The 227,075-nt window shown below is 43.3% G+C and overlaps 9 protein-coding genes, 1 long non-coding RNA gene and 2 other non-coding genes across 21 annotated transcripts in view; 5 read left to right on the forward strand and 7 right to left on the reverse strand.

The window, feature by feature from the left end:
• Positions 1 to 2,921: 2,921 nt before the first annotated feature.
• trnae-cuc (transfer RNA glutamic acid (anticodon CUC)) lies at positions 2,922 to 2,993 on the reverse strand. The gene has a single exon. It is a non-coding gene; the product is annotated as a tRNA-Glu (tRNA).
• An 8,007-nt stretch (positions 2,994 to 11,000) lies between these two features.
• Positions 11,001 to 14,079, reverse strand: sod2 (superoxide dismutase 2, mitochondrial). Of its 2 annotated transcripts, none has more exons than XM_058612529.1 (5): positions 14,055 to 14,079; positions 12,251 to 12,456; positions 12,038 to 12,154; positions 11,555 to 11,734; positions 11,001 to 11,456 (listed from the first exon to the last, which is right to left on the reverse strand). In XM_058612529.1, exons 2-5 carry the CDS (start codon positions 12,336 to 12,338, stop codon positions 11,311 to 11,313), a joined length of 531 nt encoding a protein of 176 aa, XP_058468512.1. In that variant the 5' UTR covers positions 12,339 to 12,456; positions 14,055 to 14,079; the 3' UTR covers positions 11,001 to 11,310. The 2 variants fall into 2 exon arrangements, with proteins under 2 accessions (XP_058468512.1, XP_058468511.1); XM_058612528.1 differs by lacking the exon at positions 14,055 to 14,079 and adding an exon at positions 12,998 to 13,148.
• A 100-nt stretch (positions 14,080 to 14,179) lies between these two features.
• wtap (WT1 associated protein) lies at positions 14,180 to 20,954 on the forward strand. Its single transcript, XM_058612526.1, has 8 exons — positions 14,180 to 14,352; positions 14,927 to 14,964; positions 15,062 to 15,117; positions 15,212 to 15,270; positions 15,674 to 15,801; positions 16,979 to 17,157; positions 19,451 to 19,605; positions 19,723 to 20,954. Exons 2-8 carry the CDS (start codon positions 14,935 to 14,937, stop codon positions 20,370 to 20,372), a joined length of 1,257 nt encoding a protein of 418 aa, XP_058468509.1. The 5' UTR covers positions 14,180 to 14,352; positions 14,927 to 14,934; the 3' UTR covers positions 20,373 to 20,954.
• Positions 20,955 to 21,631: 677 nt separating this feature from the next.
• On the forward strand, positions 21,632 to 26,154 carry acat2 (acetyl-CoA acetyltransferase 2). The gene is made up of 9 exons (XM_058612527.1): positions 21,632 to 21,807; positions 22,736 to 22,870; positions 22,964 to 23,145; positions 23,893 to 24,010; positions 24,107 to 24,250; positions 24,338 to 24,460; positions 24,556 to 24,710; positions 24,793 to 24,903; positions 25,321 to 26,154. Exons 1-9 carry the CDS (start codon positions 21,759 to 21,761, stop codon positions 25,489 to 25,491), a joined length of 1,188 nt encoding a protein of 395 aa, XP_058468510.1. The 5' UTR covers positions 21,632 to 21,758; the 3' UTR covers positions 25,492 to 26,154.
• Positions 26,155 to 26,200: 46 nt separating this feature from the next.
• Positions 26,201 to 33,228, reverse strand: tcp1 (t-complex 1). Its single transcript, XM_058612525.1, has 12 exons — positions 33,079 to 33,228; positions 32,534 to 32,619; positions 31,756 to 31,884; positions 30,807 to 30,904; positions 30,585 to 30,695; positions 30,303 to 30,484; positions 29,804 to 29,930; positions 29,346 to 29,521; positions 29,088 to 29,211; positions 28,765 to 28,957; positions 28,512 to 28,675; positions 26,201 to 26,638 (listed from the first exon to the last, which is right to left on the reverse strand). Exons 1-12 carry the CDS (start codon positions 33,149 to 33,151, stop codon positions 26,425 to 26,427), a joined length of 1,677 nt encoding a protein of 558 aa, XP_058468508.1. The 5' UTR covers positions 33,152 to 33,228; the 3' UTR covers positions 26,201 to 26,424.
• LOC131444230 (small nucleolar RNA SNORA29) lies at positions 32,709 to 32,847 on the reverse strand. Its single transcript, XR_009233702.1, has one exon. It is a non-coding gene; the product is annotated as a small nucleolar RNA SNORA29 (small nucleolar RNA).
• Positions 33,229 to 34,171: 943 nt separating the features above from the next.
• On the reverse strand, positions 34,172 to 96,551 carry LOC131443668 (pleckstrin homology domain-containing family G member 1). 4 transcript variants are annotated; one of them, XM_058613495.1, is made up of 17 exons: positions 96,400 to 96,551; positions 57,033 to 57,598; positions 51,305 to 51,405; positions 49,821 to 49,890; positions 45,439 to 45,485; positions 43,517 to 43,667; positions 42,404 to 42,535; positions 41,450 to 41,632; positions 41,269 to 41,364; positions 40,806 to 40,892; positions 40,374 to 40,407; positions 40,173 to 40,265; positions 40,021 to 40,082; positions 39,743 to 39,934; positions 39,539 to 39,658; positions 37,358 to 39,203; positions 34,172 to 37,139 (listed from the first exon to the last, which is right to left on the reverse strand). In XM_058613495.1, exons 1-17 carry the CDS (start codon positions 96,482 to 96,484, stop codon positions 36,127 to 36,129), a joined length of 4,878 nt encoding a protein of 1,625 aa, XP_058469478.1. In that variant the 5' UTR covers positions 96,485 to 96,551; the 3' UTR covers positions 34,172 to 36,126. The 4 variants fall into 4 exon arrangements, with proteins under 4 accessions (XP_058469478.1, XP_058469482.1, XP_058469479.1 ...); XM_058613499.1 differs by lacking the exon at positions 96,400 to 96,551 and adding an exon at positions 75,591 to 75,853; XM_058613496.1 differs by lacking the exon at positions 96,400 to 96,551 and adding an exon at positions 68,734 to 69,191.
• Positions 96,552 to 112,637: 16,086 nt separating this feature from the next.
• Positions 112,638 to 121,795, forward strand: paplnb (papilin b, proteoglycan-like sulfated glycoprotein). 2 transcript variants are annotated; one of them, XM_058614429.1, is made up of 14 exons: positions 112,638 to 112,717; positions 114,183 to 116,878; positions 117,078 to 117,162; positions 117,431 to 117,540; positions 117,691 to 117,751; positions 117,875 to 117,977; positions 118,097 to 118,230; positions 118,352 to 118,663; positions 118,884 to 119,060; positions 119,928 to 120,078; positions 120,164 to 120,244; positions 120,618 to 120,780; positions 120,910 to 120,988; positions 121,199 to 121,795. In XM_058614429.1, exons 2-14 carry the CDS (start codon positions 116,829 to 116,831, stop codon positions 121,481 to 121,483), a joined length of 1,791 nt encoding a protein of 596 aa, XP_058470412.1. In that variant the 5' UTR covers positions 112,638 to 112,717; positions 114,183 to 116,828; the 3' UTR covers positions 121,484 to 121,795. The 2 variants fall into 2 exon arrangements, with proteins under 2 accessions (XP_058470412.1, XP_058470413.1); XM_058614430.1 differs by lacking the exon at positions 112,638 to 112,717 and having other exon boundaries at positions 116,814 to 116,883.
• Positions 121,796 to 122,178: 383 nt separating this feature from the next.
• erh (ERH mRNA splicing and mitosis factor) lies at positions 122,179 to 124,633 on the forward strand. The gene is made up of 4 exons (XM_058613621.1): positions 122,179 to 122,318; positions 122,723 to 122,810; positions 123,298 to 123,418; positions 123,529 to 124,633. Exons 1-4 carry the CDS (start codon positions 122,316 to 122,318, stop codon positions 123,629 to 123,631), a joined length of 315 nt encoding a protein of 104 aa, XP_058469604.1. The 5' UTR covers positions 122,179 to 122,315; the 3' UTR covers positions 123,632 to 124,633.
• A 235-nt stretch (positions 124,634 to 124,868) lies between these two features.
• On the forward strand, positions 124,869 to 134,802 carry smek1 (SMEK homolog 1, suppressor of mek1 (Dictyostelium)). 5 transcript variants are annotated; one of them, XM_058613701.1, is made up of 15 exons: positions 124,869 to 126,010; positions 126,122 to 126,237; positions 126,337 to 126,435; positions 126,567 to 127,184; positions 128,091 to 128,168; positions 128,246 to 128,362; positions 129,455 to 129,571; positions 129,695 to 129,826; positions 130,143 to 130,245; positions 130,346 to 130,504; positions 130,602 to 130,771; positions 131,440 to 131,582; positions 132,196 to 132,386; positions 132,887 to 133,098; positions 133,595 to 134,802. In XM_058613701.1, the coding sequence occupies exons 1-15, from the start codon at positions 125,854 to 125,856 to the stop codon at positions 133,718 to 133,720; spliced, it is 2,538 nt and encodes an 845-aa protein (XP_058469684.1). In that variant the 5' UTR covers positions 124,869 to 125,853; the 3' UTR covers positions 133,721 to 134,802. The 5 variants fall into 5 exon arrangements, with proteins under 5 accessions (XP_058469684.1, XP_058469685.1, XP_058469687.1 ...); XM_058613702.1 differs by having other exon boundaries at positions 131,443 to 131,582; XM_058613704.1 differs by having other exon boundaries at positions 126,182 to 126,237.
• Positions 134,803 to 160,391: 25,589 nt separating this feature from the next.
• Positions 160,392 to 161,791, reverse strand: LOC131443264 (uncharacterized). Its single transcript, XR_009233594.1, has 3 exons — positions 161,478 to 161,791; positions 161,227 to 161,376; positions 160,392 to 160,706 (listed from the first exon to the last, which is right to left on the reverse strand). It is a non-coding gene; the product is annotated as an uncharacterized LOC131443264 (long non-coding RNA).
• Positions 161,792 to 224,420: 62,629 nt separating this feature from the next.
• mycn (MYCN proto-oncogene, bHLH transcription factor) overlaps positions 224,421 to 227,075 on the reverse strand; it is a 4,596-nt gene continuing 1,941 nt past the window's right edge. Inside the window, exon 3 of the mRNA XM_058614045.1 lies at positions 224,421 to 225,449. Within this exon, the coding sequence (XP_058470028.1) occupies positions 224,653 to 225,449 (797 nt within the window). The 3' untranslated portion in view covers positions 224,421 to 224,652. The remainder of the gene's footprint in view (positions 225,450 to 227,075) is intronic.

The raw sequence follows: 227,075 nt of genomic DNA on the forward strand, positions 1-227,075 counted from the left end.
AAACTGAGCCATGGTTGAGTTTGTCTGGCAAAACATCCTGCTCGTTCGCCTGTGGTGCACCAAACTCTCTGCCCACAAAACGCTGATGTCATTTAAACGAATGAGGACTTCCTTGATGCATTTGATTCGCGTCGGAGCAAAGACGGTCACTGTCTGTTAAATTGGCGATAAACGTTTATTGCGTCTTTGTTATTCGTCGGGCAGACACATCAAATGTTGTTGCATCTAGTAAAACAGCGTGAAGTCTCTGGCATAAGTTATTCTGTAAACTCGGCCAAACAAAAAGCAGACGTGCCTGTGGAAGTGTGCATGCAAGGGAGGTATGGAAACTGTTTTGTGTTATTATGTCTCTCTCTCTCCCTCTCTCTCTTCTCATTTATAGACCTGAGAAAATCTGACATGCTGACTTATTCCTCTCTGCCATGTGTTAGATCAAGGTGGAATATGTGCGTTACTCTGTTGGAATTTTCCCCCATATGTCGCTGGGCTCTTGAGCAGCACTCCGCAACTGCTGCTATCCTTCAAAATCAATCACACTTGGCCTGAAATGGACAGAAACTTTAGCTGCGAATAATTATTTGCGTTTGTTTGGAGCTGCGGAAGAACCACACACAGGTAGAGCGGGACAACTCAGATTGGTGAAGGCGAGGTCGGCAAAATGCATCTTCTTCTCCGCGCGCGTTGAAACAAACGTGAATTGTTTCTTTGGGTTTTTCTGCGTTTTCCATTTTGCTCTCCTTTTTTCACTGACACTTTTATACTTGGTCCCACCCTGTCTGATGTTTGGAGTTGTAAATGTTACACCCTTTTGCCCGTGGCTGAGGAAACAGACAGAGAGCACAACAACACATAGAGACCATCTGGATTTACAGCCAGTAGTTTTTCTTAAATGCGTAATCACATTGGTCCTTGTGTTCATGATCAATGCTGTTACTTATTTAACTGCCATTGGAGAGAACCTCACGGACAAGATTTATTTATACGCAAAGGGACACCAGCAGATGTGGGATAAACAGAAACACAAGTACTTCCTTGTGTGCAGGCAAACACTGGCCGCGCGCCTGCAAGGAGATCGCACACAAACAGCATGAAAATAATGTCCAAGCACATACAAACGTGTATACAACTCCATCTTGACATTATACATTCATCGGCCACTTTCTCAGGAACACGGAACATGGTTAGTGTCAGGAAATACCCTTGCCTCAATGTTTGATGTGTTACCGTTGCATTTTTATAATCTCAAACCAGTCTGGCAATCTCTTCTGACCTCTGACACCAAGAGATAGACGCTCACTGTAAACCCTACTTATAGTTGTGAGTAAATAATCCTAGAAGATCCGCACTAACTGAAAAGCACAGACCAGCCCATCGGACACCAATAACCATGCCACGTCCAGTCACTGTTTGAACTCCAGCGGGTCGTCTTGCCTAAATGCATGGACGTTGCTACGTTTGTGATTGGTTGGTTTCGATATTTGCGTCAAACGAGCAGGCAAGCAGGTGTTCCTAATAAAGTGGCGTCCAATATGTTCTAAATCTGAAACCAGGGACTGAAGATATGCATGGTTCTCCTCATGCCTTGGCAACCAAGAAAGAAAGAAAGACGTCACATCTTGAAAAGTCATCTAGTGCTAAAGGGAAATCATACATGGAAATTTCAGAATGCCGTTCCCCCAAGAAGGCATTCTAGGCAATATTTGACTTAATGACTTATTAACCGCAGCATTAAAAATATCCTCCACAGTAGATGTTGTGAAAGCGCAGGGTCTGCTCTCTCTCTCTCTCTCTCTCTCTCTGGTGATTGGCTGAGACCCACAGCTCTGGACTGGAAAAGTCACATCACAACAGGAGCCGTCTGAAGTGACTGGCTGACAGAGGGAAGACGGTGGCCAACGTACGGAAGCATGCGAGAGATGGAAAAGGACTATAATATTTCATGTTGATAAATGCTGAATACACAGGGCGTCCACTGTGCCTGTTTGGATGTGGGCAAATTCAACAATGTGCTTGCTTTAGTCAGTATATCCACTGAACTTACTTTGTACGAATTCAGCTCATTTTATGAGTGTTACAGCCTCCGACGTTGCTGTCTTGATGCACTCTTCTTCACCAATCAGTGGCAGCGTGGAACTGTTTTCAACAACAGAAAAAGGGCTCCAGATGACAGACACATCATAGTGGAAATATTTTGGAAACTAAAAAACAGATGCAGGTACAGTATGTCTCTCCAAACACACCAGAACAGGGCCAAAAGGAAATCGAGTAATGGACTTACCTCTGTCGGGGGAGAGAGGGACATGACTCCATATGACTCCTGTAACTTTTCTCCACATGTCTGCAGGTTGTGTAAAGAATAAATAAAAGGCAGTTGTTGGTTAACGTATTCACCAGAACAGCTTTAGAGGGTGATAATATAGCAATTTGTTTCATTCATAGTGAAGACACTCACAAATATTTCATAAATGAGCCCTTTATCCTCTACTATGGCGTATTTCCACCGGCTCGCCTCGGCACGGCTCCTCTGTTAAATATCGAGATTTTAACCCACGTTTTTAGGATTGTTAAGTAGTTTTAACTGATCAACAGTTCGGCCTGATTTCTGTGTCGGACGTCTCTTCCTGTGACGGCACTCTGGCCAGTCAGTGGCCGGTAGTCTGATCAATCATCGCATAGTACCTACTCAGCATGCTTTTGGAACCTCGTTGGAGCAGGCACTAAAAATAGTACCTGGTACTATGCTAGTGGAAACGCTAATAAACTGTGGTGAGGCGAGCAGAGCAGAGCCGGTGGAAATACGCCACTAGAAACCTTCCTAGAATTAGGAGCAGCAGGCAGCCACTGATCAACGGGGGTTGGGTACCCAGCCCTTTTTTGATGACCTGGTGGGGACTCAAACCAGCTACATAGGTAAAGTTCTGTTCCCTGGCCGGGAATCGAACCCGGGCCGCGGCGGTGAGAGCGCCGAATCCTAACCACTAGACCACCAGGGAGAGATATGATGTAATCTTAACCATCACAACTAAGTGCCTAAACCTAACCATAACATAAACCTAACTCCAACCCTTAAAGGTGACATTGACCGGAAGCTCCAATTAACGCTGCGTTTGTGTGTGTATCTGCGTCATTACCTCGTTTATGAAACCCTAAAGTTTCAGAACAAACAGTTCAGCCACTGCTGAGAAAATAGTGTTGTATTGTTTTCCTGGGCTCTGCGAAGCGGATCGACACTTCCTTAATTTGATGTCGTCATCAGAAATCCTCACCACCGTAGCGCCTCCCGGTGCGGGCACTAGTCCGGGCACATCCGGTTGCGTACATTCAACCGCAGAAGAAGAAGAACTACTCTCGTTGTAGCTGCTGAGATGCAGAGCATCCACCGTGCCAGAGGGGGAGCTGTGTATCTGAGAGCTGGCCTATCTATTACGTCACTTCCAGGTACCTGGCCAATCACAGGACAGTTTTAAAGCTCTCGTTGGCTGGCCAATCACAACAACTGTTTGGTCTGAAACAGCGCGGCTGACGAGAGCGTCAGTGAGGAGATATTTTGATCGGCTCGTTTGCAGCGATTAGGAGGATTTTAATCATGAAAACAAGTTAATATATGTAAGTAGACCTCCATAACTAACATATATGTGTGATACAAGCATTCGATGTCACCTTTAAACTAAGGTCTTAACCCCCAAAAAGGCCTTTAAAGAAGTGAGGACCAACCAAGATGTCCTCACTCTGTATGGTTCATACACTTCCACAGTTTAAGGTGCCTCTGTTGTTGATTTATGTGTCTTATTAAAAAACTAGTAATCATTTGAGTGCAATTACTGATCTGTCGGTTTGAATCAGAATCAGGTTTATTGCCAGGTAAAGTTTACACAACACCGGGGATTTTGTTCTGGTCAGTGGTGCACATACAGGATAAGAAGAGAGCGAGAGAGACAGATAAATAAAATGGGGAAAATAAAAATAGAAAAGCGTTAGAGAACGTCATTATTTACAACAGAGTGAATATGATTTTAAAACAAAGGTCAGCAGCGAACGTGAGAGCGAGTGCAAACTGTCAGAAAGTAAATAACAAGAGAAAAGTGCAATCTGTCAGACAGACAATAACAAATGTCAGTGCAATATGGAAACTTGAAAATTAGGAGGTGTGTGAGTGTGTGTGTGTTGATGAAATCCCCTGCAGACTGCTGCTATGATGCTGTAGTTCATCTGGGAGGATGAAGTCACTCACGTGGTGCCTCTAAACACTTCCACTGATGCTGAATCCCTCACATGGACACAGAGTAGTCGGAGGAGGAGGGAGATGACAGAGGGAAACTTAAAATACTGTCTGTAATAAGTCAATTGGTTCTGAACTCCTGCAGAGCCGGTGCCTCATCCAGAGTCACACACGAGGTTCGTATGGAGGAGTAAAACAGAGGGGATTAGGTGGAAGCAGAAAATCAGTGGTTGTATGAAAAGGAGGAATGGGTAGTGAGAACATTTGCGAGTGTGAAATTAGCTGGGACAGTGGGAAGAATGCTTTGAGGGCTTATTTTTCTACCCGACTACTAGTTTGACTGCCAATATTGCATCTGGTTCAGAACACAGCAGTGACTATGGAAAATCCCCTGGCAGTCCCACACACACACATTCAACATTGTTATCGCTTATATAAATGACTCTAGCTTTGACCTTTGCCCTCCACACAACCCAGGCTTTTCCCATACAGTCACATGATGTCATCTAGACCTAATATTCAGTCACGTGGATGTTGTGAAAAATTCCCAAAATTTGGTATATTAAACAAATTCACGCGTGCATGGTTAATAAACGTAAGACATATAAATCGGGATATATATAAATATCTCTGCACACCACTGTCCAGCGGAACACTGTCTGACCTGGCAGGCTGTCCGTCACCACAAGCAATCAGCACTTCATGCCACTCCCAGTTTTTCAGAAAAATCGATTGACAGCCATGTTAAAGAGCAGTCGTCTAGACTTTCTTCATCGTTCTGGTAACTTTTCTGTGATGTAATCAAACTTTTGGACAGGACTCAGGTTTGTAAGGGGCCCACAGCAGGAGAATCAAGACCCCTCATGGAAGTTGTTTTCCCACACTGTGTAGACAGGAGTTAGAAAAAACAAAACAATAGCTTTTGACCTCGAGTATTTCTCCCCAGTTGTGACCCAATCATTTTTCCATGTTGGTTTCTCTTCCTAGTTTTTTCCATATGGAGATGTATTTAGACTGACAGTGAAATATAACAGAGCAGAATGATGAATAGATTCTGACGGCTTTTTGCAAAAGAAATACAGAGAACTGTCCAGCATGATGTCATTGTACATGACACATGCGGCAAGTTAAGAGCGGCGTTTCGGGTTAAAAGACTTCGCCAGGAGTCCCGACATTCATCACGGTATCAGATAACGAGTTGATGCGTCTTCTATGGAAATGTTCTAATTTGTCTGTCAAGATCATCGGACACCAGAGATGTAAAGATACTAGAGAGAACGTCAAAACAATGTCATTCTTACATGCTGCTCCAATTTTTACAAACAAACTGTTAATATACTGATCAGGCAATATGGAGCACACTGTGATGGTGTGGTTAGCACAGGTGTTTCACAGCAACAAGGTTTGTGTCTCGGTTGATTGGAGACATTAAATTGTCTTTATGTCTTATGTATATTGGTCCTGTGACAGTTTGGCAACCTGTCCAGAGTTTAACCTGCCTCTTACCCAATATCAGCTGCAATAGGGTACCCTCTAAGGTCAGGATGCAGAAAATGAATGAATGAATGAAATGTTGACACTCTGAACTAGTAGGAACCATTTGAACTTTAGTTCAGATTGAAATCTTAATAAATGGTCACAGCGGAAAAAAGGGTTACAATTTATCCACTGACCTCGGCCACATGACACCATCAGAGTGAAATCCCTCTGTGATATTCATGTCCACCTTAAAGGACGTGAGCTTTAAAGGTCCAGCACGTAAGAATAAGTGACATCTAGTGGTAAGAGTACAGTGTGCAACACATTACAACTCATCCACCAACTCTTCCATTTTCCAAGCACGTCAGGGAAATACAGTGACCTTTGCGTCCCAGAAAACATTTGATGTATTATCTCACATAAAGTCCCTATTGTGGATGTAGACTAATTAATATAATTAATGCAAATCCACCATAAAGACAGGGGCCTGCTGTGTAACTCCACTTTTTGTTGTTCGGGACATGTACGGTCTTAAGAGTGTAAGCTCCAGCTGACTTTATGTTCTTAATCCTCCCGCAAGCACATCTGTCAGAGCGCCTGTTTTTCAGCTGATATATTATAAGAAGGTTCTTCTTCATTTCGCCTCCCTGAAGGAACATTCATGCTGCACAACACAGCCAGCTTTCCACCGTGTATTGTTGCAGGTTTTTGGGGAGCGCAGACACAGTAACAGCCGCAGCTCCATGTGTTGGCATGTACACAACGTACCAATAAAATATTTATGTCTTGTTCCATTTCATATGCACTCATGAATATGCAACGTTGATCAGGATACTACTGGTCAGGTTCAAAGCCCGAAACATAAGTATTCTGTTTAAGTTACTGATTCACTGGACCAAAACAAGTTGCCTTCTCCATGTCTGCCTCTAAGTCACTGCAATATTTGTAAATCCAGTCTGATTTTGTCATGTTTTTTATTTATTTATGTTGAACACGGCAGAATAAATTTACGGTATCCTAATGGAAATTCTTACCTTCCCCAAAATGGCAGCACGGTCTTTTTCTGTTGTGGCTGCATATGTTCATTTTACATGGGATTCAAACATGGTGCGGCCCAGTTAAATCATTTGAAATTATTTGAGAATATTTTGTAGTCATGGAAACATTTTCACTATTTTATACACACTGAAATTACCTCTTTAAAAAATCTCCACAAATGCGGTCCAGCTTGTACCGTTGTCGTGTCTGCATCACGTTGGCAACATGGTCTTTGCTGAGCCATATCTACGCATTCCTGTTGCTTGGTCGCCCTGTAAAGACAGAGAAATGGGTCAGTTTCTATTTGACTGAAGAAAAAAACTAAAAATCTGTCCTTACATAAACTGTTGATCAATGTTTTCCTCCCGTCTATCAGAGCCGCCATTGTCCCACAAACTGCTGGATGACACCGCCCCACCATTCAGCAATAATCACTGCACTGTGGTTGTTGTTTGTATTTCAGTAAATCAGCAGGAGAATTCCTTCAAGTGTACAATGAATGATTCAATGTCGACTTTGGCTCCGTCTGCGAGGCTACTGTCTATCTTCAAGCACTTTTGTAAAATACCTGGAGAAATGACAGAGGCTTGTTTTGATTGTGTTTATGGAAGTTCATTGCTGCGAGAGACCACCTAGAGAGGCGGACAAACCATTTAAATATGACCACTTGTGGGAACAGTGTGCAGCAGGCGCAGAGCCATCCCTGACAGAAGTCAAGTCTGCTGCACATGAAAGCATCTTATTGCATGACAATGCTATAGTCTTTGGGTATCCTCCAGTTCCTCTCCACGTTTTGTGCCCCGCCAAAGAAGATCACCAGAGTGCTGACTCTCAGAAAAGGATGAGAGACGACGGCCAGGTTTTGACAGAAAACCATATCCGCTAGCTTGATTAAATCCAATGGGATTATTGAATCAAAATCCAACAGGCTTCAGTGCCAAGATGAATAACACGGAAATGGAGGAGGCCTCTTTAAAAATATCGCTATGGAAAGAGAAAAGACAGGCAAAGAAATAATTTCCAGACAACTTTTGAACAAGGTGCTGGGATTAAAAGGCTTTTTTGTTGTGGTCAGTTTAACCTGCTCCACTAAGAAAAGGTCACAAGCCTGTAAAAGTATTCACCGACTGATGCAAATGCTGTTCATTTTATGGATGCAGCACTTTTAGTTCTAAGTTTATATCCATGTATGAGCTATATTTGGCAGTAAGAAAAGATTTTTATAAAAAAAAAAAAAAAAGAGAGAGAAGACAGGGATCTCCATGTGGATTTGTCAAGCTTGGATCAATCCCACACAAACCCAAATGACCCCAGGCTAACTTTTTTTTTATATATCTCACTCTGCTGCCTTCAGGCTGACTGGTGCAAGTGACTGTTACATAACCAAGACCAGACACGGTTACGCCTTTTTGCTCATACAATCTTATCCTCTCTTTTCTTTAAAGCACGTGCTTTCCTGAGAAAGGGATTTTCAGGTGGAGAAACGTTTCAATCGTTCCAAATAAACACCAACATGGACAGTAGAGAACAAAGCCTACTGAGATGATGAAATATGCTGTATACACCTATACATTATTCAAGACCCTGAGGACACTTCTCTGTTTCAGCAGCCATGGCAAGCCAATTCAATTTCACACCATCGGCCAGTCTGCAAGAAACAAAGGACAACAAATGTTGAACATTTTTTACCTCCTCAGTGTTAACACTTTCCTAATGGCTTCCCTGTCCAGTCCAAACATGACGACGTCAGCTCATGTTCAAACATCACGGGCAGTTTACGCCAGGGAACAACGTGGGACGTCTTCGCGGGGCAGAGGTCAGACTGACATGATGGCAACGCTGCAGGGGATGGGGAGGCAGAGGAGAGATTGAAGATCACAACCTGCAGAGTCCTATTACAACCATGCATGCCTTGGTTGCCATGCTTTAGGTGCAAGAGGCCAATGGCGAATATTGATCTTTCAGTGATTTTAAGCCTGGCGATCTGTCCAGGGTGTGCCTTGCCTTTCACCGCGTGTCAGCTGGAATTGGCTCCAGCTTCCCTGCAACGCTAAAGAGACTAAAGCAGTCAAAAAACGGATGGACGGATAATTTGAAGTGAACTAACACTGCTTCTCATTCAAGAATATTGAACTCATTCAACATGAATGAGTAGGGATATCAGCCAATTGTGTTATATTGAGTTGGGCAGGATTAGATATGTCAACCACTTAACCACAAGATTTCAACCATTTTGTAATAGACTCAGAAAATCTTTTTTGCAAAGTCACTTTTTTGAATCATGATTGTGCTCTTAACTCTAAAGCCACCCTAGTTATCGCTCAAATGTGGGACAAACATCCAGACCACAATTTGCCCCAGTGAAAAACAAAATGAAGTATATCAATAGCATAAATGTGCACTTTCACCACTTATGTACGGACAATGAAAACAAAGGATGTGAAACAAAGCCACATGTGAGGCTCACAGCATTCTTGTGTGCATCCACGGACAAACCGCACCGCCGATGGAGATCGTATTTCTGACGAAGCATGTGCGTTTGAAGAAAACTGAGCAAAAGTGAGAAAAAAAAGAGAAAAAAGTTTGAAGCTTATTACTTACAATGGTCACCACATTAAAACATGTGTCACATGTGCTCACAATCAACTGGCTGGGCATTCTTTGAAGTGCTTGATGGAAACTACAAATGCATTTGTGCACAAAACAATGTATGCAAGAAAATAGGCCTCTGTCGCTGTTGAAATTTAATAGTTTGACAAAAAGGGGAGAAAGAAGAAAGTCGGGATCCAGGGAGAGTTAAACTAAATGACTGAGACATTTCCCCAATATTTTCCCCTCTCCCCATCCAGAAGTTAAAGAAACTCTATCCTGAGTAAGTTCCATCTTTTTTATGAGTTGTGGAAGAGGAAAATAAGTTTTGGCAACCACAAACTTTTACACAGCAAAAGTAGACCACATTTATACAAACCATTAGCTTATAAGTGGCAAGACTACAGGTTGGTAATGTCTCCCAAATGAATTGACTTCAGGTTTGTGGAATTGTATTTACAGCCTGGATAAATGTGAATAACTTTTTCTTTTTTTCCCCAAAAGCTGTCAGATGTCAGCTGTCATTGGTTTGTCTGCTCCCACCGCCTTTCTGCCACATCAATGGCTTTCACATGGCAATGTCCCAAAATGCCTGTGGGTCAGATTTATAAATCAATATCTCTTTCATAACAATCGCGCCGTGCTAATATGTGATCATTTTAAAATGACATGTTTTGATTTTTAATGACTTCTTCAGTAGCTTCATTCTGTTAGCCTGTCCAATCGCAATGACACACAACTCAACAAAAACAAAAGAAGGGGAGCTGGTTCCATTGTCAAGAATAGATTCTGGTTACCATATGTCAGTGTCCAAGAAAAACAAGTTCATCTCTCCATCACGACACCACCTCCAGGAGAAGAGACAGACCCTCTGTAACTTTCCCACCAACAAAGTGGAAACGCCAGTTCTAATCACTGATGAGGACATGAGGAAGAGCAACTGAAAGCTATTAGTGTAAATACATTAAACACGTCCCTTGTGTTATTCTGAAGGTAAAAAATTCTAACTTACTCACTGAGAGCATGACGCATGCTTGATCAAATTAACTCATTTTAATAATTAAGTCTGTGTTGGTGCCATGGCTACAATTTTCATACTTTTGTGATTCCAGTGCAAAAAAGTATACACACAACTCAGTGAACCAAGGAGCGTAACCTTAGGAAACACTGCCCTCTTTTGGTCATACTGTGAGAAGTCTGATTTCTTTTGCTACACCAAGTTCAGGAGGTTTAAATAATCAGATTTACCTCAACTGACATGCTGAATTCCTGCTTTATCAGTAAGACTCTTTCAGAGGTTTAAATGTTTTGATTGGACCAAAACCAAGTTGGCCCATAGTTCTGAAAAAAGAAAGTCTTTATTTTAAGTGTTGTTGATAAAAATCATGTGATTGATAAAAGCTGAGAAGTAAAGCTAAACTATTTGAAGTGAACTCGATTTAAATGACTCTAAATACAGCTGAAAACTTAGCATACTGCATTATCCTTCAACATGCATTAAAAAAAACAAATAATCCCATGATCTCAATAAAATTAACTGTGTTGGTCACTGTTGTACATACAACCCTGTTATTTGCTTTTCATTCTCTTATCAATAACTTTAACATCTTAGACATGCAGGACTATTGCAAATACAGAGTTCAGTGAAAAATTAAGAACTTGAGACTTGCACAGCTGAAATCTATGATTTTATTATTGCACATCCAACACATGGAGAACTGCCTGACACTGATAGAGCTTACGGAATACACACTCTGGCCATCTGACAACTAGTATGACAGCAGTTATTTGGGTGTGATTGACAGAAGCGTAGCCTTATCAGAAAAGATAGCTATTTTTATGTAGGCGAGAAAGAATGGCTGAATTCCAAAATCACCACCACAAATATTTCCAAGTAATGAAAAACAGAACTATTGCAATGACTGATTGATCCAGGAGGTCCCGATCAAAGTGAGGAGTTGCTGGGGAGGTGCGAGCTTGAGATTTTATTTTTTGGCAGTCTGAAGACGCTCACTCACATTCTCCCAGTTGATTATATTCCACATAGCTTTGACATAGTCCGGGCGCACATTTTTGTATTGAAGGTAGTAAGCATGCTCCCATACATCAATGCCAAGAAGAGGGATGAGAGCTGAGGGTCAGAAAAAAAAAAAAGGTTAAGAATTCCATTTCATCTGTGACAATAAGTGTTTGTTTATTTTATCTTGATCTCGTTGTTGTTTTCCTAACCTGTTGTCCCTTGCAGAGGATCCTGGTTAGCACAGGCAGCAATGCGAAGTCTTCCACTCTCCTTCTCAAAGCCCAGCCAGCCCCAGCCTGAACCCTGCACTGCTACAGTGGCAGCAGACATTTTCTCTTTCATCTTCTGGAAGGAGCCAAAGTCACGATTGATGGCTTCCATTAGCTCCCCTACAGGATGCAAGACAGACGAATACTATTATTAGGGACTAGACATCAAAAGGAAGAGGCATTTTAAGTAATTTCATTTATGTTTTGTCATTTTTTTATGTTACCTGGATGGAGTGGTTCCATAAGCAAATACAATAATGAAGTTTTTGTGATACAAAAAGTTTATTTTTAAGTTAATTTATGTAAATGTGGTTCCTGAATAGTCTGGATAGTTTTAAGAGGGGTAAGAGGGGAAGAACAATAACAGATTAACACAATCTCTGAAAAAAACCCAACAACATCTTAGATATGCTTCCACCTTACCCTGTGGCTCGCCTCCCCCATTTGGAGAAAGGTTTGTCCAGAAGATAGTGTGGTTAATGTGGCCTCCTCCATTAAACCTAAGAGCAGGCTGGAGGGAAACCTGTGCAGTCACGTCCCCTGAAACACAATACAAATGACACTCGGGTGAATACGATGAAGTCAGGACAAACAGTGTAATTTAGCTGATGATATAATACAATTTTGCCTTTGTACCCTTTGCCAGGGCCTCTTGATACTTCTCCTCTGTAACGTTGAGGTTGTTAACGTATGTGGCATGGTGCTTGCTGTGGTGCAGCTGCATTATCTCAGCACTGACGTGGGGCTCCAGGGCACCATAGTCGTAGGTCAGGTCAGGCAGTGTGTGCTTGTGCCTCGCTGCAGTTACCTGGGTTAAAGTTTGGCTGAGGCTGGCTGCACACCTGCGGAAAACGGTCAGGGGCACAGTTTACCAAACATACCATTCACACATGTAGGTTTTACGTGACCAAGGCACAACGTTTTCAGCAAGTAAGTGACATTATAAGGGGTCAATGTTAACCTGGCACAGATACAACAACTTTCACACGTTTGTTGAGCTAGTGCAACTGCCTGGAAGTGGCCTAAATATCTAATGTTTATATGTAGTCAAGGTTGTTGGTCAAATTAGCTGCTGACTGGTGAAAGCAATGTATGAAAGTGAGTGTCATAACGCTACCAAAACTCAGTCAACATCCACACAGAGACGCCCGTGAACACATGGTTAAGCGTTCATTTAACAAAATGTTTTATACTGTGCGCCACAGGCTAACCCAGCTGAGCTGGTGACACAAGTTAGCATCATGCCTGGCTAACTGTTAGCGCTGAATAAACACCAGTCTCAAGTTCATGAACGACATATCCTCGCAGCAGAAGCTGTCCTTACTCACTGTGCACTTTGAACACAAGTAATGCCACGAGTTGTTAGGTTGACGCCAATTTTACCTGCGTATCTGACCAACTCTTGAGAGCATATTCGTAACTGAGCCCACAGTCTAAGAGGAAACACACCACAACTGGAAACTGCCCTTGACAAGAGCGTGTTCAACTTGACGGGGCTTCGACCGTACCATTATCGTCGAACAGGGGGTGTCCAGGACAGTGCAGGAATTTGACAAACAACAGGTGCGACAACTGAAGGCACGACTCCACTCAGAGGTAATCATATATTATGTATATTTGCAATTCTAATGAAATTATCAAAGAAGGTGCATTTTTCAAAGCACATTTAAAAATATCTATTTATATATTTCACCCCTCCCTCACATGTAACGTTACTCAACACACGCTTTTGGTTGGCTTTCGTTCCGAGGCCTTTGTGGAAATGATCTTACATCCCATGCTACCCCATGTGAGCAGTAGGTTATTGTAGATTGCGTCAAAAACAAACAAATACAAACAGTATTTTAAAGGGCTTTAAAAACACACTATTGTTTAAATGTTTAAATGCATGATGTGAGGGTACGTTAAACATTTAAACATAAATCAATGCAATGTCACATAGTCAAAAAATTATACGTTTGTACAGCTTGCACAATTTAGCTTTTAAAGTAGCAGCAAAGAATCACGTGACCATTTCTTCTACCGTATCGGAAGCAATGCCAGAGATCGTCTATTATGGGGCAAATGAATCACTCACGACTTGAACCAGCGAGAACAGTCCAAAATCAAAAGCTAGCTGTATATAGCATGAAATATAAGCAAATATCGACAGTAGAGAAGCTGACTACTAGATAGAAATGTAATTAATAATCACAGTCATCATACGCTGTCATTGATTGTCATTGATAACTTGTCATTGATTCATTGTTTCAGTTAGACATCTCTCAAGGAGGAATCGAAGGAAAGAAAAAATTGCATTAGAAAATGAAATATTATTTATAATATATTATTATTATAAATCATATTATAAATATTAAGTCATGATGCATGTAAAAAGGACAATACACCATGAATAACCCTGAACAAAGAACTAATATTTGTTTTTATTAAAGTTACTTACAACAATTATTCCAGGAGCATGGTCCTTTGATATCTCATTCTGGAATCCGGAAATCGCCGCCGTGTGAGTGGTCTGTCTACAGTCTCTAATCTTTGTTCGCTCGCACTCTGCAGCAGCAGCGAGCAACAGCTACAGCCATTCTGTCCTACCCACGGCGAGGAAGATGATGGTCACAACGTCGAAACGAGGCAGCCACATATAAATTCACGGCAACATTTTTGGACTGAGTTGCAATTTTGCGTCTTAGGAAGCCGCTGAAGCGAAGGGGGTCCCAGAATCATCGAGCGAAACGGTTCAGGTGAGCGTTTTCGTCGGTCGAAGGCCCTACATCTGCAGCTTACTGCCCGCTACTTTCAGGAAAAGGAGCGCAAGGGAGGGAGTCATTTCCTTCACCGCCATTTTGTGATAAAAAGGAGCGGAAAACAGAGCCAAGAATTTCACGCTGTCATGCTGAACACGAGAGAAACACACCGGCTCAAAACTTAGTTTCATCGCCCCTGTTCATTTTGCAAGCGGATGTTGTATGTTGATCGCAGCCGACGGTTAATCCGTAGTTAGCGTATTTTAAGTATCCCTTGAAATCCCATCGTTGCCGGCCTCACCAGCCAACACGTAAGGCTCGATAGCTTTTATATACTGGTGATGGTGATTTTATTCGGGCGGACGTGTAGTTTACCGAGTTATTGTGCACAGTTACCCTCATTTGTTTGCAACTACAGCATATGTTGTTGTTTTGCAGTTTAGCGAAGCTGTCATAACAGGTCGTATTTCTCTGCGCGTGGACCAACAGTTCTAGCGCAGCAGTAAAAATAAAAATGCTGTCTATTTAACACTCGACTTTAATGATGTTTTTCTTCCTTTCTTTTTCCAAGATATCACAATGACCAACGAGGAACCTCTCCCCAAGAAGGTGGGTTTCTTTCTTTTTCTCTCTCCCGTTGTTGAATTGTGTTTTAAAATAAGACTTGCCGTTGTTAAACTAGTTTCCTGGTTTTCTTCTCATACAGGTTCGCCTCAGTGAGTCTGACATGAAGACCCTGACCAGAGAGGAGCTGTGTACAAGGTAGATGACACTCCTGTACCTGGACATTGATTACATTGTGGGGAAATTTGATCTGTTGAGCATTTAATGTTTACAAATGTTCTGCACCACTTAGATGGAAACAGCACGACGCCTATGTCCAGGCCCTGGAATCAAAATATACAGATCTATGCTGTAAGTACATCTGCTGTTATACAAGTAATCTAATGCAATATCAACATGGTTTCCCTTGTCAGACTCTTTTTTTGGGAATGAGCTAAACCGATACTCTGCATTAGTCCAACGCCTGATCAAGTATCACTTAAATGCTTCTTTTAATACATGCTATAAAGCTTGCATGAGTGGGTGCTGTTGGAGCATTGTGTTCAAATAGCTTGTTATTGTTAGGCTGTACATGCACCAGCACAACTGTTATTAAAAACAGCATTGGACTAATATCAGTATCGAGTGCGACAAAGTGGTAGTAAGCCACCCCTACTCTTTAGAGGCCAATTTGCACTGTACTAGACAAATTATGCCTTTGTATTGTCTTTTAATCGTGACATGTTTACTTCTCTGCCTCCCTTCATCGTCTCAGCCAATGATGTGCCCGGGCTGAAGGAGTCGGAGGAAAAGCTCAAGCAGCAGCAGCAGGAGTCTGCACGCCGGGAGAACATCTTGGTCATGCGACTCGCTACCAAGGAGCAGGAAATGCAAGAGTGCACAGTACGTATATATATTCATCTACCATCTTAATGTTTTGGATATTAATATGGGGGGGGGGGCTCTGATTCTTATTTGCCTCTACAGGTTTTTAACTCAACAGTGTGCCTTGTAATTTAACAGTCAGTGCTTCTGAGAGAGGTGTTGTGCACCCTGTACCCCCCCATGGAATGACTGAACTTTTCTCCTCAAGTTACTGATGTTCTGGCCTTTGTAATCCTCTGTGAATAACTGAAATATATTACACGTTGTTACTTTCTAGCCCAGTTAACCTTTGCCTGCTGTTTTAATCTCTGAATGTGGGTTTAATGCCACTGTAGACAAATTATAAATGATCATATTTTTAAAGAAAGAAAGAAAGAAAGAAGAAGCTTAGAATGTATCGTGTAAGTAACAGCAAAAAGCACAGGACACAGTGATGAACTGGTTAATGTAGCAGGTGTATATCTGAAATGAAAGAAGCCAGTGTCAGGCTATTCATTGATTAACTGACCTCACGGAAGCAACTGCACTGTACCTCACATTCATTGATGTCTTGCTGTTATTAGACTGACAGCTCACTGGATCTTTGTTTGGCTTTATGGCAGCATGTGTCATTCCTGTAGAGCAGCAGCAGTAGTGACCTCAGCACTCAGTGCCAGACTCTAAAATCTAGTTGTGATTTTTCTTGAAGTGGCAGGAGACTGTCGGTGACTAAACTGCCTGAACTTGTTGTTTTGAGGCATATTAGTTGCATGGTTTGCTTCGTGTTGATATATTCAAATCAGTTCAGTAAAATCTAGAGGTAGACATCACTATCTTTGATAGGCGCCTTTATGTTTGATGATGCAGCTATGAATTTATCTGCTTGTTCCTGGTCGTGTGTGTGTGTCTCCACAAATGCAACTTTTTTGATGGTTTTGACTTAATTCTAGATCACTTGTTAAAGTTTTGAGAAGTCATCCATCTGAGTATTTAATTTTGAAATGACCTAAATTCAGCCCCAGATCCTAGTCATAACTGATCATACTATTGAAAACCTATCAAAGTTGGCCTTACATATAACAGTTTTATTTTAGTAAGGTAATATTCTGGTTCATCTGATTTTTGGGCACAGGTCAAGCTAAAGTACTAGTCAAAAGGTCAGTAGAAATATTGAATAATGAACTGATCACTTACACATGTTTGTTTTGTCCTGCAGACCCAGATCCAGTACCTCAAGCAAGTCCAGCAACCGAGTGCAGCCCAACTGCGGTCATCCATGGTGGACCCAGCCATCAACTTGTTTTTCCTCAAAATGAAGGCTGAACTGGAACAGACTAAAGACAAACTGGAGCAGGCCCAAAATGAACTGAGTGCCTGGAAATTTACACCTGATAGGTAAAGACAATCAAAATAACTCCCCCTCAAAAAAAAGTCAAGACTTCCTCACGCCCCCCACCCTCACTCTCACTGCAGGCATGCAGGAACAATGGTGGGGGGGAAGGCTGATACATGCTGTACTCGCCACAAGACTCAGACTTGACAGAAAGCCAGTCACTGCAAACACAAAACTCTTTTTGTACTCTTGCACTGTGCCAGCTACATATCACATAATCTAACGTGAAAAGACAGTATGGTCAGGTGACACTTGTGTTTCAGCTCTCTCTCTCCCCCCTCGTATCCCCTCATCGTCCAAGGGCCTGAAGGAGTCCGGACTGTTCCTGAAGAGGTGGTCACTCACTTCCCAACACGGATATGCCCTCCTCACCCCCTCAGCTCAAACCAGACAGTTCATACATTAAATAGGGGGGTTGTGGTGGAGGTTGTGTCAGGCAGGGAGCCTCCCTAGCCTAAAACAGCAATTGAACATTTTAAAGACAATTCCCATACTTGGTTTAAAAAGACGTTTAAACTGTGGATTACGCCACACACATACCTGCTAGTCTGCCTGAGAATCGTAAAGACTTTGTGGACAGTCTAGACACATTGCAGTAAACGTTAAGGACAGTTCTAGGATTTAAAAGTAAGACTTTGTGGGGAAGAGCCGCTAGAAATGATGTTGAGACTGTGGCGGAGCCAGATCCTTGGTCCACAGGGGGACTGTGGTTCGGGCATGCAAGCGCAGTTGCCTGTGTCTTTGAACATGGGCCCCACTCACGGTAGAGTGTATTTACATGTTTTATTTTGTGACTTGTTAATTTTCATTTTGCATTTGATTTATTCCTCTTGTTTCTCTGAAACAAATACTTACTGCAGTGTGTGTGTGTGTGTTTGTGTGTGTGTGTGTGTGTGTGTGTGTGTGTGTTTGAACCAAGACGCATGATTGGCTTTGACTGTTTAGATGTGTTTAAAGGTTTGCACTAATATGTTTTTTTTTGGACGCACAGTGAACACACACTGCTGTAGGTGAACTCAGTTCCTGTTCTGAAGTTGTGAATGCAAATGTCTTGAACATGTTACGAGTTGACGAGAATGTATTTATTGTACCTCTGTGTTTATTTGTGACTGATCTTGCAAATTTTCTCCCTCAGCCATTTACATATACAGTAGGTTTGAACTTTTCCCTTTTAGATCTAATGCCACCACTTTCACAGTAAGAGCACACAGTTAAATCGGGAACTTTTTTTCTAAAAGCAAATTTATATTCAGATATTTGACAACTGTGGCAGTGCGATTTGAGCTGGTAGTGTATATGCAGCCTGTTGACACATCTCTGTCAATCATCTACGATAAATTAATGGCTTTGATAATTTGCATGCAACTGACTAAAGATATGTGGTGCATTCACGCAATATTTCCAGTAACGTACATGGTTTTGAACTAGTTTAAAAGAACTTATGACGTGTGGTTTCAGCTGCTAAATAGTTAACCATTATTGGTAATATGTTGGTGTCCTGATGACTTTAAAACAGGCATTTATCGATGGCAGTCAACTATAGTGTGGTTGTGAGTTGTACGGGTAAAAGCATGATCATAAAAATTGCTAATGTAAAAAAAAAAGAAGAAAAAAAACAGGCATGCTGGACGATCAGAGGATTCCCTGACCTGTTGTAAAGTTTGAGACATTTGGTTTTACTGTTGAAACTCATGCTCTACTGTATTTTAAGTGGTGATTGCACAAAACCATTGTCTGGTCAGGCAGTGGATTTTTTTTCTTTTTTCCATTGCACAGTTGAGGGTTGATATTTAAAATATAGGCTTTTATAATATATCATCTGCCATTACTCTGTTTATATGCATCATCATGCTTGTTCTCCACACTCAGTCGTGTAGTCGGTAAGAGAATTGCTACTGTTAACCTTTTTTAAGTGCTCACTTTTCTTCATTGTGCAATATGGTGAGTTAGCTTGCAAAAACAGGTGTTTTGGCTCCATTGGGTCGAGGTTGCTTGTTTGTTTTTTGAGTCGAGTAAGGAAGAATTATTTATCATCCAAATTTAAGTCAGAGATATAAGTCAGTTTGGACTTATCATTTTGATTTATTTGTATTTGCTTTGTGTCTGTTGGTTATTATTATGTATTCTATTGGACATAATGCAAAGTGTGCTGTGACTCGAGTCATTTGGGCACGGCCCGGTTGAAGGGATTCTGTCGACCCTTGGAAACATGGACATTGGGTCAGACGGTTTATGTCTGCCTGTTGTTTTTGTCTCTTGGTTCACTGTGTGATGTGAGACTTGTTTCCCTTACAGCCAGACGGGGAAGAAACTGATGGCCAAGTGTCGAATGCTGATTCAGGAGAACCAGGAGCTGGGGAGGCAGCTGTCCCAGGGACGCATCGCCCAGCTGGAGGCTGAGTTGGCCCTGCAGAAGAAGTACAGTGAGGAGCTCAAGAGCAGTCAAGACGGTGAGAACATGTCCTACATCCAACATCCTCCACTTTGACATGATTGCAGATCACATGTATATTTACTGTCGCTCAATTTTTTTGACTGTCTTCCTGATCTTCATCACTCCTCCCCAGAGCTGAATGACTTTATCATCCAGCTAGACGAGGAGGTGGAAGGAATGCAGAGCACCATTCTGGTCCTGCAGCAGCAGTTAAAAGATACCCGACAGCAGGTGTCTCACACTCCGGGCGCTGTGGCCGGACCCAGCAGGACTTCACCCACGGCATCCAGCTCATCCACCGAACCGTCCACCCAGCCCGAGCAGACCGGTGCACCCTCTGATGTGGGCAAAGACTATGGGAGAGTCTCCAATGGACCAAGTAATGGCAACTCATCCCAGAGGAGCGAGACCACTACACCCAGTCTGTACCGAGAGGTCAGCAGCACTGAGGAAGACTTCCCCATGTCCCCCGTGGTCTCCAGTCCGGGTGAAGCAGAGACCAAACTGTCCAACCTCTCCGAAGAGGCGTTGGGGAATCAGACTGCCGCTGGGAGAGGTGGAGGACCTGTGGGTTTCGGGAGCCAGCTGAGCGCAGGATACGAGAGCGTGGACTCTCCGACAGGCAGCGAGACATCATTGACTCAGCATTCGAATGACACAGACTCCACCACCGACCCCCACGAGGACAAGACTGCCATGGTGACCAAGGGCACGAGGACTACAGGGTCAAGGCATGCACAGAACGGCCTGGACGCTAGCACGAGCGACAGTGCAGTTTTGTAATGTACCTTGACGTGTACTGTCTTTTCCCTTCTTTTTTTTTTTTCTTCCTTTTTTATACAACATGCAAACAAGACAACAAATGCATAGTCGGTAACACAGCACTGCTGTCCAACACATTTTGTTTTCACTCTCCTCCCCTTTGCCTATTGTGATGCCTCTTTCACATTTGTGTTACTAAGCAGGGGATATTACAGGACAGGGTTAATATTAGATTGAATTGTGTGGGTTTCTGATTTAAAACTAGTGTGTTTCATTCTGCTGTTTATTTGAGCACGTCCATGATCTAGTTTGAGCTCTTGACACTGAAATAGGGCATCTGGTGTTGTAACTCATCGTCAAAAGTCAGTAAAGTCACTTAAAAACACAGTAGCTTTGAAATATTCATGGTCATTTTTAGATGTTGGCCTGTTTTTTTTGTTTTTGTTTTTGTTTTTTAAATACAATTTTAATTTTTCATTGGCAAAAATATTCTGTTCAAAAGACTCTGTTCAATTGTGAGTAGTTTATATGCGATGTTCATATTATTCTGACTTCAGTCCTTTTCATGTACTGACCAAATACCAATAAAGAATTTTAATACTATTGAGTGAAATCCATTATATTATTATTAAGCAACAACACTGGTATTAAAATGTAGTAATTCACATTAGACCACCACCTGAAAACACAGCTGCCCTAAATGAACAGCATTGGTAACAATCAAAATAAATCATTTCTGTAATGGTTAATACACCAGTATGTAGAAGCCCTTTCAGGTATCTTTAAAGCTAAAATATAGTTATTGTTATCCATGAACTTTCAAATGTACTTGTATTCCTAAACAAAAATGTTGGTTTTATTGGTTGAATGTGATGCTTGATTAAATTATGACATTTGGGTATGAAAAGGTGAATTCAGTTAGTCATTTGCCAAATAAATAACATTTTTAGCATTAAACACACTTTTGAAAGATTTGTTTAAAAAATTAATGAATAAATAAAGCTGTTTTTGTACCTGCAATGTTGCTACACAGATTAAAGTTATGCTGGGAAGAGTCAATTATAACAAAATTACACCATGGACACGAATCAACATTAAAGAGGTTTACAATTATAGTAAAATGTAAGAATATGTGTATGAAAATACTGTACATAAATTGACTGATATACACCATTCGTGTATATAATTACAAGCTTTGAATAAATCAGTACGTCCTCCACGACACACGGTGGCGCTGTGGTACTTTTCCTCAAGTCAGCGTTTCCTCATCATCAACCAGTGCAGGCGTGGTGTCAGACAGAGACACACAGACAGACACAGGCAGTGTCAACAGACCAGAGCGCAGTGTGTGGACACAGACACGAACAGGAACAACAGCGCCTCAAACTCCAAACCTCCGCCTTCACCATGAACACCGAGCCTGTCGTTATCGTCTCTGCTGCGCGGACACCAATCGGTAAAGTCTGACTCTCCTGAAGCTGCTCTCTCGTTAATTAAGAGCACTTTGCAGCTGTGTCATTAGCTCTCTTTTGACGGCAGCTGCACTTAATTATTCCTCCTGTCCCTCAAACGTCTTAAACGTTCACTTGTTCGTTTCACACGACCTGCATTTTGTGTCGTGTGTGGGTATTAATTAAGTTAAGTGGTCCCTGTCATTTAATCGAGTATACGCCGAGTGGTGCAGCGCTCTGATTGGTTCGCTCCTGTATCCGGTGAGTTTCGGCGACGTTGATTGGCTGCTTGGTCATAGTCCCATGACGGACGAGCCTCACGCGATTGGCTGCTGAGACTCAGCGTGAGACACGTTATTGATAAGGAGTTATCGATAAAATGACCATATTTATTGTTAATAATATTGATAAAACCTAATTATTTGGAGGTGGTTTTCAGTTTAAGATGCGTGCAAATGAAATCAGAATTATCTGGAAAAAATAAAAATATTATTTGATCTCTTGAAATTATTTACACTTATTTTTAGTCTATATCTATAGCTATTTCCTCACATTTCTTGTAATTACTTCAAAGCTGCACATTAATATAGATTGTGTATATATATATTTTTTTTCAAGTTCTCTATAAATAAGTAGTAGTTAAAGAGAACTAAGTATTTTTTCCTGTGAACTATATTTACATTATATATATATATATATATATATATATATGTATAATAAACAAAATATTAACCTGAAAATGTTAACCCCAATTAATCAAGTACAAAATTAATCGTCAACTATTTTGATAATTGATTTAAATGTTGTTGTTTTTTTGCTTCTTAAATGTGAATATCTGTATGTTTTCTTTTCTTATAACTTGCACCTGCTTAACACATATTAAGAATCAAATGACTCAGGTTGTTTTTTACTAATCTCCACATTCTTACACAGGGTGTTTGAACGGCGCTCTGTCCTCGGTGCCTGTGCATGACCTGTGCTCGGTGGTGATCAAGGACGTTCTGAAGCGGGCCAATGTGAAGCCAGAGGAGGTTTCTGAGGTTATCATGGGACACGTCTTAACAGCAGGTAGATAAAAAGGCCTCATATATTCACATTTGTGACAGCGTGATTTGGCCTCTAATGGAGTTTCTCTCTCGGCTGTGTTTATCTTTTCTGCAGGTCATGGGCAGAACCCAGCGCGTCAGGCCAGCGTCGCAGCAGGTATTCCCTACCTTGTTCCTGCGTGGAGCTGCCAGATGGTGTGTGGCTCTGGGCTGAAGTCTGTGTGTCTGGGAGCTCAGTCCATCCAGGTTGGAGATGCCTCTGTGGTGGTGGCGGGAGGCATGGAGAGCATGAGCAGGGTAGGTTACGCAACAGAAGCTGGTTTGATGTGAAAACAGGTGGAGAAAATCAGTTTATAGGTATTGAGGAGATGTGCTTTTATCACTGAAAAAAACTATTTAAGTACCAAAATCCAAGATTTAAAGTTCTGACCAGATTCATCATTTTATATTCTAATGAAAGATCAAATGCAGTCAGTTGTTAAATATTTGTCAAAGACTGTATATACTCTATATGAATTGAAGTAGTCTTCCTCCTCCTGGAAGTAATAGCTTCAATCACTCATTTTAGTTCTTCTTTAATAGCACATGGTGTCAATTGTGTAAATTATGTTTCATTTTACAAGAAAATAGATGTAAAATATGAGTGGACACTGCTCCTGTTTGCAGACGATGTCCGAGAACTTCAATTTGCCAAACGTCTACATGGTGCTGGTCATATCGCCAATGTCAAGGCTTCAATATGGGAGTTTGGTACAGAGAAATGTTTTGTGTGGTTGTATATACAAAACATTAGGTGTTTAAAGTGGTATCCTTACCTAAGAAAACGTCCTTCATTTATTATCTTATCCGGGAAGAACATTGTCGAAAATGGCTTGTTTTTCTGATCAGTTCATCAAAACCTAAAGATATTCAGTTTATTATTATGTATAACTGAGAAACATTAAGTCGTCACTTGAAAAAAATCACATTTTTCAGTAAAGCATTCAAAAAAAATCATATTGCTGAGGACAATATGATTTGACCTGTTTTCCGTTGACGCCTCAGGCTCCTCATACACTGCAAATGAGAACGGGAGTGAAGATGGGCGACGCCTCCCTGCAGGACTCCATGGTGACGGACGGGCTGACAGATGCTTTTCATGGCTACCACATGGGCATCACAGGTCAGTTTAATCAGTTCAAGTATTTTTTCCCACACCACCAACCCACTGGTTTATGTTCTGTGGTGACTGATAATTAATATTTATGGGTTTCCTCAGCGGAGAACGTGGCGAAGCAGTGGGGCGTCACTCGAGAGGAGCAGGACCGCTTCGCCGTCCAGTCCCAGAACAAGACGGAGACTGCACAGAAAGCGGGACACTTTGATCAGGAGATCGTCCCCGTCGCAGTGCCGTCCAGAAAAGGCAAGAAGTTTTTCATAAAGCGATAAGTTTTTCCATTTATTTAATTCAGTTTGTATGCGCTATATCAATTTTCTTTTTCCCGCTCAGGTCCAGTGGAGGTGAAGGTGGACGAGTTCCCTCGTCACGGCAGCAACATGGACAGCATGTCCAAACTCAGAACCTGCTTCATCAAGGACAGCAGTGGCACCGTCACGGCTGGAAACGCCTCAGGTTCGATAGTTTAGGAACCACAATCTTCACTGAGATGTCGGCCAAAGACTCATAATTAAAACTAAGATTTTTTTTTTTTTTTTTTAATCTTCTAGGTATAAATGACGGAGCCGCTGCAACTGTCTTAATGAGCCAGTCCGAGGCTGAGAGGCGTGGCATCAAACCAATGGCCAGAATTGTGTCATGGGCTCAAGCTGGTCTTGACCCATCTGTCATGGGAGCTGGCCCCATACCGGCCATCAGGAAAGCGGTGAGAATTTAGCAGCAGCACGTCCGTGTAACACGACATGTGCCGTGTATTTTTTTCATGTATTATGATGTTGTTGTGACAGGTTGAGAAAGCAGGCTGGCAACTGGACCAAGTGGACTTATTTGAGATCAATGAAGCGTTCGCTGCCCAGTCTGTGGCTGTGGTCAAAGAGCTTGGTCTGAATGCAGACAAGGCAAGTACCTGTGCCAAAGACGTTATAAAGGACAGATTGAGATGGAACTTATTAAGACTTTGGTTTTATAACGGATTCACAATTTTGTTTTCTTTTTGTGTTGGAAACTGAACAGAGGTTTGAATTCAAGTCTCTCACGTTGTTTTGAGATTTAAATTTAAAGTTGTCTTCTTCCTACTTAACAGGAAGAGGAACAGAAAGTCAAGAATAGACACATTGTTTGTCTCATCTAAAAATGTTTAATTGAGTTAACCGATATTACTTCAGCATGACTGGTCTTTCAATCTTAACCCATATGAATCAATTCTTACATTTTTCTGCATCAGAGAGCTTTGGATGCCTTTCCTCTGTGACCTCCTGATTTCCACTGTTACTTTGTTTCCTCACTCATATTGCCACCACTTGTCCATCCCTCAGGTGAATGTGACCGGCGGTGCCATTTCTCTGGGTCATCCCATCGGAACGTCCGGCTGCAGAGTGCTGGTGACGCTGCTGCACAACCTGCAGAGGACAGGAGGCGGTAAAGGAGTGGCTTCCCTGTGCATCGGAGGAGGAATGGGCATCGCCATGTGCGTGGAGAGAGTCTGAGATGAACCTGACGCTGCTTCGCCAGACCGCACTCGTCTCTTTTCATCTTAATAGATAAGGGGGGGGGGATATTGAAACTCATCGTTTACGCTGCGGTATAGGATTTAAAATACTAAATGTTTACATGGGTTTTGTCCAGTCTCTGTATTTAAGGCTAAAGGGATTTGTATGTTATAAAACCTTATTATTCTCACTGTGAAGTCATTAGAAATTTCTCAGGTACTAGCTGTGACACAACTTAATGTTAGTTGACCCAAATCCATTATTCTTGTCTCTGACAGTCAGTTACATGTTGAATAGCAGTGGGAATTTCCTTTAAAACCAGCTGTCCTCATTTACCTGCTTAAGTGACACTAAAACTGTTAAGGCAGAGATTTTAGATCTTGGTAGAAACAGGCTTTGGAAGACATGCTGCTATTTATAACTTGGTGTAATTTATCAATTAAGAATCTTTAAATCGATTCTGCCTGCTCTAAAAAAAAGTGTAACATTCCGATGTGTATCTTTATCTGATCAATTGTGCTGAAAATCCTTGAATTCAAGCTAAGTGCCATATGGTTGGGTTTGCTTGCCTTCTCTAACCCAGTGCTTCCTGTAAACAGCCAGATGTTTGTGACAATGTTTTCCATCTGTTAAAAACATCAGTACAGAATTAAAGCCATAGTTTAACGTCTATTAAATCAAAGCCCGTACAGATGACAACTAGCCATTTTGAATTAACAAATCAGTGGTCATTTACAACCATTGAAGCTTTTTATTAAGTGTCCAAAAAAAAACATATCACTTGACAGTTCCTTGGGAGACATGGTGCCCAAGGGAGTGGGAGAAAAGTAAACAGGCTAAGTGCAGAGTCTACACTAGAGCGACAGCCATGAAGAGCTCCTTATGCATAAATACAGACGTTGAAACTAATCAGGAACAAATAGGAAGCCCTCAACCCTCCAGGCTTCCTGATTGCACAGCATCTCTGTACGACTGCCCGCCCTCCTTCGGCTCTGGGAACAGTTTGATGAGGTCATCAATACGGAGGATGGTGATGGCGGCCTCGGTGGCAAACTTGAGACTCTTCGTCTTGACCATGGTTGGCTCATAGACACCAGCCTGACGGTTGTCTCTGGGCTTGCCGTTCACAAGGTCCAGACCAATCCTGGAACACAATGAGGAGTCAAATATGTGTCTAAATTGTGCCTCTATTTTTAGTTTCACACAAGAGACAGCAAATATGTTAAGGCCAAGATATTTGATTATTTTAAAGTGGACATATTATACCCTATTTCCCCCATTAAAATAGTTCCCTGGTGTCCTAATGAACATGTCAGTGACATGCCTTGGTCAAAATACCATAAGGATGAAGCATCATAGCAGTTCAATAACCCTGCTAAGCCCGCCCCTTTCAGAACGCTCGGTTTTCGTGCATGGTCCCTTTACATGCAAATGAGACACAGGCAAACACACACCCACTTCTTCCAGGGGGTTTCTGATTTGTCCTCGTTACAGCGCTTTACAGCTCTATTCGTCTCCCCCTCCCTCCACTAGTTCTCCGACAATATCAACATGGCAGCGTGCGCAGAAAACAGCCAGAGTGCCGTCACAGGAAGAGACGTCCTACATAAGGATCGAGCCGAACAGTGCCGAACTGTTAATCAGTTAAAAACACTTAGGAACAGCACCACTGATCGCCAGCGGCGCGCGGCGAGCTGCATAAGCTGGCGCTGTATGTTACTGTATCAGACCGGTGACTATGCTCCGGAGACCTCGTCACCGCGGCACCGCTGATCGCCACCGCGGCACCGCTGATCGCCTAAACGGCCGCATACAGCGGCCGTTTAGGCGGCTCGCCGCTGGCGATCAGCGGTGCCGCGGTGGCGATCAGCGGTGCCGCGGTGGCGAGGTCTCCGGAGCATAGTCACCGGTCTGCACCGGAGCTGGCGATCAGTCGCATACAGCGGCCGTTTAGGCGGCTCGCCGCTGGCGATCAGCGGTGGCGATCAGCTGATTTTCACAGAGAGTGCAGCACCTCTGCACAGAGAGTGCAGCACCGCTGATCGCCAGTGGCGAGCGGCCGCTGTATATGTGATTGTATCAGACTGAGTCTGTGCTCCGGTCATGGAGGACGTACTGAAGAAATATTTTTAATTAGGACGTGTCAGAATGGTCAGTTATGAGATCTATGTGACCTTTTCTTAACAACGTGTGTGTGTTTGTACGTCGGTGAAATACGTCCCCTGACTAAATACGGCGACCGCTGGCCGCAGTCTAGTGCGAACACACGAACACACGTTTGCTGACTTTATCCGGCACATTAGCTTCATATATAAAATCCTCTGTGGAAGTTTGTGTAAAACACTGTGCTCCACTATGCAGCCACCAACAGCACACTTGTCCCTCCGCGTTGACATAATACCGCTCTTCCTCCCTCGCCTGCACTCTCGCAGGGACAAGGTGGAGCTAAGGTGGAGCTCTCGAAGTAAACTTACTGGTGGGGCGGTAACATTCGCGGTGAAATGCGCATTATGACGTCATAAGCGCAGGGAATTCAACATCGAGTGTTTTATCGCCTATACTTACACTAAGGGGAACCACGAAAACATGACGGAGTATTCTTTTTCCACACTTTGGTGACTGGTAGGGCCTCCAGAGTCCCAAATATAAGTATTAAAATGGTTAAAAAGTTGATTTTGCGTAATATGTCCCCTTTAAGAGTCTTGCACAGTATTTAACAGGACTGAGACAATATGATTAAGTAAATCTTCCAAAATCAACATTCAGGCAGTGTGACATTTTCCACAGTGAATGGGACAGAGGTACATAAGATGTACTAAATAATGTAGCACAAGACTAACTTAACTGTTACATAGAACTCAAAAAAATATATATTTTAGCTATGCCTAAAGGTATAACAAAATAAAACGGTTGGGCCAACGAAAGCACAAATGAGCCTTCAAATGAAACTGAAAAAAAGGATTCAAGATTCAAATCCCCAGAACAGTGTATTAGGTAGAATTATGCAAAACACTCACCACTTAAGATTCTTGCGTTCAGGATTGACCTGAGCCTCATTGTGGAAGGCGCGAAGCTTGGCCACCAAGTCGGTGGAGTCCTGAGCTGCGTTCACAGCCAGCGTCTTGGGGATGACGAGGAGAGACCGCGCAAACTCAGCAATGGCCAACTGCTCTCGGGAACCCTGAAGAAACAAAAAAGTGATGGATTGAGTTTCATCTTTAGGATTTACTGGTTTTCAAATCTGACACACGTGTGACTAAGCAAACTCACCATGCTAGTAGCATAGTTCTCCAGGTAGATGGACAGAGCTGCCTCAACAGCGCCACCCCCTGGTACTACAGACTTGGACTCCAGAACCCTCTTGACTACACAGAGAGCATCGTGCAGTGAACGCTCCATCTCGTCGCACATGAAGTCGTTGGCTCCTCGCAGAATAATAGAGGCTGATGAGCGTGCTTTGGTACTGAGAGAATTCAGGAGAAAACAGAACAGCAGTTAATTTGTGAAACAAAACACTGGAAGGACTTTTTAAAAAGTGGGTTAAAACCCATTGTTACAAAAGTATAACAGACTAAAATGACCACAGTTCTCACTTCTTGACAAGGATGAGCTCATCATCACAGATTCGCTCCTGAACCACTTCCTCAGCCTGGCCGAGCATAGTGGCCTCAAATGTCTCTTCTCCCTCCAGGTTGGTCAGAGACGGGCAGAGGGTAGCTGACAGTGAAAACACACAGCTGATGTCAGTAACTGTTGCCGAGTCCGAGCACTGAATATCAGACTCAACAATTGAGAGAACATGCAGAGATGTAATACCACATCAAATGTCAAGCATTAGTATGCTCACTTACCTCCTGTAGCCTTTGCGATGCGTTTGAGGTCCCTCTTCAGGACCCTCCTCACTGCCATTGCTCCTACGTCGACAAAGTACTTCAGACACATGTCGTCAATGCCACCGGTGGTCAGGATGACATTGGCACCTGCAGCCAAAATCTTCTGGATCCTCTCCTTCGTGATATCAGATTCCCTGAAGCAACAAAATATCACTTCAGTCACATCAAACAAACGTTCTGGCTTTCTAGCTTTTACAATTCAGTTGGGCAAATATAAATGATGTACACTTGAAGACATTAAACAAATGATGGTGTCCAGTCCACAAATGTGTCAACAGCTCACGGAGAAGCTGTTGTCTTGACTTGTGGCCGAGTATGTTTTATCCCACGCGTATCACTGTATACTATGGAGTCAGTATCACAGCAAATTTAAATGGGAAGATTTATTATTTATATTATATATATTTATTACCAACCTTTGTCTGATCTGGTCCAGCTTCTCTGGGTCATTGATAAGGACTTGGACTCCCATCTTCATTTTGGTCTTCTGCAGGCTGAAGTCCAGGCAAGCGATCTTGGCGTTACTAACCCGCTTTGTCATACCTTTGGGATGGAACAACGCATTTTTTCAAAATGGGATATAACCAAAGAGCAAGTAAAATGAAACTTACCAACACAAAACAGCACAATGTTGGTGGAAAAACATCACAAAATGTGCTTAAACAAAACTGGCCTAATTTCAAGTTAATAATCAACTGTCAGGCCAGAAAGGAAGAGCCACAGTACATGACTACTGTGACTATTATTCCTTTCTAACCAGAGTAATGTTTCCCACCGATTCACCGCATACACCATCGAAAGGAAATAGCAGCAAACTTGGATGGGAGATGAATCACTTATAGACATTTAAGTGCAATGATAATGATGATAAGAAAAGCAAGCCACAATTTACAATGAAAAACATGCAACAGACACCTTGTGAGCCAACAGTGCAATTCACTGCATATCCATTAACCAGGAAGCTCTCCATTTGGCTGCGGCCATGGGCTTTCAGCACGTTGACAGAGTTGATGGGGTATTTGGCAACTCCTTTACTGTCCACAAACTTCACAGCCAGGGTAGCATCCACCACCATGTCAGCAAAGAAGTCTGCATCACTTATGGCCCAGAAGTCAAGGTAGATACAGAGGGTAAGATTATTTCCTTTACCAACATGCAACAAATGTTTTCAGGTGCCTAATACAGAACAAAGGATACACTCCAATGATTTTAGAAGACATGGAGGTCTTGGCTGCATTGATTAGACACTCTCTGCCAAGGTCATCTGTTCCAATAGTAAGGTTCTCATTAATGTAGCGCACTGCCTCCCTGAAAGATTGGGAGGGAAAGTTTGCATGTCAATAAAACTCAATGAAACAACTTAGAATGAAAAATAAATTTGGGACAGTTAAAGAGTGCATCTCAATGTCAGCATCTTACTTGCAAGCCAGACGATATCCACTGATGACTGACGTGGGGTGAATCTTCTGCTTTACCAGCTCATCTGCACTCTTTAGCAACTCTGCAGCGAGAATCACCTACAGGAATGTGACATGGCAACTTTATGTGAGAAAACAATCAACTGTGCATCCACTTACAAGTCCCACAGTGACTTTACATTGTACCATCGTTTCATTAGGAGTGGCAGAAGTGAGGCTGCACAACCCCTTCAGACACTGAGGGGCATTTCATCTGTCCTGTTAGCATAGCCACACACCCGTAGTAAGAGGCAGATGTACGGTACTAAAACAGGACACAACACGACTACACATTTGTTTTTCGCAAACTACATACTGGACATAAATAATGGGTTAATGGCCCCTTTCAAACTTGGTATTAACAAACATCCTCAGAGATCAGCTTACAAGTGAACAGCGCTCCGTATGTTTCGTCCCACTAGGCATTAACGTGGATGCATATCCTGTGATCACATGATATTACATCTAAAAGGCAGTACGCAAATACAGGCATCAATTCAGTTCACTAGAATAAAAATATTTCAAACTAAATCTGACTGTACAGATGAGTCTGCAATGAGTGTGAGTGTGTAATCACTATGCATCTCTATGTATAGTGACTGAGAGATAAATGTGTGCAAACCACCACTCATAGTAGTTTTGAAGAGGCATATAGAAGACATTGATGTCTTCAGCCTCAAATCTGTGCCATAAACTTGTGACTGGATCACTCAGGATGGATGATTATACAAGGACACAAATTCCTCAAACATATTTAGTTATAATTTAATTTTAAACATGCAAACATGAAATTAAACCACTGCAAACAGAAAAATAATAAAAAAAAATATATATAATTAATATGAATATATACTGCATAAAGTAACAGGTTATTTTTTAGCTCAGAGGATGCAGCTGTTGTCCTCACTCACCACAGACGTGGTCCCATCTCCGACCTCCTTGTCCTGCAGGTCAGCCAGTTCACACAGGACCTTAGCAGCTGGGTGCTCCACCTCCAGCAGCTTCAGGATGGTTGCTCCATCGTTGGTGATGGTCACATCCTGTCAAAGAAGTCCACTGGTCATAAGCTGTTGCTACTATATACGGCTTTGGATGTAAACATTTCACATCACGATTATCCTGACCAACATAATTGCAATTTGGGATAATATTGCAATGACTGAAAAAAAATCTGTCCCTAGTCAAGTCATTATCTCCCTGTGTGTATGCATGGATTTATCCTCCCCCAGTCCAAACAACAAAACAAAAGATGTAGATTTTGGCAAATTGGACACTCTAAATTGAACGTAGGTGTGAATGGTTGTTTGTCTCCATGTGGCCCTGTGATAGACTGGCGACCTGCCTTTCGCCCCATGTTAGCTGGTATTGGCACCTGCGCCCCCCCCCCCTCCACATGAGAAGGGGCAGAAGATGGATGGATAATAAGTCATGAGGAAAGATGCAGTTCCCCGTGTGGTACATTAAAAATAAATAAATCTCAAGGACTGTTGTGGTGGTAGGTTGTTTTTTTTACAGGATTTTCTAGTCTCTCAAATTAAATATGAATGCTTTCACGACACAAGAAATTCACCCCGATTTATTTATTGTAAGAGCTTTTTATGACGATAATACTTAATATTGTGCCATCATTTATCTTAACTTAATTTAAATATGTGATTTAAAGGATGAAGGCACTCATTTTATACTGACCCCGATGTCGTCAACCAGCATCTTGTCGAGGCCAACGGGTCCGAGGGAGCTCTTGACGATGTTAGCGATGGATGATGCGGCCATGACTGAGTGGAAAATGAGAATGATATACAGCTGGACATTTCAGGACAATTTAATAGGAACTTCTTAAAACATGCATGGCTTAATCAATAGCTACAGTATGTTCTGTCAATATATTTAGAGTGGTGCACAGTCAGCTAGCCACACCTTCAGACCATGACAGTGTTTATTCTTCCCCATTAGCATAGCCGTTCATTCATGGTGATGCGAATGAAAGGTACTGAAATAGGGTTAACCAAGTATAATACATGCTTCTAGTGTTAAAGAGCTCATTGTCTATTCTTTAAATAACAAACAAAGAAACGAAGCCGAGTCAACTTTGTCCGAGGTTTGCGCTAACTTTAGCATTAGCCACACGTGTGTTCACGGCACCAAATTAATCCATTTTCTGTAGCGCGTAAGACACGCACAGAGTAAACGCAAGGTTTGTCTGAAATATCAAAAAAAGCATTGCGACAACGTACCATTTTGAGTGCGAACGGATTCGCCGCTCGTTCTCTGGCCGAACACGTTTAACGGACCCTCTAGCAGCGACATTTTGGACCACCACACAAACGAGAAGAAAGGAAGTGGCGCGGTGTACTATGGGTAAACCGGTATTAGACAGAAGCTTCGAGAAGAAAGTTAATAAAAAAAATAACCGAATAACTAATCGTGGTTGGTTTTAACTAAGAACTAGATGTCAACCATGTGTTTACAATCAAGTCTCACACAGTCCAGGCCCTTAATTTTATAAGAAAATGAATATTGTCACGTTATTCTTATGAACTACATTTCCCAGCATTCTACTGCGCCATCCTCCCGCTGCTCACTTCTTTGTTTGTGGGTGGATTTGTTATCTATAGGTCGTGTGTCAGAGCGCCCCCTGCTGCAGAGCTGAAGACAATAGTTATTTGGGAAAGAAAACTCCTTGGAATCACAATGTATTATTTATATAATTAAAAAGATAAGATAATAATCATTGTAAAGTCAAACCTGGATTGTTTTAAATATACAGAGGCTCAGAGAGCTCCATACTTGTTCTATATTTAGAACAGAGAAGGGGTCACGTCAAAAATACCAAGGTCCTTTGTTGGATTATCAAAGGCCAAATGTATTCTGTGTTTCTATAAAGACGAAGAGCAGATTAGGGACCCTGGTCTACACAGCTACATCTAATCTACTGGTTTCTATTCTTTTACCTATATTTACTACTGCTTAGTGTAAAATTAAAAGAAAAGCTGACTGGCCATTGAGTGGAAACCAGTTTCATTTTCTGAGTGAAAGAGTCAAGTGGGGAATTTGCAAATCTTGGGTTTAAAACCAGCCAAATTGTAATGAAACCTCAAGAGCATGAGATAGTAATTCATATATACAATATTCTACAAAAGAATAAACTACCTTCTCCAGATAGTTATCTTTGTGAAACACTAGAATAATTAATTGTTTATTGACTACTAAGCTTGCTCTCAGGTAAAACTATTTAAAAAAAAGTAATGATTATTATAAAATAAATCATGTGTCATATTTTCAGCCTTGAGTGTAGAGTTTGTGCAGACGAATGAGAAAACGCGCAGATCTGTTTAATTTGAATTTATTATCTCCAATACACTGTTTTGTTGAGCAATGACAACTAGGCAGTTAAAAAAATACAGTACATTTAACTTAAACATTAAAGCATTGTAAAGCATACCTATGGCATACAAGAATAACTTTCCTAAAATGTACATCTTTACAAAGTGTTTACAAATAAAACATAAAAAAAGACAGAAAAGTGCAAAAAAGAGTCAATGAAGACCAACAATCCCCACCAGTGAAACAGAGGATTAAAAAAATGTACACAAAAAAAAACAAACATACTTCATATACCTAACTTGTGTTTGACGCACAATTCCTGATGTGAACAGTAGGCCATGATATTGTGCTTTTCAACTTTTCACGTGTTTTCATGATTTGGAACTTGAAAGTAAGCAGTGCGTGATAGAAAACTTGAATGCCATTTCTTAAAAAATATTCACAGTATCTGATTTCAAATTTTGTGAGTGCCCTTTAAAATGATAATAAAACCATCTTTTAATAATAAATATATTTTTTAATTTACAACCAGTCTGTGGCTTTAAGTAAGAGTGATAAAGGGCGTTAATAACAACATTGGGATATCAACCAAATAACGTAAGATACATTTAGTGACCTTTCTAGAGAAATCCCGTTTACATGATGTGGATGAATGGATGAACCTCGAGTGCAGAGAGAATGATCGTGTCGTATGAACCAGGTGGAAGTGAAAACTTTCTTTTCTGTGAGTGTGGATGCAATATCAGTAGTGTGACAGATGGGAGTGCCCCATAACGTAAACAAAGAGTTGACTGTCCATTTGAGTTTAAAAAAATATACCAAATACAGTACTGTTGTATTTTTTTTTAACAAACTCTCCTCGATCCTCTCCTTTGTGGTCCCTCTTTAAAACAAAGGTTTAAAATGGTATGGTTTCAAAAACAAACAAACAAACAAAACATCAACCACTTGTTGAGATGCACATTTCACTCTCTACATGACGATTAAAAGTGTCTCTCACTTCCTCGCAGATTGAAAATAAATATGAAATCCTATGTTTTAATAGATCTCTTGATATTAAAGCATGACACCCTATTGATGACAAAAGTGGCAGATAGAGTGAAATAAGCTCAAATACTTACTGATCTAAGGCTAGTCATTCTTAACCTATGGGATCTTGTAATAGCCGACATGATTTCTTTACATTTGCATCATTTATTTGTTACAGTTATTGCTAAAAAACAAAACAAAAAAAGACGCGCTGTTAAAAGTGACAAACTAGCCTGAGTAGCAAATGTGACTGCATTTTAAATTTATTTTGTAAAGCTGCTTATTCAGAACCCTTTGAAAGTGTTAGCACAAATTAAAAATTAAACACTAGCCTCCACTTTGATTTTTTTTTACCTCTCTTGTACAGGCTACACTCATACTCGAAACGCAGTTAAATTAAACCTAAGAGAAATTTAGAAAGACGAACCTCGCAAGTGGTCAGGTACACGTGACAACATCTGGCAGAGATCAGCTGACCTTTGATGTTTGTACTTTTCAGTTTGAAAGTCTGTTTTGATTGGAAAACAGATCAAACAGATATCCTCAAATACTTCATCTGTACAACGGTTACCTCTACAGCGCTCTAAAATGTCCTCTGAATATTAAAACCCATCCAGTCAGTTCTTTTGTTGTGACCAACCTACCCACACTAGATCACTACTCTTTGAAATATGTACAGTTTGAACCTGCAAGTGCTAAGACCGCTTACATGCATGCTTTGACGTCACATTAAAAGTAACCTATCTATTCACTAAAGCTGTTGTGAACGGGGACAAAACCAAAGAAAGTCTGATCTACATGTGCTGTTCTGAATCTGTTTGTGGACTACATTGTCATATGCGTACAATGCAAAGCAGCAGTGCCCCCTTTTGCTTCTATACGCTGTATTTTATTTAATATATAGATTTGGCTTAAGATGCCGCGTTGCTTCAGGCAAAACTACTGGAGCTCAGACAATGAAACTTGTCCCGCAGAGACTGGACGATTTTGGGTTGGCTCTGCTGCGGTTCGCTCCACAGGTATTTCTCCAGTTGCTCGCGGTCGAGGGACCTAAGTGGGTCGCACGAGCGCACCGGGGTGCACGGCAGACTCTGGGATTGGACGATACCCTGGCTTTGACTGGGGAGAACAGCTGAGCTGCCATTTCTCTGCCCCAACCTGTCGTGCTCCTGTTCGCTCTCGTCCTCCGATCGGATCTCCACATAGTCGTCATCGTCTTCCCCATTGTCCCTGAAGTTAGCCAGGTAGTTCTGGGTGGCGTTGAGTATGTTCAACGCAGACGCCCGATTCAAGACGACCACCTGTTGACCATCATGTAAGGTAAGTTCCGACTGTCCCAGGGTGGAGCGCTCTGGGAGGCTACTCTGCCGGCCAGCCCGACCCAGACTAGGTGCGCGAAATCCATCTGTGGATCGATCCACAGTGGGTCTGTTACACTGGAGTCCGGACTGGTTGTTGTTCTCCTGCTGCTGGCCTCCCAGGGAGCTGAGCGACTGACAGTGACCGGACGGGGAAGGCTTTGAGGCGGGTAACGACGAGGCGTTGAAGGACGTATGTCTCTTAATGGAACTGTACACATGCTCCTCTTTCTCACTGGGTGCCGACATGCATGAACTCCACCTCTGAGAGGGTGGGGTGGTTGGAGTGGAGGGGAAACTCTTCAGAGAGGGGATGGAGCAGGAAGAGGTTAGTTTGCGCTGCGGGGTGGAAGACGCTCGAGCCTCCCCTACGTTGTTGACCGAGGAGACAAAGCTGGCCAGCTCTCCGTTGCTGTATGTGGAGTGGAGCCAGTCTGCCTCCAGTGAGGTCTCAGGCATGGACGGTGAGGACGACAGCCCCGGATGGGCGTGGTGAGCGGTGGCAGAGGCGTGACCAGCAGGACTAGGAGGATCTTTAAACATTATCTGGTCATAGAGCTGGGAGTACTCTGCTATTCTTGCACCTGGAAAAAAAAAAGAACACAGAATGTGTAAAGCTGATATTTTCAAAAATGCAGGAATAAACGCACATTTGTTTTGTTTGGCCACTTTAAAACAGCAAGTATGAACACCAAACGCACACATGGGGAAAACATGCAAAATCCACACAAAAACATATCTCTTATGTGAAAAATAATGAAAATAGTGTGAGAAAATCTTGTTTTTAAGTGGTTTAAGTTACCTATAGCTGCACCCCCTTGTTTCTTCTCCTCTAAAATTGCTGCCAGGTCTTTCTGCTTCTTCTCCATTCTGGCCCGACTACAAGAGTCTCCAGGGTCCATGCTCCTCATGCGCAGCAGCTGGTTGGCCTTCTTGATCTTCTGGCTGTACTGCCGTGCCATCAGGAACACCCTGCTCTTTGTCTTGTCCATCAGCTCCATGGGGAAGTCCACAGACTCACCGAGCAGGAGAGAGGAGGAGGCCAGTGGGGAGTCCAGACCCGCCAGCTCACCTGGAAACAAACCATGAATGTCCTTGATGGGATTCTCCATCTGAGGAGCGCTTCGTTGAGGAAGCTCCACCAGGTCATCGTCCTCTAGGCGGAAGCTGCCGCTGCTGAGGCGAGCCAGTCTGTTACGGATGCTCTTCACAGTGCCGGGAGGTGGCTCTGGGGTCACGGGAATGGGGTGTGAAATGGGAGTGGGGCTGTGGATTTCTTCCTCAGTGGAGCCTTCACTTAGATGATCAGGGAGGTTGATGACCGGAATGGTGAATGAAGGTGAGGATGTGATGGGTGGGGCTTTAGGCTGATGTGCTGGGGGACTCCTGGCTGGAGGACTGGCTGCTTGGGAGGTAATAACAGAGGGGGTCTTTTTAGGGCTGTTTCTGTCTGACGAACACTTGGTGGAGGACTCGGCGGCACCAACGGGAAAGGCAGCAGGAAGTCGATCAGCTTTCTTTTCATTGTTCTTAATGTAGTTCTCCAAGTCGTTCCAGATCTCATCGACCTGCTCTGACATTTTATCCCCTTTCTGTGAATGCTGGGAGAAAATTTCCGAGGCAGACGAGGACGAATAATCAGGCTCAGAGGAACATGGAATAGGGTGGGAGGTGTCTGGTCCTTCATTCTCCCCAAAATGGAGGCTCTCTTCAGATACAAACCCTCCAAGACTTTCAGTTAGGTCTTGCTCAGAGGCCAACAGACTGTTCCTCTCTTGTTGGACTTTATTTCCTTCATTCACTCCTTTAACCTCTGCTGATGGTGGTTCCCTGAAACAGATTGTGTCGTAGATGTTCTCCTCTACTATCTTGAGCTCACATGTCCCAAACTGCCTCCCCTCCTGTGTGGAAGACTGAATGCTCTCAGATGAACTGTCTGGTTCAATTCCATGTGCTGAGACCCCTGAAACCTCACTTGGTACCCTTGGTGCCTGGCTCTGTGACACCTCTGTGTTTGTCTCTTTCCCTGCTTGGCTTTCCTCTTGGTCTCTCCTGATGAGGCCCATGCTCTTAAGGTCCTCATAGCTGATGTTGTCGTATACATTTTCAATATCGTCTATTGTCAGCTGCTCAGCTGAGGAAGATCCAGATATGTCATTGCTGGATGACTCTGTGTGGATCACATCCAGGTTGCTGTGACCGACCTCGTCTTCGGGACTCTGTCGAGCTTCTGTGGCCTTCTCACCTGCACTGCTCGCCCGCCGCAGGACTCTGCTCCCACTAGGTGGCGGATCAACTTGCACAGCAGGCACCTGCTCAACATGCCAGCTGCAGGGACGTGCCGTCCTGGGCGACGAGGTGGCCTCAGATCGCTCCGCGGTCACCTCTGGTTCTGGCCCGCCAGGCTCTGTGGGAACAAACATCTGGTAGATGTCCTCGTCCTCGTCATCAGGCTGCATGGTTCTCTGGCGGGTGGGGAACATGGCCCTGCGAGCCCGATGGTCTGCCCAGATGTTCCTCACGGAACTGTCACTTTCTGTGACAATCACAGAGGGAATAGGAGAGTCGGGAGGTTCCTCGGTCACACGAGGTGTCCTGCGAAGTGGCGGGTGGTGACTACCATCCCTCACCAGGGATTCTCTTGCTCTCTGAAAGGATGACAGGAGAAATGTATTGAATAAACACAGACCGTATGCAAGAATTGGCTGTAAAGTTGAAGTTTGAAAGGTGAAGGACAGAAGTAGCAGTGAGCCAACTTCGCTGGTTGCGAAAAGAACTGTTTAAATTCTCACTTGATTTATGATGCCAGTTAATAATTTCCTAAAGAGTTAATGGTGTCAATGGCTAGTTTCAGGTCTTCTCCAGCAAGGTTCAAAACAGAAATGGCACGGATCAAATCAAGGGAGTTTGTTCTTGCAACCAGGACTACGTCCATATTTATGTGTTTAACATGTGGGTGAGAAATACTATTTTTAATCAATACCTGTAAGTCTGAGGTGCTCATATTGAAGGCCTTCCACTGTTCTATACTATCAACAGACGCCTGTGGATTCAGCCTCTTCCTGCTGCTCTTGCCTGGGACTCGCAGCCTCTTTCCACCTCCCTGATTGCAGAGTTTCAGCATTAGCAACACGTTTTGAAGGGACAGAGCGCTTGAAGGCACAGGAATGTACATTTTTAAACTCACCAGGCCACTGTCATCCTCATCGTCGGCATCCTGCTGATGTTGCTCCTCTCCTTCCTCTCGATCACTGTGGTCATAGTGATCCCCGGGGTCCAGGGATTCTTGTGATTGGTTGATGAGGCTGCGGCTGCGGCCGATTGTGCCCAGAGCCAGCTGGGACACTGGAGAGAGGAGGGTGGCACCCAAGCTTGTTCGCTGCAGGGAAGGACAGTTTTTGTGTTTAGTGTTTGTACTCGTGCTCCTCCTATCATCTCATCTCATCTCATCTCATCATCACTCACCTTTTCACCGTCTGTGTTAGCAGCATTCTGCTTGGCGTTTTTCAGTAATTTGGACAGAGGTTCTGGGGAGACAAATACATTTACAGTGAATTCTTGAGATGTCCATGCAACATAGCTTACTCCTTAAATGGAGTGAAATCAACATATCTCACCTTTCCTGCGTCCTCTTCGTGGAGTTGGACCATCCTTGGTTTGAGGGGAGTCCTTCTTGTCGCTATTGGGGCTGTAATGAAACCCAGGATGATCTAGAGAAATCAAATGAGAAAATATGAGATTTTACAATTGAATACACAATTAATATACACATAAATGTAGAATATGATTTCAATATGTAAGATAAGATATGTACTTACGCATTGCATCCATTTCCAAAATGGCTTGCTTGGCCTAGAATGTTGGAATAAAAACAGATTTTAGTCAAAAGGTAAGATTATGAATAAACATACAGTCTCGGACACTAGGTGGCACCACAACACAGAATGAAAAGATTTCACTCAAGTGTTGACACTTGTATGAACTTTCTCAGCCTTAACCATTGCAGAGAAATGCTAGATTTCCACGTGCACACGTCTACAGGCAGATGAAAAGACAGAAGTAGGCTTGTGTTTGAACAAACGTGAACGACGAGTGACAGAAATCAGACAACATGAAAGCAAAGTTGCACTAAGGGTGGACAAAATGGACAAAAAGGGAGCAACGGATTTCAACACATCCCACTCAAAGTCTGTTTAAGCCATCAGTGACGAGAGAGGAGAGCGAGCTGTCAGAAGGGAGGATACACTCACCTTAGCAGGGATTTTGGCCGGGTGGTTTTCAAGTATGAGTCTCTTGAGGTGCAAGATCCACATGCGCTTGTCTTGTTGTGATTTGGCCTGAGGGCAGAGCGTCAACATCACAGGGATAAGATAATTTCAGATAAGCGCTTCGAGAGGCAGCTGAAAAGGTTTGGGGTAAGCCCTTGAAATTTTGGATCACGGCTTTTCTTACATCATACGCATTATCACTTTTTTTTCCTTTTTCAGAAATTGCCCACAGTGGTTAAGCAACAACAATGGCCACCACAGGCCCCTAAACACTTGACATGTCTGAGCAACTCAGTGAGGTGAGCCAGGGCTCTCTACAAAATAATCAAACACCTGCAAACAACCGTCACACTCACTGTGTACACTCTTGCACAACGCTACTGTAGAAAACAAGTTCACAAATTGTTTCACTTATGTTATCATGTGTGCTTTCACGCTGCTGTACCTGGACTGTATGCTGCAGTTTGGGATTCTTGTAGTGGAACACACTGAAACTCAGCGGTTCTTTTGGAATAACCTCCACGAGCATCAGGTTACAGCACTGCAACAAACAGACACACTTCATGTTAAAAAAAATACTGTTACAGAAGTTTGTTTCAGTGAGTGCTTTGTACAACATGGCTGACCAGGATGTGAGCCTTGTATGTGTAGGATTCTTCTCGCTTCTTGGTGATGAGCAGGAGCTTGTCGAACAGGAAGAGAGTTCTCTCATTCTTGGCTCGCTGAAGACGAAACGTTCCTTCAAGGACCAATTCTCCGTAGCCTATCAGATCGGGGCCTTTCCAGTTGGTTAGCTGGCTCTGGATTTCCTGTTGGGACCGGAGAGGAGTAAATCATTGAGCTTATTGTAACATAAACAGGGGAAAAATGCACAATGGCAACTGATAACTGGAGTTTTGTGTCATATATTTGAACAGCAGAAGTTAAAGGAATTCTGGTGCAATTAAAAACAGCAGAAAATCCATGAAAAAGGAGTAAATAAAGGTGTTGAGAATGAATGTGGTAAACAGTAGAATTTATACATTAATTATTTTAAGGCGTACTTTAAGAGGACAATAGAGAATATCTGTGATACTACTTTGTAGTACTATGAAGAAGAAACAGAAGTAGTAGAATAATACAGACACACAAAAAAACCCTTGAAGTTTCCATGGGTATCATTTCTGTCCCGACAGTGAGAGAAAGCGCTTTCACACACACACACATTTTTCTGCATTCATCTGTCCATCCTGGCTCCCAGCTGATAAAAGAAACAAGCTTCCCTTTTATGTGTTCCCCCCATTATGCAAGGCCATCATTAGCCCAGTGGAAAACGCGAAGACTTGCGTAAGACACTGGGAGGATCAGAGCCACGGCTCATTCAGTTCGAGAGTTCACATCATTGCTCCACATAATACTCATAATAAAATACTGGCTCAAATCTATAGCATCTGTTGAAACCATAGGAATAATGAGAGACTTGCCAAGTGTGTGTGTGATACATTATTAACACTGGCTGGAGAAAGCAGATCACCACCCAGCATCTAAAGTGATTTAAACTTAAAAAGAACGTTTGTATTTCGAGTGTGAGCTCGCCCTACCTGCAACCTGACGGCGTGCTCGTGTTTCCTCTTCATGTCATTGATGTGCCAGGCCACTCTCTGCATTGTGTCTATGGCTTCCTGCACGACCTCGTAGGTCTCCGTGTCCTTCTCCATGTGACTGGCTATCTCCTGCACAGACAACACACACATCAAGAGTTAACACTTGCATTCACTCATACACGTCACTTGAGTATGGTCATGAAGACATGAGTAGTTGTATTTAATAGTTTTTATTTGTAAAACTATCTGTATTTGTCTTATTTCTACCTTCTACCTGTTAGTGATTGTTGGCTGCTTTCACACGGCAAATTTCCCCATGTGGTACGAATAAAGGATTATCTTATCTTGTCTTATCTTAGAAGATGTTTTATGTCTGCGGCAGATAGAGTCAGATGTCTGTTTTTACCCCAAAACAAGCTGAATTTGGACTTGCTTTGGACATGTTTCTAAAAATCTTTCAGTCCATCTCAAATGGGTTTGGGCCCAGAGAACTGCGACATTTCTGAGAAAAAAGTCGAATGGTTCGGTACAGTGTGGATTTTTTTTGCGTTTCCATTAGATATAGTACCAAAATAACCGGCACCAACATTTCCATTTTTCAGGTACCTTTCCTTTGAGGTACCAGAGTAATGGTACGATACGGTTTGGAGCTAGACCCATGAAAACACACCCCACAGGAAAGCGTCACTCCCTTACATGTTTCTGTCAGTTCTCTCACGGTTCTGTGGATGAACCTTTTACACACACATTTCTCTTTGTACTTTAATCTTTTAGCTTAAATTACTTCTGTTTCAATTGCATTTTTTAAAGAAAGCATCTGACAGTGTGTTCTTCTGAACATAAAGACAATCATGCATGCATGCACGCACCCTAATGCAAGTGCATTCACACTGAGCGCCATATGTCATAACATTTGGCCCCGCCAGTGGAGCTGAGTTGTTTCAGAGCCATTTGCACTGGTATACATAAAAACATTAGTGTCCCGTTGTGTGCACTTACAAGTGAGTGCCTGCACTTGCATTTCTGCGGGTTCAGGGTAGTTGTTTGTGTATTTTTTTTTTTTGGAGAAAGACAAAGGGAGAGCGAGAGAGAGAGTACAGACAGACTTACGTGCAACAGTAGGTGGTACTTGAGGATCCTCTGCACTGGCTTGAGCAGGTAGGAGCCCAAGGGCAAGGAGTGCCTCAGAGATTCCTGGCGCTCGCGGAAAAACTTGGCCAACACCTTGTTCCTCATGCACTCGGTGAGCACAGCCACCGACCTATGGAGACAGACCACAGCGAAAAAGATTTAAGGGACGCGTGGTAATATGTAATTTGACAACAAATGAGACATTTGATGCATGACCCGAAAGACAACAATAAAAATGAGAGTGTCATTGTGGTCGGACACAGGCGATTTATATAAATTAAAAATTAAATATTCACCTGCTTGTTCCAAGATGTACATAATAATTTGAACATTTATTAAATGGAATATGTTAGACTCATGTGTTCCTTTCGGTTGTATGTAGGAATTAAACTTAATGCTTTAATTAATCTGGACTTAACGTTTTGGAAAACATGCTTTGACAGTATGATTCCACAAGTCAATAAATAATAAAGTGCAATAAATGGTCATGTAAGACTCTCGAATTTTGGAACCAGGTGAAAGAATACATGCTGTAGTAATTCAACTCTCAGCTGGATTAAATGGGTGCGTTTGTCAAACTTTGAGAAGTGTCTTATTTAGAGGTCATATTTACAATGGTTCGGTTACTGAGTGAGACTTAGCGGATGAGACTTATCATTTACATCATTTATAAATAATTCCCACAATGACCTGTCAAAATGGCTGCCGTGCAAGGGGGTCAGCGCTTCACATGCGTATGATTTACTCACACAGCTTTTCGGTGCTGAAACCGCAGCTTTTCATGACCTTGTAAGAATCAAATTTACAAGTCACGAGAGCCAGTTTTGACGTACTAGGAAAGATGAGCCCTTTCCAACACGCATGCGGAGCGGAAAAAGACAGTGAAAGAAAGATAGTTGTGAGCAGCCCAAAACTTTCTCTTTCTTTTCTGTGTTGTTGTGTGTGTGCGCATGCAAGTGCATGTCTGCATGTCTAAATTCCAGTGCAACTCCACACAGGCCTCACATTGTTCTGGAGGAAACCTGACCTTAGGGCTCAGCATGACCATGATACATCTGCAGCCTCTGCGAGTGTTGGTGTGTAGAGCGGCTCCTACGATTGTGTGTGTGTGTGTCTGTCGTGTGTGACCTTGACTGGGGTCACCAGCTGTGGTGTGGATGTGGGAGAAGGACTGTCTCAAACAGCTGACAATGGCCTCTTACACACACACACACACACACACACACACACGCACGTGCACACGCACGCACCCAAACCACAATTAGCGTTCGTCATTAGTCATCGTTAACTTGTAAATAGTTCCTTCCCTGCGCCTCTGTCTTATCACACGCTGTAGGAGAGAGATGGTAGCCAGAGGAGAGGGCGTGTTTCGTAGGTGCAGTTTATCTTGGCGTGAAAGAAAAGCCTCACGTTTCAGCCTATTTAATCAGACACAATAGACAAACTGACTGGAAAAAAACAAAAAACAGCAACACTGTCCCAGAGGACCACACTCCTACAAAGCAGAATAAAACATTAACAGCTTTAGGTATGATAAGGTGACATCTATAATACCTCATCTGTCAGTGTGTGAGCTGTAACTCTGTCAATAGGCCACAAATAAAGGAATGGGAGGAAAAAAAGAAGTGGAGCAAGAAGGAGGGAGGGAGGGAGGGAGGTAGAAAGACCCCGAGGCACAACAGCCAGCAGACACTTTGACTCCTGCCAAGGTGGCTTCTATAGAGCGCGTCAGTCTGTCAGTGAGGGAAAAATAGGTAATGCATTGATCGGCGCGCACAATGGAGCCATGTGAGACGCTGGGAAGACAGAGAGACGCTGCGGAGGTGTGATCAGGATGGAATAATGGCAACAAGAGGATGGGTAAACTGACACAAGCACACACACCGTTTGTGCCACCTTACCGTGGATAGTTGGTGCAGTACTGGGTATAAATGTGGAATTCCTCACTCTGTGAAAACACAACAAAGACAAATTAGTTTGGGGGAAAGATGACGAGCCGAAGAGTGACACAAAACACAGCATGGTACGCTTGTCAGGATTTGGGCATGTTTGAGGAAACCTGCAAGAGTTAAGGGAGACATGAGCATTATAGCAACATAAATTAAACAAGCATAAAAGTCTAAAGGGCAATGACGGAACATACATTTACTTATGTTAGTTTAACAGCAGTAACAATGTTGTGTCTGGTGTTAGACAGAAAGCTGTGAACTATGAAAATACACTGCTCAGAAGAAAAATGATGGCAACATTTAATTTCATATTCTTTTGATTTTCTGTGTGTTTTTAAATCCAGCCCTCAACGGGTTGTTGACTTTGGTTTGGTTGCTAGATGATACGTTATTTTGTTGTCACAGAATTATACAATTTACATCAGTTAAGATGTTTGATGTGTGATTTAGGTGGTGTGTGCGTGGGTTTTCTCCGGGGTTCACCGGTTTCCTCCCATAGTCCAAAAACAAGCAGATTTGAAGATTAGGTAAACTGGACACTCTAAATTGACCGTAGATGTGAGTGTGAGAGCGGGTGGTCGGTAGCAGAAGGATGGATGCATGCATGTAGGTGTTCCCTTAATCCCTTAATTACACGCTTAATTTCAGTTAAGTGTGTATGGTTCTTGACATTCTTTAAATGAACAGTAAGGACAAAGTACAATTTGGACGTTATAAGCTTTGCAGGTACTTGGCCTAAAACAAAACAGTATTTCCTGGCAATGCATGCTTCACTAGACTTCACTGGTTCCCATTAATTTCAGTGTAAATGGTGTAAAACTGTGACAGTTTTGACACAGTCACAGCTTAATACTGACTTTTTAAAGTTAAACATTTATTTTCTGTTTTAGGTTGTTTATACAGTAGTTTGGCACAGTTTGAGTGACTTATTTCACGTCTACTGCGCTGCACGCTGCCCACAGATGAGGCTCTCTCTCTCTCTAACTGCCTCTAATCAAGAGTCAGCCCTGTGGCTTATGGTTAGCCTACCTCCTGTCTCAGTTCACCTCAACAACCCGAAGTGCTCTGATTAAATGCCCCTTCATTCTTCACTCCCGCCCCTTTAATTGAGATTTTATTCCCACCTTGCATGCCTCTCTGAACATCAAAGACATCAGGTGCAGCACGAGTTATCAAAGCTGGAATGAATATCTTGCCCTCTTCTTGGTCTTTCATCTGTTTTGATTTCTATTTTTGATCTTAAATGGGACGGCATAATTCTCCTCTCGAGACCTCGCGATGACCCCCCCGAGGTTGCATAACGTGAAAGTCTAATTGAAATCTATTTGTGTGAATAAACACTTGGGGGTCTCAGGATGTGGACAGCAATCAGGAAGCGACATCATAAACACGCAGGACAGATGACAGGGGGGTCTATCCTGGTTCATAACATACACACACGCACGCGCATTTATAGAACACTGTCGACGTTTACACACATTTGCCGACATGCGATTGAGAGACAACCTACAGTAGACGTATGTTTGTATCTAAATAAATATACATTCCAATTCATACCACCCAAAAAACAATTCAACCTACGTACATGCATAGACAACACGTTTCCCAGCAGACTATATATACATATACATTCAGACGCACACGCACAAATTCACACAGACAGATCTCTGTTGCCCGAGGTTCTCCGTGAGAACCGTCCTAAATTGAAGAGCAGAGCTCTCCTCCTCCTCGTCTCCAACAGTCTGCCGCCACAAACCAGGCCTAAGCGCAACCAGATGTGCCACCGTCGACTTCTGATGACACACACACAAGCGCTTCTAATGCAAATCTCTAATAACCCTATGCACTATTTGTGCAGAGCATGCACGTCGTGTGCACACATGTCTGCAAGCACTCTTTGAAGCCAACCCGGGGAAACCAGAAGCAGACCCTGAAATAACAAATCTATGATATACTTTACTCTTAGAAATATATACAAGTGATGTGAAATCATATAATCATCATATTCCACATGGTGGACATCAGAAATATCCTTCTTCAGGAGTATCCAGACGAGAATTATACTATAGTGAAAGAGAAAAAAGGTCAAGTTGCAGCAATACCTACTCATCATTGTAATGACAAAGTACGGTACTACAGCTGCAGGTTATGGGGGAACAGTGATCCGTCGAGACTGGACTGGTCACAGTGAGTCATCAGATACGCACTGAACCTAAAAGATCACTCAGGACGGAGTTGTTTTAATCGTGCGCTCTCTCTGTTTCAGTCAGCAACGTAGCAAGCCATAACAGAGGGGAACATAAGGATGGATAGCCAATTATTTGAGAGGCAGGCAGAGTTTTTACAGCTAGATTTGTCTTCAAACACACAGTAGTGCAGGGTGGTGACTCTTGGGGTTTGTGTGTGTGTGGGAGAAACAGAGATTTGTGATGTTGTGGGTCTAATGACTAACTTTCAGTAGCACAAAGACCAACCCCCTTTTACCAGAAGTCAGCGTGTGAACTCTACCTCATACAGACTGCTTGGCACATGGACTCATTGACTCCTTGCATTCTACATTCCAACACTTGATTGACTGCAATTTGCACAGCTGTCAATATTTTCAATGTACATACTATTTGGCTCTTTTTTTTGCATTGTATTTATATTTATATTTAACTTGCCCTGTGTGCCTTTAATTGGCCCCCAGGGACAAATAAAGAAGTTAGAATTTGAAGTCCCACCCAGGCACGCACCAACATTATATGCACCTAAATGTGTCAAAAATGTGTAAAAACACCTGTGGCTTGCCAAAATTGTAATTTTTTAATGGACATCTCATCAGATTCTGCAGGTTAAGCCAAGTAACGAGTCTATATTACCTATAATCACAATGAAAACCAAACGGCTTCTTTTCCAGGTGATCCACATTTTCTTTGGCAATTTCAAACCATTAATCAGTCAGTTACAACACGTCAGTATCCCGGTTTGTTTGCAGACCCGAGTTAATGACTCTGCGTTAAACAGTGGGCTGCCATAAAACTGGTCTGTCACAACTGGTCTGTATTTAGTCTGTGATGCTTTATATATATATATATACACATATATATATATATATATATATGCGTGTTAATATATGTGTATATACATATACATGTCTATACAACTGTCTGACCGTGTGTATATATATATATATATGTATATACACGGTCAGACAGTTGTGCTCTGTGGTACTGAGTGTAATTGCAGTCGGGAAGGGACGGAATGTAAATTGTTGTAGAGGAAGTGCTGGAATGCAGCACATTATTATGGGACATAATCGGGCTGTCCCTTTGTATATGAGGACAAGGGGTGGAATAAAGTCTGCAACACACACACAGACAGAGGGACCAGTGATACTTTGAGCACAGTTGCTGAGTCCACTTCTTCTTGATGAAGTACTGCTATTATCCCCACGCCAGTAAAAAAAAAAAAAAAAAAAAAAAAAAAAAAAAGGTGATTACACATTTGGACGGCCCTTTAAATTCCTCTGGAGTTGTCTTTCCTCTCTGTCCTCCTCTTGACATTCCAGCCACTAAACTAATACTACTGGCCCGAATAAACATGAAAACGTCTGCATCTGATTTTCAAGAACTTATCCCCTTCAATAGAATATGGCTGTTTCTAATCTGTTTCTAATGCGCGCATGCGTGTGTGTGTGTGTGTGTGTGTGTATGAGAGAGAGAAACAGCTGTTTGAACAGGTTTCAACAAGCAAGTGACAGAGAGAGAGAAAACCTTTGAAAAAATCCTCCAAAACAATTAAATGTCCTAGTTTCAAAATCCTCCTTGAACACAGACGCATGAATAGAAACACCGACTTCAAAACACAGATACTGTTTTACTTTTACAACTGATTTTAATTATTATACAATATGTACAGGTGTAGATGAAATGACTATGAATTATTCATCCAGTAATAAAATACACTGAAGTTATTATGTCATGCGGTGGTTGAATTTTGATCCTAACCATTGTTTTGCCTGTGAATAACCAGGAACCTGTTTTGTATCCTATTGTATTCTGATATTTTCCAATTTTATTTTATTTGGTAAATATTGGATATTAGTTATTTTAGTTAATAGTTATCTTTTCCTTGCTGTGACAAAAATAAGGAGTTTAGAGGGCAAATGTCTCACAGGTATGAGAAAAAAAATGTCTTGTTTTATGCAAAATCTTAACCCTAAATGTAACTAGTGAAGCTGTTTCATAAACGCAGCGGAGTCATATGCCCTTAGTAGTGAAGTAGAAGGTGGAAAGACTCAATTAAAATATCTTAAAACTTTAGGGAAATAAAAAATACAGTCAGATTTTTACCTTGGAAACAAAGCACTCTGCGATGGCGACGGGGTCAGCGTTACACTTCTCAAGATCATGGAGAAGGTCCCTGAATTACACACACATCACATTGGACAAATTATTATTTCATATAAAACTGTACAGGAAACAGGAATTTCTTGAACAAACAGGGAACGAATGAATTCCATGTCTCTTCTTCCCAACATTCATTGTTCGCTTAACAAATGCAGTGCATTTCAGGAGTAAGAGTCACACTGGGTATAAAGAGTAGGTCTTAGGGCACTTAGGCTGTGAACAAATGAGAAACTTCCATGAATTCAAACAAGGTGCTCCCATATGTGGTTATACGTGTGTGTGTGTGTGTGTGTGTGTGTGTGTGTGTGTGTGTGTGTGTGTGTGTGTGTGTGTGTGTGTGTGTGTGTGTGTGTGTGAGAGTACACACGCAGTAAAAAAAGGCCACCGGTGGAAGTTATTGTTTCATGACTGACGCATGAGGTCATTGTAACCACTTTAAAGGGCTTTTTATGTTTCCTTTTACAGGCCAGGTTTTCTGCCACACAGCAGCTGAGGTGTATGTGTGTGTGTGTGTGTGTGTGTGTGTGTGTGTCCAGACCACCATGACTGATGCTCAACTAGCTATCTTGTCTGGATACAGGACACACACTTCAGAGCGGTGCCGAAGGAGACAAATATGCAGACGGGGACCAAGCATACACACTCACACACACACATAACAATAACAACAAGAACGCCTTCAGCAACACAGGTGCCTTAGCCCAGTTTCACTATTTGTAGGACATTGTTCTTCGAGCCTGAGAGCGACGAGAGTCTGCCGGTGCATTTCTATGTAATCTAGACCTTTTGGGTCAAGTCTAAGTTCAGTTTTTAAATTCAGACACTTTAGTCCAGCAAAACAAAAAGAAAAGAAAAAACAACACACGATTCCAACAGCATAAATGAAAATAATATACATGATCTAAATAACTATACTTTAAAAAGGAGGTGGTATTGCCTCCACAGCTGGGACTGACAATGAACAGTGCTGAATTTGATATTGGACATTCATTATCTATCGGCAAATTAGTTCATTAAAAAACAAGATTCTTTAAAACAGTTTGAAGACTCAGGCTAGATTAGCATGTGCTGTTGAGTCTTATCTCAGTTGTTTTAAATCTAAGTCAATGTTCCACCTTAATAGGTCATAAGAGACATGTTAGACCTTACATTTAAAAACTAATGCTGTATTTTACTTCACGACAAAACTATGTGAAAAATTAACTGAAGACTTACAGTAGCTTTAACAAGTGGTTATGGTTCAATGCACTTCATATAAGCTATTTTAGACAAGAAGACCCTTGAATAACGCTGGACCATTAATAAGGATTTATTAAAGACATGAGAAGGAGAAACAATATCTATGACAAACGATGGCCTCACATTGTCATAACAATGTGTTTGTCCTTTGTTTTTTCGGGAAATTGGGTGTCTCACAGGTTGTGTACCTGTTAAAGTGGTAGATGTCCTGGATGTTGCCGAAGAGAGAACTTTTATCCTCTGGACTCAGGGCCAGTCGCGACTGGTTACTGATACACTCCAGGTAGTCCTGCACAGAGACACAAAGAGAGAGCAAAGACATTAAAACAATGGTTGATATTTTGATTTTATTGCATTTTTCTTCCCTGCATGAGGTGGGACATGTGAAAAACATAATTACACTACAAATGTGTCCAAATTAGTGCAATGGGGGGTGGGGCTCCTTGCTGAGGCACTCTCCAGCCCTTGGCCCTTTGTGGGATTTGAACCGGTGACCTTCCAGTTATGAGCCCAATTCCTTTCCACTTGGCCTTTGGTTGTACAACAGCTCTGTTACTTGGTTTTCATTAGCCAACATGCATAACTTGTGAAAAACAACCAGAGTACATGCCAATGTTCCAGAAAAAAAACAGAATTTTCAGAACAATCATTCTGCACTTTTAGACCAATCCAAGTTTCTTTAATGCAAAATAGACCAAGCTTTCGGTGACAGAAATCTGGGAAACCTGAGCAAGCACGAATCTAGCGTGCAGAACATTTTAAATCCCATTTGATTTCACGTCCTATTGAGAAACGTTCCGTTCTGTTATGTGTAAACATCGTGGTTAGGAGGAGATTACGTCCCGCCGCCGTCCAACTGACGCTCAGAAACACAGGTTTAACATGTGTGCTTGTTGGAAAAACAGGTATCTGTCTGCTCAGGCAGATTTAACACCGGGGTTTCTTCTTATCACTGCCTCCATCACTGCCGTGAGCAAAAAGTGCCGTTGCGACTCCATTCTCAAGTCTGCCCTGCAGGTAGAAAGTGAGAAACACGCAGAGCAGCATGGGAGTGCGTGGGAGAGCTGCTGATAGTTTGAACCTCATGTTTTTCTTCTGCGAGCCTGTGTCTGCTCTCTGACTGTTTGTTAAATATTCTGCAGCAGTGTGATAATAGTCCCTCGGAGATCAGTAAACTACGTTACGATTACATCTTCCGCCACAGGCTGGTAGTATTTTCATGTTTCATGCATTTCATTTCTTCAAGGGGCCCATTATTTTGTCATTATGTGTTTGTTGTAATCACAGCCTCGAAGATATTTATGAACCTGAATCAGAAAGCACAAAGGAGGTGGTAAAGTCTATGTGTTTGTGTCTCTCTCTCGTTCGTTCGTCTCACTGACAAAAAGGTTAGGGCCTGATATTATCTGTGCCTGCAGGCAAATAAAAGATGCCAGCCTGACACAGCACAAAAACTCAGCTACGCACGAACACATTAGACACCAGTGCATTTTTGCTTCTTCTCTTCTTTTACCTTAAAGGAAGTAAACATGCCTGACACTGCAGCATGTGCTCGCTGACATTCTGGTCACATGACAATAAAGGCAGACGTCTCTCTTCACAGTCTGTGCTTAGTGAAGCATTAATGTGAAAAACATGTTTTTAGGGATACTTTTGTTTGTTTTTCTTGGACAGCATTTCTTTTTCTTTTTTCCTTGATCAGATCCAGAAGTTTTAATACTGATAGTGTAGATCTGACTCCTCTCTAATTCAAACCAGACCACAGACTGCAAGTGGGCATGGCAGACATGACAAAAACCACCAAGCAGCCCTCAACAAACACACCAGCTGATCATTTAACCACACACACACACACACACACACACACAAACACACACTTCACTGCTCACAAGCTTTCCTCTGATTGCTTTTTGTCTAATTTACAGGCTCCAGCAGCTGGTTCTCGTGTGTGTTTTCTTCAATCTTATGATCACTATTATAAAAACATTGGTTGCGTGAACAGAGCGACACCAAACGAGGAAGAAAAACAAACGTGTGTCAAGATAAAACAACGAACATGAAGTAAATAAATGTCATCGTCAATGTTTAAAGATTTACAATAGAAGCTTTAGGCCAAGATCTAGGTTGCAAGGATTTGAGTCGGACACTAAAAGACGGCGAGTCCCGCTCAAGGGCAGGTAGGTGATTTCCGTGGAAGGTCGCATCAGGAGGTCATGTTTAGATTGTGCTCACTATCGCAGGTAATGTGTAAGGTGACGCTTTATTAGCCACGGGTCACAGATCTGACCCAGGCGCTCATCACACTCGGCCAAACGCCTGGTTGGTCCTAACAATGGGCAGCACTCAGGTCGACACACACACACACACACACACACGCACGCATGCATGCACACACATGCAGCTGTCCTTGTAAGGACTCGACATTGACTTTCATACATTTTGACAGTCCAAATAAAGCATTATCCCTTCCTTTAACCATAATACCTAACCCTAACTTTAACACTCTTCAAATGTTAGCCCTGAAAATAAATAGATCAGAATCAGAAATGAGGTTTTAGTCTCCATGAGGACTACTGGTCCTGGCAAGGTCAGTGTTCATGCCAACAAAGGTCCTTAAGAGGTAAAAAAATAACAAGTACACACACATGCACCCTCGTACACACCTTCAGGTACACTCCCTGTAAAGCATCAGACATAACATGTACAAACTTGATACTTTCTTGTGTTAACTATTAACCTACTCCAGTAAACACTCCTTTCCTACACACAAAAAACACATCCCTCACTCACTGTGGGAAGTCGTTCCTCCAGACATTCAAATCTTATTCCATTTCCTGCAGGCAAAATAATGTTCCCACTTCATTTCCAAAATTCCTGGCAGTTTACTTGCAGGACTCAAGAGTGGAAAAAGTAAAAAAAAGAAGAAAAAAGGGGGTGAAATACGTCAAAGCTTTGTCTTTTTGGGGGTTTATTTATGGACCGTGGATCATCTTATTCTCATAATAATAAAACCAAGGATGAGTGATCACACAGAACTAACAAACAACATTCAAGCAGAGAAATCAACACATGCACTCTCACACAGAAAACAATGCCCAAACGCAGACATGCTGTGAATATTGAAGAACAAAAAAGAAATGACTCACAGGAATAAATCAACATGACAGGCTTATTAATCATGTTTTCTTAAAGAATTGCCACATTGTATTTGGTTATTTTTTTCTCTTTCTGCAGGACTTTTGTTCTAAGAAGTCGCCTTGTGTGTTCTGTTTTGAGTTATGTTTCTGGTTTAGGTTAAAATGCATCTTTTTAATATGCGCAAACTGTCAAACCGGCTGTTGAAACCAGTTGTCGAGTGTTTCTTTAATTTTTGCCCATTTTTGTTTACTCAGTATGGCAGCAGAATTGATGGCTAAATAATCAAAATTGTAATAGAACCAGGTGCAATATCCAACTGAAAATCAGTGCAGTTATTTAATTCAGATACAATTTGTGTCAAAATAGTATTATGGTGAAATTCTACAGTGCTTGTGAACTTCAAGCACTGATCAAAATTGTGTTAAAAGACAACAAAAGATGTCATGAACATGACGGTTAAGTTGCAAAAATGGACAGTCACACCAATGACGAATCATATTGCAATCACATTATCTGTCAAAACAATGAACAAGATTTTTTGGACAGTTTTGTGCTGCTCTAATTCTCAGACTATTTCGAAAACACTGTACTTTCTCTTGTTCTCCCAGATCTAAATGAACACATACAATTCCCACATGCTCGTAGAGTTTGACCGTGTTGTATATAAGTGCCACATCACAGCACCGCTGACTGATGGGACACAGGTGAGCCCATGGGAGTCTGGGTAAATATTTGTGTTGAAGGCTGCCCCACCCTCTTCCCTTGCAGGAAGCAGCATGGGCGAAAGGATTAGTGGGGGCTGCGGGGACAGTGCTGATAATAGATGCTGTGCTGGGGCTGTCCAGTGACTGTAGCTTTTCTCTTCTCTGTGAGTACACTGACATTTTAAAAGCTCTGTTCTCCGCAGATACAGCCCCTGCAATCAATCGCCTGTGCACTCACTGGAACTGTCATTAAAAAGGGTGAAGAAAGACTAAATGCATGTGCCTTTCCCAAAAAAAAGCTGGTGAAGAATTAGTTTGTGCACGGCTGGGTGGTCTGATTCACTAATGGACACAGGTGATCTGCAGAACGGAGGCAGCATAGGGTTATTAAGTGCAGCTCCAAAGCTCTGTTCAGTGTTTTCCTAACCTACTTTGGACATTGTTATCTCCACAGCTAAATCCCCCTTGTCTAACCTTCCCCTCTCTCACCCCCATTTCTTTAACTCCTGAGGGAGGGAGGGAGGGAGGGAGAGAGGGAAGGAAGGAGGGGCAGGAGAGGGTGGGACATTGATCAAGGGTGACAGGCCGAAATCACAACATCAAAATAGCACCCGTACTTATCCTGTCTCTGAGGAATATGGATATCCTGCCTCAAAACTCCATCCATAGCAGTTTTTAAGTCCAGACTAAAAACCTGTAACAATCTGATGGTGTTTTTTTGCCTCTTTAATCTCTTAATTTCTTTTCCACACTTATTTGTTATGGATCATACTTTTAACTTTGTATTGATTCCTTACAATTCTGTGTCTGTGTTGTTTTAACACGTCAGCACAGAATCTGGCTTTGTGCATGAAAAGTGCTCTCAACTTCGCCCTGTTTTCTTTGGACATTTCTTTTCTTGGTCATTTCCGTTATGAACTTTTTAAACTTTTTAGACGACAAAAGCATAAAAAGAACACACAAAAAGATTAAGTCAATGGCCCAAGAGGCTGGAGTGGAGGAAACAAAGAGAATGGAAAATGTGGCCAAAGCTCCAAACACATGCCTGCTTGTACACACATGCAAAATACTTTCCACCGAAACATTCATTCAAATTCCGCTGCAAAGAGAGAAAAACATGCAAAACATGCATCACATTTGTGTTGCACACTTTATTCCAGACACGTTTCACAGAACCAAAACAAGCTGAACAGAGAAACAAAGAGGGAACAGTGAGAGGAAAGCAAACTCTTTTACAAACCACTGCACCCAATCTTTAACAAAGCCACCAAAAATACTAACTAGAGGCCATGTTTCTCCTCGCAGTTCAAAGCCAACCTCACAAAAGGGGTGTATTTGTCTGTGTGTGTGTGTGTGTGTGAGAGAGAGAGAGTGTATACAGTGTGTTTTTGCCTACAGCACAAAAGCACTGGTGTCATGTATCTCTGTATCTGCAGGTGACCTTATTGTATAGAAGGTTTACAGCGGGCAACGAGCTGCATGTGTCACGTGTGTGAGGGAAAACCACAAAGCTCGGCAGGATGATCGTTATCTGGTGAATTAAAGCCCTCATATCCCTCCTGGTAAAAAAAACAAGGTCAAACATTTATGACGTCCCAGCGCCGCACAAAGCTTTACTGGGTCAGCCAAGAAATATCTCTACGAGCCGCTGTTTTTCTTGAAAAAGATGGGTCCTCCAAAAGGTTATTAAACATTTGATCCCGTTTCATTATCTGCCTCTTATTCAATTTAAAAGTGGTCTTTGGCATTGAGAGGTTATTATAATGAAAAGACCAAACAAAAACCACATTTCTGCCTGACCTTTTCCTCTTTTAAAATCTGGTTAAAAAATAAAAGATATGATATAGCTAAATTAAAGACAAAACCCTGAAGATAAACTGATAAACTTATCTCAGGTGAGTCACATTTGGAGCCGATATAACGTGAGAAACCACAAATTTGTTCCAGCCCTCCCTCGACCTTTGATGTTAAGCCAAAAGCAGTATACCTATGAAGTGCAGGATCTTTCTGCTTCTCATTCCTTACACAGGTAGTGTCCAATTATGATGTTATGAGAGAATGTTTTGCCTCTTACCTCGACAATGCTTCGCAGATCCTGGACATATGTTCTCTCTGTATCCAGGATCTCCTGCACCACTCGGTCCACATATGTTCTAGGTCCCTGACCCATCCGCTCGACCCCCTCTGGACTTTGCTCTGGCTCTGAATGTTCTGTTGGAGTCTGTTCATAGCTCTGTCTCCCTTGCCCCCTCCCCGCATCCGTCCCTCTATCATTTCTGTCCTCTTCCTCAGCACATCCCAGCTGCCGGGCCGGGACCAGTTCCAACCGAATAGCCCCAGAGTCCCGGTCTGAGGCCACTGGGTTACAGTGAGGGGCAGGGACAAGGGTGGAGCGGCTGCCCAGAGAGCAGTGACTGTCCCGGGAGGAGGCGGACGACGAGGTGGAGCTGTAGCTGATCGGCCGTTCGGCGCTGTCCAGAGAGGAGTCCATGCTGAGGGCGGAGCAGTAGCGCGACGAGGCGTGCCGGAACACCGGGTTACGGAGGCAGCGGGCCGGGATGTCAACGGAGCTCAGGCCAGAGCCAGAGTCCGGGACTTCAGGAAGCGGCGGCAATGCATCGGGCAGGTAGTTATAATCGTCTAGAGAGAAAATGAGACAAAGATTGTTGTTGATCATGTCCAGTGTGTAAAATATTTAATATTTCACAAATGTCCATTACATTCAAACCATTTTCATTATCATTAGATCACACAATGGTGATTAAGCGCTGCTAGTGTATACCCACAAAGGATCCCGCAGTCAGGTCTGATAGTATTGCATCACAAAGGCCATTTTTAGGTGTGGGATGAGGCACAATGTTACACAATTTTTGTTCATGAAGAAAAAAGAGCAGGCAAAATAATATCAATATCGACAAAAATCATCAAAAGATACACACTGCAGCTTTCAGTTCAAGTTCTTGTCTGATTTTTAAGACCGACAGTAACGCTGAGGGAAAAAAATATACACATATAAACTGGCTTACTCATTTCAATGGGAACACAAACGAAAACTTTCAAAGTTGTCCAGTCCAGATGTGTTGAGTCTTCACTGTGGTTTTTACGTGTGTTAAACTAACCATTGAAATGGACGTGCAGGTTTGCACTTCCTCGGTATGAACCAACATAGCAACACACCCACACCACAATACTGCCCCCAGTGTCAAACTACTATTTGCTGGTCTGAGAGCAGCCAAAACAAAGTAATATATGGTTGTCATATTTATACTGAAGCACTGGAATAGCAATTGCAAACAAATACCAGGGTTTAGACAATTCCTAATACATGATAACAAACTTGTTGTCCTAGTGTCTCAGAAATAAATGGCTGTGTATAACGTAAAATACACACTGTTGCTGTCTGTAACAACCCGTTTTGGACCAGTCAGTCACTGACCATGAAATGTTCCTCAGTTATATGTAACTCACATGAACTCAGTATCTGTCAGTGGTGGACAAGACAGTTCAATTTTATTTAGCGAGCCTCAAATGACAAACTCTTCTCTAAAAGGCTTCTCAGTCCATAAATCAAAGATTTAGAAAAGCGGAACAAAAGCTTTAAAAGGAAGCTAAACCACACAGGAGGCGACAGAGGAGGAGTTCCTCCTCTGGGATGTACAGACGAGCAACAGGTGCCATAACAGAGACAGAGACAGGTGGGGCAGTGTAGAATAAGTAGTTTTAATGTCAGAGTGCGAATTACAAAACTATAACACACTGTCTATGTGCTCTGATGTTTCACAGGGTTTGTGCCAGAGGTTCTAGCATTAAAAGGCGACCAAAATGAAAATGTTCTCTAATGTAAGGACACTACTCAACCAAATATAAAACATAACGTATTGTTGTTTAGAGTTATTTAATGCAGAAATTTAAAAAAAAAATTATATCTTCAAGTTCACAGGATGCTGTAATGATGCCGAGACATCGCACACAGATCTGAGCTGTTAAAATTCAAACCAACACACACACAACGGACTATTTCTCCTTCTTCAGTCTGAACAGTCCCAGTATGTAACTGCTCACACTTACAATATAGCACATTTATATCCCGGGCAGTCGTATCTGTTTAACATCGCAATTCCCGACATTCCTGCTGACCACAATCTGAGTGGCCACCTGCCACATGAGGAACGACTGGGTCTCACAGATTTGTCCTCAGTTCCACCCATACTAGTTAAGAATATACGAACGCAAACGTAAAAACATAAACTTTAAATTTCTAGTATATCTGTATGGGCATTAAGTGGCTTGCATGTGTGCATGTCAGCATTTTCCCAGCCATACACAGAAGGAGATTGAGTATAATGACAAGCTTAACCATGTAATACTGAGAAGACTCTACTCTGAGGGCAATGAATGAAAGCCCTATTTCCATGGTAGACACACACGTTTGTGTGTGTGTGTGCGTGTATGCAACTTCAGGATTCTATTTGGCATCAGACTGGTGCCAAATTGGCCCACAACCTTGTGTCTGTGGAGAGATCCGTTAAGATATGATTACTGACTCCCAAGGCCCAGCAGTCAGGCCGGCTGAAGTGAAACCACACACGCAGCGTATCCGACAGAAGCTGTCCAAGTTCCCATCGACATTTTCCAAGGTCTTGCCTCAAATTCTGGCTTTGACGGGAAGAACGGGGAGCAAATAAACACAGCGAACAATGAGAGACTCCCCCCTCTCAGTGGGAGTTTGACACAAGTCTTTAAAATCGAAGTTTTCTATACTAGTAACCCACCGGGTCCACTGCTCCTGTGGGACAGTTTCACTCTGCTACAAAAGCACCAGCACAGCCTTAACCTGCCTCACTTCAAAGCATCAGCGATCACAGTGTTCACAGTGTTTCATGTTCAAAAAACATGAAATGTGAAACTGAGGACAAGCTCAAAGAATCCTGGGTACATACCCACTCTCTCGCCTTTCAAATAGGTACCTTGGAGGTCTTTTTGCTATGGTGACACCTCTTTTGAGAGCACTTCAGCAGCAGACATGACATGCTTGTTAGACTGGTCTGTGATCAGAAGATCACAAGGTTGCTTTTAGATGCTACTAATGCAGTGACACAAAGTTAAGAAACTACACCTGTATTGTTCTTCTTGTTGCTACTTTACAGAATACTGGAGGCAACCAAACAATTTATTGATGGTTAAATAAAAAAGCAAGGCGATAATTGTTATAATCATATTTATGAAACACACATTTATCAGTGTGGGCAGGGGCAAACTGCAATTTGATATGCATAATGGAATGTCACCACTTAGCTTAGCATAATCATTATTAGCGTTATTAGAGTTAAATGCTGTAAATGTGACACAGTAAGCGTTCAAGATTCTGTTAAAAGCCGTTGGACTACGCTCGAATAAGTGTTTCCCTTCACTACTGGGTTTTATGCCAAACTCATCAGCTCCATATTGGACATGCAGTTAATGTTTACTCTCATCTAACCCTGGAAAAGCAAACAAATATGAGTATTACCCAAAACAAGCAAACTATTTCCTGGATTCTTATATTAAATTTCCTTTTGGCTCTTATTATTTTGAGCTTTATTTTTTGTGAAAACAGCCACTTGTTGCTTCCAGAAACATGTTTAAAGGTAGAGTGCAAACATTTTAAAAATAATCAAATGCCTGTTACATTCAAACCATTGTTAAAGCAATTCACACTATGCACTATGCTGATTCAGCCCATCAGGTCCTCATAACCCTCTCTCAGCCACTTCCAAAGTAACTCCCTCTCCTGTAGAATAGCAGTGTTTTGTTTTCATGTCTATGGTGACATGCCGTGTCACCCATGAAAAGTTTCAGACGTGGATTGTATCACTAAAAACAAACCTGGGTGTTTAATCCTATTAATCCAACTGTATCTTAATCATGGTTACAATTGTGGCTTCTCGCAAAGGATCGTGCAATACGAACAGCACAATGAACAGCTGCTGCTGTTTCCTTTACCAAGCAGCTCCAAGTATCCTGGATGCAGTCTGGACAAGTAAAGCTATGTTAAAAGACAGATAATTTACCCAAGTACTATCCAAACAACAAGAGAAGACAGAATGGCTTCTTTCCCTTCTTTCAATCTCTCTCTGTGTGAGAGTGAGTAGGGAAAAGAAAAATAGGTCATAAAGATCGCACTGTTTTGGTAAGTCCACAAGGAGTGATAGAGGTTTAGCACTAGAGCTTTAATGAGAGACGATAAAAAAGAGCTGAAAGGTTTGAAGAGGTGAAGAAACTGCAAGGTTAATGATAAATCCTTGTGGTGCTTGTCATTATCACTTATCAAACATTGATCCATTGTTAATATAAAAATTTCAAGTCTGACATTCCTCTCTGAAACATTACAAATGGTTTCTTCAGCGGAATATTAAACAGAGTCAGTTCCTGGTTATATTGTTCCTTGGAGATTAAAGTGTTTTGAAATGTGTATGTAGAATAAAAAAAAAAAAAACACTTTGATGGGAGAGTCCAATGTGCCACTTCACAGCTTTCACTAGTTTTAATTGTGGCTGGCGTGCCAAGAAAAGCAGGAAGAAATTGAAATATTCAAACACAGAGGTGGCATGAAAATGTTTTTGTTTGTTCTTCAGACAAGTTTGAAACTGATGCAGTGTGTGTTCCCATTGAAATGCTTGTGCTCCGCTGTCTGACCCACAAACAATTACAGATCAGAAAATGAGAAAGAATCCAGTGGGTGAACACAACATGCTCACATAAACCAACAGCCTTGGCTTTTTGATCAGCAGCACGCTGCTTTCAAGTCACCATAAACAATGCACAAAGCCTTATATTATGTTACACACATTAATGGGTAACTTTACCCCTTTGAGTACTCTATGACATGTCCTTCCTTATCACATTAGGTAATGTATGTAAACCTATGGTGTGTGTGCATATTTAACACCAAATGCATTAGGTTTATCACTCCAAAGATAACACTACCTGAGCGAATGGTCATGGTCTTTACATCAGTCAGATGTGGGCAGTGTGCATGTGCAACCTGCACACACACACACACACACACACACACACACACACACACACACACACACACACACACACAGATGCACAAACGCACACACACAAACATACAGAGAAACCATGTGTTTCCGTTTGCACTGAAACCCAAACATCACAGGGAAGGATTGCTCCATCTTGTGTTTGCCCAGCCCCTCCTTCCCCACCTTCTAGCTTCATGTTTGGGGCACACTGTGGCCGTTTCCCCGGTGAACTGCCTCTTGTACACACACACTCACACACAAATTACCTGCACGCCCTGCACAACACACACACACACACACACAAAGATGGCCAGGATTTAGTTACCTCCTGTCCAGATTATGTTCAACCAAATCCTTGTAAATGATCGCTAATGATAGTTCCTAAGCATGCAGGTTAGGACTGTTTCTCCTGTGTGTTTATGTGTGTGTCGGTGTGTATGTATCATACGTCTGTGCTTCCAAGGATTAGGATGGTGTGTGAGGACTGCGCTTCCTTCCAGACAAGACAAGAGTGGATGAATCACGGAGAGCCTGCACAACCTGTATTCAATCTGGCTTTCTTTCAACTTGAAAATGAAAGCCCCAAAGAGCTGAGGCTGCATTAAATTAAGCTTAGGTTTAATATGTTGGACATCGGGGACGTCTGGAAGGCAAATGGCGAGAACCAAAGGGAACCAGACTGAGGATGGAGCAGAAAATAAACACTGATGGTAAAAAAAATACTGACAAAACATGGAGAATGCAGTGAGGGTTTTTTTTTTACAAGTAAACTTTAAGCTTTATTTTTAGATCAAAGAAATACCTTTTAAACTCTGATATTAAACAGATTATGTATACTAGTCTCATCTGGTTGTTTGTAAGCATTTTTCTCCCCACTGTTGATTATGGGATGCTTCTTCTCCAGAGCTGAAGGCGATCTCATTCATGGACAAACAACTTATCGAAGGTCCGGAATAACTACTAAATGGTTCTTTTGTCCTTTTGTGTTGGGACGATAAACCTGATAGTAAGGAATATATGTCTACAAGAAAGCCTTTGCACAAAGCGCAGTTAAACTGTTAAATAGTTCATAATGGAATTGTTCAACTGAATTTTTATTGCTTGTAAATGGAACTCAAAACTCTCCAGTGTTTACTGTCTTCCTTTTCAAATAGTTGTATTTATAATTTATGTTGTGGTCATGTTGAGCCAAGGACAATTCTCCACATTGTGGTCATTGGACAATAAAAGCTGACACAGCTTATAAATTAATAATTGAAACAGTGATCCTCCCCAAGTCATTTGTCATTAATTAAAAGCCTCTTAAAATTCTTGAAAGACACTCCAGCCAGGTTTAATGGCTCGCGCTACAATTAACATCTCCAATTTAGTCTCGTGCTTTATGGTTACCTGAATGGCCCTTTAACCTGGAGTGGTCAGCAAACAGCTGTGAGAACCCTCATCGCTTTACGGCCCCCGATGATCCTCGCAAGTAGCTCCAACAGCTCCGTGAGTGCTTTGTAATGGGAATGCGATCATCCTTTGTAGGCGCTTGAACCATAAACAGGTTTTAAATATTTCACAGCATTATGTCATATGCAGATGTTTGGATTCAGAGCAGCTGCGGAGACGTTTTCCGGTGTTTATTTTTGGCTACATGGCATCCCTAATCACTGGGTTTAAAGCCAGCAATAAACCGACACTGTGTGTATAGTAGGCTGGTTCCAACAGCAGAGAACACAAATCGTCCAGGGAGTTTCCCTCTGTAGTAAAACACAGTCCCGGGAATATCAAAGAGGGTATTTTGCACTTGAAAGACAGTAAATTTGAAAAAATTCAACCATATTTTACCACTAACACTGAGAGGGAAGAAATCTGCCGCCTGTATGGAGTCACAGTAATTTTTAAAGTCCCCAGTTTGAGGAGACATATGATGTGGATTAGTCTACAGTGGACACGCATTTGGTTTAATTTGTTCTACATTAGATGTTAACTCTTACAGTCCGTGTTGACTATTGTGGAAAGTCTACTCTTTAAAGCATGAGTACTGCCTTTAAATAGCCTTCGTGTGGGCATTTAATGAAATCACTACAAACTCAGGGGCAGAATCTGTAGCACCAACTTTAGAAACAACTAAATGTTTGACTGAAATCAATCATTTCCAAAGGGAATCACCCTGGCGTCGCCCTTTCACATACATTTTGCCATGAACAAAACTAAGCGCAACCAATGGTGACGCACAAGTACATTGCAGAAAGTCTGAACTCCTTGTTTTGTGAGGATGAACAAATGAACTCCTGGTGTGACTGGGTATGAAGAAGCTAAAGTTGGAGAAAACATCATCGAGAAGTAGAATGTTTTCTCAGCAAAACTGACAGAACATTAACCCATCATTGCTTTTTCCTTTTACCTTTCTTTCCCCCCCCTTTACTCCACTCTCACTCTTCCCAACATACATCAAAATCACATGACAGCCCTACCACTGTCTTTAATCAATTCCTTCTGCATTCTCACTCCTTTTCTGCCACCTCTTCCATCCATCGTCATGTTAAAAACTGAGAAAATTCAGAAAACATTTGGCAGGTCATACGGTGACTTCCCCAAGTACACTGTGTCCACACAAGCATTATAGTACATTCCTCTGAGCTCAGACCATGCCTCTTCAACCATATACTTTACTATGTAAAAACACACACAGGCTGGCTTGTGTATACGGCGTCAGACCACCAGGGCTCATGTTTGTACTTGAAGCTCATGTGTTCATAGCTCCGTCACGCTCAAATTAGTGAGACTCATCTAAAAGCAGGGCAGTGATTATACAGTTATTCGGTATCACTACTTTTTGATCACACACGTAATAATAAGGATAGTTTTAAATTAGTAAAATTGCCTTAATTGTTAGTTGAAAAGACGTTTTCAGGACATATTTAACTTCATTTCTCTGGGGTTTGCTGAAAGAAAATTGGTCTGAAATGGAAGATCCGGTAACAAATTAAGACAAAAATAGAGCAGGACAATCAAATGTCCCCAAGAACAAACAGCCAAAAAATAAAAATGCTAATATTATATGTAAAACTGCTGTCTAAACTCCATCTTCACCTTTTGGGCTTTGACCAGTTAGTGTGAGACACACACTGACCTTAGGTAAACTAACATTTAGAGTAAAATGTGTGCAATATTCATTTGAAAATAAGCAAAGTTTGAGGTAAAGACTGAGGCTCTAGTCCCAGACAAGAGTGTGTTAGCTAGACAGGACCTGACCACATACTCTGCACAGCTTGCAGGTCCTTTAATCAACCCTGTTTGGCCATGTGTGTTTTTGTTTATGCTGCATCAGACCAACCAGATGGCAATGGAGTTCAGTGCCATACAGTGTATCGCTGTCTTTGCAGTCTCATGATGCCAAAGAGCCCTGAATCCAGTTGGAGACGATAATCAGAGGAGCTTGATTGTTTTATGCAAGTATCTCATCAAGTCAGTCTTCACATCAGTAGCCTCATCAATCCTAGCATCCAAATTCAAAAGACAGGCAGTACATTTGCATGACGTAAAAAAATATCAGATTATTGTGTTCATCCAACTAAAACAAGACTTTAAAAAAAGTACATGTAAGCATGCACGTCCGACTGAAACTGTACTAAATTGAATTTCTCAAAGTCAAGACAACCAAATAATGCAATTGGGGTCAAATTACTACTGCATGTACACGATAAACTAGACCCAAACTGGCCAAGGCGCAGTGTGCAGGCGCCACAGTTACCACCCAGAGGCTTTGACCCAGAAATAATAGAAGAAGCTGGTAAACAGAAGAAGAAGAAAACAACACTGAGAAAAACAGACCAGTGCAGTGTCGGACTGATGCGGTTAATGGATGGTAGAGAGACACGAAATGGTGCTTCCACATGTTAACAACTAGCTGCCAGCTGTGATGTCATAGGCCAACCGGACAACACCTAATTCTAACAAGCTGAAAGGGATAATATGGTGAACTAGAGTAGCGAAGTTGGCCAAACTTCATTCAGTAAACCTGCAATTGCTTGCATATTAGGACATTGTCAAAATAAATGGTGTAATATAACTATGCATGGAAGCTTATTGAGTGTGGAACTTGGTGAGAAGGGAACATGTGTGAATGCGTGAGGGTGAGAAATGAGGAGGAGAGGACCCAGAGGAATGAAAGTAGGAAGACAAGATGAGAAAAAAGGCCAGAGGTCAAACACCACCCACACCCTTTTCCATCTCCCACTATCCTCTGTCTCATCTTGCAATTTTGCCTTTTATAGTACTATTCTCCTGTTGATTTACCCTGAAGTAGTGTTGATTTACCACCGAAATCTTTGACCTTCAAAGTGACAAAGACAGTTTTCATGGGCCTTTTGTTCACTGCAGCATGTGCAAAGAGTTGGCGGCACAATGACACATCCAAAAGCGCTTGTCGTCAGTTTAGCCGCAGCCTCGCAGCCTTCCACCGTGTCCACTGAAGAAGGTCAGTCTCTGTTTCTGATAGAGACGTGAGCTTGATCTCGAGTGACACTAAGGACTTTAAAATGTCACTCAGGATTTCACAGCCGAATAACTGCGGAGGAGCAAAGGCTGAGACGGAGACACAGATGGAGAGGATGGAGCTGAAAACAGAGGGTGGGGATTCCAGTTATGCCGCGCCAACAAAGGCCTTCACTGGCCGGAACGCACATTGTACTGCAGATAACATGGAGGACGATGGAGAAACGGAAAAGAACAGCATCTATTCTTAAAACTTCTCACATCTTTTTTTTTGAAAGATGACAAACTATCGTGACCCAATTCGTCTAAAACTGTGTGTGTCCATACTTTAGTGTTTCTTGAATAGGTAAACCATCAACTTCCAAGAGATTCATGTTTGATAAATAAATCACAACTTCCTTTCCATGTCTCATATAAAAGGCTGGAAAAAATATTCAGCAGATTAATTTGGCAAACCAAAAAATCCCCCCCCCCCCCCCCCAAATTCATCTCTGGCTCCCGACACAGTGTCTGGGAATGACTGCTTTAATGTGAAGCAGCAGAACAAGCAGCACAAGCTCTAGTCATCTCAAGACAGCATTTCAAACATCTCACCACACGTATAGAGCGATAAAGACAGGGGTTTTAAACACGATGTGTGAGTTAATAGTCTCTTGTGGTTTTCACAGCCTCACAAAACAGAGTCTGAGTAACCGCACACAGCTGGGAGGCTAATTAGCAACAAATGGCTTTTTTCACGCGATAAAGTAAAACTCCTTTCAGCGATTAGACGCCATGGCACGGGCACATTCACACATTTCATTTGGGAGATTAACACTCCCATTTGATCGCGTGATGCGAGGATAAGTCTTGCGGCGAGAGATCGTCCCGTTTGTTAATCGACACTGTTGACATCGGCGAGGAATGTGCTGTGCTGTTGCCTCTGTGGGAAAAAAAAAAAAAAAAGTCTACCCTCAAACTCACACCTCCCCTATTTTTGGACACACACATCCACATAGATCGCACCCACCCTTGGACACCCTGGCTCCCCCTTCTGAGGGAGCGACACACTAGCCTCATTTTATGACCTGATTGGATTTCAGCCCAGAGGAAAAGCTAAAACATCTTGCGCTTCTCACCCACCTCTGTCAGCACAACTTTGTCCTCTGCACAATAACAAACACACATCGGATTACTCTTAAAAGACCTTCCTCTTAGGCATCCAGCATCTGTGGAGATGCAGTGTCTTGCTCATGAGTGCTGGGCATGGAGGGGGGGGGGGAGAGGTTCTCCCAGAGGACTGGAAAGGAGGAGGACGGAGAGGTCCATTGTCTCCAGCACCTCTAGACCAAAGATTTTGCTCTAAACAGTAATTATTCCCTCCTCCTCTTCTCTCCTCTATCCCCAATTGTGGCCACCCCCAACTGCTGCCCTCAAGGCTCTAATTTGGGTCACAGGCTGCAGAATGGCATCCCAACACTCAGTCAATCCTACACCCAGCATGGGGAAACCGACACGTGCTGGCTTTAAGAAATATCAAGGGCTGGAAAATGAAAAAGAGCAGAGCTGAAAGCATTTCCCTTTAATTTAAATTGCCAGGGCTGGCGCACATAATATTTTGATTTCGAACAAAGATGCTTTGTGCCAGCTGCTGCTCCTTGGCAAACACACCATAGCCCAATTACCACCACCATAAATTACATCTGTAACCACCAACAAAGCAAAATTTATCACCGCCAGGTTTGTGAAACGACGGCAAAGACCTGTGAACTCCATTGGTAATTTAACCTGTGACGTTTGCACAGAAGCAAACATGCTCCATTCAACGCCAGGAGGGAGAAAACAAGCAGAGGACGCTGTTCATACAGCAGCAGCAAAGAGAGACGGACGCTGTGAAGACACTTCGCACGGCGCTGTCAGCTGAGGGACAAAAATATCTCGCACACGCGACACAAAAGAGCCACAAATATATATAAAAAAAAGACAAAAACATCAAAGATTAGTGCGTGGAACTCGTGTTTACAAGTTGTTGTCCAATATTTGAACTGTTGCCACACTCTTTCATCATTTACTGATACTAAAAATCGTGTAGGGTGTCAAATCTAAAATCATACCCAAAATCAGGTTTTTAAGGCAGGCTGATGAGGCATGTTGACATGCAAGAAAATCAAACCCTCACACATCACACTCACTCATATATCTGGGGTAATGTGCTTGAGTTTCTGTGATTATAGATGAACTAGGAAACCTCAGTTTGGGAAATAAACTATTTTAATAGCTCCTACTTACCGGTGGGCATTGTGGCTAGTTTTGGCTCTCCAATAGCGTTTTGACTAAATGAGGATGAGCTTCAAAAGCACAGGTTTGGGTGGAGAGATGATTTCCTGTGCATCTCAACTATCCAGAGTATTCCAAATGGTATTCCCAGTGAATTCTCAGAGATTCCCTTAGATTCCCCAACTTCTCCCAGTCATTGTGAATCCTTTTCTCCTGGGAGTAGACGTGCAGTCCGCTCCTTCAAAAGTACAATATAAGCAGGACAATGCACTCTCTGAGGCTGTGTTTTTGTCGTGAACACACTCCTCCTGGCTGATGTGCTCCTTCTTTTCTTCCTTCCTCTTTACTTCAGTTTGCTGAGGATCTCCTGTTTGAATGCTTCTCTCCCTCCCTCCCTCTGTCCTGTGGCAGCACATCAACGGTGAGCCTGCAAGTGTTCATGTGAGTGTTTGCATGCGTGTGTGTGTGTGTGTGTGTGTGTGTGTCAGAGTGAATGGCCTCTGCTCTCTCCTGCTCCCTCCCTACTGGGTATTCCCCTCCCCCTGACTCCTCCTCCTTCACCCCAGCAGCAAATGACAAGGAGCTGGGAGTTCCACATCAAGTTTGTCTCCTCTCATCTTTCCTCTGTTTATTTTCCTTTTCTTTAATCTTGCCCACTGTTTCATTTCTGCCTCTCTCTTTTATTTCTTTTTTTTTAATAAAATCTAACTTTTTCACTTGGTAACACTTGGATGTCGGGCAACACAATGTGTGCATGTGCGTCGGCTGCACACTCAGCAGCCAGCTGAACTGCTGCTGTTAGTGCACAGCTCCAGATCACACACATACACACACTTTACAAGAAAGACAGAGAAACCGGGGGGGGTTTGACGCTGATCAATAGGCCAGGAGCCAGCTCAGACAAAAGGTTCTCGTCCACTGTGAGACACAGCGCTGCTCATTGTGTCCCAGATCAGAGAAAGGCTGGGCTAAATGAGTTCACCGGACTGTCCAAAGTGGAAAGATAAGAAGGAACAATGGCATTTTCTTACCCACAGTCAAGTCAAGAGGACATGGGCAAAAGATAAGATTACAGCCACGACAGTTAACATGCGCGTTAAAAGTCTGATTTTAGTCAGACTAAGACAATAATTTAGTTTTTCTTAATATGATTGCGGTGGTAGTGTCTTTCTGTGGACAATAAATCTATTTTCTGCTCTGCGTGTATACTCGGACTCGGGAAGTTGTCCAATTGCCTGTCTTAGTCGGACTACGGCCTTAGCTCGATTAACCTGTGCATGTAAACATACCGAGTGGTTGGCAACTTTTGGGTTTGCATGCACAGTTGAGCACAAAGTTGAGCTACTGTTGAAGCTCGACTACACCCTTTAATTGGGCTACTGTCCTCGTCCTTACACAAACACAAGCATTAAATGTGTCGATATGCCCCCTTTTAGCGTGTTAGTATTAGGCGTTTTCTGGTTGACCTTTTATTAAAAACTATTTTGGCTGGCGGCAAGATGTCGACCACCATCTCAAGTCTTTCTACCATCCAGTGATTTCATTCTTTAAGCTGACAGAGCATACATTCTGTTTCCTCGTTAGTCTTAAGATTGCACTGGTCTGGATTTTGTATGGCTTTTCACGCCGTTTTCTTCTTCTTCAGTATACCAGCTTCTTCCATAATTTATGGGCCAAATGATACTGCGAGTCCATTAGAACTTCATAAAAGACTATATTCCACTCTACAGAAGGTAAACTGCCTTTGATTTCTCAGATATGACACCTAAAATCTACAACAGCACATGTGTACCGGTTTTTGTTACATGTATCTCATAAATCACAAGAAAAAAGCCACATCAGGAACCACTGCCCCTGCCTGTCTTGAGTATAATTTATGAAAGTAGTTATAATTCAAGACAGGCCAAGTGTCCCATAAAGAGGACACACATTAGACAATAGGTCCTTAGTCTTATGCTCTAAAGCAAATATGTTGACTATTTGTTGTCCCCCCCTATAAAGACAAAGACTGGTTCCATCAGCATGGGGTCCATCTAGCACCACCCCCTTTTCCTAATAACAGAGACCCCATGGACAACCCTCACACACGAACACACAGACCAGATCCAAAGAAGCATGACCCCTCTCGCCAGTGGTCTGAACGTCCATTGACCCAAAAAGCTCCTAAATCTCCACTCTTAATCTCAACACTGTACACCTGCCCTTCCCCCTGCCACCTCTGTGACATGGTGTGTAATGAGCACCTTTAGCTTGGCAAACACACAGTGGGAGCGTCTAAACTCGTCTGTTCAGCCAAGCGCGACCTGTTGATGACAGAAACCCAGAGCGGCAATCTGCCTTATCTGATGCCCCCATGCTCCGACAGCCTCCACTCCACTCCACTCCACTCCCCTGCAGGATACTGACGTGAGAAACACGGCTTCTTCCACTGCATACGACGATGGCTACATATAAGCTGCAATACATGAAGCAAACAGTGCTTTACAAGACGGATTAAAGGGGCGACAGCAGGAAGGTGGATAGTGATAAAAATCGGATGAACTCAATGTTTTGTCTGTATTTGATCCAGCAAAAGATACATTTCCAGGGCAGACTGTCTGAAACATTATTTTCCTTGAAGAAGAAAGGATTACAGCAGCTTGTGGTTAGTGATCCCAGATCATTTACCTTCTTGAATAACATGTAATTAATAATGTTTATTCTGTAAAACATTTTTTTTTTTGCTTTAAACCTTTAAAAGGGGGAGAACTATTTCTATATACTATCTTTGATGTCATCCGTCTTTCCCTTATTCCATCTGTGGCCAAGATCATTTGAGGTTAGCGGAAAAATTGTTTGATGTGAAGACGAAAGCATAGGAGTACGATAAAACTCTTTGTTTCTAAAAGTCAAAAACCATTTATGATCAAACTAACATGAACTTGTGAGCTTTGAGGTGCATTCACAAAGATGGATTTTTGTTTGTGTGTGTGTCTGTGTGTGTGTTTACTCAGGCAACTGGAGCGGCTTTTTGCGATGTCACGTCAAGCAAATCTTGTGGTGAAGTTCAAATGTTTCAAACTTTACACACAAACTTTGCTTTGTGTTTGTTGTGAACTCAACATTACAGGAAGGCAGGACAGGAAAGCTATTATGTTAAGTTATGCTAATATATTTTAAGTAACACAGATATGAAAGGACTCTTTCAACAGGAAGTCCACGTTAGAGTGGGGAATTTGAAACACATGGGACATTTAAAGACACTGAAGCCACATAAATGCTACAGTGTTTTTCTGTTTTTCCAGTCATTCTTAAATGCATTTTCTCTAGGTTCACCTGCCATCCACACTACCCTGACATTTTAGAGACCCACGCATGTCACTCTTTCTACACCAAACCTGGCTCACTTTCAACACCCAGAACAGGCTATAACAAGGGTTTAAAGATCCAACACAGAGGCAACCAGTGCCTCACTCTCCCTCCATGCAGGAGCAGAGTCAGAATTGATGGGTTGAGAGTTTGCAGGGTTGCCAAGATGACCGGGGCCCACGGTAACTATGACGACAGTGCGGCATTCATCCCCAAGGCCGAGTGGCATGGGGAAAGACAGTGAGAGGGAGAAAGAGAGGGATAGAGAGAGGGAAGAAAATGCTTATTGTCAATAAACCACTCCATTCCTCATAACACTCAGCCAGAGCAAACACTGAGGCAGGGCAAAGGGTTCATACGCACTCTATTCGACGTGCACACACATACACACAGACAAGCGTTTGTTTTCCAACAGCGTTGTAAACTCGGACTTAAAAGAGCGCAGCCTCTTGAAAATGTTTAGTGTGTGAGTGTAATCAGAAATAAAAGCTGTCCCCAATCACTTAACCACTGAAGGGGGGGAGGGCTGCAGGTCGAGAGAGGTGGAGAACTCATTTGATGGTTGTTATGGTGTGTGTGCGTGTGTGCGTGTGTGTGTGTGTGTGTGTGTAATCTGGGGTCCAACCTCCAGCTCCCTCATTTTCTCAGCTGTCCACAGTTAAAGTGTGAGGACTTGTGTGTTTTTGTGGTAACGTCTGCAGCACATGGACGACGACGACACAGTGAGATCTAGATTCAGAGGCTGAAACAGACTGTGACTAATGACAGGGGTTTGTGGTTGGAGGGGTCATTCATATACAGTTTCCCCCTCCCTCTGTGACCCTGTCTTTCTTTGTCATTGGTGAGATGGATCATCTACAAAGACACGCTCTCTTTCTTCCAACTCTTCAAGCGTTTCTTCTTGCCGCCTGAGCTCTTTATTAACCACTTAACACGCAGTTTTCCACCCTTAAGGCACTTTAAGACTGGAAAAATTATGCCAACTGCCCTACAGTACTAAATTTATGTGTGTGTATGAAGATATTCCAGCTCTTGAATTAAGCTATAAGACTGAATTGAATCTTTCTTTCTGATGTATTTTGGAAGATATTAGAAGTCGTAGTAGAAAAAACATGTGTGAAAAGTATGTAAATGATGACTGCTTTGGTTTCAGGGCCCTGGCACCATGCTCACTGGTCAGATTGTCATCCAATTAGCTTGCTTACTCTCAGAAAGTACAACTAACGAGGGCTACAATGAAGAGCAGGGATTGTTTTTGTTTTTTTTACTAGAGCGATGACAAGGTGAAACTGTTAGTGTAGTGTTCGCAAGACTTTTGGTTCACAGCTGATAAGCTCAGTCACAACTGATAAAAAAAAAAAACCTCTCGGAAAGCAACTGTTAAGTACAACATGGTCTCCATTTCTGCCCATCTAGACTTCAAGCAACTCAAACTTAAATTCAGTTAATTTGAACTCATTTTGGCAAAACAGCGTGGCCCAGGTTGGTTCCCTCTTTTTGGACTCACTTTTAGACAGTGGCCTTTTGTTGTTCAGCGCACTTTGCCTGTCATGTTTGATTATAAAAGCTGATAAATCAGGAGCAGTTCAGAGCCAATAACAACCAGCAAGAAACTTCAACCACTATTTGCTCTGAGGCCAATTTCATCCGTGTAAAAAAAATCTACAATCTGACTCAACTCTATAAAATCCTGTATTGATTTTCCTTTTCCCAGATTTATGAGGTTTCCAGATTCCCGGAGAGTATTCCCTAAAGCTACAGCAGTCTGCTCACAGTGCCAGGACAAGTCCAGGAATTTCTTCTACTCTTGCTCTGGCCGCCAGAAAGTCAGACTGAAGCACCAGTTAGGTCTCGCATACGAGCAGGAATCCCTCAAAACTGGCCGAGGGATGGAGGAAAACAAGCAGCGTCTTCGCAATCCTGGCAGACTAAACAACAACATAAACAGCGACACAGGAATAACTACAGCTGCTAACAACAAGGTCAGCAGCGACAGCCGCAGCTAATGATAGAGCAGGGTGGCACCACGGGCCATGAAAAGTATTTACGATACAAGATAATGCTGATATTCAGCTATGTGGCGAGTTGGTATTCATATAAACAGATGTAGATAATGAAGCCCATCATCAGGAGGAGGAAGTGGAGGCTGGAGCGAAGACAAAGAGGAACAGGTGGTTTAAAAGACTTCTGCTTCCTAAAACGGATTATTAGTATATTACTGTACACATCAACACAAAAAAGGAACCCACTTTTCAGAGTTAAATGAGAATAATGTGCAGGACTCTGTATGCGTGCGTGTGCGTCCAATGAGTACATGAGCATGTGTGTCGGCGGATACACGGAGGAAGCTGTGTTTGGCCTCAGATTAAAATGCTGGACGAGGGTCCCGCTCCAGGAAAGGAGACCAGCAGAGTGCAGACACGGGGACTTTTCTAACCATTAGGGAAACACATGTGGCACGTGAAAAAACACAGGACTTGTACCATAATTACTTCTATGAAAATCCATTACTCTATATGTATGAGTTTAATGTGCATATATATAAAAATATATATATGAAAACTTTTTTTTTTTAACCATGATACATATGCTTATTTTTAATGATAACCATCCTACACATTATATAAATGGACGTGCGAATGACACAAAATGGGGTTTAATGCCAATTGAATTGGGTCTTCTGTTTAAGAGAGAGTAGAGAGCAAACTGTAAGTGTGTGACAAGTGCGACAAGTTCAAGTGACAAGTGCATAGCCAGCATACAGAAAACTGTTAATGTAGCTGTAATCAAGTATACATCTATCAGTTTCATCATGAATATTTCCGTGTGATATAAAAAGATCACAAGGAAACAAGTCCATCAAATCTTGTCTAATCTGTGTCCCTCAGAAGCTGGGTGCTCTAGTTAAGAGTTTTCAGAATGAGGACGCACCACAGAGGAGAACACACACACACACACACACACACACACACACACACAAAACTTTGACGGAAATGTCAGGTGAACCACTCAGTTTCAGGTCAATACGGATCAATTGTATCTATACTGTAATTAATGCTCTTAATCCAATAAGAATACGGTCCTTCTAAGATTCTCATAACACTTTTACTTCCTTTTTGGGAGTTCAAAATGCCCTGAAATCGCTGACAAATTAGGTTAACATATCCTCCAACATTGGACTTGACGTCTCTTATCATCACAACACAAACACACACACACGTAACATTACCAAAATGTAGTGGTCATCCATCTCCCAGGCTTCACCAGAAACTGGCAGTGTGATTACAGTGTCTGTTGTAGAGTGTCTAATTAGACAAAGTGGGCAAAGGTGCCATTTGAGTGAACTAAATTGAAACTCTGGGCTGAGTAATTGGAGGTCAGACCTGTTTTTTTGGAATCAAACCCTACAATTACGATTAACTAAAGCGTTGGGCTTTAGAAAATAAAACTGCACTGCTGTGACGACAAAATGATACTGGTTTACATTGCCACACAAAGACAATTACAATCTGTTTACTCACCTTAACACAATACCATTCCCAGTATTATCCCTTCCTCAGCTGCTCATGTCCCAGTATCCTTTCACAGGTTAGATCCATGTCCATGTACTGGGAAAAGTTTTTCCACACCACACTAACTGACCCAGAGAGATACAGGGGTCTTATGTCAAGGCAGCACAGTCCGTGGTCCAAACCTCTACTGTACGGTATGAGGTCAGTTTGGAGAGAAAGAGTGACACTGAGCAAAACGAGAGAGAGAAAGAGAGGGAGAGAGAGAGAGAGAGGGGAACAGATGGAAGTAAAACGTAACGGAACTGACTGCCCACTGGGAGGAGAGGGGAGGGGGGGTGAAATGGCGAGAGAGGAGCTCGCACATCCAAGCAGGCCACTTCCTGAACAATTACTGCTGCAAGGCTAGTCTCTCTCTCTCTCTCCCCCTCTCTCTCTCTCTTTCCAACCAAACCATTGCCCTCTCTCTCTCACTTTTAGAACTGGAGCGCCGCCAGCACTGCAGGCGACGCAAATCACAGAAATGACACCAGGCAAAAAAAAAAAAAGTGAGCAGTGATCGAAACTGTGACAACACACAGTTAGGAGACGGAGCAACAGTGATGGACAGTTAATGTGAGATATGACGAGGACGGTTTACTTGGCAGGTGACAGGGGGTGTGGGTGTGCGAGACGGAGAGGGACAAGCTGGTACAGCGGAGAAAAGCAGTGCGCAAAAGGACGACTCATCTCCTATGACCTCCTTCAAGAATAAACACTGGCAAAGTGGGCCACATTGCACAGAGCATCAGCTGGGAGCATTTTTACACTCTGGATGCCCAGTGTCACTTTCAGTATCGGGTTTTTTTTAATGCACCTGGTCGTAAAAGATTGGGGTAAAAGGTTAGACTACCCAAAGATCACAGGGTTCTGAGTTCAAAGTGCAACCTGCTGTGAGTCAGTCTGTATGAGTACACACAGAAAATATCCAAGCCCGTGACCACTGTGTGTGTGAGTAACGTGGTCATTGTTCTGCATCCGAGCTGAGCAGGATGGAGGAAAGTCCCCTCTCTTAAAGCCAGTGGCTTGTGTTCCTGCCTCCTGGTAGCAAGGCTTCCTGGGATTGATAAAACAACTCCCAGTCTCAGGGTGGCCGGTGTGCACACACTTTCCACGCTTTGCTTTCATTTCTGAAGTTTTTCCAGGCAAAACAAAACAGCACGTGCGTTTGGTGGCAAACATGGACCTTTGATAAGCAGCCAACTAAAAAAATAAATAAATAAATCATCGGTCAGTCAACATGGAGGAACTTTTCTTAACGCTCAGTGCCTGTGACCCACAGCAGCACTGACCAGTGACCACACAAACAGGGCTGATGTGGGTCAGTGACTGGCTGCTATTACCCTAACCTGGATAGACCCACAAACGGCATGGCGAGGCCTTTGTAACCAAACACCACACCTTGCACTCTAAAGCATGCAGAGACAATAACAGACGATAGCACTGTCTCTGAGGAAAAACAAGCTGATAACCTAATGTCGACTGGTCATTCTTATCAAGGCTTTTACTCTGCCCCGAGAACAAAATGGGTGGAGTTCACGAGAAGTGTCAGGTAGCCCTTTTTCGAACACTCACAATTTGACTAAATTGAATTTTCGAAACCTTTCAATCCTATGACTGTTTACCATCTAAAAGAAGTACATAGTTGATGTTTCCCTTAACATCACAATTAAGGAACCGTCAGCTATAATGCAAGTGTTTCTTGGAGCCCAATTAAAGCCTGATTGTTTACACTAGAAAATTAACACAAGTTCCCCACAAATGTGAGTATTTGCTACTGTATATTTACATCATTTTACTGTTATCTATCCAAACTTTTCATGAACTACCTGAGAAAATAATCTGAAGAGTGACATGACTTGGAGGTGCGGTCCAGCCTGTACTGATGTCATTAGCTACTTTCAACTGCGGACTGGTTATTAAGAGGAAACCAGTCATATCCCATTACAAATAAACAGGAGTATTTCTACAAAAAAACCTGAAATTAATTAAATCATTGTGTGTAATGGAACAAAAGAGGTCAACATATTGAGTCTGCGGTATATTAAGGGATCTCTCGAGTTCTGTCGGACAGATGTTTTCATCAAACAGGAAATCAGGACAGAAATGGACAAATAAAGGTGGAATTACTTCGGATCTCCTCAACCAACAACAGGAACCCCCCTGCCCCGCCCACCAGTGTTCTTCCACCACCATTTCCTGGCCGTCTTCAGTAGCTTGTTTACAGATAAAGAAGTAAAACAGGGAGTGACATCATCATCGTGTAGGTGAATCATACGCATGTGACGGCTTCGTCACCCCGGCGTCACCAAAGATTATCTCCTCCATCAAGGATTTCCTGGAGTCGTCTAATTGACGACACAGGAAATGTTAATGAGTACAACTCATTTGTTCAATTACATGTGATCATTTGGCTTTTATATCCAAAGAAACATCCAAGTGTGCAACACATTACGGTAACAATGTCACAGGAAACATTCAATGTTCAAAAAAAGACATTGGTTAAAAATTACAGTGCGGTCGTGTGAGCACAATAAGAGACCATGAGGAGGAAAGAAATATTAGGTGATAGTTAAGTTCAAGAAGGAAAGTGCAGGAATAGAAAGACAAGTAAGGGTTTTAGAGAGAAGGTGATCTCAAAAGAGATGGGTCCTCAAGAGTTTCTTGAAGATCAAGAGAGACTCTGCTGCTCTGATAGCATTGGGGAGCTTGTTCCACCATCTGGGAACCACAAATGAGAATAATCTGGACTGAGATTGCCTTGTGTGCAGGGAGAACAGTGTGAGGTGGCGTAAGACTGTATGGTAGAGTTCAAGTATGTAGCATTTAGCTGGCAGAATCTCAGTGTTTTGATTTTTCATTATAGCTGCTCATCTGATTAACCTCCGCCTTGGAGAGTGTACTGTTTTTCAGACAGTACAATGTGAAGTTTTTTGACAAGTAAAGAAAATCCATTCTTTCACCTTTTGACAATACAATTTGAAGCTTCAGTTCGTCATTTTTTGGTGATATACTTTTTGTTGTCGTTGTTATGATTCTGCCTCTGTATTTAAAAGTTGCGTTTAAAAATAAGCGCCACTATATATATATATATACTGTATATATATATATATCTCTGATAAATAAGTTTGTCAAAACTCTTGAGCAAAATGGCATTGACAACTTTTTGAACTGGTGACCAATATTTTATGCTAGTAGCTCCAAAATACACATAAAAGCACACTTGGATTAAACTATGTCAATGGTGCGGTTTAAAATGTGTAACCGATACTACCTCCCCCGCTATAAATATGAATGGGATGTCTTCGTGAGTGCATGTGTTTGACATTAAGAGTAAAACCATCCCATTAGGGTAAGAAACAGAGAGTGGCCACAACTCAACTCCGGGGCAGGTCTCATCAGACATAGCAGCCAAAACACATTATTGCTCAGATTAAGATAATGTAGTGTAGAGTAGAGCTGTCTGCATTTGACTACAGTTGATGGGGAAGTGCTGATGTGTGTGTGCAGGCAGTGGCACCACACTCTGCTGTAAGGCTGCGTGTGAAGCGTATTACTGAGCGTCTGCGTATGTGGGTTTGTTTGGGATAAAGAGGCAGAAGTGCGTGTTGGCAGGTTCCCTTTGACCTGCAGAGGCTTTATTTTCCCCTCATATTCATATTGGGCTAATACTCTGCCTTTCCCATGGCAGTGAAAACCCTGGAAGCCGAGCCCTTGCCGGCCCTTTCCTCTCTTTGGGGAACCTAGGATGTCACATAGCACAAAAGGAGCCGTGAAAGCCGTCCAACTCAAGTGGGGACTATTATTTACAGTACCAAAAGAAAATCGCTCTTTTTCTGAGCAGTAACTCCTCCCCCACACCCTTACACCCCTTTCTGAGCATCAGTCGTCTGTCTCCATGTAATGCTTCCCCTATTTTACCCCCTTTCCAATCGTTCCCTTTGAGTTTTCCAACACTTTTCTCTGCTTTCACGTTCCTTCAATCATGTCGCTCTTCCTTCCCGTCCCTTCCCCCCAACCATCCCACAGTCCAGCCCCTCTACTATAATAAAGTAAATAGTGGGTTTTGTAACCAGTAAGCCCAAAATTAGGAATAAGCTCTGAACTGTGGCGGCTCAGTCGATCTCCGTTGAGCCATTCAAAACAGCCATAAAAATCCACAGAGATGATATAAGTCCCTCTAAGAGCAGAAACAACACGTTGTGAGCTTTATGAACACCTCGGCCTTATTAAATGAACAGAGCTAACATTTGCAAAATATTTACTTAAAAGCTGAACAAATAATACATTGGTAATCTGGTATTTAAGACTGCAGATTAGGCTAATTACAATATTTAAAAAGTAATCTGCTCTTTCCATGCAGCTCCAATGCAAACACTGCTTGCATTATAAACTAAAGCAAATGCTTTGCCCTGGGTTTTCTTTTTTCCCCACCAGCATATTTTGATTGTAGTGAATGCATTTTATTACAGCAGCAAAGCTATAAAGAAATGCTGCGCTGAAAGGCAGCAATTGATAACATATTTGTTTCAACCAACTTCCAAACAAGGCAGACTGGAGTATTCATTAAAGTAAATGTGGTCCACATGAAGACAGTAAGTCTGACTTGAGATTAAACTGCTGAGCAACAGTCGTCAAAGGTTTTCAGTATGACTATTTTTCAAGAGTCGCTTAGCAACATGGCTGAGACTTCTATCTTTTTTCCCAACAATCTTTTCGCAGGACACTGTGTCAGATCCTGCTGATTAGCCCCATGCACAGAAATCCATGTGATGTGTGCGAGGTAACATCTCACCGTGATAACAGCTTGACACCAGGGCTGGAAATATATCAACAGTCCGTCTGATCAAAGTTGTGAAAAGGCCGACACTAGAAACATGTCGCTCACCTTTTGTTTACAGCAAACACAAGTGGTAGTGACAGCTCTTAACTATGGCCAGATGCGAGGAAAAGGAAGATGGGCTTCGCTGACTCTTGAGCACCCAGACACAACAACCATTTCCACAAACCAGAGAAAAGGAAAGTACAAATAACTGAAGACATAGAAGCAATTTTCAACTTCGAAAATGCTGTGACGTGCACTAAAAATGTCCTTTCGTCCAAAAGTTTAGTTTTGGTAGAGACAGACATGTTGTTGTTGGATGAATAAGTAAATAAATAAATAAGCAATTTTGTGTATCATTTGTTAGATTTTATCACATCAAGGGGAAAGAAGAGAATCAGCCAAACACATGGGTCAAAAAACATATCGCCATCATTTATCTGCCATCTGCTGCACTGATTTTTACTGATAGTTTTTCTTTTTTTCTTGGCAACCTCTAGTACAAAGGAAAGAGACGGAGGCAGTAACGCACCAATACGGATGCCAACTGCTATAAAACACCGGGAAGATAAGAAGAATGGTTTCCAAAACGTTTCAGGTCAAAACTTTGATTCCTCAACTGTTTTAAACGGCATATGGCACAATACTACAGAGTACTTGAGAAGATGGGGGTGTTGTCATGCTAAGCGGTTGAAAAACATAAACTCTGTGTGTGCTGACACAGTGAAAATAATATGGTGGCGCTGCATTAAAAGCTGAAGCTGATCAGTATCATCATGAGAAAGAGAGACAAAGCGCCACGTCCGCTGCTGTTGTGTGTCTTTACGTTCACTGCAGTGTTCGGCACCTGGATCGTGTTTCAGGTGAAGGACGCTGCTGCTTATATAGGCCATCAGTGGCTTCAATGACAACACCCCAGACCATCTACACACATACAATCCCAATGGAGCTGTAACAGAAAGATCTAGGACAAGAGATAGAACATGGTTTGAGCAGAAAACCTTCAACATCAACTAAAAAGTGGAGGAACCGTTTCATTCAAACAATTAAGACTGTTTTTGGCATTGAACCTCTTAGCGGAATTCTTATGACTTTAGGTTTTAATGATTGTGTCAGTATTAACATTAGCGTTGCAAAAAGTCCCATTAATTCCCATAATTCCCATGGAAAGTTTCCAATTTTTAACAAAAAAAGTCCCATTAATTCTCAAACTAATGAAAAGTTCCTGGAAATTTACCAGGAATTTTCCACCCCTTTGCAACCCTAAATAACATTTAGACGTTTTTTTCGATGATGTTGATGTTATGACTTGGCCTGGTCTTTGTGAACAGAAATGGTGTCACATTATGTGTTTGCATCCTTCTGAAAATGGACCATGTCAAGCAATACTATCAGACCTGACTAAGGGTGTGTTTGTGTGTCTACATCTTCAGTGCAGGGGCAGGTGGGGGTAGGAAGCATTTAGTCAGTCAAATTGAACAACTGGGGAATTTTGAGCAGTAGCATTAACATCTGAAACTTTGGGTTTTCAGTCATACCAATCTGTTTGCATCGGTCTCGCTTTACTAGTGCAATATTTCTGTTGCCTCAATCTGTCTTGGCCTAAAACAGATCTCTTTCTTTGTGTGAAGCAAAGAATTGGGTGCTTTATCAGCATGTGTGAACTCATTTGACAATGGTTTGAATGGACCAGACATTTGTTTATATTAAAAAAGGTTCTGCATCCCAGTTTGAAGTCTGTAAAAATGTAGTTTTTCATTCCATGTAGGGTGATTGTTCCACACAAAATCTTGAATCCATACATTATGAAATGGTGGACCTGCACAAGGAAACAGCTGCTGCACAAAAGCAGTGTCAGTAAAAGTGAATGAGCAGGAAAACAAAGGTTTTATGAACTAAGTAGGATGACTCACTACACTATACATTATTGTGATGAGTAGTGACAAGAATGTACAGTAAAGTGGGGCTGGTCTATATGCAGCCTGGGTATAAGACAGCCGAGGAGAGAGATGAATGAAGGAGGGAGGAGGAGGCTCTTTTATTTTTAGTGGGGTTTTTTTTCCCCTGTGTGCTTATCACCTGGATGTGATTTAGAGATGAGTTTCTAACTGAGTTTCAAAACTCATAAAGACCTGTCAGAGCGCTTATGAAAGACTGTAGAGTTTTTACATTGCAGTGATGTCTTGTGGAGACTAAAAAAAAGGAGAGATTTGATTTACAACAAAACAACTGGTTACAAAAACAAAGCCAAGCAAAATATCACAGGCCGTTTAGCACCTGTAATGTGCGCAGTACAGCGCAAACTTCCTAAAGTACAATTAAATCACATCAAACAGGATCTCATGCACACATACACACACAGAGAGAGAGGGGGAGAGAGAGTACAAGAACTCCACTCATGCAAATGTAAGAGGCTATTTATACACCACTTCCTTTTATTTACCCAGCTCATTGTTCAGACCACATCTGCTTAGGGCCAAGGGCACAATGGCCAGTCCATATAGCTGACCACACACACACACACACACACACAGTGTGGTCCTGCATTAGACATAAGCCAGCATTTAGAACTATCCACAGCTTTTGTTCAGGGCCGAAGTGACAAACTGCAAAAGCTGATACCACCTGTTCCACAGACTGACATTCTTGCACTCCCATTCATGCACACTTTCTATCTTACACACACACACTCACACACACAACACACACAAACTGTCCATGCAAAGAGGCATTAATTCATATTTCCCTGCGCACAAACCTGCAACATGTTAGTTCTATTGGCACAGTTGGACATTTGGCTAAGTGCTGGAGATGACAGCTCATTTACAGCCTGTCTGTTTCATGTCAGCTTTAAAAGAACAGGAAGTCAGTTGGGGGTTTTTAAAAAGCCAGCTCATAACCCTCGTGGCCCAGAGGCCGTCGACTCACGACGGCAGCTGAGTCAAGCACACCGACCCACACACTTGCAGCCTTATACACAAACAGAGAGTCTGTTTGTGTTCATGAATCATGATGGATGCAGTTTAAGATTAAGACACAGGCACTTGCTCAAAATATACACATGCAATTAAACCCTTATTCCATTTTGAGCCATTTACTCTGAGTTATTTCCTAAGAGGATGGGAGCTGCCCAAAATGGCCCCCACAGGGTAAACAACCAAGATCATTATTGTCCCAACACTCTACCAGCAAACCGCAGGGGTACAGCTGTGGGGCAAAGCAGGGGTACAGGAAACCAGTATGGTTTCATTTTCAAACCACTAACCAAACCATCCCACCGCAGACATCTGTAAATCAAAACCAGGTACACAGCAACCTGGAGTAAAAGCTCACTGGTTTACACCTGATATATGAGCTTCGTTACTCAAACTGAGAGCAAATTTTCCCCCAAAAGAAACGTCTGAGCAGGAAACAAAAACTGTTGGAAATAAGTACGTTTCAGGGCAGCTAAAAATGAAACCTCAGTAACATACCTGCTGAAAATGACAGTTCATAAAAATGGCAGAAAACTGGAACAGCCATACCAAATTATATAAAAAGATAATCATTTTAAAAACACCACAGGGTTCACCACAGTCTACCTCTGGTGATTAAAGAAAGGACACTCATTTTCAGAATAAATTTTTTGGCTGGCACAGGAATACAGGCTTTTCCTGTTGTGTTTTGTTTTGTTTTTGTAGTTTGTTTTGTTTCACTTGGTCTTCCGACTGTATTCCCCCCCCCCCCCCCCCCCCCCCGTACAGGAAACAGCCGTTTGTCAACACCACAAATAAATATTGTTTGTTTCCTATCCTCGACAGGGGATTTTCTTTTTTTTTTTGGGAAGCATTTGGAAGCAACATCGCAGATCTCAGACTCCAGTGTGGAGCCGACATGTGATACGTGTGTTTTTGTAAGCCAAGCAAACCATAAAAATATGGGTTGGATCCCATATTTACACAGAATATAAAGCACACGTCAGCTGCAGTGTTTGCAATTTAAGATTATGAGCTTTTCATTTTTCCAGAGAACTAAATTGCCAGCATAATAAATAGGTGTGAACAACACTTTACATTCAACATTAAAACACAGTGGATGACGGTTTCAATACAAGCACTGTTTTGGTGGGACATCTTCCAAATCAGCAACCCCAGCGTGGAGAAATGTGTTTCCACTCTTCACATCTAAAACAGGTGTTAAAATTGTATGTGGGTGGGGTGGGTGAAAACTCAACAGTTTAAAAACACCATACAGCTTAATGAGAAACCGAACGTCCAAATGCCTCCATTAATCCTCTGATTATCTGGGCACCCACGTAGCTAAGACCCCAGCGTCCGGACAGAGTTGGACGCCTGTTCCATTCCAGAAGGGGGTTTCCCCTACCAAACGCTGCACAACAATAAAACAAAGCCATCGCACTGAGGCTGGTGGGGGAGGTTGGATAGCATGCAGGGTGTGCATGGTGGGGTGGGGGGCAAAAAGTGAGAGGAACAGCTGCTGAGTGGGAGAATTGGATGAAGGGTGAGGGGACACGGGAGAAAAGGAAAGCTTGAGGAAGGGGGTGGTTTCTCTCTTTTCTCTGTAAATGAAATAAATTACTTTTATGTCTGCAGCCTGTTGAGCCGATGCTATCGTTAGCCCCCCCGTCAGTCCAACTCCTCTTTTAAACAGCCCCTCTGATGTCTATAAGCACACACAAAGTCTGCACTCAAAGATATACAGTTCTCTTCAATATATACCTCCATTCCCAGTGGTGTAGATGTTTACTCCTAGCCCGTACATTAACATGCACAGTTTAATCGAGTTAAGGTCGTAGTCTGACTAAGACAGGCAATCGGACAACTTGGAACGCCGACGCCGCCGTATCATCCGGGAGAGTGGTGTCGTCTCCTACTTTTGGGTCAAAGATTTTTCAGCATACGCAGAAGGCCAAGTCTGACTAAGGGTAGAGTGGTGTCGTCTCCTACTTTTGGGTCAAAGATTTTTCAGCATACGCAGAAGGCCAAGTCTGACTAAGGGTATACAGGCAGGAATAATTGGATTGAATAGCATTATCCAGATATGTTAGTCCGACTAAGACTAGCTCGATTTTAGTCAGACTAAGGTGTTTACATGACACTGTAAGAAATGTGCTGAGCAATAATTACAATATATTATAAAAACAAATATTATTGCAATGTATTTTTCTTAAATAGTAAGGTAACAAAATTACAATGTTTGAAAATGTATTGTGATAATCTTTTTGGCCATGTTACCCAGCCCTTAACTACTTCAACGTTTCTGAATTTTCTTAGCTCTGTTGTTTGTGTCAACTCCCGAAAGGAAATATCGTTTTCTTTACCTGTTAACTTTACTGCACTCTCTTCACCAGCTGGTCTCTGACTGCATCTGTCTGCTAACAGAGGTTGTACATCAAGGGAATTTAGAGCTTTCTCTGTGAAAACAGCTGTGTGCTGCAGCCATAAAAGGATGCTATAAGAGGGGCAAGAGTTGAAGAATTGAGGCATACTTAGGTTCATTTTAACAAAGGACTCCTTTCAGATTTTTTGTTACATGATATTTCTAGAAAAATAAGTAGGTAACACACCTGTGAATGCATAATCTTCTCACTCCTCACAACAAATTTGTATTTAAAAAGACACCCGTTTCTGTCTTACATTATTATTCTCAGGTTGGTGATTGCTCTTCATACACTTTATTTGTATCAGCTACCCAATAACCCAGCAAAAGCCCCTCTAAAAAAAAGTATTTATCAAAATATTTTATTTTAATATGATACACTTGCACAATTTTAGTCAGACTAAGATAATTCAAAATGTCTTAATGTCATGACATTCCATGTCATTTAGCAGACGCTTTTATCCAAAGCGACTTACAATAAAATGTCATGTAAGCACGTTAGTCCAACTAAAATTGAGCTGGTCTTCGTTGGACTAACATACCTGAATGATGCTAATTATAGCCTGATTACTCCTGCATTTATATGCTTAGTCGGACTAGTGCCTGTAAATGTACTGAGTGACTCCCCTATATGTTTTTACATATAACTAAATAACACTTATTTATCACACTGAGACATAAAGACATTCTGTTAAGTTTATCTTGATCCATCAGAGCATAAATACTGCAGCAACACATTCGTACTGAAAGGCATTTCTCAAGAACAGGTGACATATTAGTCCTGTTTTACTGCTTTGTATATCAACTGGTAATAAAACAACATATCTTCACACAACTGCTCCTCCTCCTAATAAACTTTAATCATTAAACTTGCGTCTGATAGGCCTGGTGTTGGAAACCTGACTGTTTCTAAGAAACAAACCAATGAGGTACGAGTATGCAAGCGAGGAATTACACAGTGCCGTTCATTCACCCCTCTGGCATGGATAGTTGGTTTGTCCCGCAGCACAAACATCTGTTGTTTGAGTTGGTACAGTCCTTGGCAACATCCAAATACAGCTGTTGAGTCCACTCAGCTTGTTGCTAGTCAGCAAATCAAAAGAAGCAAAAAACATTTTGCAACTGGAGGGCCAAAAACAAAATTTATTTGAGGCATAAGAGAAGAAGGTTGGTCTCTAATTAAATATAGAGACTAAAATAAGTTTCTTAGTCACTGTTTGCCAACTTCCTCACCACAGTGTTTTATTTTTGTTAGAATTTAACAAGCTGCACAGACTCCTATATGCTCTTACTCTGTTTCTCTCCTCTCCTCTTGCCCTCTGCCTCGCTCACTTGGCAGCACCATGAACATGTTCATTAAAAAGAATGGATGCCAGAAATAGGGCAGTGTATTTGGGGAGGGAATGTAGACATAACAAAATCAGGGAGAAAAGAAGCCAGCTACATATACGGGGCCTTGGGGAGAACACTGAGGAGGGAGGCGCTGAGGCCAACAATGGCACACATTCACATTCTTGTCCAACCTGAAGCTTCTGGTGGCCTCATTATTTCGTGGAGCTAAGTGGAACAACGCTCAATCTGCAGTGGCGAATGAAAATGTGCCGGCCAAAGATGGAAGACACGGAGCTCTGACTAAATGAAGTGTATCGTGAGCCGATTCATAAACCACAGATGTGTGACTAATTGGATTCATCGTAGTTTGGTTACTTAAATACTCATAAATACTAGCCTGTATTAACTCTTCACTCACTGACAGACAAATTACAATTACTTATAGTTCAGTACTTTTTCCTCATACTTTTATTTGACTTGAATAAACCAGTCAGGTCACTATATTCTTATTTTTTTGCTGTATTATCTTTTCAAATGTTGTATGGTTAGGCACTTCATCAGATGCAGTAAAATAATAAATTGATTATAGAGTAGGTAAATATATACTGGACAGATAGATGAACCTCTCAAACATCATTAATCAGATTCCCACTGCCGATTGTGGCCTGTGAGAAGATAAAACCAGAGGTATTTATTTTCCGACAAAATATTAAGGTCCCAGCATTAAGTTTCCAACTTCACGTGTCACCAACCTGATAAATTTAGCAAGGAATGGCATAAATATGTCAATGGTCATCATGGGACATACTGGCTATGGTGAGCTGGTGCCCTCTGACCGATCCTGGCACTTGCCCTCTTCTTGGTTTTGTCTTTCCTCCAGTAGGGAACATCTCGTGGATCATTATGAGTTCTATTTATTTGACCAACATGATGAAGTAAGTAGGGAAAAAAAACCAACAAGGTCATGGAGCTTGGGAACTCGAGCTTCTCTCTCTCATGTAGAACATCTGTATTCTTGGAACTTTAACAAACAGTAGTTACAAGCTACTAAACGCAAAAGCTTTTGTTTTTAAAAAGTAACCAATAACTTTCTCTTACAATATAAAGGATGTTGTACCAAGCAACTGTCTAAAGAACAACTTTTCTTTTCTTTTTTCTAAAGCAAAAATCTGCTCTTGTCACAACTTATATAGTCAATTGGGTCACAGCCGTTTGTCATCTTAAAAAACTGGGGTACACACGTGACCAATGGCCTCATTTAACGACTTAAAAGCAGCTTTGTTTACATGCACTTCCAGCTGTAAGTCTCCACTTACACCATGTGAGTTCAGACCCAGAGCTCTGATAACAAGACTGAGACACAATCAGAAAACACAAAGCACCACATTCAGCCCCTTCATAATATTTACACACCATTAGCGGGCAGTGATAGCGGCCACTATAAAATGAATGAGTGTGTCAACAGAGCTGCGCTCTCATGTACAGTATATTCATTACGATGGGGATTCCTTTCATACTATCTGGAGTTAGCCTGCTACTTTCGGAGTATAGATATTTGAGGCTCACCCTGCCACTGACCCCTGACCTTTTGGGCTTTAGTTCACAAGGACACAGCCTGCAGGAGGCAGTGAACTGGAACTGAACAGCAAGTGCATGAACAAGCCAATTCCAAAGCATTTCCATGCATAGTTAAGTCGAGCTACAGTTCTAGCTTGAATATACCATTTTGTCTGTGTCCCAATATACAAGCACTAGTGGGGAATTTATCAATTTATTGAATTGAATGAAGTGTAACTGCCTTTGTTATGCTAGGTGGCAACATGCCCCCTTTCTGCCTCAAGTGCCATTCCTTCTTAGTCTTCCTAGAATCCATGAACTAAAAATATTAAATTCTTTGCGCTTACAGGGCATAAACTCTTCCCATCCATCCAAAACATGCACCAGCCTGGATTTCACCATGCATGTTTTTCTTGCTGCCGTCTTCTTCTCCTGTGCAACAGCTTCTTTTTTCATTTCTGGGTCAAAGCCTTGAGGGGGGCGGGAACTAGCATTCGTAGAGTGCCCAGGCGAGCTTGAGTCAAAGTTAGTCTGACTTTGAGAAATCCACTTTAGTACAATTTCCGTTGGACTACCGTATTTAAATGTAATATAAAAGTCTGCTTTTATTCAGACCAACGCAGATATTTGGTTATTCGAATGTCATGTAAATGTAGAGTGAACACAACATGGCATGCTTCTACTGTAAGTTGAAAACATCTCACATTTCACACCTCAGAAACCAACATGAACGTTCAAGTATTAATGTAACATTTTTTGTATTGGAGTTGACTAAAAAAAGCACTAAAAAGGTAGAGAAATGTGCCCAGGCCATGGATAAAATCCCTAATTTATTCACAAGCTTAGTCACGTCTGACACTATGTATTACGTGCCTGAGTGATGTACACAAATTAAAATCTCCCAGAGCACTTAAATACTTCTGATTATAGATAATGCCACAATCTTTATAACATCTCTCTCACTTATTCATCAAGATGGGTACTTATAAAATATTTTTCTACGGAGTGTTAGTAAGTGGGCCAAACTTTCCCTCTCCCCCGTCAAAAACCTTGTAATTTGGCAGAGCTGTTTTTACAGCAGATCTGGAAAGTATTATAAGTAGTGGTTAGGGAGTGTAGAAGAAGCAGGAGCACACACACTAGCATTTTAAATCACAGCCTATAGGTACGTCAGCTGGAATGTCTTTCACTGCTGAACAAATACAGACACCACCACCGTGTTATCAGATGCACAGGATGGTTTGTGACATACAGTACACAAATATGCCCGTATGCATGCTCCATTTAACATCTTAAGTAGCACACAGGAGCTGTGTTTAGGGGTGTACTGAAGAGGCTTATGTCAAATCAGGTTTCACGCGAGCTCCTCTGACAGCTAAGGTCAAGTCCAATGTGCCCTTGGAATTTGAAATGTCTCATTTAATTGTGCGCCCATTTTTACTTCTTCAAACCAGAAACACATGTATGAACTCTAACATACATACCCGCACACGCCACAACCTGGGATGACCCGTTTTATTTTTACACCGAGCCAGAAAATTATAACCTATACGTCCGGTGTGTAAGATTGAGTAGAATTTATTTTCATTTGTCAGAAATTGAAAATAATTATACCTATTTTATTTTTTTTTTACATTTCATCACCCCCAGAACAAGCCATTTATATTTATATCAGGAGCCAGGTAAGCTCAACAGAGGCAACAGAACTATTACTATTACTAGGTACAGGTTTTTTAACACATTTGGAAGGGGAGGTGAGGCAACATGGAACATCACCAATAAACCTTAAAGCACCATCAGCTGCAGAAAAAATTGGACATTTTTAAGCAGGGTTGGCTTTTTCTTGGGTTTTTGGAGAAGAACCGCATTTTTCTGCTACAGTTAACTGTAAATCTGTAACTATTAAAGGGATTAAACGACATATTACAAATATACCACAGGTTGCAGAATCGAAGAGGAAGTGGGCTAGGGGTTTCATGACATCACTGCTTCTTTGGAGCATAAACTGTGCATTAGAATTCATGTTTTCATACTGCCATACTTTTCTGGTGTAGTTTCTTTTAGTCTCACAATTTATCATGAATAAAGTAAACTCCTGCCTAGATGTGTTTGGCTAAATCTACTAGATGACTGTGTGAGTCTGTACCCTGCACAGACTGAGTCAAGGTTCTCGGTGTAGGTTATCTGTAATTATCGAGGTAAGGAGTCCAGGATAGCTTGATATCTAGAACATGTCTTGGCAGTGAACAGTCTCTTTGTAAAATCTAGATAACCTTTCATCCCATCATCTCAACACTGCTGTGAACCATAAACTATGAAAGGAAAGTCGGGAGCCTGCTGCTGAATAGACAATCTTCCCACACACACAAAAAAATATCTGTCGACTATGTAAAGGAAGTTCCTTTTGTGGCTTGTCGTTCAGAAACATAACAGTCCAAAAATATCCCCGTTCAGCACGAAACAGGTCTCTGCACGTCTGTCTACTGCTCCGGTGTGAGCTGCAGAGATATGGGTTGAAGCTGAAGACACTTCAGAAACCACATGTGTGAATGCACCTGAGGGGAACAGGAAACACGTAGCGATATCCATCAACCTTTTGTTGTCTGACATGCACACACACACACACACACACACACACAGGCATAGACACAGGGCTAAGTGTGGATTTTGGAAATTATAATAGGAAACAGCGGTCAGAGCAGCAGAAGCTCATCTATCCAGGCAACAAGACATCATTGTTGAAACGTAGACACAGGATACTCAGAATAAATCATCTTGCATGCTAACAACAACACAAAAAAAATCTTTGTTGCAATATGGTCACGCCAATTGACTGAGACAGTCGACAGATATGGGTTCTTCTATGGTGCATGCAAATGCCAATGCCGATCTTTGGAATTGTGTGGTCAATGGCTATAATTTTTTGGGGGACGATATGACTGATTTTCCACCATCTAATAAAATATAATGCAAAGAAACTAAAGTTTTACTGACAATTAGCCAATAGGTCGATTATTTAAAAAATACAATGAATTGGTTTGATTCTAATTCAAACACTTTAAAGCTACAGCGCTGTGGAATCTCATCTCAAATCCCCATCCCCGATGCCAGACTGCACCCAGTGATTTGCATGTGAAAGGGCATGCTTTGCATGCTGGCCTGAGAACGGCAGGATTGTTTGCCTCTCTGATCACGACAGGTAGTGAGAGAACCACAGATGGTATATTCTCTGATAGAGATAGTGGTACTCATTATAAACACACTGACATTTTGGCTTCTGGACAACCTCGTAATATATGTTTGGTTCTAAAGGACCATTTGTACTCTACATTGCAAGTTGCAGGAGAGCTTGCAAAGACAGTTGAAATATAAGTTAGGTATAAGTAATACCACAGAAATTGTGGGGGCAGTATAGAGTAAATAGTCTAATCACTCAGGGAAAAGGCCAGAAAACGTAAAGCGACTGGCACGTGGCTTCAATCTGGAAAAACAAGGTGTCAAAAGTCTCAGAGCACATACAGAAGGCCACTCGTCGTCAATCTTCCTCACCGGCAACACCGAGTAATAATCCCCATTAAGTGGACGACATCCGAAATCCTTTTTGTTTTTTCGTCTATTTTGGCTCAAGCATGTTTGTTTGTTGATGTCTGCAACTTGGCACTCAGCACTGTCCTCTAGAGGAAATCTTGCATAACGACCATGCCAACCCAAAAGAGTCACGCATGTTTGTAGGTTAGTAACGGAGATAAAATAGACAAAAATATTAATAAATGTAAATTATAAAAGTACAAATGGGCCTTTAGCCCTCTCACACATTACTCAGTGATGAACAACATTCCCTATAAAGCCTTCATGCCTCTCAAGGGATTCTGTGCACCCTACATATATATATATATATATATATATATATATATATATATATATATATATATATATATATATATATATATATATATATATATATATATATATATATATCTCTGTGAAGGAGCTAAATTTGAAAGCTTGTTAGCACAGCTCACTTCCCTTGGAGGAAAAGTCTTTCAGCTGTGCAGCTGGAGTCATGGTTGTCTGATTGAGACAGAATTAGGTGATGAAAGGTGTGAAGGCCTTGTGTGGCTGCGAGATCATTTCACTTCTGTTACCCTGACGAGTACAGTTTCACAACATTTGCACCCAAGATTGCTTGCATTTGTGCAGGCACAGTTGTAGCAATTCCTGAACATGCACAGAAATCCTTTGTTAAATTTAATTGGTTACAAATTCATCCATGCACCGAAATGTAAACAGCTCAAGTGTCTTAGGTGTTGACAGATAAAACAGCAAGAGAATAATTCAACTTTGTTTTGGCTTCCTCTCCTTCCTCATTTGCTCCCCCCCCTCTTGTCGTTTTCTTCATGCGTCACCTCTAACTACATGTGACCTCCCAGCAGTGTAGGCTTCCAGCAGCAGGTGAAAGATCACGACCCCCTGCACAAAGACTTGCTGCCTTATCCTGCAGGCGGAGAGCTTAGCTTCAGCCGGAGGCAAAGATTAGGGAAAACAGGAGGAAATCACACATCTCTCAACACCAACAATTTATCCTAAAGGATTCCAAAACACAAACAAAGGTAGCCCTCAGTAGAAAATGGATACCCAACAAATTCCATCATCAAACTGCTTGGATTTAGTTTCTACGATACAGGCTGAAGTTGGCTTTTTCAGGCTTGTCTTTTAAATGAAGTCTGAATTTTCATAATGTTTTTTCTATTGTATCACGCTCCCTAAAAAACTCTGTTACCGCTATTGTCATCACAAATGCCGCACATATAAGCCTGAGACTTTATGGAAACACAGTTGGGCTTTTTTCCGCCTGCAGCGCGATAGAACTCTGCATGCTACGCTGAATTTAAGCAAGAACAGAGATAAAAGTATTGGGTTACACTGGACACTGGGATGTATGTCATTAAGAGGCATTAACTATGTACACAAATACACAGAGAGACACACTTAAATAGTTTTCCTACAAGTATCACCATTACACTACACACTGTAGTGTCATGCACTAGTGCTCAAACACCACCTGGACCTGAGTATAAATAGGGCAGGTTGTGGAGTGATTTAATAGAAACTTCAAAAGGGGAAGAAATGCGATACAGCACTGGACCAAAGAGGTCCTGTGGAGCAAAAAGTCCTCCAGTAAAAACATCAATCACAACACGGAGCGAAAAAGCTATACTTGACAGCTGCATCTCATCATATGTTTGACCAGCGGTCACTACTGCAGGTATGTTTCTGTTTGACCGAAAAGAAGAAAGACGAGTAACGGTAGCAGGTCTAACAGTTGAGCTGTGACTGTAGCTCAACTGCACCATTCATTGGACTACTGACTACTAAACTTAATCAATAAAATGTGTCAGCCACTGCTACACTAGATGGCGATATGCCCCATTTCAGCTTGTCAGAATTAGGCATTTTCAAAACGATTATGTTACAGACGACTATAGCTTTAGCTGACAGGTTTGCAAGTCGAGCGCCATTTCATGTCTTCAAAGTATTTTATTCTATGAGCTGACAGAGCAGAAAATGTAGTTCTTAGCCTTCTTCTGTGTACTGGCCTCTTCTATTATGAGTCAAAGCCCCGGGGGCTTGGAACTGCAAAGCCTGCGTAGAGTGCCCAGGCCAGCTTAAGTCCAACTAATCTTATACATGTAGTAGTAATTTGCCTAAAAACCATGTTACCTGGGTGTGTTAGTCCGCCTTTAAGAAATTCAACTTACAACAACTTCAGGCTGACTTTTAAATGTAATTTTAAAAGTGCAGTTTTAATTGGACTAAGGCAATCATTTGTTTTTGATGTAGTTGCACAGAGTGATACCCAAGACGATAACAAAAGGAACGTCACGTTGAGGAAAGGACGAAATGTCAGGTCACTATAGTCGTCAAGTTTCATCCTCTGGGGACCATGAATAGAAAGGTTGGCGTGATAGTTCAGTCTGGACCAAAGCGATGCGTGTAAAGGGGCATTTACAGCCACACACTCTATAAAGTCAAGGCCACAATGACAGTAGAAGAGAAGCGGAAGGCCGTAAATCACCAAGACCCAACTACTGACAGGACATGAGAGAGGAACGTCTGGTCTTGACAGTGTACCACACTAAAGGGCAAAGGTGCAAAGGTCATCCAATCTCAGCTTACGTTCTCACGAGTTTTTAAAGTGGGGACTTGAACACCTGCCATCTCTATATAACTGTGAGAAATTCAGCAAACGTCTCTCTTATCAGTAATGAAGCACATAGCAAAAATGAAGTCAATACATGTTGCTACAGTTCTTTTCCGGATGGAAGAAGAGAAAATTGATATTATTTTGTACAATATCACTGTTTCATGTTAAAACCATTGCTTTAATGGAGGACGCAACAGCAGGCGTGGGTGTCAAAGTGGCCAAATCTTAGGATGTGGCTTATGTTGTTCAGTGTTAATCATCAGTTATGAAAAAGTGATTCTGTGCACTTCTGCCTCCTCCTTCCATCTGCTGCCGTTACATAACTGTCTGTTGTCTGTTCTCAAAGTGTCCATCATCAGTCTTTACCTGGAGGAGACATCGTTTTTGTAACATGGTGTTCCAGTTCTACAAGACTCATTTCAAAGGGGTCAGTGTCAAAGTCCATCCCGTCTCAATAAAGGAACAAAATGTACGTTTCCCTTTCTAGGAGGCCAGAACATCGACCGAGTACTTGGCTGATGAAATAGGGCTGTCGGGGGCTTGCGAAAATATTGCATAACTACTATCCAGACTGATGACATCTATCCATCAAACCAGTCTATATAGAATCTTAGATAAATTAGTTATGGAATAGGAGGTCACCATCTTCAGACTGAAACGGAAAGTTGGAGAAAAGATGAAGAAAATATAAAATACTGCTAGGTTCGGCCAGGTTTGGCATTTGTTTTTTGTTATGCTTGATGTTTAAATGTAAATATAACCATTTGAACATCTGGACTAGTTCTGGATCTTACTCTTTAGGGTAGGAATCACAGCGTACCTCACGATACATGGTTCACAGTACCAATAATATCACAATTCAACGATTCTGTCATAAACAACATATTGCAATATGGCATCTCTTAACGTAGCTTTCTCCGCCAATATCCACGAGGAGACATGACACTGGCAGGGACTGTCTACTTTAGAGCACTTTAATTTGTTTTAAATTTAGTGTAATGATTATCGTATAGCACAAGGAAGGACGATAATATTTTGGGCCCACTCCTATTAGATATGTTTTTGAAATGGCTTGTTGTGGCTGTGGGTTCAATGCAGTTGCATAGTATCATGTATGATATCTATATAAGTATATACTCAAGGTTGTTATATTAGTAGTACTCAAAAGTGGTATTGAGCCCGTCCTAATCATTTGCTTGTAGGTTTTTGAGGGTTCACCTGGTCTGTTCAGCCCCAGGTTTTATTGTTTCGTAATCTGGATAACTTCTTGTCATTCAAGTCATTGCCCCAATGTTCTTAATTTCTCCATCTAACCTGCAACCATCCATTTTCACCATCAATTTCACCATCAATCTCTCCTCTGTCAGGATTAACCTGTGATAACCGGGGCTGCACAACAACAACACACACCTGCGGCCTCCTCTGTACAGAAGCAGAATATATCAGCAATTTTCAAACACAACTCGACATTTCGCTCATTTACTCACATGTTTTCTTGAACGACGTATTTTCAGAGAGGACATGCGCATAACTTCGCGTCCCTACAGCCGCCGCGGACAAGTCTTTCTTCATTGAGACACGATAAACGCTTATCCTTGACTCTTCAGTGAAATGTTTACTCGTCGGAACCGTTGAAAACTCAGTCGGCTACGACAGCACGTCCTCATTAGTCCAGCGGTGCCGTTACGACGATTCCTGTCGCTTTGCGTCACCGTAACGACGCACGCCCACGCACGACTGCTAGCTACATCACATTAACTGATTTTTTTTTTTACTGAAACACTTCTAAATACTTCTTATAATCCCACGTTTTCGCTTAGATGTTCAGCAGTTTGCTCAAAGTCTCGATGCTACATGTCACCTGCTAAGTCTATGACCTAAAAACTTTATTTGTATATAGAAATATATATAAATTCTGTACTAGTGACTAAAAAGCTGAAAGCATTAATATTGAAGACCGTACAATCAACAATAAACACAAACCAAAATATAATAAGTAAGTCACTGATTGCACCCTCTCAAATATGCCTAATCAATGTGAATTGCATATTTAGTTTGAAACAACAATAATAATCCACAAATCAAGGGAAATATAGCCTAATTTTACTACTTTATTGTATGGAAGATTTCTCTTTAAAAAAAAAAAAACTAAGACCCTTTGGTTATACTGACATTTACTAATTACAAACATAATGTAAAAAGAAACCAGTATTAACGACTTGATCACTAAAGAAAACTAATGGAGCCGCCACATACCTGTTTCTTTTTAGTTTTTTCATGCTTATGTTGCATTTTGCCGTTAATGGTGTCATTGTAATCTTATTCCTCAGAAATACTGAAACGAAGAGGATGTTAGTCACACGTTGCAACTTGTGTTTTTGCCCCAAGGAAAAGTATGCCTTTGTCTGGGCAGTATTGTTAATATAAAAAAGAAAAAGATCCTTCCTCTGCATTGTGATTTATAGGTTTCATGATTTTTCCTGAGTAAAAGCTTTGGTGCTGTTGAGTCTTTCTTTACGAAATATTGTCTTTCTCACAGCCAGATGACGTCACTGTCGCCTGAAACTGCTGAAATCCCGAAAGTGATAAGGATTTCCCCCTCAGGTGGCAGCTGAGCGGATAAACAAAGTGTCAAAGCCGTCTATTAACATTTCTTGTCTTTTTTCTAGAATTATAGTTAGCTAATAACAGTTTTTCCCCCCGTGCATGTATTGACATGTCTGGCCATTTCAGTTAAGTTTTAGTGCCATAGTCCAAATAGTTTGGAGTTCAAGTAAGACAGTTGTGGTCATGAACTTAACAACCAGGGCTTCGAAAAGACTGATGAACTCAGTTTGAATTGTTTGTCACCTTACGCATGCCTGTTGCTATATTTCAACACAAGAAAATGAGATGCGCTTCAAAACAAGACATTTATCTCCGAGGACTTGGGCTGTGGGACACACAAAATGACTTCCTGCACTCCAGATAAAGGCTTCCTGCATTTAACAATGTTTATGCTCTTTTGATAATGTGTGTACAGGAGTTGTTGTGTTCTTTTTTGCTCCAACGTTATTTTCAGACACTGTGGGACATTAGTAACCGACTGTCTTTCAATGAAAAGGCACTTGTGGCCATTTACACAAAATGTTGTGCTTTAATGTTTTTTTCTCTGCAAAACCAGTGGATGTCATAGACATATGGGTAAGGAGCAGCTGCCCTATAATAAAAGGAAAAAAAATACAATATGGACATAGACTGTATAATAAAATGGACATAATCTTCTGGCTGCAAAACAAATTCCTATTGTGAAGCCTTGTTATTTGTGATTTTAACCGCATTTGATTAAAAAAGACCCTATACTAGCAAGACTCGGCCCATTTTCCCATAGGGTTGCTCAGTTGCTGGTTTCAGGTCTTCTGCAACATTGCATGATGTCCATTTTGCACATTAAGCCCTGTATGCATCATGTTACAGTTCGGTTTGGTGCAGTAAGGTGGGGTTTGGAACGGTAAAGCCCTCGGTCAGGGTTGCATTTCGACTGGGAACGGTACCTTAACTTGGCAGGCGGGTTTAGCGTGACGTTGTACTGGTGCAACGACAACGAACAATGACACTGAATGAGGCTTCAAAACTGCCTGTTAACAAACCAGCGGGTAACGTCGAGGTGGGTCGCCCCTTGAAAAGAAACAGAAAAAGGTGCAGTGCACACAAGTGATATATTGTATTCTGTTCAATTTCCTGCATGGTTTGGTGGCTCGGTGATTAAATTACTGTGACTCAGCAGCAGGCTAACACAGTTTGTGGTGAGGTGGTTCAGGGAAAGCTTATCTGCGGTAGACTGTGGAGGAGACACGGCACGGATTGCTGCTGAATTAAGTCACGCAACGGCAAATACTGCCGAGCGTTTATCGTGTCAAAGGGCAACATGACAGATGAGATGCCCGAAATAGGTTCAGTGAGTATTTTTTTCTGTCCTTCAAACAGAAACTATTAACTGACAGTCATAAATCAGTTCAGCTGTGATGGTGACAGTTCGTACACAGTGGTAATGATTGGATGACATGCTATGGTGATTTTGAAAAACCTCTTCATTACACAGACAAATGCATGCTCTGCTCATGACTTTAATCCTAAAAAATTTGAAGTAGCACTTGTTTGCAGACGTGTTCGACACAAATCTGGCCCAACTTGGCATCACTTTCCCAGACAGTTTTCCCCCGGGGCTGAGCTGTATACCCTGCAGATCTTAGCTTTTCTCTTGTGCATGTACACACACACACACACAGAGAGAGAGCTAAGAAAGCTTATCTTCACCATCAGCTGTGAAATACTCGGAGCTCCGGTCTGCTGCTTTCAGTTCAGAGTGACGGCTGTGTGTGTGTTTGAGAAAAAAGAGAGAGAGAGAAACAGAGTCTTTGTGATATCAGACCCCGAGACAGAGAGAGTTGTCGAGAGTTTACCCGGATTAATGCGCATGAAGTCATGAGGGAAACAGGAAACACCACAGGAAATGCCTAAGAGGGTGTGTAATGCCATCTCTGATCAGTGCCAGCGCAGCAGCAGCATTATGGATGATGATTTGTTGGGAAAAGTGTGGGGGCGTCTGTGTATCGTGAGGCACGTGAGAGATTCTAAACGAGAAGTCTGCCCTATCTGGGTTAAACACATACTGTTTGTGTTATAAGTCAGGAAGGTGTTTGCAAATCAGGAAAAAAGATCAGATTTTCAGCAATTAAGATAAATATTCAGGTACGCTATTTTATTAAATTATTTCCCAGTTAAATGCTTTTTGCCCCGTCTGCCCCTGCTCTGCTGGTGTATACACATAAACGCTCCCTCAATCAGGTCTGATGAGCCTGTTTTCAGCTGTAGGATGAAGCACTAAACAAAAAAAAGGGACCACACGTTACATACTGCAGCTTTAAGTATAGCAATGAAGTATATATAGGCGTGTAAAATTATATTAGAATTATATGACTGTTTCTTTTACTTTATCAAACACCCATGAATGTACATGTATAGTTTTAGTTTGTGTAGAGCCTCAAATGTAACAACAAAAACAATATTTGAATTCAAATGAATAGCATACATCATATTAAGTGTACTTTATTTGTATAATATACTTACAAATGATAAGATCCATGTTACAGAATGTGTCTGATCTCAATCTCTACACGTCACAATCTAATCAGCACAGGAAGAAACTATAGCGTGGATCCATCAACGCTGTCCCTGGGCTCATACAAGACTCTTATTCATCACTTATTTCATTCTCCCGAGTTCAGTGATTAAGAATAAAACCTTTCTTTTTGGCTCAGTGGGTGTGAAAAGCTCTTACAGCTGGATGTGAGAGCAGGTGGTTGGCAGGTACCAACACATACTGCACAGCTCAGGATAAAGCACCTGATATGTTCCCTGAAGGTTAATCAGATAATGTTCACGCTCACGTTTTAATGAATCCATTGTGGTTACGGGAAATTCATTTCCTGAACATTCCGTTATACCATGTTGCCCACATGCGCGTTGCATAGTCAACAACAGCGGAGGATTGAATAGCAAATGTAGGTTCCTGTCGAACAAGAATATGACAGATGGTGTTGTGTAATAATTTTTCAGAGAAGAGGAGCACAGACACACCTGGAGCCACGCAGTCCGCGAGTGTTTGTCCTCTAACAAAGCACAGCTCCTCAGATCACATAGACGGGTGTCCCTCCTTCTCTTCTCTTTTAAGATTTCCTTTCTTCTTTGTTACATCACTACCTGGCGTCAAGTTGTCCAGAGACAGTGATGTAATCTGGGTTACTGGCTGAGGTAAAAAGGAGGAGACTGGAAACTTTGTCCTTGTGAATCTGCTGTGAAATCTGTTCAATAATTCAACCGATTTATTGAAACTGAGACGCCATGAGTGCTTGTTTGAGGCTTTTTTTTTATGCAGAGAGACCGCTGTAAAGGTGAGGAATCAGTTTCCCCCTCAGATTTAATTACAACAAACGCAACAATCAAAGAACAGGAAAAGCCCCAGCCTTTCATCAACTGTACTGTTGACAGTGTTGACACTTTACTTGCTCAAAGACACCAATATCTTTACACAAAATAAATCACTTTCCCTCAAAATAGACTCCATTATCTTTCTATTCTTTTTAAAAATGTGTATGTACTTAATATTACATACAGAATAGTACTCACAGTACTACGTAAGTAAGTAAGTAAAAGTACCACTATTTTGAAAAAATCTTACTGAAGTACAAGTAAAAGGACTGGCCTAAAAAAGTAGTTTAAAATTTACTTTAAAGTCAAACCTTTACAAATTAAAGTGCTGACAAAATATAATATGTAAACACATAATGTGTCAGTCAAAATAGGTCAAAGGTCACCAATGTTTCAACTTTCTCACCTTAATTAGTGCCAATTCACCCGTCCTCATTGTTCACTGCCAAGGTTTCCGGTGCGTGATTTATTTATTAGTTTTTAAATTTCTTTGTTCCATATAACACAAATCATTAAAACCAATTCATCATGTGAATAAGCATTGTGGCTGCTCATATTGCTGCTGGTGTTAATGGTACTGCAACACTGTTCAAATAACTATTTGAATAGCACTTTTCAAAACAACTCTACAAAGTGCTTTCCATAGTAGAAAAATAAAACCTTTAAGCGTAAAATGGTAAAGACAGATGAAATAAAATAGTAAAAATACATCTGTAGTTAAAAGAAGGCATTTTAAAGCAAAGTAGTAGTAGTTAAAACCTTGTACAAATCCGTATACGGTTTGAGTTTTCTGGTTACGTCTACAGTAACAGATCAGTGCCTCATCACAGAATCACTGAAAAAATACAACCATAAAGTTCAAAACAAAGGTTTTACTTGATATAAAGAAGGCAATAAATACAAGTTTTCAATGTCTAACATTACAGGCTGAAAGTAGCAGTGTCTGTACACCATCACCATCTACAAGTGATGTGATTTACACTACAAACCGGTCCATTCCAATCCTTTGTTTCGAAAGGAAGATACATGCATATCATCACAGGCCGAGTCACAAAATCAGATGGATCCTTGTCTGATTTTGGAAACTGCACAGTCATGGTTTGCCACTCAGTCAGGCTCTGTGGCCAGATTTCGTCACACACAGAGAAGAAGGGGAAGGACGAAATGCCTTACCATGTTATGAGTCGACTCAATTTACCTTGTTCTCTGTTGTGTGAAGAAGACCCAGCTCATAAAATCTTGACTGATTTAAAAATTGAGCAATTAAATAACTCAAACATCGATGCTGTTGGGTCATGCAGAGAGCTTGCGATCTTTTGCATGGTTTCCCGAACATTTAGAGGTCAGGTTTCCAACGCCAACAATGTCAAATTCAATGATTTTCTGTCCTAAACTGAAGGACCATTTGGGTAAATTAGATCAAGCATTTAAAAGGTGTTTACATTGTTAGTAGTCTAATGACACTTCTTACCCAACACATGAAGACGCAGTGAATCAGGATACGACTACCTTTAGCAGATTACATTACATTACATTACATTACATTACATTACATGTCATTTAGCAGACGCTTTTATCCAAAGCGACTTACAATAAGTAACAGATGCAACAGCAGCAGTGGGTGGTAGAAGGCTGCAGGGAGAAAAAATTTGATATGGAGACAAGTTGGAGGAATCATTTAATGCATAGCTCAACAAGAGTTAAAGCGGAGAGAAACTTTAAGGCAAGTCTACAAAAATCAGAGGAGGAACTTCGCCAACACATCTAAGAGATAGTAGTTTCTCATGCAACCAACCAAGACATTGGGATTAAGCATCTTCCTAATGACTCTACAAGCTGCCTAAATTGTGAAATTTGAAAGAAAGTCATGGGTAATAACGGACTACAGACACTTGTTGGCTGAAATAGCTAGTGTATGGTGAGGTGTTAACCCTATGCTCTATCAAAAATCCCACTCTGGGCAAGCCATAAAGTCCTATCATTTCAACCAGCTGCCAGCTTCGCAAATCAGCGGCAAAGACCACTTGTGTTTACATGTTTACATGATCACCATTAACCACAAAGCTCCAGACACCAAGTCAATCCAAGAAACAAATCAAATAACGACAAATAATGCAACTTTCACTTAAATAATCCGAGTTGTCTCTCTGCCAGGTTTGTGTCCTCCTAAAGAAAAGAAACGCGCTCTAATCCTGCAACCTACAATCTCATTTATGAAAGAAACTCTGCAGGATAGCCCTGCATCCCTAAGGCGAGTAACGCATAGTTTTGCAGGGGAAGATAAAAATCCCCTGCTGGGAGGCCTCCCAACATGACGCGCATAAAGACTATGAACAGAAAAAGGTTCAACTCCTTTAGAGGGAAATAAACTTGAGTCAGCATTAATATTGAATTCGATTTCAGTTAGCGACTACAAAGGCTGATGGCAGTGCGTAAAGCTTAAGACTAAAAAGGATATCAAAAGTGTGCCAACAAATGCCAGATTTAAAGTACATCGTAAAATTATCCATGGACTGAATAACACATACAATCTAATGTGAATACACATATAAATCAAAAGACACACAGAACTGACAGACCAGCGAGAGAGAGACAGTGACACATGCCATGACAGCAGTCTTGGCATGTGTCACTGTGTAAATAAAGGCCTTTCCACTCAGTAATGCAAAACAAAGAAATGTGATTATTGTAATGCCATTGTGTCAGGCATTGTAAATGGTTAGATGCAAATTAACTTTAGAAATTGAGTGGACACGATTTACCCACAAAGATCATGTGGCAAAGGCCTTTAAAACTTACCTGAAAGGAACAAATTTGACCTGTTATTGAAATCATTTGAATTTGCTTGTTGTTGGTGTGCATCTTGCCAGTCTTGCAGCCAAAATGGAGAACTTAGTAGGAAAAACAGATCAGAAATTATAGACTGGCATAAACACCAAGACCAAGTACAGTCATGACACAGTGGCCATGAAGAATCAAGATTCAGGTCAGTACAGGTTAGTTCACTGACTGTGCATGGACGCGGAAGGCACCCATGTTTGCCTATGTAAAAATGACTGTACGCGCATGGCCATACGTACAACAATACAAATAGGCCATGAAGGCACGGGCACGGTGGCGATCATTGCCTACTTGCATTATGGGACGTATGGCAATAGAAAGGCAATGGCACGGCTGCCATCCAAAGCCAGGCACTGTGTTTGTGTATCACCAGGATTTATTTTAACGTTCTAGGGCTAACGGTAGATTAATGGCCGCGATGGAAAAGAGAGAAGTCTAAGTCTAAGCCTTGTGACGTATAGGCATATAATTTTCATATTATTATGATTTCATGTAAATCACTCGACATCAACACACACCCTGACCTGTGACCTCATTTAATAGTTCCCTATTGGTGATTTCCTTTATAAAAACCTGGTTTGATGTCAACATCTCATGTGGCCGATGCCTTTATACGTTCACTTCAGTATAAAGTTTTTCACCCCCGCGTGACCTCAGCTTCCCAGAAACCTGATCTACTGCTACCTTGCATACAGACCTTGGCTCTGAAAGTCATTCCTCTTAATCTAGCTTCATCTTTCTCTCCCCTCTCTCTCATCTGTTGTGTGACGGCCGCATTAAATGTCACATTCGAGTCAGCGGGGAGCAGTTAGACGCGAACACCCAGCTTTGGCACTCACTCTCCAGGCTGTCAAGTCAGAAGCTGGGTGGCAGGTGAGGGGGGAGTGGGGGTGGGGGGTAGTCTGTTGGAAACGAGAGTCTGTTTTCTTCATTAGCCACAGCCTGGAGACAGCGGAGGCAAATGTACCCTACACTTTTTTTCTCCCAGCAGACAGTAATGCTATACTTCTTCATAGTGCAATATGTCATATGCAGCCTTATGATTGTCAGACTACCCATCTCCTTGTGTCTTATGTTGGTACAGCTAACTGGTTTTTATTTGCCCACTTTATAAATCATCTGTCTTTCAAAGGTCAAACCTATTCTCACCCCAATCTTAAAGCATATCAAATATTAAGGGGGGGGGAATGGTCACTAGTCCATCACAACAGGGCCAGAGACAACCATCCACTCTCATACTCACACCTACGGTCAATTAAGAGCAGGGTTTCTCAATCCTTGTCCTGCATGGCAACCAACTGCCCCTCCCCGTTTTCTTGCTCCAACACACCTGATTCCAATAAATGGCTCGTTATCAGGCTTCTGCAGTGCTCTGCTGATGAGCTAACCATTTGAATCAGGTGTGTTTTGGGCGGGAAAGATTGTGAAGAGTGTCCAATTTGCCAAATCAGGAAAACCAGAGAACCCTTGAGAAAACCCACTCGCACACACAAAAAGAACCTTGCCGCGAACCCGGGTCTTCTTGTGTACAAAGGCAAGAGTGCTAACCAATACACTGGTAAGTAGTTTTGCGACATTCATGTTTTGCTTGTGTCTTTGTTATTCGAATTTAACTTTTTCAAGTTAAACAAAACCACTCCTCTTATTTGTTACTTGGTCAGAAAGGTCATCAGTGCATTTCACAAAATGTTAAACTATTCCTTGAATGTGGGGCTGAAACCATTACGCTATGGATTTGGTAATTCAGGCTTTGTTCATTATTAAAACTGAGATTTCTGATTGTTTTAGCTTCTTAAATGTGAATATTTTTTATGGTTTCTCTGCTCCATGTAATAAAGAAATCATTAAAACTGAATCCTTTTGGTTTGTGGACAAAACAAGACATTTGAGAACATCGTCATTTCCAGGTTTGAAAAACACGAATCAACACTTTCTGGACATTTTACAGACCAAATGATTAGTCAGTTTGAGAAAAATACTCTCTACTCTCTCTACTCTATCAACACAATGTAACGTGACTGCTATATTTATATGAATTATGTTCCATGAGAAACACCACAGAAAACACAGTATTGACTCTGATTGTGAAAGGTCTCCCTTTTTTTTTTTTACCAAATGGTCAGAAAAACATGATGTTAATCTGCTAGAATATTCTAAAAAGGACCCAGATTATCACCTGTAGCCTGTTCCATCTCCCTCTCTACTTTATAGATAGCGAACAGATGGAACTAGGCTGTCGCGCTGCTAAACTTAGCCATGTAATTAGTTCACACACTAATTAGCTATGAGAGAAGCAGAGGCATACCAGATTTCCCTGGTGTTTAAAACTCTTTTCCCAGCCTAAATAAGAGAAAATGAGGTCCTGGCAACAGCAGCACGAAAGAAGGAAAAAAGAAAAACTTGACAGCACGTGTAATAAAATAAAAGGTTTATCACAGTTAAACGGTCCGTATTTACTGGGAATTGGGAGTTGAAACCTTGATTCTACTGCGTGATGAGGACAGTTAATTAAACTTTGACTAATGAGTGATACATGTAACAGATTTTTATTGAAGACTGAGAGGTCACAATATGAAGAAGGGGGAAAGAAGAAGTAAAGCTTATTTCTTTCAATCCTTTCTTTAACCCTTAGAACACAAAGCATTCCATTACGAATGTGTCTTATATCCTTTTTCCAGCACAACCTATAGGCAATCTGATGAAAAATGAATCTTTCATTTTCACCAACTACACACCCGAACAAACACACCCGAGCAAAAAGTGCACACCCGAGCAAACACACCCGAGCAAAAAGTGCTCAAGATGTTTAATGTCGTACTTAATTTGTGAAATCTGGAAATACGTCACAGTTCAAAGTTCACTTGAACAAAAACAAAAGGAAAAACGGTCTATTTTGTGACTTGCGATATAAAATGAATCATTACTTACAATGCATAAGAAGACGGAAAAAACACATTTATTAAAGCCTTTATATATAAAGATCCGTTTTCTAAGGGTTAAAACACCATGTCCATCTGGACTCTTTCGCTTATTTTACCCATAAAAGAGACAGAAAAAAGTGCTTTTGCCTATTTATCCAGAATAAATGTATTTATATGTGAAAAGAGTGTATTAAGAGTTTAAAATGAAGCAAAACATAAAAGCTGAATTTGATTTTAAATTAACTTTTAGTTTTAGACACTGGAGTTGTACGTGAGCAAGAGGTTTTGCATGTTAAGTTTGAAATTTGAGCAGTGTAAAACTGCGAGTCTCTGTCTCTCAATGTGCAAAAACAGGCCCAAAAAAATGGGAACTATGTACTTTATTTTCCATTGTGAATCAGTGGATATAATCACATGGCAAGGAACTACGAGACGTTCTTTCTCTTCTCAAGTTGCAGTATCAACAACATCCATGAAAAAAAAAACAACCCATATCTACTGTAATCGTTGGATTGTAGACGTATGATTCAGTTGAGCTTAGACCTGAATTCATATTGTCCTTCTCTTTGTTGTTGCTCTGCTAAAATATGGTTTCACTTTCAGGCCAGCGGTTCCTACATTCCCACACACATGTATTTGTTTTCACGGCCGGCCAAGCGTAGCACTTCAGCCAAAAGGGAAAATAATGTCCGATGACTTTTCCTCAGCGCGAGTGTGTGTGTGTGTGTGTGTGTGTGTGTGTGTGTGTGTGCACGCGCACGTGTGTGTGTGTGTGTACGGAGGTGAAACTGCAGGGCCCAAGAATGTGGAAAAGGCTATAACACAATTAAAGGTCTGTTAAGGGAGTGTAGTGTTGGCAGTGATCAGACATCAGGTGTAATGGAGACCAGACAATAGAGCATTCTGAGCCGGAGAACAGATCTGTGTCACACGCATCACTTATCCTGAACCGTGCCAAGCGCTTTCACTTGAAAGACACTATGGACACATTAGACATGTGTGATGGACGTGAGGCGGTGAAGGTCAGCTCGATGAATTCCATTCTTTTTAATTACACTTTGGCGTAATTGGAAAAGAAGATACACCTGCTCGTCTCCGATTCGGATCACCACTGTTTGTGTTTTCCACCTGGTGATCAGGTCACCTGGGTGAGAGACAGTTTTATAGGCTCTAATGATGTCGAGGCATCCAACCGCCGCAGCGAGATACCAAAGCAGTGAGATCAGTCGTATTGTGTTTCTTTTCAAGCATAAATCCTCCACGTTTTCCCCTCCACAATCTGGGCTCCAGAGGCAAAAGTTTAAACTTCCCCATCTGACTCAAGAGAACTACAGTTTCACTAGAATTGAATTTCTGACCCGTACACGGCAGAGACTTTACACTGTCAGCGGAGGAGGTATTCTCTGGCATCGAATGAAAGCAGGGAAGGTCTTTACTGGAACATTAGCTATTCATGCACTTGTACTCCCCTGCAGGGACAGGATCAGGAATCACACCCATTTACCAGAACACGACAGCATCTCAAGGAGTCTGTGGGATCAGGGTGGAACCTGCTTTTGTTTTTTTCCCTCCTTGTTTTTCTGCAACAACAATGTCTCAACAAAAAAAGCAGCAACTCTCTCCTTTTGAGGGGATTTAACTGATATAACTCATATCCAGAGTGAGTGACGTCTGAATGAAACGGTAAAAGAACTCAAATCTCCAAGGTAAAGATGGGCCCCAGGCTGAAGGAGAACTCATTATTTCTCCCCCGAGAAAACTTTTCTTAAATTGCATATTTGCTGTTTTGTAGATAAGGAGAATATCAGCAACGGTCGGTCCTTGAGCCAAATCAAGAAGTAGCAGACACACAGACAGGAATGAGTCACTAAACAGACCCAGAGACTGGGAACAAATTCAACATCTTTAATACAAAACTGGTTTTGATCAGCGTGAGTCCAGCAGAGGAGGCACAACATGCATGTCAGTATACTCCAGAAGTCAGAAACAGACAAGGACCAAAGAGACACCAGACACATTGCTGCAATGTTGACACTGGGATAAAGACTATTCGGCCCTGACAGTAAGGAAAACTCATCTATACATATATATGTATATATGTGTGTGTGTGTGTGTGTGTGTGTATATATATATATATATACATATATGTGTGTGTGTATATATGTATATGTATGTATATATATATATATACATATATACATATATGTATATATGTGTGTGTATGTATATATATATATATATATACATATATGTATATATGTGTGTGTATATATGTATATGTATATGTATATGTATATATATGTATATATATATGTATATATGTATATATATGTATATGTATATATATATGTATATATATATATATGTATATATGTATATATATGTATATGTATATATATATATATATATATATAGACGGCCCATAACCCCGTCTTTACAACTGTATTTCATACATAAATAATCCTCTTGGGTTCATATGAAGTGTGTTTATTTTTTCTCTGCCACCATTTTGGATCTTGCACCTGGCAAATATTCCATATTGCAAAAAACTGACACTAAAACTTATAAAAACTAAACTAAAAACTAAGCGTATACAAAAAATGCGAACACTAGTTGTTGTATTAGTTGTCTGTGAAATTCTTTTTATATTTATTTCTCTGTTTTTGATATGAATAGATTTATATTTTTTTTATTTTTTATCATAAATATGTTTTCATAGCTGAGTTACACATTATCCCAAATCAAAACAGGCACTTTCACATGGAAATCATCATAATATCAATCCATCCATTATCTACCACTTTATCCTCCACAGGAGGGTCACGGGGGTGCTATGCCAATCTCAGCTGACATACAGTGATAGGCGGGGGACACCCTGGACAGTTCGCCAGTCCATCACAGGGCCACACATAGAGAAAAACAACCATTCACTCTATGGTCAATTTAGATTAACCAATTTGCATGTTTTTGGACTGTGGGAGGAAGCCGAAGAAAACCCACACCCACAAGTGGAGAACATGCAAACTCCATGCAGAAAGGCCCTTCTTCCAACCGGGGCTCAAACCCAGGTCTTCTTGGTGCAAAGGCAAGAGTGCTTACCACGACACCAACCGTGTGGCCAGCCATGATGGACTATTGTTTTTATAATTTTACGTTCACACAATTTTTTACTTTTTTTTCTCTAAACCCGCCCCCTCTTGACCAGACTAGATGCTCATTGGCCCTCAGGTCATTTGAGTTTGACGTCCCTGATTTACAGTATCTAAAGAACAGTTTGGGGGAATGTTTGACTTGGGGATGAACTGATGCAAATTTAGTCAAAGTTCAAGGCTGCTGTGACCTTGGTAAACACCTTTTTACCTTATTTCTCAAGAATACTTTCAGGGAAATAAATTTAGTTCTAAACACTTTGACTCAACGATGGGCTCTTTTAGATTTGTGTTGGCAAAGGGTCAAAGGTAAAGGTCACGTCAGCCTCACAAATCAGATTTGACATCTTGAACACTATGTTCCCTTTAAGACAAAATGCAATATGCACATGTTACAGGAGTCAGAGAGGAAAAAACAAAAACAACATAGTGTAGACTGACACTGCATTGTTCAGCAGAGGTATGTAACGGCTGGGTGGTAATTCCAGTTTTGTTTAAAATAGACGACTGTTGGGACCAGAAACAATGGTGATGAACGTGGAGGCAGTGAATCCACACATCTCCCTCCCATTGTTGGGGTCGTATATTTTCACTCTTACTGTTTTTACCGTTGTCAATGTTTTCTTTTGCACTTTATGGGCAGTTACTTATGGACGTGATGGTCTGGCTGGTCGTGTTGTGTCTACATTGTCTTTGTTTATTGTTGTTTTTTTTTATTGTTTTCATTTTTTTTTTTTTAAAGCTCTCAGCTAAACTGGATTTATCTCTGACCCAAATTAGATATGGACATTTTGAGTAAGTAGTGCAGATGAAATGGCTTTAATCTTGTCTCTAAGGGCTTCATGTCTCCTGGAGTCATTTCCTAATAAACATCACTCTTTTCCGGTCTCCTTCTGTCTTCACTTTTATTGCCTCAACATCTTATTTATGATCATTATCGAACTCCAAATTCCTTATCCTCCTTCAACCACCGATTCCTCTCGTGACATCTCAACGACATGTCCAAAGTACTGAAAGCAACGTCCAAACAGCACCAGATGGACGACTGTAAATCACAGACACAAGTACACCCGGGAGAGTCCATAAATAGTGTAACACCTCCGAGGGTAAAGACACCACAACAAGCTTCTGGTTCCCTCATGTCCTGAGGGCTAGAGCAGTGTGCGAGCCACCGGCCCATAACTCTGTCATTCTTTCAGCGACGCCGAGCTTTTTAATGCTCTCATTTACTTGTGAGTAAATCACAGAGGTGGGAGGGGGAGGGGGGTAGGGGGGAAACACTGCCGTGAACATTTTTTTGCTTCAGCTATACTAGACTTATAGGGATTGTGTTGTCTGTGGAGACAAACCAGATGTTTGGGTGGAGAAGAAAAAAGAGATAAGGTTAAAGAGAAGGGATGGGGGGGAATAGGTTGGGACACAAGTGTTATTTCAGAAATCTTTGATTGGACAATGCTTCACTTAAACAAAAACAAACTTAGCACTAGAAGGAGTGGTGTTGGTGTTGGACTTAATAAACCTTTCATATGCATCAATCAGCTGCAGCCACATACCAACGTTAATGTGAATTGATACATTTAATCTGCCTCGCTATTGTACGAGGGGTTCAAGCACGGTCACATGGACTGAAGGGTCATGTGGTTGTTGCAAGTGTGTTTCTTTTAACCCCCCCCTATTTTCTGAGGCACCTCTGACACTCATCTGGACCACAACAATGTCCCCTTTCTCCTCCACGCCTCACGCTTGGCTGCTCCCTCTGAATACGACCTCGGGTGAAATAATCCATACCCCTGAACCCCCACACTGCACACACACACACACACACACACACACACACACACATGCTGACATGTTCCCGGTCACACGTGTTGAGACTCACTGAAATGTACACATAACCTCTTCTGTGAGCATTGAGAGCCTTAAGCAAACACCTAGGTGTAATGGACTCATGTTGTCACAGGTGAGTAAGTTTAAAACACACATGACAGGAGGAGAAGGCATACACACATACATCTACATACAAGACACTTAAAAAAAGTCAATTCGAAAATACAAGGCTGCCCCCATGTGGTGGCAGTGATGCATTAGAGGGAGCTGTTTTTTTTTTTACTCCACTTCTTTTCCTTTATTCCATCTTACTTAACAATTGCTGGAAAATGTGCATTTTATGCATAATTCATATAAAGATCCATCAGAAGACAGTGAAAAAAACGTTCACATCACACAAATTTAAAGTGTGATGTAAATGTATTGTAAATTGTGAATTAAAACATTAAAACATGGCATCAGACCGACATTTAGTCTTAAAGCCTGAGACCACCATGGCACATTATTATTTCTTGATTTAGGTGTCAAATTATAGTTATTTACTTGCTTTCCTGAACAGAAAAATTAGTTTTAGTAGTTGAACGTTATGCTTGATTAATGTCTCACAGAAACCGAATGAGCCAGCTCACATGTGGGTATTAAAAGGTGAATTTTGTTTGATATTTGCTAAATAAATATTCAACACGTTTTGAAAGATTTCAAAAATAATGATTTTTTTCTCTTTATGCTACAACCATTAATTTGTGGCAGTCTACCCTTTTAAACCAGCATTAATATTGCAGAAAAGTTCTGTTAAAATGTCTTTTTCTTAATCATACTGGATGAACTCTGCAGCATAAATAAAAACCTTTCAAACGCAGTTTATTTCACGGTGAATGAGAATGGTGAGTGGCCTTACTGTAGTTAATGTACATACGTCACTCACTTTGTGCACCGCTGATTATCAGCCTTCAGAGTCGGGACAGAAATAGCAACATCATGAGCGTCGTCACAGCGAGTGGGCAGAACCAGTGTGGCCTGGACAGGAGCCATGCTTCACTTCATCTCCAGTCTGTGTGCTGAAACATCCTCAATGATCACAGAATAACCACAAACAAGTAAGAGTTAATTTCCTTATTTTACCTGCATTGATGTGACTTTTGTATATGTTGTATCTTTAAATTGCTCTATTCTGCCAGTCATTATTCTGCTTTTGTGCTTCAATTAAGAATTTCTCCTTTTACATTTGCAACTTCAAGAGTTATATATTTTTCCTCTGAAACAAATAAAAGCTCCCTCTCTCACCACAGTCCTTTACAATCAATTTTAATTTTGCTGCACATGATGAATTAATCCAATTTCCTAAAGTTTTTTGGTTTTTTTTAACTGTTAATGACAGAATTCTGTGTCCTAAATAAAAGCATTTCTTGCTGTCTTCCTGACGCACCACTTTATTTACTTCACACAGAAAGATAGTTTCGTTTTAACTCTGGCCTCCAGAGCAGGTTGTCACGTTTTGATAAGAGAGCGGGCGGCGGCGGTGAGCTCAGCACTTACTCTCCTTATCTTTAAAGCCATTTAAAGGGTAAGAACGTTTGCTGGCTCTTCAAACAGGTGGAATTTGTCACAGGAATAATCAGTTAGTCAATTAAATGAGATAATATGATCAATAATAGTTTTTTAGAAGCTTTGTATTTAAAGAAATGGAATAAACGCTAGCCTTTTTTTACATAAATGGGCTATATTTTTGTTCAAAAAGGTGAGATTATGGTACTGCTTGTCAATTTTATTGAATTAATTCATACAGTCTACATTTCCAGTGGCTATTGACATGTTTTTACTTTATAATCAGAGGAAATCATTGACATAGAATCCAACACAATTCAACAAAATTGCTATAGCACACCATTTAATTTACCGTCTGTGTGAGCTCGCACAGAGGAATGAACAAATTCTGACAGGAAAATGTGAGCCGGCAGAGAGAAGGAAGCTCAGACTTAGTGTGTGTGTGTGTGTGCACGAGCATGAGAGTCGAGGGCATCCACCACAGATGACTTCATGAAGACGGGGTTAATCTGTCTGCTCAGACTGCCACAACTAAGGAGGAGGGAAGCACCACGTAATCTGATGTCCCGCCTGTCTTTCACCCAAGACAGCGCTAGTCTGTCGTGAGTTCTTTATGTTAGCTGTCCTAAGTGGATTACGGGGCAACACGTCAGTGAAAGGCCACTTAGACGCACACACATTTTTCATTTTTAGACCCAGTTCCCCAGAAATTAGTTACTGCCTCATTAGGAGCAGGTTCTGGTCTCCATGAGGACTACTGGTCCTGACAAGGCCAGTGTTTATGCCAGAAAAGGTCCTAAAGAGGAAACAAATACAAGTAAACACACACACTGGACACAGGTGTCCAAGTGGAGGAGATTAGTCGCCTCCTGCGAAGGGCTTAAACCTCTCACTAGCTGAAAAAGAGTGTTGGAGCACCTTTAAAATACCATCAACCTTTTCTCAACAGCTCCTAAATCTGCTCCTGTAGCCTTTAACAGTCACTGGCTGCTCATAAATGATTCATTTCTCTTCCAGATAACTGACATACTGAGCAGAAGGATGGAGAAAGGCCAAAAGTCAGACCTGGAGTCTGAATACCAGGTCCCAGATAACTCTAAAGTACAGAGTCTGGACACGTCCGGGTTCGAGGGGACCGTTGACTCTCTGCAGCAGCTGATGAAGAGCATGGAGGTGCTGCTGTCAGACGTGGAGCAGCTGCGGAGCAACTGCAGCCACCAGGCCACCGAGCTGATGCGCGCGGCCGTGGACCTGAGGCAGCAGCAGGACGAGCTGAAGGAGAGCTACTCCGAGCTGTCCAGAGAAATGCAGGAGATCATGGATTCGGTGGACGACCTGTTCACCACCAAGAGTGCCTTCGAAGCCAAAGAGAAGCAAGTGCAGAAACTGAACCGGCAGCTCTGAGGGACGCACACACACACACACACACACACACACGGACTGACTTTTTTTGTTTTTCCTTATGGAAGAAAAACAATACTGAAGTGGGGTGGTTTTGGACGGGGACGTGTGTTGGGAACGTCTGGAAGCGATGGCTTCATATATGACATGTTATCAAGAGGTTTTCATGGCTTTGAAACAATGATTTAAAGGCCCAGTGTGCAGGATTTAGACAATCTATTAAGGGATATTGAACACAATATTTATTATGTTTTCAATCATTTATTGTCACCTGTTTTTGATACTTTATATTACATGGGGGAGCAGGACCTTCTTATCACGGCTTCCGCCATGTTGCGCTACCATGTTTGTACAGTAGCCCAAACTGGACACATCAAACACAGGATCCATCTATCCATCTTGTACCACTTTATCCTCCACAAAAGGGTCACAGGGGTTCACCGGTGCCAGTCCCAGCTGACACCAAGTACACCCTGGACAGGTTGCCAGTCCATCACAGGGCCACATATAGAGACAAACAACCATCCATTCTCACTCTGACACCTACGGTCAATTCAGTTGGTCCAATTTAGAGGGTCCAATTTGTCTAATTAATCCTCAACTCTGCATGTTTTTGGACTGTGGGAGGAACATGCAAATTTGGAACAATGCCCTTGTTCCAACCGGGTTGTGAACCCTGGCCCGTCCATAGAGGGCGCTAGGGTGCCGCCCCACCAGTCTGACATGAAGAAGAAGAAGATAGGAATCATCTAATGTAAATTATAAAAACATGGAAAGTCTGTGTGTAATCTGTGGTCAAATGTGGTTTAAAGACGTTCTCTCGCTTGTTCACAGCGAGTGCCGGTCAAGTGACGTATTTCCTGTTCCTGTGGGGCGCACAAATCTTTACCATATACTCTTGCTATAGTGGTGGCCCTTCCAATACAAAAGATAGGAAAACTCTCAGATAATCAGATATAAACATCTAACTCTGGTAGTTACCGGGACACGCTCTTGTGCTCCGCGGCAGATCTGTCGGCGTCAGTGTGGACACACGTCTTCTCCACAGCAGGTGAGACATGTGATGACTGAGTCTCACCAAGAGGCAACACTTTTTTCTCTTTTCATTAAAATACAACCCCTCCAACATTTTTTATCACCAGCCAAACCAAAAGGTTTTCAGTTCTTTACAATAAGTAATAATGTCACTTCACCCCTAGATGCCACCAAATCCTGCTCACTGGCCCTTTAATGAGACTTTCGAATGGCAATATATGTGTATGTGTATGTTTTTTGAATTTAACAGGACAAAGCCTTAAAAAAAAAAAATTTGGAGTATAATTAGTAAAAAAATAATATAGTATAATTTGTCACATTGCTTACATATTAGATTGTAATGTGCTGCTGTCTTTACTGTAGGTGATGACTCGACCATTTAGAGTTTCAACCTGTTCTGCGTGCGTGTCAACAAATGATTATAGCATTTATGTTGTCATCGACATTTTTTTTTTTACTCCCCACACACCCACTAACGAACTCAAACACACTCAGACCCACATCATACTTATTTTCTTCCAGCACTCAGACACTCTGCATTCATTCATAAGACTAAAGTATATGTTTCACTCTCATCCGCCTGGATGGCTCCTTCAACATGCCGAAATCTTGGCACAGGAATGTTACTCTCCTCCGACTCCCCCGGTGTTACATCTTCCATATTCCTTCTCCCGTCCAGCCATACTCCACTGTGGTTTCACACTAAAATAAGTCTAAATATAAACTTAGGCCATGTTTGCCTCCCAGCAGCACCTCTGCTCTGACAGGCGGCTCTGTACTTAGTGGTTATGAGATGAGTGCAAAAGGGACAACAGATGGAGAGCAACGTGTGGAGGAATCGATAAATCTTTCACCGCACAGATCACACTTTATTTGGTTTCTTGTGTAATAACTTTTATGTGCTTTCGGTTTGAAATGAAATCCTGTGTGTTCAAAAACCTTGTTTTTCTTCTCCGCTGTCGGTTTGTGCACCAAATAACACATTCTCTTCTTTGTTTTTCTTCAAATAAATGAGTTGATTCAACTTTAAAGACAACATTGTTGGAATGGACGACATGTCTTTTTATCGTCTAAACAAGAAGATGAAATTTTATAGGGGGGAATGGGTGTTTTTTGCGGTTGAAACCTGACACTTGGGCTGTGGAGCTGGTGAGCAGAGAGTGGGTGAGAATAAAGAAAGAAAGAAAGAAAGCAGGGTGTCATTGCCTACCATCACCACTGAGATGCATGTCCCTCTGCACTGCAGGTCGAGGAGCTGTTAAAGTCACTTCAACGAGGTAAGGTAATGTTTATTGAGCTTTGTTATTATGTATTATCCAACTCTTTATGTGTATTATTTTAAGTAGTATCAAAGAAATCAGCACTCAAGTGTTATCTGCTATACATACAAGTAGTAATGGACTGATTGCACATACTGGATTTTTATGAAATAGTACTTTGAAGTCATTTGAAATACTCAGTTGTTATTCATAACAGTGTAGTTCATCAGTGGATTTTGGTGAACATGAACATCCTGCTAGTCCTGGGTCTCCTACAGCTGCTGGCTATACCTGCTTTAACTGTAAGTGTTTCATATTATATCGTTTGCACATACTGTAAAGCACATGAATAATAGCAGTTTCACACAGTTATATAACATGCGTGGTGATGGTTTGCGGCCAAATGTTCCAGCTTCTATTTCGGTGCCTCTAACATACTCATAGTATGTGCTGGTGGTTTGTGGTCGGACACTATATCATCATGTGTGTGTGAGCACATTGTGGTGCAGCAGCATGAGCGAGTTTTACTGTGTGTTTTACTGTGTATACTATTTTATTTTTTTTTTACAGTTAACGCGGACATCTCGCGACTACTGGGGAGAGTTCGGGGCCTATGGGTCCTGCAGCCGCACATGTGGCACAGGAGTGGCAAAGAGAACCAGGAAATGTATCACGTCAAGGTAAAACATAGAGAATTGTGACGATGAGTTTTTAGCCTCTCTGATAACAGATTTTGAAATGAGCGTCCCCGTTGGATTTGACACTGTAATTATCGACACCTTTAAAATGTACAAAAACTATATTTGCAGCCTTTTCTCTTTCTCCTGCAGAACAGACGGTGGACATAACTGCATAGGATCCCCCAATTCATTCCAAACCTGCAACACACAGGTAATTACCCTTATAGATTATTTTTGCCTTAATTATTAATGACACCAGCCCACAAACTGCACTCTAAAACAACAACAACAACAACAACAGCAGCAGTAATGCAGAAATGTTGTGTATCTGCAGGAATGTCCAGTTGGGTCCATGGACTTCAGGGAAGAGCAATGCTCCCACTTTGACAGATTTGACTTTCAGGGCATTTATTACTCATGGGTGCCTTACCATGGAGGTTTGACCTGTTATTATACAGTATATTAAACCATGGCAGTATTTAAATCTGGTAAACTCAAAATCATGCACAGATAATATCTGATTATTGCTTTGTCATGTCTGCAACCTAAATAATAGCGAGCAACCCATGTGAGCTCAACTGTCTCCCAAGAGAAGAGAGCTTCTTCTATCGCCAAAGCCCTGCAGTGATAGATGGAACACCATGCTACGGCGGGGGCCGCACTGATATCTGTGTGCAAGGCATCTGCAGGGTGAGAACAGAAATAATACACATTTAAAATGTCATGCTCTACTTTTTTTTTTAGCTTTTGGTTGTTGATTTACTTGACTTTCCCCTCCTTCAGAAGAAATGATAATTCATCTTTATTCCAGATGCTGACCCATGAAGAGTTTATGGGCTTAGATGAAGATGTCACTGACTTGCCCTCCGCTGGTTCTGTCGCACCTGAGCCAAGCGAGACGCACACGTACGTCTATAAAACTGGTGTGTTCGGGGAGTGCTCGGCCAACTGCAGTGGGGGCATGCAGCACCGCAGTGTGGAGTGCTGGCTTCAGGATCCAATGAACCCCCACGTGGTGGAAGAGACTCACTGCATCAGCCAGCACCTGCAGAGGCCTCACAGTCAACAGGCGTGCAACATGCATCCGTGTGCTGCTGAGTACAGTGTCTCAAGCTACAGTGTGGTTTGTATTATACAGCAGAGACATTAAACATTATCATACACACTCAGGTACATTGTTTATGAACAGGAGGAACTTGATGTTCTATATATAAAAAAAAAAAGACTTGTAGAATATGAAAGGTCTAAAGCACAGTCCACAGTCCTAACCCTCAAACTGTTTGACCTATTGGTCACTCATTTAATTAACAAGATACTATTTACTCCTTGCATATGACGGCCAGTGTTCAGTTACCTGTGGGGAAGGTGTGAAGGCAAGGGAGGTGATCTGTGTGGGACCAGGACTAGAACATCTGGATGACCACGCCTGCAGTGGACTGGAACGACCTCCTACTGTCAAGGCGTGCCGAAGACCTGCCTGTCACACGCACATCACCTGGCACGTGACCGAGTACGGACTGGTGAGTGAGGACATAACAAGAATAACAGACATGACAACCTCTGAGTTGTGTCGTGTAAAAGAAGGAGGTACAGGAAGGGAAGGTTCAGCACAAAACATGAGGGATGGGAAAAAGTCATGTACCTTTTCCCTGCTGTGTCCCAGCCAAAAGGGAAGGGGTAGCACAAAAATGGACAGTGGGGAAACATACAACAGGAACAAAAGTTCCACATGGCTATCAGGTAAAATGATGAATACATTTTGTGTATTTATACATTAAAATAGTAGTTTAAAGTAATTACAACAAAAGCTACAGGCAGCATTGTGCGGCCCTCGCATCCGCTGTGCTGCCAGCAGGTGGTGCTATGCCCTTGACTTAATTCTAATGTGTTGATGATGTCTGGCCAGGTCTCTTGTATCATTTATTAGGTTTCGAGCCAATCGCTCAATATATGGCGAAATTAAAAGGCACTTCCTGTTTCCTGGCTAAATTCGAAATGGCTGACTTCCTGTTGGGCCTAGTTCATGTTTGTAGATGTGTTCAGGGTCGGTCTCTTGTGACACATGTCAAGTTTTGAGCCGATTGATTAATGTATGGCAAAGTTACAGTTCCACTTCCTGTTTTGTTTCTGATGGTTGCCGTGGCCACACACTTCTGAATCTGCAATACCTTTTGCTAACTTCTCATCTTTGATATGTTTAGTATAAATTGATGTGTTTTTTTGTTTATGTGGTGCAATTATTGTGCTCAAACAACTTTGTTCATTTCGGAAACATGCAAATGACCAAGATGGACGCCAAATTCAAAATGGCTCACTTCCTGTTGTGCTCGGGCCCTAATATTAATTGGTAGTGTACCATTTGTGCCTCTCTCCTTCGCTGTCTGCAGTGCACTCGGAGCTGTGGTGGGGGTGTGAGGGAGAGGAGGGTGAACTGTTTCGACACAGATTTGAACCCGTACCCTGAGACTCAGTGTGGACTAGACAGCAGACCTGTTTCTGTGGAGGAATGCAACACACAAGCATGCCACGGAGCCCAGAGTGAGCCAAACTGAACTCCTTCTTGTTTTTGAGTATTTTACTTTTTATTTGTGCTTGCATGTTAATAAATGCAGTTTGTTCTTAGTGGTTCCAAGTGTACAGGATCCAACACCACATGAGAGCATCATTAGAGGATATGTGCCCCATGTTACAGAGGAGCCTTCAGGTATGTAGGAGAAGATCATTTGTGCAAATATTCTATATTATGTCTATATTATTATGTTTAATCTATGGCAATATACAACCTGTACCCATAATATGTTACTGTTCTTCTCTAAATCATGATTTCAGTGTGTTCTTGTTTATTGTAGCTCTCTTATTTACATACACAAAGCTCAACTTGTTTCTATGCTGCTATACTATAAAAACAATATTACGATTATACAATAAAATGCAACTGTTTTATTCCTGCAACCTAAAAGTTGTTTTGAATTTATGTCACATTATCTACACTGATCAGCCAGGAAAACAATAAAGAACACTTATCTGTTTCCATGTTGTGATTGGAATACATGATAATCTGTGTTTATTTGCTTTAGCTTCTGGGCCACAGACCAGTAATGCTTACGATCCCCACTCTCCTGTGAATGTCCCTCACTGTGGACATTCATTTCATGGCTGTTGTCCCGATGGCCTGACCTCTGCCACTGGACCCGAGAACGAAGGCTGTCCCCACGATGACTATGACTGTGTTGACACTAGGTAATTCTTCTTCTTCTTGGATCCCCTCCCTGTTACCAACATGTGACGGTAACATTAAAATGATGAATTGCTTATTGGAACAATATAAAACACCTCAAATAAATGTTTGGACTTTCACATCTTCTTTAGGTATGGCTGTTGTTCAGATGAGGTGACTCCAGCTCAAGGATTTGGCAGAGCTGGATGTCCAGAGTATCAGGCAGCTGAGGTAGGAGTCACATCTTTTACTCATCTTATTTCAGTGAACTTCAAACTTCAAACTTAATTAAATTAAATTAAAGGGTCATTCCACTGATTTGGGCTCAAAAAAATGTGATGTGCAGCACAACAACAAATCAGTGGAGTACCCCTATGTTTTTAAATGATTTAAAAATCCCAAAAGATCACAGTAACTTCACTTTCTCCTCTCCTTGCTCAGGTGCACTCACCACCCTCAGTCACTCCACCCACTGGTGATGTGTGCACGCTGCCTCGTGATGAGGGGCCCTGTGATACATGGGTGCTCCGGGTTTACTATGACTTGGCCACTGGTAAATGTGTTGATTTCTGGTATGGAAGCTGCCACGGAAATGCCAATAACTTTGCGTCTCTGGAAATCTGCCACATGGAGTGTGGGCATGTGGCGATGGAGCCCCGACTCCCACCTCTCAGGGGGATGCCAAGAAGAGGGTCACTCATGGGTGCTCTGAGAGCAAGGGCATAACACTGCACACAGTTTTACCTCCAGCACATAAGCCGGTTTTCTCTCTAAGTATTTACAGTCAAAGACAAGAAAATGTGTCGTGAAATGTACCCAATTTCATTGAAACATCAGAATTGACATTTTTAATAACTTAATGCTCTCACATTCAAACTCACATGATCTCTGATGTTATTGAATTTTTTTGTGACATTCACTTTATTCATTTGTGCTTTGCCTTATGGTTTAGAGTAAAGTAAAATGAGGTCAATGTGATTACAAGAGTTAAATTCTACTTAACATGATCAATAAACCTTTAGCCATTGTTAACCTTGACATAGATGTGTGGTTTATTTTTTCTCTCTCATAGCATTACCAAAATTGCATTGCAGTTGTTTTCCCAAACTAAAATGAATCTTAAGAAAATGAAAAACGCTAGTCAAATTCAGTTTTGAGTCACCACATACCTACATACACAATAAATACTATTACTTTTGCTACTTTCTTTGTTACGATTCAGTAGGCTACTTCTCTTTAATCCAAGACGGGATTAAGTACTATATATTATTTCTTTAATTCATTTTACTAAAATAAACTATATTTATTTTTCTGTCACTGGAAAAAGATCCATAGCCTACAAAAGACAAACTAGATTACAAGACTCTTATTATGAAACCAAACCTTTATTTTGAAAGCAATTCACTTCTACAACCGGAACAATGCTTGTATCACTTCCTCTGATTTCTTTTGCCCCAGCAGCAGCTATTTCGCACGGAGAATTCTGAAGCAACAATCAACGGTTTTGTGCAGTTTTTTTGTACCTGAGAAGTAGACACGTTCCGTAGGCAGTATAAACATGGTAAGCGTGTTATTTTTAACGTCTAATGTGGATAAAACGTCCTGTTTCATTGACATTAGCTCCTGTTAATTCATTCACAGCTAAGCTAACGAGCTACGAGGCTAACGCACTTCTGCTACTACTTCATATGTTGTCGTTTGTTGTGGCTACAAGCCCCTTATGATTGTAATTAAATATTATTTGTCTGTTTTTTTATGTGCAAATGATTTAAGCAGATGTGGTATTTTGCGAAACACCAGCCATTACGTTAATATTACAGTGTGATGTACCAGCATACCAGCAACTCCTGGTTGAAAATCCTTGGAGAGGAAACTACTCGGAGTGTGTCAGAAGAAATTGACTGCATAAATCTGGTACTTGATGTTACAAATATAACGTGCACTTACACTTTTTCTTTTGTTCAGTCGCACACAATTTTGCTTGTCCAACCCACCAAGAGACCTGAGGGCCGCACATATGCTGACTATGAGTCAGTGAACGAATGCATGGAAGGTGAGTTTGCCAAAAAAACACAAGGCTGATGAATCTCAATAGGTGAAGTCAAAAAAAACCCCAAAGCAGTAGAAGATGGATGGATGGATGTTCACTGATCACTTTATTAGCTGTACATGACGCCTAATAAAGTGGCGAGTGGCTGTAGTCCACCTGCTTCAAGTTTTAATGTGCTTTGCATGTCCTTCTGCGTACCTTGGTTGTTATACGTGTGGTTATTTGAAAAAGTGTTGCCTTTTATATTTATTTGGACTAGTCACTCTCCTCTGACCTCTTATATCAATAAGGTATTTCATTTTTAGGTCATTCACTGGATAGTTTCTGTTTTGAAAATCCCAGTAGATAAGTGGTTTCTGAAATACTCAGCTGACAATGGTGCAAAATTCAAATCACAAAATTATATATATTTTCTCTAACATATTGTGGATGCACACTGTTGGGAAATGGTTTTGCTTCTGTTTAGCATGTTCTGCTTGTTTTTTTCCAGGTGTTTGCAAAATGTATGAAGAACATCTGAAGAGGATGAATCCAAACAGCCCCTCCATCACCTATGACATTAGCCAGTTGTTTGACTTCATTGATGACTTGGCTGATCTTAGCTGTCTTGTGTAAGTATGATCTGATCAGTGAACCAGTCACTGTATTTCAATGGAAACCTTGTTTACAGCAGGTGTGTTGGTTATATCCCATTAACAAATCATTTTCGTTTTTTTAACAGGTACAGAGCTGACACCCAGACATACCAACCATACAACAAAGACTGGATCAAGGAGAAGATATACGTCCTGCTGCGACGTCAGGCTCAGCAGGCAGCAAAGTAAAGGCATTGGTGACAGGTTGTCCTGCTACACACACCTGGAAGGATTTTACACTGCACTACATTTCCACAGCATCTTTAGGATCTGTGTATATGGACAACATCGTCAGTTTGATAAGGGGTGGGTTTTCGCAGCATACTATTTTTGGGAAAAGGTTGTGGTTTCAAAACCAGTAAAGTAAGACATTTGGGCTTTATATTGAAATGGGGTTGTACTTGGCAGGAAACAGATGTTTGTGCATCAAGAGGATAGAGGTGATAGTTGTAAATAGGAGTGGGCGATCTGAGAAATCACACCATGACTAATCTGGAACAGTTCCATGAGAATTTTAGAGGTGACATTATATGACATTTACACTTGGTTGAAGCATAATCCATGTCAACATGGATCCATGTCAACAAACCAACAGATTGATTGTCTACTAGATTGTATCATGTGTCTATATCAAAAGAGACTTTTCCATGTGGGTATCCAAAACCTTTCAAATGTCTGGCAGCATAACAGACCAGAAGCTAGAAGTAAAGAACTGGACATATTGTCATATATTCTATTCAAATAGATGTCAGAAAACTTTGTTGGATAAAAATGTTAAAACACTTAAAAATACACAATAAAAACTGAGCCTGGATGTTCTTAACAGTACATTTCAAAATTGAGAAGAAAGACTACGGGTTGTGTTTGTGTGTCATGGTGTGGTTTTTGGGAGGATTGCCCACTACTAACAGCAATGATTAATTTATTAATGGAGAGCGAGAGCGATCCCTGTTTGGAGAAGAGCTCCACAGCCTAGATAATGTGTTTCCATCGTCAAATTCTAGTAGTATGCTTTTTATCCAGATGCCATATTAGTTATGTGACATTTTTATACTCTTTCTGTTACCATAGCTTGCAATCAAAATGTAAAATGCTGATACTGTAAACATTTAGTTTTGCATAGCATCTAATTTCAACTATCCCTGTTGTAGTTTTCTTTGATTTGAACAAAAATAAACCATTGTTTTCTGACTTGTATTCATTCTTGAGTATACAACATTTGGTGCAAGTACTATTACACTTGCCTATTCATTCAAAGTTTCATAAGTGCTAGTCTGCAAAAATATGTATGCACGAATAGGTGGATGCTGCGTGGTAAGTTGTATGTGTTGCAGGACCAACAAGACAAACAATGCCTGGTCCTATTTCCATGTTACTGTCTCTTTAAATCTGGCGGGCTGCCCTGTTGTTGCTGTGCTGGAAACCCCGTACTGACTGCGAAGGGACCCAAGATGGCTGAATACTCACGGGGGGACCAGTTAGCAATTATCTGAGCAAGACGTCGCAAATGAATGGCAAATAGACGTATGATGTAAAGTGTTACCTTCAGATAATTACGCGACTACGTTTAATAAGTCTGCATAATTTTGGGGATGCATGAATACCAGTATGGAGAGAGTGGTCTCTCCGCGGCCCCGAGCCAGAACATGGCGGAACACTTGGGGCAGAAATAGCGGCTAACGCTAACTAGCTGGCGTATTATTCCGACACCATTGAAAACATTTGTCAGGGGTTAACACGGTGTTTGTGGGTCGCGGGTGTGAAATGGTGTTATCGGTGCTAAACTATAGTCATCTTACTTCAGATAGTTCTGAATGTTGATTATGTGGGGCTGAAGTAGTTAGCGTACTTGCTAACTAGTTTACTCGATAGGTCTGCTCGCTAGCGTATCTAGCTAACGTTGCCCTCAAGCGTACAGACTGTACTAATACATAGGCAGGGTGTTTTTGTAGTCAGTGGTCGTAATATCTTTGCGTATTCTTCAACCGCATCATACAGTTTTCTTTTGGTAGTCGATAGTGAATGTCTGTCATTTGTACGGACAATTAACACCTTAGCAAACATTGCCCTCTGCACTGTAAATTGACTGCTAGCTTGCTACAATGGTCTGAAACCTGATTTTGTGTGTTGCGTTGCCTGTAACGCTGAAGCGTAACTTGTGACACAGTTCGTCAAAATAATCATATACCGTAGCTGAGCCGATCGTAGACTTTTCCTCTACTCACATCCAGGTGTATCACTTGTAAGGTGCCTCATATAAGTGTCAACCTGGCTGATCCTGACTCATGTAAAGTCATTACCGTATTACAGAAGTGTACAGGTGTAAAAAAGAAAAAGTGAACTGAAGTTGTGGCGTCACCAAGTGAGGCAGACATCCATTAATAGCAAAGAAGGTGCCACTACTTGTCAGGATGACGGATACTCGCCGACGGGTCAAAGTCTATACACTCAATGAGGAAAGACAGTGGGATGATCGTGGGACCGGCCACGTCTCCTCGGCTTATGTGGAGCGACTGAAAGGCACATCTCTACTAGTGCGAGCAGAGAGCGATGGTAAGTTAATGGAAAGTAAGTACACTGCTCACCGCTGTAGTGATGACCACCGGCTATATGTAATCACATGTCATTATATGTCAACAATTCAACTGGAACCATTGATAGAACTCTAATTGTATGCAGGTAATATAGCTTCTCATAAAAGTCCTATTGACAACACAGACCACCCCTGTAATCCGATAGGTTCCCTACTGCTGGAATCAAAAATCAACCCAAACACTGCATATCAGAAACAACAGGTATGTGGATGGCCTGGTGCATGTTGTTATTCATACAGATTATGTATTTCCTTTCCCTGTGTAGTGATTGTAGTTTGGCTTTATTTTTCTCTCAATAAGGATACATTGATAGTATGGTCAGAGGCAGAAAATTATGATTTGGCACTCAGTTTCCAAGAGAAGGCTGGCTGTGATGAAATCTGGGAGAAAATATGCCAGGTAAGTGCACTTCTCTTTGTGTGGGTGTTTGTTTGTCTAGTCTAGCTCCTTATGCATTTAGTATTAAATGTGCCATATTGATATTTTCTTTTAATACATTAGTTACATCATGTGATTGTTTCATTGTTAAGGTGCAGGGGAAAGACCCATCAGTGGACATCACACAGGATGTAGTAGATGAGTCTGAGGAGGAGCGCTTTGATGACATGTCGTCACCGGGTCTGGAGTTGCCGCCATGTGAACTGAACCGCTTGGAGGACCTGGCTGAGCTGGTGGCATCCTCACTCCCATCTCCACTGCGACGTGAGAAACTGGCACTCGCTGTGGAGAACGAGGGCTACATTCGCAAGCTCCTGGAACTATTCCGTGTCTGTGAGGATTTAGAGAACCGAGAGGGACTGCACCACCTGTATGAAATCATTAAAGGCATCTTCCTGCTAAATCGCACTGCACTCTTTGAGGTTATGTTCTCTGATGAGTGCATCATGGACGTCATTGGTTGTCTGGAGTTTGACCCAGCACTCCCACAGCCACGGCGACATCGGGAGTTTCTCACAAAGACGGCCCGCTTTAAGGAGGTGATCCCCATCTCTGATCCTGAACTGCGTCAGAAAATACACCAGACATATCGGGTGCAGTATATTCAGGACATGGTGCTGCCCACTCCCTCTGTTTTCGAGGAAAACATGCTGTCCACCCTGCACTCCTTCATCTTCTTCAACAAGGTGGAGATTGTGGGCATGCTACAGGTGAGCTAGGCAGACACTTAAAAGATTGCCTGTGAAAGGTAATTGGTCCCTTTTTTCACAAATGTGTGTATGTATCACATTTTTACTTAAACATTTAAGTCTCTCTAACTATTGTGTCATAATATCAGAATGCACCAACAAGATAAAACAGTGTTCATGCAGTGAGAACTGGCAATTACAGTACGGTAATTGTAGGATTGCACAGAGGTTATATTTTTACATTTTGTGCTTATCCATTTCAGTTTGTGTGGCAATCTTTTATGGTCATGTGACCTTTGTGTTTTTGTACTGTGTCAACTCAGCAGTGTTTATGTATGGCAGTCTCCATAGAGACGTAGAAGTGTTGTGTAAATCAGTAATGCTGTGGTAGAGGAAAACTGAAACTAGCACGCTGTTGACTCTCGCACACTGTTAAATGTGAAGTGGAACATCGCAGACAGTACTTTTCTTGAAGTGGTTTTATAAGCCAGTATTAACAAACCACTTTAAAATAACACTTGATATACTGGATCACATATATAACTGAATGCAACTTGGTTTTCAGTGTACAGTTTCTAATATAACATGTATGTAATTAATCAAATATTTTATGTACAGCAGTTTTTCTCAATGGAAAATACACCAGTTTAAATGGCAGTAAATAAATGTAATTGTTTTTATTTCTGCTAATGAATGTATACAGCTGTTAATAATGACAGATTATGGCACACCATAACTGCTTATAAATCAGACATTTTATAAATATGGTGAGTGTATTTTTTTCCTGTGTAAGTTCTATAAGTACTTTGCTTAAGGTCACAGTTGGCTGTTGGATGCTGGTCATTTTCTTTTTTATAACATCTTGATTTGTTGGCCCCCTTTGTGATACTTATTCCATCTTGTCTCCTCCACTACTTTTAATGCCAGGATGATGAGAAGTTCCTAACAGACCTCTTTGCACAGCTAACAGATGAGGCTACTGATGACGACAAAAGACACGAGCTGGTACGTTAGATCTGATTCAAGTCATTTCAGTTTTTCCTCCTTGTTCTCTTGGATTCATGATTGTTTCTGTCTTGCAGGTGAATTTCCTAAAGGAATTCTGTGCATTTTCACAAACGTTACAACCTCAAAACAGAGACGCCTTCTTCAAGACATTGTCAAACATGGGCATTTTACCTGCACTAGAGGTCATACTGGTGAGCACAGCAACATCAACGTACATTGGAATTATGTTTGGGTGATTGCTCAGGCACACAAGGAATTTGTTTCTATGTGGGTTTTTTTTTCTTTTGGGGAGTGGGGGGCTGCCATTGTAAACGGAACGAATTTTGGGTGTATGTTTTATTTGATTCCCACAAGCTACTTTTTGTCACTGCATAACACTAAGTGAAGTTAATGGAATCTTTAGCTGTGGAATTATATTGTATGCCATGTGGTAAGACAGGTTAATGATTGGCATGTGTTTGTGTGTAGCTGTTGATTAAGTGATCGACATCTGAAAATTTTGCTTCTAGCATAAGAAAATATTATGATTTTCTCTATTTCAGCTTCTCGTTTGAACCATGACACAGGATTTTTTCCTGTCAAACTTGTGCTGCAATATTAAAAAAACAGACACAGTTTTTTTCTATGCAAAGTTACACCCTAAAGCTTGCCAAGTATTCAGTAGCATGTACTTGAGGACATATAGGAGACAGTTATCAGGGTGGAAACTGAGTGTAATGGAATAAGGAGCATCTGCTGGTTTAGGGTTGTATTATAACCAAATTTTTCCAGGTCTTGTCAGAACTCGTGCTTACTCATAAGTTTGTTGTGTCATCTTTTAGCAAAGAATGTTTTTTGTCAGCTCTTGGCAACATCTTGTTTCATGTTTGTACATTTGGCAAGGACACACTCCTGATCACCTTTCACTTCAATCAGAATAGCAGCTCAATTAGCCGAGATGTCAGAATTCAGCACCATGCTTCATTTGTGGATTTTACTGATCACACAGTGGGCAGTTTCACATGCTGAACATAGCATTTGACTTGAGTTATAATTAAGTAAATTTGCTGCAGTGCTTTTAACGTTTTGGGGTTTGACATTTTCAGTCTCCGATTTACATGTTAAATGGACAGTTCCCCCATCTGCTTTCACACCTACACTATGTTCCCAGAAGAAAGTACTTTTGGCGAAGAAAGCTAGCAGTTAAAAATATTTGCAGTTGAAAATAAAAAGAATAGAGAAAGGAAGGAATTTTTTCAGGAAAATCACAGTTCAATGACATATAATGTATGTTTACAAAACAGGGAATGGATGACGTTCAGGTGCGTGGGGCAGCCACAGATATCTTCTCGTATCTGGTGGAGTACAACCCCTCCATGGTACGAGAGTTTGTCATGCAGGAGTCTCAGCAAAATGATGATGTAAGTGTATATAAAAGTCATTTATATTAATATATGAGAACATTATCTTTATCTGTCATGTGGATTTACAGTGGTGGTCTTTCATTTGTCTAACTCTATCTAACTCATTTGTTGCCCTACCAGGACATCCTCCTGATCAACCTGATCATCGAACACATGATCTGCGATACAGACCCAGAACTAGGTGGGGCGGTGCAGCTGATGGGCCTGCTACGGACTCTGGTGGACCCAGAGAACATGCTGGCCACAGCAAATGTGAGTGTGTTGACTGATCCCGTGAACATCAGTTAATACTGCCAATGATATAACTGTAAATGTGAGCCACGTGCCAAAATCGAGGAACAGGGAGCTGATTATTCTGTACTACAATCTTTACAATCTCAAAATGATCTACAATCTTGAATTGAGTAGAATTATCTTCTGATATTTCTGTTCATGAAGTTAACTTTTCATTATCAGAGAAAGTTAGCAGCACTTTCAGCAATGTCACTGATCTTGCACCTTGTTTTCAGGTGTTTGGAACGGTTTATTGACTTGCTTATCAAAGTCATTTTCTATCTTTTTCCCTTAGAAAACGGAGAAGACAGAGTTTCTGAGCTTTTTCTATAAGCACTGTATGCACGTCCTCTCAGCTCCACTATTGGCCAACACCACAGAGGAAAAGCCGAGCAAAGGTATTGAATATCTGCAAGGTGTCTGGATACGTGCGTGTGTGTTTTGTCAACAAGTATTTTGTATTTCTAAGTTGCTACATTTCTTCTTCCTCCTTTTTAGATGATTTTCAAACATCCCAGTTGCTGGCCCTGATCTTGGAGCTGCTGACATTTTGCGTTGAGCACCACACGTATCACATCAAGAACTACATCATCAACAAGGACATTCTCAGGAGGGTACTGGTGCTCACAGCCTCTCAGCACGCATTCCTGGCCCTGTGTAAGTCCCACGTTACCAGAAATGGATCCCATTGTTGATCTTTATCCGCCAGTGTACAGACTTTGGAGCTTAATATACTGTATATGTGTATGTCCAGGTGCTCTGCGTTTCATGCGAAGGATCATTGGTCTGAAGGATGAATTCTACAATCGCTACATCATGAGGAACTTCCTTTTTGAGCCCGTAATCAAGGCTTTCCTCAACAACGGATCACGCTACAATCTCATGAACTCGGCCATCATTGAGATGTTTGAGTATGTCCGTGTGGTGAGTGTTGTTTGCTGCTTTTTTCATTTCAAAACTTTGTTAAATTCTGCTCTTTTTGGTTTTTTTTTTTTAGTTTTGGTGGTTTACAGTTAAACCGCTGAGGCATAGAAGCTTGCAGTTCACTATCAGGCTTGTTGGATTTGTCAGTTCAGCTTTCGTTTATTTTCTTTATGTTCCTCTTGCTTGTCGTCTTTGAGTAGAGCTACCATGTGCATGCCAATGGTTATACAGATTTTCCGATGTGTGCATAAATGGGGATTATGTCTAATCTTAAACTAAAATACTGTTGTGTTATCATGAATGCAGCCTTCAAGAGGGGATCTCTTTCAACTGCTAGAACTTTGGCAGTGATTTCTCATACTAATAATATCTAGATGTTTGTTTACTTGTTGCATTTTTCTGATTAAAGCTTTAAAAACATTAGGCAAATTATGATGAATTACCAAAAATGTGTGGAGAAGTTTACATTATTATTACTAACTTGATTGGTGTGATCTCCCCTCTCTCTCTTTTTTTCCTCCTGTCTCTCATTTCCACTTTCTTCATTCCTCTTCTGCCCTAAAAATCTCAACTTCCCCTCTTTTTTCCTGCTTTTATACTTTCCCCCCTCATTTTGCCTTTCTGTCGTGTCTCTACACTCCTCTCTCTCCCCCTCCCATTGCTCCCAGGAGGATGTGAAGTCTCTCACAGCTCATATAGTTGAAAACTACTGGAAGGCCCTGGAAGATGTGGATTATGTCCAGACATTTAAAGGCCTAAAACTGCGGTATGAACAGCAGAGGGAGAGACAAGACAACCCTAAACTGGATAGGTAAGAAAACCAAGTCTAACTACTATTACTGTGATTACACTGTCACTGGTGATTTATTGAGTGACACAGTCCTTCATCTAAGGGCGTCTCACACTAAATGACAGTAGCAAAATAATTTATCATTTACTTATAATTATCATTAGTTGCATCACTATACTGATGAAACAATTGGCATATTGTTTTGGAGCGCAATGTTGGTGTATGACTACTTTAAACAGTAAATTCATAGTTTGTAGGCAGTATATCTTCTAAAATTCAGCATGTTTACCTGCACTACATTGACTGTATAAATGCAAGTGTTAAACTATGGCTTTTATCAGGTAAACACTTTGATAAGAAAGTGTGCTGTGTGTGTGACACAGAGACTAGTTTCATTGCTTTGACTAACATGCTGGTAATCCACTACCTCAAGTCAAAGCCAGTTAATTTTATATTCATCCAGTATCTAATGTTGGATTAAGAGACCTGTGTTGTCGGTTGTGCTTTCCTAGATGGAGATATACTAACAGAAATTATATTATGAGTTAAGCCACGTCACAATGCATGGAGGGCAAAGAGGAAAGCTGCTTTACATGTGTATTATAACCACTAAGCTCTGTGTCATTCGCTGCAGCATGCGCTCCATCCTGAGGAACCATCGCTTCCGCCGTGACGCCCGAACTCTGGAGGATGAGGAGGAGATGTGGTTCAACACGGATGAGGATGACCTCGAGGACGGTGAGGCAGTGGTTCCTCCCTCTGACAAGATGAAGACTGAGGAAGACCTCATGGAACCTATTAGCAAATTCATGGAGAGAAAAAAATGTACGTGTTTTCCAATACATACAGTGAAAGTGTTGTGGGGGGAAAATCGCATGTTGTAGCTTTGATGGGAAATTTTCTTTTCCTGTAAGAAAAATGTCAGTAAAATGACTGTTCTATGTGGCATTTCTGAAGGATCATTTTATAAACTTAAGCTTGCACTGTTGCATGGGCCATAATTTATGGAAGTTACTGTTAAGAGTGACACAAAGGAAGAGTTTTGTCTGAGCTGTTGCATGTTTGCATCGTGATTTAATGATGAAAAGATGATAGTCAAACCTGATACTAAACCAGTTTCAACGGCCAATATCTGATAACATTTTACACAAGCATGAATTAAAAACTGTACTCGCACGTATTGCATGGCTGTAACTAAACAGGAAATGCAGGTTACACTGTCTGAAAGCGTCGGCCGCGTAAGCGGAGCTGGGTGTTTTTCTTGAAACGCATTCACAAAGTGGAGAAAGATTAACGTTTGTCGTCTCACCTTTGTCCAACTGCAGTGAAAGACACAGACGACAAAGAGGTATTAGGGAAGTCCAGTTTGTCAGGCAGACAGAACCCCAGCTTCAAACTCTCCTTTTCCGGGTCCACAAAAACCAGCCTGTCCAGCCCTCCGTCATCTGCCTCGTTGAACCCAGGGTCTCCAGGGTCACCAGGGTCTCCAGGCTCAGGGGCACGGAGCTCACCCTCCACCACGACCGTAACCACAAAGGTACATGTGACGTCTGTAAATGACGTCTCACTTGTGTTGTGATGGTGTTAAGAAGATGATTAAAAAAAGATTTTTGCACACTTTTTTGAGCCTCAACTATGAAGTTCACACTTAGACTGTCAATTTTCACACTCCTACAGTCCTTGTATTCAAGAGGAATGGTCATCATTACTGCCATTGTACTGCACTCATTTAATACATGTGAGCTTTATTTAAAATGCAGATGCTATAGAACAAGGTGCTATAACAGAAAAAACAAATTAATGACAGTTTACTAGATGTGACAAAATATGCAGACATTTGAGTGATGGAACAATGTGTCAGGATTATTTATGGTGCTGTGAGAAGTGACATCAAAAATAATCTTTAAAATGTCACAGGGCTGCTGTGAAACGTTTCTAAAATGTCTTCCACGTCTTTGCTAGCTGCAGAAAATCTCTAACGGATGGGTTACAGTTTTATACCAGTTTAATAACACTAATTTTGATTTCTTCAGGGCGGTTTAGTGGGACTGGTGGACTATCCCGACGACGACGACGATGAGGAGGAAGAGGAGGAGGAGGACGGGGAGAGTAAAGAGGAACCTTTACCACCCTCCAAGAAGTCCAAACTGAGCTCCTAAAAGAAGCATCACTGTCTCAGCTTGTGCTCTGCCTACGATACGAGAGTATCCGTGCATAGACTTCACATAAGAACGATCAAAACTTGTAAACAAATTGAATGAATGAGAGCCACCCACTCACCGTCAGCGGGTGGCCCAAAGAGGTGTAGACTGAATGGATTCAAAGCCTCCTCTGAAAAGCCCACGACTCGTTCATACAAGTGCCAATCAGGAGACCAGGAGTGAAAAACGTCTGCAAAGTGGAACAGATGTGTAAATGTTTGGGGGGTGGGGTGGGGGGAGGGGGGGGGGGTTGCACTTGGAAGATCTTCAGCAGACCTGGATAGTATGAGACAGGTTGGCGTTGGATGATTTAGCAACTTGGAGGTAAAGACCACATACAGAAACACACACAAGCAGACTGAAATCCCAGAGAGCTTGCAGGCTTGGACCATAACCCACTGCCCCCCGCCCCCCACTCAGGGAAGGACATCACAGCGGCCCAGATGGGTCGGCCAATTCAGACCCCAGACCACCACAACTTGCACCCCCCCCCAGACTCCTTTACTTCTTTTCTCCTCTGCTCTTTCTCACTCCCTTTGTCTGTTGCTTTCTGTCCCTCTTTTTACGTTAGTGTATAGGACCAGACGGGAGGCAGCATGTGGCAAAGAGCTGTCCTTGTTGTCGTTTGATGATGTCATCAGTGTCGTCGTTCCTCACCTGACGTTCTTTCTCTGATGAGAAAAAAAGCCAGCAGTTTCTTCCTTATTTCCTTTTTCTTTTTTTTCTTTATTTGTCTCCGTCTTTCTCCTGTTTTTGTAAATGACAAACAAAAAAGACCTGCCTTTAAATGTTCAGGATGTTTTTTCTGTCACACTTGAACTGGTTTTTAAAGACCTCAGTAGGTGAGCTAGTTTTACCCTTTTTGCCCTTTGAAACTGCAGATTTTTTGGAGAATTTGTAATCCCGTCTTGATTAAAGATTGAGTGGAATTCTAGATGTGATGAATTTTGTCATATCTTCTCTTTTTTTTTTCTTCTTTTACATGAGTGTACACTTAGTTGTTCAGAATATTTGGGACCATTAAAATGATCTTTGCTGTATGATGTCCTACTACCCTTTGTCCTAATAACTCCAAGTGTTTCTTTGCTGCATCAGATCAGTTTGGGGTTTACTCTGCAACACAAAAAGAAAAAAATGTATCAGTAATACAGACGACCTTTGAATTGGATGTCAAGCCAGTCACTGTACGGTAAACATTTGAGTCGTGAGTAGTGAGAAAGGTATTTTCTAGGATCAACTACTTTTTGTGAAGCCATGCATATTTATAAGATGTTGAATATACAGTCAAAGGTATTCCTTTCCGTAGGATAAACATCTTTTTACTCTTGGGCTCACACCTATGTCATATGATATATTGTTTAAATTACTGACTTTGCTTCCAAGATACTGTGTGGCCATCCATTGATATCTGCACATTCCACCAGGTGGCACCATTAGTCTATATAATAGCTTCTGAGGAGGCTCGCCTTCCCTCATGGGTCACACCATCTTTGTACAATTAACCTTGAGAATTTTCATCGTACAGGGACGCTGAAAACACTTAATCTTGTCTGTTGTTGTCTGAACTGCTGCTTTCTTACTGTTCTTACAGTATCATTATTTGGCAATTCATTTTATACGACGACAGCAGAGGCCAAAAGGTATATTTTGATCAGTGGTTAGTTGGTAGGCAGAGGGACAAAAGAAGGATTTGACACTTTGTTGCATCAACAAAGTTGGACATAAAATGTTAAATTTAGATTACAGCAGTATTATAAATCAAAATTCAATAGTCATGTAGTTGGCCAAATCTGCAAAATGGCATATTTTAGGTCAGTATTGACATTCTTCATTAACTGTGCATACAACTGTGAACAAGTGATTCACTATATATGTATGTATATGTATATATATATATATGTATGTGTGTGTATATATATATATATATATATATATATATATATATATATATATATAAAAAGCAGTCCCTGCTCCAGTATCATGACTAAACCTCAGCACTCTGGTAAATATTGTCTCTTTTCTTTTTACAAAGTGGGAAAACAACTTATGAAAAATGTCAACACCACCCGGCTCATGTGGTCACCTCAGTGGGAGTTTGAGTACAACTCAAAAACAAACAGCATCAAGGCCACCAAGGAGTCGCTGTGTTGTCCCTCCAAGTGCATTGTGGTCTTCAAACATTGTTTATTAATTAAAGCCCAGCAGAAGAGGATCACTCAGCATGCAACGAGAGCCGTCACACAATGCCCATTAAGGCTCCCATTCACGTGAAAGCCATCTCCAGACAACAGCAGCCTTTCAAGAGCAGCCCTCCCTGCCAGCCTCTGCTTGCTCCTCAGCAGGAGTGTGGCAGAGTGTGTGTCTGTGTGTGTGATCTTCCTCTTTGCCGCTGGAGAGGCCAGTCTGCTGCCGGTGCCAGACACTGCTCCACCAGAATGTCGGCTCCACTTCCAGTGCCAAGACGCTCACCCGGCTCTGCCCGCCTGTACGTCTGCCAGGATGAAGAGTCTCCGTCGTAGACACTTCTGTCCAGCTTCCTGTGGGGCCTTGAAAAGCCTCTTTGACAGCTCTCTTGATCTCCATGAGTCTGCCAGATATCTATCTATCTATCTATCTATCTATCTATCTACCATTCACACGCTTCAATATGGCGTTAAGTGTCTTGCTCAAGGACACATAGAGATTAGCAGAGCCAGGAATTGAACCCACAACGTTCCAGTTGAAAGACAACTCGCCCTACCACTGAGCGACCAGGGCTCAAACATTACTCCTCACTTTCTTAATACTTTTACTTCTAAAACGTAAGCACATTTTATATCAGAACATTACTTGTGATACTTTAGTACAGTAAATGGCATATACTTTAAGACTTATATATTAGTCTTAAAGTTAGTTATATATAAAGTTAGTTGTAGGTCTGGTTTCACGAAGAGCAACAAGCTTTTACCTTATATGAGAGAGATGGATTAACCTGTGATACATATCTGTAATTTTAAATAAATATGATTTATTTTGTGATTTCATCTGTAATATGTAGATTTCCTAAAAAGATGACCCTATTTAAAAAACAAAAAAACAACTAAATAAGGGACAGTATCCTCATTTACAGTGGAGTGGAGAATCTACCCAACATTGTGTCTACTGACAGTACATTGAGGCGACCTATAGGGGGCAGTAAACACCACGTAAGAACATTGATCTGCGGCCAATCAATAGCCAGCACTCAACACGGGCCTGTTGGATTGTAGTTTTAGTCCTCTGTAAATAATTCAGAAATTAAGTTTATCAACTTCTCTTTTCCTACTACATGTAAGTGATTTAGTCTATCTTTAGTCTAAAAAAAGAAAACACAGAACATTCATCTGTTGTCTTAATCCCAAATAATCCCGTGACCAAACCCGGATATGAAACAGGAAATGGGGTACGCATGCGGTTTATATTTCGGGAAGAATCTCAACTGAGGTTGTCAAAACAACCCCCCCGTCGTACAGGACAATCACCCGTGTTTCCCCGACACAAAGTGCCCTCTGTGTCCGCCGAAGCCCCCCAATCTACCCCCCGCCCCCGCTTTAATGGAGGTGATTGGCCGTGCACACCACGTCCGCCGCCGCTGCGTGTGTGTGGTTAATCACCGTGTACGGGAACACTGGAGCTCAGCGTCCTTCCTCTCCCCCGGGGAGGGATGGAGAGGGAGCGGGCGTCAGGCCGACAGAGACCCCGGGGCCGCCGCGACGACCCGGGTCAGCAGCAGCAGCAGCAGCAAATGAAAGAGTGGAGAAAAGTCGTCATCCGTCAACATCTGCTTTACATTAGGACAGAGGTGAGATACAGTCACGAACAGAAGTCCGACATACTGCTCATGAGCTCTCCTTTTATGTGGCTCCCTGGTTTGATGGCTGACAGATGAATTAAGTCAAAAGGTTAACCTGACATCCTAATATCAAATATATCCTAAATCTGAGTATGTAAAAGAGTGCATTTTATACACCAACGTTCATTCTCTCCATAAATCTGCCCCCAACCACAGATAAACCTGCAACATTTCAATTTATTGTTTTTTTAAAGTCACAATATGCCGGATGCCAAATATCTAACTAACTAACCAGCTTTATATGACATGGACCCATTATCCTCTTATCCCCAGTCGTCAGACTGCCAGCCACGGTCGGAGAGAGTGTGAACAATGCCGAACTGTAGATCGGTTAAAAATACTTAAACATCCTCAAAACGTGCGTTAATCTCCAACATTTAGGACGGGAAAAAGTCTAAAATCTCAGTATTTAATCCAGGGGAGTCTGGTGAATTTGTTACTGGTACAGTAAAGATTTGGATGTGAACAGACTGATCAGCTGACTGTTGTGGGACAAGCTCCACCTGTACCATACCGTACCATTACTCTGGGACCCCCCAAGGGAAGGGTACTGAAAAATGGAACAGTCAGGGCCGGTTATTTTGGTACTATGGAAAAAAAAATATGTACTATACTGAGCCGTTCCAATTGGTGGAAACACGCCATAAGGTGGCATTTGCATAAAAGAAAGGATGTTGTTGTTCTTTGGTGCACTATAAGCTTCTGCTTCAAAACACGAAGCATATGCTCCTGGTGGTCGTAGCAACTTGATGATGTAAAGCAAGGCCCTTGTCTTTACGTACATACTTTTAAGGCTACGAAAACAAACCCCTTTTTATTATTTTAAAGCAGTTATACACTGATGCAAACTCACTCGTGGGTAGTTCTGCTAATAAACATTCCCCGCATATTAAGTGGTCTCTGACTTGTCACAGGGAAAAGTGTGTTTCTTGTCATTCCCATTCTGCACGCCGCACGCTGCACCCTCTGTTCTCGGACGAAAGTCTTTTTTTGTCAGACTATTGAACTATTTGCAGTTTACATACGACAATCGCGTTCTGTCCACAACAGAGGTTCGGGAGTCACAACTGGGGGAGTCACGTCACCTCCGACTCTACGTCTTTGTGCCTTCGCGTTTACTGCAGCAAAAGTATGTCCAGGAACAGTTATGTGCTGCATTCATGTGTCCTTTCTTCAGCCAAAACTCCACGACTCCCTTTTGAGTTAAAATCAATGCGAGTCCCGCTGCGCAATAAGCTGATTAACATGTAATTCCTCTGCAGCAACTTTGATATTTTGGTCGTTTTCCAAGCCAAGAAAGTGCTTTCAAACGTTAGTGATCCTTGCTCTAATGAAAACAAGTCTGTTGCCGTCATTCATGTGACCCCCCCTACCCACACCCCCCCTCGGTATGTTAAGGCTTCATTGTAGCTATTAGTTGTAGACGCAAATGATTTTTCTGTCCTAACGTCGTTCCATGTGTTCCATGGCTTTTCAGAGGCTCCGGGATAAATCAATATCATTTTGTGTAGCATGTATGTGCTTTTCATCTTCATTATCTCCTTAAACAAACCGACATATGCCTCTTGGCTCGGCCTCGCAACTTTCATTTCTCACAGTCCAGAGCAGAATACCGACTTTTGTTTGTCAGCGTGCGGCCGCAAAGCCCGTGCTCCTTCTGTTTGGGTCCCCTAACATAACTGTTGTCGCACCCTAAATCGGAGATAAATGATGAGCTTTCCCCATGGAAGTGTTGGGGAAGGGGAAGAATTCTTGCGGCTGATCTGCCGTTGCTAAATGTTAAGTGGGCCGGTATTGTGCCGCAGCGTGGGGGCACAGGAAACACGGATGTGAGTGTGAGAGCTCTTGGGCCGCGTTTGAAATGGAAATGTCACAGTGATAAAGAGCGCACCTTCCGCACCCAGGGCTGTGTGTGTGTCTGTGTGTGTGTGTGCGCGCGATGGGTCGGAAGTATGCTCTGGAGGGCGCACTGTAAATCCACACCATGAGCTGCTGATAGCAGCGCACACACACACACACACACACACACACCCACACACACGGATCTGTTCCTAGAAGAAGCCGCATACTTTCCAGGAATTCAAATTTAATGGTGCTCCAGTAAAGTCACACATTGGAATCTAGCAGATAAAAATCCCCCCTCCTGCATACATTTCTGCTCCTATTAAAAGTGTGTAAAGCTCACACTGAATAAACTAAAAACCAAACTTCACCGCCCCCTCTGGGCATGTGCTGTGTAGTGGCCGAGAAATGTGGAGCACTGGGGGAACACAATGGCTTCTGTGAAGGGAAACACAGAGGGGGGGGGGGGCAGACCAGCAAACATGTAAAAAATCACCCAGGGCAAGAAGGTGAATGACCGAGCCCATGATGCCGGGGCTATTGAATTTACCTCGAGTAATGTGGCATGAATGAAGCCCTTAAAGGTATCGGTTTCCAGTCAATAAACAGGAGGATCGTACGCATGGTTCAGCAGGAGTTGAACATGTGGCACCAGTCTCCCCCGCTCTCCCCCGCTCACCCCGCTCACCCCGCTCACCAGTCAGGATACCTCTGTGTACATTTAACTCTGCATTTATCTTAACAAATCAAACCTCGGCTCCACGTTAATGACTCTGCTGGCGTTAGCCTCCCGCTGGAAACACGAAACTAACCAAACACCATCTCTCTCCCCCCCACGTACGGTAGCAGGGGGGGAGAAAATGGTGTTTGACACTTTTTTTTGTTTTGTTTCCAGAGTGTAAATGTCTGCGTAATCAAATGTGTTTTTGTTTTTCCTTCTCTCCTCTTCTTCCACTTTTAATTGCAGTCAGCCGCGATGGCCCCCGCTGCTGGAGTGTCTGAAGCTTTGACGGCGGCTCCGCGTCGGTGTCGTGGTGGTGCCAGGGCGGCGTGTGTGGTCAACAGGCGACAGAAGGCAGAAGCCGCTTCAAGTCAGTGTCTCGCCCGTGTATCTGTTCACCCGCTCGCCATATTTCCATCCCTGGCTGACCTTAAATAACCAGCAGCACTCTGTTATGATTTTCGCCACATCCTGTATTTTAATCGAGCCGTCGCTCCCTCCCGTTCACACACTTACACCTCATCTCGCTCCCCACCCTTCCTCCCCCTGTGGCCTAGGGGCATATGGTTTGACTGGGCAAGAGATAAGAGGGATGTGTCAGCCTGTGGTACTGAACAAACACATCTTTCATTTCTTCTTTTCTTCTCTCCTACTTTGACTCGTCTTCGCCCGGCCTACTCCTTTCTCCTCTCCCCTTTCTCTCCCCTCCCTCTCATCTCCAGAGCTCCTCACCTCTTTAGTCTCAGTGACGGCTGGGTACAATTAGGAGCAAAAAGCCTTTCGTCTTGTCGTGGAGAGCGAGAGAGGGAGAGAGACGTTATATTTTTTTTGCGGGTGATGGAGAGGGGAGGAGAGGGAGAGAATGGGCTTCAGATGCTCTCGAGGTGTGGAGACGTTGGGGGGGAGTGGATGAGGGGCAAGAAGAGAAGAGACAGATCTCCTCTTTGCTGAATGAAAGGCCCTCTTTCCTCTCCGGTAGGGCACATCAGAGGCATGTGCTCCTCTGCTTTATGGAGGAAGAAAGCGGTTTCCAACGAACTCTGCTTCCATTTATCTCCGCTCGCTCCCTCTACCCACACACACACACACACACACACACACACACACACACACACACACACACACGCGTACTGTACGCATGTGCTGTGATTCCTGATTGCTTTGGTTTCTGCGGTGACTTGATCAGGTTACTGTTCAAACTTTATGCCAAGTCAATGTGTGTTTGTGTGTGTGCGTGCGTGTCTGCGAGTCTTTGTGTGTGTGTGTGTGTGTGTGTGTGTAAGTGTGATGATAGATCCACAGCCTGTGGTGGGAAATGGCACTGTTTCAGCTGCTATTATTAGCCCACTGTTCCACAAGGCCCACTTCTTTCCTCTGTCTCCTGTCTGACACCAGTGTTTCATTATTATCTGGCTCCGGCACAGGAACGTCCACGCTATCACAGCTTGCTACTGGGAGGACAGCCCCGGCTTTCATTCCAACACGGCTTTTTATAGACTCTGCTACTCCTGTGTTACTCCTTTACATCCCAGAGCTGGACACACACACACACACACTTGTGTATTCAAACACTCACACCAACACGCACACAGTTGGCAGACGCCCCCTAACCCCCCCACCCCTCGAACAGATGAGCATCTCAAGGTCACAGTGCTGGCTGGGATCCATCCATATCACACCTAGATCATTTGAGCACAGTCACCACTCCCACATACTGTATGACCACACACACACGCATACTTGCACATAGCACCCGAGCCGTGACCCCCCCCCCACCTGACTGCCAGCCTCACAAAGTGTCTTCCATTTCAGATAAGTGCAGCAGCGATAGCGACGGGGTCACGATGCACCGTAGCTGCCTTGACCTTTGAGACCACTCTCCATTTGACCGTCCAGATGGTCAGAGAGTGAGTGGGGCTTTTGGGGGGGTGGTGGCTTTTGGGGGGGGGGGGGGTTAACTTTACAGAAAAACATGTTGCACTTTGGCGAAGGTCAGAAGTTTAGTGGCGGCGATGCGGCGGGTCATTTGTGTGTGATGTATAATAAGTATAAGTAAGCACCGGCGTCACCTAGTGAGAGTCAAAGGAACTTGCCCCGTTAATCACCGAGCTGTGTGTGTTTACGTTTGAAAGCGGCGGCACGCACGTGGATGTTTTGATTGCGTGTGTGAGCAGTGGGACTCTGGACAAAAATAAACATTCGGGGTATCCGAAGTCAGAATCATACTGTATATATTGTATATACCCCCCCCCCCCCCTTTTTCCCTTGCGTTTCATTTCTGACCCCGAAACCAGAGCGTTGTTAGTTCAGCATCATTGTCGATCTGTCCCCGGAGCTTCGGAAGGCCGACGCGGGACAGGAGGACTGTGAGTGTAGAGATCCCAGCGAGGCGGGCCCCTCTGTGGGTTTTACCTCTGACCTCGGATCAGTGTGCGAGTCAGAAGTTCAGGGTGTGAAGTGTGGGACATTAAGCCTATTAAACTGTCTTTAGCCGTGTAGATTGGATAAAGATATCTTTGCACTTCTCTAAGGACCAACTCTTTAATGTCTCATATCCATGTGTTGGATAATCCACAGTAGTTCTTCCTCTCACTCACACACACACACACATATTCTCCTTTAGAAGATGTGAGGCTGTTGGCTACAGTTTCCCTTTGTCATTTCATCAGTCTTGATTTGGACTGGGAATTTATGTGAAATAGTAGCAGGAGTAGCAGCGGGGGAAGAATCAGTGGGGAGCCACATTTCCCCTTCCTGTTACAGTACCAAGCTTTTATTGTTCCAGCAGAGGAGGTGGTGACGGCGGCGGTGCTGTCGGGGGTTCAGTTAAACCCTGGAGCCGCTGGCCATGTCACTCACGAGGTGCCGCAGCGTGAGGATCTGATGCCGGCTAATGGACTGAAACGGCTCACTGTAAATGCTGCTGGCCTGCTGGGTGGTCGTGTTTGTCAGGTGGGGTTATAAACCCGACTGGTGCCGACTGAGGAGGTTCTTGGGCCGCGTCCAGAAAACAGTCCTTAGGCGGCCCTTAAACTTTCATATCCGTGGAAAGATATGAAAAGCGTGGCCAGAGAAGGTGTGGGTTCTCTCTCTCTCGCCCTGTAGAGAGATGCGAGTAATTTGTCCGCACCCTCTTTCATTCAACTGTTTTATGGGGCTTGTGTTATCGGTGTTTTCTCTATTTTAATGCAAGTTTGTGTAACGTGTGTCGAGTACACCCGACATAAAGCTCAATTAAGCAGTTATTACTATCACAAGCCTCTAAATCAGGGTCTTGACTGGACACAGATTTGATTTCTCACATTAAAAAGACCCTTGAGAGTCTTGAATTTAATAATCCACGACTAAATTGGACTTTTTCTTAAACTAAAAAGACATTTTATGACTCCATTACGCCAGTTAATATCTGCTCTGTGGTCAAAACAAAGAAATCTGAGGTTATTTTGAGAAGTAATTCCAGTCTTATGTTGATTCAAAGGTGGATTTCCTACCTTTTTATTCAATCACTCGTCAGCTTCTGATTTTGCTTGTTTATATTTCATAATAATAAAAATCTACTTCAAAATCTCATATACTCAACTCAATGAATCCAGTAGTTAACCCCTGAATGAGTTGTCAGCACAGCGCGTCACAGTGGGAATCAGAAATTTAAGGCAGGGGAAAACCCCCCCCAAAAAACAGACACTACATTCCCAGTTAGTAATGGCACAGAGCCAAAACAAAAATGTGGTTCAAGTCAAACAGAAACGGACTGCGGAGTTGCCGAATCTGCTTCAAGCTGCGTTTAATACAGTTCAAAGCTGAGGTGTGTTGAGACTTTAATACAGTGTTCAGCATTTAAGCCGCACGTAGATTGATTATACATGAATGTTGGGGTCAGAATATTGTTTTGTATTTTGTTTACACATTTTCATTTAAATGATCTGTCCTTAAACCTTCAAAATGGACTCCTCAGTACGTACCTTATCCCAGTATTAAAAGCAGTGTAACAAGGGGTCAGAGGTCATCTGTTTCTGATCTGACCCCCCCCCCCCCCTGCGTGACCTTTTTCGCATAAAAGATCCCCACTGGCCGTTGGTCTCCGAGCTCACGGGCCGTCCGTTAGCTGTGGCGGGGACAGATAGGGCAAAGGTTTCTGGTCCAGAGGTCAAAGAGATGCCACATGCTCGGTCGTCTGTTCCATGACTTGGCCGTCTCGAATGACAGTGGATGGCTTTGAGAAACAAGCAGCCCCCACCCCTCACTCCCCACAGCCCCCACCACTTACAGATGGATGTGATTCATTCAGGCTATCAGTTCCCCCTGATGAGGATGGCATGTGACTTGGGGGTGGCCGAGCCAAATCGGACAAAGTGTTCAGATGCCATGTGGTTGTGCATCAGCGCGGGGAAAAGTCCCGCTCCCAGTGTTGTTTGGCCGGGACGAGCGGCATTTGAAAGTCACTTTTGTGGCCTCTCACGTCAAATCCACGTCTTATCTTTTCACTGTTTTTGGATCCTTAAAAAAAAAAAAGAGATGATTTTACATCTGCAAGATCTGTTTCTCCCTGAATCACTCTCACACACATAAATATACACACAAACGCACACAAAACAAAACCCAAATGCATATAGAGTAGAGGTGACCCTGACCGGACGGGATATGGGTCTCAGTTCCATGGCTAAGCGCCGGCGTTAGTGCTGAGGAGGTGAAATGTGAGCCAGCTCACTGTCCCGGATCGATGGACTCGCCTCTGCTGCTGTCCCAGGAGTCTGCTCGCTCTCTATCACTGTCACCGCTACCTCGTCTGTCTCACTTCCGCCCTCTGTACGCCGTCTCCTTCCATCTCTCCTTGTCTAGTCTACACATATGTCTTAACACTGTCCCCCTCTCTCTCTCTCTCTCTCTGCACGGTCAGAAGTAGAGAAAGTAGAAAAGTAGCGCTCTCAGTGTTATTATTTTAACAATAATTATTCACACGATATTCACGTCGAATCTTAATGTGTTTGCACATGCACATGCTGCTATTTCCTTCGCCCTCCACATCCTGCACACCCCACCCCACCCCGTCTCTTCTTCTCCTCTGCTACTTCAGTCTCAGTGTTCGTCTTTCTCTCCGATCGATCCACTGTGGAAGCAACTGGTCTGTCTGCCTGCAGCTCAGGATAAATGTGGCAGAGACGCATTTCCATCCATATGGATTCAACTAGTGTGTGTGTATGTGTGTGTGAGATGACTGGTACACAAGTTCACTGAGGAGGCGGCAACACAAACAAATCTTGTTTGTGTTGCAGGACTCTGTGTACATGTTTGTTATGTGTGTGTGTGTGAAAGACGGGGAGTAGTATTACATATACTGCACATGAATGTTCTTCAACTGTTGTGAGGACCTCTTTTGTAAACGGCTGTTTGCGGTTTGGTTTTCTTCATCAATCTTATGTTTAGCAGTGTTAATAGCTGATATTAAATAATATAATATCATTGCTAAAAGCAAGTTGCAAACGGAAATAAACCATTACTCGATGAATCGATTATTAACCGCTTACTAAATGAATCGGCAACTATCGATTCATCGGTCTGGAGCTTTTTTTTCATGATTTAAAACACGATTTCTGATTGTTTCAGCTTCTTAAATGTGAATATTTTCTTCATTTCTTTGCTCCACGTAACAAAGAAATACTTAAAAGTGAATCATTTTGGTTTGTGGACAAAACAAGTCATTCGAGAACATCGTATTTTCCAGTTTTTTAACGTTTTCTGACAAACGATTACTCAATGAATCGAGAAAATAATCGGCAGATGAATCGATTTTTGAAAATAATCGTTAGTTGCAGCTCTAGAAATAAACAAGAGCACCCAGGTCCAGATTTTAAACAAATACTAATATTACTTTATTTTGAAAGGATTTAAGTGAACAAAACGAACAAAAGTAACTGAATAATCACATGATTGCTAATGTATGTCTGATTTTGTTAGATGTTGCTGTGAAGTACACCCATTATAGTAATCAACAAATACAATGTTCATCACTATAAACTCTAAGTTAGAGTGATGTTTAATGTTAGCTCGCAGTAGGTTCTGCACCCGTGGAAAGCAACTTTTGCTTTCTGCCCCCAGTCTAGCGTTTCATTAGTTCCATTTATACATAGCAGTGAATTCTCACCAGGAAATCACCCTCATTTGTGTATTCCTTGAGTAGAACGCGTGGCAACCAGCGATCTTTCTCACATGAGTTCCCGTGGTTACCGCCGTCTTTGTTGTCTCTTTTGACCGAAACAAGTGTGCGTCACCAACTGGAGTGGAATGTGTTGTGCTACAGGGGGAGCGTGCGCCGTCGGCACGTTTTGCTCCGTTTACGCGTCTAGTTTTATTTAGCGGGATATGGGCGGGTGAAGAAATCTGCGTCACATGGACAAAAGACGGTATGACCCTGCCCTTAAGCGTGTTGTTGTGATTAAAGTTCAGGGCTATGGGCTTTAAGCATTATATCAATGATGGCTCCCAGAAGCACCTAAGTGCAAATGTGTGTGTCCTTGTGCCGATATGCACAGCCACATTGCCTTCATTATCACTTGGGGAGCACTGCCCCGGTGCAGCCATAACTGTGTGACCCTGTGTTTCGCGTGTAGTATGAAAAGGAGGAGAATTCCAGCCAGGAGGATTTTCCTGTAAACGTCGTCCTCTGGGTGAGAGCCATCAATCCGTCTTTGGCAGCGTTCCGCCCGGAAACAAGGATCACATCCAGTCAAAACAGGCCAGTGTTTGGTTTCCTCCATTGAACACGGTTGGATGCCAGTGGCTAGACCCTTACTGTGAGTGTGTATGTGTGAGAACCTCTGGACTTCTGTGCAGGCCTGCGAGACACAGGTGAATAGCAAAAGCCCTTATATCTAATTTGTTAATTTGCCTGGAAGCGATGAGAAAATCTTGACAACCGCGCTTTCTAAAATGGAGACGAGCTTTCATCTCTCAACACCGTAATTGCAGTTGCGGGAGCGCACGGACGCGGGGAGGATGCCTGGTCTTCTCAACACATGTTTTTTTGTAATGAGTTGAAAACTCCCATCTGTAGCTTGCTCTCTGTTCTCCTTTCTTCCCTGGGTCAGAGAATACAAGCCATTAATCATCACCTGGTTGTGTGACAGCCAGTGTTTGATTGGATGTTTGATCCTGGCTCTTTGACAGCTTTCTCTCTTTGGCCAGTGTTGCTAGAGGGGGCAAAGGCAGGGAAGAAGGGTGGCGGGGGGGTGGAACACACATCACAGGGAGCATAATTGGCCGTGAGTGAGCGCTTACTGGATCAGCAGCGAGCTCCCTGACTGAGCGCTGTGTGTCAGCCGCCTTGGACCCCCTCCAAGCAGCCGGGGATATTTTTAATTTACCTCCGACATCAGGTCTCAGGAATGTCCCCCCCCCCTCCTCCTCCCCACCTATAGATACCATACTCCACCCCCTGTTTCTTTCATTCAGTCTTGCTCTGCTTCCCATTATCTTTATTTGAAATGCAGATCTATATTGACTCATCAGAAACACATGCTGGCGACACACGTGCATATGTGCAAACGGTACACACCGTACATAGGCACATGCGTGCACATACATGAACTCTTATGCACACAAATCCACTTACTTTCAGTTTGAAAGCCGATATGTGGGTTCACTCTAAAATGGGCCCAAGGTGCACTCCGGAAATACTTGGAAGTAGGGCCATGGTGCATGTTGTTTTATTCTGTGCTGCCGGGTCGCCAGAGTTCAGGCTTTCTTCACAAGCATACCTCTCTGATTGATCTGGATCTGAACCAAGCAATAGTTCCGCCCCAAGGTACAGTAGATCGAGTTGGTTACTAATGCGCAACCAGGTTGTCTCTGGTTGGATGCTTGCTGCAGGGGCCCTGCTGATCAAGCACAGGCCTGCCCTGGCTTCTACCCCAGCCTTTCGTCTGACGACAGAAACTGGATGTTATAATGGCTCCCATGGTTTCAGTTTTGCCAAGTGATGGTTTTTTGGACTCTCAACAAAGCAATGGTACCGTGATGTAAAGAGGCCTGCTTTAGTCTGTGTCATGGCTCCAATACCACGACGTTTGAAATACTTCTTCTTGTAACAGGAAGTGTCCCCCCCCCCCCCCTTTCTAATTATGCCCCCGGGAAATGAGGCTTCTAGGAACCATCAAGTTGCGCTCATACATAAACATACATTTGGGGCAGCAACGTCTTGTTTAGATTTTGGAAGTCGCAGGAAGGCAGACTTCACATTTAAGTTGATGTACATGTTCTGCCCTTTTGAGAACAAGGATAATACGAGTATTAATGTGACACTGTGTTGACAAGGGTGCCCTGTACTCAGAAGCTGAGAACATTTCGAGGATCAAAAGGTGAGAAAAGGGCTTCCAATTTCCTAGAATCCCTCCACTAAGGTTACAGGGAGGTGAACTTTCACAGGGTTCACTGCCAAGGTCCGGACATTTGTGTGTGTGTGTGCACTTTGGCTCTGTCTTTATGAACGTTCACCTGAGTGGAGGCTGTTTCCGCTGTCACGGTAAATTCCTGTGCAGATCTCACAGTGTCAGCGCAGGCAGTGGGCTGTCTTTGGGGTGGTCGCATTCAAGAGGCCCCCTGTTTCATAGCTCCTTAGGTTTGCCCCCCTGCCATGCCTGTCTAAAATAAAGAGCCTCTCTGTCTTTGTGCTCTGGAAACATAAGTGATATACTTCAGCCAAGTAGCTTGTGTTTCTGCTGCCGACTCAGACTTTGATCATAACTCTTAGTGGTGGACAAGTCTATATGTGCAATATGAAGATTTTTTTCTTCTTTTCTAAATCCTACAGAGTTTGCTTGTGAATCTTTAAACAATAAACTACACAAGTAGCATAAATATTTGCACTGCAGTACCTCAAAGATTTGTGTGCAGAGTCTAAACATTTGCAGAAAGAACGGCAATTCAGGAAAGTATATTATTTTAGATTGTTTCAATCTTATTTCTTCTTACTTGGATAAATAATCTTGTCAAGCACAATTTGCATTTTTAAACTTGTTTGTTTTACTTTTCGTTGACTTATTTACTTCACTTGTCTGTATTTTTTTTTAGGGTAAGGTACAGTGGAGCACTCTGAACCAATCCCAGACTTTGATGTTGTGAGAGATTCACGGAAAGGGAAAACAATCTGGATGATGGAGGGAGATAAAAATCTGCAGTCCTTTCAAATTTTGCAATCATATTGAAAGACAACTTATTGATATTCAGGTCATTCCGTCAGTGTGTTTACATGCATGTTAAAAAGTCCCATTTTAGTCGGACTAAGACAATAATTCAGTTTTCTTAATGCCATGTCAACACAACTAAAATCGAGCGAGCCTTAATCGGACTAACATACCTGGATAACGCCAATAAATCGATGTTCTCCTCTGCATGTTTACTTGGAGTCTGCAAGTCGTCCGACTGCCTGTCTTAGTCAGACTATTGTGTTAGCTTGATTAAAATGCGCATGTAAACGTACTGACTGCTTTTGCGTCCTGGAAAATGGAAAATGCGTTTCTGGGTTACTAACCCAATCTTATGCATTACACAGTGTTTTGCTTTCTTTTTTGAGTGTGGGATTTTTTTTTTTTTTTGCAGTGTATCATCAAGGTGACCTTGGACAAGGGACTTGACCACCAGCTGCAAGGACTTGCACAGTGGTATATAAGTGAATTCTGGTTGCAGCTCCCCGTTGCATAGGACTGTGGGAATGTACATGTACAACAGTGACTTTGCGTAGAGGACACGCTCAACTGTCATTTTGGAACGATGTGTTCCAGTTTTGGAAGCATTGTGCATCAGATTAGTGAGCTATTGTGATCCCCAGCCAATTAGAATTTAAGAACCTGGTAATTGGTGGTCTCCTTTTTATCACTGCGTTCATTATCCTAATCATGGCGGGTGGCGGAGCCACTAACATGCGTATGTGTGCAATAAGTGTTTTATTGTTTTTGTGAACTGGACTGTGGAGGGGAATTGAATGTGTGATGAGGGTGAGAGAGGGAGAGAGAGAGAGTGGGAGGGAGGGAGGGAGGGATGGGGGGTATGCTCTATTATCTAATATGTGTTCAAGCTGATTTTTTCCAAGTGCATATGAAACAAAATGAGGCAAACGAAGGAGGGGCTGACACAAATTAATTTCCACCCATCACTGTTTTCTTTGTCTTTACCCCCCCCCCCCCCACCTTTTTTTATTTGTCATTCATATACAGCGCTGCTTCTCTCTCCCTCTGATCCCCCGCACTTCCCCCCCGTTCTCATATCTCACCTCACCCCCGTCTATCTCCACCTCGCCATCCCTGCCTCTCCCCTCCCCTCCCTTTCCTTGTTTTTATCTCCCTCCAGCTCTTTGTCCTATACATCAGCGCATGCAGTAAATGCTATAGATACATGACGTCAGTCTGCCAGTTGCACTCATTACTGTAATAGTCGAGTGTGCTCTGCTTGGGGAGGGGAGGCCAGACGGATTTTCTTGCCATAGTCTGCTTAGGTAGTGGATTGTCTCCCTTTGTCTGTCACACCCCCACGTCTCTTTGTGCCTTTGTCTTTAAGTCTACCTTTTTTTGTTGCCCCGCTTTTGCCTTTGTCTTTGTTTCTTTTGTTTTGCCCTGCACATATTTTTCTGCTGTTCTGTCAATTTGTTGTTTCACCATCTCTCTCTTTTTTTTCCTACCCTCTTACCCTCACTCACTTTATTGCCCCGCCATACCGTCTTCCCTAAATCCCTCGACGACTTGGCACACTCGCATCTCCCCTTTTTTCTCCTACCTCCTCATGTCTCTCACGCCAGTTACTTGAGTCTGAGTTATGGAGTCTGCTCTTTGCCGTATAGTGCTCTAATAATGATGACCCTGTGGTCCGATGTGCAGGATGTCTTCCAGCGCCCGGGACCCCTCTGGGAGGTGTCCGTACCACTCTGGGATGGGGTGTGTGTGTGTGCATATGCACATATGGTCCCTAATGCGAGTGTGTTTCGCTGGTAATGCAATGTAATTATCAATCACGGCGCAGGAGAAAATGGAAGATCAAAGCCGAAGGGATATTGGAGAATGGACCATCGTGTTTAAAAGTGTCTGGCGTGCAATATCAATGATGGGCAGGAGAAAACCCCGCGGGGGGGGCCCTTCGATCCCTATAATTTGAAGTTAATGAATGTAGTTGATGAGAGCATTAGTGCGGGCTGCTGTGCGCGAGTGACCATGTGCTTTTGGTATTTTTCCGAAATGCAACACAATTCTCTTGCGTCTGTGAAGTTGCCTTGTGATATAGGAGACGGGAGGAAAAGCAGTTAAAAAGAAAAATGTGAGTCAAGCCCCTCAACTCTCAACGGGGCAATGAGAGATGATGGGTGGTGACAATACACCCTTCAACGAAAAATGCGCTTCCTCTCCACTGGCCTTCCACCTCTTGTCCCCGGGCCCCCTCACAGCTGCCCGTACCAAAGGGCCCCGGCTTGAGAACCTTCTGAGGCTCCAGGAGCCCACCAAGCTGTCACCCTGCGCTGCCTAAACTATTGAGCCCTTCTGCTGGGCCTCTGATCAGGAGCCACAGGAAGCCGTATAGGGAAACTGTAGAAGTCTTTTCGTATGATGTGGCGTGTAGAACAGTCTTGATATGAACCGAATGTGACAACAGCAAATTACCGCCAACGAAGGGCGCGGAGGCCTGAGGGAAGCCATCACACACTGGACAACACAATGACTAGTACAAAGCTACTGTCCCACTGCATTAGCTGTGTCTAATTTTTATTCTGCTCGCTCTGTCTGTCTCTTGGTCTCTCAGTCTATTTTTTTCCCCCCTCGCTGCTGTCATTACTCCTGTCATGCCGAATGAGGCCGGAGGACGTCAGTTCAGCGAACACATGTGGGCAGACTTGTCAATTGCTAATCTCGTGTGTGATTTAATTCTCTTTTTCATATGACTTCTTCCTAATTGATTGTTGGATCAAGGTTTTGTTTTGCTCACGCTACGCCGAGACAATTGTTTGTCTGCTATTGATCACAGGCAGGCAAAATCAATCCTTGTGTTCGCTCTGCTGCGGTGAAGACGAATGCGCCATTTGAGTATTGCATGAGATCTGGCCGGGAAGAAGCCTGACCCTGTCCTCTCCTCCTCCAATCGTATTGATCCTGCGGCGCTTCTGGCGGATTACCGTATACTATGCCAGTTGCTCATAATCCCACAAATTTGGCAGAGGCACAAACCGGCCCTGGGTGGTCGCCATGACAGTGCACCAAGATCAAGGGTTATGTAACCCCCTGCTGATGGAGTTGTGATTGGGGACTGATAAGGGCATGTGATCCCTGCAGAGGAATTAACACATGCTCCACTTGGTCCTGAGTCTTGCTTCCACTCAACATAAAGCAAATGAATGCTAACAGTGTGCGAGCAGGCGGGCAGGCAGTAGTGACAGCCAAGGTTTCTAGTGCAACAGGGACAATGCCATTGTTCTCCCAAGTCTCTCCCTCCCATACTCCCCCAACAAATTATAAGTACCCCACTGGGCTCGAAGGAGCCTGTCGGCCTCAATTCGGCGAAACTTTACACATCTAAACCGTCTTGGATGGCTGTGGAAAAGAAAAAAAGAAGTTCCTCCTTTTTTTGTCTTCACTCTTTTGTCTTCGCAGTCCTTGACTGTCTTCTAATTAACGCCGCTTTGAGATTCATATTCATCACTGAGTTTTCCCATGCTTCTGACGGGCTGTGTGATGATTGGATGGACAGGGCTCCGAGAAGGTGCTGATGCAGACGGGCAGAAATTCGACTTGACACCTGTGTGACAAGAGGCAATATCCCGAAAGCTGAAAACCCACTGACTCAGAGCTTAGAGATCCGTGCGGCATGCAAAAAGCAGCACATTTTTTTTTATTATGACCCTGCGATGAGTTCATAGAAACACGTATATAAATCCCACTCGCATCGCAAAGAGAGGTAAAAATAGACCAGAATGTAAGGAGGCATTTTTTTTTTCTGAAGGTCACCTCAGCATTCACTGTAGTCTGAGAGCAGGTGTGAGTGTGTGTGTGTGTGTGTGTGAAGGGGAGGGGCCATTCTAGTGAAGTGGTACAGGAATGAAGAGTAAGCACAAACAAAGGCAAACAAGACAGCGAGTGCATGATCCCCAGGGTCAGAGGGAATTCATTTCCCGTGCATTAAATTCAGAATTGAAATTGACGCTCAGCCTGATGAAACCCCACTGAGTGCATGAGTTAAAGTGGCCGCCCATGTTTTTGAATGAAGGTGGAGTGGAACGCATATTCTTGTAAGTGTCTCTGACTCTGAGCGATGAATGGCGAGCCCTTCAGCACAACAATCAGCCTGCATCAGTGTCTTCTTCAGAGTTGTGTAACACCTCCCTGACAGTACCACGCTCGCCCTTGAATGCCACTCTCGTCAAACCCATTTCTCTTTAAATACAGACATCGAGTGCAAAGCTGCAACATGGGGAATGCGTTAATATTTCCACTTTAGATTACGTGAGAGCGCCTGTCCGGGTCACCTTGTGCTTTCCTAAGCGTCCTGAAACAAGCAATAAATTGTCCCTCTTTGAACTCACTCCCAACGTGCAGAGACGATGCCAATTTGAATGGATTTGCCTCGCAGTTGACTATTTGCATATCTGTTTCACTGAGGATGTTCCCATCATATTTCATTGATTGAACATATCTCCGAGCTATGTTCCACGAGATTAATTAAAGCCATTTATCTCCTGAAGGTCCCTACTGTGCTTAAGGACATCATCATTTGTCTCTGTGATGATTACTGTTTGCAGGGCAGCAGCAAAAAGCCTGCGAGTCTCCTCTGGAATGCCGTCCAAAGAGAGGGGTCTCCACTTTTGGAGACAAAGGAGCTGTGAAATGCCAAGTGTGTGTGGCTTTGAGGCGCCGACGCTCGCTGAAAACATCCTGCACATCATTTCAGCGAGCGTACTATGCTCGCTGAACCTCCTGTTGTTCGCAAAGCTCCTTTCGCGTCTCTCTCCTCCCTCCCCTTCCCATCTTTCTCTTGCATAATAGCCGCCGCAGCCGAGAGCGAGTAGTAGCAGCAGCAATGAGCTCACAGCTGCTCACCCCGCCCACCAGGACCGGGCTCAGCTCAGCCGTTACTGAAAAGCTGCCAGTATTTCATCATCCTCTCTGTCTCCCCTTGATGACCTCCCTCTGCAGTTATACCTCGAGTTGCCTCAGGGTGGCAGCGCAGCCATGCGTTTTTCCTACCTCCTCGGCCCAGACACATTGTCCTCGTTGACTCTGTGTGTGTGTGTGTCTAACAGGAACACCAACTGCCTGGAGTCTGCAACGCTCTCTGCATCTCTCTACCGTAGTCTGGCACTGGCTAACACTAGTAGACACAAGGGAGGGAGGAAGAGAGAGATAGAGAGGAGAGAGGAAAGCGAGAAAGAAGGGAGGGAGGGAGGGGAAGGAAAGAGACTGCGGGGAAAAAAAGGACAAAGAAAAAAAAGGAGGTAGGGAAAATGTAATGCAGAGGAGGCACTATATGGAATGATGAAGTAAGTGAGAAAGATGGAGAGAGAGACAATAGGATGCTCTGGGACCTTGAGGGATTTAGAAGGTTTGAGAAAAGGAAAGAGACTGAAGAAGAAAGGGGGGTAAAAAAAAAAAGATTCAAGGAAGAAAAACACAGACATGAAGGTTTGATATGAAGACAAATGAGGTGAGAAAACAATAGAAAGGGAACCAGAAAATAGGGGGAAATAGACAGGGAAAGTAAAGGAGGAGACACTGATGAGGCGCCCATGGAGCCTGAAATTGAGTGTTTTGTATTTTTGTATCCAGGCAAAAATTCATCTGCAATGCAGAGAACATAAATCTACCCATCTGACAGCAGCTGGCCATGGAGGGCATGTATGTATGTGTGTGTGTTGAGGCTGGGTTATAAAACATACCTCCCTGCACAGGTATGCGTATCAAGTCTATGTAAATCACAGAGACGAGTCAGAGAACTGGTCTGGGCTGCGGGGGGAAGGAGGGTGGCAGTGCATGTTGTAATGGGTGTGAAGGGGGCATAAGTGGAAGTGTGAGGGCGGAAGGAGAGGGGCTCTTAAGTCAGCACCTGTCGCGTGCTGGCCCAAGGGAGGTTGTGTGTGTGTGTGTGTGTGTGTGGAGGCACTTAAGGGAATGCGTGGAAAAGAAAAAGTGCTGGAATGCAGCCCAAATCCCCCTGAGGTTTCCCCCGCCCCACCACTGTCGCCCACCACCCCTCAAATGATTCCTTATCTTTTCCTATATGCCCCTATAATCTCTGCACTTATTAAACAAGGCAGGCACTAGAGGAAGACTGTGACAGACGCACACAATATGCAACATGCTCGCTGGAGAGAGAGAGAGAGAGAGAGAGGGAGGAAGAGAGAGAGAGAGAGAGCGAGGTGTCGAAACGAATTGTACACAGGATGGATGATGTTGGCCGATGTCCAGAGGAGGATTATATCACTTCCTTGTCGCTTTCTACTTCAATACAGGGAAATCTAGTGGAGCCCCAACTGTGCCAGCACTTCCCCTTCCTCTTGCTGGCACCTCTGCGCCGCCAGCTGCACGCCGACTGGGGATTCGGAGGCCGGTTTGTAATTTACACAACTTTAATCCGACGGGCAAATCCTGTTTGCGATAATAAAATATCTTTGCGTCCCGCGGTGTGTTTTTGCTGAGCGCACAGGCCCTCTTTCACCGCCGTCAAGTTTTTGGTCCATATGGTGCTCAGCAGTTTCCACTGCAGGTCATCGGAAAGCACTTCTATGTATTTTGAGGCTTAATTGCCTCGCTCTATTACTCCTCCAGGGCTGGTAGTGAAGAGAAAGTGTTTTTTCATTCATCTCGGGGGTTTTTTTTGTGTGTGTCGCGTTTGCTGCCGCAGTTAAACTCATATTGAATGTTCATGCTCGTATATCATTGTTATGTTCTGGAAGTGCTCCTTAATTTCCTGGCGCTGTAACGGCACTTGAACCATTTGATGCCAAAATGATATGTATCATTTTCCAAACCCTCCCGTAAAGACTCAAGGGGTCCCCCACCCCAATAGAAAGCGATAAAGTGAGCTGTCTGGACACTTCCACTGTGCCATGACCTCCTATTGTGACCCCTGACCTGCAGTGTGTACACACAATGGGGAGCAATGAAACACCAGTGAAATGGTAAAGTAGTGAAACTCCCCAAGGTCTGTGACTTTATGGGCCAAAGAGAGGAGGAGGAGGAGGAGGGTTGGAAAAAAGATGAGAGGAAAAGGAAGTGGAGGTGCTGTCACTTACAAAATAAATAAATATGAAGGCGCATGAACAACCTCCCAACACACACGCACACACACACGGTAGCCTAATTTCCCATTGTTTTGGCCGAGGCGGCAGAGTTAACGTCCCCAAAGTAATTATGAAATTTAATTACATTTCCTTGGGGAGCTCAATGAAAATGAGTTCCCTTGTTTCTGCGCCACCACTCTGTGGATCACCACAGCCCAGCAGTGAAGTGATAAACTTCACACCGCCGGGAGACACGCAGCACAGTCACGACGGCGGAGTTGACATTGAACATGTGATGAAACGCACCCTGTCACCTGCGACGGAAGTGACAAGGACTCTCATACTTCCAGGTTGTCTGGCCTGAAATAGTCAGGTGTGAGCGGGAACCTTGCATGTCTGCGAAAGTAGAATGGAGTAGTAAAGCTGTCCCGACTCTGGAATCAAGCTTGACTCGGTATAGATCACGATCTGCTAGACTGACAGAGATTCTTATGATGTGGAATCCACGGGGGGGGGGGGGGGGGTTGGGGTCAGAAATGGGGAAAACACCCAGGCTGAACTGTGGCCAATGAGTCATTAATTATTAATTCTGCCTGGCAAACACGCAGATGTGCCGCAAACAACACAATCTAATCACGTCTTTCGAGCCATGGAATGCGGTCAGATGCCATAACAATATATGACATCAAAGCCTGTGCGGTTGTAAGCTCCAAGAGGTTAAATAACCCCGGAGATTAGTGCTGTAAGTCACCACCACTCACGGACCCAGACGTCATAAATGTCCCCAGACATAGAGCCAGTGTTGCTCTTGGCCTTGCTGACCCCAAAGTGGATGTCTCTGGGTGGTGGCCTTTTTTTTTTTTTTTCCGTCTTTAGTTATCCAGTTCTCGAGGTCAGTCTTTTTGTGTCACACTGGGTGTTTAAAGTTCACCGGGGCTTTGTTTTAGATGCTGATTTCTGACTCCTAAAGCCAGGGAGGATCTATGTGAACAGGAGCAGCTGTTTGGTGCATGGTGGGGTGGGGGGGTGTGTGCACCCATCGACCAACCCTATCAACCAGTCCCACTGACCTTAAAGACGAGACACGTCCTTGAGGCTCGCTTATCTGTAACGATGGAAATAAGTCTTTGTCAGTGTTCAGCGTTTTTTTATCCTACAAGATTATTGATTATGCAAATACCGAGGCATCCTGGTGGTTCAGACTAATCCTGTGAAATTACTGGGCTATCATGCTGCATCTTTGTTATTTTTCAGTCTCTCCACTGTAAACTGTCGTATAAATCATTTGGTTAAACGTCACTCAAACGGTGCAAATATCTGCCATCTCTTAGGAGAGATGTTACATGTTGATTTCTTGACCTCGGGATAGCAAGGGCATGAAAGGAAGTTATTAGCGATAGTACTTGGAACCTTTTTTTTTACTACTAGTGCTCTGGCGAGGTTCCAAGCGAGCTGACGCCTGAGTGCCGTCACAGGTCGAGTTGTGAGCGCGACGTCCGACACAAGAATCAAACCGAACGGTAGATCAATTAAAACGACTTAAAAATCCTCAAAAGATGCGTTAACCTCCAACATTTAGCAAGGGAATGTCTAAAAAGCTCAACATTTAACAGAGTCTGGTGTATTTAGCATCAGCCGCATTACACGGTCACTGACATGCCGTCACTGACATACCTTGCAGGGATGACTCCGCCCACGTTAAGTAGGCGCTATATTGTAATGGAAAAACCAACCAAACCGTTTAGAGTCGAGCCGAGTGTCAATATTTATTTTATATTTTCATAATTTTATTCATTCATTTTATCCGCATCGCTGTCAAATTTCAGTTTGATTGGGCCTCGTTTGACAGGAGAACTGTTTTAAGTCTTATCTAAGGTTTTAGAGAAACTGCATTCAGAATAGGCAGAAAAACGAACCCAGTGTTTATTCCCATACCCCGGCCTCTGCTTCTACTATAAAGCCTTGTTTCTGTCATGCTGGCAGCTGCACTCTCCGAATTCATCTCGTGTGACGCAGCCGGGGACGTCTCCGCTCCTCCTCTGCTAACAACAGGTGTAAGTCTTAACTGACGACCACCCTATGGTGAAAAAACCCCGCTCATAGAAAGTGCACGCACAAGGCACGTAGACACCCAGACACACACACAAAAGAGGGTTCAGGACAAAGTGCAGGCCAGAGAGCGGAGTTGCTGAATGAGGCAGGTTTAGATGAAAGAAAGCTATTCTGACATCAGCAGGCTGCTGAGCCTCTGCTGGCAGCTACGGACGGGGTTTGTGCCAACAGGGCAGATGCGAGGGCCCCGAGTCATCTGATGTGGAAGGAAAAGTCTGAAAAGCAAGAAGAAGGGAAGAAAAAGGGGAAACAGAGGTGAGGAAAAACAATGACGCGTGACAGAAACAATAGTGTTTGGACAAGAAAAACATGAGGGAAATAAGTGCCTTTTTTTTAAAACACTGGTCATCATTTCCTTTTTCTCTCGTTCACTCTTCCTCCTCTGCACACTCACACACACACACACACACACACACACACACACCAACTGCCTCACATTAGCATAATCCTACCCATGAGCAATGGAAGTCATGGTTATGCTTCGAGGCAGGCGGTGACTTAATGTTGTGTGCTTCTAATCACATTACAGTCAGTCATAAGCTGATGTTGATAGTATGGTGGCTGCTGATAGGCACGTTAAACGCAGCCCTCAGCGCTGCACCGCCAACTTCCCACACTGGAATGATGTAAGGAGGAATGCTGAAGGCGTTAGGGTTTTTTTTTTTTTTTCTTCCCCCCAACAGCGGATAAGGTGATAGAACTCTTTTACTCTCCCAAGAACCATTAGTTCAAAACGTGTTATAAATATTAAATAATGAAACGTTATGAACGTGTCACACTCTGACGTTTTTAAGGCCATTGCTCTCCTGCCTGCGTCCCTATCAGTGACATCCAAACAAGTATTTCATCTCTCGCTGACTGCTTTATGGCCGAAGGCAAGGATTCGTTTCATAAAAAGCAGCGTCGCTCTCCTGCCATGTGTCACTCAGACTGTAAACAAGTACCTTTTTTTTCTCGTCCGACCTGACTGATGGTGTTTTTGGGGGTTGGATCTGTTGGTGGTGTTTAGTGGCAGATTTTAATAAAGATCTAATTTTGTGTGATTGACGGGCCTTAGGGAGCGTCTCAATCAGCCTTCACTGCCATTTACTCATCTCAGTGAACAAATGTTTGTCATAGTTCTACCTCGCATGTCACCGGTTAGACAGCTATTTTAAAATTGAAAGTCAGACTATAGCTAAGGGCATTAAAGGCACTTGAGGCAAGTTTTTGGAGGAAAACTCTAAGTGCATGCATCATTGTGTCGTTCAGGACAGACGGGCCATTGGCTGCTATTGACTGCTATAGACGTCAATTCGAAATGGTAAGATAAGGTTTGGAACAGTAAAGCCCTCAGTCAGGCTTGCATTTCAAAGGTGCCTGTACTTGGTAGGGCAGGGTGTGCGTTGTGCCCGATGGCCATGTCAGCAAGATTCGGTGTGTGACGTTGTACCTGTGCAACAACAACGAACAACGACATTGAATGCGACACAACAGAGCTCTTACCTGCACAACAGGATCATAGCGGATCTGTGACTTGTTAGTGATAACAATAGCTTCAACACTTATTCTTTGACCCTCCATTGCTTGGATGTCTTGTAACTTACTTGCTAACATAAACGGTGATACCATTTTATCTGCTGTTAAATCTGTCAATGAATTCCGGCTGGCAATGTATGGATAGGGCTCAAATTGTAATTGTGTCAAGCCAGTTTTAGTTCCTGGCCTGAAAGAGAAAGACAAAGGAAATACAGAATGAGTCAAACAAAAGAGCGTGATCAACAAAACAGAAGGTTCACATTTTATATGTTGAAAGCCAGTTATGCGGTACACCACTAAAAAGGCATTGCGCCTTTTTCAAACTGCAGTGCACATCTGCACCGCTCTTTTCAACACTAAGTGAAACACCTCACGCCCGCAACAACAGTCAATTCCAGACAAAAGCACAGCAACTCAAAATAACATCTCAAACAATTTGTTATTGGGCCAATTTGCCTAATCTTTGTCTAATGTGGCTCTTGAGAGGTGGTGGGGGGTGGGACAACAAAAGCACAAATGGACCTTTAACTTCCCCCATTGAATTCCTGGGAGTGTTTTTATGGTCCTTCGTCGTTTGTCCATGGAAAAGGTTACAAGTTGGTATACTTGTTACCGGGAGGTCGCTCAGTCAAACCTTGGGAAAAAGCAGAGAAAATGTGGTCAGGGGAATTGAAATTATTTCCTTTACCTGTCAATTTATTTTCTTTTCACAAAGCAGGTACTGAAGTGATTCTCCTCAATGGTTGACCTGTGTGTTTGCTAAATAAACTCTTTCCTGGGTAAACATTTGTGAAAGAAGCAAGAATGATTAACACATGTTCACTCTATACGAAATCTGCGATGGAGTAGTGATAGAGAAATTACAGAGGGGATAAAATTAAGAGCAGAAATAAAGTACAAACAAATCTTTAATCATATTTAAAGGGATGTGGAGCCGGGGTCTGTGTTGACTTAGCAGCACACAGAGATTCTCTTGTTTGTTGCCCCTTAAGTGAAGTGGAACATGCCAGTTAAACTCTATCAGATGGCCTGGGTGTTTTATAATTTTCGGCATAAGGCTGTCATCTGTTCTGTACCCCACACAGTTGCATAGGCGTAATGTGTGTGTACACATGTGCACACTCAATAGTATTGACATTATCTTCGAAACCTACACATCTTCTTTGATGGTCTCCGCGAGTCCTGTACGTGAACCTCTGAGGGGGGGGGGGGCACTGGGGATGAGGCTTTCCGAGAGTCACAAAGACTCTTGGAGCGGTTGTGGTGAGGCTACCCAGAAGCCAGGCTGATTCACTGCTCCATCACTGCACACAAGACATCAATCATCGTCGTCATCGTTACCACCTGACAAAGAGGACTCTACACACATAGGATGTCAGTTGTATTGCTAACGGGTGTAGCGTACATTACGACTGCACGTTCACTCGCCATGTGTTCCCAGCTACTGGTGCTGGTACCCGGGAACGCGCATGGGGCCCCACGACTCCTCGGTACCCACATCTCGTCCTTCATGACATCGCCGTGCCATATGAGCTTGACTGACAGGCCGTCTGTTTGTTTTCTTCCTCAAGATGGAGTCCATTTCCTGTGCTCCCTTTGTTTTAGACTGTAGATTAAAAAAAAGATCTCCCTTTTAAACGCTGTGTTTACATTGTGTGAGTGCTTTGAGGGAAAGCACAAAGCCGCCACACAGTGGGTGGATTATAAACTTGGACTGAGTTTCAAACAGACTGAACTTATAAACACAGAATTCCCCCACACTCTACTCGCGGGTCTCAGCCTGCTAGCATATTACTGTGGATCAAACACAGACGAGGCCTATCCTTGTACTTTGATGCATTTATGTGTCTGTGCTTGCATTGTATTTGCGCCTACTTAATACACTTCCAAAGCAACCTTTTTTTTAATGTTATTTTTAACCGGGGTCATCCATTATGACACTCGCGTGCATCGGCATTGCTGGCATGATTGCATCCCCAAACCCACCTCAGTGGGATGATCTCTGGTTGCCATGTTGTACATGCAAGGGGCAGTGACCTGGGATCTCCATGTCCTATCGAAGGACTACAAGTGCCTGGATACCCATTATGTGCCAGCTGTTCAGAATGAGGAGTAATTGCACTGTTGGCAAGGATCCATGTGGGCCCCAGTGCTGCGGCTTCCCCTCACCCTGGGCAGGCTGCCAAGCCCTCCCGCACACTGCCTCCCTGACCCGTTCTACCACCACCAAACGGCACCCCACCCCACATCCAGGCCCACCCCTACAGCTCAGCGCCCGACCCATATCATCCCCTAAAACTCTTCCACCCATTACCACCAGCCCTCTGTTCCACATTCCTAGGGGGGCACTGGTTAAATCTAATCCCATAATAAGACACTCAGCTGTCCAGGAAAAGAAAGAGAACTTTCCTCTGGTAAATTCTAGACTTCCTTTTTTCTTTTTCCCCCTCCCTTCTTTTCACCCCAAGTGGAGGCAAGATGACACTTTGGGCCCCCTTGGCCAGTTGCCTTTGTCTTTCTTTGGGCTTGATTTATCCTTTCTTCCTTTCTTTTTACTCCCTCTTTCCCCTTTTTATGTCAGTGGTATAAAATTGCCTCTGTGTTGGGTCCACGGTCCCCGAACAGACACATGGGAGGGCCACATTACTAAAGGGCCACATGGCTCCGTTGTGCAAGAACATACACACACACACACACGTTTTTACGCTGCCGACACACAGATGCAAGCAATTTATACATTACATTTCCAAGTCCTTTAACATACGTGTGTCTTGCCAGCATTTCACTTGGTAAATGACATCATTTTCTTAAATGAGTTAAAAAGGTGAAACATAGACTCCATAGGAATGTGTGTCTTTTACAAATTAGCTTGTTTAACATTGATATTGTTTAAATCCAGCGTTCATGGTTTTCGACTTGATTGAGTGTGACGAAATTAGATAATCAATGGGGAATTGACTTACAGTATATAGCTCAAGAACAGAAAGGCCCTTGTTTTACAGATGAGTCAGACTTTAAACGTAAAGGTGATAAATAGGTGATGTTTAAGTCACTGTAGGTCCATCATTTTCTCAAAAACCAATATCTGTATGAATTTATCAATGCGCTTAATCAAATAATTGCAGAATTATATCATATTTTGCATCTATTTTTTGTCAGAAAAAAAAAATCCCTATTTCAGCTCATAGTTCATGGATATAAAATTTTCCGCCATCACTTGTTATTTATAGAAACCCCACTTAACATTCCGTGACCTTTACGGCGCATACATAAATTCAAAATTAAAATGAAATGAGATGATGTGTTTACATGCCCGGATAAATAAACCAAGTGATTGGACAAACATCGCGGTGTGTTAATGAGTTTATACTGACACTGATTATTAGTTAATGTGATTAAAAAGATTAGTCATGGGTGTTCACTGAGAGAAAAAAACAAATCTGTAGTGAGAGTATTACCTAATCTGGTTGTAATTAAATTATTGCTTTAAATGCTAAATGTTGTTGGGAAGTGTGGGTGGAGACATTTGACTGTGAAGCACTGCCAGTCAAATGGCTCGGGCCTGAATAAAACATGGCTTTCAGTCTGCAGAGGTGTCTCTGTGTTTGTAGCTATAAAGCCAGAGTGTGAAGACAGACGAGAGTTGAGGCAGACGTGTGTGTGTGTGTGTGTGTGTGTGTTTGCATGCTTGTGGCCGGGTAAGAAGTGTGTGTCCACGACTGAGTGTGTTTGTGTGGAAATCACTAAGCTGGGTTATCAGCTGTAGGAGCCTGGGAAACAGCCACAGACTGAGATACACCGAGGACAGATAAAGACAAAGGGGTTCACAAAGGGAGACAACAATTGTGCTAGAAAGAAAAGGAGATAAAGGGGGAAAAAAGATAAATGTTAGCCATGAATTCCATTTATTTATTTATTTTTTTTGGGGGGGGGGGGCTTGGGTTGAGGGAAATTTTGAATCTTATAACCTTTAGAGATGTTGGAAGCAAAGCTTGTGCCAAAGCTTTATGACTATTGCTTCTCTGTCATCGCTATGAATGTGTTTTACTCTCCTATTGCTATGATCGGCTCATATACCTCTGTCTCTGCTTCAGTATATTTACACTGCCTTGTTTACGCTGGTGAAATGAAGAATGATTTAAGGCAATGGGATAACGGGGGGGGGGGGGGGGGGGGTTTACGTTGCTTGTGGTCATTGGAGGTGAAAATCAAAACAACAGATGGACTGTGCAGTGTCTTTAACCCAGATTCTACCTCCCTAATCCTCCTTGTCTTCACTGCAAGAATGTCCACATTGCATGCCCGACCTGATATGCCAAAAGACCATTCGGATTTGAACCTGGCTGAGCTGGGGATAAGAAAAAAAGTGGCTAAAGTCATGTTGTGTCTCACCCTGCGAGTATTTTAAGGTCATGTTTAGTGTTGGTAAGCCGTCAAGGTCGAGTTGCTGGTAACGCAGCCGTTGTCGGATATATGTTATTATTATTTAAACATGCCGCTGCTGGAAACCTTCCCCTTCAAAAGATATGTACTTGGGTGGTATGTTGTCGGGACAACCTACAGACATCGCTCAATTTGCCAGTGGCTGTAAATTGCATGACTCATTTGAGGTGAGCGGTTTGGTCGGGGGCTGGTTGCAGGGAGCAGTCAGCTGATGGGATTAAGAATGGGTGTAAATGGGGGTTGAAAAAGTCAGCTGGCATAACATCATTAGCTGACCTTATAAAACTAGGTCAGTGTAGGGATTACTCGAGCAAGCCTCGTTACCCACTCCCCACCTCCGCCCGTGGGCTACCTAAAACTCTACATAAATACTACTTGCTTTATTTTTTAATTCATCTTGTTTGCCTTACCACTTTGACGATCGACCCATTGCTTCAGCTGCACAACCTCATCCCCAACCGCCCTCTGTTTCAGCTCCGTCTCCCCAGTAAGCTTGAATTCATTATTTGCCCTTTGCCCCATCCCCCAACTAACCCTTTTACATAACCCATTTTTTGCCCCATCACCACTCAGGGTTAGGAATCCACTGAAGTACAATCGACTACCGTGTGCCAGGAACCAGCTACCCATTACAAATCTATTAAATGTTTCCTAAAAGATGTATATTGACACATATCAAGATCAGGTACACTAGTGGAGACTTCTTTCCAATGCACCTAAAACATCTACAACATGCAGGGCAGTGGGTCCCCGGGAAAAACGAATACATGCCTTTATTTCAAGCAGACTTGACTCTTGTAACGCACTTTTTACTGGCCTCCCAAAGAAAACCACTGACAGACTTCAGCTCATCCAAAACTCTGCTGCTCGTTTATTAACCAGAACCAGGAAGAGAGAGCATTAGTCCAGTCTTAGCTGCACCTACACTGGCTCCCTGTAACATTTAGAGTTGACTTTAAGGTCCTCCTCCTTGTATACAAAGCACTTCATGGGCTAGGACCAAGCTACATATAGCTAACTCCCTTGTTAGCTATATGTATCGCAAAGAACACTGCGATTGTCCGCTGCTGGTTTATTGGAGGTTCCCCACGACAGTTGAAAGAAAATTGATGCCGCCTTTGTTAACTTACGCCCCTAAACTTTGGAACACACTAGAAGCCAGATTTCATTTTTCACTTGATCTTTTTTACTCTAGCCTTCAACTAGCTCCTTTTTATTCCACCCTATGTTGTGTTTTATTGTTGTATTTGCATCTCTTTTCTTTTAAAATTGTATTTCCCTCATATTGTGAAGCACTTTGAGCTGCAATCCTTGTATGAAAGGTGCTATGCATATAAAGTTTATTACGATTTTTATTTTTATTATTATAATTATTATTATTATTATTACTACATCATCAGCACAACAGACAGGTACACGTTCTGCAAGACTTAAATGACTTAAATGAAATTGGACTTGACTCATTATTTAATATTTGACCCAATTTGAGATAAGAACTGGAATTGATGAGCCGAGTTGGTATCAGAACCAGAACAGATAACATTTAAATGATCCCCAACACTATTTTCACTATATTTCATCACCTCGTCTGTCCAGGGTTAGAGGAGAATATGTATGAGGCATTCTGGAATCAGAGGTTTTCATGGTGTGCAAGAGATTGCACTGTAAATGAGTTGATTAAATATCCCTAATCAGTGTGTCTGATCTGTCTTAGGGTGCCAGTCCCCAGCTTAGCTGTTGTGCCATCTGCTTTGAGTGAGTGAGATAATGAGTGGGTGAAGTCTTGGGGGTTTTAGGAGTTAAAAATAATGGCCACAAGCAGGACTGGTATTGATTAAACAATTATACAGTATGGATATCTATATCTGGATTTTGATACTGATTCTTGAATGATTCTGTAGCAGTTTTACACCTAACAGTAAAATTCAGAGGTTTTAGCTGGTCCAGTCATCTTCTTGCAGTAGAACACATATTCTCATATTTATTCTCTGCATTTTAGATCGTCTTGACGTTCCTTCATTCATGAAACCAAGCACCACCCTCTCCATGGAGTTAGCCCCCCATCTTCTTCTTCTCTGGTCCTAACTTCTTGCACACCATTAACTCGTGTCTTAGATCCTGAAACGTGATATTGAATGACAACACATTTTTGATATGAGGTGGTACAGAGGAAATGTGATAACCAGTCTATTCCACAGAAGTATTGAAGGTCGGTCCCCAGCCCTAGCCTTGAGTAAAACAGTTTGGGTGAAGTTTCTGTGCAGTCTTGTAACACCTGAACTGATCCTCATTGTGTTATGCAGTGTGTGAAAACACGTTAGTCTAATCCCCCAAGCATGCATGCAGCCATACATTGTTGACTTCCATGCGATGGCTTGATGATATAATTTGTGTTTGTTTACAATGTTCATTGTGAAATGGCTCTCACTATTGAGTTTTTCTCGGCCCGATGGGATCACAGCAGCAAAGTATTTATCCTCCTAGACAGTCGATGATGGCTGGTCAGCGCTTCTGTTGATTCTACCTGGAATCGATACAATCCCCGGGCTGACGTTGCAGAACAGGAGCCAGACAAAGATCAATGAGTCTGTAATGGGATCAGAACCAGTCGTTTTGCTACAGAGCCTCTAAGGTTACAGCTCAGACGCCGGGGTGTGATCTGACCAAATCTGCCCGTATTAGAGATGCTCCATCATCGCTGTCAGTCGCATCAAGTTTTCCGTGGCTTTTGCGATTAATAGAGAATCAAAGACATGATGAATGTGTGTTAAACTCATGTAGGTCAGATTCTTTGGAACAAAACGACTCCCTTCCTGCTTCACACATATTAGATTCGCCTCCAGACTTCCGCAGACCGACTTCAGACAGTCGGTTCTCAGTAGACGAAAAGCAACTGGAGCTCAACGGAGACCAATTGAGGCATCATAAACAAAATTTGCTCAATGAGTTAATGACGCGTTAAACACAAAGCTTTTACGGGAATTGGCTTTAATGCCAGATTGGGTAATCGATGAGGAAACAAAGTTATCCAGTGTCACGCTCTTTAATGAGCAGTGCAACACAATGGGGAGGTCCGTGCCCATGGAATTGAGCTGTGACAGAGGTCATGGTCAAATGAGCTAGTGAAGGCTGTTTGGGGTCACAACCAGGAGGACGTGAGGTCAAGGGTGAAGAAGTCCTCGTCTGACTGCTGTAAACGTTGTCCTTCATTATCAGAATCACGGAGTATCACTCCGGTGTCTGTATCGTGTCACATGTCAAACAGGAATACTGCGTTCTGTCTGGCTTCAGCATCTTAAAACTGAGCAACTGATATTTAAGATGCTTGAAGATCGTATTGGGACATGTGTCTCTTAAAGTACAGCATGTGCTGTATGTTGAGTTATTAGAAACATCACAATGGTATTATGTCAACTTAATAACTCATTTATCAGTCTGGATTGTTGACAGGTCCAAAAGTTTTAGATGTTTACTTTAATTTTGAAAAGAAATCAAGAAAAAAATCAATAGATCCTACTGTGTTATATTTTCTACCTATTGTTGTATGTGACTCAGTCACATTTTGATGTGGTCGTTTGCCAGTCAACAACACCTCGGCGTGTTTGCTTTTGCTTTTACGAGCATTTGTTGCTCTGTAAAACAAGAGTAAGTCCGAAAAACAATGGTGCCGTTTAAACGGCTGTAAAAAATTAACGAGGTGACTTCATCTGATAGAAATCTGTGGATAATGAAACTGAAGGCAGCCAATGGGTTCACGCACGGATCCCGTTCGGTTTCTTCCCAAGCTCGTCACCGCGAAAGCTGCCTGCTTTGTGGGAAACAGGATCCAAGATGATGACCAGAATTATATCAAACACCTGAATACCTGCTACAGATGTCTCCATCTCTTAATCCAACATCACATTTCTGTAGCTCGCTTTTCTCCTCTGTGCTGTTGGAACACGTCTCCTCTCACGTACAGTTTGTGAAACATGACACAGAGAAAAAAAAAATCAACAGGAAACCAAAGTTTCTCGTCTGGAGCCTTTCGCTCGAGCTGTTGTTTCTTTTTTTAGCTTGAGGCACAAAAGCAGTGCCGACTGTCAAACCTGAATGAGATGGGGAGGAAGACGGGACGGCGGCAAGTCGGACCACGCGTGACGAAAAGTGGAGACATGGTTTAAAAAAAAAAAATAAAAAAAAAAACAAGAACGCGAGCAGCAGAGGGAGCAACAGGAAGAGGGACAAAAAAGGCAAAGTGGGAGAAACGGAAAGCAATGTCGACGGGAGTGTGGGCGTTTTTTTATTGGTGTCATAAGAGGAGGAATCAATAAAAGAGGTGAAAAAAGCCTCCAGGTTTTAAGAGCCCCATCACTGCGGCAATTAAAGGGGCCTTCAAAGAGTCCGTCTAATCAGCGGTTAAATAAAGATAGGAGCAGGCGGCCCTTTGGATGGCCCCGCTCCTGTAATCTCACACCTACTGCCCTGCACTCAGTGGCCCCTTGAACTCAATGTGTGCATGTGTGTGTGTGTGTGTGTGTGTCTGCGCGCCGACACACTTGTGTGTTTGTGTGTCTTTCCTCGGCTCACACACATGCCGGTGTGTAGCGAGCACCCGGACGTGTTTCTGACAGCTTGTATGTGGTTAACAGACTCTTAAAAGGCAGATTAACCTGTTTGAGCTTCCTCTCGAGGCGTCCTTCTCGCCCAGTCTCTCATATCTGACCTCTGTCTAAACCACAGGGAAACAAAGATATGTATGCTCCGCTTATATATTGCTGTAATAGCGTGCGGGGGGGGGGGGGGCGTCGACCCTCTATACCCGTGACCCTTCCGCTTACCTGTCGCCTTATCTGCCGCGCCATAGACTCATTCATCATGTGTGCGGGTTCTCACCGTGATAAGGTTGTCGGCCGGTGAGTCAATACTCCAGCCTTGGGTCTGTCTTCGCGAGCCTCTCCCTGCTCAAAGAGGCTCTGTGTGGACAGAGCAGATTCCAGGCTGAGCAATGAGTTTGCTTTAGGCACACACGGGCCAAGATAGACAGGTGAAAAAGGCCCTTTACACAATGTCATTGCATGTCATTCTGCAGCGTTAAAGTCTGTAGGGCAGGGTGCTTTAGTCCAAACGTGGTTAGCCAAGTTGTGTTTATGGCCATTTTGTATGTTTATTGCAGACGAGTGCATCAGTAAGCACCTACTTTTCGGTGTTTTGATGGGTAGAGGGGTTGCATGCGCTCATGTCCAAAGCTATTTATTGGCTATTTTAAAGCCGCGCTAATAAATATTTCATTAACAATGGACTGAAAGTTGCAAAAGTAGTTGAAAACCACAGAGAACTCGCACTTTGCCGCAGCTTTACAGTGTTTGTTTTGTTAGTGTGTTTTGGGTCAATTTTCTGCTCACATTACTTTCAATAGGCCTGTTTACATCAGCGTCGCGCAGATGGGATAAACAACGGGAGCTGTTAACGGCTACAGGGCCACACACTTCACTCGGAGGTGAGTAAGCAGCAAGGTTTTAATGAGCTGGACGAAAACGTCTTAAAGATGAAATGTTGTGGACATATTTTCCACAACAACCATAGTCTTAAACACGAGAGTCTCTCATTTGAAGGCAGTGCGGACTGTTTGTTGTACTGTTTGGCAAATATTCTCTTACAGGCAGTAGATTGTATTAGCAGCGCGTGATTAATGTTAATTCCGTAACCAACTTGCCTGTAGGGCATGGTAAAAAAAAAGCCTGGTCAATATGCTCTCTATGCTCTGCGCTGTGCTGTGTGCGAGAGAGCGAAACACGACTGTGTAGTTGTCATTCATGCGGGGATTCGTCGCCTGTAGTGAAACGATGTCGCTTATGGTTTCACATCTGTTTCACGGGTTTTCTGCATTATCATATCATCAGACTTAAGTGCTCAGCGTTTGCAATGCAAAGACGCAATACATTATTCGTAACGGGGGGGGGGGGGATTTAACCAAGATTAGTGTGGCTCTTCTCTAACGTGCAAAGGTAAATCTTCCTGTTGTAACTCTGTATGACAAAGTAAACCCTGTTATTATTATTATTGGGTATGGTGTTAAAATGCAGCCTCACAAGTGACACATTAAAAAAAAAGGCAATAGCAATAGTGGCGATAATTAATTAACTGTACATGGTGCGGTGGAGTAAAATGCAGCTAAGTACACTGGAGACCGCAAGTATAAATCAAGTTAACGTTTCATATTTTACGATGCGCATCTCGTTTTGTGTGCACGGCCAACAACAGGATTACAGCTGCATTAAACCTCTGAGTTTTATGCGAGTTTAGTGTATAATATGTCATATTTTTCTGCATTAACATATTAAACAATGCGATTAATGTTGTGTATTTTCTTCAGTCGTGTACTTGGATTAGCCAAAATGTTTCCAACACTGGTTGAATCTATAGGAATCGGGCCGTCTTTTAAATACGACATCGGCTTCGCCTGTCTTTGCTATGACGTCCAGGTCTAGGTCTTTCTTTTGGATTTGTTTTGATTGAGAGCAGAAATGACTTACTGTGCTTTAGTGAACTAAACACTGTTTGATAATGGGGTTTCCACACTGGACTCACATAAGTGTGATGTGAGTTATACACGCACTCACACACCTGTGGTTGGGTTCCAACACTTGCTCGGTCATCCTGATGTTCCTCAAATCCTTCTTCCCTCCTCCCCATTAACCCCTGACACTTTGCCCCTCCCCTCATATCCCCGTGGTTAAGCCGGCATTATCAGCGGGCTCATTAGAACGGCATTAGTGTCAGAGATGGACACACTGATATGGCTCCACAACTGGATCAGTGAAGGTAGAGAAGACCCCAAAGCCGGTTAGCTTTTCTTTTTTTTTTTTTGTTTCCTTCTCGGCCTCTTGGTCCGCTCGTGCTATTGTTCAGGGATGCCTCAGTTCTGACATCTGGGGGTCAGAGGTCACTTGTCCACAGGAGTCATCCCTCTCCTTCTCCCCCAAAGCACTGTCACTACGATTCAACACTCACACGGGTCGCTGTCACTCGGCTCGGACACAGCCGTCACTCACACACACACACACACACACACACACACACACACACACACACATGCACAAGTGCAGAGCTGAGCTTGCAGGCAGATGCAGGCTTTTATCGCCGGCCGCTTCTCACAGTTCCCTCGTCGACTCAGAAGTCACAGCTCTGGAGATGACGACCTCCGACGGATTTTCTTGTAACGTGCACCGTGACCCAGTTTCTAGTAAGCACAGGAAGTGAAATAGAAGAAACAAAGTCTAAAATGTAGGCAAAAGAGTAAACACTTGGGTCCATGAGTCACCACATGAGATAACAGCCCATGACAGTCTTTACTCTATTTGCTTAACCTTGACTTAATTATTCAGATTTTCAGATATTTGGATAAGACAAACCACAACAATCGTTTTATTATTTGTTGACACTGAAAACCCACAACTATTTTTTTTTGTTCAGGATGAATTCAGTCTCTGAACATTTGCCGTCACACTTTCTCTAAGCTCAGCTTGAACTAAAAGCATGGCGATATGACTTATAAATAATATCCCGTTAATTTTAGGCTATATCCCGTTAATTTGCCTCTCAAAGGAGTGTGACAATACACTGTTAATATACTCCAATAAAATATCTACTGTTATTTTTACTGTATTACATGCTTAAAATACAGTTATTACCTTTGATTTCACGTAATATTTCTTTGGCTTTTTAAAATTAAATGAAGAAACAATGAAATTATTTGGTGGAATTTCGTTGATTCCATGTATATTTTTTATATATCATATTGATATATTACCCAGTCCTACTTAATCCATATTATTACAATTTAAAACAGAAGTGTTGCTTCAACTTTATGGTCCTTTTAGGCTGATTTACTCTGTAATTTTGTTTATTTAAAAGGTCAAACTATCAGTTTGCAGTGTTTGCATCTTTTCCACGTGAAGCAGAGGAGAGAGATAGAAACCTCGCAGCCTTGGCCCTGTAACCCAGATAGCACCACTTAGGAAACCACTGCCCACATTCCCATTGCCAGCAAATGGCTCCTTCTCCTAATCATTAACACACAAACAGACCATGTTCTTGTGTGTTTGTGGTAGAGGGAGAGAGTGTATGTGTGTGTGTGTGTGTGTGTGTGCTTTTTGTGTACTTTGTGCTTGAGACAAAGCTGCGATAGACATAAAAAGCGGAGACCCACTTAAAGCTCAGGTTTAAATATAGCAGCGCAAGATACTTTCAGTCGCACTCACCTTTACCACTCTCTCTCTCCCTGTGTGTGACTGTGTGTGTGCAGTATGCTGTTGTTTGAGCGGATGTTTGAACGGGTGTGTTAGTTGTTTGAACCTTCCTCGTTCATAAAGGTACAGTAATTTTTATGAGTGTGTGTGTGTGTGTGTGTGTTTGTCAAACCCAGCTCCCTCTCCCTCCTGTTTATATCTCATAAAAGTACAAGAACACAAAAGCAGCTGTCAGGGGTGATTTTTCTCTCCGGCCCCTTAAGGCCTTAGAAAAAAAAAAAGAGAAGAGAATAAGAGAGAGAAAGAAAGAGAAAGGGAAAGACCAAAGGGGAAAAATGGCGTAGGTGAAGAGACGAATGTGAGCGACAGCCAGACTCAACAGTATCAGGTGTTCAGGTGTGTACACACAGGGATCAGAGGTGACATGATGTGTGTGCGGGAGTGAGCGCGAGAGGGTCTCCCGTGTCATTGCAGAAAATCATTGGCTTCACCTCTTGTCAGGTGACTGGTGTGCCTAGCGGTGGCCCACCTCGGGGAGCGACCTGATAGGCTGCTCGGGCCCTGCGGTGACAGCTGAGGGGTCGAGGTTCAGGGCCTGCTGGGCAGAGGTCTTCTGCGGGCCACAGAGAAAAACATGCTCTGATCACATCCTCCCAAACAGCAACAGTAACTTTTTAAACGACTTTCTCAGTGTAGCAACGGTAAGATCTCGTGCCGCCCGGCGACAGTCCAGCGAGACGGCTGCGAAATAGTTCGGATTCGGCTCGAAAACTCAAAAAAGTACCCATGGAAAGATTCACAGGTGAATTCTGTTGCTCACTAAAACCCCGTCGTTCAGCAAATTGACCGGATAAAGGCCTCTTGAACCCACCTGCCCCTGCCCTGCTGCTGTATACCACTTTTTTGTGTCCAATACCGCTATCCAAAACCCGAGTATCTACCGATACGATACATTTCGGTCATTTCAGACCATTTATGAACTATGAAGCTGTTAATAGCATATTTGTGCTGAGTCATTTCAAAGACATCATTCTCCAACTGTGTAACAAATATTGTTCTCCCAAACAGAAGAAATAAACAGCCCAGACATGACTCAGCTAAAATTTTCCTGATGATCCTTACACACAAACACTCCCTCCTTCAGGTCTGATAGTTTTGCTTGCCAGACCTCACAGAGGCAGAATAATAACATCTTTAACAGAACAGGGATCACTTAAAAGTGACGCACTGCAGCTTTAAATACAATCAATTTTACACATGTGACAGGACCTGTCGTTAAGTTATAAGCACGTTGCATAAAGAATTTAAAATGCACAATAAAGAAAACAGTCTGATCAAGTATAGTGCCCATAAAAACAGAAATTAAAGGGATTCCAGGAGGAAGAAAGGGAGGAGGGACTTGCAATGTTCATTGGATCTACTCCAAAATTCTTCCCTGGGTCACACCAAAGCCCTCCCCCAAAGTTTCACAGTAATGATCTAATCAGAGGGACGGCATCAATCAGCTGATAGTCTTGTTTAAATCAATTTTCCTTCTCTTCCTCTCACCTACCACAGAAAAGGATACGCAGGGAGTGGCGGGTTTTGCTCCGGTTATGGGAATGAATGAATAACTTCCTGCTGCTGGTAGAGAGAGTGGCTGTGTGACTGTGCTTGTTATCTGCTGCAGGTCTTTTTTTTTTTTTTTTTTTATCAGGATCAAACAGATGCTCAGGCATTAGCCACACAGGCCTCTGCTCCTTTATCTGCACTGACAAGGATAATAATTCTGTTCATGCAGGAATCGCGAGCAACAGAGGCGGTGTTTGTGTTCAAGGGAGAACCGTTAAGACGGGGATTTGGTGAAGGGAATTCACCCACATTAGTCTCACGCTCCATATCCACAACACTTAAAACAACACAACAAAGCTGATTTGGTTGTTCTTCTCTTGCTTGAGTGTAGCCAGTGGGGTTAACCTGTGGAACGCACTCAAAGACTGTCACTTGCTTCAAAGACTGTCACGTCATCAGCGTACAGTGCTAGTCAAATGCTACGGTCGAACATGTCCAGCCCAACCAGCTCTATGTCACATAAAACAAGAGAGGTATACACACTCAAAGCTGTGGGGGGGGGGTTGCCAGCCAGACCACTAGTGCAATTACCTACAAAAACTAAGCGCATATGGTGAGTTGTATTATATTAACATAGTTTTCTAATGGAAGGGATTCGACATCCTCCTCTACTGAGTGCTAGTTCTGTCAGAAAATGGTGTCAATAGGTATCCTTGCAACTTTTTTAGTACGCGAAGGCCATCGCGCACAGAGCAAACCCCGCCTACCAAGTCAGGGCACTGTTCTCAGCCGAAATGCAAGCCTGACCGAGGCATTCACCGTCCCAAACTGTGGCGCACTGTACCAAACCGAACCGTACCTAGACGGAAACACGGCTTTGTATAAAGTATCTTACCAGACCGTGAGTGTAACCCAGAGGACACTTGGAGAAGAGAGGATGTTTTCCCTTTTTGGCAGACAATGTCATCTCGCCAAACCGTAGCTTTTCCTCAGGATACCACCCCCTGGCGATTTTCCATTCTGCACGGTTGTAATGAATAGACGGAGGTACGACTGTTCCAAAAATGACTGCCAGTAAGTCATCGCTGAAAACTAATGTTTGTTCTTCTTTTAAAGGAAGAAGCATTCCTTTAGGGGTGTGTGTCTGATTGTGTAAGCGTCCCCAAAGGAAGGGCAGTCACTGCGGGGAAACTTTTAGGAAGGAAAAAAAAAAAAAAGCATGACACACCAGTCCTGTTCCCTCTACTTGGGATTTTGTTTTTGTTTCTAGCATCTTGAAAAATAAAATAATCATATTCATATAAAACGCTATGACATAGACTACTGTACCTGCTCTGAATGAATGAATGTGTATATTAAAAGTCCTGCCTCGTCCACCGACTGTGGGGGAGGGGGGGACCTTTAGAGCAAATCCTTCATTGTGTTACTCCTGATCAATTAAAGAGAACAGATTCTCCTCGTCTTCTTTTACTGAAACAGATCCTTTAAGCTCCGGCGGTTGCTCCGTTTTCAGGGGACTTCCACGCTTCCCCCACTCCAGACCGAAGACGACTTGGAAATCATCTGGAGCCACAGACGCGGAGAAGGTATGGATTAACATAATCCACCCTAAATCAACCCTGAATGACAGCCAGACACTGAGCATGCAGCACATGGACATATGCATACTTATGTATACTTTGAACCCCGCCCCCCCCCCCCCCCAACCTTCTTCTCAGCTCATACAAAAAAAAAAAAATCTATGACATGATAATTACACGTAGTGCCTTCTCGCTCTATAAATCAACATTGTCACTCTTTTAACACGTGAACACACCTGCGTGCACCCGGACGTCTCTCACCACCTCCGTGGGAGCTTAAGTAGCAGAAAATACACCCAGCAATTTGGTAATATTGCCCTCAATTGAGGATCGGGAATTATAATGAGCTTATGGGAAGACGTACCCACGCTGGTGTATACTTTCATGGCGTATTAAATCATCGCCGTGCCACTCCTGACACCGCTCTTTGAACTGTCGCTGAGCTGTCATTTTCCTGCCAGATATATGGATTTCTTCACCCAACCCCCTTAATTTTTACAACGACACAATGCAGAGTGAGTGAGTGAGGGACGGGCGGGGGAGGTTTGGGGCCTGTCGTTTGATGTGTTCTTTCTCTAACTAAAGTAAAATATCCCTCGAGCTTTGATGGTGTTACCTTCAAAACCCTCCCTCCACCCCCTCCACCCTTTTTAGGTTTCCTTTGCGGGAAATTGAGAGTGATCATGCACACACACACACACACACACACACTTAGAATCATTGATGTGAGTGGTGTGCATTTACTTCTGTGTACTAACACCGACCTCGTCAGTTCTCGTGGTGGTTTCTAATAAGGTCGAACCTCGTTTCTGAGGAACTGGTTTGTGGTGATGGTTAAGGTTAGGGATAAAGCTTTGTTTTGGCTGTCCAAGTCAATGAACATCATTCAAGTGGCCTAAGATGTATAGCAAACCTGTGTGTGTGTGTGTGTGTGGGGGGGGGGGGGGTATACATGCTGCCATGTAGGTTGCGCTGCTTGCCAGAATCCCTTTATTCAAACCATGGCACAACGGTGATTCAACGGGCTTTGGGAGATTTAATCGCTCTGGGAGTTTGAGTGAGCAAGAGGAAATACCCCTAACAAGCAGAGTCAAAGTGTGATTAGCAGTCATTTCTTCCTCAAGTCTGTTGGTTTATGTGTGCGCCGGCCGGTGCTGGTGACTCACATCCCTCAAGTAATGACACATTATCCCTCAACACACACAGTAAGCCCCTGCTACTTTACAGCCATGATCAAAAGCAGTAGTCATACATGTTGTTTCATCACTCCTATCCACTAACTAAGCCCAGTCATTGCTTTTATGAGTATTCTATATCTTGAAATCCAAGTGTGTCTATGATAAATGCTTCAACTCGGGCCGGGCCCAACTTTCATCTCGGTTCGAACACTTTTAAGTCCCAGTCCTGGCTTTCATGATAAATCAGAAACCTGCGTTCCCAGCTCTCTCGCGTTTATTGCGAGCTCTCAGCCTCAAACCCGGGTTGTTCTGTTTATCATGAACTTCTAACCTTTCTTAGCCACTTTGGTCCAGTAGTAATATAGTCTCCCCCCCCCCCCAGTGCCCGCCCGCCCTCCCCGGGTTGGACACTAACGAGACTCTGCACACTGACCTCTGCAGCGGCTCAAATTAGATGTAAATTGTGCCTGATTTTTACGGGGGTCCCTAACGCGATCCAGATCCCCCTGCCATCGTGGCCAGCGGGTCAACGCCGTGAGAACGTCTTGCTCTCTAACGACATTTGGAGTGGTCGATGAGAGGGGTCGCGGGTAATGGTGACCCCGCTGGCCTACACTTCACTTCCTTCTAATTAGAGCACTGGGCCAGATCAAAGGAGCCAACCGCATCGCAGCGGGAGGGCTACTGAAGGAGGAGGGAGGATAGTAAAAGACGAAGAAGGGGGGAGGTCATTTTCTATAAGTAATGGGGTGCAGTGAGGATGGGGAGAATTACTCTGGGGGGGGGGGACTCCTGTGTGCAGAGGTATGCAGGAGCGTCTTAAAGGGAGAGACTGTATAGAGAAGTAGTGGAGGGGAGGAATGGATTTGTGTGAGGTATAGAGAGGTGTGTGTGTGTGGGGGGGGGGGGGGGGGGGGGGGGGTTTGGGGGGTGTTAAGAATAAACTATTATTTCATGGCCTTCTGGGAGAGCCACCTCGGCGCTTGTCTGACCGGCCTGTTCTGTGTCTGCCGCGGCTGTGGAGACGGACCCAGACACACAGGAAGTGGAGCATTTAGCACTTCCTCCCCGGTGGCTGCATGCGGCGAGAGCCCCCCCCCCCCCAGTCTTGAATGTAGACGCTGTCCCTCTCACACACACATGCAGTGTCTCGGTAAACCTCAGAGGGACGTTACACTGACTCACGTTCACATAACACACACACACACTCCCCCAAATATGACTCAACCTGTCGCTTAAAACATCACGCTTACCTTTTTAAATTGAATTATTATTCGCGTTGATCGCACTTTCCCTTTTGTTCTCACGTGGTCCCATGATGTGAACACATTTAGATCCGGACAACACGAGCGATATAGACCACACATACACACACACACACACACACACTCAGACTTCCAACACACACGCAGAAAACAAGTGCCAGATTACATCTGTTTCCACGGTTACTAATGAGCGCACAAGCAGGGATTAGGATTTACTGTGTAATTAAAGGCATCCACTCAGGAGCATTTTGTTCTAGGAAGATAAGAGTGGGAGAGATTTCCAGGAAGTGTTGTGTAAAGATTAGGCTGAACTTCTTGTTATTTACCTTTTGTTTGATATGTTGGCGCTAAAGAAAGAGAATAAAGACGCACAGGAATACTTCTGTTTGAATAGTGAATTCATCGATTTGCACATGCCTCATGTTGTTCATCCACATTGACACAATAGAAAAGTCTTGTTTAACTCCGGTTGAAGCTTGTGCTGCCGATGAAGTGACCTCATCTTCCTAGAAAGCACAGCTCTTTCTCTGTGATGCATAAATGTTTGGAGTACAGTGAGTCTGTTAAACTACTGAAGAGAGAGAGAGAGAGAGAGAGAGAGAGAAAAGCCTGGAAAACAGTGTGGTGAGGAACGGCGCTGTGGCTTTTTTTTTTTTAGGACATGAGAAAATGAATAATACGACACTAATGTTGTTTATTTACTTCATTTACCGCCCTCGACATATTTCTTTTAACCGAGTCTCGGCTCACTTTACTAACGTTGCCATTAGGGAAAATGAACATTTCAAGCGCGCTACTGTGGAACATGTTTTTAAATTGAGGGAAAGTATTTGGGGAAAAAATTAAGTGCTCTTGAGGGATTTTAGAGAACACTGTGTTCTTTCTCATCTATGGATCTTGTATGTGTGAGGACACGATGTTCTCTGGAGTCAAATTTCAAGACAGAGCCCCGTGATGCACGTGGTTCTTATAAATGTATGCATGGCATGCTTGGGTGCATTTGTCGTCATTGCTGTGGTGTTGGGGGGATTTTTTTATTTTTTTAGCAGTGCACCGTTCCGACAGTTAAATCATGTTGTAGAGTTGTTGTTTTAGTTGAATTATTGATTCATCCGTTTTCTGGATTAATTGAGTCGTCGTTTGGATCATAACATGTGTGAAAATGACCATAGGAAATGTCCAACGTTGCCCAAAAACCACAGAATATTCCGATTTAAGAAGCTGAAATCAGAGTTGTTGTTTTAATTTTAAAGGTTTAGGTGAAATGATTTACAGTTTTTATCACTTGAATGCATACATTGTTGTTTTCATTGCCACAGAATGAGCTCCTGATATTTGCTTTTGGAGCGGGTCTTCTCTACAGAGGCCGCCATTTTGGCTCACCGTGATTTTTAATGGATAACTGAATCTACCAGTTCACCTGCATGCTTGGACGAGAACGTTGAGGTGACAGATTTTCACCTCCAACATGATCCAACTTCTAAAGAAAACAGATTAGTTGATTGTCAAAATAGTTGGTATTTATTTGAGCTTTTGCCTAATGTAAGATATATTTAAAATTTGTATTCTTTTTCATTATTATTATTATTATTCTACGTGGTAACCATGCAACAGGCATGTTAGTGGCAATTTTCCCAGCGATTAGCTTTGTAAACTCAAACAAATCCATTGTTTTTCTTGGCTAAAACGAAGGCTGTAGGCCCAATATGTTGCTAACCTTTTGCAATTTCTTTCTCATAAAAGTGTGCCTTGGATGGGAACATTGGGAATTTCAATGATGGGGGGTGTGTGTGGGGGGGGGCTCAGCGAGTAGTGAAACTACAGCCTGGGAAGTTTGCAGCGCTTTGATGAAGCCAGAATTCCAAGGAGCTTCCTGTAATCGTGGGATAAGTCCGTGTCATCCCTGTCACTCACCTGGATTTATCAGCAGGAAATCTGGATACGAGGCGGCATTCCTGCCCCTTCGGGAACTCAGGCGCGTTTGAGCAGCAGACAAAGAGGGCCACAGTCACAGATCACATCAACGTGTGCTTTATATGAGAAAGGGTATTTTGCGTAGAGGCAATAAAACTGCACACACTCACACTATAGTTTTGTTTGAATAATCGCAGATCGCAGATCACCCCCCCAATGAAAACGCTGTTTGTTAAAGTCTAGACCCTCTGCAGTGAGTCCTGCACAGACCCTCAGGGAGAACCAGTGAACTATGTACAACCCCCCCCTACTATTAATGTCGACATGTTCACTGACCTAGTCTATCAACACACACACACACACACACACTGCTGCTCCCGTGCTAATCGGCCCTGATATCATCTGTGTCGTCTGATTCCCTCTGAGCCGACCTCGCTATTTCCCCCGACTGCCCTCTGGTTCTGTGCTTACCCAGCAGAGCACAAGACTCCCCCCCCACCTCCCACCCCCTCCCTGTGGTGTTCTCTGACCCTCAGCTGAGCTCCTCTCCAGGACCCTGTAGGGTTAAAAAGCACTTCTTTCATTTATGGGCTGTACAACCGAACGCAGCCACAAATCACATAAACTAAGTTTCCATGCAGAGTGTGTGTGTGTGTGTGTGTGTGTGTGTGTGAAGTGTTATTCCTCAACAGAGAGCCGCATTGAGAGAGATTAACGTTTATGAATGAGGCGCTGACGATTGTCTGTAAAAAAAAAAAAAAAAAACACGTTGTGTTCAAACGTTTATAATTCTCTCTTTTAAAATGCTGCAATTAACGTAAGTTATGGATTCATTATCGCAAGTAAGAATTGTGAAATATGCCTGCGGCCATATGGTTTTAACCAACGTTAAGATGTCCACGATACAGGAAACAATAAATCCTGACCTGTTAGAAGTAGCTTTTAGAGAAGATGTTGCCATTTTAGGATGGGCTCCAACTACTATTGATTAATCTGTTCGTTATTTTTTTTTATCAATTAATTGATAAATATCAGAAAATGTTTCCCAAATGTCATGTATGATGACAAATCTCCAATGTTTTGTCCACAAACCGTCACTATTCAGTTTTTAACAGTCAAATTGATGGATTATTCGCTTATTTATGAATAATTGATCGATAAATGCTTAACAATGCACATTATTGTGTTCATTTGTGTCATTGATTGTCACTCCCAGCACTGTCATATCAATATGAAATGTTTCCAGCATCTAAAATGGAATGTTTTCCATTATTGCTGAGACGTCATGTCTTCAGCTGTACATTTCACTAAACGATCGATCCTTTATTTGGGGGAAGAAGAGACGGATAAATCAGTATTCGTGTGAACAGAAGGAGTTAATAGGCAACAGGAGAAGAAAGAGATGGCGTCCTATTTATTCTTTAGCCCACAATCACGTAATGTGCGACAGATGCCTCCGTAAACATGCAGCGCGAACACATGCGCATGCATGCACTGCTGCCGCCGCCGCCGCCGCTCCGCGCACACCTGCGATGTTTCACATGGGCTCGTTCGTGCATAAAAATATGCTCGCAAACACTTGAGCTAACAGCCAGCTCTCCGCACCACTTCATTATGGTAACAATTATCGGGGTAATCAATTGGCCAAATTATAGACCAATAACTGAGGCCGCATTGTCTGAACGGGGGAACACAGTGGCCCTATTCTCCGCCGGAACGCATCATTTCGGGCTTGACCCCGTTGCACCCCGTGAACCCCCCTCTGCTCCCCCCCACCCCTAATACCTTCCTGTCTCCATTATTCGGCTGTGGAGGTCACGCTGTGTAAAGGTCAGGGTTTAAGGGTTGCGCTGTCACTCAAGCCGGCCACCTAAAATAGGTGCTGTGTCATTTTAACCCGCGGAAGAGCTGCGAGCTACAGCCGCGAACAGTGCGCTCAGTCATGTCCTCTCTGTCATTAACCTTCTTTCCGCTGGGCTCGACGTGAACACCCACAGGTATACGGGGAAGAATGTGTACAGTAAACATTGTTGGAGAGATGCTGTTTGGCCTAAATACTGAGCTCATTGTTCACAACACAGAAACAAACTGCACTGGAGAGAACAGCCGCAGGAATCCAGCGATAATGGTTCGGGCAGGAGAGGTGGCCAGGTTGTTAAAGCTCTGGTAAAACCATTGAGGTTGGCTGGAGCAGGACTCTGGCTCTGCACAGAAGCTTCTCTCTCTCCCTCTCTCTCTCTCTCTCTCTCCCTCCCTCCCTCTGCAGGCATGGCCATGGTGCTAGCGCCGCAGTGTAAATCAACGCTCTGTTCGGCTGCGGCATAAATCAATCACGTCGCCGCTACCACAGTCTGCAGGAGCTGAATGAGCCTGCATCGTGGGCTGCATTCCCAAACAGTGTCTCACCTGGGCGTCGCGGTGGCAACGTGACTGCTGTAGCTGAGCACTGTGCACCCACGCTCTGAGATATGTCTCTCTCTCTCTGTCTGTCTCTCTCTCTCTCTCTCTCTCTGTCTCTGTTTGAGGAGGTGCAACATGAGCGTACTTCTTAAGGCGCTGATGAATAGGACGAGCCGATGTTAACTCGTTAAGTGACGCGTGAGTGACAAGAGGTCGCGCTGGCGTTGTAAGTGTGTGCAGGTATCGACAGTTTCCCCAGGAGCTAAGAGCACAGAGGTTGCCACACAGGCCGTGTTATGCATGCTTAAGATTCCCCTGCATCTGCTCTGGGAGTGCGTTCAAAAGGTGTTGCGTGTACCTGCGCTGAAACGGAAGCGCTGGAGTGCAAAAAGAGGAGGCAAATCCTCCTGTAATGTGGTGAATGCACAAATATGCAATTGCGTGTCGCAGCAAAGTCCCCGGTCTCCGAGATTTAATGCGTCTGCAGGGGGCCGACGACAGGTTTTTGTCAGATTAAGCTCCGGATCAGACGTTTCTTTCTCCGAGAGGCCTCCGCAACACGAGCTGTGACGTGGAGAAAAGTGTTTGGAGATCATTTTTGTCAAACACGCTTGTGTGCGCGCCGCGATTAAGCGGATAAAATAATAAGGACCAGGGTAAACGAACGGCGTCAGTGTCTAGACATCAGTGCCTAGACATCAGTGCCTAGTGATGACGAGCTGATGCTCAGGCAGTTTACAGAATAAAAGAATAGTCGAAAATAAATACCTGAGTACAGCCAAAGCACTTTAGGATGTCTTCTTAGAAAGACAAGGGGGAGGGAGGACGAGGAGGAGGAGGAGGGACAACTGCCTTTTTGACAGTCTTCTGAAAAGGAAGAAAAAAATGATAATAAATCACACCTGGCTGAGGCTGCCTTCCTCTTTTAAAGGATGTGCGGTTTTGGAGCTGCCCGTATCTGCCACAGTAAAGAGCCCCGCCTCCTGACCCAGACAGGCCTGTAATAAGAACCATCAAATCACGTGATTGATCATCCAACGCCGCGGAGACAGGAGAATGCAACAGGCTGGATGGGCCGCTGCTTGCCAACGCCGGGGATGGTATGTGGGTGTGTGTGAGAAAAAAAAAAGCGAGGATGAGACGGGAGTGGGAGAAGGAGAAGGAGGGAGACTTGTTTGAGGATGCAGGGGCATATCTTTTCTTTTCTTTTCTCTTTTTTTTAATCTGTAACAAGAAGGATGACAGATGGAAAGATATGTGGAAGAACAGGAGTTGAGAAGCTGACACGGAGAGGAAGAGAAGGTCAGACGAGTTGAAATCCGGAGACCCCCGTTAACCTGTAAATGGACGTGCAGGAACTGCCCAATCTGAGCCCGGCATTGTGGTTTGTTCCTCTGACCCAAAAGCGTCAGTTAAAAATCAGAGTGATGTGACGGATGCTCTGCAATTACAAGGCGAGGAGGAGGAGGAGAAGTTGAGCAATGTTCATATTCCATATTGCATACCTCGCTTATGTGGTGTCTGTGAGACATACTGTATGCTTCCACGTTGACCTCAGTGCCTGTGCACATACTGCTCTTGCTTTTGTTTAGACTTTAATTATTAGTGTGTGTGTGTGAGAAGAAAAGTGAAGATTCACTTTTTAATAAAAACGCGTGGGGAAACTGCATTTCCCACAAATGGCCAAGACGCTGCGATACGTCGGTGTCATAATCTCCCCTAATCCGATTAGTGAACTCTCTCCTGCGGGCGATGAGACACACACACACACACACACACACAAACTCTCTCCAAGAACTCGTCACACCTGCAGCTCCCAACTTCCAGGCGTCGCGCTCGACTGAACGGAAGTCTAACCCGCCCACCGATCTGATAAGGACTGTGGGTTTCCAGGATCGGGGTTCAATAGACAGCGGGAGAGAGAGTGAAAGAGTGAAACTGAGTTCAAGCAATGATCTGTATGTGTCTTAAGTGGTGGCTGTGGGAGTGGAGGGTTTTTTGCGCTCGGATGGGGCGGGTGACAGAATGATGATGGGGGCAGATCTGAGCCCAGAGCTGTTTTTTCAAGGTGGGAAGGGTTGATTGATTAACGGCTTGAAGCCCCTGGGGGGACACCTGGGTTAAACTTCCTGTACTTTTCTCGTCGTGCGTTGCCTCAAACTCTAGAAATGTGGAAAAAAAGAAAAAAGAAAAAAAGAAAGAAGCCATACAGGGAAAAAAGCATGACTCTGAGGAGAGCACAGAGTGTATGTTAATGTATGTAAATTTTAAACAAATACTCCCCAAGTTCATGTGCATTCAAAAGTGCCATAAAGTGTGTGTTGCCCCGCGGCTCTCGCAGCCCATAAATCTATAAATCAATATTGCAGTAAATAATGCAAATGACGAAATAAGTGAAGTACAACAGCCTAACAAGTGCTAACAGCGTGTGACAAAACAAATATTTGTTCCATGTTTCCAGCTCTGCAAAATGAGTAAAAAGAAAGAAATCTGCATTTTCAGTTGAGCTTCAATATGAATGAGAAAAAAAAACATGTTTCTCACTCACACTCTGCAAACTGCACGTCATGTTTCTGCTTCGCCCCGAGGATATTGCGCGCGCCCAGAAAAGGTACACTGTTAAAAATTTGTACGCATAAGTAGAAAACGTAAAGGAACAATAGAGTGCTGGTGAGCAGCCGGCAGAGCAGCAAGGGTGAGAGGGGGGGGGCAGCGAGCAGAAGTTGTTGTGCAAGTTACGAGGGGAATGCAAAGTGTTTGAAGAAGATATTAGATAAAGCTGGCAGAACATTCTCCGCGTTTTGGCTGCGAAAGCGCCCGGCGCGAACGCCAAGCCTCTTTCCTCCGGCGAGGCCCAGCAGCGCAGCGACTGAACAGAATGTGTGGAAATGCACACACAGACTGTAGGTGTGCACACACACACACACACACACACACACACACACACACAAATTGCCCAAGGGGCTGATAACAGGCTGTGTAGTGATACAGAGACGGGGGAATTTAGTCGCTGTGTGAAATTGGTTTCATGAGTCGGTGATTGGTACATTATATAACAACAGTCGCACGAGGCCCGCGCGCTTCATTGCCTCTTATCAGCGCTATAAGGAAATGTTCTTTTGGTGCAAATTGATGTTCTCTTGGAGACTTACTCAAGCTGACCTTGAAATTTAAATTTCACAAGTACGAAAGCGGTCGTCTGATTGTATTCTCACGCCAATGTGACACTGTTTGAAACAGGAAGCGCCCCAAATTACACGACTAAACACTCGGCGGTCAGGCAACGTGAATCACTGCGAAGCGTCTGCTTCTGTGGCGAGATGTGACAGAGATTAACGACAGATTATCGAGCACATTTCCCAGTTAGCACCTGGAGATACCCAGACAGTAATTCCTTGCAGGATTTGTCTGTTGTTGCAGTTTTGTAACACTCTGCCTCTGTTCTGTGACAAGGTGCCGCATTGCAGGTGTTTTTGTGAATGCAGGAGAAGCAGCACTTGCATGTCTTGACTGCCGAGGCCTCTCTACTCAGTATGTGTGTGTGTGTGTAGTTGTGACCGGCATTTGTACGAGCAAACACACAGGTCTGCAGGAGAGCAGAGAGCGAGAGCGTGTGATGCCATTTGTATGTATTTGTACAAGGAACGAGCCGTTATGATGCTCAACAAACAGCTTCTTGATACAGGTGATGCAGACTGACCTGCTCGGGCTTTGACACAGGTGCCATCAAACTAATCTTTGAGACATTATTTGCAGGTTGGAATCTTTCATTGTGTCACTTCAACTCTGATGAAATGATATTAAACGGTCAGAATTTGTGCATTAAGCCCCAAATCTTGTCATCGCCGATTGGATTTGGCATGCGTACTTCTCATTACTGTAACTCTTAGACCTAGATGGACTGGCGATCTGTCCCCCCCCCCCACGTGATCCTCAAGTGGCATATAAAGCGTGAGAAGATGGATGGATGGATACCGTAAGGCAGAGAAATAGAGCTTTGCGCCGATATACTTGTCATTACGGTAGCCCTCAGGACTTCCTGCATAAAGACTGTCCAATCACAGGCAAGATTCACGTCAGTACCGTAATTCCTGGTTGAATAACTGCCAGATATGGAAAGTGAAAGTTATCTTGGGGGAAAAAAAGGGGGCAGAAGCACTCACTCATTGAACATTGTTTGACAACGCTAAAGCCATAAAGTCAGATTGATACAGACTGATAAAACAATGAGATGAAATACTTTATCTCGTGTCTTTTAATGACCTTCAACTGGTCACTCGCCCCCTGCACCACAGAATGTGCGCTTTTCATTTTCAGTGAAAAGAGCAAACACAAACTTTCCCTCACACACACAGTGGCACTTAAGCCGGTATAATGACACTCCTCACCTGTTTCGCGAAGAGGAAAATGCAACACATCTCATGTAAAGATGCTGTTCTGTGCAGAACGTGCACGCAGGCCACTCATCTTAACCTGTTTATTCACCTTCTGTGTCGTTCCCCCGTCACATTTTCTTGACTGGAAGTCAGACATCAGCGCCTTTTTGCTGTGGAGTTGTTTGGGTTGAGGAGGGGAAAGTGGGTCAGTGTGTGAGGGAATGGATGAGGATGGAAGGGTGTGTTGGGAGATGGGATGAGAGTAGAGTAGGAAATGCTGTCTGTCTACTTACTGTCTACTCATGCGGCAAAGTTAAACTCTTAAAACCCTGGCATAGTGGTCTCATCGTTTGCATCCTCTCTCAGTTCTCTGTCAAACTATTGACAGAATATTGGTTATTCGTGGATTGTTTGATTTGTTTTGTCTACTAAATGTTCTCATTATTGATCAACTGGTTAACGATTTCCTTCGATGACTTTTTTGGCCTGTTAAATGTCAGAAAATAAAGAAAATGGTCTAAGGAGTAAATCTTCAAATGTCAACACTCCGAAGAATCAAATCACCTCGGAAAGGCTGAACTTTAGAGTTTTCGCTGAAAAATGACATTGTGACTCCTCACAACCTCATTTCAGTTCAACAGAAGCTGCCAACAGTGGTCTAACACTGTTGCCGTGTCAAAACAGGAGCCTTTAAGCTCCAATTTGTAACATTTAGGAGAGTTTATTAGCCCGAAATGAAATATGTGTTTGTATTTGTGTGGGTTGAATCGTTTTTGAGGCTTAAGAATAAGTTTTTTTTTATGTACTTATGTACTTTTTTATGTAGGCAAATGCAGCAGCCTGAAAGCGCATTTGGCATTTTGAAGCAGAAGCTTACTCCGCCAACTAAGAAGAACGACGTCCTTTCTGTTCATTGTGTGCATTAGATGTTTCTGATTCTTTTTTGAAAGTAAAACTCTTAAATGGGCTGTATTTTATAACTTTCTGATCAAACATAATCCCAAATTTCAGGAGCTATGCCACACTGATGTTTGTTGCTATAGAAACCTTTATTTAGTCTGTGTTACGGACACATTTTGTGCAGCGACAAACATTGTGCAATACCTCTTCCTCTTCTCGCTTTTGTGCCACTTTTCTGCTCAGGGGCAAGTCACGCACGGCCCAGAAAACCAAAAAAAACAAAAAAGGGAAATGAGCATGAGAGGTGCAGACAGAAGGAGGAATGAAATAGTAATGAGAGGAGATGGGCAACAGGCAACTGAGCATCGCCCTCTCCGCTCTTCTCCCCACCCCCCCACCCCCTGCTGTGAAGGTGTCCTGACCTTGTCTCGTGTCATCCTCTCCATCTCCTACACTCTCCTGACCCATCCTCCTGGGTTTCTCTCCCTCTCTCTCTCTCTTTTTAACTTCTCCTGTTTCTGTTCCGTGACAGCAGGGACGACGCAGCCAGGAGGGGGTTGAGAGACGTGACGGGAAAATGTGCGAGAGAACACTCTCTTCCCCGGTCTATAGAGCCATCAGTGTCCCTCAGTGTTAAGCCCTGCCAGTCCGTGCGCCGTCTGTCGTCCTCACCCTCTGTCTAGTTATCAAAGTGTTTATTCAGCCTGGCATTGTCTCTCCTCTCTCCTCATTTTCAGAGAGGAACGGAGTGTGATTCGCTTCATTCACATGAGGACAGTGGGAGCAACTGAAAATGAAAAGACATTTTAGGTGAGGAGGGAGGGGACACCCCCCCGTACTTTATACATGCCAGTCAGTGGAGAGTACGAAGGGCGTCCGTGCCAGTGAGAGGTGGTGGTGGTGGTGGCGGTGGTGGTAAGGGGGGGGCCCTCTCTGGATCATGTCCCCGCTGATTGAGATGTACCCCACACAGGCACAACCCCACTTTGGGAGTGGATCTCCAGCGCGAGTGCCCCCTTCAGCCTCCGGGGCGCGCCAGTCCAGAGTCAAGAGCCCGCTGGGAAGCAGCGTGTGAGGGATGAACTTGACGTGCCGCTGGACGGACTGTAAAGGATCCCGCGGGTAGGAGGGGGTGGTGGTGGTGGCGGCGGCGGAGGGCGGTGAGGCAGGCGTGGGGCGGGGGGGACAGGGTAGCAGGTCGGTGCCAGTGTTGCCCAGGTTACGGGCAGAAGGAAGAGGCATGACATTCTCCCAACTGTCTCCGAGGAGGAGGAGGAGGGTTTTTTTCTTCTTTTTGTGTGTGCCGTCCTCATGCACATGCTGGTTCTGTGTCTGCTCCGACTCCTGCCGCTCTGGTGTCTTCACTGCTGCCCTTTGATGATGATCATCATCATCATCATCATCATCCTCCTCATCATCATCACACACATACACGCAACGTTTCAGACACACACACACACACACACACACACACACGGAGTGAAAAGTACCCCACACTGCTTTGGTGTCTGTGGCATTTTTCCTTTGATGCTATAGCATCACACACACACACACACACACTCACACAGACACTCCAATTACTCTATACGTTGAAGTTGCTCTGTAATGTCTGGCAATTGGTCCTGTTCCGTTGCCTTTATGATGGCCTAATCACAATAGTTTGAGAAATTTGGGCCGGGCCTGACAGATTGATTGTACGTGCAGCGTGTGAGTGATTATGCACGTCTGGTTTATATTAGGGTTCCGTCGAGGGATATAAGGCGGTTACTGTACTGCGAGCTACTGAGGTGTTCTGGTATCCATTTGGATGAATCAGCACTGATGACTGAACTGTACACGACTCACCCAGATAAGTACTACTCTTCCCTGATCAAACAAACCACCAGCAGAGACCTCTGTCATGCTCTCTCTCAATCTATTATCTTTCCCTTTTTCCTCCTTTCTCTTCCATTCCTCTACCTCCTCGTCCCCTTCCATTTTCCTGCGCAGCGTTTTTACCCTACATTTACTTCATTCCTCTCGCTCACTCCCATTTAATTGCCGTCTGCCACTCGCAATCACAGTTATTCAGATACCAACGACGCTCAGTGTCGTACGCGGCGGCACCAGCAGAGAAAGAGAGAGAGAGAGAGAGAGGAGATGATGATGATCCATGATTCATCAGGATCTGAGGAGGAAGAGGAAGCCACCAAAGATTGTTCAAGTGGATCTTTTAAAGGGACGCGATCAGGCTCCGAGGTGGAAATGCTATATACCTGCAGAGCCGATCTGCAGTGACACAAGGAGGGGACGAGAGAGGGATCAAAGACAGTCTGGGGGCGGAGGAGGAGGCCACACAATCAACGTAAAACAGATAATTGTGCAGGGTTTATAATGGAGCTGTCAAAGGGCTCCCTTTTCACAGCACAATGGTATGTGTGTGTGTGTGGGGGCATGTAAGTGGAGAGCTGTGTGTGTTTGCGTGTGTGCACATGCTATATGAGAGCGAGAGGTTCTTAACATTGTGACAAGAGGTCAGCGTTAGGGTTTGTACACGCCTGGGGTAACGTTAGCAGGTATGTAAATACAGGACGAGGAACACGGAAGACAAACAGAGAGCAGCTATCAAGATAATTCGAACGATTTGCAAATAAATAATACGTTTGTTCAATTTCTTTCTTTCTTATTACACTTCAGGGTTTCCCCCCCGAGTCCATTAAAGCCGAAATCACCTCTAAATCAAAATGAATGTCTGTTACATCCGAGCCATTTTCCACATGATTTCACACTTAAGTGCTGATTAAGCCGTCAGTGCCGCGCTAGCTCTCTCACAGCGTCTCTCAGTACAGCTGTGTTTGGAATCTAGCGACACTTCCATGCGAGCGACAGACGTTACACACTAGACCTTTAACGCTTTGGGGGCTATAAACGCCTCACGTTTTCTTCTGTAGGTATAACAATACATTATATTGCTTTGTTTCAGTCCAATCCAGCTTTATTTATAAAGCACAAAAACAACAGCAGCTGAAACAATGTGTTGTACATCAGAGATAAACACGGCTCCACGGGTCTTTGAAATCCTTGAAAGTTTGTGAATTTGAAAAAAAAACATTCATAGGTTAGGGTAAGTAGACTTGGGTCATTGAAAGTGTTTGAACTTTTGTCCAAGAATGAAGTTAAGCGGATATTTAGGTACATTTCTCCCTTTTGTTTGTTGCGACGCCACCTTCTGTTTCATGCCCTGCGATGCTTGACGTACATAGACGAGGCCCGACGCAGGACAAACGGACAGTCTTAATCACTAGCGTAGTGTCGTGGACACTGTCCACCGTCTCTCTCCGCCGCTGACGTGAGATTCCATGCGGGACAATGAGCGACTGACGAGAGAGCGAATGACGTGATGCCTGGGAAATGAAAATTCCAAGATCTCTCAAGGATAATCGCTTGTCTGGATGAAAATGCTTACAAGTTGCCCTCCCATCTTAAGCTGTGTCGGCACATTCGGTCCTTGAATTTGAGGGAATTGGTCCTGGAAAGTCTTTGAATTTGATGTCAACCAAGGTGTGGGAAACCCTGTCTATTACTGTCACGCTTTAACCCCAACACGGTTGAATGTACAGATTTAAGAAGCTGGAATCAGTAAAAAAGTTTTCTCAGTTGACTAACTAATGTAGAGGAGAGGAGAGACGGATGGTTCTAATCCATCCTTGGTGGCCTGGCCTCCCTTCAACACAACAGGTCCCATAATTACCCCCTCTCCTCTGGCAGTGCATACCCACAGCTCTAGCAGCAGGGAACTGGCTAATACTCTTCATCCTCATCTCACACACACAGACTCTTGTATTGGATCTGTCTTGAGATGGTGACACGCAGCAAGGGGACAGACAGAGGGGACAGTGTGGTCGTTGGGTTTCAAATTCTGTAAAAAAAAAAAAAAACTTGGCTGTTGCCTGGCTGAAGGTGTCAAGAGGCTGTCAGGGTCGAGTGTATTTATTTTTCGGTCTCCTCCTGCCTGACGGTCCCTCGCAGACTCTGCACTGTGTGCAGCTCGCCTAATTAACACAGTCACACACAGCCAGGAGTGTGTTTGGTGGGAGGAAGATAACGGCTACACTGTGTGTGTGTGTGTGTGTGTGTGTGTGTTTATGACCGAGCACGTGCAGTGCAGTATATTAACAGGATACATATGTGTGTATGTGTGAGTGAGCTTTGGATGGAATAGGTACAGTATACTCAGGTCCTAAAAAAAAGTTGGTAGACTTCCCCAAAAACAACTCATGCATGAATTTATGTTGGACGTGTTTATGTATTAACAGTCTTAAGCTGTGAAGTGCAGTTCAGCTTCTGTAGGCCAATCCGGATCTGGCTTCCGTTTCCACCAGGTAATGCTAGCTGCTGCTGCTGCTATGTTAATAATGTGACATTGTGCATGTGCATGGAGTTTGCATGTTTCTCCCCCGCGACCCTCATGTGGAGGATCAAGAGGCAGAAGAAGATCAATTCATTCCCATCAGTGCCAGGAAGTGATGATTTTCTCTTAGCCAATCGCCGGTCGGTGGAAATGGGGCTTAATTCTCCCAAGGAAACTCTGATAGGCAGTGAGTCATCATCATCATCATCATCATCATCATCATCATCTCAGTCCTCTTCTTACTTTGTCGGGGGAGTCTGTTATGAGTTTAACCAATTGTGAGTCAAACAGTCAGAAGATGATTTCCAGACTAGCGAAACGTGAGCTGGTGAGTCTGCTTGTGTAAGGACTTACAGGAGGCTGACGCTGTGCCGGCAGCGGTTACCACGAGAGGAAGCCGAGTCTCCAGATGAAGCTGTGACTTGTAGACGTCAGCGGTTTACTTTCAGCTCATCGACAAGAGATACTTTCCCTTTTTCATTTTCCCATTATGATGCTCTTTTTCCCTTGGAGATTTGACCCGAGAGAAAACAAGTGGGCACAGACACTTTGATTGTTGAGTCTCATCCCCAGGTGGCGACACTGCATTTTACCAGATGAGAAGAGACAGATGGTTCATGCATATCAGATTACCCGAGGCAATCTCGCCATCTCTGAAGCACTTTGACAATATTGACGCACATTTTATTCCATTGATTATCTGACACTCTTTAAGTTTATTTTACCATATTTGCTGTGTGGGCAGTATGTCATAGAGGGAGTAGAACTGAAAAAAGGGTCTAAGTGTTGCTGCTCGGTAAAACAGCTTGTTAAAGTGGCCTTTTTTCCTCCAAACTGCCTTGTTATTGGTTTAAGCTTTCTGCCACTCGGATGACTCCATTCTGCTGAATGGTTATTTTCAATTCAGACTTGGTTTCAAAAGACAAAAGACAGACACACAGGAACTTTGTGACCGATTTTCAATGTTTTAATCATGAGAAAGCACCGACTAGATGTCCAAAGTCTGGCCCGAGGGCCAACCAAAGCCCTCGGTCAGATTTGGTACAGCCCACAGCTTCGGTTTTATGATGTATTATTTATGGGTCGAACAGAAAATGAGCTTCAGTCAGTCAATGATAATTGTGACAATGAAAATAAAATTAACTTAACTATAACTCGGCCCCCCCGGAAATTTTTACATTACCAAATCTGGACACCCCTGGACTAGACGCAGGACGATTTAAGGGTGGAGATTCCAGGGATTTGGGATCTCACGGAAACCTGCGTGATTTAACGGGACTTCCGAATATAAACAGACATTGAGGCGGACTGTCGTCGTAGTCAGTTAGAAGCTGTTGTGTGTGCGTACGATGTTTTAGCTGAGAAGACCGGATCCACTTGGCTTGTACAAGTTAAACTAAACTAAAGTACTGCGGGGTTCTGCTCACGCCCCGACATCAAACATGTTTAGCACTTACAATTTGAAATAAGGAAGACTCCGATGACGGGTCCGTTAACCCCTCACACTACCGGATAATCTGTATCCACATCAGCCTAAAATCAGAAGGCACCCAAGATTGTCAGAAGGGCCAGATCGAGAGTAAAATCTGGCCAATTATCTTCTAGTGTCGGGCGGGCCTTGTTGAAGTTGGTAAAGACATGGTACGTATGTGCTTTGTTTCCAATTATCTCAACCACTCCATTCTTCAGTGCCACTTCCAGCAGCACGGTCTTGTCATCAAGCAATTATGACTATGAAGTGGAATATTTTTCAGCTAAATCTTCATTTTTATTTCTGGAGTGCGGCTCCACTTGGTGCTAATCCTGGTGTTTTCCGACTGAGAGAGAGACTTTATAGAGAGAGAGAAAGATGAAGTGCCATCTGGATTGCACAGAGGTGCACCTTCTGCCTGCTGCAGTTTCCATGTTTAATGAGTCGACCATAACGGACTGCTCGGGATATTAATAATATATCGCCACTGTCTGGGTTCTTGATAGCCGCTAAATAGCTCCTGAACATGATGTGATGACATATCCCGGAATCAATAAAGAACATTGTGCACATTAGCCCTGGACCGCAGCGCAGCCACAGGAATGGAGGTCCTTGAGTGCTCAGAATTGATTCCCTGCATCTTATGCTACTCATTTATTGTACTTTCTTGACACGTGGTGATGTTGACGACTGATTTTTACCTTTTTCTGTTTCTCTTTCTCTGCAAATTTTTCCCAGAGATCAACCACACACACACCTATTTATATATATGTATATGTATATATATATATATACATAAAGCTCCTGCTTTGGATGGATTTTTACTCCCAGTAGTACAGTATGTACTGTTCACTGCTAACCCCTCCCACACTGTGTTCACTGTATGGAGTCCGTCACTCTTCTATGCATCCATTATCTTTACAGCTTATCCTCTCGGGGAAGCTGGAGCCAATCCCAGCTGATGTTTGGGCAAGCGGGCGCATACGTCCCCGCACAGGATGCCAGCATTTCTGCAGGGCCGAGACAAACTCATTGACATTAGTTAATGTTGTTGAGCGAATATTTAAAGTTAGTGCATTGAGGGCAGCGTTGAGGACGCCACAGAAGAAGGATAAGTCAAGTCAGTATTCAGAAACCTCCTCTTGTCTTCTGTCCCTGTCATTTCTCTAAAGTGGAGTCTAATGATGGAGCTGGTGTGGCATTTTAATAATCTCTAAAAGTCCATCCTTTATTAATTCACTATGTCTCCGCTACACATTTTCACATTGAACTTTTATCCATACGCCAGCTCCACTCGCCTCGCTCTCAAAGTGTAATGTAAGCACAAGGACCCCCCGCCACCTTTTGTGAGGTTGTGCCACTTATTCTGATTGGTGAAGAGAAAAGTGACATCACCCCTTTTCAAACGGGGTCCCAGCCCATTTCAGCCAATGAGAGGACAACAAACAAAAACACTGGGAAAACAACAGAAAACTCCAAAAAAAAAGAAGTTTATTTAAGGCACTTTGTAATGAGTCTAGATCAAGGGTTGATTTCAGAAACAATCATTGTGGTCATTTTAATGTTACATTTTTAACTTTATTTGATTTCAATTCTATTTTATTTCGATTTGAATTTCCACATAATCCACACTCACTGTCAGATTGAATTTGGGTAAGATCGTTTAAAGGGGAGTTCTTGCGTTCGGGCGTCTTCTCGCTAATGATGACATTATTATGTAACGCCTTATTTGCATATCAAGGCAAATAGCTGACATTTTTCGGTGGAAGTGAAGCGAAGCCAAATCAAATCCATCTCTCCAATGAAGGCTATAGGGCTGAGGTTAGAGGTTAAGATGAGTGTGAGTGTGGAGGGGGGGCGGGGTGTTGAGCGAGGAAAGAATTCTGAAGAACACATAAACAAACATAACGTTTTTGTTTATATATATTTGACCTTATTTATTAAAAGACGGGCATAAGTGGAGATGTCCCCGATGCTATGTGACTTCCCAGTGGTCCCACAGTTTTCTCACTGTATGGGATCGTGGGTATAATCCGTCACGGCCCAGTGGAGACCTCTCACCCTCATCATCATTCTGTAACTCAGATACTTCTGGATAAGATAACCATGCATACTTACACAACCAGGCCTCCCCTCACTCGTCCCACCCACCGCAACCAACCATGACCCCCCCATGGGGGTCATACAATGACTGTCATGCATATCATTATTGGCGGGGGCCCTCCTTCCCCCTGGGGGTCCGCTCATTGACCTCCTGACAAAGGATGAAAGTGTCTCGTCCGGGGGAGGGGGCTGGCCGGGCCGAGGTTGGGGTGAAGAGCCCTGCGTCCTCCTCCGGGTCGGGATAAGACCCAGCAGGGCTTTCTTCACGCTAATAGGCACGACCCCTGAACCCCGCACAAAGAGCATCACTTCAGGAGCCATGAGCACTCAGTGTGGGAGAGCAAGGAGGAACCAATAGGAGCAGGCCGGGGGCTCTGGGTGCCTTTGAGAGAGTCGGACCACTGACTTTACAGAGGAAAGAAACAAGAGAGGAAGAGAGAGAAGAAAGAAGAAAGATAAGGGGAAGATTTTTTTTTTGTTTTGTTTTTGTTGAGGGGAAAGGGCTTGTTGCAAAAGTTCAAAGGGTTCTCTTTTTAGTGCAAGGGTCTCCTTTTCCTGCTTTTCTTCTCCGCTCCCTTTTCTGTCTCTTAATGGCTGAAGTTGGAGGGATTATTGTGCCATTCAGATTCCTGCTTAATTACTTGTTGCCAGTGTGTGTCCATAGTGGGGTTACTACAGTATCAACAATTGAGTGGATGTATCAAGTATAGGCATACACTTGCTTTGTGCGTGCACCTCCACCATTGATTATACAAGGAGTTACAACTCAAAAACAGCAGCTCAAGTGACACAAATACTTCCATGATTGGATACACAATTGATTTTTTTTAATTGTTTATTGTATAAAATGGAAAAAAAAGACACAATGACACATCACAGAGTGATATTCAAAATATGCCTTTTTTAATCAATAAACCGAAACCGCTCAACCAATGATTATACAATGAAGTATAATGCAGTTAAAGGACAATTTGATACCACAAATGGCTAGAGATTAAAGTGGGGACAATTAATCATCTGATTAACTGACCGATTAAACTGAGGCTTGGAAAAGTGCAGGGGAAATTACATATGCATTTAAAAAAGAACATTTATTACCCACTTCTGCAAAGGAAGAATGGAAGAAGAGAAAAAGAAGCTCTTTATGAAGTCTATGAAGAAATTTTCACAATAATTTAATGTGACAATTATTTTCAAGATTAACAGCTCAGTGGGTTGGTCCGTAAAATGCTGAAAGGGGAAGAAAATGTTGCTCTAACTTAAAAATGAACTTAAAACCTGGAATCTGCAATTTGAATCGAACTTTATTTAACTTTATTTTATGATTTATGCAATTATTTTTTATATAATTTTTGAAAAGAGAGAGACTGGCAAAGTAAGAATTGGTCTAAATCAGTTTTTTTTATTTACTTTCTGTATTTTAGATCATATTTATAAACAGTTAGGAAACTATCAAAGTAGTTGTCATTTGGGTTGATAGATATATCACTATACACTATATAAATGGTTTTGCAGCTGTACGGTTTCAGCAGTAATTACTTCACAGGTATACAAACAATAAGACACATTTAATAATTGATTTACGACTGATTAATCATCGCGGCTCCACAGTTGGTTGCATGTGTTGCTCCACGTTTCTGTGAAGTAGCTCTGATGAGGAGTCGGCGTCGTTGAGCATGTGACGATGTTGTGTTGGAAAGCAGGTTTGGGGTACAGTACAGGTCTTTGGATGGGGGCGGGGTGGGGGTGATGGGGGTGGGCAGTGAGGAGAGAATAGCTACAGTGGGGACTGATGTGGGAACCAGAGGCCCCTCCTGGCCTTCTTGTTTCAGCTCTGTTGATCAGAGGGGAGGGGGGAGAAAGGGAGGAGAGGGGGCAGGGTACTGTACCTGCAGGGAGCTGATGTGTGTGTGTGTGTGTGTGTGTGACGGGTCCACTTTTGGTTCTGGTCTAATCCATCCACAATGCCTCCACCTCTCTGTTCCCCTCCCCTCCCACTCCACTTTGGGCTGTCAGCTTGACAGGACCTAAACAAAGCTCTCAGCGTCTTCACACACACTCACAAAAAAACACACACATCATGGAGTAAATATGGACCAGCAAGAACGAAGGAGAGGAGTGAAAGGGGGAACGAGGGAGGGAAAAATGGGAAGGGAGAATTTCAAATGAAAACAGGCCTCTCAAGCCACCTGAGGCGGGCAAATGGGTTTCTCTTCAGCTTAAATTGCTTTTGTTGACAGTGGCTCGGGGCGTCCGGCTCCTCTGCTCCTCGGCGAGAGCCATTTTGGACGAGAGGTAGCTGGAGATGATGTTTTCAGACAGGATGTTGCTCTGAAATAATGTGTGTGTGTGTGGTTTGTGTTGCCAAACACAGAGAGAAAGAGGTTGTCACACACCTGATTGCACAAATATGCCTCCACTTTTCCAGTGCGCACACAGATCCACACTGCTGCACACAAGGAGAGACGACCCCGTGCTTTTTAATGGAGGCTTAAATATCCATAAATAACATAAAGTCAGAGTTTACCTGTAGCACGCTCAGTATTTATAGTCCCTACAGGGAGCTGTGTCCCTGGTGGGCTCTCACCTGTGGAGATAATCACTATCCTCTCTGTAATTAATGAGGCTTTAATGAAGACTCTGGAACTCCACCTTGGGTCATTAGCCACAGGCAGAGATGCTGTAACTGCGCGCAGAGTGCTCCTCTGCTCTCAACTGTTGCTCGCTTTCCTGCGGGGGCTTTGAATTTCAAAGAATCGCTCTGAGAGAGAAAGAAGAAACCAGAGAAAGTCGTTGCCTGCACATTTTTTCTACACGGTCGAATCATGATGAATCAACTTTAGAGAGAAGTATCACGAGTCACTACATATTTATTGTTTCTATATCTTATCTGAGCCACACGGTGGATCACGTGGCTAGCACTGTCGCCTCACAGCATGGAGATTTGGGCCTTTCTGTGTGGAGTTTTTTCACGTGCACCCTCGTGTGTGCATAGGTTTTCTCTGGGTTTGCCCTGCGATGGACCGGCGACCTGTCCAGGGTGTACCCCGACTTTCGCCCTATGTCAGCTGGGATTGACAGAAGATGAATGAATACTTCTTTATCTTGTAACTGTGTATCACTGTTATGAAAGCGGACAAGGAGCCAACAGTTTTACACATGTTTAATGTCCATTGGATTTAAATATGGTGGCTTCTTCTACGGTGGCGTGTCCGGTCGATAAATGTTCTCACAATAATCAAAATGACTCTGCCAGTTAAAAGAGAAAAATACCCTCGAAAATTAAAATGCCATATTTTACTTCCCCTTCAGATACTGGACCATCTATCCCACACACACATGTACACACCAACATGGCCTGGAAGAGTGTTATGTCAAGTACCTCCCATCATGCTTTGTTCCTGTGTAGTGAAGTGAGTGAAGCGAATGGCAATTCTTCATTCTCACCCTCCCCTTCCACCCCAACTTTCATCCTCACCTCCCTCCCTTTCCTTCTCACCCTTTCCTCCTTAGCCCCACAGTAGAGCTCCACTAATCCGCATTGAGGAAGCCCCCCCCACCCCCCTCCGAAGTTTCCTCCCTCGTTTCTTCCTCTCCACCTTAACAGCCTCCCCATTTGTCTTTTTTTTTTTTTTTTACTTCCCACCATTCAATTCTTGTGCGCCGTATTTCGCCCATATTTCAAAAAATTCAAACCGCCGGCCGGGCGAGCCCTTTCTCTCACCTCCTGAGAACCGTGGCGCGTCCCGCGGCTTAGCGCTGACAACCCTCCCTCCCTCTCCCCTCTCCTTTCCCCTCCTTCCCTGCATCGCTATACACTGTACCGATCAATCAATCTCCATCTCTTACATTCCATCTCTTCTCTCCAGCATCCTATCATGGACTACAAACAAAGCGGGGGCCCTCCCCACACACACACACCACCACCACCACCACCCACCAACCTACCCTTCAGCTTCCGACCAGGCCTGGCCGGTTAATCTTCCTGAGGTGTTCAGTGTCTAACCGACCCCCCTGATGCCAGCAGACAAAGAGAGGGCTCCCTAATTCTCCCATTCTCTCCTCCACCCTCACCCCCTTCGCCACACCCCCCACCTACATTCTCCATCCACAGGGGCCCAGAACCAGCGGAAAGGCTTTGAAGGGGGGGGACGACACACACCCCCTCCCAGCTACTGCCTCCCTTCCAGTACCCCCCACACCCCTAAACCCCCCCCCCCAAAAAAAAAACCTGCACCACCAAGACTGTCAGGGTGGCCCTTCCCTCTCTCTCCCCCCATTGTGGAGTCCTGTGTACCCCACTTTACATACCTCAGAACCTTAGCATCCCACTCCCCCCCGCCAACCCCCCCATCCAGCTCATGAAAGACCGACCTGCTCAAGAATGTTGTTTTTAGTTCCTTCCTTTTCTCATTGAGCGCGTGATTGGTGATGTGCCCGGTTTTGTTGCCCGTATCAATGGTGCCACTTGATGACAATTTGGCGGGGGAGACAGCCATTTTTAATCGGACGTTAATTTATTGCACTGCACCCTCGCTGGTGTGACTTTGGTTAAAGGAATGAGTAGGGTGTTGTGTCGCTTTTTGTTCCTTGTTTTGTTGGGGAGTGTGGCTAACATTAATAGCGTGTAGCTATAGCCCCTCTTTACAGGGGCCTCCGGTGGCACTGAGCCCCGGGGCTGGAGGAGAAGCCCAGGCATTTTATTAAAAAAAAGACCTAAACACGTGTGCAAGTACTTGATCTTCAGACGCGCGGGAGTGGCAGCTGCATCTTATCTCCATCTTGCTCCAATTTCACTCACACCAGTGTCTGAAAAAAAGGAGGACGATGTGGAAGCACCTGTGCTGTCACACCTCCGAGTGGATGTGGGGTTATCTGATTGTATTGAAATTTTATTGGGGAAATTATTTCTCTGCATCCTAGAATTAGGAGCAGTGGGCTGCCACACTGAGTAGCGCCCGGGGAGCAATGGGGGTTGGGTACCGTGCTCAGGGGTACCCCAGCCCTTTTGACCTGGTGGGGACTTGAACAGGCGACCCTCTGGTTACAAGCCAAGTTCCCTTTCCACTTGGCCACAGGCTGCCCTTTAAGACCTGCCCCATTTTTTATTTGTACCCACAGTATGAAAAACTGATCATGATTTCATTTCATTTGTTACAGCAGTGTGAGTCCAGAGTGGTCCAGTGAGCACTCTACTGGTTTGTTTTGCTTTTCATTCGGGATAATACCGGGTACCTGGACCATTTTTTTGATTCCAAGGTTCCAGCTTCCAAGCGAGCCAAGCCAAGATTATCATCACTGGAATCAAACCGAACAATGCCGAATTGTAGATCAGTTAAAAAGACTTAAAAATCCTGAAAATATGCATGAATCTCCAACATTTAGCAATGACGTCTCTAAAATCTCAATATTTAACAGAGGAGTCTGGTGTATTTAGTGACAGGACTGCCAAAAGTCGGCGATCGTGAGCCGAATCACAACCCGCTCTCTCTCTCTCTCTCTCTCTCTCTCTCTCCCTGTGGCTCGAGCAGACACCAAACACACAACACATCGACAATGGACACATCTGCACAGTCAGACATGTTAAAACCTGCTTCAGCCGGAGAGCGGGGATGCACTTAACAAGCGTGCTGTTTATCACCTGTCACTGAAAGGTTGGGAAGCTGTGCACCTGCTTAGAGGCGCACATAAAAAAAACATGTGAGCAAGCGTCTGAAATGTCACGACTCAGGTGGCGCTGGCCTTTTCTGCAACTTTCTGAAATCCGCGGTCTACTCTCCGTTTTTGCTCTTCATATAATTAAACCGGCCTCTTCTGATATGGAGCCGTGTGAATGTGTGTACCATTAGTCCCAAATTAAACAATGTGCACATTGCATTGGAAATTGCTGCACGAGGAATTAATAAAAAAGGGGATTTTAAGAGAAATTCAAAGGAGGTTAGTGATGACCGACTTTTAGTTTTAAAAATGGTTCAAAAAGTTCGATGCGAAATCCAATATTTGGATTTTAATGAGCCAACAAATACTCATAATTACTTCAGAGCGGATGGGCAGATGACAAAATTCACCTTAGTGGACGTCTGCTCACATTTGGACACGGAGAGTATGACTCGGTTCGTGGTCACAGGTGTCACAAAAGAGACGCTTGCCTGGAGTTCATGAAAGTGCAGAGGCTTAGTTAGCGGGTGCTGTGTTGGATGGGCGGACTGCGCGTCAGGCTTAGCCGATCTGCCACAGATAAATACTGATACCTGGTCTCACCACACTGGATTTAAAGTAAGCTGGCATCTCGAAATCTGAGCTCAAACCGTGACCAAACAATCTTCTCTGTCTCCTGGTGCATTGTCAAGCTCAGAAACCTCTGGCGTGTTTTTCCCTTTTCTGTTTTCATGACCCTCGTATCATCTTCTTTGTGGTACCCCCCCCCCCCCCCCTTTTTTTTTTATAGTAATGCCATGGTAATCTTTTCAAGTCCAGTCTTCTACCCACATTCCGCTACCCATTACCAGCCAGAGTGGATGGTGGGAGAAAAGCAGTATAACTATGTCTGTGGGTGGATACCTGGGTGAATGGCATGTGCACAGCTGGAAAAATGATCCTACTTCAAACACCGGTGTGAATCAGAGTGGTATCGCTAACACCACCCACTCAAAAGCAATAAAACAAGTGCAGGGAGGGGTTGTGTGCACGTGTGTGTGTGTGTGTGTGTGTGTGTGTGTGTGTGGGTGGGGTGGTGGGGGGGGAAGTAGATGGTGCACATGCATGAGTGTCTTACAGGAATTGAAAGTGAATTGGTCAGGGAGACATTAACCATTAACCACCGGAGCAGAACTTTACCACCTTGCGCCGTGTTGCTTTATGAATGAATGTGAGCATTGTTCAGAATCAAAAATTAAACAACGCTGGGTTTTCTCTCTGTCTGATTGCGCCGTGTCCGCTCAGCCTCCCAAAGTGATTGTTCCAGTTATGTAATCGGCGTGCCTCGAAAGTGAAGCCGAGGTATGTATAGTGTAAAGGGGGGGGGGGGGAGATTTACATAGATTGGGGTGCGTGCTCAAAAGAAGGCAGGGGCCCCCCCCCATTCAAATAAGACAAAAACAAGGGCAGGATATGAAGTCAGGCCTTGGAAATACCACCACTGTGGATAATATGGGCCTCAGGTTTTTTTTTAGTGAATACATATGGTGGGTGAACGCTTTTAAGAAGATTGGCGGGACATTCAATATGGTTGAAGAAGCTGCTGCTGCTGCGTCGATATCCAACTTCTATTTACCGTAAATGTCCCGCACCTTACCAGAAGCAATCATAGTCAATATACTTCAAAAGATCCTCAGCATGCCGCCTTTCTTTTGTTGTTGTGGCTTCTTATCACAACAAGATCCAACAAGATTAAGTTGTTTTGTTTTTATGCAACTTTTACGGCGGCGTTTATCTCCGCGCAGTATTTTAAAGACAAGAGTGAGAGTGAGAGCACGTGGATCAAGAGGAGGAGGAGGAGGGGAGTTCATGCAAGTACATGCAAAAAGTACTTTGAAATGGTATAAATTTAGATTACAAAGCCGTGGGTGCAGTTCACAATAAAAGGGGGCACAAGAGACAAACACGGAGTCACTGGTTAAGTGTTATTTTCCCCCTTTGTTTTGTGTGATGTTACAGCCCGCTATGACGGCACATTGAACCACACGCTTCCATAACAGAGGCACGGAAATGAAAAAAGACTCAGACCAGCTGCTTTAAGTCCAGCTGGTAAAAACAACAGCGTGTTGTCTCATAACCCCGAGCTCAACGTGTCAATTGTTTATCGCGCGTTGTCGCTTAAAAATATACTGGAACAGCAGGGCTCACGGAGAACCTCGGCAGTCAAATTAGCCTTTATTGGAAAGTCTGATGTGACGTTAAATTTGAGAAATGACGACGAGGCCACAGCTGAAAATATCATGATCATAATCTTCCCGGAAAACTGAACCTCCAGGCCCGTGTCACTGGTTGTTCTCAGTAACAAAGGGATGAAGGAAATCAGCTGCCAATCTGACTCCTGAAGGATGTTCGCACTCCACAGCTGCTTCCTGGATATGGATTACATAACGCCGATGTTCCTGTATTGTTGTGGGTGTTTTTGTTTGGGCATGTTTTTTTGTTTTTTTTGCTCTAACTCATGGAGTTGGAGCAGCAGGGCAGTGTAACATTATGTCCACTGTTTTGTGTGGGTTTCCTCAAGGTGCTGTGTTTTGTTCCTGCGCTTCAAAGACAGGAAGAGCGCCGAGGCACTGAAATATATCTCTGAAAACAAGGCGTTTAGTTGCCCTTTCTCTGATGGTGTGCAGAGATAAAGTCACATCCTGACTATAGGAATAAGTTGTTTCCCTTCCAGCTAATAAGTTCGATATTTTGTGTCCGTTGAAAAAGCCAATGTGTTGTCATTGCGCTATAAATTGCTATCATCGGAGTTGTCGGGGTTCATTTTCTCACTCCTTGGGTCATGCAAATGAACGCTGTCCCTGAGTGCTAATAGCCTTGAGGGGAGCCAGTCCCCAAGAACATTACACACATCACAATATCCTCCATACCATCATTCTCTCGTTTCACCGCAGCTCTTTTCATACTTCTCTGCCATTCGTTACAGCCTTATGTCCCTGAGAGGCGCACCGGGTGCTCATATAACATGGTTTTCGGCACAATATAAACCTGTTATGTACATAAAATTAGCATTTAATGGCTGCCCACGTCTAATCTGTCAAGTTGGCTTTGAAAAGGGGGGGGGTTCTATTTTTTTTTCGGGCTTTGAGGCTGATAAAGAGTGAGGGAGGGCCGCTGTATGGGGAGGCGAGCATGCGTTTCCCATATCAATCAAGGCCTATGGATGGCGAGGCTAGTTAGCAGCCCGTGATTGTTTCGAGGCCCTTGGCTGGGGTTCCAGCGTATCCCCGAGGCCTATCCCTTTTGCTTGGCCCAGTGGGAGGTGAGGTGGCGCGTCCGTAGCCTCAAATCCAGCCCACGTTCATGCGTCCATTCGGATCCATCACGGCAGGGCGGAGTGGCGGGGCAAGGGCCGGCCTTTGTCCGGTGCCACATTCTTTGGCCCTTTGTGCGCAGACCACAACCATTTAGGGATTTTAAATGCTCGTTTGCACAATTCCTTTTGTCAGCGACCCTCAGCACAGAAAAGCAGGAGAGCGGTAGGTGGTGGTGGTGGTTGGGGGGGGGGGGGGGGAGTCCAGTGGTATTTCAACATAAAAGGAAGACAAGGAAACAAGGGAGAGGAGTAGTAGAGGTGGCAGTGATAATTGGGTTTGTTGTGATTGTTCTTACTTAATGGCGATATCAGGTAGTAAATCCTGGTGCAGTGCCGTTCCTCCCGACACACCCACTCACCCACCCAGCCCACTCATGTCACGTCAGCTCCTCTGTGTCTCACCGTGTACTCGACAGCCTTGTTATTTTTTTTCCGCCCTTGGGCAGCCCGGGCAGGCATGGTTTTCTCATGGCACCGAGGCACATGTTGTAATGGGAATGCAGATACCAGCGCAGACACACATGCATGTCCTCATGGAGTGAAACAAATGCTCAGCGTAGCAAGATATCGCCGGCTCCTCCCAGCAGCCCCCGTAAGAAAACACAACCTTATCAAAGAAGAATATTTTCCCTTTTCTCAGAGCGGAGCTGTGAGGGTCCGTGCTTGGATATTATGTTTTGACTGTGTGTGTGTGTGTGTGTGCATGTGCATATTTAAAGTGAGATCAGTTGCATAACCCAGATGCCCCTGCGTCCATAATGACATCATAAGAGATGCTTAGAGGAAACAGAATCAATCAAAGCTTAAAACTGACAAAAACATATTTTTCCCACAACACTGATATGGTTCAAGCCTCAAATACCTTTTTATGCTTTATTGTTGTAATAGACTTTAACACTTTGATTGTACTTGATTCCTTAGATCTGGTCTTAATGTTTTTGACAGTGTTTGTTTAGTTACATCACACAATGAACATTACGAGCCTTTGTTGGTGGTTTTTTACATGAATTTTTTTCAAACTAATTATTAAACATCAAATAGTGGGTTTTTTTCACTACAGGAAATGACCGTAGCAATTTTTTGTAATGAAAAATGCAGTTTTCTTTGGTGTTACCTTTGTAAATTATCTCTTTTCCCCCGTATTTATCATGTTTTATTAATATTATCATCAGCAATCTATCATGTATCGTGTATAAACACTTTTTTCATGTAAAAACAAATCAATCAATTCAATTAGGTGTGTCTTTTTAAAAATATATTTGCCCAAATAAACAATTGGAAACTGTTTTGTTAAAACATTTTGATCATACATATGTATATATATATATATATATATATGTATATATACATATATGTATGTGTGTATAAAACAGTAAAACACGCCTTATGTTCTCACCACTTTAACATTTCATGCCAACTTTCAAACCCTTGACACTTGAAAGTGAAGACACTGTTTATCTCGTGTTTTATTGAATCGCACGTATATCATTGTTGTTATTTATTACCCTTTACCTCGACTGCCTTCACTGCTGACACCGTAACTTTCCATCAGGACCAATAAAGGATTGTCTTATTTTATCTTATCTTATCGTTAAGAAACGCGACAGCTCTCATCCGGTCACCGGACAGGACTGACTCTTGATTTGATTCATAAGCCGTATCCATTAAAACGATCCAGTTATTATTTCCGAAGACTGAGTTGTCTGTTTATTTATTAATACATGTGTTATTATTCCTCAGTGTGTATCCTTCTCTTACATACACTTTATCTCATACTCATTTTGTCCATGTTATATTTTATGCACGATTGTTATCCAGCATATTTAAAAAAAATTATTATTTTTTTTTTTTTATTCCTGAGTGATGTATACATGCAGATTATGTGACAACTGCAAGAGATTGGGGTAACATGTGTGGACAGTTGAATACTCTCTTGTTTTGTTAATCCAACAATATTAACACGATCCTACCCTTATTGTGACAGCGCATTGTCTCCATACACCCAACAGCAGATGCAGCCATTCATTTGTTTTAAGCTCACTGATTAACCAGATGGATAAATGTATGGGTACATGACAAATGTGTCAGAGTTGTTATGTTTGAGTGTTGTTGTTTTTTTTTTTTTTTATTGTTGCCCTTGTATTACACATGAATGGAAAAGCCCACAGGAGGGTAGGTAGTTATCTGGGGGGGGGGGGGGGGGGTAATCTGTGCTATGCAAGGATACTTTTAAGACTCTCTCCGTCGAGCACATTGTTATCACCCTGATTGGGTTTAGCGCTGAAGCGGAAACCAATGCATTCCTTCCTTTTGTGTTTCTTTCATTGGAGAAGCTGGAGAGAAACAAAAGAGGCCGAGCATCCCAATCTGGTCCTATTGTTGCTCATACAGTGACCTGCAGAGTCTGTTAGAAAGTTTTATTGACTCCCTTAATCCTTAACCGAGAGACAACTGGCAAATCAATTGCTTGTTCTGTTTAATTCAAGAGCCATTTTTTTGTTATTTTTTTTGTATTTTTGTATTCCGATCGTCTGCGGGGGGGTGGAGGGGGGACAGGGTCGGACATTGAGTGAGGGTCATGACTTGTGGCTGCTCCGGGTCAAAGTTGAGATGACATGCAAGGTGGTGATGTGGGGAAAAACAAAAGGGTTGCTATGGAGCGAGCAAATAGAATTTGACTTCAGACGAGGCTTCGGAGGAAAAAGGTTTAGAGAGGAGCCCCGAACAGAAACTCCTTTGGTTTCAGTCTGACAGATGATCGTTCATGATGTTTGAGATGACATGTCTAGGCAAACTAGAGTGGATTCCTCCTTAATCTATGGGGACACACACTTTGGGGCTTTGATCTCTTCTAATGCATCAAGCATTCGGAGGGTTGTATGTATGTACATATATATTCCTGCGAACCTGCACAGGCGTGTTCGTGCGGGAGCCCTGGGATGGTATGTGGCGAGAAGTGGAGCTCAGAGCTGATTCCTGTGATGCCGCTGATTGATCTGCTCTTTGAATATGACTGAATCCAGACACCTCAAAGCCAAGGGGTCAAGTGTCAACGTACAAAGTCATGTGTCAGTGGGTGAACCGGGTTCAGAGGCAAGCATTTTCTTCTTTTTACTTTCTCTCCCCCCCGCGCCTTTTGTTTTATGAGGGGCGCAATGGTTGCACAGTGGCACTAACTATTACAAGCAGACGACCTTCAGCGTCTAATGGAACCCCACCTGACCCTGTTCCCACTTCAGTATTCATCAACTTCTCAGCTGTTCTTCTCCTTCTTCTCCCTTTCTCTCTGTTTTTTATTATTGTATGGAGCGAGCCCTTCCAGCAGCAACCCACAGGAAGTCATTCACTTCCTAATTATCTGCACATCAAACAGGGGTCGCCGCGGAGATGCAGACCATAAATTCACCCCCCCCCCCGCCCCTTGCTTTTCTCCAATGTGGTGCGATAGCACAGCAACAGCTGCCTCTAATTGGGGCTGTAGGTTCAAACTGCTAACATATGACTTCCCTCCCGTTCCCCAACACACGGTCTGCCTCTGCCAAGGCCGCAACACACACGGACCAGGTCACCAGCACCGAGGGCGATCGGGTTTCAGATAAAGAGACGCGGGGAGAGTAGAGGCGGAGGAATACTCCCCCTTGATGGTACAGAGGAGTCGGTGTGGTTTTTTCGGGATGGGCTCTGAAGTGGTCCAATGTGGCCCGCGACCGCCACAGAGGCCCCCTGGGTCAACAGGAGCTCACCCAGTTTGACGAAGAGTAAGGGGGAGATGAGGGGGGGGGGGGGGGGGAGAGAGCGACAGGCTGCGATAACAGAAGCGACCGCAGTGTGGTTGAATCGATGATTTGTCAGACCCAGCTGGGCCCAATATTGTGTTGCTACAATCAAAACCCCTAAAAGTCCAACCGCCGGTCACTGAAATGTGATAGAGCCCCTCAGTGTTTCAAAATGGCTTTAGTCTGACAATTGCTGGTCAGAGTTCACACTTTCAGGCTTTATCCACACGGGAACACAACTTTCCCTGTTCTTTTTTTGTCCTTAAAAGGTTTTCCAGAAACTTGACAATGGTTCAAGAAATGTCTTAAAAGCGTATAAAACATGCACGCTGTGTACAAACTATGTCTGACCTTCTCTTTGGTGGACCTCTATCATTTTCACCCCGTGCCGATCTCCCAGGGGCCGGAGTCGGCGCAGACCCCCGACTGCCGTCTGCGACCGCTGTTGCATCTTTGAAGAGTTCACACGTAGCCGACCGAGTGTCGATCGGGGGCTTTGTTTTTTTGTTTTCTTGTTTGTTTGCGACTTGCAAAACTCCTCAACGGCCGCCCCGAAATCACGTAGTGTGGAGACGGCGTCCGAGGACACTTTCACACGTGCTAAATACAGGGATTGGTGTTTGTGTACCAAGCCGCGGAGCGATAATGAGTGATTTCCAACACATGACTAAGGCAGAAGTGTCAGAAGAGGAGTCTATGCTCTTAAGGGCTGAAGAGGCTTTAGTGCCTGTCACTGCGATGTAAATTGGACCCTCAGAAAGTGAACGAGGCCGCCTATTGTCTCTAATGGCCTCTTGTTAGAAAAGCTGCCTACAGTGTGAATCTGGGTTTGTATGCGTGCTCCAGGCTACGTGCATATGCACTTCCTCGTCTCCCTGAAGTTTACTGCGTTTCAGCGGGAAACACAATTAGCCCAATCAAAGTGAAAGGAAGAGGGCCGGGGAGGGGAGCGCGTTTTATGAACATGGGTGGTGAGGCGGCCGCATTGTGACGGCAGAGGATATGAGGTGCTGGGCGGCAGCTTTTTGATGTAGTGCAGCCTTTTTGCAGCCGTCTGACTCTTGTTAAAGTGCACCGACATACAATTAAAGATATATGGCCCCGGACAGCCGTGTGATTTGGATACATTAGCGGATTAGATTTTAAAGGGAGCCGCGTAAAAGGATGGCCTGTAAATACTGCCCAGCGCTAATGCGGGCTCTCGTGTTTGCGGTGAATCAGTGAGCGTTTTAAAGTGCCATTTTTTTTTTAAAAGCACACTAATGGAAGTCTGTTAAAAAAAAAAAAAGGGGGGGACGGGGACGTGAGGGAGATTAATTATTGGTCCACAAACTGCTGCGTGTGCAGATCCTCATTACGGAAATGAAGTAGTTATCCCAGATGCTGCCACGCTGATTTATCTTTCTCCTCCCTCCATCTGTCTCCATTCTCTTTTTATTGTCACGATACATGTGGAGGTTTTGCCGCACGCGTTATTACACGTGACAACGGGCGTTCAGAGATGTAATGGCACGCTTCATTTCCGCTGGGACAGATAACGTGAACAACTGTAGCAGTTAGTACGACTTTGTTTCAGTGCACGTATCCCTACGTGTATTTTACAAGCCAGACAATTGTTTTGTGTGTGTTTTTTTCCTAACACCACATATCATCGCCGTACGTGCCGATAAGCCTCCGCCCTTGCTTGGTTTTTAGGATGTCTGCTATTAGAGGCATAATGGGAAAAGGTGGCAGCTATTTATAAAAGTTATTGAATCAGGAAATTCTTTTAAACACTCGGAGAAGGGGGGGGGGGGTGTCATTGCAAAGCTTAGCTGACCCTCTGTATGTACCCCTCTCATACTGCTGGGTGGACTGAAAAGTGGGCTCACTGGATGTCCCTTACTCAGCACATGCAGGGGGCGCAGACAAAAGGTCCATTCTGCCGACAATGGGGGGCATTTAGACCATCACATACCCTGGTGACTCCAAGGGTAGGGATGTTGGGGGGGGTGGGGCGGGTTATGGTGGTGGTGGTGGTAGGGAAGCAGAGAGAGAGAGAGAGTGGAGATTTGAGAGTGTTTGGAACTTCAATGGGTGGAAAGAAAAAGGAAAAAAAAAAAAAAAAGCTATCTATAGAAAAGGGTCAGTGCTGTGCAAAAGCTAAGCTTACCTATGTGCCAGGTCAGAGGTCAGGGACTAGATACACAGAGGAATCCCTGTGGTTATGCTGATGGAGGAAGAGGTAAAAGGGGGTTGGGCTTAATGAGAGAGTCTGTCTGTCAGAAAATGCATTTGTGTCAATGAGACCACTGTGTCTCATTGACACGGGGACAAGAAACCATCGGATCAACCAGTTTTTCCCAGACTTTTGTGTTTTTTTTGAAGACCCACTTTTTAAGATGATTTTCTCAATGTATCATGACAGGGTAGATGTCATTTCACCTCATTTTAGTCACGCTATTAAGAATATATGCCGTCAAAGGCTTTTCAAAAACTGACTTTGAATCCTCCACCACGACCCATGTTTGGGTCCCGGACCCCACACGCAGTATTGAAGCAGAAGATGTGTCAAATAAAGATGAGCTTGTCTTTATTGATCCCCCAGAAGCTATCACAGGGAATTTGTGAAATAAAGATTTAGCTCCAGATGACGGAACTTCATCCTCCATTCTTGTTTGATTTTGCCACGCTTCCATGGCGCAGGGCAATGCAATTGAAGGTCGTGTGTAAAGGCTAAACGCAGCATGGATTGTGATCTGAGCGTTCTCATTCATGTGGCACCATAAAGGATATATCATCTGCTCTATGAGCACGTACCGTATTTGAAATGTGATATCGACGACTGGCTTTCTTGTGTTCTCTCAGCGCTTCTGTTAGATCTGCGTCACATGCACTGGAAGCAAAATGGGATATGAGTCAGTCAGTACTATTTCCCCCTTCTCAGCTGCAGTTGTAAATGCCCGACATGGCAGCGGCTCACCTGTTTGATGAGACGTATGTGCACATGCAAATGACGTGTCCTTGTGTTAACCTGCAGTGGTTTCAAAGATGAACAAGACTACATTTAAAACACACACACACACACACTTGCTCAAGGGGAAGGTAAATAAGCCACTTTCATCCACATCTAATGGAGAACTTCTCTCTCTCTCCCTCCATCCTCACACAGCTCCCAGGTGCCCCGTGTGCCCTCCCTTCCCTTTCTCTGGTCCAAATCAAAGGCTGATACTCTAAACGCGATGAATGACATTGATCTTAATCTGTGAGGAGTAAGGGTAATTTCGATGGGTGTGTGTGTGTGTGTGTGTGTGTGTGTGTGTGTAAGTGGAACAGAGAGAAGGTCAGGGGGTCTGCGGAGAGGGGGGAAGATGATCTCTGCTGCTCCGGCGGGGGCACAAAGCGAGGGCGCAAGCTACAGGAGCACTCTCCCTTACAATGCGCCCCGAGGATCGTTAAGTGATTGTGTTACAGAGAACAGGTGAACTGCGTCTCCCTCTCGGCCTCGTCTTTTATATTTCCCTCTCTATTATGATTTACAGGGCCATTCTTTTCTGCTGCCACCTCACCATAACTTGCGCTGTTCTTTTGAAGGCGGCCTGCTCGCTGCTATTGTACCTGGCCGGCTTTGAAGTGCCTAAGTCTTAAATGATGATGAGACAAGGAGAGTGCTTTTCTTTAACAGCTCGGGCAAAGGAGTCTCTTGTTTCTGACAGGTGTCTTTTATAGAGGGGAGTGTGCTGGACTGGTGTTTTGTTGGGGATCGGGTTCCGCCCGTCCCCATCACCTGCTAATTGAATAACATTAGCTTGCCATCTGTGGAGATTTACTGGAAGTGACCTCAGTGTGCTGTTTAGATTACAGATTAGGTGAAGAATACGTGTAAAAAAAAAAAAAATGAGTCATGAGTGTAAATAAAAGCTCAGTGTTGTTCCCGACGTGACAAAAACAGATTCTGTTTCTCGGCTCTTTGATGACAAATTATGATGCTACGGTTCATCATCATCATCATCTGAACCCGGGAGCTGCACAGGCAGTAACCAGAAACACGTGCGTTTCATTAGGGAATCTGGCTCACACTAGGTTACTCAAACACAATTATTGCTATCTTGGCATTCAATTAGTTTTTCTCTGTGGTTTAAAACTGTCACAATGTTCTGATTTATTTAAGTCCCAATTCTGACTTCCCTCACTAAATAGAAGCTCCTATTCAAGTGAATGTTTCCCGAATTTATAATCTGTATGCCATTCAATGTGGTCGTTGTATGCCGAAGAACTCATGTGTGGATTTGAGTCGGCATGAAACTGCATCATGGGTAAACTGAATTTTATTTTACAAGGTCACGTCCTCCACTCCAATAGAATACACTTTAAACTGTAATTGCCTATTTTTCATAGAGATTTGCATGATTTGGAACAAGGCAAAGCTCTCAACGGCTCAACCTTGGTGTCCTTATGGAAGCTACTTACTACATCCCTACACCTACGCCGGGGGAATTTTGAAAAACCTACTGCGGCTCCTCTTTCTCAGTGCGGTCTCAGTAATCCAACCCAGTCTATGAAGCACAGTAGGTCCATGTGAAACCCACGTCGACTGCTCAGCGACACCGCCTGTGGTGTGTAAGACCAGGACGGCTCAGCCAGACAGACTCCAGTCATGTGGAAACCTCTCACATCAGCTGTTATCTCTTCATTAACTCCAGTCTAAACAGCCTAGCATCCCCATTTGGTGTGTGTGTGTGTGTGTGTGTGTGTGTGAGCGACAGAGACACCGCAAAAGCGAGAGTATGCATATCAATGCATGCATAACAATGCATGAAGGCATGTGTGTGTGCGCCCCAGCAGCTTTGCATCACTGATTGCTATCCCAGCTCTGGAGTCGATCCAGAGACAAAGCTCTGGCCGCTGCAGGCCAAAGCCATCTAGGTCTGGCCCCAGGTGACTGGAAGGAGGGGGTGTTGTTGGGGTGGCGGGGGGCGGGTTTGCAAGTCAGTGTTACAGAACTGAAACTATGAGGAGGAGAAGAGGGTAAAGGTAGCATGAATAAATAAATAAATAAATAAATAATACGCAACCTCCTCCTCAAGCTGGTGGTGTGATGGAGAGAGTAGGGACTGAACATACAGCTGTCCTCAGCCATTATCAGTGATGGATGGAGCCGGAGCAGAGCATCAATGGCATGCCCGGTGCTCACTCACTCGCATGTGTCAGCATATTGGTGTGTGTCTGTGCATGTGTGTCTTATTTAACTGTGTGTGTGTGTGTGTGTGTGTGTGTGTGTGTATACTCAAAAAGAGGTAGCACAGAGGAGGAGACAAAGGGTGGCCGAAATGCGATGGCGCGCCAGGAATACGCGGGGTGACGCGAATGAATCACTGACAGCGTTCTGGGACAGCGGAGTGAGTGAGTGCAAGCAACAAAGGAGAAAGTATGCGCTCAGCTTCCTCGGCTTCCTGTTGTAAATCGCCCCGTTGTGTGTTTGGATTCCGAGTGGGCGAAATCTTATCGGAGCAGCTGTTCCAACTGCCAGGCCGCTTTAGCTTCCTCTGACAGCTCTACCTGTAACGTGCTGTGACAGTGCAGCACATGTGGGGCTTGGCAGGCTTAGATACAAGGCCGGGCGCGGAAAGTTTCCCAGCAAAAGAGACTCATTTCAATGTTTTAATGACACTTGCGTTTGCTCACGGGGGAATAAACTCTAAAATACTGACACAAAGCAAGTTTTCTTCACGTCACATCACACTTAACACTTTTCTATTAACTTCTATTCGCATTTACATCGCACAGCTGTCTAAAAATGGAACAGCCTGTGGGTTAAAGGACTTTTTGGATCTGTTTATGGAAAATGAAAGGGTAGAATATCTTGTCTATGAAATGGGAACATTTTTAAATGATAAAGACAGACGATGCCTCTCATTAGTTTATTTGTGTCCTGTCCTGTTATTGTATTGATGCCTTATTGTATTGGAGGACACCGGAAAAATAAAGAATAAGCTTGAGGTAAGAATCCCAGACGGATGTCGAACGCTCTAGACAGTTCAGATGTTTGATTATGACCAATGTGCTCCCGAATTGTGTCTGATTTGTCTCTGTGTATGTCCGTCCCCCACCGTCTCCCACCAATTAAAGTAATCAATGCCATGGCTGAGTTACCACAGCATCGGTGTCTGCAGCCTGGGACTCGCAAAAACGTTACTGCCTTGTCCTCACATGCGATAAAGCCCTCGTCCCTCCTAAATTTAATTCTAACATAATTAACCTTGCGTGTAATCCTGGGAGTTTGCTGACGAATGTCCAAAAATGCTAACTCAATCCCTGGGCCGTGGTTTTCCCCTAATTTGATTAGTGTGCACTGACTCATATTGGCACAGTGCCGTTTGTGTGACTCAACAGCTGTCAAATGAAAGAGATTGGGCATAAGCCGCCAATTAAATATGCTAATACATGTCATCCTCTTAGGTTTAAACTGGATGCGGGCTGTTCAGTTTCCTGGAGTGGGCGAGCTTTCATTGGTAATTAAAACCTTTGTTTCACTGGGGGTCAACCCTGAACAACCCTGAACAACTGCAATAACTGCAGGGAGAAGCTGCTGTGAACCAATCTAATCAGAGGCGGTGATTTGCATCCGCGTTGAGCAGAAACAGGCTGACGGCGTTAAAACCGAGACTGGTGGTTCCGTCTGGAGCGCGCTGATCCATCAGAGAGAATTGACATGCGGGCAGACAAGCCTGTAATGGACTGGTCATGGACCAAAGACCCACCAGACAATACGCTCTCGCACAACAAAGGCACGCAAAATAATACAGCAGCATGTAGAGAGTCTGCGTATGGAGGGATTAAAAATGGAATAAAGTGGCACATAATGGTCGTATTCATAGCAAATCACATACATGAGCGCTCGCAAAAAAGAAGTGCGTGTCTTTTATTTCCATCGGAAAATTGACAGTGACACTTCAGTCGCCGTTACATTGTCTTTTACACGTTGGCCCATTGTTTAAACCCCCCCCGTCTAACAGGTCCAGATATGTCACCCACTAACCTCCGCGTCTCTCCCTGTCACAGTCATGTGCAGATGAGCGCCGGCCCGGTAATGACGGGAGGATATTGGAAGGCGAGTAAACTCTGCAGTTACTCCCCCCTCTCCCTACGATTCATTAACCCGATTTCCTCTGCGCTCTGTCCCACATGTGTCAGCGAGGCGCCTGCTGAGGATCCCGCCGTCCCACCGCGGTGCCGTCCTCAGCCAAGTCGCACCAGTGCTCACCATTAAAAGTGACAGATAACTGTCGATGAGCGCGCGCGGCGATAACTTTTTGACATGCTCACTCGAGTTGCCCACCCTTCATAATTATCTCATATTTGAATGATCATTTAAATGTACTTGTACTTTATTTATGTCTGATGTTAACTAAAGGATACGAGTAGGAATGTAGACTGAGAGCAATCACGTTGTTACATAATTAGAAATGACTTTCAATTCAGTAATCAATTCCGTAATTGAAAGCACCTAAAAGGAATACGTGAGTAAAAGTACAAGTATCTTACCAGAAAACGACTTTTGTTGAGGTCACTTTCTTTATAACATTACTTAAGTAAAAGTCTTAAAGTATATGACATTTACTGTACTTCAGAATCAAAAGTCATTGTCAAATTTTTAGAAGTCAAAGTATTAAAAAAAGTGAGTGAGTAAGGATTGCGCCACGGTCGCTCAGTGGTAGGGCGAGTTGTCTTTCAACTGGAAGGTTGTGGGTTCAATTCCAGGTTCATTACCAACTCTTCTTCTTCTGATTTTATTCGGTAGTAACGAGTAACAAAGAGAGTTAGAGGAAATATAGTGGAGTAAAAGTGAAAGTCGCTCGAAATATGAATGACAAAGTAAAGTACAGATACGTGGATTTTGTACGTAAGTACACTAGCAAAAGTATTTGTACTTTGTTACATCACGACACTGGTAATTGGTCAGACTAAACACCTGTTATTAACAATACAATAATACCGCATAGATGTAATTAAATGACTCCGTTTACGTGTGGTTTTATAGTTTAAAGTACAATATCAGTTTTGCCCTGTGCCGAGTAAAGACAATATCTCTCCCCGCAGATGTTGTGGCTCACAGAAAAGACAGGAAGAGAAGAAATGGAATGGAGACGTTCATTAACATGCATCCTAACTGTCATGTTGTCCTAGGTGTGTTTTCTATAACAGCTTCTGTCTTGACTCGCCCAGTCCGAGGGGAGAACTCGTTTCTGAACTTTCGCTTACACGAATGAAAACAAATGCATGCTTAACGTCGACGTGCGTGTCTGTGTCTGTGTGTGTGTGTGTGTGTTGTGTGTGTTGTGTGTCGTTTTTCTTAGTTTTGGGTGTGGTGGAGGCAGATTCTTGCTGAACAGGCACAATGTGTGTCTCAACCGCCTCTGATACCTCCAGCACATCCTGCTCTCACCACCGGCACAGGCCTTGTGCAAACCCCCTCAGGGGCATGCTGAGAGGGATTTGCTGTGTACACATGTCATCGCGAGGCTTCGGTTGAACCTGAGAGCAGCAGCAGATGAATGAATGAATCCAATGGAGTTTATTGTGACATTATTCACGTGTTTTTTTATGTTGTTGTTTGTGCTCCGGAAGTGACAAACACTGTGTGGAAAATGTAAGTTGAGTTGAATTCCGGATCCACTTTTAATCCCCCCCCCCCCCCCCACACCCTTTTGGCCACTGTTACCCTTCCTTGCAGGCATTAAGGTGAAAGGTCAGACCTGTGCTGGCTCCCCAACAATCAAAGACAGCACTGATTCAGCGCCAAATGACCATTTCACCAGCCGTCACAACCCCAGGGGAGCATGGAAGTCATCGTCAGATACATACACACACACACACACACACACAAATGAACAACTTCTTCTCCCTTTAAATTTTCATGGGAAGCTGTTGTTGATACATTCTTAAAAAAACAGGACCTTTGTAGTGTGGACATCTGAAAAATGTAGTCCTCAAAACGTGGGCCCACTCAAACACAAATAACACATTGATTGGTGAGCGCAAACCACCGGGGAGTCTGGCAGGTCTGCTTGGGCCCGAGGTGACACCATTACTCCACAATACGATCAATACGTCTCTCATTGAGCTTTGCCTCGGCACAGGACGGTTTCCCAGCCCGAGCGTCCATTGAGCGCGAGCGCTGGAGGTGCATGCAGTGGATGGTTTAGTTTAGTCTAATTTGGTTTACAGGCAGACGGTGTTTATTGGACCAGAAAACCATTTGTTATCTGTTTCCTCTGGAGGAGCAGTCATGAATCAATCTTGGTACAAATGTACAAACACAGAAGCGCCCCGGTGATTACTCCAAATAAACACACACACTCAATGGGATAAGCGCGCACACACACACACATGCACATATACATAAACACACACGTGCAGGTTTGCACAGCTATTCTTCCCGGGACTCTGCATTGACTTCCATTCATACGGACAGCCTAAACAAAGCTATGCCTCACCTTAACTTTTAATCTGACCACAATCCAACCCATTCAGTGATGTTCTGCCTCATTAGGACCAGGTTTTGGTCTCCATGAAGACTACTGTGTCCCGACAAGGTCCATATTTAGGTCCTAAAGAGGTAGCAAATGCAAGTACGTAGTTTTGAGTTTCTGCTTCGTCACATGACCGCTACTTCAATAAGCTCTGCTGTAAGTGTGAATCCCAGTATTTACAGTGAGCCAGTTTGTTTATAGGGACCAAAACACATGCTTCATCACGCAGGCCACCCACACATGCATCAACCCTCGCTGTATGGCTTTAATGAAACGCTGATGGCAATACTTATTGAAATCTTGAACTATATGTAACGCGCGGCTGAAAGGTCACGGGTTCACTCTGGGTTACAATACATGCAGTTTTCATCACTCTCACAATCAAAATGACAACTTGGCCGCGACTGAATCCACTCTGACCTTTTACCTGCTCCACAGTTAGTACAGTGTTTGCCACTCAAAGGATTGGCTCCGTTTGCATACACACACACACAAGCACAGATGTTCCACCCTGTCACTTGGTGCATAGAGTTATGCTCAGTTTATACTTCATTGCTTCACACTTTTGATAATTTCCGCTCGGGAACGATTGCGCAAAACATTTACGATGTAACCAAAACACATACTTCCCTCCAGGCAACTCTACCCGATCAGCTTATCCTTCTGTTCTCTTGTCTGTTTGTATCTACATATGTGCTTTTTTTTTCTTTCTATTATTGATGGATTCTGATGAAGTTGTTCATATAATTGTGGAAAGGGAGCGATTTAGAATTGACTTTTACTGAGAGGACAAGAGGAGTGCAAGAAACAATCAGTGTGTTTAAAAGTCTGGCTTCAGTCCGACTAAAATCAAACTATCCTTAGTCGGACTAACGTACCTGAATAATGCGATGCATAGTCCGATTACTCCTGCTTGTGTACGCTTACTTCGGACTGGAGTCGGACTTGGCGTTCTGCGCATGCACCAACATTTCCTCCCCAGTCTTTGACCCAGAAGTAGAAGGAGGTGACGTATGAACTGCAGCACTGTTGCCCGAAATGATCATACGGCGGTGGCGTCCGCAAGAGCCATGCTCCGCCTAATTTGTATCCCGATTAATATAAAACATACAGAACCATTGCGTGATCCATCTCTCTGGAAACTGACTCAACACTGCAGATAAATTGATTTTCTCCTCCGCATGAACGCGCGGTTTGACAAGTTGTCCGTTTGCCTGTCTTAGTCAGACTATGGCCTTAGCTCTATTAATCCGCGCATGTAAATGTACTGAGGGAGAAGATGTTTGGTCTGACCGATGGTCTGAAGAGTGTCGAGAGAGAATAAACCGAGCTCAGCGGTGGTGAAAGTTGACCTGTAGAGCGATGTTGTTGATGCTATGTCAACTGCACTCGTGTTCGTGGAATACAGTGTACTTTAATGGTTTTGTAATCCATCACCGTGTTCTCTCTCTGCTCCCCGTAAAACACTTGACTTGCATAATGTTTTGAAAAGTGCCGTATAAATTACTTAGTGACAGCTAAGTGTCTGTAAGCCCAAAGGTGTGTAACATGGTGATTAATGCTCCTGTTGATGTGCAAACAGTAAAGCGTAGCAACCGGCAGCCCAACGGACGGTTATGCCCTCAACGCTGCAGCATCTGACGGCAAGTTTCAGCTGCCTGTGGACAAGCTTGTGGCATTAACTGTGAGATGCCGACGGATACGTTGCGACGACACTGAGCCGATTGCCTGAAGCTTGCCCTTGAAACAGTGAAACATGCGACTTATTTAAAATCAATCAGTCAGTGTGGACTGAGCATGTGCCAGAGGAGAGGGACAGGAATGAGAGTGGATATGTTGGAGACGCATGTGCGGTTAATGACCTCTGAAGGGTAAACAGCAGCAGGTGAATTTGTTTTTTTTTTTAGAATCAATGTTTTTCTTTTCCATTGCCTCTCCAACTTTTTTTTTTTATCTTCTCTTTTGACTCACTACTTTTTCTTTCTCTTTTTTTCATTCTTTTCTAGGTGCTGTGCTGTGTTGTGCAGCCAAGGCTGTTTCTTCCTCAGAACATGCTCTTGAAAGGCTATTCATTGATTCTTCAATGAAACCCTATTACATTTGTGTGTGTGTGTGTGTGTGTGTGTGAGAGAGAGAGAGAGAGAGAGAGGGAGGAAAAGAGAGAAGAAGGAAGAAAATAAAAAGAGGGAAAGGTATTCCGGGGGCCGTGCTACAGTACCATCTGTATGCAAATCTCCTTACCCGACTTTGGTAAACTTTGATCAAACACTAAGGCCTCCCCTCTCCCTCCCTCCCTCCCTCCCTCTACTGCCTCCCTGTCCACTGTGTTCTGCAATTACTGAAGCTCCACAGCTCTTTGTCAGGGCTACATGTCAGGAACTGTCCCACACACACACACACACACACACACACACACATGCACACGCAAACACACCATTTGTACAGCTATCTTTTAAGGACCCTGCATTAATCAGTTCCTCAGAAGTGAGGTTCTGCCTCTTCAGGACCAGGTTTTTGGTCTCCATGGGGGGGGACTACTGGTCCTGACAAGGTTGGTGTTTATGCCAGGAGTGGTCCTAAAAAGGCACCCGATACAAGAACACACACACACACACACACATTTTCTTTCCAGATACCCTTTGATACCCTCCCTGTAACAGGCTTTGCTTCTCTACCTACGACAACCACAGACACACAGTTTCTGGGCACCTGCGACCACACTGGACCACAGAACAGATGGTGACAGCCCCTTCACAGACACACACAAACACACACACACACACACGCACGCATGCACGCACGCACACACACACGGATAGCAGGCACTTGGCAAACAGAGCTCAGTGTGGAGCATGGGTGATGGGCATGCCTTTGTGCAGAGGTTGGGCACACTGCACGCACACTTGTGCCTGGACACACACACACACACACACACACACACACACACAGCAGCCATTGTTTCCCCTCCATATGGGAAGGTTAACATGTTGAATGCAGATCCGGTGTCCAACAGAACAATGGACATGTTGTGGCAAGTGTCGTCAATTAATGACGGCCAGCGCTGTAATGAAGATCTCAAAACAGACACAAAAAACACAAACATGCCACTTTGCGTCTCCTGCGTAGCTTTAATGTGTCAGTGGGGTGTAAGCCCATTAGGGGTTGTCTTGTGTGTGTGTGTGTGTGTGTGTGTGTGTGTCTGGGCAGCTCCAGCCGGGCAGTCAGTGGGCAGAAGGATAATGGATAATAATCAGGGAAAAGCCATGGCCATATGTCTGTTTAACGTAGTAGATAGCTACTCCCTGACTGTCCGCTCCCCCTCTAAAACAATTAGGCTTATGTCATATAGCAGATCCCTTCGCTGTAGTCTGAGACCGTGTGAGTGTGTGTGTGTTGGTGGAAGCGCGTGTGTAGCGTTTTATGTTTATTTAACGCGGGGAGCGTGGGCAGGAAATGTGCCACTGGACACTGTTACAGCGCGTGTTTGTGGACAGTCAGTGTGTCTGATTTCTTATATCAAGTCACAGTGAATGTTACCACGTGAAGCCGGCTGCCTCTGCTGGCTGTCATATGTTGTTTTTTTTGTGTTTTTTTCCATCGTTCGCTCCCATTTTTGTGACGGATGTTATTGTCCCTGAACTTGTTTTCATCCCTATAACCAAGCAAGATAAGCCATTAGGCAGATGGTAAGGGGAGGTCCCACAGGGGAGGGGGGGTGTTTGTGCATACAAGTGTGCACGCACACACACACTCCTGTCTCAGTACGTGCGCACAAAGACACCAGACCATACCAGACCCCTGTTATGTAATCTACCAGTTCCACTCCCCCCATCGAGAGGCTCAGTCTTGTGCTGTCTCAACTCTGAAACAAAGTCATCAGTCTTCATCATATAGGCCTGTCTCTTACACAGTTTACCTACCTCTGGATCATTTAAGTCCTGCCTTTATGGATAAAAGGGGGTGGGGGGGGGGGGGGCATAAAGTAGTTCAGTGTGAAGAGCGTTGCACTACAGTCGTAGTAGATTTAAGCGTTTTATCCATCATGCGGTCCTGTCGCGGCGTCTGCTATGAATTACATGTGTTGTTTGTTTTTTTTTGCTGAAGAATAAAGCTCGTCGTCACCGCTTGTTTAGGGTTAAAGGATTAATCAAAGTCATAAACAGAGTGTATTTGTATGTCCTGTTAATTCTCCTCTTGGCGAGTCTCTATTCTCTGCTCCTCTGTGAGCGCGCTGTCATGCTGAATGGCTACTCAGACCGTGGCAACAGATTTCTCTTTCAACCATCTCCAGAGAACGGATGGCCAGACTCCTGAGTGGCACATATTTGGGCTAAGGCCCGGCACTGGAGTCACAGAGGGGAGGTGGAGGTGATGGGAGGAGGGAGGGACGGAGGGAGGGAGGGAGGAGGCCAGAGCCATGTGGCTGATGTTGGTAAACAGTATCCAGCCTTGTCCTGGCATCATGGCAGGCAGCGCACAACGCTGGAGATATCAGGCGCCCGGCCACACACAGACTGGGACAAAAGGTGGACACACATATAGACATTTGCATTCATGTGCGCACACACACACACACACACACACACACACACACACACACACGGGCAGAAATACACAGACTACTAACAGACAAATAAAAGACTCACTCTCAGTGTCTGCCACTCAGCAGCTGCTCCAGTTTCCATGGCAACATCCTGAACAATGTAGTAGGAAGAGCTATGTTGGTGAGAGAGGGAAATAGAGAGAGAGAGAGAGATGTGTGTGTGTGTGTGCGCGCGCGCTTTCTCTCTGTGCACTTGAAGTGTGTGGGTAGGTGTGTGTGGGCTGGTGTGAGAGGCTACAGAGGGGGAGGTAGCCTCAGGGTGCTGAAACAGAGAGGATACAGAAGACTCTCTCTTTATTTCTTTGTTAGGGGGAGTCTTTGGAAGCGGCTAAAACAAATAATCAAAAAAAGAAATCACCAGAGAGAGAGAGAGAGAGAGAGAGAGAGGCAGGTATGAAAGGGCCAAAGGTGTCGTCCACAGTTGACGGTGTCAACAAAGCATCCACAAAGGCAACGGTGGGGATTTTTGATGTCTATTTATTTTTCAAAATGAGGTATTTCAAAGTGCTATGAGTTGCAGCACTAAATGTACATTTTAAAAATGAACAAAACAAACATCTTATATCCGTTTACCCAGTTCTATGCACCCGATAGTTACAAATATAAACAAAAGTGGGGGGGGGGAGAAAAAAAAGAGCAGGTACATGAGGATAGAATACATTTGCTGTACAAAAGAATTATTTGAGATAAAAAAAACAACGATGACGACGACGAGATAAAGTGATATCTACTGAGAACTCATTTTCATACGAAAATATAAGTATCAAATTTAGTATGTATCAGGTTCACACTAAAAGCATAAAGGTGTGTAGAATTAGTAATATGATACAATACAAAGAAAAGAAGGAGAAGAGAGAAAAAAAACAAAACAATATATTGTTATATCACAAAGTTTCATGACTCTCAAAAATCGAGGCCTTACAGTACTTTTAAAGGTATATAAACTTCCAGTCTAGTTATTGGCAGCTTCCTGACATGTATATATATATAAAAAACAAAACAACCAAGGACATATTGTATTACAAAACAAGGCAGATCTGAGTGTATTTTGTTTGTACACTATTGTTATATACAAAAGTGTCGGCTAGCAAGGTGCACAGTTATACATCCACTGACTTGGTTTGAGCACCAGTGTGAGGAGTTTAGAGAGCGAGAACCTGTAGTGGCTTTGTTTGTGTGACCCAATACGCCTCCGTTGTCATAGTCTCTTCAGTTTTTTTTTGTTTTTTTTTGCAGTGGTGAAGGCAAAGTAAAATGTGCACTGCTTCTTGTATGTGAACTCTCCAAGCAAAGTGCCCTCGAACACCCGTCCCTGTGGGAATCACCTGATTCCGGGCTGGTGTCACAGTGAGTACAAAAAAAATATATATATATAAAAAAAACAAAAAAAAAAAACAAGGTACAAATAGAAATGATATAAAAAAAAAAACCAGAGGGAGGGAAGACCAAAAAGAAAGAAAGTGTGTCCACTCTTCTTCCTCCCTCAATCTTTTTTTCTTTCTATCTTTCCTCAATATGAATAGATTGGGGAAAAAAAAAGAAGAAGTAAACCCTAAACATTCTTAATGTCAACAAATGTGCAAAAAAAGTGGCGGCAGTGAAAGTCCGAGCATCCCTCCAGCAAACCCCCCCCTCCTCCTCCTTCTCCTCCTCCTCCTCCTCCAGGCGTGTGCTGGCGTCTGAAGATAAACATCCTCTGAGATATTGTGTTTGTGTGCGCACATAATACAACAGATATGCAGGCCTTTTGTGTCTGTGCTGAAGTGTAAAGGCCTGTGTTTGGGTCTAAATGTTGTTTCAGGCAGACTGAGTTGAGACAAGAGGGGGTTCGTCCAGGGTTTATATGAGTGTTTCTGTGTTGTATCGGTTGTCTGTTAGCGAGTCCTTGCCTGCTCCAGCCTGCGCATCAGCTGCTGCCTGCGGGCCTGCAGCCTGTCCTTCTCCTGCTGGAGCCTCATCTCCGCCGTCTCCAGCGAGCTCACGTACTCTGTCGCCTTCTTCAGGATCAGCACCTTCGCTGCCTTCTCGTTGTGTGCCAGCTCCGGCACGTGGTCGCGCAGCGTGAGGAAGCTGGAGCGCAGGTCGTTGCGGCGCTGGCGCTCCAGGATGTTGTGGTTGCGCCGGCGCTCGCTGTCCTCCGAGTCGGAGCTGCCGCGCGGGCTGCTGTCGCCGCTGGTGCTGCGCTTGCTCCGCGTGCTGGTGACCGAACTGCAGAACATGGAGGACGACGACGAGGAGGAGGACGACGACGAGATGGTTCTGGCGGGAGGTCGCGGGGCGTCTGACGTTTTCTGCTTCTTCGACGGCGGTGCGGGGTCGTCGTCTGAAGCGTACGGCGAGGGCGCTGCGTAGTTGTGTTGCTGCTGGTGTACTGAGCTCCTCTTCAGGATCAGCTCCTGGGGAGCTCGGCTGACGAACCGGCTCACCACGCCGGACCCTGAGACGGTTCCTCTTGCGTCCTGACTCCTGGGATGAACGGAGATAGTGACAGTGCCTGTTGCCATGGGGGACGCTTTGTTGATTGTGGAGCGCCTCTTCTCTACTGTAACCACATCGATCTCCTCCTCTTCCTCTTCGTCGTCTTCGTCGTCTTCCTCCTCCTCGTCTTCCTCTTCCTCCTCCTCCTCCTCCTCCTCGTGTTCCTCTTCTACTTCATCATCATCTTCCTCTTCTGGGAAAAGAAAACAGAAGAAGTGAGTGACTTAATCGCTCTGACACACAAGTATTCGCACTATGTCATCAATGTGTTCCAGCAGGTGACAGGCTTGCATGTGAGTGTGTGTATGTGTGAGGGAGATCAAGAGAGAGTGTGTGTAAGAGTGAGGGCGTTGCTCAACGCTGTTTGCAGAGGCAGAAACCCCTTAATGCTTAGTGTCAGTCACTCCTCAACTCATCTACTTTGCAGGCGTTGACACGTCTCGTTTCAGTGCTGAGCAGACAGGCTGGAGATCTGCCTTTCATTCTCTTCTCCTCCCTCACAATCTCACCTAATCTCCCCCGAGAGACAAGACACTTGAGTCTTCAGTCTGGGAGTGCAGATCCAGTCATGACTGTGAGCGTCAGTGACTTTGCCTTCACCGTGTGACCTCAGATGAAGTTTTTTTTTTTTATCAGAAACTGTTATTACCAGACGAGCTTTCTCTGGGGCTTAAAACCTGCGATTTATCATCATCATCATCATCATCGTCGTCCACTGGCGCCTTTTTAGCGATGAGAGGAAGTGGCCAATCACGAGGCAGCGAGTGTGAGGCCCAGTTAAAAATGCCTTTGTGATAATGACTCTCATTATCAGCTCTGGAGCATCTGAAGAGTGTGGCATGTCACAGCTGACAGTGACCCACTTCAGACGCTGCTGTACCAGGAGGCTGTCTCAGCGCGCGCGCACACAAGCAGAGAGAGACTGGCGCTGCCATCAAAACAAAGCCTGGCACAGCTGGGTGGATGTGGGGGCGTGTCTGGCTTTGCCACATGTGAGGCTGGGATTTAGCAGATTGGCGTTTTCCTCCCTAAATGGAACAGCTCATTTATTGGGGTTGGGAGGAGTATAAATAGAAGAAAGAACATAAAATTGCTGCCCAGGGAAATAGAAGTCTTTGCTTGAAGCTAGGGATGTAACTTTTTTTTTCTACAAGGACAATAAATCCTTTTGTCACATTTGTTGTTTTTTTTAAAAAAAAAGAAAAATCTGTTTAGCTGATTTATGTAACAAGCCTTTAATAGGATGACTTTTATCTATGTAAACATACACGATGGCCTTGAAAGTCTGCGTCTCTGCGGTGTGTGTTGAGAAAGTCAAGGACTAACAACAACAACACTGGGAGCGGCGGAAGTGCATTGGAGCGTCTCCGTGCGCGGGATGGTGGGGTGGCAGGCGATCGGATCACCGCCCATTTTAAGCCTCGGAGCTGGACCGGCGCCAGGGAGACAGCTGTCGCGATGGAGCGCTTGTTCAAAGCTGTCACCCCTCCTAAAGAAGCAGCCAGAGCCCGCCTCCTCCTCCTCCTCCTCCTCCTCCTCCGCTCCGTCCTCCTTTCTTCGCGGTGGAGGAGGTGTTTGGCAAGGCTGGCTGCGTCTGCCCTCTGTGCCAAGCTGGAGGTCTTTGTACTACTGTTTCACAAGCGAAAACACGCTGATAAGGACTCGTGAGTGTTTGTTTAGAGAACTCACGGGCAGTAATAGATGGGAGATGAAGTCTAAGGGCGATTAAAATCCACACAGCACTCATTTCCGAGTCTAACCAGCACAGCCACTTCCTACACTATTTCTCTGAAGACGATTGGGAGTGTGACAGTTAGTA

The sequence above is a fragment of the Solea solea genome, chromosome 17 (genome assembly GCF_958295425.1).
Source record: "Solea solea chromosome 17, fSolSol10.1, whole genome shotgun sequence".
Classification (NCBI taxonomy): domain Eukaryota; kingdom Metazoa; phylum Chordata; class Actinopteri; order Pleuronectiformes; family Soleidae; genus Solea; species Solea solea.

Excerpts from the sequence above, each read along its gene's own strand:
- LOC131443668 (XM_058613495.1), bottom strand. The coding sequence starts at position 96,484 with ATGAAGAAAGACTTGTCCGCGGCGGCTGTAGGGACGCGAAGTTATGCG. Across the intron at positions 45,486-49,820 it reads CAGAGTGCTTTGTTTCCAAG|AGTGAGGAATTCCACATTTA; the intron begins GTAAAAATCTGA and ends GTGTTTTCACAG. Across the intron at positions 41,633-42,403 it reads AGCACGCCGTCAGGTTGCAG|GAAATCCAGAGCCAGCTAAC; the intron begins GTAGGGCGAGCT and ends CGGTCCCAACAG.
- tcp1 (XM_058612525.1), bottom strand. The coding sequence starts at position 33,151 with ATGTCGCTGCTAGAGGGTCCGTTAAACGTGTTCGGCCAGAGAACGAGC. Across the intron at positions 31,885-32,533 it reads TGCTGGTTGACGACATCGGG|GATGTGACCATCACCAACGA; the intron begins GTCAGTATAAAA and ends CTTCTTTGACAG. Across the intron at positions 29,212-29,345 it reads CATCGCAAAGGCTACAGGAG|CTACCCTCTGCCCGTCTCTG; the intron begins GTAAGTGAGCAT and ends TTTCACTGTCAG.
- sod2 (XM_058612528.1), bottom strand. The coding sequence starts at position 13,026 with ATGCTCTCAAGAGTTGGTCAGATACGCAG. Across the intron at positions 12,457-12,997 it reads AGAGTTGGTCAGATACGCAG|GTGTGCAGCCAGCCTCAGCC; the intron begins GTAAAATTGGCG and ends CGTTTTCCGCAG. Across the intron at positions 11,457-11,554 it reads TCCTCTGCAAGGGACAACAG|CTCTCATCCCTCTTCTTGGC; the intron begins GTTAGGAAAACA and ends TCTGACCCTCAG.
- acat2 (XM_058612527.1), top strand. The coding sequence starts at position 21,759 with ATGAACACCGAGCCTGTCGTTATCGTCTCTGCTGCGCGGACACCAATC. Across the intron at positions 22,871-22,963 it reads GGGACACGTCTTAACAGCAG|GTCATGGGCAGAACCCAGCG; the intron begins GTAGATAAAAAG and ends TCTTTTCTGCAG. Across the intron at positions 24,251-24,337 it reads CGCAGTGCCGTCCAGAAAAG|GTCCAGTGGAGGTGAAGGTG; the intron begins GCAAGAAGTTTT and ends TTTCCCGCTCAG.
- smek1 (XM_058613701.1), top strand. The coding sequence starts at position 125,854 with ATGACGGATACTCGCCGACGGGTCAAAGTCTATACACTCAATGAGGAA. Across the intron at positions 126,238-126,336 it reads CTGCATATCAGAAACAACAG|GATACATTGATAGTATGGTC; the intron begins GTATGTGGATGG and ends TCTCTCAATAAG. Across the intron at positions 131,583-132,195 it reads GACAACCCTAAACTGGATAG|CATGCGCTCCATCCTGAGGA; the intron begins GTAAGAAAACCA and ends CATTCGCTGCAG.
- wtap (XM_058612526.1), top strand. The coding sequence starts at position 14,935 with ATGACCAACGAGGAACCTCTCCCCAAGAAG. Across the intron at positions 17,158-19,450 it reads TGGAAATTTACACCTGATAG|CCAGACGGGGAAGAAACTGA; the intron begins GTAAAGACAATC and ends TTTCCCTTACAG. Across the intron at positions 19,606-19,722 it reads GCTCAAGAGCAGTCAAGACG|AGCTGAATGACTTTATCATC; the intron begins GTGAGAACATGT and ends ACTCCTCCCCAG.
- paplnb (XM_058614429.1), top strand. The coding sequence starts at position 116,829 with ATGTCCCTCTGCACTGCAGGTCGAGGAGCTGTTAAAGTCACTTCAACG. Across the intron at positions 117,163-117,430 it reads TGGCTATACCTGCTTTAACT|TTAACGCGGACATCTCGCGA; the intron begins GTAAGTGTTTCA and ends TTTTTTTTACAG. Across the intron at positions 117,752-117,874 it reads TCCAAACCTGCAACACACAG|GAATGTCCAGTTGGGTCCAT; the intron begins GTAATTACCCTT and ends GTGTATCTGCAG.
- erh (XM_058613621.1), top strand. Across the intron at positions 122,811-123,297 it reads AGTGAACGAATGCATGGAAG|GTGTTTGCAAAATGTATGAA; the intron begins GTGAGTTTGCCA and ends GTTTTTTTCCAG. Across the intron at positions 123,419-123,528 it reads GCTGATCTTAGCTGTCTTGT|GTACAGAGCTGACACCCAGA; the intron begins GTAAGTATGATC and ends TTTTTTTAACAG.